Source organism: Calonectris borealis, chromosome 19 (assembly GCF_964195595.1).
Source record: "Calonectris borealis chromosome 19, bCalBor7.hap1.2, whole genome shotgun sequence".
NCBI lineage: Eukaryota > Metazoa > Chordata > Aves > Procellariiformes > Procellariidae > Calonectris > Calonectris borealis.
In genome coordinates, this window is record NC_134330.1 from 9,481,053 (window position 1) to 9,714,079 (window position 233,027).

General features: G+C 43.6%; 3 protein-coding genes and 1 long non-coding RNA gene across 7 annotated transcripts; 2 read left to right on the top strand and 2 right to left on the bottom strand.

Moving 5' to 3' along the window:
- Positions 1-4,521: 4,521 nt before the first annotated feature.
- LOC142090687 (sphingosine-1-phosphate transporter SPNS2-like) lies at positions 4,522-133,375 on the top strand. The gene is made up of 13 exons (XM_075168986.1): positions 4,522-4,816; positions 42,023-42,088; positions 68,842-68,978; positions 89,710-89,861; positions 91,302-91,368; positions 93,978-94,120; positions 95,319-95,471; positions 97,080-97,269; positions 104,062-104,127; positions 111,585-111,683; positions 124,078-124,241; positions 126,509-126,537; positions 133,344-133,375. The coding sequence occupies exons 1-13, from the start codon at positions 4,522-4,524 to the stop codon at positions 133,373-133,375; spliced, it is 1,593 nt and encodes a 530-aa protein (XP_075025087.1).
- LOC142090689 (uncharacterized) lies at positions 132,083-138,741 on the bottom strand. Its single transcript, XR_012676623.1, has 6 exons — positions 138,321-138,741; positions 138,121-138,231; positions 136,989-137,261; positions 136,222-136,288; positions 134,721-134,814; positions 132,083-132,458 (listed from the first exon to the last, which is right to left on the bottom strand). It is a non-coding gene; the product is annotated as an uncharacterized LOC142090689 (long non-coding RNA).
- A 13,551-nt stretch (positions 138,742-152,292) lies between these two features.
- MYBBP1A (MYB binding protein 1a) lies at positions 152,293-213,929 on the bottom strand. 3 transcript variants are annotated; one of them, XM_075168987.1, is made up of 27 exons: positions 213,723-213,929; positions 213,405-213,500; positions 212,505-212,588; positions 212,040-212,114; positions 211,488-211,595; positions 210,228-210,418; positions 209,769-209,936; positions 208,335-208,452; positions 205,671-205,960; positions 204,634-204,741; positions 203,888-204,013; positions 202,907-203,110; positions 202,204-202,312; positions 201,613-201,700; positions 200,339-200,490; positions 199,542-199,631; positions 198,731-198,871; positions 197,839-198,003; positions 196,634-196,791; positions 195,683-195,817; positions 194,317-194,428; positions 191,895-192,026; positions 189,891-189,959; positions 167,942-168,055; positions 156,163-156,264; positions 154,891-155,015; positions 152,293-152,932 (listed from the first exon to the last, which is right to left on the bottom strand). In XM_075168987.1, the coding sequence occupies exons 1-27, from the start codon at positions 213,888-213,890 to the stop codon at positions 152,413-152,415; spliced, it is 3,948 nt and encodes a 1,315-aa protein (XP_075025088.1). In that variant the 5' UTR covers positions 213,891-213,929; the 3' UTR covers positions 152,293-152,412. The 3 variants fall into 3 exon arrangements, with proteins under 3 accessions (XP_075025088.1, XP_075025090.1, XP_075025089.1); XM_075168989.1 differs by lacking the exons at positions 152,293-152,932; positions 154,891-155,015; positions 156,163-156,264 and adding an exon at positions 164,199-164,321; XM_075168988.1 differs by lacking the exons at positions 152,293-152,932; positions 154,891-155,015; positions 156,163-156,264 and adding an exon at positions 165,413-165,493.
- A 1,409-nt stretch (positions 213,930-215,338) lies between these two features.
- EIF4H (eukaryotic translation initiation factor 4H) lies at positions 215,339-227,447 on the top strand. Of its 2 annotated transcripts, XM_075168991.1 has the most exons (7): positions 215,339-215,459; positions 221,201-221,382; positions 222,378-222,442; positions 222,552-222,651; positions 223,317-223,382; positions 225,256-225,414; positions 225,559-227,447. In XM_075168991.1, exons 1-7 carry the CDS (start codon positions 215,401-215,403, stop codon positions 225,693-225,695), a joined length of 768 nt encoding a protein of 255 aa, XP_075025092.1. In that variant the 5' UTR covers positions 215,339-215,400; the 3' UTR covers positions 225,696-227,447. The 2 variants fall into 2 exon arrangements, with proteins under 2 accessions (XP_075025092.1, XP_075025093.1); XM_075168992.1 differs by lacking the exon at positions 223,317-223,382 and having other exon boundaries at positions 215,340-215,459.
- Positions 227,448-233,027: the final 5,580 nt, after the last annotated feature.

Here is a 233,027-nt window from a genome sequence, read left to right on the forward strand (position 1 = left end):
TAATAGTGGTGGCTAGACTGGTGTACATTCTGGCAAAGCGTTACTTCAGGGAGACTCCAGCCCTTTGACAGTTTTGTATTAAAGATTATTGTGATTTTTTGAAGTACAAAAAGTAGTTTCTCAAGATTTTTATTCACTGAAGAAGGAATCTGGATTCTAAGTAAGCTGGGCTAGAGATGGAAAGGCATTTTCTTTTAATTTTCGTTATTTCTAAAATAGCAATGTGATGTTCTCTTGGTGGTCTAGTTCCTCAGGCTGTAATAACTGCTTAGATTGCGTAAGGCCCAACCAGGGTTTAGGTCTGGGTTTTGCCTTCCACAGGTGGTCCAACCCACCATTCCCCTCTGCAAACTGTCCCCTCCTCCCTTTCCCTCACAGCAACAGCTGGAAAGGGGGAAGGAGGTGAGAGAGAAGACAGTTGCTGGCACTTAGCACCAGAGGATCAGCCATTGCCCCTTGGGAGACAAGTGGCAGGCTGGTCATAAACTTCCTGTAGGCCAGGTCTAGCCTATGGCCTAGGACCAGCTACTGGACTACGTCACTGTAGTTAATATTGGTGCGCCAGCAAATATGGTTTTGTTTCCTTAAAGATAAATTATAGCTGTTGTCAAACAGAAGTGCTTTTGCTCATACTGACCACCTCTAGAACTCTGGAGATGGGGAAAAATCAGTAAGTGCAGACTAGGATAAAATAAAATAAACATTTTCAAGCTTTTAAGATACTAACAAAATAATGAAAGGAAGAAAATAATCCCTGAAGGGATTAAGCTCTGTTGACTGCACGGGGAGAGAGCAGGGCTACTAACAAGTGAATTTGTTCTTTTCCTTGTTGAACACTCAGCAAGATGTCTCCAAGTACCTTTCAGCACAGCATGGTTAAGGACTTGTGCGTAGTTTAATTTGGTCTCATCCGGACAGCATATCTCTGTTTGAGGCCACTGGGACAAGACAGTGATGGAGTATGGGCAGAGGTGCTTTTAGACACATGCCCAAGGCTACATTACTTCTCTACGGAAAGGCTGCTGATTCTCTTATGCCTAGCTAGTATCTGTTAGCTGGAATCTACAGAAACTGGCCAGAGCTCATTCTGGAGCAGAGGTGACATGCATAATCAGGAAGGAAGCAGAAGGATGAGCTAGTAAGTTCAGACTTGCGTTTAATTGTATCTACACAGCTCTTGGTAGTGTTCCCAGTGCGAGGGAGCTTCCTAGCTTTTAGACAGAACACAGTATCACCGGTTTCTAGAAAGACGCTGTCCATCTTTATCACCAGGGCTATGAGAGCACTATTGTTTTGCAATCACCACTTCAAAGTTAGGTTGGTGTAATGTGCTTTCCTAGGGGCTATGCTCAGATCAGTCTAGCGACTGAAGTAGGTGCAGAAAATGTTGTGTGCTTGGTAAGCAGAGTAAGAACTCGTATCTTGAGGGTTGGGACTTTAACCCATCTAGCCTGACCTCCTGTATCATCATATGACAGCCAGTTTTCTCTGCATGGAGTTCAATAATGCAGTTTCTAGAAAGGCAATCAACCTGGATCCAAGGACATAAAGGGATAGAGAATACACCCCTTATTTAGCATTTTTTCCAGAGGATAATTACTCTGTAACAAATATGAACCTGATGATTCATCAGAATTTTTCTAACTCCACCTCTCAGCCATTGTTCTGGTTCTTGCTATGCCTTTTCCCACTTGATTAGAGTTCTTAGAACTGGCATTTTTCTCCCCGTGATAGAAATTGCACACTGTAATCAAATTGCCTCTCAACAACCTGTAACAGCAAAACCCAGCAATGTCTCTAAGCTAGAATCGACTCTGTTCCTTTTAAGAGGTAGTAACCAGTGATTTTAGCAGTTCAGTCATATGAATCATCCTGCCAGTAAAGCCAATTCCATCACATTTTTTCCAGTTCCCTCTGCTTTTCCTTTACATAAATCTCATGACATGGATGCACTGGCATCTGCTCTGTTTGTCTGTGAGTTTCCATGTACAGTTGAAGGTGCTAGGGTCGGCTGTAAGACCCTGCATGTCCCTGTAACTAACTGCCTAACCAATGCCTCTTTGTGCTGTATCTGTATGTTTCCGAGCTGAAACTCCTCTCTGTGTCAGAAATAAAAAGATGCTCTTGCAAGTCCCTTCAGCTTGGTCCTGCGTTGCTCCGTGTTCAATGGCCATCAGAAGCCTGCCCGAACTTTGGAGCATATATGTTGACCTTTAATAGTAAGTTAGTATTTGGGCTGGTTTCTCTTTTCTTGGGGATCTGCTGGATCAAGGGGATTTGGAGAAGTCACTCCCCAGTCTATTTAGGCAGATATTTTAATGTGCAGTAAGGCACCTTGGCTTCAGTGTCAGCTGTGTTTGTGTGCTTGGTATTGGTTACAAATGAAAGAAAGAAATGAAATTAAACCTCCATTTCTTAAGAAAACTGTGCTTTTTTAGTTGCTTTCGGGGGAACCATTTGATCCATAAAACTAAGGTCTTTAATTTTGCCTTATCTTTTAATTTCATTAACATCTTCTGAACATTGTTTTGTGTGTGCAAAGCCCAGGGGTAGCCCAAGCAGTGAAAAAGAAGAGAGTGGAATAGACTTTGGAGCGGACAATACACATTTGAGGCCTCCTAGATACTTTGACTGGCCTCTGTGGAACTCCTTGAGCCTGTAGCTCAGCTGTGTTTAGTGCCTGATATGTTTAAACTAAAGAACGCACGAGTTTTGCCTCCACTGCTGGCCAAGCTGTGTGGTCTTTGTGAAGCTATTTCATGCTTTTTTTTTTTTTCTTTTTCAGTTCTTTTTTTCAGTTCTACCCTGTTTTTCTCCTTTTGGGCTATAGAATATTCTCGGTGAGCACTGACCCTTGACCACATTAGTGGACACCAGTAATTCTGGAAATTCTGAAGTTAGTGGGAATGTGAAGAAGCAGTTTTATTAGTATAACCTTTACCATGTCAGTCACACCTGAACTGCAGACGCTGCTATGGAGTAAAAAATGATTCCCTACATTTGGACAAGTCAGCCAGAATGTTATCCTATGTTAATCCAGCTATGCTGTTTCTGTTACCGAAACGAGCTCTGGAACATCTCTGCAGACCTATTCTCAACATAAAAACGTCACTTACCACTATTTGGGAGTGTCGTGTGTCATCAGAAACGGTGCTTGCTCCTTTCCTCAACGGCGCGTTACTCAAACAGCACTGAATTGCACGCTGACTCACCAGAAAGTGCCCTTTTCACCGGCAGCATCCTGGGGGTTCCTTTTGCAGTATCTCACCAGATTAGTGGCATAGTCCGGCCCTGGTGTCATCGGTCCGAGCCCTGTGGAGAGGGTGTGACAACGCCAGGTATGTTGAGCACACACACACCACGTTGTGCTGTGAGCAACTCCAGTTTCCTTGGAGGTAGGTGACAGGGCTTTTGTTTAAATGCATATCCCAGAGACAAAGGCTTTAATCATGGTAGAGTTTCGTAGGCAAGATCAATAAACTGAGAGAAATCTGAAATCGTAACCTACTGTTCTTAAACAAGTGCAAGTTAGCTCTCTGGCAGTCATTTTATTTCTCTGGTTTTAGTTAGCTTTTGTAGTTTTACTACAGGTACGACAGGCTGGAGCCACTCTGGTTGTGAACACTTTTATCTCTTTGAAGACTTCTCCTTTTGAAATGAAATTTCGCTTGGCCGTTCTTAGCTCAAAGGTGGAACTTTATAGGGAGCGGGACGAAACTGTTTTCAGTGGGGGGAACTTTGGAGCAATTTTACTTCCTTTGAAGAGGCATGTTGTTCCTGAAGCAACTTCTCTGCAATAGGAAAATCATCTGGGGCCAAGCAGGAAGCGGCGGGGTTGGTGGCGCATTCCAGCATGCCCTCACGCTGCCTCACAACATCGTCCCTTCCCTGACAGCAATCTTTTTGTGACTGTAGATGGTTCTGGGGGTTGGAAGTAGGCATGGAGCTTTTTTGCGCGGATGTTTTGTTAAACCCAGATCTGAGGGCTGGGCCTGTGTGGCCCATGTGGAGTTTACCATTGGATACAAGCCAGTATTGCTTGAGTCCTTGGTTTTGTTTGGTATTTTTTTTCCAGCTAACTACACAAGTCTGCCAATCAGTGCATTCTAAGCCGCTGCACAGTGCTGTAGAATAGTAAAACCTGGATAAAGGGAACCGATTACTTAGTCGCAGCGCGCTGGCAATGCCGAGCAGGTGAGACCTGGGCTCTGCCGGGGCAGAGGGGCAGGTGCCGGCCCTGAGGGGCAGCCTGAGGCGGGCTGAGGAGACCCCTTCCCGCGCGGGGCGCGCGGCAGCCCTTGGGGCGGGGCGCGCGCGGCTGCGCGCGGCCGTTAAGGCGGGACGGGGCGCGCGGGGGCGGGGGCGGAGCCTGCGCCGGGCCCCGCCCCCCCGGGCAGCTGTCAGAGGCGGCGGCCGGTCCCGCAGGCAGGCGGCTGGGGCGGCCGCGGGATGCGGCGCTGAGGGCGCTCCGCCGGCCACTCCGCGCGGGCTCCTGCGCGCCGCGGTTGCCTCCCGCAGCCCATGATGTGCCTGGAAAGCGACGGCTCCTCCGGCAGCAGCCCGGGCTGCGGCGGGCGGCTCCGAGCCGGCGACGAGGAGGAGGAGGAGGACGGCGAGCGGGGCTGCTGCGGCCGGGGCGCTGAGGGCGAGGTGCAGACCCTGTCGGGCAGGATGAACCCGCCGGCGGCCGGCAAGCGCCCCGAGCGCCCGGCCGCCCGCCACAAGGCGCCGAGCCTCGGCCGGGCCCGGGTGGCGGCCGCCGGCATCCTCAGCGTGGGCAACGTGCTCAACTACCTGGACCGGTACACGGTGGCAGGTGAGGGCTCCCCGCGGCGTCCCGCCCCGCTGCCGCCGCGGGGACAGCCTCCGCCCGGGCACGGTGCAGCCGCCGCCCGCCCGGTGCGGCGGTCCCGGGGGCGGGGGGCGGCGGGACTCGCCCGCCGGGCCGGGCCGGGGGCTGCGGTTCCCCGTGCCCGAGCTGGAGTGAGCCGTAAGGGATGTGGTGTGGCCGGCTGCGGCTGGTGCCCATTGTACAGACCCTCCGGTATTGTTCTCTAGTTTGTCTGAATTTTATCGAAAACAGAAGGAGGTGTCCTTTGTTTGTCTCGGCTGGGTGGCGGAGTAAATGTTTGGTGGGTTTTTTTCGGAAAGGACTGATGCCGGGGAGGGCTGGCAAACGTGGAGGATACTTCATGTGATTTTGTGGGCTGATGGGAGAAGCGTTATTGATCTTATGAATAGTATAAATGCTGTGGGTGACAGGTGCAGCTGCCGTCAGCTAAACACAGCCTGCTGTGAAACGGGGGAAATAGAGGAATGCGATCACTTTTGTTTCTGTGGGTGAAATTAGCACCGGAGCATATCACCTTTGGTTTGCTTCTGCTGAGTCCCTCCAGCCTGAAAAACCAGGCTGCCCTTCAGTCCTTTGCCAAGGAGGGTCCTTTCTCTGCAGAACTCACAAGTAGGTGACAACAGAGCCGCCTGATAGTTTCTGCTGGCTGGCTAGTGGTGAGCGATACGCAGGAGGAGCAGCAAGGCAGCTGCATTGCACTTTGCAAAGCGTCTGTTTTCTTGAGGTAAACATTTTAAAATCATGCACTCCCTGACGGATGCGTTTTACTAGCTGTACTGTGTGAAAGGCACTATGTGCCTCGGTGATTACTACTACTATGAAGCTCAGGTCTGAAACAAATGTGTGTTAGGATGTTTACTCTATAGTCCCTAGAGGGGACTCCTCATTTATTCTTGTCAGGCAATAACAGCAGGGAAGAAGATGATTACTGAACTTTTTCTAATTAGAAATGAAGTAGGTTTGTTGGTATTCAACTGTTTCATGTAATTAAAATATAATACATATTCTGTGTTTGGCAATACTGATAATTTTATCTTTAGAGCTTATAAAGGGGTTTGTGCATGTATAAATTTTGCTCTATGCATATACATACTTTAATCACTAGGACTCAATGTGGTGTTAAACAAATCAGATATTTGTTTATACTGCATTAAAATAATATATGTTTGTAGGGCAGTGATAGAGTACAAGGGACATAAATCTAGTCACTGTTGTCAGAATAATTTGGCCAGGCTGGCTTTGTTTTGTCTGGGGTAGAGAGATAGGGAGGATTAGAAGGAAGACTTAACTGACACTGTTGTGGCTTTTTTGTTATTATTTTTAGGCAGGGCTTGCTCCTTCAGGAAATATAAAGACAAGTCTTGGGAAGTATTGAGTACTCGATTGGTAGTCAGTATGTTACAGTAGGAAGCTTGAAGATAAAAGGTTGATCTGTTATTACTGAAGGAAATTGTAGTTTGCTCCCTCACCCTCAAATAGAATCTCTCTAGTAAAGAGATTAACCATAAAGCACCGTTTTCCTTTAATGCATGGAAAGCTGCTTTTTCACAAATCTCCCCCCCCGCCATGCATGCTCAGTCTTTTTTTTTTTTTTTTTTAAAAAAAAAAAGCATTATCTTGTTCACCTATTTGCTCTAGTACCTTCAGTAAGAGCTTTGTCATCTGAATTTTCTGCCTGCAAGAACAGAAGGCATGGGATGCTCTGGCAAAGGCAGGCAGAAGCATCTTCATTTCTGGGAAGGCTGGAAAGTGCCTAACCAGAGGATAAAAACGCCTGCCTACTGTGATGTAGTATTGCCAGTCCTAATGCTATGATTGCCAATATTTCTAGGATAAGCTCTGGTTTTGCAGTGCCCAGTAACTGCCCTGTGGAACTTATCTGTTAGCTTTCAGCTTGATATCAAAGGTTTAAGATCTCAGACATCAGACTTCTTTTGGAGACAGAATCAAATTTTGCATGATCTTTTTGTCTTCTGTCACTGGGTTTTTATTTTTCAAACTGGTGTTTTATAACGTGCTAATTCAAAACAAGGAATAATTTAAATCCAGTCTAATAGAAGAGTTGTGATAAAAATGATGTGTTTTGAGCTCAAAACTGACTTTATAATGAGGTCTTCTCTAAAAGCAATGTTTGCTTTTATATTTTGAGTCTTAGTGCATACCACATGCTTATATGACATGCACTTGCATATGAATCAAGCTAGCACTTTGAATATTCAGCTCATGTCTCAACCCAGGTAATAATTAGTGAATACAACTCTTCAGACCTTCAAAGTACGTTTCAAATATGAATTGTTGCAGCAACGTAATAAGGGAGTTTAACACTGGCCACATTATGGCAGGGGAAGTAGCATCAGAAGTTATGATTTACCCAAGGCCAGTGAACTGTTGTGAGAACTGGAATTAATTTCTGGTTCCAGCTCTATTTGAAACAAGTGTTAGAAGAGCAGCAGTCCCAATGGAAACTGGTTCCTGAGGATTTGTGTCTCTAGGGTGATCCCTCCTGTGGGTTCTCTGACGTCAAGTAAGGGTTGACCTTTGTCATTAACCTTTCTCCTCTTGTCTTATAAGAGTCTCTCCTCTACCCAGCCATTTTTTTTTTTAAATGAAAGTGTTGGGAGCTTTGGGACTTCTTCCTGCTGTCAAATTTAGTCAAAAGCAGGTCAGTGGACTCAAAAGCAATTAGTAGGCAGTTGACAGACGGACATAAGCAAACAGAGAATCCAGTTTATGGGCATGATACTACAAGTACATCTTCTATCTTACTTGAAACCTTGGATGCAACTATTTTGGTCTTCCTGGTCACAAATGCAAGTATAAAAAAAAGCAAATGTATATTTAGTGTATATATATAAAATAAGTATATACAAGTATATACTTAGTATATTTTTAGTCAACAGGAAAAAAAAGATCATATATGGAGTTCTTTGTTGCAAATGTAATTCCCTGGCTATCTTCCACTATTTCCTAACATAACCACATGGAAGCTAAATAATATGCATCCAGTCAACACAAGGAGATCCTATGTAATAGAAAGAAAACTCTAGGCTGACCTCTCCTATAGCACATCTTGCTCCTAAAAGTAAAAAGCAAATGCTTTTGTATTGCTAAAAAGTAAACAGCAAATGTGGCATTTCTTGGTGTTTACACTCTGGATGCAAAGACATTGTGTATAATGAGTTGTTCTTGGGTAATCTTTTCTCAGGTGCAACAAACAAGGAGGTAGCTGCCTGTTTCCCTAGTTTTGGTTTAATGACTTCCCAGTATAGACTAATTTAGAATTTAGGGTGGCATATGCCTTTTGGTATCTGGGACGTTCTGTGACAGAACTTGAGTGCAGTTTCTGAGATACAGGATATATACAGCTTCAAACCTGACATTGTTGCAGCTCTTTTAGGAATATATGATAAAACTGGGCCACCACTGAGAACTGGCCGCCTTCTTACTATTTAAGAGTAAGTTTCTTCCAATACTTTAAAAATAAAAAGCCTACACAGTAACAGTGGATCTTTCAATAACGTCCTTACGTTTACACAGAGTTGGAAATTGCCAGTGTGTATGGGGAATGTTAAAATATAATGATATTTGGGAGAAGCTGTCCCAGACAAAAAGTAGGAGTGCCTATACTGTGGCTCTTCTAAAGAAAAGATTGAAAACTCTGTGCTGAATATTACTGACTTGAAGGGAAATGATCCTCTGCAATTTTCTTAATAGGTCTTTGATCATACTGAAAACAGTTGCCTGTGGAAAAAGCATTCTTTCAAGAGCCATGATATTTTGCTGCTATTAGGAAGGCAAAGGGTAAGGAAAAGGGAAAACTAGCAGTAACGAAACCATTGTAGGTTACCTGTGAAACTAGAGCATTTCAGCCATCTGGTGATGCTGGGACATACCTTCTTCCTTAATGAAGTTTTGGGAAAAGTCATCTTACCTTCAGAAGCTTGGAATGTGGTTTCACAATTATGCCATGGATGACCTTTTACTATGCCTGCTGTTGACGATGAAAATAGTCTTGCTTCATTAGGGTGTCACCTCTACCTTCTAATTCAGACGCTACTTCCTGGCATTTTTGTAGTGCCTTTAATTTAAAGGTAATGATTTAATTAAGCTGGAGAACTACCCAGCAAAGTAAACGAGTCTTACTATCCCACTACAGAAGGGGAAACAGTTGTAGAGTGTCGGCGATTCGCCTGTGGTAATGTAGTTAGTGGCAGAGTCTTGGCTGGTATTAGTTCATCCTTGAGGTTCTTTATCCCTGTGACACAGTATGCCATAGGCTTTGGTCTGCTGTTTTTGTCCTGTAAATGTCTGTAACTTGCTAATAACCATATTTGTGTTAATTAGCCTCTCATTACAACACATAGTTGCAAATCAAATACCATTCTTTGAAGATACATACATGCAAATGATTATTGAAAGTTGAAAGTCAAGTTTAAAACTATGTAGTACAAGCTATAACTGAAGTGTTAGGAAAGGTTCAACACTAACTCTCAAGTGCAAAGACATTCAAGAGGTTATAAGCCAAAACTGCTTCTTTTTTACTTGTGAGCTCACTCTTGTGGTAGTAATATATTACCTCATAGAGTGTTTCATACTGAATGATCTTCATGCAGTCTGAGATCTCATATATGTGATGGGATAAAGAGAGCTCGTTATCCCCATTGTAATAAGACTATGCTCAGTGCTTATAGTTTCAGGGAGGAGACCATTAAGTGGCAGTGCAAGCTCTTCATTTTTTGTCTCTTGTTGAGCTAATCTTAATGTAGGACTCAGCCGTGGAAGGAGTGTAATGCTGGAAAATATTGGAAAAGAGTATTGACAGAACTTACTTGAGCCAGCAGTGCCACTAGCTCACACATGTGAGAATTGCAGAAGGATGACAGTGTTTTGCTTGGACAATAGGTACCTGTTACTGGCCCAAAATTCAAGAAGTACTGCACAGCGAGCAGAAGCTAGAAGAACTGAACCTCATGCACTTCAAAAGCAGGCAATAGAAGGCACTTTGCAGCACAATGACAAGGACTGTGTAGTAGCATCTAATTCTCCAACGTTGTGTTTTCCCTGTGTGATGGGCTCTATTGCATAGTCAGCTGCTTCCTGTTTGCTGGTTCTTATGCGAGTTGGCAGGATTTGTTCCAGAGTATTTTACATTTCAAGTGAAGTCTTATTATGTTTAATCATAGTATTTTTCTTCCTTGTGATGTAGGTTTGCCAGATAGTTACTATCTTTGTTATTATGTGCAGATTTTCCTGTTTCACTCTGAGATCCTCTTTCATGCATGTTGATTAATTTTATCCCCAGAGCATCCATATCATCACAGTCAGTGAATGTGTCCTTTATTACATGGAGTTAAGATCCTCATAAATATTGAGTGTATTCTTAAGAATAATGTGATGATCTTACTAGTCCCTTGATCTCTGAGACTGTCAATATCAGAAGCTGTGTGGAAAAGCTTCTCCGGTCAAAAATGTGGGAATTCTGTAATCATTCCTTCAGGACTCTTCATATATCATGCCAAGCAGTAATAAGGTTAAATTCCATCAGTCAACTTGTTTTTAGTTGTTCCTATTTATTATTTGCTTCTGGTAGACTGTACATCAGAAGCAAATAAGCTGCCCATTAGGTAGCATGGTGGGCTACTAAGTTCAATAGACGTTGTTAAAAGCTGGTGACTTTTCCCCTAATGTGAAATCCCATAGCTCTTCCTTGGGCTTTCAAACGCTGAGGAACTTGATTGAAAGGTGTTACAGTGTGTCACCTGAATCGAATAAGGTTTGTCTTGAGGTTCCTTACGACTGTTAATAAAGGCTCATGGTACCTATTCAGGAGATTCAATGCAAAACCGTAATTTTATTTTACAGATAGGAATTAGGAGATTCAGAGATCAGAATTCTTGCCAAGTTGCCTGTTTGCATCATCGTTGCTATATGTGTATTACAGACCAGGACATCATTGTGCAGCTTCTACTGAATCAGATGGTGCACCCAAGGTACTTATAATCCATATATATCAAGAGATACTGGAGAGCTGTAGGCCATGGATGGGAGAGTCTTGAAGGGGACAAGAGACAGTATTGGTTAGTGTAAGGGGCCTTAGGAGATTAGCAGATAGGGCTTATTTGGTAGGCCGCGTAGCCAAAGAGTGACGAGGGATTTGAGGGAAGACAACGATAACTTTCAGCAAGCGTTTACAGACAGCATCTACCAAACACGATGAGCATCACAGGAGAATGCATGAAGATGTCTGTTGGAAATGGATGTTGGAAGATGATGCCCTTCTGCTGGTTGAGAGTGTTTTCTGGAAATTGGCACTATGAATGTAGGGTGATGAGTGTTCTAGAAAAAAATAATGTATGTTCAAAATGAGCTCTACAACGGACCTGTGAAGTGCCTAAGGGGCCATGGAAGTTAATGGGAGTTGAGCAAAATGGGCTTTGGCTTGGGCTCAGAGCCTAGAGAGGAGTAAGTGAGGTGAACAACGTCTGGTAGTTTCCAGAGAAGTTTGGGTACCAAACTTGGCAGGGATCTCTCTTGAAAATTGCATTTTTGGTAAACTGGTCTGAAATTCCTGGTCTGAAAGTCAAGAAGCAAGTCTGAGACAGGTACAGGCAAAAAAACCAAACCAACCAAACAAAAAAACCCAGAAACAAACCCCAAACCCTTAGTTCTGAGCTCTAACTACTAGAACCTCCCTTTGAGTTTGGCACTATTAAAATAGTGCACTACACTATTCATAGACTGGCAGGTACTTTACTCAGAATTGGCACGCACAGGAGGCGTCTCATACACATTTTTTCTTTTTTTGACACATCTGTTTTCATTGTTATTTTGTGGGTGTTTGTCTTATGTAACCCAGCTATTTCTGTAGGGTTGCAGGGAAAGGAAGTGAAAGGGAGGGAGCACTAATTTCCATGCTTCTGGTTTTACAGTGGTATAAATAATCAGGAAAGTGAGAATGTGAGGGATCCTGGATGACTAAAGGGATGTAGAATCCTTCACTTTTGAGGTCATTCCTTTGGACCTATTGCCAGTCAGGAGTGGCTGGAGGTTTCTTTTGGAAGGCTCTTGGATGAGCTGTTCAGGACCCTGTGGTGGTCTCTTTCCACTCTTCATGATGCTGTGTGTTTCATGAAAGCCTCCACACAAGACATGGCTGGGAACCACCATGTTGTCTCTCAATATATGAAATGACAGAGCAAGGCATTGAGTTCTTCTGTCAGGCTGATCCTTCTAGACAGCAATGAAGCATGTCATGAGAGCAATGTAGCTGCTCCCACGTATTCTGTACCTCTGTTTTTGAGGGAATAAATATCAATCATCCTTCTCCTGAACTGTTGATTTTCTAGCATAACTAAAATCATAGAGCAATTTTAGCTCAAGGGAGAGAAATACAGAAGAAAAACTCAGCTTTATGCCTTGCCATACCTAAATTCAGGCTTCAGCAACATGAACATAGCAGGGTTACGTTATTGGTGAACAATATTATCTCCTACAGGCTCTTTTTTTTTTAAATACCTTTCCTATGCTTCTGCTGGTGGCCAGCAACTGCAGTGGCTGAACAGAACAGCAGAGGGAAAAGATCAGGGTTATACGGAGAATAGCTGCAGTAGCAGCTTGGAGCTTGGCTGGCAGAATGAGAGAACCACATGCTGGAATGAAAATCCTTTCAGCCTTGGCATGTGATGATGTTTTTTTATTTTAAGGCTGCATTGAACCAAAACTGCAGTAATTCATTTTACTCCTTCAGGCTTCTGCCAATAATTATGTAAATAACAGAACACAGCTAATTATTTGTTTCATAGCTTCCCATTTTCTTTATTCGTATTGGAAACATGTCATTATTGTCTTTAGAACGTGAGCCCTGTGTTCTTGGCAACATGGAAAACAACAAGAGTGGGTGAATTGACAAAGTCAACAGGACTTCTGTCTGTGTGAAGCCTGCAGGGCTTGAATTAAACCTACCTGAAGGTTAACTTTGATTCATATGGCTGTTCTATGATTTGATAATCTGTTCTCTCTGCATATTCTCGTTTCAGAGAAGTGATCCTTTGGGAGAGCATGCCAACAAAGCAGTACAGACCTGAAAGGGGGATCTTGCCCTGTTGTTGATTTCAATTTTCACTTCTTTCTGCCTCTCGCCTCTGTATTTCATGATTTGTGCCTGAACTGTAGTGATGACCTTGGACGTTTTGCGTTTATGCTGGCATATATAGTTGCTTTAGCACAGTTTTGCTACCAGGTGTGCAGTTTGCGAAGTTTACAAACCACTGTGTGCTCTTGCTGTATACCTCTGCAGTGAGACTTTTCATTTGAAAATGTGAGACTGACAGGATATTTTTTTTTTCCCCCGTAAGATACTGGATTCTCCTTTTTCCATTGCCTTTAGTGTTGGGTGGTTTTCTCCAACAGGCTTGTGCTTGTAGACTTTATCCCAGCTAGACCCACTGTGGCGTGGCTGTCCTGAGCAGCACGAGTTAAATAATTTGGTCAGCTATCCAGGCTTTCATAATTGAGCAGGTTGGTGTATGAAATGTTGTTTATGGGACACTGAATCAGGGCTGCTTAAGCATTTTGGGGCAGGGACTAATTTTGTGCAGTTCCAGGCATACTGTCAGTGCTAAATAATAATTAATATAGAATTGCAACACTGTTAATAAGTGCTGACTATGTAAGTTAGGAAACAAACTATGCAATAAGGAAAAATGATTTCTAATGCACAGTGTGCCTCATAAAGAGTGGTCACTGTATGTGTTTGTGTATTAAGCTATTAGAACTCAAATACTGCTGCAGCTATACTAATGTTAAAACATTTGTAATAGTCTTGTTATTTCCGCCTGGCAGCCAGAAATGCTGACTAACTTTCAGGATAACAATCCTTTATATATTCAGGAAACAAAATACCCAAGGGCCACCGGTGACTGACAGCTACAATGCTCTGATTAAAACTGGCACTTCCTGATCAGCTCAGTCTTGGATGTGTTAGTCCCTTCTCTGATGGGGAAGAGAAGGAGGAGGACAAAAAGCAATGTAATGTGATAGTATTAGGAGATGAGACTTTTTTTTTCCTTTGCAATTTTTGAGGAATTTGTAACTCAGAAGTACCAGACAAGGTACCTGAGTAATAGTGCTTGGAAGGGCAAACATTGATCTCTCCATGATGACCTTCCTATAAAATGGTATGGAAAATACTACAGTGCCAGTTTCTAGTCATTGATTTTTTTGACTATAACAAGAGTGTGCTGAGATTCTTGAGCTTCTGATGAGCAATTAAGCTGTGGTGTTTGGGGCACTAAAAAGTGTGTTGTGTGTGTTTTATTCCCAACTGTTAAGATAAGGGAGATTCCCCTCCCTTGCCCCCCCCCCCCCCCCTTCTAAATAAGAGGAATCCTGGTGGGTTTGTTCATCTGTGCTTGCATACACACTGCATAAACAATTACACAATCCCTAATGAAAAAGCTTGAGTCACTGGTCAGAACGTGAGGTTGTTGGGTGCTTAATTCTGGCCAAAGGTTGGGCACTCACCCACTAGTACTCTGCACAGTGAGTGCATCTTCTGCCCTTTCCTCCCTGCCTTTCTTCCGAACAGCATTTCTTAGCTATCAAGGGAATAACCAACTTTATTTCATTTACCTCTGTGTTCATTTAATCTACTTTTTGTATGCATGCAGGTGCTGGATGCTCATGAGCAGTTTGCAACGCTTCCCTAGCTGTGTGCTTGCCGGCTCTGTGATGTACTTTGAACTGTACAGAAGTGCCGAAAAAGCAGTAAAATTAATGAGTCTGCTTCTCTTGCCTATTTCATTATAGCAGGGTCTTAGTAGAACTGCTAAAATTTAGGGACGCTTGCTATTTCCTTCATAAAACACGTATTTTTAGGTAGTCATAAGCTGTACCTCTTACATGTTGGCAAATTCCAGCTTGGCATAAATGGATATTGCTTGCAGTTACTTTGTAAGCTTAGATGCATGACCAGTTTTGGAAGCTAATGCACTGTTTTATATGTGCTTTAACACCCATGGAATTGGGTAGACCTTTCACTACTTAAGTAAGTTTTGGGTCATACTCTTAAGTTGCTGGGGTTGGGGGCACTGGAGAAGTGGGGCATCTTTCTAAACCTGTGTGTCTCAGAAGTTACAGATGCAGTGGAGGGAGAACAGCTGTTGCTTCTTGGAGCTTATTTCTAGTGAAAACACGTTTGAGTCGCTGCATAGTGCCCTTCCAGGGGTTCTTTGTCTCTCATGCCATGCTTCAGTAAAGCTCTTAGAAGCTAAAACGCTTTTCCAAGTAGGGTTAAAATTACCTTTGCCCTTAAAGGTGTGCTAAAATGCATGTGATCTTAAGGCACATTTTTGGCAGCTATCCAAGGTGCAGTGGGTGTACTTTAAGTTATTACAAAGCTACCAAAATTACCAGGTTTTTGGACTGTGGATTGAATGGGATTGCAACAGTAGCTGAAGAAAAGAGAGGTAAATCACTTTTGCTCTGCATTTCATTGTTCTTGTTAAACTTCTTTTTCTCATTTGGAAGTGACTCAAAATTGGTAATGCTTCTGTAGACATATTATGTCCAAAAATATGTAATAGTATAATGTCAAACTCTGTACATCATTGCAAGCTTACATTTGCCTCACAAGTGTACATTTAAATCACTTGCATTGCTGAAAACCACTTTACTTAACAAGAATAAGTTAGCAGTAGAGCTAATGTTTGAATAAAAACAGAAGTTATGTGAGTGGCTGGATAGAGGTTTCTATCTGTAAGCACACGCAATACAATCTGAATCAGGATTTAACCTTCTTGATTTAAATATTTAGTTAAGCTCTATTATACCATCCCTTCACATTTTCTATGTAAATAGGAAATATGTTCATCACCATTTAGGAATTACTGGGCTTTGTAACCTGACGATGTTTGGTTTTATTCACTCGAAGACTTGTGCAACTGAAGTACAAACTGCTTCAATCTTGAGTGGGAGAGATTTCCTATGCAATTGCTATCTGTAGCAAGAGGTTTGTGTATACAGAAGCAGCCCAGCAGTGGGAGAGTTCGGTTTGTTTAGATAGTTGTAGACATTCAGCCTCTGGTCTCTGCGCAGACTGCCAGAAAACAACAGGTAGGATCAGTCATGGTGTGGACATCAGCAGTTAGTAGATTTAAATCACTCATCTGATAATGAAGCTGTTTGTAAATTTCATTAATCACACTTTTGGCTGGCAAAACCAATATTTTTCAGTGCTTCAGTTTTCTTGGTAGATTAAAACATACATAAAACTTTTTGCTTGCATGAGTTTGAATTTAGTGAAGGAAGCTGGTAAGAAGAAAATTTATTAGCAGCGCAGTTTTTCCACTGTTTTCAGGGGGTTCTTTTGTTCTGCAGGAGTAAGGTTGCTTTTTCTATTTTTTATCAACGCCACTGACATAATATAGAAGATCACTGTTTGCAGCTTCCATTCGAACATGTGGACTGCAGTTGCCTCTGCTAGTATTGAGTCGTAAAGACAGGAGACCTAAAATATAGATCTTGCACTCATGCAGAAAGTTTCTATTTTAAAAAATAGGTTTATAAGTATGGTGTTTCTAAAATATATCTGCTCCTTTATAATTACACACTTTAGATATTAATACATATAATTTTGTAAGTATAGTTTAGACTCCGGTAGGTAGTGTCATGACAATTTTAAGGTAGGCTTAAAAAAAAATTGTACCTAAATATCTCAACAAGAGCAATTTTCTTCTTTAGTGATATTCTTGGGCTTACTCTGGAGGACCTGATCCTAGACTCTGGTGGTTTTTTTGTTTTGGGTTTTTTTCCCTTTTAACCCGGAATGCAATAGAGACTGAATTGTTCTGTCTTTTAAAGAAACAGTCCCAGGGTGCTTCTATAAGATTTCAGGGCCAGAGAGAAGCAAGAGCACACTTTGGGTACTTTTAGATTACAAGTTATGGTTAGGAAAAAGTCTCTTGGCAGCTCTCAAAAAGCCAGGTAGTAGAAGACTTGGTGGTAAGCTGAAAGGGTGTAGCACCTGCAAGTGTTATGGACGAAGTGTCAGTCTGTGTGTGTGGTGGTGCGTTCGCACACGGGTTCCAGACTCTCCTGCTCTGTGATGTATTTCTTTTAACAGATTAGTTTCCCTTTAAATCTGGGATAGCGTCTTTCCAGCCAAAATTGCTATGCGGCATGTGGTTTGCTGAGGGGAAAGCAAGTAATTTTTTGTCTACCAAAGGATCATGCCATGTCAGCTGTCTGATCCCCCTGTAATTTTGCTGTGGACCACTGTTCAGTACCCCTGCTGCCGAGACTGCAGCTGCATGCGCCCTTTAAGTTCAGCATGGGTGCTTAGAGGGTCCTCGCTCTTTCTGTTTCTTTCCTTCTCTCACTTGTGTGTAATCAAATTAAACAGTGGCACCAGCCCCAGTGGAGAAGAGCTCCTCTGTTAGAAAGCTGTCCCTCTAGAATTTGGACACAGATTTCATCATTTGCACCTGCCATTGCTGGCTGCTGCTATGACCTTGTGTGCCAGCAGCCTGTGCTGATAAGTGTTCCCTGTTTCTTCTATCTCAATTAATAGTTTTAAGGACACTTAATTCCTTGCCAGTCTTCTGAAGCTTGTCTTTGTCCATAAACACTGTGTTATATTTTTACAGGGTCCAGTTGAAGAGCGCTTTCAGCGTGTGTAATGAAAGCTAGAAAGGGCAGTGTTATGAGGCTTCTGTTAAATACACAAAGAAAGGCAGCAACCCAAATCACCGGCAATTGGTGTCAAGTGATAACTGTGCAAGGATGCTGGGTCATTCAAGACAGTAGCAGTCACTTGTGGAACACTTCTATTTGAAACCCACTGTAGGTTGGAAAAGCCTCTCTCGCTGTTTCTATTCAGATCTTCTGGGCATTGTGCCTTCTCTGGGGTACAGGGCTGCTGCCCTTTCCCCATGCAGGACCCTGTGTGCCAGACCCACCTGCCTCAGCAGCTGCACTTTGAGGAGGAGCGAGGCGCAGCAGCACACGAGTGTGAAATGGCCATCAGGCTTTGAGACTTGCCAGGTCTGCCTGCTCTGCACAAGTCCTTCAGTCATCCTTTTCACTGTCTGATGAACCCCTTGGAGTCAAACCAACACGTTTTCAACGTGCAAATTTGAATCCACTGCCTCCATCAGTACCTACAGGATATTTCCTTATGTCATGAAGCCATCTCATTTAAATATTTTACACTTCAAAGTATTCACTTGTTTCAATCCAGAATTGTTTGATTCCACACAGGCTTTGTATCCACTTTTTCTATCATTGAAAACCATTGAGGCAGCATTGTGCAGTAGAGCTTTTTAAGAGCCCTGCTTAGACTAAGCAGCAAACAGTGGCATTTGGTTTCCTTTGGGGTTCGTTGCTGCAGCCCCCTCCTTGTGAATGATTTAATGTGATGTTTTCATTTGGGGCAGTGGGTGTTGCATATCTCACTGATGGGTGTTACAGCGGTAACTGTGCCCATGGAAGGGTGGATCTCTGTGTCAGAATTGGAGAACGTTGGTGGAACTGAACAGGGTGCAGTCTGCCTTGTTGCTTCTGCTATTGTACTGTTAAAAACATTAATCTCTTTTAGCTGCTAAATGTCTCCCATTAGTGATTGCTAAATGTAGTTACTTATGTACAAGCAAGCTCAAACAATGGAAAAAATATATGAAATATGAATCCTTTCATTGTGCTGGGGTGGGAACATTCATCTTGCTTTAGTGAGGAATGTTCACCTCACATTTCCGAACATTGTATTCAGCAGATGAGCTGTTTCCTCCTTCTCCTTCAGGTTTTGGTTTCTTCTTTGGAGACGGGGGCTGAGAGGGCATGCTTAGATGGACTGTTAGAGTAATTATCAAAGTGGACAGGCGTGGTTTTAAAGATGCTGTTGTGTGATTTTATTGTTATTGAGTGGAGGGGGGTGGAAATTGGCCTGGTTCTTGTTTTGTTTTTCCATGGTTCAGTCTATTGACATATGGATGAGCAAGAGTCACATTGGGAAAGAGCTGCCTTTTGGCTCTAGCGGTGTCCCCAACTGGAGAGAAGACTGAAGAATGCAAGGGATCATCACAAAAAAAAACCCCTACAGCTGACAGCCTCCTGTCAAGCAGTGTATTTGCAAAGATTGTGGAAATTTTCCTGTTGCAACTGAGTTTTGTCTTTGCTGTGCGACTCTGTCACTCTGTTAAATTGCTGAGAGAAACCTCCTTGTACAGGCACGGGCATCATTTCACACATCCTAAGGTAATGAGAGTAAATTATGGGGAAACTTCATTCCTAAACAGTCGCTCTCGGCCCAATTTCACGGAAACTTTAACAACACAACAAATACAAAGCCTTTAAAAAAAAAAAAAGCCCTTAAAAATAGAGATGAGGTTAAAAGGAGACTCTGTCTAATTTTGTTAGCGTTGTGGTCCTAATTTGTCGCTTCTGGAGACTTGAATTCCTCACAAATTGCTGGTTTGTCTGCAGATCTGTAATTCCCGCATGCTGTAATTTTGCCCTTAGAAATGTTGGCCACTGGCAGCTCTCTCTTTCTGAGCTGGAATTTTCAATGTTTTAAACTCCTCAGCATGGTCTCTTTCTGTTTAATCTAGGTGGAGACACCTCTCAGGCAAGACCAAGAAGCTGTCTGTTGTGCCGTAATAGAAAGCCCTGAGAAGGCCGTGGTGATGAGCAGGGTGCTGGGGTGCAGAAGGTGCCTGCTATATGTGTAAAAATGTTGGCTGCAGAGAGAAGTTTGTGTTCTTTGGCAGCAGTGTAACCGTCCAGCAGAAGGATGTGCTGGAGAACCAGGCTGTCCTCTTCTAGGAGACTTCAAAATGTGAGATCAAGAGCTACTGCAGGAAGAATTCTGAGGTGTTTGCTATGCAAAATCCAAGAATGTCCTGAATAATGTGCTCTGTTCTTTAATTCCTATCAGCTAGTGGAAGGGTCAGATATTGCTATGAGCCTTTGGCTGGTTTGAAATCACTAGTTACATGCTTTGAGTTTCAGCTAGCACCCAGTCTCTCATTTTAGGCCGTATGTTTAATTGTTATGTCATAAACTGAAAGAATATATTATTTATTTTAAAGTCTGAAAACTTTTAATGCTGAGATGAAAGGAGAGATGGATCTGAGTTGCACTTTCATCTGGTTTTCGTCATTTCAGTTGGGTTTCATCTTGGTGGTTTTTGTTGTTGTTTTTTAGGAGCCCTGACAAATTAAACCTTACTCTTTTGTTGTTTGATTTTTAAATCAGTTTTATCCTCTGGGCATCCCCTGTTGTTATTATAACCATTACCATACTCATAGCCTTAGTATGGATTTCTCAAATAAGAGGACATGACAAGTAAATGCAATTAACCAAACTATTCAGATCTTCAAGGGCTTATGATGTAACCTAGCCTGTGGATGGAGGTTGGTCTTGAAGTACAAAGATACTTTAAGCTCCAGATATTTTTACTTTTCTGCTCAGCTCTAAAATTTAGTGGCGTTTTGATGCTTACTCAAGTAGTCATGGATGCCTCTTAAACAAATCTGAAATGCCTGGGGAAGGCTTTTTGGTTATACACTAATTATGTATTATTTCCATTTACAGTTAGGAATTGCAATTAAGGACACTCTCGTGCAGTGTTCTGTGCAGACGAATAACAACAATGACTGTCGGGAGAACGGAGCTCTCTGCTTAGCACATGGATCACCTGTGCTATATACAGTAATTCTTTCACTGGCCTTTCCTTATGTATAATAGGGATCTCTGCTGTTGGCAGCCCTCAACCAGTAAGGCTGACCATTGTTATCTCTGCTTCTGAACAAATTAATGGGGTTCTATGTTGTTTAATATGAAGCAGAAGACTGGGTCTAAGCAGTTTGCAGGATGCGTATCTGGTGCAGCAGCAGCAATAACAGTGCTGCAGTGCACTTCTGTGCAGTCCCTGGTACGGCGAGAAGGCAAAACCACATTCTGTAATTTTATGAAAGAAGAGTGTGTAATTTAAGCAAAATGCTTTACTTGATAGGCTGCAACCATTTATTTTTCAAACGTGCTGTGAAATGTTGGTAGTGGGTTTGCATAAAAATATTTGATTGTGAAGGAGGAATGTTTATTTTGGGTTGCAAAGTTTCAGAAAGAAAATGATATTCATATCTTTGATCAAAGCTGAGTAATCTGAAGTTTATAAGGAAAATAGCTGGGCTGAAGTCTTTTCACATCAGTGTGAATACAGGGCAGTTGCAGGGTGTTCATACTGTACAACTGAGATCAAGATTTTACTACTTTATTTTCCTGTGTTAGAAGGGATAACTGGAAGAAGGAACAGAGAGCTCAAGCTAGGTTTTGGACACTGCCATGAAGTATTGGTATTTATATTACCGCGGAGTCCTAAGGTCCACAGGAATGGATCCTACTGCAGAAGTCACTGTGCTCTTTAACCCTGCTGCGTCCCTGGAAGTGGTGCTGGAAGCAGGGCAGCAAAGAGAAAGAGGATAGGGAGGAGGCTCAGTCGTGTCAGGGGACTTCAGCAGGAACACATGAGACACAGATGGCCCATGTTCCAGAGTGACCACCCTGCAGACCTGCTGTGGGCTCTTGGATAACTGGGCACAGCCTCTCTAGCTCTGCTTTCCCACCTAGCATAGCAAGACTGTCTAGCATATAAGAACACCTCACAAATAATCAATACTCACAGTGGTCCTGTAAGTTAATTAATTATTAATATCCGAATGTTGGTGATGATGCTGATGTCTGCCTTATGTTTGGAAACTGAGAACAGCAAAGGTATCTTTTCATCTACCTGCTCCAGTTGTTTTCAAGCTGCTAGAAAAATACTGATGCTCCCCTAGCTGCCTCTTGTTTGGCAAGTGCTTTCCAGTGTGGCAAAGCACCATGCTCCTGCAAATGAATAGGCAGTTAATTTGTGAATGAGTTGACGTGCATACCTAATTTCCTTTCACACCTCTTGTTTGCAGCTGATGTTAGTGTATATTAAAACATGAAGCTTTCCCTGTGTTATGCTGAGAGAGAGAGAGCAAGTGTATGTGCGAAAGGGAGAAGGAGGGTAGGGGCTTTTAGGTAAAAATAAGATGATGGATGGTATTTAAATACCTGTACTTTGATAGAAATTGATGATGTAATTCAGAGCACATCAATTAATATGAAGGACTTGGAGAGGAAATTGATGCAACTCAAATCACTTCAGGAGGCTCTGGAACTAGTCTGTATCTAGCTGGAGCAATGAAGGCAAGCATTAGGACATGCTTCTGCTGAAATAAGATGTGCTTGGTCATTTCTGAAGGCTTACTTGAATTATTTGTAGGCAGTAACATTGTTAATTTTGTCTTCTAAAGCAAATTAATTACTGTTTTCTGCAGGGAGGAGAAAGTAAAGCAAAAACACACATTCCCTGTTCCCTCCCCTTTCCCTTCCAGGTGCTTTTGCTCCCCCTCTCACTGTGGGGGCCACACAAGTAGTTGCTTTGGCAGGTGACTTGGGGAGCAGCAGCAAGTGGATCAGGGCAGGGCAGGCAGGTGGGAATAAGCAGCTGATAAGCAAGGTCCTGGGACACTGTGCTGATCAGATAAGAAAGGTAAAGAAATTAAATTTTTGTGGGGGTAAAAACCAGACAAATAATTTGTCCTTTATCAGGCCAGATAGCCATAGTAGTAGTTTGGTAGCAAAGCAAATGGCAGAGGATTTTATTTACTTCTAGCTTTACAGGCACGGGGCTTGTTTCGTAGCAGTTACATGAAAAAGAGGGCACTGAGTTGGTCAGGATGGAATCATAGAATTGTTTAGGTTGGAAAAGACCTTTAAGATCATCAAATCCAACCGTTAACCTAGCACTGCCAAGTCCACTACTAAACCATGTCCCTAAGCACCACGTCTACACGTCTTTTAATACCTCCAGGGATGGTGACTCAACCACTTCCCTGGGCAGCCTGTTCCAGTGGTTGATAACCCTTTCGGTGAAGACATTTTTCCTAATGTCCAATCTAAACCTCTCCTGGCGCAACCTGAGGCCGTTTCCTCTTGTCCTATCGGGATACCTGCCAGAAGGACAGAAACAATGCGTTGTTTTCTTGCATTCTCCTTTCATTTGTCTCTCTGTTAACCTGGCCTTGTTGTCTTATGTCTGAGCAAGCTTTTTGTATTGGGAATCATCATTGTTCTGTTTGCAAAAAATAAGTAAAAGGGGGGTGGTGGTGTCTGATGGAAACTTACTCTCTTCAGATAATAATTGCCACAACTATGGACACAGTAACAAGCAGGCCTTTCAAGTTTGCCATGAAACTTAGAAATAAGTACTTTTTGGGTGTGATTGAGTTGTATTCTGAGTTTGGAGCCTGTTTTTTTCTGTTTTGGTTATTTTCTGCACAACCATGTGATTTTGAAGAGTTTAGTCTTAAAAGAATGCAGTAACTGCAGTAACAACTGCTTTAAGGAGAGTGCCAAATATCGCAAGGGTAAACAAACACAGAGGAGACGGCAGTTCTTAAATCCTACTTCTTAAAAAGTTAGAACTGATTCTGCAAGTGTTTCTTTAAAAAGTCGCAGCATGAGGCAGAGTGTATGCTGTTGTCAGACGGGAAGCTAAAACAAGCCAAATGTCTGCTGGTGACTCCAAAAAGACTTGCCTTCTGTGGAGCTTCTGTGAAGCTTCTGCTTTCCTTAGTGAAGTGGGGAGGTGGTTTCTCATGACTCCATCTACCTTTATTAACCTCCTTCCTTCAGTCCTACTTCCAGGATCATAATCTTTACCCTGAAACGGCCCATTTCCCTAGAACTTGCTGTAAATATAGGTACTTAGGAGTTGTGTAAGCATGAAGTTTATTAGAGAGTATGTGGTAGGGAATCAAGAAATCTTTTGCATATATGTTTAAATAGTTCTTGCAGTATGACTGCCATTAGGTTTAGACTATTTTGTTGATGCTTTTGCTCCACCACGGCAGAAATCTCACTCCAGCTGCGTATGTGAAGGGTGTAAATACCAGAACTAGCAATTTTCTTCAAGCTTTTTCTTTGCATTTGAATGGAGCACAAAAAAAAAGGCATCTGATCTGACAAGCAAACCTGATGATGGCTCTAGGAAAACACTCTTTTGTTTTTGTTTTCAAAGCAATTTCTGCAGTTTTTTTCCACTTCTCTATTGCACAGTTTAGCTGAATGGAGATGTATTATGCCTCCAGCACACAGCAAGATCCTTATGTCTATAGATGTTTTATGCAGTCTTTTCTCTTTGCAATATCCTAGGGTGGTGTGCCTGAGGTTGAATATTTTCTTTCTCCTCACCCCCAAAAAGTGGTATTAATAAAACATAAAACTAGGAAGTTATGCAAAAAAGAAGGTAGAGGTAGGATGGAGTGTGTCTGCATTTGATAAATGTCTTAGTCGTTTGTAACACCTGCATCTTCTAACATCTACCATTGTCAGTTGTCCCTGAATATCTGCAGTCCTCCTCTGGGCCCTTAGAGCATCAGAAGATAGGGAACAGCAGTTTGTGACCCCAGCTATGAGGAGATGAATTAAGTGTTCTCTGAAATTCCAGGTCACTTAAAAGTAATTGCAAGAGATATCTCTGTCTCTGCCATTTCAGACACCAAGTTGTATTTTCTTACCTGTAGCAGACACTTGGTAGGAATGCAGCGAAGTAAAGAAAGAAATCTGAAGTCGGTTCAAGATTGGATAGTGTTATGTGTGTATTTATAAGTAATGATCATATAAAAACCAAACTGCTGATCGTGTTTCTGAACAGAGGAGGAAAAACCACTATATTTGGGTTCAGAATTAGTGTGCATGGAGCAGTTCTGATTCCTCAGTTGGTTTCATCACAAATTGGGAGCAAAATGAGCAGGAGACAAAACCAAAATCAAATCCATTGCATGGGAATTTGAGTTGATGTGAAAGGCAAGTTTCTTAATGGAGGGAGGAGCAGTCCAGATAGTCTAGCAGCAGAAAAAAAAAGTTTAACTGATTTAGGGACCAATTTTTTATCTGGAAAAAAAAAAACAACCCCCCAAAAAACCTCTATATCTTACAGTCCTAGTAAATATAGCTTTTTAAGATTTGGTTTTACTTTCATGTAGAAATCTCTTAGTTAAAACAGTGCCTTGAGAAAAGGACAGATGGTAACTCTTTCCCAACTCAACTTTCGTAGTGAATAAATGGGCGACTATGATCTTTCTGGCTATTAGCAGTGATATATATTAGGAGGCTGCTAATTTTCCATGTGTTTGCTACATGTCTTAGATTTCATGCAACACTGCAGCACTGCAATAAGTATTAAAAAGCCGTAGATACATGATAGGCACTTCTCCAACCATTTTTGTTCTCTGTCCAACTTTTCAAGAACAACCAGCTATGTGACAATTCCTCAAAACTGCATCAATTTCCTTGGGGATCACCAGGTGCCTTCTAAGCATGCCTGGGGTATTTCAAGCAAGGTGTTAATAAGACTCATTTCATAGGCAGATTTGTGTTCCAGATTTATATATGCATTAGCACAAATTATTTTCCCATCAGTAACTTCTACTTTTCTATACATTTTTGATCCTTATGAAGTTTAAGTCTGTGGTTGGGGACTGCAGGAGGCGGCTGAAGTATAAACAGGAGTTTCAAGGTCATCTACTTATGAGTTTTTGTTCCTTATTAATTACCGTTGTTGTAATGAACAAGTGACTAGTATAGTGAGCAAAAGTAGCACAAAGAGCAGTTTTTCATATTTTTAAGAAATGCATGGCTGGTAAAGAAAACCTACTGGTTTGTTTCCTTTCCCAAACCACTTGCATTTGGTCCTTCCTCACTTCCACTTTCTCCTACGTGCCAAACCAGGCAGAGCGCAGCGAGTGTACAGCTTTGCAGTTGTGCACAAAACTCTTTCAACTTGCCACAGAGAGAGGAAGAAATTGGACAACTAGGTGGAATTCTCTTTTGTTTTATTTCCTTCCTCTCATTGCTGCTGTCATGAACACGTGAAAATTACCTCTAGCAAAACACTTAAGCTGAGATATAATCTGCCAAGGGAATTTGGGCATACAGTACCTACTTAAAATAACAGTAAATTAGACAAGTGGATGCCATATTCTCAGTGCAGCTTTGAAAGTCTCTGGCTTGAAGTGTAATTACAAATAAGATTTAAACAATGCTATTTATTTATAGAAACTTGCTGTGAGTCGTGAGTTGCATCTTTCTAAATTAATGAAAAGATTAATTTTCTCTTGTTTTCATTTCCATCACCCCCAATACCTTGTGAGGAATGGCTGACAGAGTAAATGATTTCTGGGACCCCATCTGAAAACCATTCCATTGCGGAGGTTGGTGAGGAATGCTGCAGCTCCCTCGGTAAAGTGCGTACCTCCTGGGAACACCTGGTGTGCCTGTTCAGACCTGCACAGAGCTATCTGCTGGTGTTTGGGTGGCATTAGTGTCTGGCTGTTGGACTGACTTGAAAGAGCCCTCGCTAGCTTGGCATTTGTCTGTTTGAAAGTAAAGTTCTTAGTGCTAAGGTAGCTCGCATATCTATCTTGTCAGGTCCTTGTGGATTTACCTACCATCTATATATGCTAAAACACGTTCAGCGGTGAGCTATAGCCGTACTATGGTGTGTTCTGCACTTCTATACAGACCAAACTTCTCTGGGGTCAGCACCGAAGGATTGACATAAGCAGCGATCAGCAGGTGCTCTACAGCCCAGCTTCCCACCAAGTATCTTGCAGACCATGTGGGTACTCGTAGTCAAGCATGATTCCAGTCAATGTCACGAGCAGAAGCAATAAAGGTTTTTGGGCATGCCACGCTTATGCAAGACCTTAAGTCTGCTCTCCACCTGCAACATGTATACCTCCACAGCAGAATGCTTGACAAGGAGTTTCTTTTATCTGACAATTGCTTTATCTGATAGCACCGATTTTGGTACTCAGAGTTTGCAGTACTTCCTGAATTCTCATTTACTTTAAATTTACTGACCACACAGGCACTTTGCAATACTTTTGTGAGTTACTTTCAATAATCAGACAGCACTGAGGTTTTTTTTTCCCCTTTGCCTCGGACTGGAACTGCTTTTTTTTTTTATTTCATCCCTTCTGTATTATGCAGCATTCTAATGGGCATACAAATAAGATGCTTTATTTTCTGCTCAACATCTAAATTAAGAATAAATGATCAAAAAGATTGACGTGTGTCCTAAAAGAAGTACCTTTAATACCAGTGACTGAAGTGCAGGACCAAAGAGCGTGGATTGCTGTTCAGGTTGAGGACTAGGTTGCCTTTTAATTTAAAATGGATCTTTTCTTTTTCTTCTCTATTCAGTGAGAAAGCATGTTCACAGGACCCCACCAGGCTGTTTCTTCAAAGGGAGCTCTGCCTTTTATGTTCTGTACAAGTTCGGTGGCTAAGCATTTTCTTCCTGACCCCATTTCTTCAGCTGTTTAGATATTACTGTGCAAAAGTAGGGTGTGGGTAGAGAGGGAAAGATAAATACTGTTTGCTTTATTTCAGTGATAGTTCCTTATGTGCAGCACCTGTGCCCAATCTTTATTATCTCTGAAGATTTAAGTTTTCTACTTTGCACATAAAAACATCCTGAGATAAGGAATGAGAGTTAGAGACTGTCTATCCCGAAAGTGATATTTTATAGGCCAGCTATGAAACTTAAGATTATTAAACGTCATGGCAAGAAATTTTGCTCGGTCTGTTTTTCACCAGAGTCATGTGGTGTTTTACTAAAAGACTGACAATGTTGACTAACAGAAGTGAGAGCTGTAACTGATGTGGATAATGCACGCATTTCCGAGTTTATGGATACAGTGGAGTAATACTGCTGATTTGCTTCGGTATAGAAAGGAAAAGCCACTATGGCTGACTTCAGATCTATAACGCATATAGCTGTTCTGAAACAGGAAAGTCACTCTGGAATAAAATGTGGCCACTATGACCAAAATAAAGAACTTCAGCAATTCCAGTAAATGAAGACACGAATTGCAATGGAAGCAGTTTTTTTTAAACGGAGGGTATTTTGTAAGTCAGTCTCTCTCTAGGTTATTCTTTATTCCCCTCACCCTGTACTCTTTTAATCCATTGGCCAATTTTGGTCACACTTGAAGAAGGAAAACTTCTGAAAGATACAATGCTGCTAGAGGTTTCATAGAAATTTGGAGCCAGGGAAATGAGGGAGTCCCTGTAACGTGAGCTTAACATTTATTAGATGTGAAAGAAACCACAAAGGCAAAAGACTTTGGACATCTGCCACCTCTGACAGCATTGGAGAATGCTGTCTCAAGACATAAAGCCATAGGAAAACAGAGGTTATTAGTTCTGCTTTTAGGAAATAACTTTTTCCTATAAACTTCTTGTGAACTGGCTCATGGGACCTTGCCAAGCTGTTCTTTGAAAAAGATGTGGGTTAGTATGAGCTATGTGCTGTGGTTAACTCTTGATCTTGTGATTAGCTGTCCTGACTCTGAGGTACACCTGTCATTAAGGAATTAATGCACATTTCATGAGCAGAAGCTTAACAAATTAAAGCGTTTCACTGTTTATAGTTAAGGGGGGAAACCCAAACGCCCTCTTTAGCTAGCTGTATTGCAGTGTCTCCTGAAACGAGTGGAGGCTATGTCCTTTTTTCTTCTACTCTGTTGTTAATTATCACAAATTAAAGTGTAGGTGACTTGCTGACAGCAATTTAAAAAAATCTGACTCTTGAGAAATGAAGGGTTCAGTACCAGCCTGTTTTTTTAAAAACAGAAAACTTTTTCTGCAAGGTAAAGAAAAAGTTTTTCTATGTCCTGGAAAGAATGTACAACTATTAATTTTTTTCCCAGGTTCCTGTACTCACCTGTTTTTTAAGAAATTCATTACTGAGTGCCCTGAGGGATAGTTCATGGAATTTGGTATCACTTTGAAATTCATGCAGTGAAGAACTGTGTGTGTCACTGGATGATGCTGAATTGAAGTACAGCATCTAACTCTCCTGCAGGAAGAACTAGGGTTCATCTTTGGCAAAGGAGGAAGCCTACTCCGGCGGATAGCAGACCAGGCTGAGGCTTGGGGAAAAAGTAGGGACCTTGAGTCTCTTTCTGGGCTGTGCTGCTCAGTTATACGTGAGCTCAGGTGTACTGCTGCATCTCCCACTGTGTTCCTTTCCCTGTGTTTAAAACGGGGAATGGTACTGACCTAAATGATAAGCGCTTAGTACTTCCTAGATAAAAAGCACTGTAGAAAAGATGTTTCCGTTTGCACGCAAGTTTGTTATTAACAAGCACTTGGGAATTTAACATAATTTCATGGCAATATTTCTCACTAGTGACTATGCTCACTATGGTGTGTTTATCTACAGGAAATGTTTCCTTTTCGTCAATCATCGTCTTTCCTTCAGAGGGGCAGTAAAATTTTGATGCCTTGTCTTGCCTTGCAACAGTTAAAACAGAGACAGGCCTGTCGGCTTTGTCATATCACAGATGCCAGTAACTGTGAAATCAGACCTTTGATCAAAGGCCTTTATGTTTGCAATATCAGAGGCTCAGCGGCCTTTATCACCTACCCACAATCTACAAATAAAGTTTGAACATGGAAAGTAGTTAAAATGGGTCTGCTTTACCAACATAGAAATAAAAGCTGCCCTAAATCAGAGAGACACTCTCTCCTAATAACAGCAACAACAAAAATGTTCCTGTCTGTTTTTTATTTGGGATGCATGTCTTTTAATTAATCTTCCTTCTCCTAATTTCCCTTTCATCTGGGGCTCTTCTAAGCACTTCACAAGAACATAATAACCAAGCCCTACTGTATCTGTGACACACATGATTATTGTTATTATCTTCATTAGGCTAATGCAGACTCTGGAATTCTGCATGATCAAATAACTTACCCAAGGTTAAACAGTGATGTAGTGTCAGGATTGGGAACTCTTAAGCTGGGTTGAATTCAGGTTTTGCTAACGTGGGTGTGTCATTTAGGAGTGTGCATCGCTGTCCTGTTACCGTAGCCCAGCTCATAGAGGTCCTGTGGCAATGCGGCTAGGCAAAAACCAAAAACGTTGCTGTGGAGGGTGTTTTAGCTTCAGAAATTGGTACAACTCGCACTGAATAAAACACTCTATAAATAAAACAGGGCAAGCCCTGTTCGTGCTATGAGGATTTCCTGGTATCTACAGTCAGTCACGTGGCTACATCAATGACCGCTTCCAGTTATAGAGAAGACCTAGGTGTCATGCTTATTTTAGTGCACTCTATTTTCATCTAAGTACACACCCTCATGCAGATGTAAGGTTTTATACATGGATTTTACTGCTATATCAGACATGGAGCTATTGCAGAACATAGTAAATTCTTTAATAGGTCATATTTAAGAAGCTAGACTGATGCGTTTAAATAATCTCCTGTGATAACTCCAAAGCTGGTTTCTTTTCTCTTTTCCCTAATAGTGCTGTGGGTAAGCTCTGGGTTCCTTAATAAGCTTTTGTGCCCCATACAGATCTTCCTTTGAATACCTGTGTGCCTTACTAATTAACTGTACAAAGCCACTTGCCGTGTCAGCTAGATCAATTTAAAGACACGTTGCTTACAATAACTAACGCAGCCATCAACAGTTGTGCACCGTGCTTGATCATTTTCTAGCACGGCTTGACCAGGACCCAGAATGAAATACAAATGCTTAACGCATTTCTGTGGGAGGTGCGTGCACATGCACATCTGTGTGTGCAGAAGAGGAGGAGTGTCGCATTGCTTTGTGCTTAGGGAAAGATATTTTCAGTCAGTGGGAGATGTTGCAGTGGGCAATGACAGAAGGGCTTTTCCACCCATACACAGATTTAAAAATGCCTGTGATTAGGGGACTGCAATGGCTGCTTTAAATAGTTATGGAAGAAAACACAAGACGGTTCCAGGAGGCTACGTTGGCAGTGTGTATTAATATATCCTCAAGCCTCATCTGCACAAAAAATGTCTTCCTCGGGTCATGTGAGGATATGAAAAAAGCTCCTCTAAACAGGACCTTCTGATTTATTTACATCATGCGTTATATATTAATGCACCATGTAGTAGGATTCTTGTGTAGATCAACGTGCTTGTGATGGGAGAGTTCCCCGAGTGAATACAAGAATGGGGAGAGGGAAGGAGGAGGGGAGTATGCATTGGGTAGGAGAAGCTGCTGTACGGATCATAGTGCCCTCCAGATCTGGAGATGGGTGAGGAGACCCGGAAAGTCCTGGTTATGGTGCTCTAGAGCGAACAGGGAAAAGAGGTGGATGAAAGGGAGCAGCGTGCAAGGGTGGACCTGGAGTAGCTTTATCCTCCTTTCTTTATGCAGGATGACAGACTCATAGACCTATTTGCCGTGTTGAGCAGCGGTGTCTCAGAGATGTTTAAAGCATATATTTAACAGTAAGGGCCATTCTGGGATTACTAACATTAGGTCAGGTATTTTTATCTGCAGCCAAAAGCCTTTTCATCTGGAAGTTAAAGTAGGAAGATTTAGGTAGCTACTTGAAATAGTAGGGCTTGGGGTTTTTTTTGTGTTTTTTGGTTTTTTGTTTTTTTTTTTTCCCCACAGATTTCCTGTCATCTTAGAAGTGGGCACCAAGTTGGCATCACAGTTTTATCCAGGTTTTCACCTCTGGAGGGTATGCTATAGGCAATTCCAGCTTTTCCTGCTTTTGCACTTAAAGCCTCATGATCCTCTCCAGATCTAGGTCCCAGGAGGAGATTTATGTAGTGGACATTAACTAACATTGCAGAGCCTCTTTTTAAAATCAGTATTCAGCTTGGCAGGAGTGCTGGAGATGTGCTCATATACCCCCATCCTGACATGAAGTTGATTACCAGAACTCTTTATTAGCCCCGGACCATGACAGTGGACGTGTTGTGCTTTGAGTGAGAAACTGGTGGTTCTGTGCAGCAGAAACCTCCCTGGGGTGTGCCTGACGTTCCTTGCCAGGCTGCTGTTCTTCTGCAGGCCACTCTGTACAGGGTACCTCTGCATCTGGAATCTCCCCTACATTTTATAAAACATTCTTTGTAGTAAAAAAGAAAATAGAAAGCTCTTTACAGTTACATACAAATATACCAGCGTGTCCTGGATAGCTTGTGATGTTCCAAAATAGCTTCGAGGCATTGCTAAGCAGAAGCAAAATGCAAATGAGAAATGAGATGCAGTCACTTGGAAGTAAGTCCAATCTGAGTGCATATTTCTACAGATTTGATAGAAATCTCCTTAACTGGAGAAATTAGCTGTCATCTGCTGTAAATCATCAGTCGCTAATTACCCCAGTTGTTCACTCATCTCTCAGTCTTCTGTGTCACAAAAGTGTGTGTGGCTATAAAGGGGAGGGGGTGGGTGAAAAATCCTCACTCGCTAGAGTCTGTGACATTAGAGAACATAGAGGCTTTCTTCCATTAGCCTTCACAACCTTGAAACCTGCATTTTTTATTCCTCTCTAAATAATTTTTTTAGTTTAACATTTTAAATCAAGTTTTACTATAGTGGAATGTGAGGTATTGACAGCCCCAGAGACATAGCTGCTTGTGCATAGAAGGTACACCTGATAGCACCAGCTTTTTGGTGGGCTTCCTCTTCCCAACCTGCCTGAAAATCTTGAGTCCAAGAGGGGCTGTGTCAGAAGATAACACTGCAAGTTCTCATGGTCTGCGTGAATGAGGCAGGCGAGAAGTGACCAGCTAGAGGTTGTACTTGCACAGAATTAGATTGAGAACTGTTATCCTTGTGTCATGCACGCCATTAGTGCTCAGTTTAGTACTGTTAAAGTATTTGCATGTACTTTGGCTGGTTCTAAGTGAGTAGTACTCCTATTTACTAGATAAAGTGTTATCGAGCATTCAGTAGGATATAGTAGTATGCTTGAAATGTATTTGGTTAAAATATAAGCAAGAAGATGTAAAAGTAAAGGCATCAAATTGATTCTGAGAACAAGAGCCTAATCATTATGTATTGTCTCTAGAAGAACGTGTAAATGACTCTTTCCTTTCTTGATTTTGTCTAGCCAGAAAACCATGAGAATAGAGCTGTGAAGTCCATAGCCACATCCATACAAAGCCAGCAAAAATCTCCAAAATCTCTCCAAAAAGAGATTTTGTAGATACTTATTTTAATTTCCTTGCAATTTGTGGCTCATGCCAGTTTCCTGACTCATTGTCACTCCGGTATGGTGATACGCCAAGTTTTCCAATAAGGAAAACAAGGGAGTGGTGAGTCACTGGCTGAATTCATATGCACTTGATTTGCTCTATCATTATCTATACTGTTTTTATTTATTTTAATTAGTTCATATACAAAGTCTCTGAGATATGTTTCATTGCATGAATTAACTAGACTTGTTAGTCTTCTGTAAAGATTAGAAAGCCAGAAGATAACTAGAGCTTTGGGTGGCAGGCCCACTTTTTTCTGCCATAGCATGCATAAGGAGAGTATGAATGGGGGGAGTCTCTGAATTTTCTAAGATCTGAATAAGTGAAATAATAATGTTCTTATTTTTTGAGGCTCTGCTCTTTGGTCTGAAAATCTGTAAGGCTGCTGCTTACATCTAAAATGTCACAAGAGTAGCCTTTTCCCGCAGTAAAGATTATGTCTTGTTCTGTGTTAGAGCAGAGGTATCGCAATGCAAAGTGTGCCTTGCTTGGTTTGTGTCGAGTTAAAAAACTAGAAAGAGGGTCTGAATTGAGTCCTGAGATAGAGATGCTGGATATGGGAGAAGTGTCTGGCCATCTGAAAGCTGTTAATGATTCCTATCATTTCAGATAACTTACATAAACCTTAGCTATTACTTATGTTTCTGTTGATTGTTTAAAGTTGTAGCAGCTTCTGATTTTTACCATTCCACATAAAGGAATCTTTCCAAGTCTCAATGAATAAGTTTGTTTTTAAGTTCAGGTCTAGATGCCAATTCATTTTAGCCTGCCCTTTTGGCCAAATCACATCATTTATCTCTAACTGAAGTCTTTCCTTGGCTTGTGAGAATTGCAAGGCTGATTAAGATAGGCTAAGGCAGGAGTCTCAAAGCGAGATGAGGCAGGGATGAAATTCAGGATCTCTTTATAGGGAGCTGTGTGGCAGGGGTGGAAAGGAGAGCGAAGTGACACTGTGAGCTTAGTCTCAGATTTGACCCATGTCATTTTGCAGTTTTACTGGTGAGAGCTGTTTTTGCATTGGATCATAAATGGAAAATCTTCCATGTCTTGGAATTTATTTAAGCTCTTAGGCTCATGTTGGCCCAGTATCCCATGTTCCCCATTTGACAAGGGCTTCCTTCCCAGCCATAGTCCTGGGAACAGGCCTACACTGTAATTAGGGAGATGAGGGATTTGATTAGGGTGTGGTTTTGCCAGTGAGGCACCCAGCATTTGGCAGCCACAAATCCTATTTGTTTTGTTTTGATTTTTTTTTTTAAAATCTGAGCAGGACTAGCTCTTCTGTGCTACCTTCCCTAGACGCCCTGACCCCGTGTTAATAATGCCTTGTGCTAATCGATTCTACACCTGATGAACATTTTTTATCCCCTCCCACTCTTGCAGACAATTTTGTGCTTTGCATACAACATTACAGTGGAGTTCTAGCTATGTTAGAGGAACCGTCATTTATTACTGCCTAGCCCCTGCCAGAGAGAGAGGGAGAAGTTGTTTTTTTAATATATTTTCTTCTCCAAGCCCTTGATTAATTGCATTCCTTTTTTTTCTTCCTAATGCTTAATTACTTGTTACATGCTGTGCAGGTAAGCCAATAGCCTTTGGGAATGAATGAATAGCTCAGACACTTCCCCACCGATATTATAATAATGATAAAAACATCGAATGGAAAAAGTGGGTGTGACAGGTGGTGCAGGTCTCTGAGGATAATATTGGGTTTTGATTCAGAATAGGAATGTCACTACAAAGCAGACAGAAATTTTTATTTCGTTTCCCAAGCAGTAGTGTGCTTGGCAGAGTGCACAGCACCTATCCTAATGAAAGCCCACTGAGAATGCTGCTCGGGGCCAACAGCAAGTCCTCTCGGTGTCCGAGCTGCACTGTATGCCCTTACGGGTTTGCTCTTCGTTTCAAACACGGTCTTCTGAGACGAGCCTTCACTCCGTCACCTTTCTGGATGTGCAGGTAGTGGGAGGCCGTCAGTGTCTGTGAAGGCTTTGAACTCTCACGCTTGCCTACCCTGGGGTTTTGTTAGCAGGTTTTTAAGCACTGTTTCGTGGGCTGTGAATGACTGCAGTGCTGGGCGCCGAGACCCTGCCTCCCTGACCTTCGGCTGGAACTGCTGCGCTGGATTTCTCTCTTCACACTGCTCTGCTTTATTACTCAGGGAAACCCTTTCTAAACATGCCACTGTGGGTGTTGGCAGTTTCTTTTCAGTGCTTTCTAGGTCACAAGTTTCTTGCGTGCCAGTGTGAGCAGATCTTAGGAAATCCTTGTTTTGATTTGTCTAGTTGCTGGTTTTGTTTTGTTTGTTTCTTTTTAATCCTGCAACACTATTTCAAAACCAAAGACTATTTCACCAATGCATAATGTCACATCATGCAACAGTGGAAATTAGTTTTGCAGAAGAAAAGTCTGTGTGTATGTCCTAAAGAAGCTCCTGTCAATGTTTTCAAGCAAGATGTCACCACTCATTTAGCAACACTTAAAGACCAGGCGTGCTTCTTTTTGCATGTAAGACAGGGAATGCTTTCATGGCAATCCAAAGAAGGTGGTACTGCGTTTTAGTTCTAGACTTGCTAGTTCTGGTAGCAGTGGGAATTTATCTTGAGGTACAAATATCAGCAGGGCGACCACGGTGGTTTTCTGCAGCTGAGTATTTAAATAGGGTCAAAATTGTGAAGCCGGTGTTTAATAGCTAGTGGGTGGCTGCGCTGAAGCCAGCTCGTTTGAAGCTTAGGGATCTGTGTGTGAACTGCAGTCACACCTTGGGGTTGCAGTCAAGATACAATCACAGAGACCTCAGAATAAACTTCTCTCCACCTAATCTTTTCACATGTCTCTGAACAGACAGGTGTGTACACCACTCCTATGTCTCCTTAATGCATTACTTGAAGCAGGTTGAATATGGCTGCAGGCATGAGGAAGAGCCTGATGGTAGGAAGGTGGCTTGTGCCTTTAATGGCTAGGAGGCCAGGGCTTGGCTATCCCTGCTGAGTTACCTCCACCTGAGGGAGCTGGTCCTGGAGGAACTGGGGAGCATAGCCAGGAAAGGAAAATGCCTTGATAAAGGAGGAGAGGTGGGCAGCAACAGGTAACGGAGGGAAAAGAGTTGTCAGTGCAGAGTCTGCTCTGGCTCTCTGGGAGCCAAGAGTGTGAGTGTGGGTTCTCCTCCACCTCCTTTGAGGCCTCCCCAAAGATCGGTGCGAGTCCAGGGCTGCGGTGGGGCAGGACGCAGGGCACTGTGGGCACACGATTGCTGTCAGTGCCCAGCCAGCATCATGTGGAAAGTGGTGTGCTGGTTCCTTTCAAGCACCATAATTTTTCCCCATTAAAAGGTACCTTTAAACATGCATGTGCTTTATAAGTAAGTAGTTATGTTGGCCAGTGATATTGCAGCGTACAGGCAGTGTTTAAAGAATGTGTATTGGCATTACTGATGCAAGGCTCGGTGAGCTGAAAACCCGTGGCTTTGTTTCTGTGGCTTTGCGCTTGGTACACAGGCTAACTCTATATTTTGCACCTGCCTTGGAAGTAGTTTGAAATCAAATTATGATGGTTTTTTTTGGTGAGTGGAAAATGGGTCTCTCCCAGCAAAGCTGTAATGTCTTTTTGCTTTGAAATTGTGATTTCATTGTGACTTAGCTTACGAACACTGTTTCTTACCATGGCAACTCTTTATTCATATATACAGGTAGCAGTAGTTAGGTGAAGACCCCACGTTTCTCTTAAATATAAAGGATAACCAAGGCACTCTGCACACTAGATCTGCTATGGAGTAGTTCTGTAAATGAGGGTTAACACAAGAAACATCTGTACGAAGATGACCTTCTGTTCAGAGCATCTTTTTACCCATATCAGATGACCTTCCAGTCCTGCAACTTTTGTTTTGTTGTAGCTGTGGTCAGGAACACAAAGCCAGTCTAGGCAAGCAGCTTGCCTCATGCGTGATCTGTTCCACCTACCTCCCTGTTTGAACCTGAACCGTGCACTTCCAGGAAAATTCACCTTTCCCCTAAACCAGAGATAACTTAGGCCGTTATACGTGGACCTGCATTCCAAAAGCCTCAGAATCAGGTCTTTTATATTCACTGTTTGTGAAATGGTCATTAAAAATGGCAACAGACTCTGGATCCTGCATTAGATCCTAGAAACCCTCTGACACTGTGAGTGGATGAAGTCAGCCATGTTTCTCTTCCCCGTTTACTTGACATTCCCTCCCTATCTAACACTCTACACCCAAAGACCTTTTATCCTCCAAATTGCTCTTAAGAATCCTCTTCGTGCCCAGTGCCTGCAAAATTCTGATAGCTGCCTTGGTGTCTTTGTCAGGTACTTGGACACTAGCGCAGCAGGCCTAGTAAAGTAACTTAGATAGGACTGAAGGAACTAGTCATTCCTCTGGGTTTCCCAGTAAGTCCTGTCTCTGTGCCCATCTTGATCAGCACTTCTGGCTAGGTGCTGCCTGTGTTTCATCTCATTGAGTTCCAAGCTCTACATCAGCATTAACAGTGTCTGATTCAGCTGGTAAGATACTTTGGAAGGTTGGCACCGTGTTTCCTGTATGTTTGTTCAGTCCTGAAAATGCCGAATGTGCTTAAGAAATAATAGGTGTTAGCACCAACATGTGCCATGTAATCATAAAGACGTCCCAAATGGCCATCAGCCCTGCTGAGAGGCTGTCTCAGAAAGAGTGGTGCCTGTTAGCTGCTCATGGCTATTTTGAGGTCCTCCTGGGACACAGGTATGAACTTTAATCCCAGAAAGGCCTTGTCAGCCACATGTGGCGGCTTCTCTTTCTTGGATTGCATCAGGTGTTGTGAGACACCTGGGAGCACATCTCCACAAGCAACATGATCATTGTCTGGAGCTTGGCTCCAGCTATCTCTGCCTTCCCATCATCTATAAGCAGAAGAGAAAGTCAAAAGCTCTATCATTTTCCTGTATTCTCCCCTGGTCTATCATTGCTTAATTGTATCCCTAAATTTTATTAAAGTTTGGGGTGAGTCATTGCCATGGTGAGGTGGAAACAGAGCTGAGCAAATTTAAGAGAGGAGGAGTGTCTTCCCATGTGAGCGTGCTGAACAGGAAAACTCCCACAGCAGAGAGAAACTCATATCACTTCATAGATGTGTTGCATCATCTGCTTGCTGCTGCCTCTAATTTAATGCTCTAAATCCCATATCAAAACACCTGTAGTCCAAAGAGAATATAAAATAGAGTAGGAAATTCATGCCAATTAGACATGCAGATCTCTCTTAATCATCTGAGACCTTCTTCCAAGCTCACACAGGACTTATAATTGTGGTTCTGTATTGACCTGTTGCATTGACTATCCACAGAACCTACCTACCTCTGCACCACCAGAATAAAGTTGTAGGCTTAATCCAAGGTGGCTGCACTTCAGTGTCCCTAAATGTATTTCATTTGTGGCTACAGTGGTTCAAGCTTGTAAAACACGTTATGATCTCTTGTGGAAAAAAGCACTGTAGAACTGTAAAGCCATTGTCACTGACAGATAACGTCTTTGTAACGAACTGGAAGACCTCCTCTGCTTTACTGTGTAGGCACCGTTATAATCCCTTGCACTTGCTGTTCTGGTTTCTGATGCAAATCCAAATAAATTCTTCTTTCAGAGGCTATGTTTCCATCACATCCCAGGCTCCGGCTCCTTGTAACTTTTGGTGGTTTAATGTGCCTCTCTGGCATTCTGGCACGGCTGGGGATATGTTGCTGTAGGCAGGGCAGGCACCTTTCAGGGTGGTGGAGGGACCTCTGGATGTGTGTGTGTATTCCATCATGGGATTAGGAGCACAGAATCCCAGAGTAGTTGAGACTGGAAGGGACCTGTGGAGATAATCTAGTCCAACCCCTCTGCTCAAAGGATCTGCCTCCTCAGACAGTTTGTAAGTAAGGCAGGGCTACAGCTCTTAATCTCCCTTTTCCCATCACTGAATCAGTCCCTTTGGTATCCTGTGGCAGGACAGGAGGTTGTGCCGTTGTGCTTCTTGCACAGGTGAGATTCTGTTATTGGCTTGCTCTTGCCCCGTGTGCACCTGCTAGTTTAGAAGATACGAATCCTGCTTGGTGATCACTTCAGCACAGCGGTTTCTACCATGAAACCAACATCAGGGTAGTCTGCACTAGCTTCAGGGTAAATTTTTTTTCATCAGTTACCATCCTAACTAGAGTGTTTGCTGGGAGCAGTACAGTTGCAGTGTCCCTTACTACTTTGTTTTTCTTTGCAGACTTTAGGTAATATACTTGTAGCCTGTTTCACAGAGTTTAATTATTAAAATGAAAATCTATCATCATGTCAGTGGGAGTTGAAACTCCATCCTGAAAGAAAGGTGGGTGCAAAACTTAGCCCTTTGTTACTGAAATAAAAGAAGCTGCAAGTTGATGGGCTGAACAGGAGCATGGCATCCACCAGAAAGGTGGAGGTGAATGGGCATTACTTTGACCACCCAGTAATGTACCTGCTCAGATTAAGTCTTGTATCGAATGTGTCTATAAAAGTAAGGAGAGCTTGGATCCCTCTGACTTGGCGTCTCCAGCTGGAGTGTCTGGTACTCAGTTGCAGGGAATTAGTAGGATATTTCATTTCTGTATAGCACAACTGAGTGATGATAGGAGAGCATAAGAAAACACTGTATTCGGTATTTCCTCCTTTCTTCCATGTTCTTCTTGAGAATGTTGATGGGTTTATCTTCTGTGAAATTGGGATTATAGTACCCACAAGTTGTTCTGACTTGCTGAGCTTCACCTGATGTGGGCAGTCTGGGACCAACCAATAATGGAGCACAAATTGAAGGTGTTCAGAGCTGGTTAAGCTAAGTAAGGTTTCTAGGTTGGGTTGCAAGAGACCCGCTTTTTTGTGAAAGGGTGGGACACCAAGGGGAGTATGCAAGTCATCTAAACCACAAAGGGTTTTGCTAGGCAAATGCAAAATTTATTTTTGTTCATCAGATATTGCCTGGATAATGATATCTCAGTTATTAATGGAGTAAACGAGGGAAGGACAGCCAAGAAATGTCAGGGCACTTTGAAAATGGAGGTAAATCTGCCATCCAAGAGGAAGCTAAGAAGTTCCTGTTGGAGTTACAGTAGACAGCAATGCTCCAAAGGAAAAGAAAGGCCAAGGGAAAACTGTGTCAGGCTGGATATAATTAGGCACTTAATACTTCAGAAAATTATAGAATCGCAGAATAATTAGGGTTGGAAGTGACCTCTGGAGATCATCTAGTCCAAGCCCCCTGCTAAAAGCGGGGTCAACTAGAGCAGGTTGCTCAGGACTGTGTCCTATTGGGTTTTGAATATCTCCAGGGATGGGGAATCCACAACCTCTCGGGACAACCTGTTCCAGTGTTTGACCACCCTCACAGTAAAAAGGTTTTTTTCTTATGTTTAAATGGAATTTCCTGTGCTTCAGTTTGTGCCCTTTGCCTCTTTTCACTGGGCACCAGTGTGAAGAGCCTGTCTCTGTCTTCCTATCAGGTATTGATACACATTGGTAAGATGCACACCCTTCCCCACCCTGAGCTTTCTCTGCTTGGGGCTAAACAGTCTGATAGAGTAAGGAAGGGGGGATTGTTGTAGGAGGTTGAACTAATGTTACTGGGCAGATATTGGTAGTCTAAAAGCCAATGTGAATGCTGCCCTGAGTAAATGGTGATGTACAAGTAATATCGAATAGGACAAATGAGCTTTCTTGCTTTTTCCTTCCTTCTCTGTATCTTTTTTTCCTTTAGTACCTTTAATTTATGTCTGTTTTCTTGGCATTGTCCCAGATGTCTTCTGGGAATAGTTATCTCTGGGTCTTTTATCTCTTTGTGTTTGTCATTTAGTGTGATCCTGGCAGTCCCAAAAGCTAAGATATTTATGGTGAGTGAGTTCAGGTTGGTGCTTAGTCGATTCCTGTGACCTGCAGTGATGAGCAGAATCACTTTGGATAAAGCCTCGGATCAAATTTTGAACTGGAGGTGAACTTTTATAGATGTTCAGTATAGTTGGAGAATGGTGTTTCTCGTTTTTAAAAAAAGAAACTTGCATATCCTCAGTTTTGCGGAAGGCAGTAGACTAAATAAGGAAGTCCCAGATATTAAGAGAGCAACTGTCTCTGTCCCAGACCCAAGAAGTCAGAGTGCAGGTTGTTTAGACCATAGACAAACGTTCAGGCCTATGGATCTGTATCTGATGCAACTGGACGATCTACAGCTTGGCAAATGTGTGTCCCCCAAGATGAGTTATAAAAGCTCCTTTGTGGGTTTTCCCTGTTGGCTAGTTGGTTACAAAAGCGTGCCTGTTCATAGGTACCTGACATTACATGTATTTATATGCTTGATACCCAAGTGCTAAATCTAACTGAATATGTAAATACTACAAAACCTGTTAACTTTGCTTATGCTAATTAATATATTAGGGGTTCAGGGAAGAGAGAAGGTTGGTTTTGGTTCTGCTTGTAGTTGCTTTAAAGCTAAGCATTTGGTCACTTACCCACCTTTACTAAGCTATTTTAAATTTATTTTCTACATTTGTTTTGGAAATGAGAACCCCCCAGAACTAGTTAAATGTGAAAACTTCCATCATTGCTCCTATCAATGTGTCATATCTCCTTCCAACAAAGATTTGTTAAAACTTGTCTTGGATTCAATTTGTCTGTCTTGTCAAACCATTTGAAGCACGTAAGTCGCAGAATCAGTTTCCCTGTATTTCTGTAAAATAACAGAAGTAAGGCATCTGGATTCTGCAGAAAACAAACAAAAAGAAAACCCTGATCTTACTTAAGTAGAAAGGAAAGACCAGTTTCTCATGCATGAGGATTTCATTCCCAAACTCTTTGCATGATGTTATATCTACCTACCTCTGCTTTTATTGTAGTAGCCCAAAATTATTGAGCATACATGTACAGGAAAAAAGCCATTATGCAAACTTTAGAAGTTATGTGTCTAAACTGCGGGAATTTGAAGCTTTGCTGACGCTTCACAAGAGGTTTGAGTTATATGCTTTTCAAAGGCTAAAGGCACTGAGTTTCTTCTCTCTTTCCTTGCAGGTGTGTTACTAGACATCCAGCAGCACTTTGGAGTCAAAGACAGCGGGGCTGGCTTATTACAGACAGGTAAGAGTATTTGTTTTCTCGCTGGTTTTTGTAACCTTCCTCTTGTCAGAGGGGTGCTTTCAGATTTCTTCGGTTATGGCCCTGGGGCACATTGGCTGTGAAATACACTCTTACTAGGAAGATGAGTGAGCATGAGGGGTTTTTTGGTTTTGATTTGCTTGTGGGCAGGAGATCAGGGCTCAGAATGATTTGAGTGCAGAATGGGCCAAAAGCAAGCAAACCTAATAATATTATTTATGACAACTAAATTCAGGTAGGAGATGGCTACTTCCCCTAGATCAGAAAACTCATGATAAACCAACAGCAGGATCCTGTTGTTCTCACTTCTCTTAACTCTCTGTAGGTCGGTAATAAGTGTCACGTATGATGCCCTTCATGTGCTGTACAGAGAATCTGCTGAATGTACAGTAATTGGGAGTACAGTGTGGCATGAAAATGTAAAACTCATCAGGACAAGTACCTGAGGATAAAAACGGCAGGAAAGGCTAACAATCATTGCATTCATGGTAGCTCATGGATTAACAATATCCCTATGATTTTGGTGCTGTTAGCTTCAGACATTTCTCTCCTTGTATTTAAGGAAGAAGGATTATTGCAATCGTGATGTCCTTTTAATGTAGCAGACATTTTAATGTTGCAGACATCTGCAGACAGAGCTGTACAACCCCAGGACAAACCCAGGTTTTCTGGCCTCTAGTCCTGAGGTGGTTTAGAGGAGCGCCTTTGTCAGTGGGCTGGATTTGATGACATTGAGTAGCAGTCTCATTGTAGTTATGACAGCACATGCGATCTTTATGGAGAGTTGAAAGGACTAGCCAGAGGGCAAATGCAGTATTTTAAGGAGAGAAACAGTTTGGTTTGGAAACTTCCTACAGAATTATTAGTTGGAGTCAGAGATTTGTGGTGCTGTGGTTGTCTTGTCACTGTCATCTGTCTGAGGGAACCACACTGGAACAATTATATCTCTGAAAAAAAATAGAATTCAATTAGGATTAGAAATATTGTGCAGAAAGACATTTTTTTCCATGCTTTTTTTCTTATGCTATCACAGTGGATACCAAATGCCCGTCAGGACCTTGTCCGTGAAACTGTAGCCAACAATAAAGTGTATAAAATCATTCATTCTTTATGATCACAGTAGAGAATGTTCTGGAGCTCCATCAGTTGGCCTTTGATTTCAAACTATGTGAACCACTGCAGTATCTCCTCCTGGTTACTTTCTGCAACCCATGGCACCGCGGGGTCCTCATCTGTGGTTACAGCTTCTTGGTAATGTTGCAATATAAACAATTAATAACAGTTTGTATTAGGGCTTTAAAAATGCTCTCCTTGTGGGACAGCGGAATTCAGCTAAGCTGATGTGTGCAGCACATGTCTAGAACAGAAGGCCTGAGCTTTACAAGTGTTACTGATTATAAGTAGCATCCATCGGTTATGCCCAAAGTGGCACTGGTTGTCTGTCAGGCTCTTTTCTACATCGGTTATTTTTATTTATTTATTGTACTCAGAGGAACAGGTCCTCAATGTATCATTAGACATAAAGTGCCTTCAAGAAAATATTCTGGTGGAAAACGACACTTGCCAAAGCATATATTTAATCTTCATTCCACTCAGTCGGTGAAATCCTTCTGCAGATGATTTGCTGACAGCAAGTAAGAGCTAAGCTCCAACGGGGCATTTCATTTGTTAATTGCAAGAAATGTTATTTATTTCTCTAGCAAACATACAGAGCATCTGAAAACAGCGTCACTGAGGTACTGCAAGATTGCTGCTGAGTATGTCAAGAGTTTTGTAACTGGTAACTTGCTTTAAGAAAAGCAACATTTTCTCTTGTTTTTTTTTCTGATCTGAAAACTGAGGGCTTGACTTTGCCCCTGCAATATAGATAATAGTGTATTAATCACAGTGCCATCACAGAAAAAGAGTGCTCACAAAATAAAATGCCATTTCACATAAGTAAGGGTAGGGGCACATAACTGAAAACTTATTAAATACATTACTTCAGCTTAACAAGTTTCTGTGTTGGCAGCTGGCCCATGGCCCACGTACCCTTAACCCTGGTGAAATAAAACACGCTGGCCTGAACCATCATAAGCACTACTTTTAATCTTTTGTCAGTACTCTAAGTCTGACTTCTCTGTGTGTAAATTGGGGAAAATTAATGCAGAGTGTAAAAGCGTTTTACCAAGGTTGCAGAGGAAGTCTATAGTAGAGCTGGGACCAGGACTGGTGTCTCCCAGACCTCTGCCTTAACCTTGAACAGTTCCTTTGCAAACAGAGAGACAGAAATACCATCTTATTCCCAAGAGATTGTCCTGCTAACTAATTGAGTGATGTGAGACGAAAGACTGCTCATCCTGAATATGTCCTCTGAATAAAGAGTGGATTAGTCCTCAGGTTGTTAATCCTGCATCTAAATGAGTCCTAAATTAATTTACAATGTTAATGAGGGGGAGTGAAATGTAGTATTCACTGGCAGTTCATATCACTCATCAAACAGGCTTTAAAAAATAAAAAATAAAATCCTTTTAACTGAGAAACAAGGCTGCACACAGTTTTAGGAAGAGATGGTACTGAAAACTGAAACAGCAAGGGGCAAAGAAATCCACCAAAGGCAATGTATGACCCTGCATTCATACCATAACCCATCTCTTTGCAGGCACAGCCAATCTCATCGCGCTCTCACTCCAAACATTCAAAAGCAAATTCATACACTCTCAGCTTCTGCTACTCTCTGGAAAGCAAAGGTGACTGGTTTCTTAGGAATTGCAAAGACAGAATTTGAATTTTCGTCTTCTTTTATATTAATCCCAAGATATACAAGCTGCTCTTTGCCTAAGAGATATGATGAAAACTGGTTAGAGGGGCACTGTAACTCCTGTACAGAAAAATCACAGGGACACTCCAGCCTTATCCATAATGGAAAGGAGCAGAACGTGGTGTCTCTGTAGCAATGATCCTGTGACAGCAAAGGACACACTGACAGACGGATCACAATTGCTGCTTGCTCAGTAGCATTGTAGAGTAAGGCATATAACTACATTGATTCCAGAGCCTCAGTTATCTCTGGATGATGCTATAATTCTGTGCTGATCTTCCTTTTTAAAGCACTGCATACGCAGTTTTATAAATATCACTTAAGTTCACTTAACTGTCCTACAGGTCTGCATCCAAGCTTTCTTGCGCTTTTCGTTTCTTACGGGTTGCTTTGCCCAGCTGAAGAAAGGATAATCCTGGCTGATCTCAAAAGGTGATAGAGCATCTCCTTGCCTACTTGAGCTGTACAGTTGTAGTCAGTCAATACATTTATAAGCCAAACCATACAAAAAGTCTTTCCCATGTGTGGAGTTAGGTAGGAGCAGCAATTTGGACTCGCCAAAACTACAGGCCTCTAAAAACACAAAGACTGAGTGGGTGGACCACTGGATTTGTAGAGCTGCTTCAAAATAGTGTTATCCTTCCATATATACTTAGACCACAGGAGTAGTGCCCCAGTGCTGTACTCTGGTTTTCACTAGATTTTTTCCCCTTCTTTGTTCAATTTTTGTGCTTTATTGCTCTGTCTGCTTTCTTTACCCTGGGATTTATTTTGCTGTTGTGTCTCTTGCCAGTGTCTGTTTAGCACACCAGAGCTCTAATAATAATAGTGCCTGGCTCTCAATACAGTTTGTCTTCTGTAGATCTCGGGATGTTTTGTATAGGGAGGGATAATGAGGCTTGCCGTTTTCTACAGATGGGGAAACCAAGAAAGCCAGATGGGAGAAATGACCTGCCCAAAGTCACACAGCGGGTCTGAGGCAGAGCCAGAATGAGAACTGCGGTCTAGTCCCGAACACGCAGCATTCAACCAGGTTAATGCTTAGACCCAGAGATTTGGTCCTTGTTAATGGGCACCTTAACCTTCTAGCCTCGGCAGCTCAAGCTCAGGGGAAGGCACATAAGACAGTGGGGACTTCTGCCAAGGGGAAACTGTGAGGCATCAAATGGAGGGTATGGCAAGGATTCCACTGAAATGCAGAGGGGAAAAATGCCTGTCTTCAGAAAGAGCATAGGGATTAGAGGAAACCGTGGTAACCAAAAGCTTATACCATAAGGTTAGAAGCAAGGAAATGTACGGAAGCGAGAGATCTGGAAGGACTCATTAAAGGTGAATAATGCTAGATAACTGGGGCTCTGAAAGAACTTGTCTCTTCTCACGTGGAGAGAGATGGGCATTCTCCCAAATGCCTTTCAGCCCCTGGTTTCCAAGGAAGCCTAGCAATGCCAGGTACTTTCTTAAGTCTTTTTGTGGGCTCATTTTTCCTGTAAGGGTCAATTCCAATTAAAACCTCTGTTCATCTGAAAAAATGAAACCTTTACCTACCTGAGTTCCCCTACCTCTTGAGCTGACCTAGTGTAACCTTGCACTAGATTGCAGCCTTGCACATATGTTAGCAGCTCTGGTGTGCTGTGATTGTACCAACCGAGCTACAAGCATGTGCAGCGACTAGGGGACTTGAAAGACTGCAATGATGGAATAATCAGTCTTGCTAAATTGAAGGTTTTTCTTTCAATTCCCTTTGACTCCCATCTTCTTGTCATTGCCTTATGATGACAGCTTATACTGCTCTATCTAAACACTTTTTATTTACTCCACACAAAGACTTCCTCCTCTGGATGCTAAACCTGAATATGTGTATATTACATGAATTGCAGGTGCCGCATATTTCTTTTCTACCATCTGCTTCTACCTGAATAGATACTGTCTTGCTCCTCATCTGTGCTATGCATAATTGAATCAGATCTTCATCTTTCACTTCCTACTGCACCTGCTTAACTGTTCTTCTTGCTAGAACAGAGGAACTCATATTCTGGACACTTTCTGTTTCCTATTTAAAATTCACGGGCTTTCCTTTTGAGTGAATGACTTCGTACACCAGAACATCCCCCAAGCCCTGGTATATCAGGTGTCCAATCCGGAAGGCGAGACAGAATGCTTTGTAGTTGCTCTTCTTGATTTATGACTGCGAATGGTTTGGTTCACCATGTCCTACCCAGAGCAGGTCATGCCACTGTCATCTTCCCTTCCCTCAACCATGCTAAGCATTCTTAAATCCAGATTACTTCTCTGGCAATCAGGGGCTCTGAATGCCAGGACAAGGTGGAGCTCCCTTTCTGCCAGAAGGAGATCCTCTAAGTCGTATCAACAATGAGCAATACCTTTTTCCCTATTTCTCCCTCCATACCTGATTTTGTATCATTTTTTCTGAACGTCTCCAGCCTTCTGTAGCATGCCGCTGATCTAGGGATTAACAGTTTGTATAGGACAGCTCCAGTTTAAGCAATAAAGATGAAAAAGTAGGGCTCTGTATTCACTGTGCCTCGATTAATGTTGTGACAAGGGTAGGTCTTTTACTTATCAAGGTAGAGTGAGTTGAGATAGTCCAGGGCCTGATTATTTCCCGCATAAGTCCTTTACAAGTTCCGACAATCCTTTTTTCCTGTGTGATAAAATGGTATCTGATACACTAAGAAGTCATGGCAGTCTGAGGGTCTGATTCATGAAAGCAGTTAAGCCTATTTGGAAATCCCTCTGCAATCAAGAATGAAAGTATTTTCTCGAATCAGTGAGCAGGTTATAGGAAAATGTGTTTGTGCCTTAGCCCAGTCCCCCATACACCGAGGATCAAACTATAAAAATGCTGTTTACAGTGTGCACTCTCACTGGACAGCCCTAGATTGCAAAGTAAATAATCTTTGGGGGGGGAGAAGGGGCAGGGAAGGGAGGGGAAGATGTCCTTGCCTCCTGCTGATCGGAGGTAAATGCTTGAGCCAGTGTTGCACTTTGTCTTTTTGTTGTACATGTCAGCAAGTGAGTGCAGGCTACTAGAACGGGGGAACTCTCCAGACTGGCTTGTCTTCATTAATATCTTGATTTTATGATACTGCACAGCCTCTAACACAACATAACAATTCATATTCCCATCCTGTCTTCCTGCTTTGCAGAAGGAAGGTTTGTCCTAACTATTGGCCTTTGAGACAGGGCAGGTACTTGGGCTGGCTGTCGCAAGAGAAACTTGCACTTGTGCTGCCTGTGGCATGTCTGTTCTGTGAGTAGATATTGGCCTATTTTCCCTTAGCCTGTAGTTCAAGCACCTCTTGCCAAGGTTGTGTTCACTTCTGTAATTTATTATAATGAGGGGAAAAATTTCCCACAGATTTTAGAGAAGTAGTTATCATTCCACCCAAAGGCCTAACAGTTTTTAACATAGCCTGTCCATCTCCCTCTATGCATGTTCCTCAAACCTCAGAATTTCGTTCAAGCTCTTTATAGTGGAAGATGGGATTTTTGTTGGTATTACGTAAGTCTTTTAAACAACAACTTCCTCTTAATACCAGCTACGCAACCTCATGTAGCAGGCATCTGCACCGTATTGTGTTTCATGCACAAATAGTTCAGAAGGGCTAGTCTTGTCACCTTTGCTTTTTTCATGAACACCATATTTGCAATTTTGAAAGAGGGAGGTGAACATTTGAGTTACATTAACAGTTATTTTAATGCCATTATTAGACATCTAATGGCTACCAGTTGCTGGAAGAGAGGTGTGTACTTACATTCAATACCTCATGAATAGCTCACTTTTTTCCCTCCCCCTCTGCAGTGACACTAAAAGCTTTTGGATGTAAGTAGAAAACCTGCTTATCTTTAATTCCTGCTTTTCAGTGAGCCTGTGTTTGTATATGGTCTAAATCAGAAGGAGCTCTGTATTTCTTCTCTGTACCCTGATCTAGAACTGTGCATGTAGTTGCTACTGATACCTATTGGGCCTAATTTAAAGGTAAGTGTTAGCCCAGAGGGGAAGATTTTTTGCCTTGACTTTAAGAAAAGTTGGATCAGGGTCTTCTATGAACTGGGAATGAGAAAACAGAACTAACTTTTATAGTACATTTTGTATATTTAGTATGCTTCATCACAGGGGAGCCATAAGTGTTCTCCCTCAAAAGATTTATTTTAACATTGTTTTGGTTTTGTCTTGCCTCCCACACCTGAAGAACTCTCATTTTCTTAGAGCACAAACCTGCAGGGCAGTTCTGCGTTGTGAAAAATGTAAGCAGCTATACTCATACAGGGATCTGAGATCAGGTGATAAAGAGGTCAGGCTTGGTCTGTGCCCGCTGGGAGATTTCCAAGTTAATATAATATAGTTGGAAGCATTGCTGTTGGAGGAGGTGTTTGATTTGAGAGAGAGAGATATCATTTGGATAAACCAAATAGTCTTGACAGAATGTGAAGGAGCTCTGGAGCACTGAGGGTACTGTCTTGCAATGAAACAAAGAGCGCTGATGTTAGTTGTTGTAATACAGCAGGTATCTAATAGACTCTGGAAGTACCAGGGTGTTTGCGGAGTAGTGGGAATGTTGGGGTCCTAGAGCAGTCCATGCGATCATTTTGCTTCTCTGATGTCCTGTCTTGAGTTCCAGGTGGCTTTTTCTCCAAAGCAGTGCTTCTCAAACCTTTTGGGCTGAGTACCAGACCACTCTGCATCCTTACAATTGAATTTTTATAGTGATTTATTATCAGACCACTATAAAAGTAATATTGCTGTGTGGCTGGCTGCAAAGAACTTGCTGTTACCTTGTGGAACACGATTTTGGGAACCATAGCCTTTAACTGCTATAAGCTGCGGAAACAGGTAGTGTTTTTCAGGCAGAAGCAACTACATCTCAGTACGGGCTGCAGTGATTCCCATGTATAGACCCATACACACTTGAGGAGGAGTGACTCATTTGTAGACACATATACCTGGCTTTGAAAATGAATTCCAGGGCATCAGTTATGTAAAAAGTGAACATTCCTCATGGTATTTGGTAGTGTTACCAGCCTGCAGAACTAGATTCCAATTAACACAAGTAAGTCTGAGTTGGATGGATGCCATGTTGTCGCACCAAATCAAAAGAAATCTCTCAATGCGCTCCCCTTAGCCCCAATACGTGCACATATTCCAGGATTTTTCCTGTATGCTGATATACGGTTATAGAGCAAAGACCCATTTTCTGCTTAGATTATGCAGCGAACCTGTTTTTGGAGGGATAATATTACTGACCATAGTCCATTACTTATCCCAATTCAAAGTTAGTTCTCACAAAAAATGTAAATGTACGTAAACATTTTTTGCTAAAACCCTCTTCAGTTGTTTTAGAGTCTTAGTCAAATGACTGAGAATGGCTTAGGTTTTTAAATCTCAGATGAAAAACAGTTATTTGATGGGATGAATAGTAGGAGGAGGGGTTCACACACATTCTTGTGTTCTTTACTGCAGCGAAGTGCTTTGGTTTTCAGTGGAAAGGATGTTTCCAGGAAAAGTTCAGTTCTGACCTCTTTTATTCCCCCACTCAGTTATACATCAGGTTATTCCTAAGAAAACATTTGGACAGTTTTAACCATTTCCTCCTTCCAACCTTTTCATGCACTAATGTTTACAGGAGCAAGATTTATTTTACTTATTCTCCTACTGCATCATTCTCCTTGCTCTTTGTAGATGAGCTGAATTGGAGATGTGGCAACTCTAATTCATTCTCTTGTGGGGACAGTAGTGTTGAACTGAGAACACTAATAGTAATATATCTTTCCTGCGAAGAGTTGCCTTAAAGAAATACGAAATTATAATAACTTTAACTTGCATATTTGGAGCTACGCTAATTTTAAATGGATAGGTACAATAAATTACTATCGAGGTAGACTTGGAAGTGAATTAGGGAGGCAGTACAGGTAAAGCAGTTTGAGCTTTGGTTTCTTTTTACAGTTCTGCTGATGGCACTGGCCAAGGTGCTCTCTTCTCTGGGTCTTTCCCCTGTTCCCTTTTTTCCCTAGATCATCAGTTTGTAGAGGCAAGGCGATCACCTACCCTATAAGCTTGTGGTGAAGGGCTTGTTAAAACTGACCTTGTTAAGAGTTTTGGCTGAGTGAAATTTTCAGGATAGGATTTGTCTGTCTGGTGTTTTTTGGGGGGTTGGGTTTGTGTGTTTTATTTTGTTTTCCTTGAAGGATGTTTGAAATATGCTCTGAATTCTTTGTTTTTAATTCCACCTTAATCACAGTTACTGGTTTTATTCTTGCCTCTACCCACCCTGGGATTTGAGTGGTCCCGGTCACCACAGCAATTGATGGTTAGCTGTCAGCTCCGTGCTTGTATATTCAGCATCCTGTGGTTTTGTCCAACCTACCTGGCAATATAAATAAAAATAAAAGTGCCTGAGAGCCCTTGGCCACACCTGTGGAGCACTAGAAATCATTGAAAAAGTCTGACAAAGAAAGGTACTATTTCTTGAGAGCCTTTGTGACTAGAATGAGTCATGTGAGAAAGATGGGCGAGTTAAAGAATAACTTTGCCACAAAAAAAAGAAGTAAGGTGTTTTTTTGCTTATTCTGGAATGCGCAGGGTGCTTTAGAGATCCATGTGTCACTGAACTGAGTTGCATTCAATTTAAGCATATGGGCTGTTTTTAAAAGCAGCCTTCCATTTTACAGGTGTAGTTTAGGATATATAAATGCTTAACTTACTAATTGTGTCTGCAAATCAAAGTAGTTAAGTGGCACAAATTGCACCAGCAGAAATGCTTACAGGGTAAATTGCAAGCTCAAAATTAGTGATTGAGTTGAGGATCCTTTAAAAACCTGATACTAAAAATAGATATTAGTTCAGAAGGGCTGGTGTAAAGAGTTATTATGGTGAGAACCATGCAAGTGTTTGACTAGCTAAATCCACCTCCTTTATCAATCTTCTTGAAGGTAAAATACAGAAGAGGAACATGAAAATATCTCATAATTTTTTCTGTTTTGGTTCCCTCTTCCTCCCCCCCCCCCTTTTGTTTTTAAATTGACATCTTCCACCGTCAAGATGCTGCCCATATGATGTTCACAGGAACACTGCTGGGATATATAGATCTAAGGTACTACTATGTTGCGATAGCTCACAATGCTGAAACTGTCATCAGCTATGTGGGTGCTTTTGCTTAGTCATGTGGGCCTAGAAAGAGGATCTATCTCTAAGGGTTATTTTTTTGCATTTATAAAATGTGATGAGATCTTACAAAGAAACCTACTTCTTCAAGATGTTTAGCTTCCCTAGTATCTGTCACGATCTGTCAAAACACCAGCCTTGCGAGTTGGCTATTATGCTGGAGGTACTTGGGGTTTGTTGGCCACTGTCAAGGGACGACGTTTTAGATGTGGCTACAGTCATAAGTGGAATCTAGTAGACTGGTGCTCTGCTCTGGCTCTTGTGCTGTCCTGGGCACAGAGGTCATCAGTGTGTTGCTCACAAGGGACATTCAGGTTTGGGTATGTGAAGCGAAACGGAGTTCGGCATGCTTTGGAAACACAACCTTCCAGCTCCTCACAAGATCAGTGAAGCTAAATCTACAAATGTGTATCTAACCTGCCGATGGGTGAGGTCTTTATGCTCCATGGCAGTGTGGGTCTGCACAGAACCCTGCCTCCGTCAGCTGGCATTGCCAGCCGAGAGGTGCAGGGGGTTTCATTTCTGTTTAACCCATCCAGAGCCTTCAGTTTCTTCCAGCTTTTTGGCTAACGTAGCAATCATGCTGCATGCTAACTGCTTTGAAACCCATGGATGTAATAATATGGCAAATTATTAGCAAGTATGATACAAAATGTGTCATATTTTGGGGGGGGAGGGTGGCAAGACAAAGAGAAAATATTAAAAGAGAAGATCTCTGGAAAAAAATGCAAAGAGAGAGAACAGATTTTCCTGAAAAGCAAGTTGTCCAAAGTTGCCCTTGTTCTCACTGAGGATGTTTTATGGCAGCAAAGGTAATAATACAGGATATTATACAATGGATGTTGAATTTTCACTAAAAGCTCCCCAGTGAGATATTCCTACCAGCTGCTAATGTTATACCTCCCAATGACTTGGACAATACAGTGTATGACACACTGAGCTGAGAAAAGGTTTGCATTGCGTATAAAAGACATGTTAGTTTTTCTTGTTTGTACTTAATGAAGTTGTTCTTTATGGATTTGTAGTCCAGAAACTAGACTCCTTTGTCTAATCACCAGGCAAATAAACTGCTGGCAATGCCATGACCAGTTTTCCCCCAAGGTTTAGTTTTCGGCTGTATAGGACTGCTAATAATGAAGCTCAGCTGGCATCTTGGGACATTTATGATGGTGTGGTCTCTAGGGAAGGCAACGGAATAGGCGCTGAACACAAACTGACTTCAGATGGGCCACTGGTCAGTCATCAGTCTCACCTTCTATATATTTAGGCCTGAATGAAATGGGCTTTTTTAATACATTCACAATCCCTGGATTCACCAAATATTGTCTTTCCTTTTTTCCATTAATGTAGTTGATGATGCATGAAGGCATTGCATTTGCAAACCTTGCGCATTGCACTATTCATTTCAGTATGTTGTTTTCCAGTAGTACTCATTCTGCCAGAAAGATACTAGTCAGAAGAAATTTAAAACGAGGGATTATTTAAAACAGGGTCCAGTCAGGCACCGTGGCTATTGAAACTACTATTAACCCTGGGATCTTTTACAGAGGTCATGTTCTTTTATCCACACATGCAAGTTTAGTTGCAAAGCTCACTCCTGGAGCTGCAGTTCAACTTGGTATTAAGGTGTTTTTGCAAGTCAGGGATGACACTTTGGAAATTCATGTGCGTGATAATCTTAGAAGTAACAACTGCAAGGCAGACAGAGACCCGATTCATTCTCCAATGTAGTTATGATCCTTTTCCTTTTCCAAACCATGGCAGATTAAACATTGGGATAGGTCAGTATTTCAGCAATTTCCTTAAATGAATTTATCCCTTTTTGAAGGCCACCCAGCCGCTCTGAAACACTTGCTCTTTGTCTAAATTGCCATTTGTAACAGCAAAAGGCAAGAGCATTTGTAAATACTACCAGCAAAATTGAATCAATGAATAATTTCTGTCGAATAGCACTAGCCACTTACAATTGTGAGAGAGGCTTCCTTACCTATTCTGGGATCCCTCTTCATCGCAGGATGAAGACTGCTTGTCATTGTAGGTGTTTATCTGTGGCCTGCTGTTTGTTCAGCCCTCTTGTCCTACTAGTTAATACGTAATTGCAAATTGCAGTCAATAGCAATGTCTCTTTGTGTTTACTGCGTGGTACAAAAGCCTATTGAAACGTTGCTGGCATTTGAAAAGGTGGATGGATAAGCCTGTGGCTCTGTACCTTGGCAGAGAGTTGTGTAAATGCTGATGGGCATCGTGTGGAATTGGGTAGGAAATAGGAAGTATTTATGACCCCTATCCTGTGCTCGGGCCACTGCTTCTTAAATGACGAGGAGACTCCCTTTAAAGCGTGCGGGACACTGGAAGCTGTGGGAGTTGAGGGTATTCTGGGTGTCATAAGATCATGTTCCTAATGCTGCTGGCTCGCTCGTGGATCTCGTTAGGATGGTGGGGTTTGGTGGTTGTCGGGAAAGCCTGTCTCTTGTAGCTTAGATGCCGGTCCCTAAGAGAAGCATAGGTGGAGTTACCTGATGTGCTTCAACAGCAAGAGAAAGCAGCGTGGTAGCTGCTGAGGGGCTAGAGCCTTGTCTCCTGCCAAAGGTAGACCCAGACTCCTCCCTGACCCATGCTGTACAGTTAATTGGCCTAGGGTAGTGGTTCAGGCTTTTATTTCCTGGCCCTTGCAGCTACTGGTGAATGGTTTTTGTCTGAACACGTAGCGTCTGTGACTGTGCGAGTGTAATGACTGGGGTAATAAAACAAGTAAGAATTAGTTCAGGGTACAGGGTAAGTGAGAGCGCCAATGGTTCCTTCCTTGCCTTTTAGAGAGTTTGTGACTCATAATGAAACTAGACAGCAAGTGCGTTTACACACACGATGCTCTTGGCCAACGTGTCTGGTCCAATTCAGCCAGCCCCGGCCCCTGCGTGTACTCACATTGTGTCTTCACATGCGCGCCCTTCGCTTCCTTCTTACGGGAGTTGTTTTAAAGATAATCTGTATTATTAATTTGCTCGTTCTTAAAAATGAGGGAGGGGATGTTAATGTAAAAGCACATAAAGTAATTAATGTCTTGAAAAGGCACGTTTTCCTCATAATGCAGAAACAATCAGTACAGGTCAGTTTGCCGGCAAGCACTCCAAAAACTTATCAGTGAACAGTTAGCTTGTGGAAACGAATGCCACAAGGAGTGTTGTCAGGGCCAGAGCTTAAAAGACAAGATCTTTATGTGGATAACACATTGTAATTCTTGGGAGGGCTTAAGCCAGCATCTGAGTAATTCAGCTGCCTGTGTAGGAATTTTGTGTACTTTCCTCGGAAGGATCTGATTGCTGTCACTGTCACAGACAGGATGCAAGACTACATGGTTTTCTGATCTGTTGCCATTGTTCTTGTGTTCTTATGAAGTGGTCTCCTGAGGTTACATGAAAGATCTTTTATTGGGGGACTTGTTATTATTTATACACTGCCAATGCCTTAGGCAGAAAGATGGACACTGCTGTTAAGGCGAAACTGTGGGATTCCATCGAGAGATGCTTTTCTCTCCTTCCGTGTTGCTGCTTTGAATTGAAACACACTACAGAAATTTCCTCTGTAAAATTAGTGTGGTTTTGGTCCAGTCCCTGATGGGTGGTAGCTTATATAGCAAGAGCTGTCATTGCATGAGACACGATTGTATTTTACAGGCAACTCAGAAAAAAGCAGGCAATTGAGCAGGACAAAATACTGAAATTCCCACTCTGACCAGCAAGCAGCTTTTTAGAAGTAAGGGTTTGGTGGGCAGTGTTAAGAAATTTATGTACTTCCTCCACAAATAAATATGAAGCTATCTATATCAAGCACTAAGATCCCTGGGAGGGGGGAAAGTTAGAGGAAAAACTTTGAGGAAAATAAGACAATCCCAAGCTGTTGGATTAGCATCAAACAAAAGCAATTACCCAAAATTGCTTTTGCATCCATATCTTCTGTGGATTTTAGCATATTCCCATTCCACAGTGATTCCTATTCCTAAAAAAGTGAATTAACATAAGGCTGCAGATGGCAGGATTTTAAGAGCAATACCCCTACTTGGTGCTGCCTGCGTCTTAGAGCAAGTGAATAAAAATCAGGTATTTCAGATATCCTCTTGAAGTTCTTGTGATGAGAGGCAATATATTTTCATCCCTTAAAATTCAGTTTAATCTAACAAATGTTTGCCTTCCTCCAGATAACTAAAGGCAGGCAGTGTAAGCCCAGGGTGAAGTTAGTCTGTTTAGAAATTTAGAAAGATTTGAACTGACCTCTGTGAAGGAAGTTAGCTGCAATACACAGAGATGAATCAGCATTTTTCCCTTCAGATTGATAATTTTCTTAGTTATTGAGTTTTTATTGATTTTTGGAAGATGCTGTTTTTCTTACCTGCTAAAAGCACTCCTGAATATGCATGGCTTGAATTGAAAAGGTAACAATTTTGCAGAGGAATGGTGTGAAAAGAGTTTGCTTACCAAACCCTGACACACTTTTATTTGCACATGTACAAATGCACGTTGTGGATATGTTTCTTTGTCCTTCCCTGTCCAGACATTGGTGCTCTGCTCCTGCACTTCGGTGATAACACTGAAGCAGCATCTGGAGTGCCCTGGAGCTCTCATTCACCCCAAAGTGTTTCCTCTCCATTTGCCCTGTGTTTACATGCTTTCCCGAGCAATTTCTGGAACATGTAATCTGCAGATACGGCTTCAGTTTTAACTCTCAGTAGGACAACTTTGGTGGATGTCAATGATAGACATTAAAAGCTTCAGAGCAAAGTCTCATTTCATACCTCTGTCCTGGCCAGAGTAGAAAATGTTTGTAATGAGGCTGTCAGTGCTGTGTTAGTTGATAGCCAATTGTGTAATTAAAATGAGAGTATGGCCATTTTCCCATCAAAAGAGGGAGCATGTGTTTTGCTAAGCCCACTATAGATGGTACGACAACCCCCTAAAGAACTGTAATAATAATTAAACAGAAATCAGTCAGTCCCACTGGCTGCCTGGGGAGAATGTCAGCAAAGAACTGTGTCCCCCTCCCCTTTCCCAAAGCAGAGCCGTGTGGATTTGCAAGGCTTTGATGTTGCTTTTTCTTGCTGCTCTCAGCATCCCCTCAGTTCCCACCAGCACCGCGCTCAGGACTGATAGCTGCAAAATCCCCCTGGAGCTTGCGGCCCCGGTGGAAGGCGATGGCTGAGGGTCTCTTTCTGGCCGAGACTGCTAGCAAAACCAGCATCTGTGCACCAGCCTTCCCCGAATCCCTCGCCCAGTCATGGAACTGTAACTGAGTTAGCTGTCCCGTGCCCTGGCTGTTTGTACGGCATATTTATGAAGTCTATGTTGGGTCACTGCGGGGTTTCTCCCGCTTTGTAAATGCAACGAGCAGCTATTAGAAAGAGGTTAGCAAGGCATTCCCACTGCAGAATAGTCATTTATTTTTTAATTTCCTTTTAAAAACAAACCCAAACAAACCTGAAGTCTGACAAAAACTCTGGGATAAGAATGTCAGATGAACATTTCTTTTAGCAAGTTTCTGTGAGTATTGTGGCATAAGAAGCTCTTGATTCCTCTCTAAAGAGAAGTGGAAGCCCTTCCTATTGCATTGTTTTTCTTAGGAAGCTGCTGCTGGTGGTAAATTACATGTAGCAAAGAATTTATTAGTAATACATCGTACCTTCAAAGTGTCTCCTCTTTCTCCTGTTCTCTGTTGCTGCAGGAAGTAGGTTTTGAGATTGATTTCTCTTTGAGACAGAGTAACTCCTATTGCACAGTAGTTAATTATTTGAAATTAAAATGTTAGTTGAGGTAGGATGCAGGATTAGTGTAGTTGTAAAGAAGGATGATAAACCTCATTTTAGGATGAAAACAGTCTGCCCCCTCTGTCTCAAATTGGAAACAAGGAACATTATTTCTCTTTATACCAGATACAAATGATGTATCATTCTGTTAAGCAAATAACAGATTTAAAGTATTTTATTGCTAGTTAAATCTAATTCACGGTATTCAATGCAGATTTCAAGGATCAAGGGATTTAGATTATTCTGCATTATCAGCTTTAGGCTGTCTTTTCTTGGTGTGTTTAAGCACATGCTGTGGTCAGAAAGGCTTTATGGGCAAAGGTGCAGATAACTGTTCCTGCCCTAAGGAAACTGCCTTGCTTCTGTCCTCCCGCTACACTGCCTGCCTGGCACTTGCGCTGCTGTGCCACAGGTCAGGGACCCTGCCAGAAAAGAGACAAGTTTAGTTCTGCTCCTCAACAGTTCCCTGATTTTGCTCTCCAGATGGTCACACAAGCTCTAGTACTGGCACAACGGAAAGCCTGACCGGTTCTTTCAAAAGATCTCACCTTTCTTTCCAAAGGCTTCTGTGAATGCGGTTGTCGTGTGTGCCTGGTGTCATGATTGCAATGGAAAAAGTAAGATCTCACATACAGGAAGGGAATAGACTAAAATAAAGATCCTTTGGTTTTGCGGTTATTTAAATGCTTTTCTCAAGACACCTTTCTCTAGCCCTGAGCCCTGGTACAGGTGCTTCATCCCCCTGGCAAATGAGAGCAGCCCTCCTCCCTGTGGAGCTTTGCTTGTGATTGAAGCTCTCAGATGGACGGCACGTGTCCAGAGCGTCCTGGAAAACTGCACAGAAAGGGAAAAGCAAAACTGCTAGTCTTTCAAACGCAGACTTTCATCAGTGCTAGGAGTGATTACTGGCTGTTTCTATAATGGCAGCTAAGGTTGTTTTAGGTGTATTTTAGTCGTGTTGAGGCAAAACCAATCTTGTAGCAGTGTCACTCGTGATGTTGCAGTGCTGCAAAGCTATTGACCAGTCTCTGTACCTCTGGGATCTCATGTCTGATTCAGGACTGACCAGAATGAATACAAATCCATCCTAATTGGCTAGCTAAGTTAATAAGGTTTTCCTCCAACTAATTGCGTAATGGCAAACCAACCCATGTCACGCATTGTATGAGCTCCAGGGCTGCAGCCAGGAAGGGATGATGTCCTCTTTCGCTCCACTGTGTTAACCTGCAAAGTCCTCAAACAGTCAGAGCCAGTTAAGTCAAATGGAGAAGAAATTGCAAGGGGACAAAGCTTCTGTTAACTGACTGGGTACTTCGTTACTTTACCCTGTGAGTGTGCATGTGCAGGTACAAAATCACTTGTGGTTTTAGAAATGTAACTGAACCACGTTCCAGCTTTTAGAAATAATTTTAGGTGCAACTCAATAACATGTTAATAAGCCATTACCTAATCAAGCTGGCAGAAATGATGCAGATGCAATTTTGGCATCCTCTTTTTTTTTTTTTCTTCAGAATAACATGGGAATGGTTGTACCAGTCCAGACTGGAGGTCCTTTTAGTATATTATTCAGTCTTTGGTTGTGATCAATAGCACATGTATAGGGAAAAAAATAAAAGAACAGGACAAGATTATGGTGATAGTTCCCTGATATACCCTTTCAACTGGATAGTTGAGGCCTTTCTGAACTAGAGGAGTTACCTTTAACAGTCCTTACATTAGTATTCTTCCAGGATTTTGTCCAATCCTGTTTTGAAATAACATAAACTTGGAGCTCCCATAGCCTCCTGTGATAAAATCCCAGTGTTTAGTTAAGTTTCATGCATGAAATATCTCCTTTGGTTTGAATTTTGCAGCATCCAGTCTTATTTGATGCCACCTGGTCAGTCTTCTAAGAGAGAGGGTGATTCAGTTTTCCCCTCTTCCATGCTATCATAGTGCTAGATCTCTTCTATATCCCACATCAGTTGTTTCTTTTCCAGTATGTTTAATGTTTTACTATAAAAGGACCTGTTTCATCCTTTTGACAATTCTTTTTGATGCTCTCTGTACTTTTCCCAGTAACAACCTTTTGTGTTACAGAGATGCAGTAAACTTGCAAGTACTAAATGTTTACTAGTAAAGAGGTTCTGATCTCTGCTGTCATTGAGGATTTCTAAAGCAGTTATAACTAAACAAAAAACTCAGCTCTCATGCCCACTGAATCAAGTGGGAGTCCTTCCGTCGACTTTGGTCAAGAGTCTAAATCAAACCACACTAAAAGCATTTTGCAGAAATACAACTCAAAGTGGAAGTGGCTATAAAACAAAAGTGGTCTTGACTTATTTAATCATTCATTTCCGAATGGTAAGAAATGCAAAAGCAGAATTTGAACACTGACAGACAAGCTCATTTTCTGGGTTCTGCTCCAAAGGGTCAGCAATCTAATGCTGTCCTAGGCAATAATTTGCATGCCTTTTGTATGGCACTGCCATGGAAAGCAAATTCTGCCACAGCCTCCTGTTCCTGCCCCCTCTTTTCACCCACCATGTAACGAACCAGATTGTGGAACTGATCCAGATGTTGAAGATTTTTTTTTTAATTGATGGGGAAAGGTGGTGTCTGCTCTTCCTCAAATGTTCTTACGTGTAAATTTTAATTCTCCAATCAAATACGCTGTCTAGCCACAGAAGACATTCTGCTAGCAAATACGCTGTTTATTTCATTGCAAAGACGTTCATCAGGGCTGGCTGGCTGCTGGTCTCCCCGACCCAGCTCACTGCAGGCTCAGGCAAGCGCCAGTTTAGGCACAAGCGGAGCGGTGGCTGTAAGCTGTACACTGGGACCTTTCCTTCGGACGGCTGCCTGCAGCATGGCATTATGAAGCACATCTCTAGGAACACAGTAACTGGTTTATTGATGTTCGGGTTGCCCAAATCCCTTTAAAACAATGGTAATGTAATCACTGTAATTCCCAAAGTGAAAAGCGGAAGGTGGGTTTGAGTTTTTCCTCTTTTCTTTTTAAATTAGGTTGTCTGTGGTCAGCTGTTCAAAATTTAATCTAGTAGCAAGTTAGCTCCTGCTCCAAGTAAATTTGCTGGACGTCCAGAGAGACTGAACAGCACAGTAAAATGCTAGCTTTTCCACTGTGCACTTAGATAAAAAATTTTGAAGTACAGCATGATAGAATTGGACCTCAGTGGATGTGGAAAATGGTTGTGAAATAACTGTGAATAACCTTCTACTTAATTGCTTTAGCAATAAGCAAGATACGAACGACTGAATCTCTAAATGCAGCTTCAATTGACATAATATTGGAAATTAATTAAAAAAAAGATGAAAAATTAGAGTGCTGTTTTAGATCTTAGCTTTTAATTCAAAGCCATTTTTTCCTTGCACTTACAACGCTGATTGCCTGAATCAAGAAACCAAGACTGATTTCAGACTTTGAAACATTACAGCAGTTTTTGTGAGGCCTAAGTGAGAGGAGCATCATTACTACTCTTTAGGGAGTGCTGGTATGCTGTGGACCATAGGAGTGAGGACCATGGAGTGATCAGTTTTATAGAGATACTGGCTTAGGTGTATAGAAAGTAGGCTGGAGACGTTGTTTGTCTTTCCTTTAAGTTTATGTGGGAGGCAGTGTATGTTACGGCAGGGTTCGCGTTCTCTGCAGTGCGTTGTACCTGATCATTTCTGGGTCTCTCTCTGTCTTCTGGCCGTGAGCAGTAACACTGCTGGCTGCAGGCACGTCCCTGTCTCAGCCCGTCAGCAGCTGACGGCTCACCGGTTACAGTCACCTCTCACTGGTGGTGGTCAAACTGTCCTGTATCCCCTGAACAGCCCTTAAAATGGGCTCTTTAGAAGACCAGAACGACAGTAGTTCATGCTTTATAGCTATGGTTTTACTTCCACTACTGGACATGCAGCAGTACTTGCAGATGGATTTGTTGAGTTGAATGTTTCATGGTTTGATTTGTATTTGAATGATTTTGTCTGTAAGCCTATTCACGTAAGGAGCTGCCACGGCCATTGGACTCTGGTCTTTGCCAGTCTGTGGGCAACAGTACTCACGTGTGAGGGTTGTTTCCCTCTTTAGCCTTCACTTTTGTTAGAGTTCTTTCTTGTAGCTGTTGTCTAGGCATTTGGGACTGAAGAGGAACATTTCTCCATCCCTGTGCAGCAATGCACAGAATGAGTGAAATATCTCTCACATCTGTAACATCACATACTCACCACTGTATGGATCAATGATATATTGTACTATATATGGCAGTTTTGACAGCAATTCTGTTTGACCACAGTGATTGTCTTTGCCTAACACAGTTCCTCTCAAAGCTCAGGTGGCATTAGTGTGTTATTGCACTGGTTTTCTGGCTATTCTTATCTGATTTTCTGTTTCCAAGGAGTGGATTTCCCAGCAATTCCCACTGAAGTAATTATTCTTCTTGGCTAAGGTGAACAAAGCAAGCCTTCAGGATATCCTTTGCTGGGAATTTAAGGGCTGACTCTTGGAAGAATCTGGTTTCTGCAGTGAGGAAAAGGAGTGGAATTATCAGCACCGAATTCTTCCTGGGGCTGCATCTTGTGTATTGTTGAGTCAATCATGAACTTGCCAGGAAAGCTGTGTTCAGGCCTTGTCTGTCTTCATAAGTGTGTTTTTGTAACTGGGTTCTGACCCTGTCACAGCAAATGAAATCAAGAGGTATTGTACAGCAGCCGCCTTCTCAATGTAAATGTGTATGTCAACTGTCTGTGTATATAGTCATCCTAAACATGTTGTTTATATTTTATATCAGTTTGCTCTAAGGAAAAAAACTGGCACCTCATGGTGCAACATGCTCCCTACGGAGAAGACAAGATTGGAGCTTGAATACTGATGAGTGGCATCTGCAGTGAGGGAAAGGCAATCTAGAGTGTCCTGCCAAACAGAGAGATACTAGAGAAAGCCAATCAGTGTGAGTAATTAGGTCCACACCTTTTAAAGCACTTCTTTTCTCCTCATTAATTTGCTGAAGACACAAACATGCAAGAATGAGGCATTTATGAAATTCTCTATTTTGTCTTGTATTGTGGTCTGTTCTGGGAGAGCATTTCAGGCCACGTCCAAACCAAACATTTGTATGCTGAAGTCCAATTGATTTGGTGTCTTCTCAAGCCTTTTTTTTTTAAATGCTCCTGTATTCGGTGCTGTCAGTATATGACAGCTTTGCACGACATACGGAACTGATGGTGTGTTTCAAAGCTCCTCACACTTGTCAGAAACTTCTAGTCTGCATGATAGTCTGGAACCCGGTGATCTTGTGTTTTGCACTTGGCAAAATGCAGTAATGTGAACCATCTGTTGGCTGTTGAATTAGAAATAAGTAAAACAAAGTCCATGCGAAGAATGATGCAAGTGTACCTATAATAGAGTTTGTGATAATGATAATTTCAAGGGTGATATTTTGTACAAGCAATTGTATTGTAAGAATTCATCTCCATCAAAGGGTGAATGTTTTAAATCACATTGCTGAGATTTCCCAGGGCCTTGGATTGCCCCATGGTCAGGTATCACTTTTACCTTGGTCACATCACCATGTTGTGTCTGAACAATCAGGTTCAATGCTTAAGTAGCATGAAAGGATCTTTGTTCTTGCTTGGCTTGTATGGTGTTGTAAGAAAAAAAATCGCTTTTAATTGTGATTGTAGACCTTCAAAAATACCTTTAGCATATATATGGTCCTGTAAACAGGACACTGCTGAAGCTGGAAGACCTGCATGGGTTCAAGATTTCTGTAGTTCATCCTGGGCAGGTCACTTTCCTGTGTCTTAATTTCCTTAGCCCTGAAGTAGAAATTAATGATGTTTAACTTCCTTTCTAAATTGTCCCAAGCCTCACTGTGATTAAATGTTCTGTGTACGTATGTGCTGATCAGTAGTAGTATAGCATAAAACTCTAATGAACATGAAAATAAAAAAAGCAGCATTGCAAAATCATGTCTTTGAAACAGAAGGGCTGGTTGGGCTATTGGGAGAGTCTTTATTCACCATTCTAGGTAGAGGGCAGCTGGTCCCATAAGCAGCTTGAGAAACACGTGCATTCATGACCAAAAGTCCCTGGAATAGAAGTGGCTCAAACAAATCCCAGCAGGGCAGTGTCTTATGCAGAAAGAGCAGGATTGTGCTTGTACACACCCGTAAATTATCCCATCCAGAGCCAGCTGGGTGTTTAGGTATTCTCATTGTTTGGAAATTTGTTGTTGGGAATATATTAACAACCTCACAGCACATAGTTCTTTGCTGTGTCTAAGTGGATTGCCAGTCCCTTGAGGCAGAGGCTGTCTGGGTTTGCCTTCCACAGAGCCAAACACATTGTCAGCACGCAATTAGACGTGTATATACGGTTTCATGCTGACTCAGAGCTCAAAGATAGCCACTATTTTTTTCTTGTTGAGCATCCCTGCGTAGAGAGAGCGAGCTATTTTTACCTGAACCTGAACCTTTCTAGCATTATTGCTGATAGGAAAAAATAAACCCTGTGTGCTTGAAGTCAAAACCAGAAGAAGGAATCTTTTCTTGGAGGTACCTGTGATCCTCTCAACCTTCCAGTAACTGGGGAAATACAGCCTCTGTGTGTGCCTCTGTCAATGCCTCTCTTCCTTCTTGGTTATACTACGTGGATGACCCGCTGGCAGGAGAAGCCCCTCTCTGAGATACAAAGGGTTGACCAGTCCACGTAAGAAAAGAGCAAGTGAGAGGCAAAAGCCTCTTTGGAATCCAGGGGTGGAAAGCTGATGGGTCAGAGCTGTTTCAGGGAACAGTTGTAGAGTCAAGCTGGTAAATTTTTGTTTGGAGGGAAGGAAGAGAAAAATAAGAGCAATGAAGTCTAGTTCCAGTAGGCAGGAGCTTTTTGTGACTGTTAAATATAAAGTCTACAGTTTCTCCCTCTCCCCTCATCTCCTTTGCTTCCACTGCCTGGGGGTTTACTTTTCCACTGGGTACACAGACAGCTCTCGAGAGCGGAAAGTGTGGGCTGAATAGCAGCTCCCTGGCCATAATCCCTGAAAGATGGCTGAAGCTACAGTACATGAAGTAGGCAATAGAAGCTGGGGAGGATGCTTTCCTTCTCTGGTGGGTGTTTGCATGGGAAGTGTAAAATTTTAATTTTTTTTTTAATGCTGCACATTTTTATAATTCCAGCCATGCACAGAAAAAGCTGGGCAGTGCTGGCTGCGAAGGTGCCTGTGCACCTGTACAGGGTGGGACAGGCATTCAGAGGCAGAAATAGACACCAAGCCATCCTGTTTGGGCAATTATACTCTTCCTGCATTCTCACCGCAGTCGGCATTTCAGCGGCTAAGCCACAAAGGGAGGTATAAAGACAAATGGGATCTCCTTTTGACAATACCTGTACTTAAAAGAACCTCCCTCCTGGGATGGTATTCATTATGTGTCTGTTTATTCATGCTTTGCTCACACGGTAATTTGCTCCTGCAGAAATGTATCGCAGCTCCACCCAGTGCTGGGACTGAGCCACTTCTGCTGGCACTTCGGAGATCATTTACCAAGAGAAATTAGCTGTATGGCATACATAATGGTGACTGACACAGCTACACCTGCCCACAGCTGCTCCAAAAGCGATCACTACCTTTACAGTAGCTCATCCCAAATCCCAATGGATTTCTAACTCTGCCCTGGCTTGCACGGTATGTCTTCTCAAGAGTTGGTAATGTTCTGAGATGGCTTTAAGTGTAAATGGGAAGAGGAGCTGTTGATTGGGAAGAGGCAAATGAAATGCCAGCCTCTGTCACAGCTCTCTCCTAAAATAAAAGATTTGTGGCAGTGGGTTGAGCCGAAGCTGCGGCTGCTGTGGTGTCACTTGGATATTAATTGGGGAGTGGGTGAGTGCAAGGAGCAGAAAGTGCTGTGGAAGAGGGGAGAGGAGCCAGATAGAAAGAAGCTTGGCACAAGCGCCAGGTTCCTTTACTGGAATGCATCCCTTATGCTGTGGCCATCTTTCTCTAGAAATTAATCATGTTTTTGCAGTGCCTCTCTCCACCTGAATGTGCTGGCAGTTTTCTGTCTTCTGGATGAGATCTCTCCTTCATGGTGCTTAGTTGTTGCAGAACCTCAACTCCTGGTCTAGAGTAACTCGAGTTTCCATCCCACCTGGTGACATGCCCTAGATTCATTCGCCTCTATTCTGTCAACCCAGTCTGTTGTTCAGGAGTCTCATCTGTCGTTTGCAGGAGTAATTGTAAAAATTGATTCATGGGAAATGCCTGTAACAGGCAGATCCTTTTGACAGACCACACAGCCATCATATTTTGCATTTATTTGAGTCAATCAATGTTCTGATGCATATTTGGGTCATAAATACTCTGATATAAATTGCATTTGTTATTATGACAGCTGTGTTCCATTACCTATTATTTATTAGGTTCTGTTGTCCTTTCATTTTACACCTTGTGGAGCTGTCAAATCAGCTGCTTACCGGTGACAAAACTCACAGCTCAATTCAGAATCTTCCCAAAATAAATTCTCCAAAGGGACTGGAGTAACAGCAGGATGTATGTTGTTGGAAAGGCATTGGATGATCTTGTTTTTGGTTTGTTTTATCGGAAAGAGGAGGTTTGTGCTTTTTGCCTACTTTTGCCCAAATTCCAGAATTAGACTTTGCGTTTATGATCCAGAAGTCATTGAAGCCAATAATCCCACTGATTTATGTGAATTTTGGATCACACCCTCCATGTCTCAAAGTTGAATTAATCAGGTTATTTGATATTTGAAATGGTGGGATGCTGACTTGGATATTTCTAATTTTCCCTTAGAAGCTTTTTTAGCTTCATGTCTTTTTATATCGTAAAAATGGCAGAATATCTGATTCTGAGATGAACGAATTTCAGTGTCCTTCCAAGGGTAAGGTCAAATTGCAAGGGGCACACTGCTCTGTGTGAGTCAGAGTCATTTTGTGCTTCTCATTCCCAATAAACAGTCACATATCCTTCATGCCAGGTTGCTGCACCAGCTTTGCAAGGTGCCGAGCACTTTGGTGTTAATTCAGGAAAGCACTTCATCATGGAATTGATGACTCTAAAGTGCTTAATATAAGCATGTGCTTAAGTGCCTTGTTGGACTGGGGCCAGTGCAGATGTACCCTTGCAGAGTAGAGATGTGTAAGCCACTTCTGGTCTACTAGAGCCAAGTTCGCTGGAGAATCAAGGGGTTCTGGGATGTGCAGCTCAGGGAGCCAGGCTGTGCTGCAGGGGTGGGTGAGCATGACAAAATGCTCCTGCGTGGGAAAGAGAGCATTTACCCAGGCAGTCCCTGTCCTGCGGCTAAGCAGGGAACCAGGGGCAGCAGAACCAGGGTCAGAAGGGGCTCTTGGGCTGTATGCGTGATATGATGTTGCATGTGCTTCTCTTAATGTCTTAAAATTCCTGTGTTATCTCCATTTATTTTACTCTAAATATAAAAAGAGTAAATCTGTCATTCCTATCAAATATCACAGTGCAAAATTGACGTACATGCAATTGTATGGCTCACAAAATATAGCTGCAAATGGCTATGTATTATTTATAAAGCAGCTTTGACATCTTAATATATTAAAAAGGAAGAGACATTTAGATCATTTCATAGTTCAGCATTCTGCACGTTTTTGAGTTATCATATATCATCATCCATGAAAAATTCATGATTCGGGTCTTAACCACTTTAATTTTATGCATGCACTCCAAACAAAGGGGTGTGTATCCTCTGCTCTTGCCTTTTTTTTTTCCTGGTCTATCCCTCCCACCCCATTTTATACAATTAGAATAGACGGCTGGGGTTAGAAAATGCCAAAAGCCCACCCTGCCTTCCAAGAACTACCCAATAATTAATGAGAATCATAACTCTGTGACTAAAGAGGGATCTCCAGGTATTCCAGTGTCCCACCCAAATCCTTCTGGGTTTGCTGGACCCAAGACAGTCAGTGAAAGTCAAAAAGTTCCTACTGCTCGGCAGTAAAATCGATGTAGTTGCTCTCATCCAAATCTCTAATGTGGACAGAAAAAAGCCAGATATAAATCAGCTTAAAATCTGGCAATTTCTGCCAAGTTCCAAATTAATCATGAATATGGTGTGAGTGTCTCATTTCAGGTGTTCTCAGTGGTGTCACTGGCCAGATTGTTTTGAGCTAAGCTGGAGGAGTGAACTCTGAAGTCGAGGAGATTTTGCAGAGGTTGTTCTATCAAGAGCCTCATTCCTACGTGACAGGAGGTCTCGGGTTAATGCTTTGGGTTTTTTTGGAGGGCAGAAAGGGGAAAGGTGAACTTGTAGCCTTTCAGATGAGGACATTCCTGGTCTGTTAGGGCTTCGTAGGTTAAAACTCTTTCTTTTAATGAAACTGTTGCTCAGCGATGGGTTTAAATACAAGTTCAGTGCTGGTGAAAGGACCTTATGAGGAGACGGGAGCTTTCTGTCATAACTACAGGGCTGGTGCTGGTAGGATGACAGTAGTGTTAACTGTTTTTCCTCACTGTTTCATGGTTGCCTTAAAATACTGCTAGGAAGGATGAAAGAACTTCAATTTCTGTGGCCTATTTCTCTCTGGTCTCTGCTGCAAGATCCAACAAGGAGCCCTTGGCTTGCTTTCTGTTGGCTTGAAACTCCTTCCAACCTCCACTTCACCTTCTCAGTGACATCTAGGCAGAAGCTCTTAATTTATTCTGTCCTGGTTTTGCCCATCCCTGGACGCTGAGCTCGCAACGGGCTGTGAGGGGCTGGTGCTTTCAAATGCAGTATGAGTTCACTGGTCTGAAGTTTCTCCGGGAATGAAAAATCTGTTTGATTAAGGAAACACTGACTTCTGAAAGACTGTGCAACTTTGTAAGTCAGGGCTGCAGAATGTCTAATTAAATGGAACTGCTCTCTAGAGGATTTGGCTTGCAGAAAATTAGTTTTCATGTTCTTGGCCTGATGTTTATTAAACGTTTCTTTCCTTTTTCTCTCCTTTGCAGTTTTCATCTGTAGTTTCATGGTTGCGGCGCCTATCTTTGGTTACCTTGGTGACCGTTTCAACAGAAAGATCATTCTCAGCTGTGGGATCTTCTTTTGGTCAGCTGTCACTTTTTCAAGCTCCTTCATCACTGAACAGGTAAGATCTTTGCAAAGGCACTTTGCAGGTTGTCCTGAAAAGATGGGTAATATGTTCCTAAAAAACTCCCCACTCCCCATCACAGTGTGCAGGGGAACGTATCCTTCTGGTGTGTATTTGACATAGAGCATGTTGCATTATCTGACCTGTTGTGGGTGAAATGTTATCTGTGTAACTGTGTTTTCTTAACTGTGAAAGCTGTTATTCTTCGGTCATCCACATTCATAAAAAAATAACAGGTGAAGCATATCTAAGCAAGAGTTTCTGTTGACATAAGGGTTTTGTTTTGAGGGGCATCCTAAAGAAACTTTAAAATGCTTTAAAAATTTCTTGAAAAAAATCTATGGCTGTATAGTGGTTCTCCTGTCTTCTGATATGTAAGAGAAGCCATTGGAGTTTGTTGGGAAGTCTGCTCATGGTATGTGGAATGACAAAATGCATCCAGCAGTGGTTTTATGCATGTGCTTTGTTTCCTGTCCAACAAAGGCAGTGAAGGTGGATGATAGCGTAGAGATTAGACATCGTTTCAGCTCTTTTAACGCTAGTTGATGGATATGTCTGGGGAACTGATGATGGAGTTGTCAGGCTCACTTAATTTTGTCAAGCTATGCACAGCATCCCTCACCTGCTTTCAGGACAGCCACAGTAGCCCATTTTGAGGACTCCTCATTGCATTAATATTCTTGCCTGTCAGAGGTACTTGTAGGAAACAATGATCTGGCAGTTTCTGGGAAAAAATATCCTCTTGTTTAAATCATATTATAGAGGAGGTTTAATTGCTGCAGGTGGCAACATTCCTGGAGAGACAAATCACAGCTCCTGGCATCATCGGACTGATTTCCCCAAGGGAGGCAGGGGCATTCCTCATCCTTTCTGTCCAGCTGCGTTCCAGAGATTGCAGCATTGTGGTCACGCCTAAAGAATGACAACCAGAGACTAAACCTCTCTGCCCTGCTCCCTCCTGCCCACACACATGCTTTGCAGTTTCTAATAAAAGAGAATTTCCACCTAAAGTGGGCAGTGGCAGTCACATGTCTGGCTGGCTTTCGTGTTGGATTGATTGTTGCTGCATTTCTAAAAAAAAATGTTTATGGCCAAATGTAGAAGCCTTTAACTCAGTAAATTGTTCTGGTTTATAATTGGCCGGGAAACATCCTTTCCAGAGAAAGAACATCTCCTGTCTAAAATGAAAAGGGTGTTTTGGTTTTCTTTTTGTTTTTTTTTTTTTTTTAAACTTATCTTCATAACATTCTGCAAAAGCAGCTGTGATCAGAGCCCAAAGAGGGAAGCATTTTATGAAGGAGCCAATTACCTGCTTATAAACGCTTCTCATGTTATGAACACACATTCATGCTCAAGTTCTCATCGCTCTTTCTGCAAGGGACCTAGTCCTGTAGTTGCAAGTAGTGGAACACTGGAACTGGACTGATGTAATCTATGTTTTCAGAGTTCGTTTTCAGTTGAAGGATTTTGGGCTTATTAGCTGAAGTACTTCAGGGATTAATATATATGGTCATCACTATACAGGAGCTGAGAGAGGCATATTTTTAGCCAAAGAAAGAGAGAATAATGTTTATAAAGCTGGATTATGTTTGGAATCCAAACCTCAATGTTTTGGAAGTCGTAACAGAGACAAGATCAAAATAGCCAGACCTGTGTTAATTCCTCCTTGATTTGCATCAGTACTAACTCTGGATCCAAACTACAACCTTGGAGAAAAACCACCCCAATACTGAGAAAAATCCCCTGTCCTGATTTTACTGTGATCCCCAACTCTACCAGAAAACTTCTCTATTAAGCTAGAGGTCTCATGCCCAGCTCTTGTTATTGACTCCAGGAGATCATGGAAAATTTTGCAGCTACTGTATGGATGTGCTCAACACGGTGGCTGCAGCAGTTGAGCAAGGTCATAAGAGTAATCCAACTTCACATAGTATCCCTACGACTTTGGTATCCTTTCTGGAGGCCTGATCTTTAATTGGGAAGACATGCCACATTGAACAAGGTGAATTCCTGAAGTACTAATGAGAAAATGGGTCAGAGAAGAGCTGATGCAGCTTTTTTTCTTTATGCAGTGGCTAACTAGGCATTTTTCCTGATCTTTGTCTTCTAGGATTCATTTGAGGAGCAAAACACTGGCTCTTCTCAACGTTTTTCCTTTCTTTTTTTTAAGACAGTATATGTGTTTGTCAGGGAGGAAGGCTAGAGCTGAAATATGAAAAACTCTTTGCTGGCACAAATAAAAGCAGTAGTAAGACTACTGTAAGTAGATAAGTACTCACATCCAAGTCAACATGAAAACACAGGGCTAGAAGGAGCAAGTTGGCACAGGCTGAGCCCATTGAAATACTGAACAGAAAACTCCTTTATGTGGCGACAGCAAAAATACTGAACTAGGCGAGAAACAATAGCCATTCAGTAGAAATAGCAAACTGTGTCTTCAGGGATTGCCTTTCTTCAAATTTTGACAGTGTCTAGTGCCTCGTGCATGCTATCGCTGTGTAATTAAATAGAGTACACATCCGCAGAGTTGAAATTTGGAGTGTAAATGGAAAGAGACAGCTTAACAAAGGCAGAAAGCAGCTACAGAGCTGGTGGACTCTGAAGGCACCCAATTTGTAAAGGTTTTCGGCAGTGTGTTGTTAGTATTAGTTCCTAGCTAAAATTTGGATACTTAAAGGAAAAACAATCAAAATGCTATCATTTGAGTGAATATCTAAATTATTTGTAATTTATTGTGCAAATAAGCATACAGAAAAGGACATGTTAATTCTTATCTGTCAAGTTATTCAATAAAGAAATACCCATGTGGCAAGAAAAGGACGTGGAGTGAGAAACCACCTCAGGGAGATGGATTTTGTTCTGGAAAAAAGGATTGGAGCACAATGAAATAGTTCATCTAAGATACTATCTAAATGCTATTTCATGCTGTTTGGGTTAAAAAGACAGTGACTGAATATTGGCAGATAAAACAGGGAATTGGAAACATATGCCAAGCAGACATAGACGTAGTTGTTAGAGAGCACTGCATTAAGGTTTGTAACCATTTATTAAAATATCCTTAGCTGTTTATTACCAAATATCTTTGGGCTTTTAACATGGAATAATGACCATCAAATAAATGAAGAATGAATCTCTCATCTGCTAGTAGCTACTAAATAACTGAATAATAGGCTTTCACGGGAAAAAAAGAAAATCAGACCAAAATTTAAGGATAATTCCAGAGTATATAGGAAGTGATAGTTACAGAAAACAACAACGCATGAATTCCATGCATAGCAAAATAGCAATAAGACAAACAGATATGTAAATGTTTGGTTACTGTTCATGAGGTCTTAAATGACATTTAAAACAAATCAAAATAAGAAACCCAAATAAATACATAACAGAGACTAATTCCATAAATAACCTGGTTTCATGGATAAAAATAGCTAATGATAAATTTAACTAAAGAAAATAATCAGAAGTAATGAGACTGGGATAATATTGAAAAGGTCGCTTTTTATTCTGTCAAATAATGTGATTTGACAATTTATATTAGTGTAAAATTTCCCCATAGAAAAAGAAGAAATGAGTCCTCCTGCACTTTGTCTCTGGTAATTGCACATTTCTGCTCTATAACACTGTTCAGCACTTTCTAAAATAAAAGTTGCATAAAAAAATCAAACTTGTTCATTAATCTAAAATTAGTTAAAGTTGGTACATATTTAGACATCTCTCTAGATTAACTCCATTTATAGAAACTTCAATAAAGTATGTATACATCTTAATTTGTATTTTGTAAGTACAAACACCTGCTGAGAAATTACCTCCCTTTATGCATGCCTTTTAATCAGTTCTGCACCTGCAGGTACACAAATTTTGGTACTTTCACCTGCAAAACCCTTTCTTGTGTTGTTTTGGCTTTTGGCAAGCATTTGGAGAAAACACTTTCTGGTTGTTGGTTCATGCTCCATAATAAATCCGCAAAAAATAAGTGAGCTGCTGTGCAGTATAGGGTCATATCACAGAGAAAAGCACTGAGAACACAAACTTCATGGAGTTTCTTTACCAAGATGCATTTCCATCCACATAAAAAGCTAAATATGTATCTGTCTCCCTCCATATCAATATAAACTCTGATTTAATAAGTAATCAGTTTTTTCTCTAGATAGCATTTTGATGAGCACGGTGCCTGATTGCCTGTGTTGTGGCTGATCAGGTTGAGCTGGTTTATATTCCAGGATGTCATTGGAAAGAGTCTGTAGTCCCAATTGCACCATTTCTCTCTCTCTGAACAGTTTCACGTGAAGCAACTTGGTTATCAGGAGTGATCAGGCCACGTGCTGGGAGTTTGTTTCTGGCTGCTTGGATATCCACATCCATTAGTCATAATAATAGTTCTTACAGCTGACTACTTTGGCCAGAAATTTGTTGTAGATGAAACCTTGCTTTTGGTGCTAACCTTCCTACCCCTCTTAGCACAAACTTCTGAGAATCAGGACCCCTCTCCCTCGTGGGCAGACACCAGTTTCTTAAAGCAAGAAAGAGCTTGGAGGTGGAAAGTTGCAGACTGTTCTCCAGTCTTGTGAAATACTGCTTTTTCCCATGTAAATATCTTGAATAAAGCATTTTCTGTGTAAAAGGGATGCTGTTTTACAGATGAGCGAAGTATTTTGCTAAGTAGTTTGGCTCCACTAGGCTGGGAGACCAACAGTACCTAATAATCAACCAGACCAGGCTGTGGTAATGTGGGTTTGCTGGGAGACATCAGAGCTGCAGATGGTGGAAAGTTTGGAAATGGAAAAGCAAAGAATTAACAAGGTAGACCAGGAACGTGCTTTTGAATCCTCCAGTTCTTGGTAAATATTTCTGTTTGAATGTTGATATAGCTAACATGATAAAACCTTTTTGCTCCCACTGCAAGTTAATCTGGATAGGTGTTTCTGCTAGTGTTTTTTTTCTTTTCCTCTCCTTTTGATTTATCTCTGAAAGAGAAAGCAAATAGTCCACTGTGGAATTCCAGTTAGCCTGCAGTGCTTGCTAAAGTCCTGTCTTTCAGACTTGCCAGATGTATATTTATTTCCAAAGCTTGTCTTTCAAGGAGTGCTGAAAGAGAAGCAACAAATTATGTGCAGTATGGAACAAATGGTTAGCTGGGTTAATTTTAAAAACTGTAAACATAAACCAACCCCATCCCCTCCACATGATGATTCACTCCAAGAAAAAACAAAATAAAGCCTTCAGTCTTACGTGCTCTGGCAGGAGTTGTATTATAGAACATACAGCTTCTGTTTCTTTGCTTCCACTGTGTAAGATAAATCCACTGTTTGAAAAACAGAAACAAACAAAACTAAAAGCCCCAAGCCATCGTTTTGTATGTAAGAAGGGTATTGAGTGTTATCTTTGAAGTCACCATGAATTACTGGAATGTTTATATCCCACTGTTCCATCCTATTATTTTTGAGCAGAACTCTCTGTTAGAAAGAAGGCAAATGAAGATTCTCCCAAGCAACTTTGTGAAGTCTGCTGCACATACATCCCTCACATGCAGTTCCTGACGGTTCATGAGGCTGTTACAGAGATCGGTGCTGGAACTGACACGGAGTGTTCATGGACAAAGGCTGTTAGTTGGCTCTGGTGTATTTTGCCAGCCTTTAATGTGGTACTGGAACCCGACAGATGAGCATATGCTATTGATATTTGGATTTCTGCACGCTTGCCCTTTTGCTAGGCTGCTGAGGAAAAATATAGTCCACTGCATACTCTCTTATCGCAAAGGAAGAGGTTAGGGTGGGTAATATACTACAGTAGCGTGGCTACTCCAGCTGCCAGCAGTGTCAGCGCTCACATTACTAAGTGCTACTATTATGGCCCTACGTGTAATGCTGGGCTAGGGCCCCGCTGCACTACCTGGCAGCTGTAACCTGCTCCTGCTTTGCCTCCGCTCTGTTAAGATGAGAAATGACAATCTATACATCTCTTCTTCTCCCCTGCTATCAGGGCTCCCTCCTCCCCACAGGAGAGCTGCTGCGCTGGGGGGCTGGGGATCAGTGGGTGCGGGGTGAGGAAGGATGCTGTGCTGGAGCGAGGTGTCTCTGAAGTCCCAGAAGGGAGGGAAAGGATAGGGGTTCTCATCATCTGCTTTACACTGCAGAGTGAAATTCTTTACGGACTGATTCTGCCTCACTTTCCCTCTCCTGTATGCCTGAAAACAGATGGTTTGAAGAAAGGTAATTCCCACAGCCCCATTCAGACCTGCTCCCCCTCCCAGCAGCCTGCTATGCAAAGGCTTACTTGCACTGCAGTGTGCTGGTGATGGCATTGCCTGTCGGGAGAAGAGATGAACCTACCTCAGGTCTGGTTATATGTACGCACAGCCACATGGCTGCTGGAGATGGAGTTACCCCACCAAGGGTAACTTTAAGAGCTGCAGCTCTTGGGATGGAGAAATTGTCGGGTGCCTGCAGCAGTTCTGCTGTGAGAAACTTCCTTTGTGTTTTCATGGTTACTTGACTCTCCAGCTCTAGCTACAACTACATCAAGACATAATAAAATCCATGCTCCCTGGACAGGAAAGTATGAGAGTTTCTATGGGAATTGAAAGGCACCATTTCTTTGACTCCTCTCCAGCAAGAAGGCACCTGCTGCTCCTTCCCAGTGCTATTCACAGCACTCTTACACGTTTTACTACCTTGCATTTTTTTTAATATGGATTATGTGAGGTGTACTGTAAGAAAAGAATAATCTATTGCTTATTCCTTCAATAATGAAGCATTGGCAGAGCTGGTCTTAAGGTATTCTGCGCATCTGTCAAGTCTGCTAGCGTCTTCAGCTGATACCAAATACTGTATGGGAAACTCTTTTCATGTAAGAGCAACATCTTCTCTTGCACAGACAAGCATAATGATTTAAATTCTTGAATCGTGGGTCCTCATTGTTCCCTCAGATTTTGCTGACCTAGAACAGAAGAGATGGGAGAAGATTTGTATAGATGAAATAGTTGCAGCTTGCTGAAATAGAGTGCAGAATTACTGTCATGTGTTTGTCTCCTAGCTGCTTAATATTCCTACCTTGTCCCTTTCTACCTGTCCCTCTTCCAAGGGAAACTATAAATGAAAAACAGGTTAGGGTGTTCTCAGAGCATCAGCCCCAAAAAGCCAATCTATGAGAGGAGGAGGCTTTTCATAGGTGTTATCAGAGATTGAAGTGGTGTATTTTCTGCTCGGAGTGTTGTTTTTTTCTCTCCAGTATCTGAATCTATGTATCTGTAAAGCATTTGGAAAGAGTTATTGAAAACACAGCTGGTGGTGGCTGCCAGGAGAGAGTATAGCTCCAAAGCTTGTTCGGAAAGCTTATTTGTGTGATGAGAAAAATGAACTTAAAGAAACTATCATAAGGAGTATTTCTATCATAGGTAGCATTTCCTATTGCAGTGTGTCTGGAACGGGATCAGTTCTGCTGAGCAATCAAGATGACACCCCCCAAGTCCCACCTTCCCCAGGCAGGGACAGTTTGGCACCACGTCCTGTTCAAACCTCTCAAATCACCCCATCGTGTGCTGGTATGTTCATAAGTGTGCCTCCTGCCCTCTGCTGCCGACTTCTGGGTCATTAATTGGTCTGAAATCATGCAATATCTGAATCAAACGTTGGATGCTGAAGGAAGAAGAGATGTGTCTACTGCTGAGTGTCATAACTCACCTGAACTGCTGCACGCTGCTGCACAGGCTTCTGTTGCCAGTTCATTGAAATGACGACAGCGATTTGCACTGAAATGTCAGAACTGCTCCTCAGAGCTCAGGCATTTTCTAGAGCAGGTGGACAGAGGTTTGTGCTGGGAGAGTATCAAGAAATAGGCTCGAGGCTTAATATTAATTTGCAGTGGGTCTCAGTGAGGGCTCCCTGTGATTGCCTACTCTCTTTTTTAGAGAACCGTTGGTTATCAACTGGAAGATGTTGAAATCATTATCACAGAGTCTGTGATTGTGGTTCTGATTCAGCTCCTCCTTTGGAAGTCTGTGGGAACCTTTTGTGTGTCTCTGTGGGAACTGAGTCAGACCCTACATCTCTTTAAATCAATATGCTTACATTTGATGCTGTTTCATTGGATCATGAAAATACCTGGAGACTACAGCTGGGGACTGTGGTGCCGGCATGAAAGATCTTTACAGGCCAAAGACCTTTACAGCTTTGTCTCATTTTTATGCAGAAACCTGAATTTACAGTCTCTAGGTTGAAGAGTAGGAAAGTTCAGCCACTGTGTCAGTTAATGGATGGTTTGGAAGCAATGCCTGCCTGTAACTATCATCCTACCTGTCCTGCTTTTATTGTGCCTGAGCAAGAAATCTCACCTGAGTCAGTTATTTGCTGAGGATGCAGAGGGAAGGAGGCATATTTATTTCATTGCCAGGCTGTGTGTGTCTTGGAAGCATTCCTTCTTCTTGTGTTGTCTATTAAAATGTATATTCTGCTTGTCATGCTGCAGCAGAGGCCTAACCCCGGAGCATGCTGATAGAACACAAAAAGGATGTCTTGCTGCTTCAACCCTGTCTTATTGGAAGTCTCTATAATGCCTTAGTATTATGCTTTATAAATAATTATTACAGCATCTTAAGCTCAGCCTTATTTGAAACATCCCAGGAATGGAAGAAAGGGGGAGTTCTCCTTAAATAGGCAGACTGAACCAGCTGGGGGGGGAAAAAAGAATTAAAAAAAAAAAAAAGTCAAAAAAAAAGCAGTGCTGCATGTAAGTTTCCAAGGACATGTTAAAATATAGAGTAAGGAATTACAAAATTTCCTATCAGCTTAACGTGATCCTTGCAGTAGTGGTTGTGACCTGAGGAACACAAGCCGTTCCCGTGCAGTGCTCCGCTGTTGCATGCTGTGCTTCAGCAGTGGGGAAGTCTGGCTTGGTCAGACGAGTTCGGAAGGCGAAGCAAGTCACTGCTGCAGTGTCTGGATGGCACCATGTGATCCTGTTCCTTTGGAAATAAGCTTCCCAGATAATTGTGTAGTTGAGGGTATTGAGAGGATGCCAAGTTGGTGGGGTAGAACACGTCCCTTCATGCTTCACTGGGGTGTTCAAATATGGGTCTGGAGAAATGTTACTGTTTGTTTAAAGATGTAAGCTGACATGTACTTGACATGGATGTAAATGAGGCAGCTTATGGCTTGTGTGCTTGAGGCTTATGACTTGGAAAGAAGCATGATGCTTCAGGAGAGTTTGGTTAACGATGCCTCACAGACAAAGAAAACAATTAATTCAACCCAGTTTTAGGCTCATTAGGAGGCCTGCAAACAAATCTGAACTTTGTATTAGCAGGGCCTTGGTGGTTCTTGAACGTTGTGCATATTGTCCTGAAAAACAGGATGCAGGAGAGAGGGAGAGTGTTATTCAGCCTCTTTGGCTTGTGTTCAGATGCAGAAGTATGGATTTGAGCCTTTCTTTGGTTGAGCTCTTGGTTGCCTGCTGATACGAAAGCGTCAGTCATTCTATAGGAAGTGTAAGTGCTTCTTCAATGGCGCACAGGATCTGTGGCCTCCTGGGTCATGCATAAAGGCTGAAAAAAAAGACCATTGTGTTCTGAGTAATGTGCAAATAGTGTGAAGATGTGAAACGTCTTATAGTACCAGGTGCTAAATTAGTCTTTTGAAGTGTTGACATTTCTTTTAAATGCATAAAGTTCACATGCTACACAAAACGCTGCATTTGCAATTCAGATAACATTGAATTAGAGTACTAATCTCAAACCCATGTAATAGATTTTGAGCTGGAAATCCCTGGGAATGGTGCTGATCATCATGTCTGAAAACACAATTGACGAAATCTCATGAGGAGATAGTGACAAAACATGCAAATGCATTTAATATAGTTAAATAGGATTGTCGTTTTGTCAAATAGGCTGGCTGTAGAGAATGAAATGAAGCTACAGCATGACAAAACCTTGCCAATTAATAACGCTTCAACTAGCAATATAACAACTGTTCAAAGAAGATCATGAATAAGAAGCTGCTGCTAGGTACGAGGAATTGGTAGATGCATCAGTTTCTCTCTGGAAATCTGATGTTAAAAATGAGACATTTCTCAGATGTAGGCCAAACATACTGCAAGGTCAGCCTTTCTCACAGTACTTGGGTGCTTCTGGATCTTGATTGAGTCAGCAAGCCAGAGAAGTGTGAAAAACAGAAAGCAGGAAGAAAAAATTTCAGAGTTTGGAATTATTTGCATGGTTTTTCAGCAAAGTTACCTAAAAGGTCTGACCTGCTGGTGTACTTAAATTTTTAGCATATGCAGAGTAAAATATGCAAAGAATCAGCGGAACCAACAGTATAGGTAAAGTTGCTGGGACTATAACTTTGTTTGTGGTAATTTCATTTAAACCTTGAGGCGTTCCATTAAAATGTGTCCTTCATGGACTCTCAAAACTTGTTCTACCCTTGAAAATGCCTATAGTTAGGGCAAAACATTCACACCTGGCTGTCTCAGTCAGTTGGCTGATGCTTTTTTCAAAGTGTGCTGAGAAATCATAGTTTCAGGGATTGGAACATGGGGTTGTGCTCTCCAAGAGTGAGACCTGACTAAATTTCAGTTTAAGAATTGGTCCAAACTAAAGAGTGGTTGAGCCAAGACAGCCTGTCGCGTTGATGTGGTTAGATTTCACACGTTCCTATAGACGTCATTGAAGGTGGAGATGTTGTTAGTGTTACGTATCAGTGCCTGTAACTATTTGTTCTAAAAAATCTGGTATCTGTTTATAGCTGGGTTGCTTGGATTCAGTCTTCGCTTGTGACTCATCTGTGGCTGGAACACAGCAGCCTGTTACTGCCTGTGAATATTTAGTTTCACGTATGCCAGGTCATATTCCAGCTATTAGTATGTGAAAACTTCTGTGTGTCAAGAACTTTGCATTGTTTCCACAGTTGCAAAAATATGTTGTAGTTCTCCCAATCCCTATTTTTGTGATTATGTTATGATTGTCTTTGCACGTCTCAGGAAGGGAATAGTGATACTACCTAATGCTAGAGATATTTGTTGCAAGTGCTGATAAGTGTGTCCCACCTGACAGATCTGGAACAAAAAGCAACAGTTTGCTTCCGACCCAGAACTATTAAGGTTCTCAGGGGAACAGTTTTAGAAGATACATTCTGGCTGAGCTGCATGTAATGGTTTTGTAACACGGATAAATGACCACTATTTCAGCCATGTGAAATGCTAGGGACTGCTCTGTGTCTTCCACCAGAGCCACAAGGATGAAAAGAAGTGCTTTAACTCAATGTTCTAGCAGGCACTGGTAACATGGGGCTCTTTATGATCCCTATGATTTATTTGAAAACATCAACCTTTTTCTTTAAGGTCTCTTTTATAAGTAGCTATGCACATAGCACTCCGCCGGATGGTGTTCTGGTGAATAAGCAAGCTAATCTGTTACATTCCTTCCAATTACATTCCAGATCACTGTCATTAATGCAATATTAATGACCAAGAGACTAAATTGAGAAGAACATAAATCCCACCGTTTTAGTGTCATGTAATATTTTTACCACAGGCAGGTCAATCAGATGAAAAGCCCTTCAATTAGTAAGCTGAAATGCTGCTTTGTCTTAACTGAGGCTAATGTCGGGACCTGGTGGTGCTGCTTCATCACCCAGTCTTATAATTACATGACCTAATTGGATGGAGAATGGGAATTGGGCTTTCTTTTTTTTTTTTTTTTTCCTTTTTTTTTTTGATGCTATGCAAAAATTACTGAAAAGTGATAGAAGAGTCTCAAAGGACTGCCACAGGTTTGAACGGAGGGCAGTGATGGGAATTTGGATTGCAGATGCTGCAATTTTAATGTTGAAAGGGAATTTCACATTCAAAATTTGCAAGCAGCTAAGAAAATCTTGGCTCTGATTTTTGTACCTGTGAAGCACACAGCAGCTCCCTGCTGACTCTGGGAAGCGCTGTGGGAGTCTTGCTATTTCCAGGGTGTTTTTGTTTTTTCTCCAGAGTGCTTAATTAGGTGCTTTACTTTAGAGCCTATCTGTAGGTATGCAGTTGTTAAACGCTTTAGTTGCTGATTGAAGGGTGTGATGAGTGAAAAAGGAATATCTTACAGTCTTTATTGGTTATTTTTACATACTAAATAATAATATAAATCTCATAAAATGAGGACACTTTAATCAGCCAGAATCTCAGGTACATTTCCAAATAAAACTTTCCACATTCAATTAAGTGTGCCTGAACAGGTCACCTGGGAGAACTAAAGCCATTAGCAAATACTAGAGACAATCAAAGGAAAGGTGAGTGGACTTTGCTTCATCTCCCTTGCTCATTTCTATATTTAAATATGTGTTTTGTTCTCTTTCTGCTTGCTGTAGTCTCTCTTCTCCTTGTGGGTCTCTGAACCAGCTGAATTTTCCCAAAAGGGAATTGTTCAAAGGTGAGATGCTTAGAGCTGAGAATTGGTAGGACACTTAATGCATCCAAAATGAGATGAAGTCTTGAAGTGTTTGACATAGTGTAGGTGGATGCTGTGGAAGAATCAGAACTGCTTTAGAAACTATAGTATAAGTCCGTCCTAATTGCAAAGAGTTTATGTATTGACCCTTGAGCAAATGATTAATCAGGTGTACTAAGAATTCAATAACTCAGTAGCTTGCTATTAAATCTTGACATGGTGTACTGATCTCATCTGTAACATGCTTATAACCTCTACCCAGCATATAATAAGCATGTGTGAATAAAACGAATGTGAATGTGTGAATAAAATGTGTGAATACTTGAAGGAAGGCCCAGAGCATTTTCACTTCAATGTTAGTGACCTGCCCCTCAGAGTTCAGGGGAAGACCTTTGGGTAAGAGAAGCATCCTTCACTGGACACAAATATTTAAACTAGTATACTTCCCGTGCCCAAGCAGGCTTCGGGGAAATAAAGTGAAGAAAAACCTGTTTAGGGTGAATGCAGCAGAGACACAGTAGATGAGGTGGCGTCTGCCATATGGATTTAACTGAGACTTTGAATAGCTTACCTTTGCTAAAGTGGCATCCTCACTCTAGAACTGGGCTTCTATCCCTAGAGAGCCTGTAGTGCTGCTTCAGCGTGTATCAATACCTGATAGGAGGCAGTAAAGATGGGAGCCAGGCTCTTCTCAGTGGTGCCCAATGAGAAGATGAGGCAATGGGCACAAACTAAAATACAGGAAATTCCATTTAAAACTTAAGGAAAAACATTTTTACTGAGAGGATGGTCAAACTCTGGAACTGGTTGTCCAGTGAGATTGTGGCTTCTCCATCCTTGGAGATACTCAAAACTGAACTGAACATGGTCTTGGGCAACCTGTTGTAGTTGACCCCACTTTGAGCAGGGGGCTTGGACTAGACTGTCTCCAGAGGTCCCTTCCAATCTCAACTATTCCCTGATTCTGTGATGTGCATGCAAAGGAGAAGAGCAGTGTGAAAATGGTGATGAAATGGGCTTGGCATCAAGAGTTCAATCTGAAAGGGGGAAACTGTAGAACTTAAATCCAGTGGTGACAGAAGTTACGGGAAATGCTGTGTGCACTAGGGACTTAAAAGGCACTTGTGATTGTAAAGAGATGGGAGGTGAAAAGTAGTTATGGGTAAGTGATGACACGCACAATGAGGGAAGAAAAGAGGAGTCTAAACCCAATCACCTCTCTGCGATGGGCCAAATGGCAAAAGAACCAGCAACTGCAGTGAATCTCCCCCAGGCTACTCTGCCAGCATGACTCAGGTCTGATAAGGGAAAAACATCTTGTTGGAGGTAAGAAGAGTGGTTTATAGTTACATTTATCAGACAGGTAACTGTAGCCTGAACGTCTAAGTGCACTTGTATCTCTACAGAAAACAGATAAAATACTGATAGCTCACAGCATTGAATCAGAGCTGATAACTCATCAACCTGTCGCCAACCAGACTCCATACAAGCATGTACTCTGGCTAGTTGCTTAGATAGATATGCCACCCGGAGATTAAACATAATCAACTCCTTTTGTTTGAGGGAAATCCTGAAAATAATGCTTACCCAACCTATTAAAGGGGGAGAAAGTACCGACCAACAAAACATCACAGTAAACAGTTCTGTCCCCATGTTATTTTGTATTTTGGTCTCTCTGCTGGCAGTCCCCATGAGGGATTAATTAAGATTACTTGTAGATAAAGGTAGATACTCCTCTTCCTTTGTTCCCGCGCAAAGATCTCCCAAACTGTAAGATACCAAAAGCCCAAAATTTGGCATGAATATTCAGTTACTTAAAAGTCTGGGCTGGACTTGACAGGAAGTCATCTTCTTCAGGATTGGCACGGAACAATTCACCAGTACTAAATATGTAACCCCTCTCTAGCTCTTTACAATATTTATTCTCCTTTTATTAAAGGAGAGTTAGAACCATTCACGTTTGAGAAGGTGGGGCGTGTGACTTTGTGGTCCGTATCTAGATTTGACACACCATTCCTAACAAATGTGTGGACCCAGGACTTGTATCCACCAGTGGAAGCCAGATGCCTTGGTTATGCATATTCAAAATTTGTAAAGCTTTAGGGGTGCACAGAGGTGGAAGATGTATTTAGGCTTATCTATTCTGCTGTAGCCTTTGTCATCCATCCAGACACAGAATGGAATTTAAAACATGAACATCATCATTTAATGTCATCTTGTCTTTCATGATATGTCAGTGTCCCTGTTTGACTTGGAAACTTTCAGGTTCTTAAAGGTGACCCCATCATTACTGGGAGGGCTAAGAGAAATGGAGTGTTTAGTGTTTAGCAAATATGCCGCCTTCATTTGTAATGTCATTCCATTGCTCAGCTCTTCTAGTGACTCTCAGCTAATGAGCTGGAATTTGAACTGTGAGTTTACAGGAGCCAATGCTCTTAGTCACAATACCGATACTCGTGTTCCTGGTTTGGTTTGCATCATGGTTAATGGTACATCTTTGCCGTACCTGTGGTGAAGGATGCGGTGTGTCATCTCTAACCACTTAGATCCCTGCAACGTACTGATACGGTTGGGAAAACTTAATGGAGTGCAAGAGGAAGTGGTGTTTGCCTGGCCAGAAAATACAGGTTCTGCTGGGGAAGGGCAAATGGTTGCACAGGAGTGTAGCTGTCAAAAGGGACCACTGTTGTGCAGCCCTTGAACATACATTTGAGCCCTGTGGGTTTTACTTTGGTCTGCTGACTCCTGCAGTATATCAGATTTATCTATCTTCAGTAGATCTAACTGATCACTTGTGACTGCTGTGGTACCCTGGATGTTGTCAGTGCAAGACCCTGCCAGCTGTAGAAATTCAAGAGTGTAACTGCAGTACAGTTCAGCTGAGTTTGCTCTAGAAACTCAGGGAAATTAAATCAATCCCGATGCTTTCTCCTTAGTTTATTGTCATTCCACACACGTATATTTTAGGTTCTGTGTGGCAATCCTAGCTGCCTGGTGGCATGGATGGTTTTCCTTATGCACATCTTCTTTCCAAGGATGCAAACCCTGATTCTATATCCTTGTTTGCTGCATAATGTGTACATAATAAAAGAAGGAAAATACGGCAAACCTCAGCAGTTCAAATATGGAATTTCATGGTGCTGAGCCCTCTTTTACAGAAGCTAAATGTAGAAACCGTAGGAGGTTAACTCAATATCCTCATATAGGAAAGGGTGCAGGTGCAGGTGCTGTAGCTGTATAAAATGTCCTTCTTTTAGACCAGCAACGTGAGTTCAAAACACGGTTTGCACTGGTGCTGTGCGTCCATACTAGTAATTTGTACTAGGTTAGCTATATCTGTGTGATCTCATCGGTCCGTGTGTCCCTAATCAGAAAGAAGCATGTATTCAGCTTGTTTTGTGAGACCCTTACAAGCTACTCCATATTCACATGCAAATAATAACCGAAGCTTAAGGATCATATGATTCTTTAGACAGTAAATCTGGTGGTTCAGAGTTGTACACGTATTTGGCAGATTATAGGTTTATCACTGACAGCTAATCTTTCAGAGAACTGTGGCTTAATTCCTTTTGTTAACTAATTAAAAAAAGAGAAAGAAGTTAAAGCTGTAATTAGACCTATTAAAACATGTATTACTCACTCAATGGCCTATACAACTAGGATAAATGTATAATTAGGAGGTTTGTCCAAACACGATTAAAGCTAGTCACGTGTCCTAGGCCATCAAACATTTATGTGTGCATGAGATTGAGAGTAAAGCCAGTATGAAAACGTGAATATAAACCATGTCATACTTTGCAGAGAAAATACATGAACTATCTTTTGGCATATTGTAAATATTTAACTCAAATCATGAAGGCTTTTTTCAGATGAAGATTCTGAAAGGATTGTGTCAGGCCTATAGCTTCTAGCGGGATAGTGTCATTGGTAACAGCAATCAGAGCAGGTCCATCTGTCCCTGTGATCTATCGCTGCTGTTGCCTTCGGTTTGCTGATAGGTTAAGAAATTTAGAAACTAGTAGGTTGTGCATTCCTATTAGTGATCAGTGCATTCCCTAAGGCATAAGGATTTGTATCCCTTCCAAAACTCATACCTATTTTGCAGGATTGGGGTTTTTTTTGTTTGGGTTGGTTAGTCTTCAAATTACAAAGTAGTAAAGTGTTCAGCTTTAGAACTAGGGCGTATTTTCCCTTCCATGGAGTTAAGAGATGGGAAGAGGAGAGCAGGTCCATTGACCTTTTCCACCTCACGCAGGCGTGTATGAGCTTTCTCTGTGCGCTAGTTTCTGGTGATGGCATCTCGTGAAGGGAAATTCCCAGGAAGACTGTGGCAGTTCTGGGTCTCTGTCAGCCACCATTCTTTTCCATATGTTGATGGTTTATCGTATACTGGAATCTTCCCTGGCTTGTGTCTCGTCAGCCCCTCTGTAGCAGTTTAGGCTGAAGCAGTGGCAGGGAGGGGGATTTCTGCCACAAGGTCATTCGAAGAAAACCGCTGCATTTCTACAAACCAGGAGATGTTGGCAGCTCTCATGGAGGTGCAGACATCTCTGACACGACTGCTAACCAAAAATTAAAGACATAAATAAATTGCCTGCTGTAATAGCTCTTTGTTTCAAAAAACTTTAGTCGCAAGCACTGACCCAGAGAAAAAGACACTGAAGTATTGAGGTTGCTGGGCTTAATCTATGGAAAAGGAATAAGCTCAGGTGCTGAAAGCTGACTGAGATGTTTTCAATTTTCCTGCCAGAGTGAGAACTATTTGCACAGATGCACAAATTCCAGAAGAGCTCCAAAGTAACGTAGAAAGGAATAAGCTGCTTTAATATATATCAATTTCTGCTTGGGGAACAGTGAAATTCAGTTAAAAGTCTTAGCTGCCTGTACTGCTTTTAAGCGTAGATAATTTAGAGAAGAATTTGGCTGGTGTCAGCCTTTTTTGTCTCACTAAACCACTAAGAATTCTGAGGTAGGAGAGAGAGAAAAAAAGCATTTGGGGGGAAAATCTAGTGCAGAGGAAACGTAGAAGTGTCCTGCTACAGCTGTGGGGGAGAACGGTGCTTCCTCTGCATGGGTAATATCTGACTTTCCCATTTGCTTATGTTGGTTGTCGTGTTTGCATACACTCAGAGGGAGAGAGAGATGTGCATATGGGTGTATTTGTATATAAATATACGCACACGTAAAATAGCAGTTGTCTGTATTGCACATAGTGGTTTTGGGACCAGTTTCTGAGTGGTTCATGGTATGTCTGTGGTCCAAATGAGTAGCAGCGTAAGAATTTTGGAGTTGTTTTGTTGTTTGTATTTTTTCTTCCTATATGAAAAATGAAAAGATTAGGCCCCTCTCTGAAAGGACAACTTTTTGTCTTGAGGAGCTACCCAGCTGTCCCTCTTCAGAGATGATAAAAACTTAAGTTTTGACTGACTGATTAGAGATGGAAGATTGGGGGTTCTAGCTTAACGTAACAAATTACTGCATCATTTTGTTATATAGGTTCCAATAGGATGCATGCTAGCCAAAGATCCAGAAGAGATCTTTCAGCGGGATAAGAAGAGGCATTAGCTCTTTAATCCTAGATATAAAGCTCTAAAACCAGGCACAAGATAGAACTGATTATAAATAATTCCCTAATATTGTTTTAGACTTTGTATATTTTGCCTAGGTGTTACACCTAAATAGCTGCATTGTCTGTAGTCTTGAATATATCATCTCAGAAGGGCAATACCATTCATGTCTTTACGTAGATCATGCTTTTATAAGACTGCTTTTATTGTCAACTGAAGTCAGAATCTCATGACTTAAATTTGGATACTGCTGCTTCAGAGAACATAGTTTAAATATGAAACAGATATTTGGAGTGTGTAAGCATGGGATGAGCCCAGGAGGAGGCTTCAAGGAGGAACTGGGGGAGGAGAATGAACATGTTACTTGTTGCAGATGATTTCATTGTATTGGGACTCTGATTCAATGGTGTTGATGGAACCGAGTCACTCTTCACCACAATAGGAAATCTTTGTAGAGTTTTCCTGCTTTATGCAGGGATTGTAAGAGGAATCTTATAACAGCATTATTTGGAGGAAATTCCTGTCCAGTATATTCACTGGGAGTGATACTGGCTGGTGAGCTCAAACTTGTGTCATTTTTACGTAGGTATTTCAAATTTGAGGAACATCCAGTGCATTTGCAAACTTGTCATTCTACAGGTGTAACTAGCACTGTCTACATACTCATTCTAGGTCTGGCAGATGACTGTTTTGCCTGTCACCCTCTCTGTGATCCAGATCTGAACCTCTTAAGAAACCAAAATCAGCCTCCAGTTCCCTTGCTTTCTAATTCTGCATGACTAAGTCATTCAGCATGTCATAAATACTGTTGCTCATTCCAAATACATTGGTTACCTGTGCACCAATTATTGTCAGCATATTTCTGCAGTGGAGTAGTTTAGCATTGGGTAATTGGCATAAATTAAATTGCTTGAGTCACAGTATTGCCCTTTCTGCATACACCCACACGTGTCTGTTACGTATATGCAGCTTATGGGAGATACATGAATGATAGCAGCACTGCAAACGCCCTGCCAGCAAACAAGGAACTTGTATACACTCAGAAAATAGTATTGATGCAGAATTTACGTCAAAATGAGAGGAAGTGAAGAGTGCACAAAAGTATTTGTTTTGTGTGACTATAGGAATCCTCAAGAAATTCTTTTCAACCAGGGGATTGCAGTGAGGAAAACAATGAAAACGTGTCAGTGGTAGATTTTTGTCTCTGATGGATATATTTAGGACTGAGGCACGTGGCTTGATGTCTGCATGGCATTTTCCACATTTGAGAATGAGAGCCCTGTACTCTTAGCTTTGCTGTAGGGCACAAAGTCAGTCACTTCCCTGTAACTCAACTTTTCCCCATCTGTAGAAGCGGAATCAGTAATCGCTCGTTGTTCTCAAAACACTTTCATGTTTAAGGACGTATCATAATCCCTGCTGTTCTTCTTACAAATAATCTATATAATAATAACAGTAAATTGAGGATTTGTAGAGGCTACATTTGTAGAAATAGATTTCCCTGTGCTTACAGTTTTCTGCAATTGACTGTTTAATTTCTGCACCTGCAATTACTTCTGGGTGCAGCTCAAGCTGCTTAGATGTCTGAGAACTTGATTGTGCTCATGTATCAGGTATTTAGGCATCAAAGTATTGTGCCTTATGCCTTCACACAGCAGCACCTAGAAAACTGCAAGTGTAGTGAAAGAGGTCGGCTTGAAGATCAGGTCCTTGCAGTTTATGAAAGTGTTGGCTGAAACAGGGAAACGAGCTGTGAAGAAAATTCTATTAGATGAACAATTCCTTTTCGTCCATTTTAGGCTGTGTTGTGCTGAACATGAAGTCCCTCTCCTCGTTCTGTGGGATTGCCCTTTACTCAGAAGGGCACGTAATTCTCTGGGCAGCTTAATGCCTTTTCAGCCCGTGCCGTTGCCTCGCGTGGCTCTGAATCTTTCGGGGGTGGTGCTACTTGCTGAGGTACCTTCAGGTGGTCCTACTTACTGAGCACACTGATGTTCCTGTGGTTCTCAGTAAAGCTCAAGTCTTATCTCCGTGTAACTGTGTACATCTCAGCTCGGATTGTAACCTGAGGTTTTTCAGAAGTCTTCAGTGGTGGCTTACTCTGCCTTCCTGCTGTGAGGGGGAGATTTATGGTTTTTTCCAAGGCAAGTGGAGTGAGATAGGTGCTTAGCACCTTTGAAAACCTTCCCTTATTCAGTAGCTTCTAATCAAGGAAAAAAACCAGAGTTTGAGGGATTGCAGGTTCAACTCTTTCACAGCTTTGAAGAGCCTTTAGGATTTCACCAGTCTTACCCTGTCCCTTGGCGTGCTGGGGAGGTTGGGGTTGTGCTCAGCAGGTATTGCTTTTTCTGGATCCCAGGGCGGGATTTGTTCCCCTCACCCACCTCCCCAAACCTTGCTCTGTCAGTGCCGCGCTGCTGGCGCTTGGGCTCAACAGGAGTGAGCTGCAGCCTGATCTTCTGCCTGCCTTAGAACATCTTCTTGAGTGTCACTGGGTAAACATGTATTATTACTACTTTTCTTTCATGCCTATAAATCTTCAGAAAAAATATAGTCTCTTTCCTCCCCAGCAAGAGACAAATTAAAAGAGTCTGCGGTTTAAAAAAAAAATGCAAACAAGGGGGTCACTTTCCAGTCACCTGGGTTTCTGTTTCCCTGTTTGCGCAGCTTTCACTGTTGTCCATCCTGAATTCAGAAATACAAGGGGAGACTTGCTAACGTGTTTTATTTCTTTTCTCAGTATTTCTGGCTTCTTGTGCTCTCACGAGGTTTGGTTGGCATCGGGGAAGCAAGTTACTCCACTATTGCACCAACCATCATAGGAGACCTTTTCACCAAAAACACAAGGACCCTTATGCTGTCTGTTTTCTACTTTGCAATTCCTCTTGGCAGGTAAGGGACATAATGCTGCTTTCATCTGGTTTTGGCTTTTCTCTTGTAGTAAGCTCACCCAGATCTTAAGTTGGTAATGATGATAGTTCTTCTGTCTTTGGTTGGAATGGTTTAGACAGGAAAATATTGTGAGCAGTGACTAATTAGTTGCAGGAATTGGATTCTTTTTCTAGCCCTGTTACTATTTCATGTGTGACTTTTGGGAATTAATGGGAAGGATATTTTTTTTTTTTTACAGCAATGGGGTGGAAATGGAATCAAAGTATTTTAGCTGACTTTTTTTTTTTTAAGCATTATTAAATTAAACTATCATTTTGAATAATGTTATATTGGTTCTCTGAATCGTTGCTTTGATTCATTTGAGGTTAGGCCTTCTTTAGCCAATGTCTTTCAGGTTACTGTGAAATCAAGATCTCTTAAGACACTGGGCTGAGTTTTCAAAAGTGAGCGAACCTGCTTCTATGTGACAGTCTAAATAGCAGAGGTTTCAAGAGGAGTATGCTATATAACATATACAATTTGAAATTTTGACTTTTAAAAATATTTTTAGTTTAACCTTAGGTTCTGCCCAACCTTGAATTTGGCCAATCTGACTAAGTTTGGAAAAGGCAGCTAAGCCAATCTTAGATGACTTGGTAGCTGCAGTAGCAGTGGCCAGTCCATTTTAGTGCTGTTGCCACTGAAACAGCAATTAGGAGAAATTGTGAAGTCAAGTGAAGACAAGGCTGAAGAGAGAAACTGTAATGATCGTTCACCATCAGTCTTAACGCAGCGCAGTGGAGGACAGCCAAGCCCATAGATGCTTGATGAAAGCAACAGACGGGCTCAGATTTGGAGTAGTTATTTCCTCTGGCGCTTTCTTTCAGTTGAGTTCCCTTATCAGCCCAATGCAGCATGTGATTGTTGGGACAGCAGGGAATCTCTGATTGTTTTGGGTTTTTTTTTTTTTAATTTTATTTTTTTAAAATAATGGCTGAGCCTCTATTGTGAGGTTGTAGGAGGGTGGGTTCACATAGTTTGCATACCAATTCCCAGAGTTGGACAACATCCTGTGCAAAAGTGGCATCATGAGTTCATCTCCGGCAGGGAAAACACAGGCAGCAGTTTAATCCCCCCCAACTCAGGGAAAAACTTCTGGTATAGGGTGGTGCATTTTACAAGTTAGAGCACCTATCCCTAAGATAAAACTCACAAAATCCATTTGCTATTGAGGAGAAAGAAATAGCCAAGTCCTTAACTGGTGAAAAGAATATTTTCCCAAGAGGGCCAAAGATGCCAAGTATTTACATAGAGAATTCAGTGAACTATGGCTAGCAGGAGAAGAGAGCCTAGGACACACAATTGACTCCGACTTTTTAAATCTTTTTTTTTTAAACTTTTAAAAGTTTAAGAACAGCTATGGTTGTGGTACTCTTACTCTCATCTTTGTATTTCTTGTAGTGGCTTGGGATACATCACTGGGTCAAGTGTGAAGCAGGTTGCTGGAGACTGGCACTGGGCGTTGCGGGTAAGCTACTCTTAATAACGTCGTAATAACAGTTGCATTGGTTGATCAGTGTTAGGAAGAGTTCTATCGCACAATTCAACCTGTTATTATATATAACAGGTAAAGGATTGGAAATTGCATTTATGGATATTAAGTGCATAGCAGATGCATTCTCTAAGCAAATGGGAAAGGTATGTGGTTTTGGCTCGTTGTACTTGGTTTTTTACCTGCCTGGGAGCAAGAATGTTCCAATCACTTTATTATCAGTCAACCATGATTTCTTGATGGGGATGGGAAGACGAGGCATTGGCCTTAAATCAACTCCACAGTCTTTCAGTCCCCTGCTGTCAAGAAACTCCGAGAATGGCTTCCTGCTTTGAGGAAAAAACACTTTGTTCCAGTTTCCGCTTGTTTTTCTGCCCTGAGACAGTCGGTTTCCTTCTATTTTAACCTCTTGGGACCTTGATAAATGTGTTGAAAAGATAATACATTCCAATCACATACGCACAAACAGATCCTGCACACAAAGATGTCTTGAAAGAGCTGAGAGGAAGTAGCCCAGCAGAACTGTTTTCTGACCTTTGGCAGTCTGGGTGGCATGAGCCCCCGTGAGGTGCATTCTCTGGCTCTGGCACTTCATGAAGACAATGAATCTCATGAAGCTCAGGCCAACTGCATTTATAACAGCAGGTGATGAAATACATGGGTTCCCATCTCAAGCCAATGTGCCCTTCTGTGACACAGGCCATTCCCTCCCTGTCCAGCAAGGGTAAGCAAAGCCAGGAAAATCACCGTGAACAGTTCATCTGCAGCTAGGAGAGTGGAGAGTAGTTTCCAGCTGTGAACCTGAAATGAAAAGTTTAATAGCCTACAGCTTCACACCAAGAGGATGGCTACCTCATTCGGTAGCAGAAATGCTTTAAGGGTAAAATTAACTTTTGAGCAGAAGCCAGCACAAGGAATAAGAAACTCCAAAGCCCCTCCTCCTGGTCGGTGGGCTTTAATGAGGTTGATATGTTGGAGTGCTCTTGTGTTTCTATCCGTAAAACCCAAATGATTAATTTGTGCAAAGAAATCCTCACTAGCATCTTTCTCTTCAGATGAAGTCTCCATGGTTATCCTGAGAAATCCAGGCTATCTGCAAGTCTGTACCCCTTATGGGGTCATGATTTCCACTATAAATGATGCATTCATGCATGATTCCCTGACCGTGCGAAATCGTGGGCAATCTGACAAGCAGCCCACTTCTATGATAGTTGCTTTGGACAGCATTGCTTAGTTTTTGTAGTCAACCAGCACATGTTGAAAGCTTCCAGACATCAGTGTAAAGCAGCCTCCGTCCCTGTGGCAATTATTGTGCTCTTGCAAGATGTACAAGATTCCCCTAGGTGATGCTTCCCTCTGTGATCTCCTGGGGTCTCCAGATCCGGAGGAGGTCGGGAATAACATGTACTTCAATGGGCTGAAGAAGACAGAAGGGCACTTTGACAAGTGGCAGCTTTGTCTCTGGATCTAGCAGTAACGTCACTGTTTCATTGGAGCATTACTGAGTATCAATGGATATTGTCCTGTTGGGGGATCAAGCCTTTAGATAAAAATCAAAGAGACTTTAAATTATATGGCCCTAGAAAATCCCAGCATTTCAATTTTTTTTACTAGTGCTGTGTCTTGTGTTCAGGTGTAATAAGGATACTGTATCAGGCTTCATTTATCCCTGGATGAGGGATTTTCCTGACTTTCCAGTTCTGAAATATTTTTGCCTTCCCTTTCCTTCCCTGGAATTTGTCGTCTTTGGATGTGAAACACTGGTCTATGTGTAAAGGCCATTCTCAGGTTATTATTGGAAACATTTTTTTTCTGGAACAGGAATTTGTTTTTAAAATGGCAGGTATAGAAGAGATGATAGTTCGGTGAAAGTCCATGTTCCTGTTTTCCTAACGGAGCTATTTTCCATTCTGATGATGGAATTTCAGTGTCAAAACAAGAATCATGTTTGTAGCTTCCAAAACACTGTGGGATCTTTGTATTTTTGTCTAGAGATTGGGTGAAGGGATTGGAAACTGGGAAACCTAACCCCTGAATGTGTCATTTTCCTGTCTTCCAGCCTGAATTTTCAATGTTTCTTGGTCTGCTCTACACTGAGGTAGTCTGAGGAAGCTGCCTGAAAATAGGAAGCCATTGTGGGTTGACTGGAAGAGGGATGCATGTCAGGCAAGGATTTTCAAAGCCAGCATGCTCCCTACATCCAGAAATCTTTCATCTGGCCTCATTGCCTTTAAAAGGCTTCTGCACTCTCCCAGAAACTAGTTGGTCTCTTAGCCCAGCTGGAAGTAGGTTTCCAAAAAGTTAATCACTGAAGAACCACATTTAGATGAATCTTGGTACTTTAATAAAGAAATGGACTGTCTTAATCAGAGTATTCTCAAAGCTGCCTGCTTCCAGAGTGAGATAAGAGAGTCCAGGGAATGACAGGGAGGAAGGAAAGCAGCAGATGCCTCAGTGTGCTTACAGATTCTGGCTCGCTGGAAAGAATCGAGTCGCTGAAACAAAACTAATGTAATCTGCTCCTTACTGACTAGTCAAAGCCAACCCTGCTGACTCCTGTGCTATTCCCTGTTCCTTTCTTGCAGGTATCTCCACTCCTGGGAATGATAACAGGAACACTCATCTTGATATTTGTACCTGCTGCTAAAAGAGGAAATGTTGAACAACTTGGGGGACAGCTGAAGGCTCGGACCTCATGGCTGAGAGACATGAAAGCACTGATTAGAAAGTAAGAGCACTCTAGTAAAAAGCATGCTTTGCCTCTAACGCTTAATTGGAACATCCAATGGCCTGTACTTCTCAGCACTGTGAGACTGGAAAGCGACAACATGCAGGGAGTTGCAGGAAGCTTAGTCCGTGGACCTAGGAAAGAAAATCACAGTTACATTTTCACAAGGTATCGACTGCAGTGACAATGATGGATTCCAACTTTTGCTCTAACCTTTCCAAGACTGAGATCTAAGAAAGATCTGCTTTGTTTGGCTCATACTTCAGACAAATCAAGGCTTTTGTAGTGTAGAAATTGCTGTGTTCCTGTATTAATTGTTGTGCCACTGTTGTTCAGACACTTAAATCCTTTTTCTTCCTTGAAAGAGCTACTCTGCTGAGGAGAAAAAGAGAGTTAAGTGCCAGAGCTATTTAAGAGGAGAAAATACACAAAAGCTTGCACTACATGGCAAGTTTAAATATATATGTTTATACAACCACATGTGATTGAATGCATGAGCACTGAATGTGCTTGAGTGCTTGTATATGTGCATAAAAGATCACACGCTCACGAGTGTTTAAGCAGCTGCCCAAGCTTCCAGAAAGCTTGCCTGTGAATGTGCAAATACTTGCACTTGTGAATTCAATTTTACATCAGAATTCTTGATGGGAAACTTGTGCTGTCCTTCATTTTTAGAACTGCTGGCTAGAATGCCTTCCTGGTATTGTCATCCAATATCAAAGGACTATGAAAAGTGATGATGGTTAATTTATCAATATTTCTATATTACTTTTTTTGTTGGTTTATCCAAGTAGTAATCATACCGTGGCATGGATGGGAAGGGAGAAGTGGAACTGGTAATTCAGGTAAACAGGTGATATTACAGTGAAAGCCCTGTAATTCACACATCATGTCTTAGTGACTAAGTACTGATTGATTGTCTTCTGAAACGGTCCCATGAAAATGGTCTCTTTGAAGCACCTCTGAAGAGTTAAGTGCATGATTATCAATGGAGCATCATGTATGAAGAAATATTCTGTGCCTCTTATTCTCCATTGCTTTGTACCTTGTATTATCTCTGCCCCTTGGCAAAGGGAGGTCGCTAGTATGGGGGAACACTGTGTTTTGTCACTGAAGCACTGGCTCCTGTCCTGGGGCTCCTGCTCTTTCACTTTTCCCACTAAACCTTCTCTTGGTTTTGCCTCTTGTGTCTCCACAGCCGCAGCTACGTGTTCTCATCGTTGGCCACCTCAGCTGTCTCCTTTGCCACAGGGGCGCTTGGCATGTGGATCCCGCTCTACCTTCACAGAGCACAGGTCGTGCAGAAGACAGCAGAGACCTGCAGCTCACAGCCCTGCGGCACCAAAGACAGGTGAGATTCGTACTCTGCTGCTTTAAAGAGGGGGAAAAGGGAGTGGGGGCTTATTTACCAGAGGAAACAGGCAAGTCCCATGGAGTCAAGTTACTAGAATGTCTGTAATTTCCTCTAGGTCTTTGCAACAATGCTAGGAAATGCTGGGATTGTAAACTAGGTTTTATTTCTCTTCTTTTCTTCATCGCATGAAGTCTAAGGGAGAAGCAATGACCTCAGCTCTGTCTTAGTTCCCAGGCTATAGTGCAGAAGTAGAAAAGAGACTGCTCTCTTTGCCTTAGAAGATGTTTGGAGAGCTGAGAGAGAGTTTGGTTTCTTAAGACCCAAGCTGTTTTCTGCAATAGTAGCAGAATCAGCTGGCAGGTTGGGTAGCCACAGTGGTGGCTATAACTCAGGGTTCCCCTAAAGGCTGCAGGGGCTGACCCTGAAGACTTTTGTTTCTATGTGAAGGAGGACTTCACTGTGTTTCATTGCTCTGTACGCTACCGTATATGCTGACTTACTCTGAAAAATGGTGCAGAGATCTGGGACACTTTGGTCTGGATTGCTTGATGTTATACGGTGGTTTGGTTTTTCAGTCCCAGTTACACAATATCACTTGCAGCACATAAGCTATGAAAAGTAAATCATCGTTTCGTGCTTTACCATGATCGCACAAAACATAAAATGCTAAAAAAGCATTTCTCCAGGTGAATAAAAGATATGAAAAACGGCCTTTTGTCAGCTCTTTTGCTTTTTAGCTTGTGAGGGAAAAATAACATCAGGAAAACCTTCTTGCTCTGGCTGACACAATCCCATCTCAAGTAAACTACTTAGTGGTTTGGAGTACCATCAACTAGAGCGCCCAGCGGGCAGTCTCAGTCTATTCTGCAAAAATGCATTGAGCAGAAAATACAGCTCCAGTCAGACTGCCCGTCTGCCGTTTACAAAGAGAAGTTTTCCACTCCTTGATGACACCTATATTTTGAGCTGCCCTGGAGCTACTGTAATGTAGTTGCCAAAGACTCTGTAATCCAAGTCCTGCAGATACAATACGGAGAATCCTTGACAGCTCCTGGCTCTTTAAATTTAAATTAACACATTTCGAATGTGTAACATAACAGCAAAATAATCTAATCAGGCTTCTTTGAAGTGGTCTGAAAGGAGGTAGAAGGTCAAAGTATGTTGAAAGTCACTGGTATTTACAGTCTTGTTAGGTTTCCTTTCCCTTAAGCTTCCTAGTGCCTGTTCTGTCCATGATTTCCCCTTACATGATCAATGTGCAGGTTATTTCTTAGTTTTGTGCATACATAATTAGCTGTACACTTGATAAAAAGCTCAGTTCCACACAAAGAAGCAGTATGAGCCCTTTGCACCTCTTTGCATGTTGGTCAATGCTTGTGTACAAGGCTGAATTTCATATGCTGTTTTACTTAATTGCAGGGGAAGAGTACTAAAATCACAAGCACTTAGCAGAGGAGCTCATTCATTTTATTTTAAATTTGCAAAGCCAATGTGCAGATTTCCATTAGTCAATTTACTCTAATAATTTGTTCAAAGACCATGCCCATTTTTGGGAAAAACTAAAAAAAAAACCTGTCTCCTTTTTTTTTTTTTCCTTTTTAATAGCTTGATCTTCGGAGCAATCACATGCTTCACTGGTTTCCTGGGTGTAATCACAGGGGCTGGGGCAACCAAATGGTGCCGGTTAAAAACCCAGCGAGCTGATCCTCTTGTCTGTGCTGTTGGCATGCTAGGATCGGCCATCTTCATCTGTCTGATCTTCGTTGCTGCCAAAAGCAGCATTGTGGGAGCCTATGTAAGTATAATCCTTTCCATATGCCAGTCTCGCTCCTACTCTCTCTACCAAACCCCTTAGAAGACTGTGTGCATTGTCCCCTGCAGGAAGCCTGAGATGTTGGTCTAGCTTTTCCCCTTCTGAATGTCCTTCATTTTGTCCCTTGGCATTTTGGCACTATCTGGATGTGCCTGAAGGGAAAATGGTATCTCAACTACTTATCTCCTCTCGCTAACTGTCATCAGAATTTAGAGCTGGGGATTTAGCGCATGCATGGAAAGCCACCGTTCCCTGCCTTTGGGTTGTTCTATCTATACCTCTATCCATATCTCTATCGCTCTCAACTAATGTTTTGGTACAGGAAAATTGGCCACTTCCCTTACAATAAGGGTATTGTAGCTGCAGTGGCACCAAATTGTAATTACAGTATAATTTGTCTGCGGGCATGCTTTTGGCTGCCTGTAAGTACTATCAATTTCCATAACTAGGTAGCTTGCTGCAGACCAATATTAATTACCCTGTAATTTCAATTTGTTGTTATCTGTATTACCATAGCACCTGAAAGTCCTAGTCATAGCCCAGGAACCCACAAGACCTGATGCTGCACAAATGCAGATTAAAATATGGCCCCTCCCAGAGTGTTTATAATCGAAGTATATAAAAAGACATCAAATAGATCCAGACAAATAGACTGAAGGGAAAAGGAAAAACTCAAGTATAATAATCCAGCCTCAGGCTAGAATCTTGGTCTCAGTAAAGAGTAGAAATCCAGTACACTGAACTGGTTCCCAGGTGCTCTTTCAATGTAGTAGAGAGAAGCCTAGGACCTGGAGAAGTTTTTGAAGGGAAAGCATGAGATGGTTGGAGTAATGGGGTAATTTCTGAAAGCCTACCCTTAGCTTCCACATTGCAGTGCACACTCCACCCAGCGAGGAGAATTCATTTACAATTAACCAATCGACCAATCTACTGCGGTTCCTTGTTTCTCTAGATTTCTAGCACTAGCCTAGCCATGGTTATTTTCTGAGTATTTCAATAGCTGCCATTGTTATGGGGAAACACAAGAAAAAAGAATGAAAGTTTAAAAACATTAAGAGAGAACCAAGAATGCCTACTCTGGCTATTTAGAAAGTGTCAGAAGGAGATTCGGTCCTCTGGTGTGTGGCATGGTCTAGAACTAGCCTTTGATTCAGTCCTCAGCAAAAAATGATCAGCTCAGACAACCTGTAAGAGGGTTGTCTCCACCTCCACAGGGCAGCCAGCCCTCTGATTTTCTCCTTTCTCAGACCTGATGACAGACATGTTCATTTGTGGTGTGTAGTCTCTTTATGCAGAAAGTCCTCCCTTTCTAAGCTGGAAATACTGTTTTCAAAAATTTTGCAACAAAAAGTGGTTATTGGTTTCATTTTCAACTTTTTTCCTTAGTGTTTTTTTTTTTTAAATAGCCGTGTGACTATTCTGCATTGTGTAGATGGTATTATTAACCAATCTTAGAAACAATTTATTTTATTATGCGTGAGCAGTAAATCTAATAAAGAGTCAATGATTTGCAAAGGAAGTTATCTCTGCATACGGAAGGGGTATGAAGAACATAAGCCTGTTTGCTGATGCTGTTAGGCTGATGCACACATTTGTTGCAGATAACACTGCCTCTCCGTAGCCCTAAATATGGTTTCTCTGCTGCTGGAAACCTGATGCATAGAAAGCAGATAAGAGTCTAGTTATTGTACCGACTGGGGAATCAGAGCGCTGAACTCTCTTTAACAGATTCTACACGTGACAGCGGGCAAGTTATTTAACTTTGGTTTGCCTCTGCAAAGATGAGGATTCTTAACTTACAAAGGGTCAGGGTAGCTTAGATCATTAATGTTTGTAAATCACCTGGAGATCTGTGGCCAAGCCATCCACTATAAATTAATATAAACAGAAAACAATGAGACAACACCTGCTGCTGTTGCTGTTTAGTGTTACAGGTGCTAACCCCACTGAGAGAACAGGTCTGTGTTGGAGCTACCAATGTCTCATAACACAAGGTATTATCATGGTGGTGCTATGTATCAGCTGAATTGACTTTTCAAGACAAGTTTCAAACACAAGCCCTTGTTTTTCCATGCCATTCAATGCTATTGCAATCTTACAGACTTCCAGAGTGTTTAATTCCCTTGTATTTCCCTAGGAGACCTGTCTTGCAAGGTTACATGGTGTAGCGCTTTCTCATTACTGTCTGTTTTGAGTCTCATTGGTCCGAAATGAAGAAGAGACTATTCTCTGACTCTGGAGTTGGAACACCTAGATATGGCGGACAGCATGATGGTCTAGGTTACCTTCCTTATCTCAAAATCCATGATAATAGCTTGTTCTGGAAATAGTAGAGTAAAATTTATGAGTGGATTTTCTCATCTCTGATAGCTGCCTTGACAGCAGTGTCCTGGCTCTCATCCTGAAAGCATCTTTGAGTTCTGTATGACTGTGAAAGACAAGAGCAATGTTCTGGTGGTACCACCAACATGGTGGTATTTCCAGACCTTCTGTACTGTGACTGTCCTTAGACTTCTGTCGTTGATCACACTGTGCTAAAATTGAAGGGTTACTGGTTTTGGACCCCTTATTGGCTCAGAGCCTTAAAATTATCACATGGGTTGGGTCCCTATGAGATGGTGTTCTCTCACACTGAGCTGTGGTGGCCACCAGATCACCGTCTTCCTCCTTGCTCTAGTTAACAGTAAGAGTTTTTAATTTCAACTGATACTGGTATCAGCATAAATGAAGTGTTCAGTACTCCAGCAAGAACCAGCAGAGCCCTTGCTTTTTAATTTCTTGGCTTTTTGGGTTTTGTTTTTTGTTGGAAAAGACCTGCATATCCTTTGGCATGCTCACCTTGTCCCTTACAGGCTGTCAGCTGTCTGCTCTCTTCCTCCCTGCACATACATACTTTTCCTCCCCTGCTCAGTCCTGTCTTGCAGGTGGTTTTGGTCCCTGAGGGCAGCTGCTATTCCAGTTTTGTAGCAGCCACTCCTACCTGGAGCAGGTAGACAGACTTCTTTTTTCCGTCCAGTCTTTTCATACTAATCCAGTAAATTATTGGCAGTGATAGAAGTGGCTGGTAAGGCGGAATAAAACAACATTCTCTATCACTTAGCTGCCCAGACACTTGTATTTCTGTCTTGCTTGGCTGTATGGTCCAATCAGTTCTTATTCTGTGTTCCTTGCAGCGTGTGGATTTGTGTGTTGTAGTCTGGCTCCTTAAAACAGCAATTTGCATATCTTTAGGTCCCTCTCTTTCCGAAACACGTCCTCTTTGAAATGTTGGTTTTCAAACCTGTCTCTTGAAACCCATTAGCTGTATGGCATCATTGTATCACACTAACTCAGACATTTCAACAGCAGATTTTAGACTTGCTTAAATTTCCAAATGACTGGAGAGAGATGCTTTGCTTTGCCTTGCCTTCCTTTTGACACTGTTCCAAGTTCCTGTTGTACCGCAATTTCAACGTTTATTTCAATTCCTCAAAGACATTTTATGATCTTGCAGAAACAGCAACTCTCAGGGTAAAACCTTGCCATAGAGCTTTTACAGCATCTCAGGCTCAACTCCAGGGACTTTCTGTTGACGTGGTGTTGGTGACTTACCTACTTCTAAGGCATCGATATTGCCCAACACTGAGATAGAGTTAGACGTGCTTCAAATTTAAGAGTACACGTGGGAGTCTTACCCAGCATTTCAAAGCGAAATACAGATAATGAGGATGTAGACAGATACGCGCTTTGCAAATAGCCATGGAAGGAGTTTATAACCTGCTTAGATCTTGCTGTGAGAGCTGCTGGTGCGACCACTCTGAAACTACTTTACTTATCATTTTTGGGAATCAGAATGTGCTAACTGACCACATAAACAGAATACTTGAGGGGAACATAACTTCTATCAGCTCATCACAGGTGAGCAACAGGACACCAAATGGAGATGGTGAGATATTATAGAACACAGCTGGATTCAGAAGAGGATATATCTCTAGAGCTGAAATCTCAGTGTAAAATGAGGCTTTGAAAAGTGTGTGAGGAGTCAAAACCGTGACCATTTCGGGAGCTATCGATCTGTTCCGGAGGCTGCCCTATTTGCAGTAAGCATCCCTAGAGTCTCTCTCCAGCAGAAATGCCACATATCCTCATATGCCCTTTGCAGTGGATGAACTCATTTTTATAAATTCCCATTAGCAGCTGAAGGACAGACTTTATTTTTAATGTCAGTATCTTTTGTCCTACTTTTTTGATCTTCCTCTTGTTCCTCTTTTCCTTTTGCCAGTATCCACGTATTAAGCACGTGTTTCATGGAAACGTGTTGGGTGAAACACACATTCAACAATTCAAAACTGGTGCGCTCTGAAGTTTGGAGCATTTCAGTGATTTATTTATAGGACTTGTGCTGAATTCCTGCAGAAGGGGACAAGTTTTACTTGCTGCATGTAGGAATTCGTATGTGTGCTATGTGTTTGTAATTTATATAACCTTAAGGCAAGCAGTTGCCTGTTTGCAATATTGCATGAGTAGGCAGGGCATGTCGATGCTGCATTCAGAAGTGTGATTACATCTTTCCCAAGCTCAATTTAATCTATCCAGCCACAGAACCCCAGCAACAGCAGCTGCAAAGCTGTAGTAGGACAGATTTCAGAGCAGGTCCTGAGAGCCCTTGCTACATGACACATGGCTTCAACTCCCGTCAGCACCTTGATTCATTGGATCTGTGTTTCTTAGCTTGGCAGTTGTCATTTCCAGTGAGAGACAAGTTCGAGGCAGACCAGTGGACAGTGGGAAAGTGGAAAGAGGAGATTTCCTAGCTGACCAGCTGGGCTGTAATGACTGGCTCAGACGCCATCGCAAAGGAAGCAGATCCAGTCACAAAAAGAGGGGATAGGGAGGGAGAATGTGTGGGAAACAAAGACAATTTTAGAAACAAATAGAGGAAGCTTGCTGTAGGTCAATGAGTAAGATTTGCTAAATAAAGCAAATATTCCTGGCAGCGACATGATGGTCTGAGGGGCTTAGGCAACCTCACCCGGTGTGTGGGAAAGATAATTGCGGTGGTCACATCAGAGCCATAGCTGCCAATCTTGGAGGTCTTCCTCCCACCCCAAACTGCGCCTGTGCGAGCAACAAGGACTGGGACTGCCAGCCCATCAAAGCTCACAAGAACACCACAAAACAACATCCGAATGTTTCCTCAGAGCAAAGTGTACCGTGTATTTCTTGACGGTTTTGTTTCATTAATGAATTGTAGCCTATTCGACATAACAAAAACTGAGCATAAGGCAATTAAAAGGGCAATCTTCAATTACCTGAATCCAAATCTCCATAGCTGTTATTGCCAACTACCAATAGGGATTCCAGGAGTAATGTTTTCTCTCTAGATGCCACAGAAAGAAATGGCTTAGCTGGGCAAAAAGCAACCTTTTGGGGGACATCTAGTAAAGGAGTTTTGCTTGCCTTCTTGCTCGTGGGGAACAGGGGAGCTGGTTTTTACAAGTCTGGTTATTTACATAGCGCTTCGTCTATGCGTTCTGCTCTTCATAATACACAAAGGAAGTGGAAAACGTGTGTGTGGAAGATTCTCCATCCTTGTTTTTTCAATCTGTTGAACCTACATTTCTTTGTTAAATTGTTAACCTACAGGATAAAAGCAAAAGTTTCATGATTGAAATATGGGTAGAAAGCTTTTTGATGAAGGCAGTGTTCCGCCTGAAGCCGTGTCACCCTTGCTCCATTGGACTCAGTTTGATGAACATTTCTTTTAATGATGAGGCCAGGTTAAATTAGTTTCTCCTCTTGATCATTTCCAGTTCTTCAACTGCTGTGTTTGTAGAACCATTTAGTGAACTGCACTAGGGAACTGATTTGGGTTAAAAATAAAAAAAATAAGCAAAACAAGCCCCTCTTCCCCTACCTCCCCCCCAACAAAAGAGTCTTTGCTCCATCTCAGTCTCCTGATCTGAATCCCTGCTTGGCTCCGTTGTACCAGCACAACTGAGAAGGCAGATGGGATGGGAGTGATTGAGGAGGGAGTGCCAGAGGTGGAAAGGGTACGTGGTGGCTGTTTATACCATGCCGAAACAAAAAGAAGCTCTCATCCCACTACGTACACGGGGCTTTTAATGTATCTTGTTGACCATCTCCACAGAGTCAAGAGTTATATTTCACCGTAAGACACTGATGTTGCAAAACCCATACTTAAGTCCTGTCCGGACTGTACGTAGATATTACCAATGTAATACTTGAGTTGTTATAGTGCCTAGACCTACGTCCCCCTCAAAAAGGACAGCAATATGCTAGCAGGGGAGGGAAGGGATCTTGCACACAGTGGGTAGAGAACCTCACTTGGTTTGCTACAGAGCTTAACACATAACTTGATTCCTAGTGATGAAGATGACTGTGTTTCGGGGACTTGTGGCCTTCTTGCCTTTTCTAACTGGCTTTTTGGAACAGAATGATTTAAGTATGGAATCTCAGGGCTGTCTCTTCTTGCTGGCTTCTCATATTCTTTTGTTACCAAGTGTGTCAGCCTTTTGTTTAGGTGCTCTGTAGATCATAAACAGTTTACACTAATGAAGTTGCAGGCCAACCCTCTAGAGCTCTGATAAAAATCTATAGTTTTCTAATATTCAGGATAAACCGCAACAGTAACCAGGAATGTATTGTGTACAGAAGAATCCTTTGAGCAGGTTTGAGACAAATAAGCAACAAAGGAAAGTTTGTGACAGGTTATTTTTCCCTTGAATGTCAAGTGAATAAATCTTCTCCTTTTTGTGTGTTTTGTTACAACAGATTTGCATTTTTATCGGAGAAACTCTTCTGTTTTCAAACTGGGCTATCACAGCAGACATACTAATGGTGAGTGTACTTTGGAACAGCATCTTTCTCTTCTGGTGGCCAGAGCAGTCTGTCAGCTTGCAAGAACAACCTGAAGTTCACAATTTCTTCCAAATGCCTAGCCCCTACTTCAGCCTTTTTTTCTCTTTTTTTTTTTACTGGATGAAAAGGAAAGTGAGATAGAGAGAGAGAAAGAAAAAAAGATTATTCTTCTCCTTTGTTCCGAGCACCAGGGAGAGGAAATGTCCAGAAGGGACACCATTCCTGAATTCAGATAGTTTCCCCAAATTTTAAGTATTTGCACAAACCCCCATATGCAAAGAAATCGGTTAGCATTTCCTAATAGTCAGCACATTAGTGGATTTTGTTATCAATAACTCAGCTTTGTTCTGCAATAGGAAATCCTTCCCTCCCTCCCTCCCTCCCCTGACCACAAAGGCAGCCATCTACCTCTCTCTTTGGCTTAACTCCAGCAAACCTACCATTCAACACATACACAATGGAAAACCACCTCTGGGAGAGGAGAGAGGAAAAGAAAGTATAAAGAATTTTTGGACTATGTCCACCTTGTCCAGGAGGAAACTGTCAGGGACTTTTCACCTCATGTCCTTCATTTTCCATTCTTTCTCCACCATAGAACTTTTTAAGCCTTTCAAATCAGCAAGCTGACCTCAGCAGCTAGATTTTCATACGAAATAGTCTGGACGTTTGTTAGAGAGCCTTGCATGTTTTGTAGATGCTTCCATCAGAGACGTACAGAGCCTATCAAACATACTGTGTGTTGAAATCCCATTGTGAGGGAGGTTACTTGTTGCTTATTGTATGAAAAAGAAAGAAACTAGGGCACAGGACTTGCCCGAGGTCTTTTGGCAGGTTGTTGACAGAACTAAAAATATAATCAGTCTGACATCAACAGAAAACTCCCTTGACTTGTATTTGTTGCTTATGCAAACATCAACGAGAAAACAATCTGGCTCAGTATTCCTAGATGTAACGATAATGGTGTTGATATATTGATTCAGCAAAGAAGTTTCTGCTTAAGTTCTGTTTATGATTTAAGTTCAGGGTTGTGTTTATATTTGAAGGTAGCTCTGTAGTTGCCATAACTGATGAACTTTCGATCTTTAACTCATTTGTGCAGAGAACGCTTTGGGAGGTGGGGTGGGGTGGTTAACTCCACTTCTCTCAGATGTGAATAAGGCACGGAGAAACAAAGGTTATGTACTTCAGTAGCGTTAGATAGCTTTTAATTACCGAGGTTCGTTTCTCCTACCAGTTTAGCTTTAGCGTGATAGAGCTCTGCATGGGCTGAACGGGTGTTTACTCTGTACTTACATGGGTTTTGCAGCTTGTGCTGAGTTCAAGGCTGCGGTGGCCGTTCATTAAGTGGTATCTCAACACTTAGACAGATGTGCAGTCTACAGACAGCTGTGTTGAGGAAGAAATTATAGTGCAGCATTTGTCATTGCTCATTACTGCCTCCTGCCAGAGCTTCCTGTCGCATCCAGCCTTTGGCTGTGATGTTCCCAGGAGCGCTCCCGGCTCTCTCTGGTCGGAATTAGCTGATGGGCTCAAAGAGCAGATCTTTTATATCCTCGCTAGCATTGGCTGAAACAGGTAAGGCTTGGCCATGGAGCACATCTGCAGTCGTCCAGCAGTGACTCTCAAGGAGCAGCGGAGCAGTCATCCCTGCTGCCAGCATAGCGCAGCTGGAGGGGAGGTACCTGTCGGACAGGTTCAAGGTCCTCCAGAAAATCTGTGCCAGAGAGAGAGCTGAAACTTGACCTACGTTGTCTCAAACTAAGCCCAAAAGACATTTTTCAACCAACTACTTTGTTATATCAAAGTGTGCTAAGGATGCCATCATTGTCCCATTTTAACTACTGAGATTTTTTGTGTTGGTTTCAATGTGACTTCAGTATCCTGTCGCTTTTTAATAGCTTTTATAGGGTTTGCCATCTGTCTTACCAACATCCTATAGTCAGTTGCATTTTGGAGGGATGCATTTGCAGTTATTTATGTTGCTTTAGTGCAAAAGAACTCCACAAGAGATTATTGGAAATAATTTGAAATAATTTCTTAGCTCCAATTTCCAAAAATGGGAAAGAAAGTAAAACAATGTAAAAATTGGATTTTGGTAATTGATGCCAAGTCTTAAGCTAGCTGTTCTCTTGTCTGTTTAGAAAAATGAACTGAGTGTCATATATAATGCCCAGCTTAATGCATTATCAGCACGAGTAGACCTGTAAAAGTGCTATACAAATAAATGTAAACATCCACTTAGATCAATGCAAGCCTGTAAACAGATGGTCTGAAGTGCATTCATATTACACAAGGGGTTTGAGAGGATGTTTAATGAGACAATAGGTGAGAGCCAGGGCTATAACCATGTTTGACAGACAGCTTTATAAGAATTCCTAGCCAGACAAAAGTGTGGATATGCTTTAGTGAGATGCACCTTAGATGTCTGGCAAATTAATTTCTACTGATTACTATTTATTTGGTGTAATCAGAAGTGTGTCTGTTCTTGCCTGAGGCTGGTAAGGAGTTTAAAAGCATTATTAGCGCAAGCTTAACAACACTTTCATCATATACATAAATATTATCCTGTTTTCATGGATAAAAAGCTCTCAATACTGGCTGAACACTGTTCCCACTGATTTCATTATGCCAGAAGTGAGGCTTTTTGGAAACTGCATCCCAAATGATTTATTGTAGCTCTCCCAAGATTTACAGATTCATGACTGCTTAAGAACCCGATCGGGCAAGTTGGTAAGCATCTTCAGAGGTTTTGCAAGTTTACCTTCCTTGGCAAAACAAGGATGTTTGCTTATTATCTTCAAATTTAATTGTTGGTTCTTCATAGCTTCATGCTTCCATTGCATCTACTGTTCTTGCCAGTGTAATGGTCGGTGTGCAGCTCCTCAAATTGTCTGCAGTAAAAGGTGCTGAGTGCTAGGCTTGATAAACTGTCAGCACTGCAGGATGTACCGCACTGCCTGAGATTTTAAAAGGCTGATATTTGTTCCAAATGCAAATTTGTACAAAACAGGCCTTATTCTCCTGAGCACAACTCTCCAAATCTCCTCCCAGGCACATGCTCAGATGGTGCTTAGGGAAGGGGAGGGTGTTTCTTTTGGAGCATGCTAATTATGAAACAGATTTTATCAGCCATCTTTGCAAATTGGCCTCAAAATTACCAGAACCCCAAAGTAGCATTAAAACTGCCTTGTAACAGCAATAATGAATGAGCTTCAGTGCAGCAGGCAAGCGTGTAACGTTCTGAGACATGCTGAGTGCTTGGCGCTTTGTGGAATCTGGTCCTGATGGGGGGGGTTTCCTTTGTAGCACGTCTCAAAAATAAAGATGATGGACAGAGGCTTGGTGGCATTTCTGTGTAAGAGCCAGTAGGCAATTTAAAGGGCCTCAGCTATTGCGATCACAATCGCTTTAGGTCTTTGCTGAGAAAAGCCATCCTCCAGTTTACGCAAAGTCCTGACACTCACGCAAAAAAATGCTCTGCATATTTCTTTTAAAATATTAGTTCTTTTTAAATGGTCATGAGCTGCCATGGAGGAGCTGCTTTAATGTTTTGCTGTAGAGTTGAAGTCTTCCTTTAGGCTTGAAACAGGCATAGACTGGTGCTCAGCTGTGCTATAGGCATGGAGGAATGTTGCTTTTGTTCTGATTACCTTCCCTATAAATAAAAGTCAATTCTTTATGTCGTATAAAATACTGCCCTATTTTTATAGCCAAAGATAAATAGCATTTCCAGGAGTTCTCATTGTTGCTTCTCTCAGTGTGCCTCCGCACATCAGTAATCCGAGTGCTGTGGTTTAGATTTTAAGGCAGGGTGAGGAGTGCCTTTGAATGAAGGTACACAGCCCACTTCCAACACTCGAGCACAGCTCTGACCAGGAGGGACATGCCAAGGGGCATCTCTGCACTTCTGCTGTGGGCCGAGGGTTGCAGATGGATGCGTACTGCTCCATGTTGTGCTGTGATTTGGAGACCAGGTCAGCCTCCTTTTACTTCATTTAAAAGTATTTTTTTAGACAGTGTCTGCCTAGCTTGAGTGAAGGGTCTTTCTCAGGCTGGTTTCTCCGGATCACAGCCTTTGCCTTTTCTGAACAGTAGTTCCACCGGGGACACCTGGACTATTTCCAGGCTCTGTCAGTGGCTAGAACGGGGTTAGCGTGTGTTTTCCTTGCCTTTGGTGCTGAATGAGGCCACGCATTGTCCTGAAGATTACTGTCTGACCCAGAAAGGGTAGCAAAGTGTTTGGAGAGTAGAGTTTTCCATCAAAGATGAGACGTAAACATCAGAACTTACCTCTTTGGCACGTGGCCTTTTACTGGGAGAAGGGTGATCTCTCCTTGGCTTTCCTGGTTATTTCAGACCAGCTCATTCTGCTGGTTTCACTACAGGAAGGGGATGTCAGCAGTAAACCATGGCCTTTCTCAACCTCTATTTAAAGAGCAGAGGTTTGCCAAAGCTGCTGGGTCAGCCTCCCTGCCCGTCCTCTGTGCTGCCCGCCTCTGAACCTGGAGTCAGAGATGAGCCAGGATGATCCCACGGGCTTCCGCCTCGGCTGCTGTGGCTCTCCCACCTCCAGTTTCTGTGGGATGTTCAAACCCATGTATGGTTTGAATTTAGATCTATTTTAGTATCCAAATGCCCATTTAGAGCTGTAATTTACTGCTGTCTTCCTAGAACAGCAGATAATGTTTGCTACCAACTACTTCCTCTCCATCAGAATAAAATGCTTTTTAAGTAGGGATAGGGTGGAGTATTTTTTGGTGTTTTGGAGATGCTGGTTTAAGCCTTTTTTTCTTTCCAACATCTTTTTAGAGGAGGAGGGAAAATGTCATGTTCATTTGCTTGCCAGATGTTGGGGTTTTGGGTTGGGGGGGGTGTTTGTCACTTGAATTCCAGACTAAATCTACTAAGTTTTGGCACTTTATAGTGCCAAACCGTATCGATGGTTTCAACCATCAATAACTTCTTTAGCTAGGCAAACTGAAAACTTGCTGGAAATGGTATTGCTACTTGCAAAATGAAAGAAATACATGCAAAATGGTGTCTAATATATGTGTGAGTGGCTATTCATGTGTATAAATATATATATGCACACAAACATACGATGCAGGTATCATTCAAATTTCTTTCTCCAATTGGCACCAACTCACTGCCACTCCCTGAAAATGTTAAGTTTTTAATAAATTTGCCATTTCCTTTGTCATTTTGCTAAGAAAATGGATAGAATATAGAGCCAGGCAGGCTTTCTTCTCCAGATTTGTTAACATAATCTTTATAGAAAGAAAAATATTTTAACATAAGTTTAAAATTCCCAGTTTCACAGATATACGCAACTCTGGACTCTTGAATCAGGTAGAATTTCACTTTATCTTCTCAGATGCCCTTTCTCAAACAGCTCTTGCGAATGCTTCTCCGTTGCACCTGTGTGAACTGGGGCCAGGTGGGGAGAAGAACAATAACTCACTCTTCATTTTTTTTTCTGTCCTTCTGTCTAATCGATCCAGGTTGCACCCATTACCCTGCGTCTTTGGGGAATGATAATGAATTGTGTGACTCTCCCACTGTTTCACAGTGTGACCTTCAGTACATTTCTGTGTCTCTAATAAAGTCTAGACCTTATTTTCCTCATGGGATTTCTGTGAGCCTTCAAGTCTGTTTTGAGCTCCTGGATGCGAAAGGAGGACAGCCTAACATCCGCAGCCAGGTGGCTGCCGTGGATCCGATCGTCTTTTGCTCTTCTGTTGCGCAACAGGAGTTTAACAGGGTACCTATTTAATAGATGGCATCAAAGTGCATTAGCAGCGTGCGTTTGCAGCTTTGTCAAACCAATAATGAAAGAACTGGCAGGTCGTTCTGAAAGCACATGGTAAAACCCTAAGGAAAAGCATTTAATCTAATTTTACCCATCGTTCGTAATTGGAATGAGATGATCATTCTAAACAGGCATCAGTTCTCTTCCAGTATGGATTTTCTCAACGCTGTTTCTTTTCTTTCCTTTTTTTATGGCTAACTCTTTCCACTGCAGACAGGGCAAATCACCTTCCCTGCGAGGAAGTGTTAAAGCACTGAAACAGTGCTTCAGATCCTGTGCCCTGAGATCTGCCGCTGTTGAGCAGCGAGTTCTCCCTGCCTCAGTCAGCTAAGGTAAATTGATCTCTGTGTATCTCTAGCGGGGGATATGCCAGTCCTGAAATGTCACATTTAATTAATAAACGACTTCAGGAAAGGATTGCAAGAATGACTTGAAGGTGTGCCTTCTAAAGAAAGACTAAAGGCAGCCCATCAGAGAGGAAGTGGACAAGTAAAAGGGATCATGGTCTACGAACAGCTAAACAAGAGAGCTATTTCTGGCAGGGTAGATGGCTCTTCAGAGCAACAGAGAAAGGCAGAACAAGATTCAGTGCTTAGAAGTGGAAACAAAGCTCACTTGGATTTAGAGACCTATTGAATTCTTCATTACTTACAGCCTTTAAATCAAGACAGGATCAATTTATAAACTAGGATATGTAGACTTGATGCAGATGTTCTTAGCCAGCTGCTTTCACAGGTTTTATGCAGGAGACAATTACTTTTTTCTGCTCTTAAATGTGTGTTATAAAATTAAGGTCATTCCACAGGATGAGGGTTTGTCAGGTTTTTTTTCCTTTTTTAATCTTTCATCCCCTTCCATGGCTAGGGCTTTGTTTTCTGTGAGCTCTGGTCCCTTAATGGGGAAGTAATTTGTGTTTTCCACTGATCCTGTGTAGTCAGACTGATTATGCATGACCTGGCTGAGGGTGTCATGTCCTATTAGAGGAGTGGAGACCAAACCACAATATCTTGGCTATGGAAAATTTTCCTAATGTTTCTTTGTCACTTTTCACAAGTGGAATCACAAATTTTTGAGAAAAACATAAAGTGGCTAGAGGTGGAGTGGGAGAGGAGGATGTGTGACCTTTCATACTGATGTGGATTGCTTATGGTTTAGGAAACAAAATGATATCTTTATTACGGAAAAAACCCCCAACATCCCAGGTTTCAGCAACGTCCTCGTTTGGAAGCCTGGCAATGCTGAGCAAGTTATGTGCCGCAGGCAACCTCGAACTTCGCTTTCCCCATCAGCCAAGCAAAATAGGCTTGGAGCAGTAGCAAAGTGTCTTGTGGGCAAAGTTGATAGTCAAACTCATGCATCCAGTGCTGCTGAGAGGAGTGCAGACCGGACGGAGCTTCCTTCCCTCAACACCTGCCACCAGCAGTACTAGAAAGCCAGGAGGGGTAGCTCAGCTCCCCAGTTGCCTGGGCCACCCGGGGACTGGACCGTGGCTGTGTCTGCCACCGACATCTGGGGGAGCTTGCTTACTTTGTCCTGACCTGGGTATAAACTGAGCAATACAAGACAGCTGGACAGGTTCTTACTTCAGTTTCCTTATGTATTTTTTTTTCCCCCTTCTTCTTTGCAGTACGTGGTCATTCCAACACGCCGTGCAACCGCAGTGGCCTTGCAGAGTTTCACTTCACACCTCCTGGGAGATGCTGGCAGTCCTTATCTGATTGGATTTGTAAGTGCTCACAGCAGGTTTTGGCAGGGTTGCATGCCCATGTTTGTTTTTGTTTACTAACTGCTTATCTAAAATGCCAAGTTAAACCACGCTAGGGAAGGAAGGCCTGTCTTTATCAGCGGAATGGGAAGCGGTGCAGTGCAGTGCAACTTTTTTACGTTTATGTTATCGGTGGGCTACAATTCAACCCTGGAAGGACCACTTGGGCATGAGAAGAGAGCTACTAAATCTTTTTAGACTAGGGCATTTGTAAAGCTTATAGACAGCTCTGTGAAGGGAGAGCAGTTGCTTCTGTGGTGTGGATATAGGTCCATCAGAAATTAGATTGGAAGAGAGTCGTATGTGTGTTTAACTGTTAATCTGGTCTCATAAACCAAATATCTATTTATGGGTATGAACATGCAGCTGTTCTGACCTGCTGATATTTTGAACCTGTTTTGTATGATAATAAATGATGGTGTAAAATCCATGGCGGGATGGGTGTGTATGTTTTGGGGTTTTTATTAGCATTCCTTTCTGGTGTGTATGCTTTGGGTTTTTATTAGTAATATTCCTTTCTATTACTGCTGCAGTTGTTGGCCTTGGCCTGACTGGAGATCTCCCTTATTATGCCACCATTATCCTAGTGCAGAGCAAAACAAAAGACCGTGCTCCAAAAGCTGGCAATCAGAGAGCATTCACAGTTGAAAATATAAGGCCTGGGAAATTTAATGGGGAAAAGAAATCTAGATATACTGGGGTAATTTCTTTCCCTTGCACCCTTCTGTGGAGTTTGACGCATTGAGTTTCAGAGGACACAGATCATCATTTATAAAATATAGTAGCTTCCATGTAAAGCCCTAAGTGGCACTGCTTGTGTCATGTTGAAAGTGCTACAGTTTTCCAATGATGGGATCTTCGCTAGTCCCATCACCTGAGAGACAGCACTTTGATGTGCTCTTCCAGCTCAGTACTGCTGTGTGACACAGCTGATGGGTGCTGTGCACCTTTTCTTTTTTTCAAAACCGTCATTTCTCATCTATTCATCCCATAGACACTGATGTGTGTATCTGTACATATTTATTTTTATATAAATACATATTTATTTATATATAATTTTGTACATATATATTTAAATATACATAAATATTTACTCTTGAATGCCAGCTCCCAAAAATGATATCGTTGCTTTGTAGCCCTCTGAAGCATACATGAAGAGACAGATAGAGATAAGGCTGAACAGACCAAAGAAATGAGAAGTGCCTCAAGAAATTATATATGTATAATTTGGCTTACTCTTTATTTACTTCGATGTTCAGGGCACCCAGGGAGAAATGATCTTATTTTAGAAATTATTTGAAAGTGGCAAGAACAAAGGAATCGCTGGAAGAGACCGCTTTGTGCAGGGCAGGTGACATGGGGAATGTCAGGTAGGAGAATGAAGGAAGCAGGGCAGCGAGCTTTGAAGGCAGGTGCCAGCGATGAGAGGCAGGGTCCGAGATGCAGGAGGGGCTGTCTCAGGTGACTCTGCTGCGTGTTTGTTCTTTTTCTTACATAAGAGGGATGTCCGGGAGGAATGGTGAGGACGCTGAATGATTACAATTAATCTTGAAAGTTGCCTAGGGCTCTTTAGTGTCACAGATTAAAAAAAAAAAAGGACTTTGGTGGTAGAAAATAATGTGCCTTGCCCTTCTGGTATTCAGAGGTCAAGCAAGTTGTGAGTTACTTAAGGATGCCTGCCTGAAATATGCTTAACCCCAATTTAATAGCTGCCTTAGGCTTTCTTTAGACTGGGAAAATATTAATTATGATTTTGAATTACTCTTTTCTAATGCTGTACGTGTTGGGCAGCTCTCATTTGGGAGGAGACTCCTCAAGTACAAGGCTGTGTGGCAGGGGAGCAGGAGTGAGGCACTCCTGTCACAGAAGGCACGCGCATCCGTTTCTGTAGCCTCTGGACTGGCTTGGCTGACTCACGCTCCCTGTGCTGCAGTGACTGAAAGGTCAACTGCAGCTTTCACATAACGCAGAAAAACAAATACTATTTAAAGTGAAAGGACCAACAGCCAGAGCCAAGACAAGCACTCAACTTGTTAAAAACTGCAGGTGTTTGTCACTGGAATTGTCCAGCTGCACGGTAGGGTGGAGACCGTCATGCAGGATTGAAATCTCGCTTGGGCAGGTTACAGGAGTGGCTGGGATTATGACTAGGATTTTCAAGGCAGTCTGTGGGAGCTAAGCAACCCACTCCTGTTGGCTTTAAGGGAAATTTGGGAACCCAATTCCCATAGCGCTTCTGGGAATCCCCAGTCTGAGGACATCAACTCACACTGCTGTTACTCCAGAGTTACCATGAAGCAGACCAAGAGCAGGGTGTAGGTCTTGACAAAGAGCGGCAGAAGGCAGGATGAATCAAATGAACTGCAGGAACAGGCACGCTCAGAATCGGTGAAACAGCCTCCTGATCGCTCAGGGTTCATCTGAGATCCTGAAGATCTGCCATTTCTTCTGACTGCTTACAAAGTCCGCCTGAAGCTCCCTCACTAAATGAGGAGTGTTTTGATCAAATGTGGCTGGAATCTTACATAGTTTTGGTGAGTTCATAGTGAGATTCCCTCTAGCAGTGCTCTTAAAAAAGAATCAGATACCCGTGTCCTTGTAGGACTAAGCTGATGCAGGCAGTTGTCTCTGTTCGCTGGATACCAATAAATGTTGTATTGATCTTATAATCCTCATGTGGAACGTAGAAGGTACTTACCAGCTGCAGCCTCCTGTGTGCGATTGCTCCCTTGCTCTGTGGTGTGCCGTAAGAGTTGAAGGTCAGACTCAGATTTTTCCGTAATCTCTCCCAGTTCCAAATCTTGCAATGCAGTTCCTTACAATCACCCAAAGCACCAAATATATGTTAGTGTTTAAAAGCTAAGTGGAAGGAAGCATGTATGTATGGTTATTTTTCATGTCTCTTTAAATATTGATAACTTTTATTATGGTAAAAAGGCTTAAGATTGACTTACAAAGAAGTTATGCCAATGCAGTTTTAGGGTGGCAGCTGTAATTTGCGTAGGGTTTTACTACCTGCCAAGCACTGAGATCAATTACTATAAATCAGTGCTGCCTATTCATTCACAAATAAGAACAAGCATTGCTGCAGTATTTCATTAGATGAGACAGTTTTTATTCCTAGATAACTGCAACTTTTTCAGGACCTTTGTGATAACCTGCAGAGTTTAAATAATTCCTGTTTAACAACCCTTCGCTGGGTAAAAAACTGGCTGGACGGCCAAGCCCAGAGAGTTGTGGTCAACGGAGTTAAATCCAGTTGGCGGCCGGTCACGAGCGGTGTTCCCCAGGGCTCAGTACTGGGGCCGGTCCTGTTCAATATCTTTATCAACGATCTAGACGAGGGGTTTGAGTGCTCCCTCGGTAAGTTTGCAGACGACACCAAGCTGGGCGGGAGTGTTGATCTGCTGGAGGGTAGGAAGGCTCTGCAGAGGGACCTGGACAGGCTGGATCGATGGGCGAGGCCAGTTGTATGAGGTTCAACAAGGCCAAGTGCCGGGTCCTGCACTTGGGCCACAACAACCCCAGGCAACGCTACAGGCTTGGGGAAGAGTGGCTGGAAAGCTGCCCAGAGGAAAAGGACCTGGGGGTGCTGGTTGACAGCCGGCTGAACATGAGCCGGCAGTGTGCCCAGGTGGCCAAGAAGGCCAATGGCATCCTGGCCTGTATCAGAACTGGTGTGGCCAGCAGGAGCAGGGAGGTGATCGTGCCCCTGTACTCGGCACTGGTGAGGCCGCACCTCGAATCCTGTGTTCAGTTCTGGGCCCCTCACCACAAGAAGGACATGGAGGTGCTGGAGCGTGTCCAGAGGAGGGCAACGAAGCTGGTGAAGGGCCTGGAGCACAAGTCTGATGGGGAGCGGCTGAGGGAACTGGGGTTGTTTAGTCTGGAGAAGAGGAGGCTGAGGGGAGACCTCATCGTGCCCTACAACTCCCTGAAAGGAGGTTGTAGTGAGGTGGTGGTCGGTCTCTTCTCCCAAGTAACAGCGATAGGATGAGAGGAAATGGCCTCAAGTTGCGCCAAGGGAGGTTGAGACTGGACATTAGGAAAAATTTCTTTACTGAAAGAGTGGTCAGGCCTTGGAACAGGCTGCCCAGGGAAGTGGTGGAGTCACCATCCCTGGAGGTATTTAAAAGACGTGTAGATGAGGCCCTTAGGGACATGGTGTAGTGGGCATGGTGTGTTGGGTTGACGGTTGGACACGATGATCTTAGAGGTCTTTTCCAACCTGTATGATTCTATGATTCTATAACTCCGTGCTTTATTCTTGAGGTAGTCAGTAAGAAATTTCACCTGTTCAGTGCATTACGCCCAAATATCTCTAGTACTTTTCCATTTTTGAAAGGTCCCACTATGCAGACACGGTTGCTGAAGCACAGAACAGTTAAGAGAAATACCCCAAATCTCACCACCCATGTTGAGTATCAGATAAGGGTCTTCTAACTGCTCTTCCTGTGCCCTAATACCTAGACAGCATTTCAGGCTCCGAAGAGCTGAGTGGAGGTAGCTAGCAGCAGAATGTGAAATACTTCACTCTTCTCAGGCTGCATCATAGCTCCAGCTCTTTGTATTATTAATTCTGGTTATATCTATGTTGCCCTTTAAAATTAAATAATTGTAAGAAGTGCCAGTGAGTCGGCACTTCTGTGTTCATCTGGGCACATGCATGCATGAACCTGTCTTCCCTACTCAGGGTTTACATTATTCCTTCACACAAACAGCGGTCTCCCTCCACTCGCCGACGTACTCTTTTGCTTCAGGAAAACCGAGTACAGGCGGTGATTTTTTTCTTCTGAGGCTGTGCCTTGGTACTTTTCCTTTCCTTCCTCCAAGTCTGACATTTGCTTCCCATCTGAGCAAGCAGTGCTCTCCTCTTCCATCCTTGCCTTGCTTCTGGCCCTGGCTGTGATGAGAAACAGGCACCTACTGCAGGCTTTGCTCTCTCTACACGTGCCAGGGAAATTGCTGCGCTGGGCACACGCTGTCCTTGCTGCTCTGGTGCTGTTGGCTCTCCTGTTAGCTTCCTGCTTTATTGAATTCTTTCTCATCTCCCCTGTGCAACCATCCATCAGGTCTAGGGATTGAAACCTGTCTGTATCTGCTTGTCACCTGGCAACATCAACGTGTTGATGGTGTTTTAACGTGCCAGAGATCAGCTCTCCTCCACCAGCACCTTTTGAGGGCTAAAAGCTCTCCCTGTACCCCACTGGTGGTGGTTCCCACCTGCCCTGACCTCCTTGGCTGCTGCTTCTTCACTTGTACCTGAGGGACACAACCGGCCAAGCAGCGTCAGGACAGCATGGCACGGGCGACTAGGCTCTGTGAGAGGGGGGACCCCGATCACCCATCTGCGCGCTGAGGGCCATGCAAAACCTCTCCCCATCCGTCCATCTCGAGTTGTGCAAACGGCAGCATTACCCGAATCGCTGGCTCTCTGGGCAGACCCCGCGTCTGAACGCTGCGGCGGTTTGCGGTGCCCGGGCGTGCTGGTTCGCCCGGCAGCAGAGATCACGAGTGTCTGAACAGGCATCTGCTCTCTGAACAGTCTCCTTTCGAAAAAGAGGTCTGAGTGTGTGACCTTGTAATTAGTTGTAAGCAAATCTGAGCTGTTCTGTTTTGTTTTGCAGCGGTTTTGTGCCGCTCCTAATATTACCTGGAAAGATTTTATTAATAAACCTATCGCTTGTCACCCTTCACTTTTCTCCCTTCCCCACCTTTATGTGAGTAGGTTGATAAACTAGATCTAATGAGCTACTTAAATAGCAAGAATGCTAATGACCTTCCTTTAGCAAGTAGTTAACAGAACAGTGTTAATTATCACTGGTGCAGAGTATCAGGGAAGGCAAACCAGCATTTGATTAGGGGCAACTCAAGGAAAATTGTAGTAAATGCAGCAATTAAGATACTTTTTAAATGAAGGTTATAATTGGAGGTGTAGATTTCACAGCCTTCTTGTCCCAGTTTGAGACAGCCTTTTTATTGATTTTGTTTTAAACGTGTTTACGCATCCCAGTAAATATATATGTACAGAAAGTAGTTCTCTGTAAAGACTTGCCTGCCTGAGAAAGCGGAATTGATGTATTATGGTTTAAAATTAATATTTTATGGTTTAAAATGCTCTAGCTACTTCAGAGTAGATCTGTGGATATGCTTCCTCTGGACTAACATTTTTTCCAGTTTAGTTTGCTAGATTAAACAGGCCACAGCCTGTTGGGGCTCAAATCCACTGCTGTCTGACTTAAAAGCAGGAGAGTGGAATAAAGTGGATCGTTGCGATGTGACGCTGCAGTCTGGGTGTTTTGTCCCTGTCTGACCTGCGCAGCCATTCCTCAAATATGGCCCATTACGTGCTGGTGACTACACGGCACTGTCTCTTCTGCCAGAGCAGGGTGCGAGATGAACTTGAGCTCAGAAAGGCAAGCATATCCTGTAACAAAAATGTGCAGATTACTCTCCTAGCATCACTCTCTGTTTTATGGACTATTGGGAGCTATTCCACTGCTGTTGTGGGATTAGGGATGGAACAGAGGTCTCTGTCTTGTTGCCTTTTGCAGCGTGTTCTAATATTTATAGTATATGTGTGTAGGCAGCATCTTCCATCACCTGATGGAGGTAGTAGATGAAATGTGATACACATTCGTGTTTTTTATTGTTCTTTGTTTCTTTACCAAGTGCCAGCTGCTTGACTGGTGTTCTGTAGCCCCAACGGTATCGCTCGTCCTGTAGAGATCTTCCCCCACATTCATGGCTGTGTATGACCCAGATTGTGGTGGGTAAAATGGGACTTGCCCTTGCAACATCTGATGTACGTGCGTCAGGGAAATACTGTGAGGAAGAGAGCCCCCAGCCTCTCATCCTTATCATCTGTTTCTTCAACCAGTAACTTTTAGTTGAGGATTTCTCTGGTCCTGGCTGAGCTGAGTAATTAAAAGCCTTTTTTGTAATGCACGGAAAGGCCAAATCTTTGACATGGCTGCCAGCTGCAAAAAAAGGGGAGAATTAAGCACCTGGAGACCAATCCACACAGGATTTATCTCCCCATTGCAACGAGCTAACAAGCTTCCCACTTCTGATGACTCAGCAACAGACAAGATTTAAATCTGCCCTAAAAACCGAATGACTTCCCATATATAAAACGCTCTTTGCCAAGGGTTCACAGCCTGTTCTGTTTTTTTTCCAGAGCTGCTGTGCACCAGTCATTTCCCGTGACTTTGGTTAGAAGTGCAGGTTCTCAGTATTTTTGATAAACGGACGTTTAAAGTATGCAAAATTATCTCATTAAAGAAAGCCCAGAAATCCAGAGCTGATCGTTTTTTCAGTCAAGTTATTTCAAGCTCTGTCCCATCTGCTCTGTCACTCCTTCTCAGTGCACTGAAAATCTCATTAAATAAGTGGCTTCTTTCTCTGAGCTGCCAAGGACCCTGTAAACTCCCGATACGGACACAGAGTTTTCATGGTGCTGAGCACCTTTCAGAACTAATTTCTGCAACGTGGGGGAATGGCTTCCTCCTCCTGGGACTTACTGCCAGGGAAGGGGCCTGTGCTGCAAGGAGAGGTGGGGGACGGGGGATGCTGCTGAAGGGCGTGCTCCCAAACTGTGGTCCTGTGCCACAGACCTTATTTCTACATGTAAGTGGGCACCCCCATCCCTACGCATTTAAGTACCTGTGCCCTGCCATGTGAGCCATGTTCCTCGATTCCACGTTCCCCATCGTACAAGGCATCTCCTGCTGGGACAGGAGAAAGTCCAGTGTTAACTTAGAAAACCCCTGGGCAGACCAGACCTGGAGAGAAAGGCTGTTAATGACATGAAGAAAACAGACTTTCAGCCCTCTCCTGGGGGTGAAACCAGGGCAGATATCGTCTGGAGGCAAATGTTGCTCTAACACCAAGAGACGTACAAAGCCCATTTGCTGGCATTGCAAGCGGAACCCTTGATTGAGCCTTTTAATTTATTGCAGCCTTTTCAAGGAAGCACCACTTATTTAATGCAGCCTGCTAACCCTGGGAGGGGGTACAAGGGCGTAAACAGAGGAGCCTGCCGCAGGGGAAGCAGTGCAGGAATCCTTGCTGCGGGTATTGCTGGGGCAAACTCGGGTATCGTGCACTAATGCAGGATATTGATATTGTCACCAGCCAAGAATTAAATTTGTTTGCGATCTCAAAGGGATACAATTAAGATTAAGAGGATGTTTCGCTTTTTTCCACTCCAACATTCAAACGTGCCAAGGTTAAAATTGAAGTAACTTTTAGACTATAATTGCTTTTACCTTTCTGCAGTTTTCTGAACAAATATCATAAAATAGTCGGGTTTACTTCTTCTTTTTATAATGTATTTCTCATGCCATTTAGTACAGTCTAAATGCTTGTGCTCCCCCACAGGCACAGCAAATTGCTTACTTTTACTTTACAAAATCCCTTATTTTTGGTTTCTAGTCTTCATTTGATTCATATTAGGTTTTTTAAAAAAATCAAAGAAACCTTTCACATGCATCTCAGAATTCAGAGTGGGTGAACCCCGAACCGCTGTGGTGACACTGGGGGGTTACAGGGAATATACTGTGTTAAGGAACTGTACTGAAGAGAGGAGCCAGGGAGAACCTGGCTTGTATCAAATTGGTAATCATGAAAATCAGGTATTTGTGCCAGATACTGCAGTGCAAATATCCTTTTAGGTAGCAAGATTTGTGCCCAAGAGGCAATGTCAGAAATTTAGAAAAATCAAGCAATTGCAGAGGAATTGAGATGTTCGACGCAGCAATGAGACGGAGTAGATGAAATGATGATTTCAAAGATGTTGTTACCATTACCTTGTCTAATTAGTAAATCAGTTTAATTTAACTGCTCAAGCTGTTCAGGAGGGACAGTAACATAGAAGCAAGCCGTCTTCCTAGGGCTTCAGCCTCACCAGAGCTTTTATTACATCAATAGCCTGTCCAGTGTTCCAAAAGATACAGCACATGCGTCCCAAGAAAAGGTAATGAAGTTTCCCTTTTTTCCTTCGTTGTCTTCTGCACTCAGATTGAGACACAATCAGAGATTTGGGGGTTTTGGATCATGCCCGCTGCAGCTGTACTGTTTGTTCGCCAGAAAGCGGGCATTTTCTCTAGCTGGACTCCATCCAGTTGGCTGCCACCGGCTGAACACATGCCATTTGTATTCTGTTGTAAAAGTGCCACGAGCTGAAGTTTATTTAGCAAAGTCATTCCTCTTGGTCTGAGATCTGTGTTATGCAGTGAGGGAAAAGAAGATGTGAACTTTCACAGTTAGGATGTTATCAAAGACTTTTGATTAGACTGCAAAGCAGCAGCAGGACTTCCTTACTGACATTCCACCCCCAAGTTTTGGGTAAATGTTTTGAAGTTTTTTGCCACCTACCAATGGCAGAACAAAGAAAGGAATCCCACACATGACTCCGTGCTGAAGAACTGGCACTGACTGCGCTTGCAACCCCCACTTTTTGTTACTCACGATAGAGAGAAGACACCGAATATGATGCTAGATTGGGTCTTGCCAAATCACAGTTAGACAACTCAGGATGCTATCATTGCAAGCAGTCTGGAAAGCCAAAAACTGGCAATACAGAGCAGACCATTTGGCAGACAGTATGTCATTCTTGGAGCCCAAGTCTGTAATTATGTCCTGTGTCCTCTTGAGAGGAGTGCCAAAGTTCCAGTCTTAGCAGGTGGCTTGTAACCGAGTGCAAGAAAACAACAGGGAATAGTGACTGTAAGCTAAGAGCAAAAACATGTATGTGGGCCCTGAGAAAGTTCTAGAGTTAAGAGATGCAGACATGGGTGAGGGGATTATATGAAACCTAGATGAGAAAGCCCAGCTGGCTTGGTGGGAAGAATTATACCTTGGATGGGAGGAAACACTGCTTTTTCTAAAATGTGCACTTACACAATATGTTGGGTTAAAAATGAAAAAGGTAGCAGATTCAGTATTAACATGATTTGTTGGTATAAAAGGTCAACATGATGCCTTAGAAGGGAAGGTGTGGGGCAAGCTGCATTGGGAGTTTTATTTGTTGGAGACTTCACATTTTCAAAGCTGGTTTTAGCTTAGAATGTCATGTCATCCATAAGAGAAAGCAATCGGGAGTGCATGCCTGGCTTTTCATCCTCTACTGCTGATTTATCATATCAATTTGTCAAGTGATTTATTGTCTGGTCCTTTTGGAGATAATTGTATCCATTCCCAAAAATGAAAAGTGGTTTAGAATTTCTATTTTAGAATAGCCTCGATTCTGGCTATTGCACAGAGAGGGCTGATTCAATGCCAAATTTTGGTTCATAATGAAGAGTAAGGAAAATGTTGGGAAGTAAGGTGTCTGGCTACAACAGGGAATAAATTACCAACTGATGTCCCTGCCTTCAGGGTGCAGTGCATGTTCTGCTAATTTCCTGTGAGAGCGTTCTTTCCACACTCAAGACTTGTTGCTATTTTTTAATGTCTTTCAGACTAATAGCCACTGTTATTTGCCTTCAGTCTAAGGACTTTTTTAACCATCAGTTCTCATGAGACTTGTTCATAACAATCCTGTTTTTCCCTGTGTGTGTTATACACTGTGAATAAAGTTCTCTGAAAGGACAGGAACACTTCCTTAGCTATATCCCAAGCACTGAAATTTTCTCCTCCGCCTTTCTAGGGCAAGGAAAGAAACAGAGAAGTCTGGCTAAAAGCCTTCAGTTCTTTCTGTAGATATGCTCTTCCAGTGTTTGTCTACTCCCCTCTACTTGAGAGTGCTCCATCCTGAAAGCCAGTCCTCTGCTCTTTTGTGTGCAGAATGGTTTCACCGCCAGCATCAGGCTGGCCGCTCCTCCTTTCCTTTACTGTAGCAGGAGCCAGGCTGAGCTGTAAGACAGATATTAAGGCACTGAGACCTCCAACGCTCCAGAGTCTCCCTGCTAAAGCACACTCTGCGACCTGTTCATTTGAGTCCCCATGAGTGTCATCTTTCCGTCACCTTCTGTTGTGCTTGGCCTCTGCTGAGGCATCTCTTCACACACATTTACCTTCCAGGTCGCTGGAGTTGGCTGCAGGGCTGTGAGTTGGTGATTTCTCTCCTGCGTGTGGCATTTCCTCACTTGATTTTCAAGTGTCTTTAGATTTAAGCCTTGAATGTTGGATTGTGCTTGTAGTTTGTCTGATGCCACCTTTTTCATTAGCAGTAATGTAGCAGTTGAGAAGTTGCTGCACAAGCTTGGACTATTTCTGGAACCGATCTGCGTGTGTGCACAGCAGTAGGATTTTATGCAGCAAATTCCCTGCAGTCTTTTGGTATAAACTAGTATTTCTGCCTCAATAAAAGGTCACAGATAAAACCAGAGCTGGACATTCAAATATCCAATGCCTTGAGACTCATCCTCACTGCTGCCACCACTCTCTTGGATTTATAGAGAGTAAAGTTGTTTGCTGGACAGTAAATATTAAAATGTGATTGTTTTAGCTACAGAGAGTCATTAAATATTACTGAGTTTTAGCAAAAGCTTTTCATAATGAACTAAATACTGCCATTGCATGTCTCTGCTCCTTTGTGTAAGCACAAACTTGTGGTCACTTTCATATAATTATGCTTTTTGGCTGTCGGAGGATGCAGGTTGCCGTAGCCCATAAACTTGGTGGTGTGTGGTTCTTTGGTGTGAGTGCAGCCCCTATCCACAGACCTCATCTGACCTGCGAGGCAGAGTCACATCTTGCACACAATTACACTGCAAAGTGCAGCGAGCTTAGGAGGTTAGAAGAGGGAATGAGGTCCGTGCCTCAGACACGACGATAAAAAAACCCATGTTCAAGTTCTGTTTCTGAAAATCAGATGGGATCTCTGTTTTTTTTTTCTTTGAAAGACATTTCCCCCTTCCCACTCAATACACAGAAATGGAATTTAATACTTCCTTTGCTGAAAGGTGGGTAAGGTGCATGAGTAGGCAGGACTTGATAGAAATTGCAGGAGATTGATCACTCCCTCGCCCACCAAGCAATGCCGGTATGGCCGTCAGCACACCAGGAGGCTTGGTCAGTACGGCGAGGTTAGGAACCCATGGATTCAGTCACTGAAGCAGCCAGGGAGAAGATGGGGAGAGGGCTGTGGGAAGAATAATAGATCAGGCCAGAAGGACGTGAGAGGCAGAGAACCCCCGCCAGACTGCTCACACGTAAGTTGCCCAGGCTCCAGAGTGGCGTGTGGAAGGCTGAAGCATGCGAGGGACGTTCAGCCTTTACCAAACACACTGTTCCATTTTAAACCTCATGCACATGTTCAGTGGGTGGCTGTTTAGGGAATTGTGTTCCCTCACCATTATCGTGTCTCTTTTTCATCTAAGTGACTAATTTTTTTGCCTTTCTCTCCTAGATCTCAGACCTGATACGACAAAGCACAAAGGATTCCCCAGTCTGGGAGTTCCTCAGCTTGGGGTATGCGCTCATGCTCTGCCCGTTTGTCGTTGTCCTAGGAGGGATGTTTTTCCTGGCCACAGCCCTCTTCTTCCTAAGTGACCGAGCCAAAGCTGAACAACAGTGAGTAACCTGGCAATTGCAAACGGGGAGGTACCGAAGCCTGTTTTCTCTCTTGAACGTTATGCTTGTGTTCTTTCCCTGGCCTTGGTCCGTCAGGTAAAGGATGTCGGGTTGTGTGTTAAGAACCTCAGCTCAGCAGAGTGCATGAGGCTGCACGAAGCACAGGGGCTTGGGTCATGCTGGCTGGGCATCCTTTACACGCTTCTGCTCCGGTGGATCTCGTTGTCTCATACGGCCCGGAGGGGAGCACAGTATTTGGGATCACAGGCCCCTTTTACCCTTGCGTGAGCATGCCACAGCCCAGGCCATCTGTGGTGAGGGGTTGCTGTGTGCTGGAACCGGTGGACTGCTAGGTGAAGAGCAAGAGATACTTTACAGAGCTTGGTGGTCAACGTTGAGCCCACAGTCCCGTCTCAGCCCCTTGTGCCTTGCTCATGACCTCCAATACACAGGAACGTCAGGCAAGAAAGAAGCAAGCTGTGTGTGGGGACATACGTGCTCGAGGGTTGCTGTAATGAAGATAGACTTTCCCAGTCCCTTATTGCAGCTTGTAAAAAAAAAGCTACTGTTTTTCAGTAAAGAAACCGATTCGGACCACCTCACGGTTGGCAACTACAGTAATTCAGAAGACGCTTCCACATGACATACAAACTTCCGGGGTTAGTCTCTTTCTCATAATTGTCAAAAAATAAGAGTATCTATGTATAATGTCGTGCTGAATGTGTGGGTAGGTGACTAGTCTGGTCTTGACTATAAGTTGCTTTTGCCTTTCTCCCACTGGGAGAATGGGAGACATCAGACATACAATGCAGACGTTAACAGCCTGTCACAATTCTGCAGATAAAGAGAGTAGAGTATACCTTGCTGTACCTTAAGGAGAAGGGCCCTGGCACATCACTGTCACTAGACATAGTACAACTAGAAGGAAAATAAGACGTTTGGAGGTTGACATAAGTGCGTGAACAATTTGGGTGATACTTTCTGGCTCACACTATCATATCAGATGGATGCAAGAGACTTGGAAGCAGTGCCACAGATAGTGCTGTGGCCCTGTAAGAGCAGTTCCACCTTCCTTTTACTAACACGCACAAATATCAGGGAAAGGAAAGGTTTTCTGCCTCCTGGTGCCTTTAGAAATATACATTCCCCCTGTAATGAGATGTTTATACGTTGTGGATAAAACAAGACCTCATCATGTATCTTGTAAGGAGGTTAGGTTAAGTCCTGCACAGTTGAACTTCAGCGTGGCTTTGGAGATGTGACATGACTGATGTGTGCCTGGTTTGTTATCTGCGTATAAGGGCTTTAAGTTGCAAGAAGTGACACTGGAGATTAGATGTTAGGAAGAACTTCCTGAGAGAAAAGAGAGGTAAATGCTACAGCGGATTATTTGGAGAAGACATGAAAGCTGTCCTGTTTCTGAAGGCCTCCCTGGCTCGGTCTTGAGGCAGGAAGATGGGAACTGCTCTCTGGCTGCCTCCAGTCCCATTTCTGTAATTGTGCACATAGGCTGTACATGCAAGTGTAACTAGCGATCACCTGGGGACATGGCAAGATGAACATAAGATTCTAGGTGCTCAGGGTGGCTTTTTTTGCTGCAAGGAGCCAAAAGTTCTATTTGGTGACAAGGTGGTGATACAGTGCAGCAGATGAAATCCCTCTTGTGTAGCCACAGCGTTAGCCTTCGCTCGGGGCCCCCACCTCCTTCTAGGAAAACTTCAGTGTTTGTCTTCGCTGTATTCGGAGGGGAGAGTGCTCATTCCACTTAGAATTACGGTGGAGATATGTGTCCCACGTGAGTTGCCAGCATGGCATGACAGCATCTCAGGTGGCGAAGGAGGATTTCAGTATTCAGGAACTGATGAATCCTGGGTCACGCACAGCTTTATCAGCATGTCTCACCCCACCCGGACCTTTATACTGGGCAATGCGCTGTAGTATCCAGCCGGTGTCACGGCTCCAGCGGAGCTCTCAAGGAAGAGGGTTTTCTCAGGAGGCACTGCAGGTCACAGGCTGGTTGCTAAGTGGTTGACTCTGCTTGGGTACCAGTGCGGGTGTGTTTTACAGGATTGTTTTACGGTGCACCAAAACACCAGCTTTGCAGTAGTGTTACTGTGGGAGGGAGATCACATCCCACAGCTCTGCTTTCTCCTGCATAAAAGTGTTTATTTCTGTCTGTTGCTGTCTAGCCTGAGCAGATTTGGTTGTACTCTGTCCACGTCCGAAGCATACCAGCTTCCCAACCAGTCACTGTCCACTTTTTGAAGACACATATTCAGGCTTCAGACCTGGTTTTGTCGCTCTCTATCTTTCAGCATCCTTCCCTTTCCCGGTCTGTCTGATTCACGTTTGTTTATGAATTTTATATTATTCAGCCACGGATCTTTTGTGTTGCAAACTAGCTCAGATAAGAGGGAGAACAGTTGTCATAAATAATGGTTAACAAAATTTCTCTCAAATGACTGCTAGTGCACTGCTTCTGGGATATGCCCACTCCCATGTTAAAAATACCCTGGCACCCTGCAGTCAGGTTCCTGGAGAGTGCAGCTTAATTCAAGTTTGACACATTACTGAACAGTACGACAGTGTCTTCAGTAAGATTGGCAACTGCGGAGTAAGGCTGCTCTCCCTGCCATGTGCAGTGGTGTCTGTGCTGTCGACTGGGTCCCGTCTGCCGTGGCTGACAGGTTCAGTGGTCTCCTCGGAAGAATTTACGGGGGAGGATTTGTTTGTTATTAGCTGCAAGCTTGCCTGTGAGAGAAAAGACAACAGAGCATTTCGCTATTAGCAGCTTAAAACTCCATGCCGACTCCAAATGCGACGGCCAGCTCCTACCTATCCGACAGGCCATCTGCGCTTGGCATTGCGCACCTTTGGCAAGGATAGCCTTCTGCCTGGCCAGTCCTCCTTTGTATCCTACCTATTACTAAGGAGAATTTCTTTTTCAAGATGCCTTGTTTTCCCTCTGCGGTCAGTCATGCTGCTCAGACAACAGGACTTGGAAATGTGCTTTGCCAAAAGAAATCAATTAACCTGCAGGAATCACAAACGCTGGTGTCACACGCCAGAGATTAAACCCATTCATCACCAGTAGGGTCAGGGCACGCAGGCCAGATGTCACAGACCTCTCTAATGAACTAATATGGAAGCAAAGAAGTGTAACGCCGCTCTCTGCAGCTCTGCCTATGGAAATTAAGCTTCCCCTGCTTTAATTTCCATGCCTCTGTGAAAAGGAGTTCAGGGTTTTATTGCTAGGATTTTTTCGTTTGTTTGTTCCTTTGTGTAACGGTCTCTAGGCATTTGCTTAGAGATAATTTCTTCCAGGCAGGACAGAGTATCAGGATAGCAACCTCTCTTTCCTGTAAAGCTTCCTCCAGTTTCCACCACGCTTCCTTTCAAAAACAGAATTTCCAGGCTTTCAGTGCCTCCTGACTTTTTTTACGCTACTTTTATCATTGCCACAATTCCTGGCATATTTTGTAGATTACTTTTTTAGCACAAGAATTCCAGTCAATAAGGCTGCCGTTCTCACAAAAACTCTCATAAGAAAAATTTCTTTATACAGCAATTCTTTTTTTTAAAATCACGATTCTTTTATAACTATTTTCTTACTGCTTCAGAAGTCTGACAGTTTAAAGAGGCTTTTAGTAAATTTAGGACTACCAGGGAAAACGATACAGTACATCACTGTAATATAATCCAATAATTTTTGGTGCAATTTTTGTAACACAAATTTAATCCCACGCTTCCAAAGTGATAAGAAAGAAAAAAATGGTTAAGAATGGTTTCTGTAAGAGCTCTTACGCACTAGTAAAAATAAATACTTCAGTTCTTTTTTAAAAGGACTTTTAACTACGATTCCTGCTGTGATTTTGCTTGACTATATTGTTGTTCCTTTCCTGTTCTGTAGTACTGCAGTGGAGGGTTAAAGCAGTGATATTTTATTTCCAAACATGACTGCACTCTGTACTGTATTTCTCTTCCCGGCTTGATGAAAATTTGTGAGACCCAAGCTATACTTTTGACATCCTCTGGAAGACGATACATACAAGTACAGTATCTTGGCACGGCACAGCCCTACAGAAATGGATCAGAAATCTGATGACCTTACTTTTAGTCCCTAGCTCCATCACCGATACCTGTGCAGCCTTGGCAGATACCAGCCAGAAGGCAACTTTCAGCGGTCAAGAGTACTTCAGGTGCTTCACTCGTTGGATGTAAAAACTCAGCACTGCTGAGAATTGCATCTGTGATCTGTGTATGTCCTCTTCCTTGCTCATAATGCAGATAACTTGAAAAAAACAAAGCTTCACCCTAGAGAGCTGCAGAAGAAATGCCTGCATTGGTACTAGAAGCAATGGCTTCCCCAGCAATTGGGAAGAATGTGCTGGTTTTATTATGCAAAGGAGAAAAAAAAAGTCCTTTCCCCAAGCTGTGACAACTTTTGGCAGCCAGGGCATATAAATCACTGTAATGTAATTAGCGTGTAACATGATTCTTTTCTGGGCAGTCAGCGTGAGTGTCACGCATCTGGAGCTTTGCTGAGCAATGATCCTCTCTCTGCACGGGCACAGACCTGTAGGACCACTGATGCTCTGCCGCAGGCGCAGGGTGATTCTGCAGTCCTGTCTCCAACAACGGCCACTCCCAGCTGTTGCTGGATTTTTCCTAAGAAAACACCACCCTGTCTAGGTGCAGGATAATCTACCCCTCAAAGGATTTCTCTTTTTTTAATCCCTGTTTTTATACCTGGAAGCATGAGATTTTTTACCTCTGCATATCCTTGCAGAGGTACAGAAGATGCTCTGGATGGATATCCAAGTTTTATAATTATTCAGTCCCTCTCTGCATCCTGCACGATATATGCTGAATATTTTCGCCAAAGATACAGCAATGCAGATCAGGCAGCAGGATGCAACTGCAGTGTGTATCCCTAGTGCAGACATGAACAGGAATAAATAGCTGCACTGATGCAGCTGGTCAGAACAAAAGAATTTAAGTATTTAACTAGCTACCACTCAGCACTTCAGAGGGAGCATAAATGGTTCATCCATTTGTTTACATGACAAGAATCAGGTTATTTAAACAGCTCTAATAGGTTTTTCTTCCCTCCTAAAATTAAAATTAAACATTTAATAAGAAAAAAAATTTACTCTTAACACCTTTGATCAGGTGTGGAAACTCTTGGTGAGTAGCAGTGCTGATTAACTTTTCATTTTTAAAGGGGTAGGTACAAAGACTAGAAAGCAAATAGTCATTACAGACTAGATAGTGCAAGCCACAAAAAGAACAATCCCTAGTCCATACACCTTTTCTGCTGTCTTAAACACGGCGCATCTGCAAATTACATTACAGGAAAAATGAGAATAATCCATTTTCAGAGTCTGTCTTCTGCCTCACATCAGGCTTATTTTTAGCCTTTTCTAGAACTAGATATAAAATGATCTCCCAGTTCTCCTATTGCAGCAATTTGAAAGTGTCTGACCTTATTTTTGCTTTGCAGATTCTATTATGTGGGGCAGGGGAAGGGCTCGCAGAGTTGTCAACCCTCTTTTCTCTGATTTTTCTGTGGCAGCAGTTAGAGACAGAAAGGACCCCTCAGATGACCTCGTGTTGTTGCCAGCAAAGGACAGAGTCCCCTCCATTAATAGTGTCACAGGTATTAAACGGGCATGCTAGATTCATACACACCATGTTCCATTCTGGTAGTTTGCGTTACTAAAAAGAATATTTCTTCTATGAAATATTTTAAGATGGTTTTTAAAAATTTTTTTTACAGAGGCTGGACACTTACTGTAGAGAGATGTCTCAGTGCTGCTCTGAAGCAGAGTTTGAATTTGAGGATTTCAGGGCCAGCAAGCGGATTTAATCAAACAACTCCCATAAAGGGATATTTGAGGAACAGTTCACTCACTGCTGATATTCAGCTGTTTAGGGGGAATAATGTGATTGCTTTCTTTGTTTTTTACTTTACAAAAGAAGAACAATAATTAAACATTTCCTACAGTGATACAAACTCACAACACTTTTTTAGCCCAGATAAGATTGGCCTTTAAAGGCATGTGAATTTACAGCAAAAAGCCCAGATTAAGAGGCAGAGGATCCGTGATGATGGAAGAAGAGAGGCAAGGTGTGTGTTCTGGATATCTGAGAGTGGCGTGATAAAGATGCATAGACTGCAGATAGAATAAGATTAGGCTAGTAGATGGTTTATATGGAATTGAAGGGTTGACAATATGAAGGGAAGAGGTGGTGAAAATGTAAGTAGTTTTATTATTGCTGGAAAAAGCCTGCTTGTAGAGCTGTTTGTTTTTTTTCCCCTCTCCCCTGCTTACTAGCCATGTCTGCAACTCCATAAATGAACTAGCAAATATAAGGATGTAATGGCTTGGGACTGGCTGAATTTTAAATGCTGGCTTGCTTCTTCAGTTGGGAGCTGCTGGTTTCATGCAGATGGAAAATATGGTCTCATATAGAAAAAAATACTGATTTGTTCTGTTGCTTTAGTCGACCTGCGGATTTCCTGCAGGTTAGGTAGGAAGATGTCAAAGGTCAGTTTGGTTGTTCACAGACATTTTGAGCTCAATTGTGGTCCTTACACAAAATGCTCATGGCACTTGAAATATGCTGTTCAAGTTAATTGTTGGCAGGAGGAGCTTTGCTTAAGTACAGGCAGAAGGATTGAGCCAGCTGGTGTTGGCATAGCTCTTGCTAACTGCAAGCTGCGGAAGAGGCTGCAGGCAGAACTTCATGGTTCTCCAAGCCCATCAATTCCCCACATATACTGCCCTTTTGAGGTTAATCTCCTGTGCCACCGAGAAAGGAAAACAATATTCCTAAACTATTCCTAACTACGTAAGTGCTGTTCTACAGCAAGAATAGAATTTCAACACATGCCTGAATTTACAGGAAGGCAAAGCTTACTTGTCCAAGAACACCACCAGATCAAGAACTTCTTGAAGTCCTACTGCTGTCTTGGCTACTGACTCTCTGCTGCGACCTTCAAGAAGTCAGATGCTGTCCCTAAAATGCTCATCAGTGGTAAAACGGGATTAAAAGCACTTGCCCACAAGGTACAAGGGGCGCTTAAACCATATGCTCACAATGGTTTCAATATGCCCATTTGCATTGTCGCTGCAAAGGACAGTTCTTGGCATGCAGGGACTTTATCACGCAGGAACATATTTTAAACTCATGCTAAGACAGTTTCTTTGCTAAGGCTGCCCTGGCACAGATACCAAGTCTGATCAGATCCCATGCAGGTGACTGGAGCACTGAACAGAAGGCAGCCTTCCAAGCCAGAAAACCTTTCTGACACAAAGAAATAGAACAAATCATGAAAAATTCAGCCCTGCCAGTCTGTTTCCTGAAGCCAGGGTCACAGAGCACATTATGAAGGTATTGACTTTTATCAACAGCAGATGACCTCTTCACGCAGAGAAATCTGCAAGGCAGATCTTCAGCAAGCTGTGACTGTAGGTGCGTTAGAGTAATTAACTTGTGGTTGGGTCCTTGGCCTGAATGGCGTCTTTTAATGAAACAGGGACAAAACTGTTGGAGTATTACTTCCAGTGCTTCAGTAAGGAGCGTCTTAAGTGCTCTGGCTTGGTCATTCTAAAGTTGCTGCCAGACCACTACCACATGCCAGACAGGGCTTGCCCAGACTTACAGCGGAGCAAAACAGAAGGACGGTTCCGCATCCCTGGTAGCTTAGAGGTTGGTGAAAAGAGCTGTATCATGAGGCAGTTATTTTGGAGGGCAAGAAATACGTTTCTAGTCAAGTGGCATCAGGAAGCTCTACAGGATTTTCTGTTTAAAAATTTAATTAGATCATACCTGCTTTTTATGTCGTTTTATCCCATTTCCCGTTCAATCATGCCAAAAAAAACCCAAGACCCTCCACTTGCTCTTTCCTCCATTATTTCAGTGGACGTGAGAGCATAATGTTACCCACATCTTCCACGGCACTAAAAATCCTACCACCTTAATCCTGAGCCCAGCAATAGCTGGCAGAATTATACATACAGGGACAGACTCAGGCACAAAGTTTTGAGGGCTTCAGAAACCCACATCTTCACTAACTTCAGGAGTCCACACTAGCGTACCACCACAGAGCAGTAAGGCAGACTTGTCTCTGGCGTTCATTTCCATCCAAGTCCTTGGTACCTAATGAGTGCTGGTAACCGCTCATCTTCACATCTGTTCTGTTGCAGCTGTCTGGAAAAACAGAAGGAAAGGTTATTGATTTTTCTTTATGCCAGTTTTCTCCTCTGTCGAGATCTGCAAAAGAGGAAGAATAGAAGCTGACCTATGTTTCTTCCTCTGGAGGCAAATATGCTCAGCACCTAGATTAAATGAACAGATGGAAAATACTAACAGAGTCTGCGCAGCTTTAAGGGGCTGTACCGAACAGAGAGAAAAAAAATGTATTTGCTGTACATGATTATCATATTCCGTTTGCTAAACCCACTGACGCGCAGGAACAAAAGGGGATTTAAGCCAATTCATTTCCTTAGTGCAGCTGGCGGAGCACCTGTCGCCACCAGCACGATGCTCCCGACGGGCTGTCTCCACGAGAGCGCTGCTGCTCAGCACAGGCTGATCCACCATTTCTCTCTCCAGAGGGAAGGGCAACTCTGTGCCAGTGGCCGCCAGGAAGGCTGCACCAACCAAGTCCTGTCCGAGCCTTGGTTTGGAGTGCTTCAGATTTACACAAGCCCCAGGCTTCCTCTCTGGGTAGAAATGAGTGAGAACAAGCAGCCAGCAGAGCTAAATTAAGCGATGGTTTCCTACTCCAATGCAAGCTACTCCTGTGCCTGATTTTCTGTTAAATTTTGTTAGCATTCTGCTTAGCGTCCTCTTCCTTTAGCAAACTGACCTCGGCTTCATCAGACAGACCCTGTTCCTGGGAGGCTGGATGAACCTGTCACGATGCATCAGGAAGCTCAGTGCGTAGACTATTTTTAGCTGTGCCAGTCCTGTCCCTGTACCACTCACTGGGATCTTTCTAGGTTGATGTAGTATTATTGCTCACCTTTCATGCATCTTCACTTTCAGTCATTGTTTTCAGCTGCAGCATACTAGGAGCCTTTTAAATCAAAGCACTGAGCTTCTGCAGTAATGCATGTTGTTAATCGTGGGTGTCTTGTCCCAAAGTTACTGACTTAATTATCAAAATAGCTTGAGTTCAGTTAAAACAGGACGTGTCTCTGGAAACAATCCCTGATTTGGCTGTTCTTACACCCTGCTCAGGAGGTAATAGGTTGTACTAAGGTTTAATGTTCTGCGGCCATTTTTTAGGGAGGAGGTGGAGGCACAAGTGCACCTAGCAGTCTGTTCAGCATCCCAGGAGAACTCTGTTGTAGAGTGGGGAACCAAAGCCAGCTCCTTCCAACTGCAGGTGAAAATGGCAACTATACCTAGTTACTGGAGGACAGTAACGGCTAACATATTTACATTCTGCACTGCTTGATTAAAAACTCTGTATAATGAAGGGCGTAACAGGTACACACTTGAACTGGAGTCTCCAGCCTGCTGGTTTTGCTCTTTGTAAAGTGTCTGGCAAAAAGGTGGTGCATTGCTGGGACCAGTATGTAACACCCACAAGTGTGGTAGAGAGCCAAGCTGAAAGAGAACTCTGCAGTAGATAAGACAGCGGGGCTTGGCTTCTGCAGTGAGCAAAATAATAAGAGAAAGCAGAATAGCCATGGGCTGCTTTGATTTGTTGCAGGGGCAGAAATCTTTGCATCCACTCGGTGCCCACGTGTGTGGCCCTGTTAGCATTGTGCATTACTCGATGAAACTCAGTGCATTTAATGCAGTTAGATTCAAAGTCCTCAAGGGAAATGTGACAAAATCCCAGAGAAATGCAGCTGTAAATCCCCATGTGGTGAAATATCGGTGAGACAAAGCAGTAGGGTCTGTGTAGAGTATTAATGAGGTGTGATAACGTATGAGGGGTGGTTGGTTGTGTCGCTAAGGAGGTGTTTCCTGGTCCTATGTTACCTGTTTGTATTGCTGGCAGGCCAGCTGCAATAAGCTTTATATCCTCTTGAAGCTGAGTCTGTTTATGAGGGTGATGATAGTATGCAGACAGTGGTGGAAAATATGAGTGGGACGGTCTGTAAACTTGTGTCCGTTTCCCTCTTTGTTTACTAAAATGTTACTGTGTTTTGGCAATTGCCTTCAGCAAGGATTTACTTCAGGCAATTGATCCCTGCAGTAACAAGGTGCTGGATGAAGTGAGCGAGTGTGTGAAACACACACTTTCCTGACCCTTCTCCCTTTCTGACCCCCAGCTGGTAAATGAGGAGGTGGTTATTGTGCGGAGAGAGGACTTGGCCTGTGCCTAAGCCTACTTCATGCTCCTCTGCTTTAGCGATCTCTTTCCTCCTTCTAGATGCAACTACACTTGTCCTCTTAAAAGTGTCAGGGAGACCACAGTGACAGCATTACTTCTACCCTAGGATTTTAACTTACCTGATGGACCTGAGGTTGTGTGCATGTGAAGATGAAGAAACCCACTGTGAAGGCTGCCCCGGCTCTCCGACTCCGTAATTGTTTTGTCGGTTATCTGCAGGAATACAGTGATAACAGTAGCATGAGCCAACCTCGTGGGCAAGTAACTTCTTGTGTTCATTTATCAGTCGATAAAATTCACTGTTACATCTGAAAGTCATACCGGTGTGGAGCTACAAATGATAATCCTTAGCCTTTGTTTTTCTTGCACAGTTTCAGACAGCAACGTTATGGTTTGAATGCTACTGATGAGGTTCAATAGCGGGATTTGCAGATGCTGCACCTGGCTGTGCTGCTAATCACCACTGATACACAGGTGGAGTGTGTTACTGGCTCTAACACTTGGATGCCAAAAAAACCCCTTTAGCTAGCTGTATTTGAAAGAGAGATTTGTTTTTCATAGATTTAAGGCCATAAAGTCTCATTACCTTTCAAGGATGTCTGTCCATATAAACATTTCATCACCTAAAATTTCTGATTTCAGTGTGTTCACAAGGCCGTTTGGAGAGGTCTGTCCCCCAGCAACGTCTGAAAGAGTTCAGAGAGGGAGGAATGTGCTGAAGGGTGCCATTAGTGACCGTTATGTTGGTATCCCTTCCTAAAGCGCTGTTTCAAACAGGCGCTTTATAGCATATTGCACGGTACTTCAGAAACACAGAATTCTCTCCGGTGAAATGAAGGAAGGAGAAGGATCCTTAATCATGCGCAGGAGTTGCTGCTAAGTACAGATCTAGCTGCCCCTCTAGCCCCAACACTCTTGTCTGCTGAATGAGCTCCTGCTAGTCAAAAAAATGAGTTATTTGCAAGCTAGAAGGACCTCACCGAAGCATTTTATTGTTGGTTGTAAAAGTTAAGTGATGTTAAGTACAGCAGCCTGTAAAAATTAGGACATTATTTCCTAATATGCTTCTCTCTTACAAAAGCCAGAGCCTGACTCGTTTAGATAGCAAGAAAACAGGGCTTTCAGAAAGCTGTAGGATACTGAATCATATGTGTTGTTTAACTTATGTATGAAACTTAACATTAAATGGTGTTGGCAGTGTTCACAAAAGCTTTATTTATGCACAGCCTTTCTCTTGGAGTCTTGTGCATGATGGTGCCGCACGCACTAGCCTGCAAGCATGTTCTCCTTCTCGACGTCCTGTTACTGGCTTGAGTTTGAGCTCACGAACAGAGATGTAAATTCATGGAGCTCAAACATTCAGTAGCGTATAGCTTATGGAAAGCGAGTGGGACGTATATCCTGCCACTGCTTCTCACAACTTCACCCTAAATTGTTGGAGCAGATGCAGCTGCAGGTGAGAAGGGAGATCTGGGTTTTATTCTTGCTGGCACAGGGTGGAGCAGAGCGTTCTTGGATTGGATGTGGGCAGCAAAACTCTTTCAAAGGCCTCAAAAGGCCCAGATTGTGCCGGCAGCCGTACAGCGGTGCTGGTGTATTACAAACTGTGTTCTCCAGTACCTGTTGGCTTGGTGACCAGCTAGGCTGAAAGGGACGGAGCATTTGGAGAATCATCTCTGCACAATTCCTGAAACAAAGTAGAGTATAACTGACCTGTAAAAGATGCTGGCCACTCATCTGTTATCTTAAATTTGTCACCTTTTTTTCTAACCGGCTGAGGTGCTGTGAAATTAGATCCATTTTACATAGTATAAATATTTAACAGCTCTAGAGCATGTAGTTTAATATTAAACAGACAGTCTTATAAATACTTCAGAATTATAAATGCTGTCACACTACATGGAAATGGTTTGATAGGATCTAGGAGAAATATTTAGATTTGACAGGGGAGGAAATGATGGGGTTAGAAGGAGTCAGCCACATTTTTAACTGCTGGAGGAGCCCGTAAAAACAACTAAAAAAGTTATACAGCTTCTGTTCTTGAAAGGCAATTTGGGTAAGTTTCCTCCCCCTCAGGAAATAACAGAGTGGTTCCCACCCCGCTCTCTTCAAGGAACGAAAACATTCGCAATCTTGAGAAAACACTCAGAGAAAATAGAACAATTTAGGAACCAATGTTTAGTCAGCAGATATCGCCAAATCGGAAGCCACAATCTATTCAGTGTGGGATTATCGTTATTAGAAAGGCAAGTGGGACTTAAACAGGGATTTAGATGCTCTTAAGCCTTGTTAGCTTAAGTCTGTGTACTACATTTTACCACCTCAGAGAATCTAAAATTTATTATTAGCATTTTTGATTAAAAAAAAAAGTAAAATTCACAGCTGACCTGCTGTCACCTGTAAGTTGAGCCTCGTTGAAATCAGGCTGTGCAGAAGCCAGTGGACCACTGTCTACAACACAGTGCTTCAGAGAGAATGAAGACTGCACTGTCCGAAATTTGGGAGACTATTTCAGTTCTCTCTTCTGCCCACTAGCTTCCTTCGTGATCCCTGAAAGTCACTTCTCTCCCCAGCAGCTTCTCAATTCATGGGGGGTCTAATTTCCCGTGAAATCTTCTAAATGCATTTCAGGATTAGTCCCTCTAGGCCTCTGTTCCCATCTGTAAAAGAGAGATAAAGCAGAAGTTGAGAGAAATGTGTTAAAATGCAAAGAACGAGTAACTCTCATGACTTGGGGACAACATAAGTACTTATGTGGGAGGTGCATTTTATCCCATAGGAGGCTGAACTAAAAGTAATGAAAGAAGGAAAATCTTGCGTGTGTTTATGGTTCATCTGTCAGCAATGCAAATGGATTCTCTGTGCTAAAGAGAAAGTAATGCCAAAACTGTATATATTTTCTGTATATATTCTGCATCCTGTAAAAATGTGGAATGAATTACATGTTTCAAACAACATTACAGCGCATTCAAACACCTGGAGTTTTAGTATTCTGTGATAGCTTCATAACATATCATAGTTTGCTTCCTACTTCTGAAGTTGACAGTAGCATTACAAGGTAATCTGTTTTATCTCTCTGATGTGTTCTGATAGTTAAAGCACAGCTACAATGTTCAATACAATGTAATGTCCAATGCAGTAGAATTACCGAGAATGGTAATTCTACAAAGAAACTTGGGTCAGCTCCTGCATCAGAAATATTTCAGTTTATAGCCTTGAAAGGCAGAAAAGGCACAGAGGCTTCTATGCATCTTGGAAACAAGCTTTCTGTGAGGTTGGTGTGAAGTTAAGAGCTGTAGGCTGAACTGGGCCAATTTCTGATGCAGAGATTTCTTGGAAGGTGTCCTCTAACCACTGGTTAATTTTTATCCTGGAACACGTGTCTGAATCCAGCATCATACCTTTTCAGCAAAAAAGGGTGTCCTGGGTCAGGTATGAAGTCTGGTGATGAGCCACAGATGAGTTTTAATAAATCAGCATTTTCCAAAGGAAAATGATGTTTCACTGAGAAGTTCTTACCTGGTAGGACCTGAGGCGGAGATGGTTTCTGTGATCTTCCCTGTAAACCTGCCCAAGTTTTTCACTGATTCAGAAAGAAGCTGTGCTTTTGCATGTGATGGCAAAATCCTGCTGCGATCCTTTAAGGTATAAAGTACCGCTCTTTCACTTTATTTGTTATTTTAAGTTAGCACAGCCAAACGGTACGAGAAGACTCTTACTTTGTGACTCAGATTTCTTCTCCTATTGGCCAAGGACAGCTAGAGTGCATCGGGGTAAAAGCACCCAAACGCAGCAACGTCAAGCCAGGTCCTTAGGTGAGGTGCGGGTTGTCCAGTGTTGCTACTGAGGATCCAGAAGTTCCCACTGAGGTCAGTGAGCATCCGGGATAGAAAGCAAGTCCCAAAGGTCTTAAGAGTCTGAGGGGGACCTGTCTTTCTTACAGGTGTACTTAACGCTATCAGAGGAGATTGCTCCTGTCCCTAAGTAACCACTCCGGGAAGGCATGAACAGTGTGGGGGAGGAGAGGTGATCTGCTGCAGCAGGAGAGCTGGTGACGAGGAGGGCTGAATTGCACCGGGCACTGTGATGAGAAGGAGCAGGTCTCAGGGATGAACTTTGTAAAACTATTGCTGCCTTTTCCCTGGGTACCCCACAGGGCAAAGTGGAGCTGTTCCCCTCGCTGCCCGCAGTGGCAGGAGGTGCAGGACAGGACGTTGCTGAGAACGGCTGCTGCCTGGTGACACTGCAGTCCCCACGGGGCTCCATCCCCCACTTGGGAGCAGTTGTCTGGAACAGCAGCAGGTCTTCAGGAGATGAAAACTGAAAGACAGCTACTTTTTTCTTAATTCAATTTTTATCAGTGGTGACTGTTTACATTTATGCTGTCAGTCTGAAGGACACCATTCAACATCTATAAAGACTGTATAAACAGTCTTGTTACTGGCTTAGGGAAACAATTGCCACGTCTGAATGCCTTTCCAAAGGGACCTTTCCAAATCCTTGTCAATTAGTGTCAGCAATGTTACTTGGCATGTTCCAGCAATTGTCAGAATTGCTATCAGACACCACTGTGAAAGGGTTTCAGCTTTATGCCACTATGCAGGACAGTTATTAATGTCCTATCTCTTTAGAAACTGTTAAGCAACAGGAACCTGGATTTAATAGGCTGGTATGTTTTTAGGAGCCTCTTTCTCAGCTAATTGCAGCTCTCACATGTCACTTTTGTCTTGCCTTCACCAGGGTGAATCAACTTGTGATGCCACCAGCCTCTGTGAAAGTCTGAGACGGTGAGTGACCCAAACCAGCCATTGGTTTCAAGCTACCCATCCACTCCAAACCCCCTATCAACCCATTTCTTTCCTTATAAATTGAAAAGAAGTTAACCTTAGACAGCCATGCTCTGCACCTTTGCTACCCTCAACCCACATCGGAGCAAATCAAGAACAGGGAAACCAGGGGTCAACTCAAGTGTCCTTTGTTGCACTGACTTGCTTCCAGAAACCTGGTGGTCCCCTCTTTGAGCAGATAAGGCCACGCAACCCCTATGACTTGACTGCCAGCAGGTGTGATTGATTGTCCAAGGCCAGAACTTAGGTTTTGCCTGAACATACCTCGTGTTCATAAAACCTGCTGCTGCATTGCTCTTGGTCTGACATCTGCTCGCTATCAAACGACCATTCCTAGCATATTCCAAATTTTCTGCAGAAAAATGCTTTCTGGCAGCACATGAACTTATATGTTGTTGCTAGGACTGTCCCCGCTGCAACCCTTGGTCCAGGGTGACAAAGCCGAGGCCTCGGCAGCAAGCCAGAGAGAGAGTCCCACTCCCGCTGCCCTTCCTCCTCCCTTGTGTCCATGCTATTCTTATCACTCACCAACAGTCACAGCATTGCAGCTCAGCGCTGCAATGATTGATAAACACTTCCCAGCATTTTGCTGTAGCCAAAATTAATTAAAGCAAGTTTTTGAAGAGGAGATTTCTTTCCCGTAAATTAAATGCATTGAAAGAGTAACCATAAAATCAGAACTCAGTAACACACTTAAGAATGGCCTTTTGGGGGAAAAGATTTAATACAATCTCTAGTACAGCAGATGTGTTATTTCCACAGAGGGGAGTATATTCTGGTATAGGCTAAGGATATAATAGGCCTGCCTGTACCTTGCAGTCTCCAGGCTGGATGTGTACTCACACATTATTATTTATCAGTAGCTTTTACACAAAGCTTTTTTTTTTTAAAAAAAAAAAAAAGCCTCAAAAATGTGGGAGCAAATGTTAGGTGGTGTTGCTGAGGCTTGCCTTATAAAACACTGAATGCTTGGGTCCTGTGCACACCCAGGTTTTTTCACTGTACTTTCTTCTCTTTTGGTCCAGTTTTATACAGGTTGAGAGAAACCAGGCCATTGTTACAGGGAATTTTTCTATAACCCAGCAGTCACTGATTCTTAAGGTCAGGGGCAATTTCCTGCATAACATGGAACCCCTCACAGGAAATCCTGCAGCAAGAGAACTGGTTATCCTTTCCACATAATCTAGGAAAGCTGCTGGCCACTTAGATATGCCACAGCACGCACAAGTGCTCTCTCACCAGTCAATAGATGTGCTGATGTTGCTCTTTAAAGCAAGTGTATACCACCAGCATGCTGGGAGAAAGCCAGTGTCTGCTCTACTTTGTTAGCAGCGAGACCGATAGCTGAGCTCTACTGCTGGGGATGTGCATGCCGGACCGGGCTCTCCAGTGGACAGCAGTTTTGAAAATGACAATTTAAGGCAAGAGGCAGTCCCTGTTTCCTCTAGTAAACCAATGGGGTTAAAAACAGTCTAGCAAAAATGAACCCTGTTATCCGCTGAGCTGTTTCAACCCACATCACGAACAGTTGTACCTACACAACTGACATAAACAAGACATGGCTGATGCCCTTAAATACTACAGACAGGAGCCTAAACCTGTTACTGGTCCAGCTCCTTAGGCAGATTGTGCCTGGACCACAGTGTATTTGTGTTTCCAATTCCAAAAGCCTACAGTAGATCCCAAAGTGCTGTCTCCACACTGGTCAAGCTTTGCTGGCCCCCAACTTGCATGGAGGCAAGGGATCTCTTAGCTGGCCTCCACGCGTTCACTGTTACCAAGCCATTCCTGTGACTGCCCTATTAACCACCTTCTCTTCCCTGTTTGCAGTTGCCAGTGAAGGAAACGATACACGGACTGCTGCTCCCACCACCACCGCACCAATCTCAAGCTCGAAGGCCTTCCATACTGGAAACCAGTGGATCCTTCAGCTCCACACCGCCCGGGAAGGGTTATCCAGCACCAAATCAATCCCACCACTCCAGCCTGCGGGGTCAGGCACCAGGAGATGAGCAGGGCAGCCTGGAACACAAGTACTTCTTAGCATAAGGACGTTCACAGGTTCCTCTGAGCATCGAAAGCAACTGTCCACCGGACCCACAGTGTGCTACCCAAGTGAGTGACTGTAGATTGTGTATATGGTTTTAGTAGTAGCCAACAAAGTCCGCATCGTTTATAGGGCAACTTACGTCCTATTGAATGCTGCTGTTCTGTCAGCACTCCCACACCCAGAGACTGCACTAGTTGGGGACCTGTTCTGTACATCACCTTTTCTTTAACACTGAAGGCTCAGTTCAGATTATTATTTTTTATTTAAATATGTCATAAGATGCTTTATCTCTGCTGAAGACATTAGAGGACAGATATATATATATATTTAGATAAACAGTTTTTATTTAAACATTTAAAATCTGGAGCTGCCTGTGCAACCATACCAGAATAACGTCCACAACTCTCCTCGTCTCAGTGCCCTGCTATCAGGCCCTGCAAGGGCACTGTAGGAAGACGTCAGTGGATGATACCTGTCACCTGAGGCTGAGCAATGGGACAGAGGAGAGAGGTTCACTGCACTGGGTATGCTGGTGGTTGTTACAGAAAGGCCCAGAAGAACTTTGGACAGAAATACCTAGGGGCTCTAGAGTTGGCTCAATATGCTAAATGCAGCCTCGTCTAGGAGGTTCGCAGGTTTTCAAAATACCAAAATCCATCTGGCTGAATCGCTTTACCTAGGGCCTGGTAGTGCAATACTGCTGTGCCAGTGACATCATGCTTTGTTTACACGCATATCATATTACATGTATCGTCAATGCTAATTCTCCCTCTGTCAGTATTTTCAAAGCAGGTGGCTGATGCTTTACCGTAGCTGTTTCCTTTGGAACAACGCTTAGGTTTAATGCATGCCCAACCCCATGCACAGTCCCAGACTACTCCTACTGGGGCGCCAGTTGGTCACTTTTGTCTTTATGAAGATGTATTTGAGATCTTTAATATACAAGGCCAGTGTCTGAACTGTGTTAGCCTCAAATGCAGAAGCGTCTGTAAAGCAGTCAGAGTGCCATTTCACTAGAGTCTTGTTTCCTGCACTTGGCCTCCACAAGCCAAATTTATGCTGTGTCAGCTTAATGCTGCAATAGTGTGGGGAAGAAAGGCAAGCACGGGCCCTGGAGAAAGAGTCAGGCTTCTAGAGAAGTGGCATTGGTTCAGTGAACTCCCCACCCCCTTTTTTCTGTTTAGATGTCTCCCAGAGTTTAGATACTCCCCTCCAGTTTAGCACACACCTCAAGCGGGTGAATACACCTCACTCTTGTGCTCGTGTTTAACAAGTGGCTGTGGCTGGGCTGCAAGTAGGACTAAATCAGCAAAGGAAATGCCAAACCGGGATGGGATGGGAGTTAAGTCTGGAAGCTGGCTGTCTGATTGTGGTGTAAGTTTGTTCAGAGACACAGGAAGGTGCTGTTAGTAAATCTGGGTTTTATCTCCCATTCACTTCCAGGATGTGCTAGTACAGCATTGTAGTAGAGACGGTCAGTAATTCCAGGTACGAGTGAACTGGTTACTACTCACCGCACAGCCAGTCTCTGCCCAGGCAGATGGGTTCTGAGGGTGACTCCTGTAACAACGTGAGCCCTTCCTCCTCATCAAACTCTACAGGACTCTTCTGCAAAGGTTGCTCTGTCACCTAAAATACCTTAACAATAGCTTTAACATTTGGCTAAACAACTAGAGCCAGAAATTTTCCTCGAGTGCCTGGGCATCCTCTGGAGAACAGCAAGCGGGTGCTAGAAATAATAAAGCAAAGCAAGTCCAAAACAATGCTTCATTTCCCACCTCGTGCCACTATTTACATTCGTAGGGGAAATATATCGCCTCTGTAGTCTAGGAGCCAAACACTTGGCTTTAAAGGCACATGAATTTCTGATTCCCCTTAAGAAATTCCTTGTTAAGCTGTTTAAAAAGAAACAAAAAGCAATCCAACAATCAGTCATTTCATCTCAGAGACCAAAGAAGATTAGCCACATTTCCTAAATTGCTTTTCTGATAGGCTCTCTCTGTTGTAGCATTTACTGTCAACAAAATGAAGCATTCCTGCTAAAGTTCAGAGATGAGGAATTGTCCTTCAACTTAATTCTCAGGAGTCAACAATGAAAAGGGAACTTAAGCATTTTGTAATTTCACTAGCTCTCCTTGTTAGTGACAAGCCCCAATCCTTGTTAGAGAAGCACAGCGCTGTTATAGAAGGCCAGCTTTACCTTCTGCGCATATGAAGGAAGTTGCTGTGGCTTTCTTTTTAACAAGAAAAGAGGGAAGGGAGCAAGCAAGAGAAGTGAGTCCTACAGTTCCACACCAAGGGATCCCTGACTCCCTGCTCCCACATGTTCCAGGCTAAGAGAAGGAAGCCAAAGCAGCAGCTATGACAGCTCAGAGGAGATGAAGGGAAAGGAAACTCAGCCTTTCCACCTGCTGCTGCTCCTTTACACGTTGATGGCCTACATTCGAATGGCCAGAAGCTGAAAGGCTGCATTTCTTGTTGAGTGTTCCTTGTTTTAGCTGTGAAGAATTGTTCAGTTAGTGCTTCTATAAAGGTACTTGGTCTATTAGAGGGAAACCAGCTCACTTAGACCAAGGGTCCGTAGACTACGGCAACAACAGGTACATCAAGTCTGGACATGAAACATACGTATTGCCAAACAGAAACTGGACCTATGCTGCCATATAAGCCCTGGGTTCTAACATACTGTTCCCTGTCCCAGGACATCAGCCTGTTTCTGACTTGGGGAGTGTCACTGCCCGGCCTCAGTTTCTTTATGTGCAAGGCTGAGATATACTTGCTGCTGAGATGCTGTACAAACAAGCGATGTTGTGTTTCTGTACTCTAGTAGAGGTCAGAAGTTCCCCATTATTTAAAAAAAAAAAGACTTACAGTATTGTATTATACTGGTGCTGAACTCTGGACTTAGCAAGCAACATTGTGCTGGTTTCCCCTATGACTCCATTTTATGTAGGTATAGATGTAACCAGACTTGGAAGCTGTTAGGGCCATTTGGTTGGGGCTGACCTTGTGGAGCAGTGTGGAAGCAGTGGAACAATTTTTGGTATATACATAGGAAGTGCTTCTGGAATGAGAACAGAAGTCTAGACTGAATGCATATTGCCGATATCCAAGCTGAGTAACAACTCATTAAAATTAGTATTTCTGGTTTTATAAAGAAAGGTGTTAATAGGAAAATATAATTAGTTTTTAATAAGGAATCCATGTATTTTAGTATCCATCACACTGAATGACGTAAGATTGCAGCCTGTCAATAAGTAGTTGTACACGTCATCACAGTTATGTTTGTGGTTCTAAACTTCAACACAAAATTAAATAGTCCCAATAAGGACAGAAATATCTTTAAAGCCACTGATCTCTTGCACACAAAATCACTTCATGTGAATGTCTGAAAATTAGAGTACACAAACAGGAGCCCTTGAATGCATTCGCAAACATGTGGGAAAATACTACCAAAAGGCAGTGAGCACTACGCACACCATCCCATCCCAGCACATCCACATCTCCTCAGAGCAGGGAGCCAAGCGAGGTTTTCGGCTGGTGCTGCTGTGTCTTGCCCCCATTCCCTGGTACCTGCTGCCTCACCCTGTTCCTCAGGGCTGCAACTGGTCCTTCCCCAGTGCTCTGCCCCTGTTCCCCGAGGGTCGACGGTTACCGATGGTTTGCTGCAAGGCGCAGGGTCCTTCCAATCTCCCCGCACTCTGTGGGACCTACGATGTTAGACGCTGCATCCATCGGGGTCTGTGCAGGGCACAGGGTGTCCAGAGTGCACCAGGGAGGGTCCAGGATGTCCCTCAGATAATCACGAGGGCTTTCTTCTACTCCACGTCATAAACGTGTTTTGTTGGGGTTTTTTTTTTTTAAGCAAGCATTAACTCCCCCCATAGCTAATACTGCATTTGCACCAATGCACCCACTACAGACGCAATTAGGCGGCTTGTACACAGCGAGGGGAACAGAGGTGATGGGAACTGCACAGAGAGGCAAGAAAATTACCCAAAAAGCAGCAAGCTGCCAACCCAAGTAACTGTAATGCCTCCTGCTGCCATCGCTCGCAGAGCTAGAATCGGGGTGAACCCAAGAGCCCCTCCCCTTTTATAGACTACCTAAGAGAGAACCTCAGGGTGACCAAACCCTATAAATGAATGGCTGTACTCCGGAAAGCAGAGTTCCTCTCTGCATCCTCCGTCCTAATTGTTTGTTTTCTTCTCCATTTGCTGTATTGTTTGGTAAACCAGCACTTACAATCATTTTTGCTACGTGATGTATGGGAGTATATAGTATATTTCTTGTTATACAAGGGAGGAGTATAAAATAGTTTTCTGATTTCTTTCAGAAGCAAATGACTATTTTATTTTTTAAGAGCAATTGATTGTGAATCTCAGAGTATAAAAAAAAAAGATAAATAAGCCAAATATATACCTTTATGTAAATTAAGAAATAAAAGTATTTAAAACATACCTCCTGGCTCCCTTTCTTGTGTCACCTCTTGCTCTGGTTGCGCACTCCTGTGGTTGCTGTCTGCAGGGCTGGTCCTGGGACAAGGCTGCCCCGAGCTCCACCAGCCACACAGCTCCTGCCAGGAGCACTTTGATGTGGACGGCAATGAACCTGCCTGGACACCAGCCTGCCTGGAGCTCGTTTGAAAAGTAACACCACGAGCCGGGAAGGCCAGAGGGAGCAGAGGGGTGGTGGGTGACAGCCTCCTTTTCCCTCCCAGTTGGCTGCCGGGATCCCGCCCAGGATCAGAGTGGGGTGGAAAGAGTCAGTGGTGGGCACAGAGGCAGGGTCCTGCTCCATCCCCTTCTAGGGCCCTCACTGCACAGAACAAGTCAGAGCTAAAAGACCTGGCTGATCTGACTGATGAAAAAGGCTGATGTGGTGGTAGCTATGGGTCGGGTGCTTGGGAAGTCGGGCAGGAAATTAATCCCCAAGTGGTAGCCATGGTAGGCACCAAGGCTGCCCTTCACAAGGGTCCTGCACCAGCCATGCCTGCCAGCTTCACAGGATGGTGGCATCTCGCTTGTGGGCAAAAGGAGCCAAGGGGCTGGTTCTGCTGCTTCAGGTGCGCTGCAGCCCACCTGTTCTCCTGCCTTGGTCTGCAGTGGCAGCACAGAGAAGGTGCATTTGAGTCTCCCCTTACCAGCTGCGGAAGGGACCTCTCCTACACTCCTTGCAGCACCTCCCTTCAGCGTTCTTTTCCTTCGGCGCAGTGCAAGTGTCCAGGCCAGGACACCCCTGCAAGCAAAGGACTTGTCGCTTAAACAATCAACCCTGATCGTCTTTTGGCAGCGCATCACAGGGCTTTCAACTTAATCATACTGTGTAAATGACTTGATTAAGCATAATTTTACAAATGCTGATGTTCCAGCAGCTAAGCGTTGAAGCTCAGCAGCTTTAGCTTCCATCAACCAACAACTGCTAACGTGACTGTACTGTTCGTATTTTTTTTTTGATTATGGACACAACGGGCACGCACACACTCTCACTCTTCCAGCCCCACTTGCCTTCCCTTTTCATAAATCCTCCCCACACCGTTTCTGTAGAGCTTTTACCAAGACCACCTGCAGTCTGACAAACAGACGCCAGCCTCTCCGCCTGGGCTTGCGCAGGGTGACTACACTGACCACCTCCAACACGACACCAGAGCTGCGCGTCACCTTGTGAAGCCCGAGCTGGCTTGTTCAGGCTGATGCCATTTATGCTGCAGGTGTCCTGGTCTGACTGCTGGTGCATTTACCACGTTGTACAAAGAGGCCCTGACTGCATGGCAACCTCGCTTTCACTCCTAATCAACTCCAACACACTGCAACCATCTCCTGTTGTCCCTGGCAAAATCTCTGTGTGACATATCGTTTTATTTTGAATTAATGTACTAAGTTTTAGCATTTGAAAATACGCTTAAACAGACACAACATGTACCTTGCTAGCAGTCGATTCATCATCCTCTGTGGCTATGTGCGATGACCAACAGATGCAAGGCAAATCAGGAGGAAATCCCTGTGGCCAGGCTTTCTCCTGCCAAGAAGAGCCGTAATGCGAACCTGTTTGCTGGCTGGGTGCGGGGACAGCGGTTCCACACGGCTGGCCAGCCCAGGACACCCCTCACAGCACAGCCAGTCTGTCGGGAATGCCACTGCCCCGATCCAAACCAGCACCAAACAACCGGGAGCACCCTGCCACCCCCTGCCCATGCTGCTGGTCTCCTGCTGAACAGTGAACTGGCTGGTTTCTCTAGTCTCACAGCACAAAGCAGAACACCACAAACCACATTAACACCCCAGTTTGAGCCCATTCCTGTAACCTTAGGGCTTCTGATTATACAGAATTAATCCTTTAAGAGCCAGCAGAGAAATGTCACCATTAAGCGCTGCTTCCACTAAGGCGAGGACAGGTCCTCCTTTGCCTGAGAAAGGGAGAAAAATAAAAATACAACTCACCATTCTGCATGCTGGACTTGCAGCGAAACGTTTCTGAAGACAGCAAGACCAGGCATGTGGCTTCCCTGTCTTTTAGGTGTCTCCCAGGTACGTCTTGTGCCTGTTCCAGCCTATATTTTACGTAAGTCTGGAACAGCTGGAAATAAGCTTGGGACTCATGTCTTTGCAGCAAGAGCAACTCAGAAAAATCTGCGTTTTTGTTGGCCCACACTTAAAAGTAAAAGCTATTGCAGCTATTTTTCTCTGGAAGAGGACTGGCCGCTGCTGAGTTTATCACCGCTGCTATGTTTGCCACTTAGCATGGATGCTATGAAGCATATTGGCCACAAGTGACACATCAGCGCCAGTGCATTGCTCTGCTGTATGACACTTCCCACCCCACAGGAACACGTTGCTGGCGCTAAACCCCAGGGCTTCTCCTGCATCACCAAGATCCCACTGCTACAGCGCAGCTAATTCCCCACCAGCCTTGTTAGCAAGGTGGCTAAGCCACCGTTTGCCTCAACAAATGGCAGGCAGGGCCTCCTGCCGTGGCAGAGGTTTGAAAGCCATGGACTGCTCAAGACTGATCTCATCTGCAAGGATGAGATTCAGGGGGAGGACAGAGACCGGAGCACGGCTGTTCCAGCACAGGCTCAGCTTGGGACAGGTAGATTTTTTAATCCCCTTTGCAGGGAAGCACATTTTACCGCCCAGCCACATGCAGCCTTACTCCCCTGCACAGACGAGCCAGCCTTGTCCCTGTCCAAATCCTCCACTAGCACTTCAGCACTGACTCTTCTGCCAGTCATAGGCAGTGGGGAGACTCTTAATGCACCTTGGGACCAAACGACTTCGGCTAAAACAGAAGCAGGCACCGGACTGGGAAAGGCGGTTCATAGCCCTGCTCCTCCCAGGCCTCCGCCTGCCGGGGACGAAGGCCAGTCTCCAGCAGTGCACCCCAGAGCAGTGCTCCCTGGAGCCCGGGGGCCCAGGCCCTGCGGCTGTTTTCTTGCATGCAGAAGAACCCTTGAGCTCGTATCGCTGCCAAAGAGCTCTGAGCCCAGGATAGCTGAAAAGAAAAGGCTTCATTAAAATCAAAGCGTGCTCTACCCCCTAAAGCCCTCAAGGTCCAGCGACAGACAGGACATGAAATCAAGCAAAATGAAACCTTTGCAATTGTTAAAAGGCACAAGTAAGTGCCGGTGAAACACGATTTGACTTGGTGGATTAGTGACTGCTTTCTATAAACTGTGCATCAAAGCCGGTCTAAAGTCAGGTAATTTAGTTGGCAAAAGCGTTGTTACCGAAGCACAACTCGCACAATGCCTTGCGGCTTTCCTGTCCCTTTTCCCCTTGACCATCCCTCCATCAGAAACAACAGCTGGCATGGCTTCGGCCTCGTGCTTTGCCCCTCCGTGGTCTCTCCCCAAAATGACCATGACAAACTGATCCGCATGAACTCTTAACCTCTGTGACCCTGGCAGATATCCCGGAGTGGCTCAGCTAGCCTCTGTGGCCGCAGCTCACACTCATGTGGGCAAGCACTCGCCCGGCAGCAGTGGCCTCAGCAGGACCTTCTGCTGTCCCGCAGCTTGGCTGCGATTGCATCTCTGGGCCCGCAAGTGATGGAGAGCTCAACTGGTCTTTAAAACCACTCAGCATGCGCCATGGGGCAGAAACCACACCAGCTGAGGCGGGGAAACACTCATAGGCAAGGCTTCACCCCAGAAGTCTCACAGGGGCAGCAGCCCCTGTTGTGAGGCCACAGTACCTGCTCTGGCCATCACCTGCCAGGCCCAGGAGCAGGCTCACGTTCCCACAGAAGAGCGAGGTGGCATCATCCAAACTGGAGAGCCTGGTGCGGCACGGCCCTGGCGCTGCTCCAGGCTGCTCAAAGACCTGTTGACTTGAGCACCACAACACAATCAAGCTGCTGCCCCGCTGCACATCTGAAGGACAGCCCAGTGGGCTCTAACACTGTCTTCTCCCTCCCAACACGCCCACATACTTGTGCACCCTCCTTGCTTCCCACCCACCACACCTGCATGCTGTTTCTCCTCTAGTTCTGCAGGGGCAGTGGTACAAAGTCCCAGGATATCCTACTTACAGGCACAGAAAGAAGGAGAAAAATCTTTAGTGAAGACAGTGTTCAGATTTTAAACCCCTGCTCCCCTTCAGAGCATCTCCGGATCATTAAACACGGATGGCCCTGACCTGCTGGCCTCTTGTATGCTGCATTTGCATAATATACAAAAAGTCATCACTCAGGAGACATCTGGAGGGGCTTAGCTGGGATTGAGGTTTTAATAAGGCAATGAACCAGCTTTCAGCATTAAATGGCAGAGGCAGGGCAGCATCCTCAGTGCCAGCAGTCCCCTTTGAAGCAGAGGCGCCCTTTTTCTTGGAGACAAAATTGGCAATAATAATTGCCAATACCTCCTGACTGGGAACAAAGACTTGCAGCTCTTCTGCAGGCTGCAACAGCAGCTATTCCACTCAAGACCCTAAAACAACCTTCAGATTAATAAGTGGCTTGGTAGAAAAGGTCCAGCAGGATGAGTTCGGCCCTAAATCACTCAGAATTGGTTGGTGTTTGAGGTGGGGAAATTCCATGTGTGGGAGCACCACACAGAGGTGCAGGCACCAGCCACTCGACTGAAGGTCTGATCTGCATTGTCCTGGCCACCCACCTGCAGCCTGCTTGGGGACCAACGGCTTCCTGCAACCCCTGCTGCGGCTGGAGGCCAACAGTTAGTGTGAGTGGGCAAAAGGAGAGCCTCCCTTCACGTGCTAAGACCTTGGCAACCTTGCAGAGTTCCTGCCCCAATTTGTGCCACTACCTGAAGGGCGCTTGATTTGCAGAGCCCAGCTCTGGTCCGCCTCATGCAGGACGTACAGGGGCTGCATCCTCCGAGGCAACGACAGTGCTCCTCCGTCCTGCCTCGAGTGCCAGAGGGAGCCAGCTGTGAAGGCAGAAAGCGAAAAAGCAGGGAAAGGAAGGACGTTCTCTGCTAAACCCTGCCAGCAGATGGGCACAGTAACTCCAGCCCTCACCTGCTGCTAACAGGAGCCAGCACGCTCCTTAAGATGCGCAGCAGACCTTGCAGGATCACTGCTGTGACATGGAAATGAGAAGAGGGCTGCACGTACCCAAGGGTCTGCAATTGAACGTGTCTGCGTTGCTGCCAGCAGCCGTCTCCCAGGGATTTTTATGCCTTTTGAGAAAAGAATCATTGCAAAGGCAGATAAATAGCCACGGGCAAACACAGCCCTTTGCAGCTCTTCTCTCACTCCCTCCAAAAGCAACATGACATTTCCAGCGCCCTTATCTATGTCTGGTGGTACAGACCCACCTGCGGGCCGAGAGCCGAAGGCACAGCAGGAACAGCCCTGCTCCAGGGCCTTCACTCTGCCAGCAGCCGCCTGCTGCTGACAGGAGCCAGCACCAAACTCCTCTGCCGGAGGAAGGAGAGCACCTGGGCCTTCATGGGGCTGCTCCCTCCAATGCTGGGAGAGGAGTCAGGGCCAGCCACCAGCCCACACCCTCCGGCCTCCAGGAGCAAGGTGGTCAGCCTGTGGGGGTGAGGAAAGGAGGGAGGAGGCTTTAGAGGCAACAACAACATGAGTAGGGTTTCAAACACTTCGAGACTCAGCTCTCAATAAGAACCAGGTACCCAACACATCGGAGAACCTGGTCCTGGCCTCTCCAAAGGGGTGATGGCATTCTGGCATTCAGGAGCCTGGGGATAAATAAGCAGATGCAATTCCAAGCAGTCACCTTCGTAGACTGTTGTAAGCCTGCTGGTAACAGGTGCCTTGCATGGCTGCAGAGAGCCTGGTGGCCTGGCAGACTAGCAAATCAATCAACCATGTCAATTGTTTCACTGTTTAATTGATGTCCCTGTGCTATCACAGGGGCGATCACCCCTCCTGCAACGAGCAGCAAAAAGGCAAGAAAGCCAGACCACGGTAGTTACTGATGACACCTGAGTGGCCACACTGGATATATCTGACCCCAAAATATGCACGTACAAACCCACTTAACCCCAGGCATTTAGGAGGCAGCATCTCCCAGACTGGAAAAGCTGCGAGTACTGCTGGGCCTGGGCAGGTCAGAAATGTGCCTTTAGGAGTTACTTTTGAACCTCCCACAGGGCTTGACCGCACGACTCAGCGGTGCCAGCACACCTACCGCAACTCCCCAAGAAATCCAAACAAGCCTCTCACTTCTGCCTTGGGAAATCATGGAGACAGGAGTCTGTGCTCCCAAGCAGAGTGGGCATCTACCAGAGGCGGGAGGGTATGTGACCTCCTGAAGCTCCCTGTGCTCTAGGCTGAACCTCCACACGAGTCAGACCCGCAGCTTTAGAGCTCAGCATCACGGAAGGTTTATTTGAAGTCATGAAGGAGATAAAAACTATAGTTATAAAAGATATTAAAACAGTCCTCTGAGCCACGCTAGGCAAGCCAAGCCTGGGTGAGTCCAAGGAGTTTACTCCTGCGGCACTGGAGTTTTTTTCTCTTTTCTTTTCTTCTTGGCTTTGCCCTGCTTCTGCTGGGTCTCCTGGCTGACACTCCCCTTTGTTTTCTTTGCAGCTGGAACCTGCTCAGCTTCACAGCCTGCATCACCTTTTCTTTTTCTGTTCATATTTTTCTTCTTCTTCTTCTTCTTCTTCTTCTTGTCAGCCACAGCATCTCCTCCATTAACAGCTTCCTCCCCACTGCCCGCCATTGCCACTCCATTCTCCCTGACCCCTCTGTTCTGATTCTTGTGTTTGCTGCTACCAGGTACGAGGCCTTTCTTCTGCTTGGGCGTTTCTGTTCCCAGGGGCTGCTTCTCTGGGGCTGCTGGTTCACCATCTTCACTAGCTACTGGTGCTACCCCATTCTCCTGGGTGCCTTTCTTGCGATTCTTGCGTTTCTTGGTCTCTGGCAGGAAGCCTTTCTTCTTCCGCTTAAGTGGCTCTGCTTCCTGTGCAGTCTTATTGACTGTCTTCTCTTTCTTGGGCTTCCTGCAGAGAGAACGCCAAAAATCAACAGCAACTTAGTTTACAGCCAGGGAGCAGTGTGATCCATGCTACAGGCAGTCCACAAGCAGGCAGAAGCACAAGAAAGGAAGCCCAGGCATGCTGCTAGGATGAGCGTTATCCCTGGAGGTGGTCCTCAGTCTGCACAGGGACTGGTTAAATGAACGGCGGGAGCCAGACCAGGACTCAAGAAGGCTCACGGAGACTTGAGAAAGAATCCCCACTCCACAGACCAGGTAACACTGTATTACCAACCTCCTCCAGCACACCCGCCTGTGGCCCTGTGCAAGGCTACTGAGTCACTGTCTGCCTCTTCAAGGTGACAGCCCCAGCAAGGCCTTCACTGTGCTAACAATCCCAAGAGGTCTTCCAGCAAGAACCCCCCACAGACCACTCCAGTCTCATCTTGGCAGCCTTTGTATGCATGCGAGACAGCCACTGCTGCTGCTGTTCTCCAACAGCATCCGTCAGCAACTTCACCGCCACCCAGTCTATGCTGCTCTGCACCAGCTCAGTCCCCAGAGGGGAGTCCTGAAAAGGAACCAGGCTCTAATTCCATGGCATGGTTTTCAATGTGAAGCTTTTTGGAGAGTTTTTCAAGCTGCATCTCTTCAGGGTGGAAAAATGCTATCCTGACAACCTGATGTTGGCACTTGCCTCTCGGCACCTCCACCATGATCCTGTGCACAAACCACACCTGCCGTAGGCTTGTTTCAACTCACCTGCACAAAGATCTCTGCGTGTCACAGCAAGATGGCACCAAAAGTGACAGCAGGCTGCACCCCTGAAGCCCAATCCCTTCCTCAGACAGCACGCACCAGCTCAGCGTTTCCACCTTAGCAATCCCCCTCCTAGCTGCAGTCTACTAGCTCCTAAACCAAGCCTTACCCTTGTGCCAGCCCTGGCAGTACGATGCCAGGGGACCTGCGTGAGACTGGGAAAGGGCCTGGGGCTGTGTCATAGGGCTGGGTGAGGCCACTGCGCTCTGCAAGCCTGTTCAAAGCATTAGAAGGGGCCACAACAGCTTCAGCTGCCTGTGAGCCCTCTCACAGTGAGCCACATGCAAGCATTTCCCTCAGAGCCTCTTGCTGGGCTGAGATACCACAGACCAGGCCACCCACGCACTGGGACCGCAGCTCCCAGTCATGAGCAGAGCACCCAGCATTCCCTAATGCTGTGCATCTCACTAAATACTGCCAGCAGGAAGGGGGAACAAAAGTTCTGATTGCAAGCTATTGATAGAAAGGAGAAAAAGATCCTACACTACTTCTTTTTGCCCTGGAGCAAAAGTCAAATCCAGCTGCCATTTAACACAGGAGCACTAAAGCATAAACACTGAATGCTCCCCAGCTTTCAGAGCTGGAAGGTAACCACCCCAAGCATCAGGCTGGGGATCCAGACACTAAGGAGCCCAAAAATCACTGCAGAGGACTGAAGGTTCTGGCATGTACTCTCTGGTATCCAGTCACTTCCCAGGACAGCTACTCATTCCCTCCAGCCTCACATTTACAGAATCAATCCATAGTGAAGTGGTAGGAGCTTAGTGACTCATCCTAGCCTAGAAACTTCTCTGCAAATTTGGCGATGGCTCTTAAACCAGGCCACCATTTGGGACTGCTGAAAGCAGGCACTCTATCCTTGGGTGATCAGCTGTCTCATCTCTACTGGCAAGACACACTTATCAGACATGCGTTACAATCCTCTCCCATCAAGGACCAATCTTAAGCATGTAAGCACCTGGAACAACGAGCCTAGCATTATTCCAAACAAGCAAAACAACAAGCGTTTCAACCTCACCAACCCAGGAGCTCTGTTTAACTCAAACCTGAGCTCAGTGCCTTGACTTCCTTTCTCTTCCTACTTCCCCACAACAATGAAGACAAGTAGGACAGGCAGTCAGGCCCCCAGGCAAGCCAAGAAGCCAGAGTGCCAAGCACACATACGTATAATTCAGCCAGCGCATGACGTTCCAGTAGAGAGAGTCGAGACGTGCTGAATTCCCAATGCCTTCTGGCTGGTTCAGAGCTACCAGCACTTTGTCCAACTCCGCCAACTTCACACGCAGCTTCTGCAAGAGGCAAGTACAAACAGACAATCTGCAGAGTGAACTCCGAAGGGGCACTCACAGCAGCAGGGCACAGCCCATCCTCAGGGAAAGACCTTGGCGGGAATAACCAATCCTGCCCAGCTTCTCCAAGCCACTGCCCTGAGCCCATTTGCAACACCACTTCAATCTGGGGGCAAAAATTGGTGAGTCACACCACGCCATCAGGTACAGGGTTTGCTTGAAAGCTGGGTCTCTAGCATGAGAGGCATGAGTCTAGCAGGTAGAATTGTACTGGCATAAAAGGGACTGAAAGGTCCTTTGGTCCTCTTTCCTTTTCAGTCCACAGCTGGGAGCAGGGGGAAGACAAGACATGACTATGTACCTATCTAAAAGGAAAACAGCAGCATTTTCAGTCTGGTTTCTAAAGAACGCAATCATGCTGCCTCTGGCTGCCTCTTCCATAACCCACTGGATAATTTCAGTAAAACCAGACAGAAAGGGGCGTCTCAAAGGCTATTTAGTTTCTACAAGAGCCTTGGAAATAATCTCTCTCCTCCACCCACTTTCCTATTAGATCTTCACAAAGAAACAGGCTGTGGTGTGAGCTCAGTGCTTATCAGTAGGAAACTGGGCTTCAGCAATTCTGCTGCTTGTGGTATTTTGCTCCAGTAAATAAGATTTATTTTGTCACCTATAGAAAATCTTTTCATGTTCAAAAAAACCTGTTTTTCATTAGGGAAAACAAAGCCCCAGAACAAAACTTCACTCCTGCTCACAAAGCTTCTGAGTAAGTCTCAGTTTTTGTGAATCAAAATCTCTGGGGTTCAGTGGAGAGGACAGAGCAATCATCTGGGACAAAACCCAGCTCACCCTCACTGGCCGTATTTCTGCTGATAAGAAAGGAGATGCCACATGCGTTTGCAGAACACTGCACAAATCCTTCAACAAGCTCCTGGAGATCAGCTCATAAGAGCTATGGATCACTCCTTCAGACATGAGAGCTTTTCTGCCCTCAAATCCAGCTAGGCATTCCCTCTAGGGGTACCTTTGGTAAGAAATGAGGTGGGATGTAGCCGTCGCAAGGTAAAATCCAAGTGTGACATTTAAAAGAGGCCTTGCTGGTATTCAGAAGAACAGCCATTTGCCACACATTGGGTCATGCACTCACCTGCTCCGTCACAGTTTTGAGGAGAAAGTTCAACAGCTCCAAGCTCTTGGCAACTTTCTCTTTCTCAGCCTTCAGGATACACTTGCCAACCATTTTCAAACTCTGCAAATTGAATGGGAAGATTGAGAAGCAGCACATATTAAATGGGGAAACAAACCACTCTTCTCAGGAGAAAGCAGAAAATGAGTAATGATTGGCAGGATTAACCTGTCACCAAAATAACTCTGGAACACAAAACTCACCAAACTCTGGAAATGCTCAGGAGGGTATATGGTGGAAGCTGCTGATGCCCAGGTTAATTAAGAAACAACTGGACAAAATAAGAGCAAGCATACCACAAAGGCACAACCTTGCTGCTCTCCCTGGTTTTTAAGCTACAGCACAACTGGAGACATGTTGCTGCCTCCTGGAGAAAAAGAGGAAAGAGAATATCTGCCCCCGCCCTGGAAAGGCCAGGAGGCTGCCAGACAACAGACTCACCTGAGGGACAACAGCTACTCAGCTGCAGAAGCTGGGATTTACACGTAAAGTGCTAATGCAAAAATCCATTAACACTTACGCCTAGGAAATCCCAGTTGCCAGCACTAGAACAGGGCTTGTCAATCAAGCTTAAATTCACCGAAATGACTGAGAGAAAAATCTCATCTCTTTGTGTTCCCTTTATGTGCTGCAGGGTTTCTGAGACACTGAAAGGTCTGGCTTAGAGGAAAATCACTCCAAAGATAGGTCAAATAAAAGCCAGAGTTATTTACAAGTGGAGAAGGGCAGAAAATAGCCATAAAAAGGCAGCTGGATCAAAGAGGTGGCCCAATGGCTCAGGGGGACTGCCTGCAGCTGGTCCTCGCGGCCCCCCTTACATGGTAGTTTGCTTCCCCACTATATTTCCGTGTGGATGCACACACCACAGCAACCTCACAGCTTGCATGGATTACCCTAATATGAGATAGGATTTGCAAAGACAAGCTTATTGTAGACAGTGGTGTGCCCCATCACAGCCTATTTCTCTAGAGGAGGCTGCACTTGGGGCCAAGTCCCTTTGCTTGGAATCTGAACACGCCAACCCAGCCAACGGGCAAGGTCCACCCCAGGCTCAGCATCCTCGGTGCCTCAGGCAACACACATCACTGATAAGTCACTGCACCAAACCTGTACCCAGCAGTGGAAGGTTCTCCAGGAGATGCAATCTCTCCCACAGACCATCTATTGCTTTGGCTCCATTCAGACTGGAAGTAATTTTAAGGACTCTGAGCAAGCTATTCTCCATCTATATCAGCAAAAAGCTGGCAAATAAAGTAAAAATCCTTGCAGACAGAGAGAAGTAAGAATATTATTCCCCAAAGCAAACTCTTTCAGTAATGACGCTCACAACAGAAAAATAATGATGGCCAGCAAGAGTGTAAGGAAAAAGTGGGGAGACCAGATAACATCTGCAGCAACAGCAGCCTTCAAGTAGAATTATTTACTATCTGTACAGGCTCCACACCCTGGGATTAGCCCTGTATTAGAAAGCCACCATGCTCTGCTGGCTAGAATTCATGCCGCAACTTCATCTGACTATCAATAATTTGCTAATTACTCTCTCCTGATATAGATGCACTGCAACTCTATTCCAGAGCTGTCATTAGCCTACAAGGTCATACAATTCAGCAGCTCTGAAGTCTCTCAGGTAAAATGAGAAACAAATATAGGGTGTGTGATTAAAAAATCTTCACATGTAGGATATAACACCCCATGGGCCATGCACACTCCATTTATTAGGCTTACCACAATAAATAATAATAATAATGATCAGCAAATCAATAATGAAAACAAAACAGCCTGATTTGCATAAAAATTTTCTTTGCAATTTGAAGAACAAGATATTGCCAGGCTAACAGTCATTACTTGTGGTTAAAGTAGCTTTCAGAGAGGCTATTAAGTCGAGATCCCTATTTTGCTAAGTTGCATACAAGTTCACACTAAGAGAAAATCAGTATGGATTGTCAGCTCTTCAGAACAAGAGGAATCAGGGCAGTACTGTGAGAAGGAGCCACAGTGAAATCAACTGTCATTTCATCTTTTTAATAAACAAACATTTTGGAATTAAGAAGGTGTTAAAAATAAATTGCATTTTCTCTTTACTGTAGATGAGCAATGTAGATGACTGCATTTAAATCGCACTGGCTTGACTCTGTTCTTGCTGCCATCCTTACTTCCCAGAATTGCCCTGATGCTTTGAAGGGTTTGAAACAAACCCTACTGAAGTAAACAGAAAAGTCCTATAGCTCCGAACAACACCTGAGGGGCTGACTTTCACAAGTCTGCAGGCAGTTTTCAGGTGCTTGGGAAATTGGGACCTGCATCTAGTTTGGGGTGTCCAACCAAATTCATGCAGACCTGTACAACGAAAAGAGTGGCTTGCCCAGCTGGAGATGAAAGATATCACTGGTCTAGCAACATCAGTGCTGTAAGACTAGGCATCTCTATTAAAAGCAGTGTTTTGCATGAGTCTGGAAACACGAGCACAGTTCCACCAGCATAAATAGCCAGAAGCAACCCAGTACAATTTAGGTGCTCTACAAACAAATAGCTCCCTACTGAAATGGATCACTTTTAAACAGCTCCCAAAGACCAGGAAGGAACAAGGAAGAGGATGGGGGTGGGTGGAGAAGCCAAAGGAGCCTCAAAGAAGCAGCAAATAATTCATTCCTACAGAATGCACCATTTTCTCCAGTCCAGAAGCAGAATGGATTGCCTTTAAGGAAGCTAGATTCAGATGAAGTCTTAGTATTTCTCAATACGTATCTTTTCCCTTTCCCTTCTGCTACAACGTGTGTAAAAGAAATTTACTCCAAAGAGCACGAAAACGCCAGCACCTCTCTATGTAGCATGGTTGAGACAGTCAAGTCTCCTTAAAGACTTGAGTCCAATTCCCGCTTAGCTCAGTATCACTTATTATCCTGATCTCATCACCACTATCTCAGAGTACTTCCCCAGTACGTGAGATGGTATCTTCTGTCACGCATGCCTTGCTTCACTCTCATCCTCCCATAGCAGGGAGCGTACACAGTGGAGCGTCTGCTTCCATGGGATTTGTGTTAGCACGCGACACGAATACAAACACGCGGTGCTCTGGTTACGTAAAAAGAAGCTGACTTTGGACTGGGGCTGCTGGCAAGCCTTGGGGAACTGCTCCCAAAGAATGAAATCCCAAGTCTCTTCAATGGGAACTAGGTCCAAACCTCAAAAGCAGCTTTCCCAAGTATTTGTCATAACTTCTTGCTACATAAGGTACCAACCATTGTCTGTACGTTTTGGGTTCAAACAGCAGATTGCTTTGGTCTGCTCTCCCGCTCAGCTATCTGAAAGATGAAATTAGCACTGCCACCCCAATTGTGTACGTCAATGCTTTCACAGGCCTACCGTGATTTCTTTTGGGGAATGTATAAAATACAATCATAAAATTAAAGCAAAAGCTATTATGTAACAGATGGCAGACTGCAACACATGGCAAACGTGGTTTAAAAAGAAAAGTAGTATTTCAGTAATCTGCAGCATCCTTTAGGAGAGCCTCGAACACTGATTAGAACGCCAAAGACTTGCACAAAGTTGGCAAGTATCTCCATTTTACATAGCAAGACTGAGGCACTAAGCAGGGGTTTTGCTTCCAGCTATGCTACAGGTCAGTGGTGGAGGGTTAAGCGAAAACCCAGCAGAACTCGTCTAACCACCTGTTCCGGGATTCTCTACCATGTGCTGTTCGCAAAGGTATCCAACTCTCCCTTCCCCTGCCCTCTGAAAGCATTACCAACCTAAAAGTCACATAACCCAATCACTCAATACTAAAAGCAGAGAGAACACATGGTTTATATTCAACAGCCACACTTGCATGACTTGCTGATTATGTTGTTTTTCTCCCATTTTCTGTTCTTCTTACTCTGCTCCTTCAGTAACAGGCAGTCCCACTTCACAGAGACTCTCAGTGCCAGTTACACCTCAGTAATACCTGTGACGGTTAATCACACCTGTACAACTGAGCTGCCAGCAGATCTGAGCAGGTCATTTTCCAAAAGGAAAAAATATGGAGGCAGTTTTCACAGCTGGAACTCCCATCCCATCTCAAGCCAATACAGCAATACAGTTCCTGCCTCACCCTAGATGGATTCAGCTGGCAGAGATGGTTTTGTCTTGTTATGTCAAACACACTGCTTCCAAAAGTCTCTGGCTGTTTCTGGTGGATGGCACTCCTAAATCCAAAGTTCTCTGCTTCTAGGATTTCTACAAGGAGAACAGCACACCTCCAGCATTTTATCAATCAGTGTTTTTTCTTATATTCCTAATTCCTGTACCACACACATGGAGGTATCCCAACTACTGCAGGATCCAACCTTCGTTCCATCTCATTGCGCTTCACAGCATTCCTTCATTTTCACAAAGTAGAAGTTAGAGCACAGGAGGTGAACACCTGCAGTAGTTCAGTAATACAAGTAGGACAGAAGGCTGGCAGCTAGAAAGAGGTGTTAACCACACAGCTCCGTGCCTCAGTTTCCCAGGCAGGATTTTAGTCTAAGCTCAAGGCTGCACTGAAACCTGCAATACAGCAAAAAGTGGCACATGTGCATCTAGAGCCAAAGTCAGCATCCCAGCCGCTGCCCAGCTTTCCCTGCAGGGGAGATGGCAATATGCTGTTATAGGGAGCCAGGCAATGTTTCTGGAAGCCTCCACATTCACACCCGCCTGCAATCTCAGCCTGCCTGCACCTCTTTCCCTTTCACAGGTACCACAGTGGGGGACACACGTAGCCCAGACTTACAAGACACAGCAGTATCCTAAGAGTGCAGAGGAGTGTTCTGCTACCGAGAGACAAGCACATTTCCTAGCTGGAAGTTTGAACACCCTTTAATATTTATGCATTCCCAGCATGTCCTTCAGCCTATTTCATTGTTCAAAACAAACAGCACTTCCCCTCCGTGGGATCAGCCTGACAGATCCATCACTGCTCTGTGAGCTGGAGAAGCCCGGCCAACCTGCATTCTTTCCGCACGCTGCGCTGTCTCCATCCTTCCCCCTCCTCCCCCGTTACAGATCTGATGCTGATGGATAAATGTGCAGATTCATGGCTGAATACAGTGCCAAACGCCTTCTGCGAACCACATACCTCCACCCACCCTGCATGACCTTACAGCCCCTGGCACAGCCCAAGGTTGCTAAGGTAAACTCTCTTCTCCAGCAGTAAATAGTTCAGCAAAATTTCCACCCTACTGAACGTCCAGTCACGACGAGAAAGCACTTAAGGGGTCTGATCTCAGTATGCTGACTGCTTTCACGCTGACTGTGAAAGCTAAAGCTTTGCCCTAGCTCCATGCTGCATGCAGGGTCCCAGAGCAGAGACACAACCGGGCATTTTACTGCTGTTGTGGCTCAGGTCCCAATGGTGGAGTCACACCCAGAGGGGCCCCAGCCAGTGGCTTGGGGGCCCTACAAGCACGTGCCCATTACCTGAGCCAAAGCACAAGATTCCCCATGTCCACATACAGGTAAGCTGAGAGGTTTGGGAGGGGCACAGCCTTCCTCTGCTATTTAGAGGCTAATAACTCTGACTCTAATAAATGACAACCGAATGAAGTATTTTAGTATTCTGTATGCTCATAGCTCCTGCTATTATCTGATGTAAGCACCCTCGCCTCACCTGTAATTACTCTCACATTTCTCCTGAGAGGTAAGCCAGCATCATTCCCTCCATTTCACAGAGGCTCAGAGAGGCCAACTAACATGACTGAGTCACGCAGACCATGACAGAACCAGGAATCAACTCTGAGCTTCCCAAAACCCAGACAAGCCACCCCCGAATACATTTCATTACAATGTTCACTATACAATAGAAGAACCCAAGCTAGAACTTAGGGCTAAATAATGGAAGTCAAAGAGGGGAGGAGGGAAGAGTATGCCACTTCACACCAGTTTCCATCTATCCACAGAGCCAGATCCATTTCCAGCTCCATGTACACAGGGTACACAAGCACACAAGGGGAGGTTCTCACACCACCCACCTGAACAGCACAGCAGCTGCTGCTGAGAGCACTAAAAGAAGGAAAGAAAGCACTGACAGTCCCTCCTCCCTCCATTCTCTCTCACTAAGTTTCTGAAGACTGAAAGTATAAATGTTCAGAACTTTTTTCCTTGCATCTCTAGCAGAAGCAAGTCATCAAGAAATGCTCACAGAGGGAAGGGAACCCACCAAGCTTCTGCTTGTCCCTGACCGAGGGAGAGAGGGAACACAGGGGACTAAGCAGACCCACATGCTGAACGGTATAACTAAAGGACATTTTTTGCAATGTTTATTTTGGCTGTTATTAGAGGGAGGAGCCCAAAAATCCAGAAGCCATTCTCACAGAAAATGTCAATGCTTTCCCAAGTTTAAAGATTTTTTTTTTTTTTTTTTTTTTTTTTTTTTTTTTTTCTTTTTCATAGACCGTATGAAAATGCAGGGAAAAACCATACAGGACAGCTGAGGGAACAGAGGAGAATGAATTCTCCACAGAGACATCCAGTACTCTGAAAGCACGTCAAAGATATCAGTTAAATCACTGCTGGCCTCATTTTACAAGCGAAGAGGCTGAGAAAGGGCAATGAATTAAGAATTTATAAAGACAGACAGATAAAAGTTCAGGCAATCTTCAAGAAAAAAAAATTGAAGAACCTTTTTTTTAGAGATTTGATGAAGTCACTGTTAATAATTTATCTCCCTACAAATTAAGACACCGATAATCAAATGTGATGCCCTTCAGAAATGAAGGGCATGTCTACACTGGAAGGCTATATAGTATATCCCTCTCTCCCACACACATTCTGAGTGGCTCCAGCTAGTTATTTTAAATCCCTAGCTGAACAACACAGTAGCAACAAAACCCTCTAATGCCATACAATAAAAGTCTTCAGACAGCATACAGTAACTTTCAAACGGTATGAGTCTTGGAAAAGAGGTCTTGGGTTATCTATACCATCCCTTGCACAGGCCATGTAATCCCCTGTCTGTCTACATTCATGCCTTTCTATAGAAACACGGTTGCCTGCCCAGTCCAAGTCTAAGTAACCACCTAAGTGGAAGGAGGCATCACATGCATCTCATTAGGATTATGTGTATATTTATCTGATAGTCTCCAATAGTGGTGACCTGGAGTGCTTTGGTCTTGCACTGAACTTAGGTATCAGATTCTGTGAGCATTTTTACATTTCAGGATGCCTTGATCCCATTTTGGTTTCAAACAGAACACTATCTGCTCTGCCCGTCCCTTATGACATTGACAAAACAAGCAAAGGAAAAAATAGTAGTAAAGTTGGGCCCTTCCTATGATGTACTGACAGCAGAAGACAGAAAAAGGAAACCCTCAGGAAACTGCTGTGTACAAGCCAGAGAAAGCAGTTTTAACAACAGTTTTCTGAGGGCTTTTTGGTTTTGAAGATGCTTGGCTGTGAAAATATACGTCTTCTGGAATATTCCTCAAAATCCTTTCCCACTTCCCCCTGACTTTCACATCGTAACTGGGACTGTCAGCGTAAGTTGGGAGTTACACAAAGCACCTCAGTTCAGGAGGGCAAGCCAGTCCCTGGGAAAGGGATGACATAAAAAGGTAATGAAACTATGTATTCAGATCCTGAAGCTTCCTGCCCCAAATCTGTCAGTGAGTTACTAAAAAACTGGCATGGCTTCAAGATCACTCTAAAGCCAAGACAGCAATTTTGTAACATATTAGAAAGAAAACAGAAATGTATGTAACAGGGGGAACAAACACCAAAAATATGCCCACAGTGACAACGGGGAGAGCTGAAAGACCAAATTGAGAGGTGCTTGATAGAGTCAAAAAGACAGTGTGTGAGCCCCAGCAGCAACCCCACAGAGATCCCTCGCCAAAACTGCGACAGTTCCCTGCATGAAATGGGGAACTCGGGCCTCCCGGGCTCTGCCACTAGCCTCATCACACGACTCCGGGCAGTCTGAACTCACAACAGCCAGCAAACTCCTCAGATAACACGGGGACAGAGATTGCTATCCACCGCAATGGGATGTTCTGAAGCCAAGTTAAGAAACACTCAGATTGTCCATGCAGAAGGAAGGTCTCTGGGATGTCTCAGGAGACCCAAGTCTGACTCTTGGCTCAGCTCCCAGCCAAGCGTGTCATCTGTAAAACAGGGTGAACAACTTTAGTAAACTAAATACATTAGCTCTTGGGTTCCTGCAAAATACTTTCTTCATTAGATCAACAACTCACTGGTTTGAATTTCCTTTGTAAAGCACTTTGAGACCTACCGATAAAAGAACAAAGCTCTCGAAGAGGAAGAAGTCTCTGACAGATGCTCTAGCATCTCGGGTGAGCTCTGTCATTTACAACATGAAGCAACTTTATTTCTTTATACTGTAAACACAACTGAGTTGTCTAGGCTCCTAACATTAGAATAAACTTGAACAACTGTAGGGGCTCACACACTGTCTTTTTGACTTTACTTCAGTTTAAAGCAGTTAGGACCAGGGAGGCTAAAACTGTGCCAGAGCTATTTCTCTACTTCCTTACCTTTGCTTGCTGTCCAATAAAAAACAGCTCACGGGGCAGTCCCACAGCTTGTGGACAAGGCTTTCTGCCCAGGCCACGCAGCAGAACAAGCCAAGAGCACCAACAGCAAGCAGGGCTCTCACAAGAACAAGTCAACTCCAAAGTACTCACTAGGATATCAAGGCTTCCCTCACTGACAGTAAGGAGATGGCAAACATGAATCTCTCATGACTGCTGTATATGTTTTATAAGCATGCTTAAACATTTTGGAAACAAATAAGGTCAAGTTAGCTTATGTAAGCACAAGAGCCATTGCCTCGCAGCAGCCAGAGCTGCTATTTCAGGAAGCTGTCTCTTCATTTAAAGTTCCTGGCCGTTGGTTCTCCCTCATCTGCCTCTTAGTTTTACACACATAATTCAATGATATCCAAGACTGCAGTTTTCTCACATTGCTTCTTTCCCCAGTTCCAGCACATATCACTGCCTAAAACCATCCCAGGCTCCCCGCTCCTCACCAAGTGATCTGCAGGTATGCAATATAATCACTGAGGCAAGAGAGGGTGAGAAAGCAGGCACCAGGAGGTAGCATCCTATCCTCTCTCACAACCTTACACCTGCAATGGCAATCCTGCACTTCAAGTGCTACCAGCCCCATAGATGCAAATCTGACCAAGGACACAGAGCGCGTAGCAAAGCCTTCAGGTGACAGCTTCCTTGTGAACAATACCGCTGCTTGAATTACAAGTGCACATCAGTATAGCCAGTTAAAGAGTTGGCCCTCCCAGGTTATTTCGGACTTCTCCCTAGGTCAAAGAAAGGTATAACATTCTGCATTATCATTTTTTCTCTTAAAACAGCTATTTGCGAGGGATGGTGGCAGGAATGGCCAACGACAGCAAATGCAGACCTTTCAACTAGAAGCCGGGCAATAGAACTTCATCGTTTTCCAAAGCATCATGAACTACTGCTCTCAGTCGAGGTTCTCATGGGTAAGCACTCACTTGCCAACATGTACCCACCTCTGAAATCATGGCTGACCTGGAATGGCCCACCGAAAACAAGTCTCAGATGAAAAGGGACGAGACTGAGCTGCAGGAGAAACTCTCAGTTCTGCAAATGCCCTCCCTACCCTCTAGCTAAGCAAAGGCACGTGTGGACAGCAGGGACAGAAAGGGCTATCGTTTAGCCCAAGCTCTTGCCTAACACAGTCCAAGCAAACTCACCCTGTAATTTCAACATCAGGCCCATAGCTTCCACCCAACCTGCAGCTTCTCTTTCAGTCAAGCAATCAATCTCCACCTGGCGATTCAGAGCTAATAAACTCTTCAGCAAGTAATTTTAATGGTGGATTACTCTCTTTGACAAATACATACTTTCTACATTTGCTAAATTTGCTCAGTTTCCAGTCTCTGACTTCTGCTGCAAAGGATTTTTTTTACTATCTCCAAAAAAGACCAGTCGTGATATGAGTATTGTTCTACTACACCATAAAGCCACTGCATGTGTTTACAGCTATTACTCAGGTAAGTGAGCATTTCTGCACCACCAAAAAGACACAGAATACCTTTTGCAGCTTTAGAAAGTTTTGCAGCACAAGTGTCAGCCTTTGTGTATGAACCAAAACTGTTACATGGAATATAAAGTCCTTGATCCCTCCTAATTACAGCAACATTTAAAGACGTGAAGCTGCCCCAGCTCCAAGGAGCCATACCAGCACTGTGTTAGTGCAAGGGAGGGAGCAGAAGGAAGGGAGACAAAACCCAAGACATGTATGTCCACCAAAAGAGCACTCTGTAAAAATGTTATGTCAGGGCTTTTTCAGGCCAAAAAGAGAACTAGCACCTATATGCTACTGCCAGTTAATACTATGGGAGGCCTCCTGCCCGCAGGGTATACCGTGGGCAACCCACACAAACTGACAATATTTCCCAGGAATTCCTCCTTAAACACAGATAACCACAGAAATGAGAGGCACTGAGGAAGCTTCGGTAGCAAAGCTCATTAAAATACTGGACGGGTTGCAAGTTGCTAAACTTTCCCTGACAAGAACAACATAAAGGCATTGTAAATGTTTGTGGTTTCCCAGTGAATCACCGAGTCCTGCAGGTATTCAGCTGCTAGAGCGAAACATGGAGACGACTGGGTTGGAAGGAGTGGCATGTTTTATGCAGCTGGAAAATAAAATCATACCTAACTCCACCCATTGGATTCCTGATGTAACCATTAAATAAAAGCTACTGAATGAAATCCAGGATTACCTGCTTCCTCAAGAATTATAAACAGCACCTCTGAATTCCTTGATTTAAACTTCCTTAGATTTTGTCCCTCCTTGACAAAAGAAGACGGAGCTAATTGTTCTGTTCCAATATGGTAAATTATAGAATGGCCTAAATTACCATGTAACCAAGCATTTAAAGAAGTAAGTAAAGAATGAAAGCTACACTTAGAAAGAGGTCAATACTACAGTTACGTAGGTACACCAAGACTGGAATCTCCCATGTCATCAAGTTTAGTCACCACATCATAACATTAATTTGGCTGCTTGGTTCCCCCCACGTCAATCCACAAGAATATAATTGAATGGTATTTGCTTCTTCAATCTCCTGTCCCACAGATCACCTCCTACATAATAGCTGCACCCAAAAAACGTCTTCAGGTACAATCCGCACTTGCCACTGAATCAGGAGTCCTGCGATTTCTGTCACTGTTTTCTCTGTAAAAATTATTTTCCAATGTGTTTTAAGGTTTCCTTGATAAACAATATTAGCAATGGAGTCTGGTCCAGAAGGCCTGCAACGCACCAGGAGTCAGAAGTGTAGTGCACCTCTGTTCTAGCTCTTTGGCCCTGAAGTTCATTCAAATACAGAACTTCCATAACATTTTCTGAAATTAAGTAAATGTTCACAATACCTTTCAATTCAAAACTTATTTTTTAAAACCACCTTAAACTGATCTGTATGAATGTATTCCCTAAAACTCGAGCTCTGCCTCTTGGATCCATACATAGGCACCACTGAACTGTACCAGGCACATTTCTTGCACTCTGTGAAAATACATCTAAACAGCGGTGTTACAAGAATGCTGTAATCTTGGTGGACGCTACTCAGACCTGGTGCAAGCAGGCACAACCCCTCTAAGATCAGTTAAGCCGAGTACAGCCGCATACTCCAGCTCTGAGAACGAGCACCACGCTAGTAAAAGCAGCACCCATTAGGTGCTATCTGTACGTTTAACATGTCGAAGCTTGTTACCTCTGTCACTTGGCTGATGCTTTCTCTGATCAATTCCTCCCACTCCTCCTCTGTCATGAAGAGCTTCAGTTCACGAAGTAGCAGAACCTTCTGGAGAAGCAAACAGGCCTGGGCCTGAAAGAGAAAGGGGAGAGGAGACGTGAAACTCCACACTCTCTAGGGAAGGTGTTAGCAACGCAATACCCCGCTGAAGCAAACAGCTAAGCACAGCATCCAGGGAATGCCATGTTACAGATGCTGCATATCCTCACTAACATGTATGTTGCTCTGTTAGAAAACATTCTCTAGACCCTAACAGAGTCACTCCTCAGGAGACAGGGTGGTGGGTTTTGGTTGAATGCACACACTTAAAAGGGAAGGTCAAAGGAGGGATCATGCGGCTTCTAGATTTAGGCATTAATATCCAAAATATGCTTTAGTAGCTGCTCTGAGTGCATCACTTTCAGTCTCCAAAAGTCTTCAGGCAGCCCTTTGCGTGACTGTAGCCTTTACCGTGCCCTGATGAATGCAGTCGGCACAAATAAACAAAAATAAAAGCTGGCAGGTTAGCAAATGCTTGGTTTCAAAGGAACCCTAGATGGAAACTGCTGTTCAGAGCAGAACTCAGCCTTGCCCTGGGGTCAAACTTGCTCATTAAGTCTCTACGTTAAGACAGCAATGAAAAGAGTAGCCACTAGAAAACCAATAGCTACCTGCAATGTTCTTACAAGTCCTTTTCTATTCCAGAATTCCTATTTTAAGGCTTTTTTAGGTACAAGAAAAATGCAGCAATAGACAAAAGCAAATGATAAAACGCACAGAATACACTAATGAGGATTAATGCAAATAGTTTAGAGGATTTAAAGGGAAAATTTTTGTAGCAGCATGGAGTTAGCAAATTCTACCCACATGAAAAGAAAAAATGTTGCCTCTAGCTGCCATCACGCAGATGGAAATTGAATGCAGGTATAAATACCAAAAATCATTGGGAATTACAGCAAGAGTTAATCTCGTCCCAAGAAAGCAAGGGCTGCCATTTTTTAACCACACATTGCAACTGAATCCACCCTACAGAAAACAACCAAGCAGTTTGAAAAACTCTTTATCAAAGACACCATTGAGATCAAAAGCCTGAGAGGTCTCAAGACAAAATGCAGCCTGGTGATACCCAACCCGGCCTCCAGATACCCCCTAGGTCCAAAGGAAGCAACCTGGAAAACATGTAGCAGGAGGCTAAAAACTGGCCATATGGTACCCGCACTTCTACTGGAGCATTTTTAGGGAACTATTTACTGAAGAATTCAAAGTGAGGGAACAGAAGAAATCCCTGGATCTCCTGAGGGCAATAAGACCATCCAAAGCTGTAGGCAGTCGAACTGACCACCTCAGGAACTCAAGGAGGTCTGTGTTTCCTATACAACATACTCCAAGCTTCTGGGAAGGACATGACACTGAACACAGGTCCCTCACCGGATAATTCCAGCACTCGTATTTGTGTTACAACACAGTAATGTTGTACACACACCTATGTAAGCTTACCTCCAGTTTGCACCACTACGGCCAACAAAGAGAATTATCCAAATAGAGCAAGGTGTCACTCACAAACAGAAATTCTGTTCTTTACTCGAGGGAGAAAATGCAGCAGGGAACCAATGAGACTACGTCAAAAGATTTATGTTGATTTAACGAGAGAGCGCACCCTAATGCCATATTCGAGGCAGGCAAGCTTACATATTCCTTGTAATTATGGGGAGGCTGTGTCTTACCGAACAAATTATTGCATGTCTGCATGCATGCACCAAATGTAGTGGAAAGTCACTTCAGGGCAATTACAAAGAGAACGTGACCCTCGGAGTAGATGAAAGGCCATAATTCATTCTGTAAAGCTCAGGCAGGGTCATAAACCTCAAGACACTGTCTCTTCTTTGACAATTACAAAAGCATTCATACTGCAAGTGGGTGCAAAGCCCAGAGAAGGGTCCTGTTAAGCTATTGTGAGAGTACCTCAGGACTACAGATTTACTCAAGAGGCCAACAGAGGACCAGAGGCCACAGCGATAAGGGCCTGCTCAGGAATCAAACCAGTCAGCAGTGGGTGGGAGCACTGCAAGTCAATGAGGAGAAGAACTGGAAAGAAATCAAAGCCATCCAAAGGAACAAGGAGCTCTGGAGACCTGAGGCTCAAATGCTGACTGACAGAACAGACCCTGAATGGGACCTAGTCCTCAGTAAGCACTAAGCTTGAAAATGATTTTAAAAGAAAGGAAAAACCCCACTGAACCTTCCCTTCTGTGTGTCATAAATGAGGAAGTCAAAATGCCCAGTCATCTGGGAATCCTGGCTGGTGCTATCACTCTTTAGTAATTTTGTCACACTCATAGTTTTCACGCCTCCAGCCCATATATTAGATTCAAGCAAAGAGAAAATATGTTTTGAGTTTCACATAATTAAAACATTGCTATTGCTGTACTCAACACAATCCTGCGTTTCCCAATTGTTTTTTAACCCAATGATAATTTAGTACTAAGCATGAACAACTTTTCTCATTTGAAAGAATAAAAATAAAGTAAAAGATTTACTTGCTGGTTGAAATAAAATTTGGCTCTAAGAACATCTCAGTCAGAGAGCAAACGTCACACTAATAATTACAAGGTCCTCAGTGCCCAGTACCATGCTGTGCTGTAGTTTAAGGTTATCATATTCATCACAGAGTCAGTGACTCTTCTATTCCTAGAGTTAGTTATTAACACGTAGCTCTCGTATAGCCTATTTTTCCAGAGCAAACTGCACAGTTAAACAGCGAAAGTTAAACCACGGGGAGAGGAACTGACATCAGCAGAGTCAGCCAGAAAAATCAGGGGCAGAACCAAAACTAAAACCCAATTCTTCAATCCCAGTCCAAGGGTAAACCCAGTAAGCAGCAGCACTTCCCACTCCTCCCGCTGATGCCATCCCATCTTAGCAAGTTCAAACCAAAACAGGAGGGGCACCAAGTTTCTTCTTTAGAAAGAGGTGCAACCATCACACCTCGCTCACAGCATCTATCAGCATGTGAAAAAGGATCCTGGATGTCATCAGAAGATTGCTTAACAAGTAAATGTACTCGGAGGAAACAACCTAGCAACCAGGACCACAAAGCTGCCACATCACCTTGGAAAGTAACAGTCCTCAGCAATGGCTTTTCAGCCATAAGTCCATCTGTCAGGGCTGAGAAACATCAAACCACTGGCTGGAAGGGCATGAAACAGCTCCCCATAGAATAGTCCCTGGCAGGATTCCCAAAAAGGATTTTAAACACTCAAAGAGGAATCGCTTTCATGACCTCCAGGAGCTTCACCAGGTAACATACGCTTTATCACCTAATGTAAGAGGGGCTAAGAGTATGAGCACTTTGCAAATGTAAGGAAAGACCCAAAGTGAGTCAGATCTCTAGGAACCATTTCCTTGAGGTCACAAAGAAACACCTCTCTTTTTGCAGTTCATGTTCCTTGTTTTATCTTCTCAAATAAATGGACACAATGCAGCTGAAAGTAGACACATTAGACGCGTGAATGTCTATGCATTTGGAAGTTAATGTTCATCTCCCCCTCACACCTGCTTTAGAGGGCTAGTCAGAGTTTTCAGATACCACAAGCCCTCTTACTTGCCCATCTTGACACATCACACTAGCCTGATTTTTGGGAGCCCAGACACTCAATGTTTTTTATGAAAACAGCCTCAAAAAAAATGAGCCTGCTCAGAGGATTTTTCAAGCCATGTCCTAGAATGAGGCTCTTCCCATTGCTAGCCACTTCTGAAAACACATATCACTACCATTTGGTGGTGCTCCTGTGACAATACTAATCATCCAAAAAGATCCTTTAGAAATAAAGAAGTCACAAAATTTACCTATTTTCTGTCTGTGAAACAGAGGTTCTAGTGTGTGTGCGCATGCATGCAAGAAAATACATGTGTGCAAGAAAATTACATGAATGCAAGCATGCAAGACGTTTTCATTCATACACATTTAAAAAAATAAAAAGCAGCATTTTACAAGCTTGCTCTGGAAGACACAAGCCCTCTCCTTGCTGAGCAGTAGAAAAAAGAAACAGTAGTAAAAACAAACTTTCCCAATGCACATATCGCATGTCTGATTCCTGTCTACTTTCTTACAGCTTCTTCAGAAGCAGTTGGGACCTGTTCACTAGAGGAGGCACTGACCTTACACAACTAACCAATTCCTACCTCCTCACCAAGACTTTTGAAATGCAAGGCCACACAGAGAACACCTTAGGAGGAGCCAAGCCACCTCAGCTAGTTCAAATCTTTTGCATCAGAACACTATCAACCCCCATAATTTCTCACAGTCCATCATCTACCCTTAACATGTTCATGATGTGTCTTTTATACATGATACAGGGATCAGCTGCATGTTTTACCATCACATCACAGACCAGCAGCAATTCAAAGTTTGGAAAGTACTCCCACAAAATCCAGCACAGACCTGGAGCTCAACAACCACCCAGTTCTGTCCCTCTCCCTCCTGCCCTCCCCAGCATCACTGATTTTTTTGAATGTTTGACAAGCATTTGGCAATTTTGGAGGCTGCCAGAACCATACTGTTCCCAAGAATATCATAGAGGATTCTCTGCATTTTCTCTGCGCCAGATCAAGCCTGCTGTGTTCATAACAGCCCTGCAAGAGAGCCAAGTATTATGAATACTTCACAAATGGACAAAAATAGCAGAAGACCCAAGAGTCCCAGCTACCAAACTCCAGCCCAGTTCAGAAGAGAAAGTTGTCGTCCCCCCATATGCACAATCTCTGAAATGAGAATGTGTGAGAATAGTTACAAGCAGTTGATAGCCACATTAGAGCTTTTTATTAAGGGCAGAGGAGAATGCTGCAGCCCACCCTGTGCCCTAGGAGCCACCCAGTTCCCTAATCAAAACATTTTCTCGTTAATGTCAGTTTTTACAAAGAAAGACCATAAAATAGTAAAGAAATAAATAAAAGAGAAGTCTGTTCAAGCAAGGATAGTAGATACATACATACACTCTCACATATATCTATCAACCATATGACTAAATGAGGCAGAAACGCTCATTATCAGTCCACACGGGAGAAGACAATAACTAACTGCAGCACTGACCCTCTGATTTTCTGCCAGCTTTGTTTATTTCTTTCTTATCTACAATGATTACACAAAATGTTGCTCAGTATAATCGGTCAAGATTTCTTTCTGAAATAGTAAACGTGCTCACTGCAGTAACCGAGATGTGCTGGTAATTCCCAGATGTACTCACCTACCCCATTTAGATGCTAAACAGGAGTGCGAGCTGGTGGGGTTGCTGGGTTATACAACCTACCTTTACCCTTCGCAGTAAAGGACACGACATGCAGCCTGACTATTTAAAATGGCAAGCAACGGATTAACCCCTACCAATTCAGCCACTGTTGTCTTATTGAAAGCAAATATCTAGCACAGGCATAGTAGCCATGTAGGTCATGGCACCTCTCCCCAGTCACCATCCGGGTGACTCACCATCCAGGTGAGCTGGATGGAGGGGAAGAGATCAGGATGTCTTTCAATCACTGCAGTTGTGAAAGAGAAAAGCCAAAAACAAACAAGCCTTTGCAATGATGTAGAGATTCTGTTTGTAATGTTGAAGAGATGAAGGCATGACCTAAATTCCGGGTTGTTTTTCAAAGGAAAGCACGCTGTTAATAAGATGACACTTGTTTCTGATGTGAAAAAGAAATGCTTTTCTCAGTCCCAGTGTTTAGGAGGCTGGCTGGAGGTGGCTTTGCAAGCAAGTGAAAAAAGATACCACACAGACACACTCCCGTGAGAAAAGACACTGAAATCAGCAGCCACGCTCTGCCACCATCAGAGGGGCATGAAACTGAAGATGTGCCCACACTGCAACATGCCAAACACCAAGTCTGAGTTTTCACACAGCCATTTTGTCAGATGATCTCAAAGCAGCTACAGCTGATTAACCCTTCCAAATTCCCTTATGCATTTCCAGCTTAGAGGAGAGAGGTGACAAGTTTAACTGGCTTGCCTGAAGCATATGGCAAAATCAGGTCTGACCCAGGACAGTACTTGAGCTACATCAGACCTCCCTGCACATTATAACAGAAACAGTGGGGAGTTTAAATGCTTAACAAAGACATCAAGATGGGTTTTCCCCCCCTTATGCCTACCATTTTTGCATCGTGGACACAGTTTTATCAACATGAAGCATGTCACCAGCATGGTAAGACCTTCTTTTTCCCTTTATATATATAATATATATATAAAAAGAAAACGTTACCTGGAAAATTACAAGTTTGTGCAACCCAAATATATTTTTAGAACCGAAGAAGCATCAGGAACTTTAGTGCTATCTTCATTTCACTGCTCTTGGAAGTCCAGGAGACAAAAATATACAGGTGGTATCACACCACACAGGCTACTGGTATTTTCAGAGCACTGATGTCTCCCTTCTGGCGTGCACGCTACAGCAGCAAAGCTACAGCACAACCTGACCTGCCAGCACATCTGATTCAGTGCCAGAACACGTTATAAAACAGCGGCTCTCAGTATGTAATCCTCAGCATTAAGACTATTCTACAACCATAGGGATATGGCAAAAAATAATTGCACTTCTAGAAATTCTCGCCTACCAAGCCCTTTGAGACTGCAATCCAATGAATCACATACTGCATTTGTGACAAATACTACCTGGAAAGCTGGGGTAAAAGAACATATGACAAGAATAAGGGAAATTCTAAATAAGCTTTCTTTGAATTTTAAGAAATAGTCAAACTATGAAATAAATTCCTCAGCTATCTGCAATTTGTTACATGTTTAAAAAACAAAACAAAACACAACACACCCCCCCTCAAAAAAAACCCCAAACCCACAGCAAGCTCCAGCTAACAGGACTATCGGTTACAGGAGAATAACCTGTCATTTATTACTATAGGACAGGATATCCGGGGCACCACAGCAAAAGTCTCTTCCAATTATTGTCAAATCTTTGTAAAAAGAAAACAAACAGCATGCAAAGCCATGAAGCAAGTGCCTATCTATCCCCATTTCTGCTCCCACAGCTAAACTACTCTATTTTTACATTGACATTGGGTGTGGGATGGAAAGAAAGGCTCCAACTGAGCCTTTCTTTCTTTTTCTTGCGTTTCAAGGCTTGCTTTTCATTTCTCTACCACATTTGTTTCATACATTTGAGGATTTCTGAGCCTATAAGCTACAAGTTTGTTTGATACAGTTTGGCACACAGAGTCCAAGTTAGGACAGCCTAGAAGCTTATTCAAAAGGGCAAATTACGAAACAGAAAGAAGAATAAGGCCCACAACAATGGAGCTCCCCGTTACATACAGCAAATTCACAGCAGGTAGTACAGAAGCAACGGCAATTCAATGTATGCTATATATATGGAAGTTTCCTAATATTCCTTGACACATTATAATCAGAATTATAAAAGACTGAGCACTCCAACACCGTGGGCAAGACAGTCTTCTTGGCTAGGAACTGTCATGATAATACTTAACGGAGGAGTTAAACTTGTGAGTAACTTAAAAGTCGGGAGTTTCACACAGCCTGTTGACCTCAACAGGACCAAGCTGCAAATTCTCTGGGGGAGGTGAGAAGAGGAAAAAAAAAAAGAGGACTCTCTCCTAAGTTAAGAACAAATAAAAAATTAGCCTTCAAGATCCTTAACAAGATCACTGAACAAGCATGAAATGTCAATTATTTACTTAAAACATACAAAACTTATTTGAAGGCTTTAGATGTAAAAAGTGAAAACCAGAGGTGATAAAGAAACACTTGCCAAATCAATTTTCCTCAATCCACAAGCTGTAACCACAGTATTTCACACATGGTGCGCACACACACACATGTTCCATATATGTTTCAAATTCAAGGGGAAGGGAGGATAAGGCCAAGCCCCGGCTGTAGCTTAAAAAAACTATTTTTGAGAACAAAAATTAATTTTTAACCTCCTCAGCACTGCTGAAACAAGGCGCACACAAGCAGTGAAGCCAAGATTCTCCTTTAGCCACTATCTAAAAGGTTTCAAAGTGGCAAGTGCTAGCGCGTCCTGGGATAAACGGGACTGTTACGACAACGTGGCTGGCATGTTTGGTTACGCAGCACTGCCCATGCCAGGATACCTGAGCATCTCCGTAACTATTCTTGGTTTAAAAATGTGCTGCCAATGCTCCAAGGCAGCATCATAAATTAGACATTCACTTTGACCCCAAATTTATGCTGTTGTCCCCTCCTGATTAAGGCACCCAGGGAGTGCCTTTCCTGCACCCTATTCCTGGCTGCCTCCTGTCCTGCCTGGCCCGGAGACATTGCCAGGCTCAAGCGGAGCTCGAAGTCCTGCTATGCACCACACTGCAGCAGCCACTATGAGAAAGCATCCTGTGCAGAGCTCCTGTCCGCAGGGCCCGGTGCACACAGCGACGGGCAGAACAGGCCTGCGTGACAGCACTGACAGTGCGGTGCCTAGGCTGGGCAGCCGGCTCGCAGCAGGAAAGCCGGGTTATCTGTCCCTACATTCCTGGTGCCTGCAAGCAGAGTCGGAGAAAGCTCATGCTGGCCCAGGAAAGACCACGAAAATCTCTTCTGCATGATCATCTGGCTCAGGAGCCGAATTCAATATTTCCTGCTACAATCCAGTGTCTTCAGACTAATCAATCAGCTCTTTCAAGACATTCCCTCAGCCAGCCTTGACAAGGTCCAATATTGTTGTCTGAGGTAGGCAGAACGTGAGCAGGATCCAATTTGGCCAGCACAGAAGTTGTCCTACCAGATGCCAGTTTCCAAGTCCACAAATTTGCCCTCCTGCTTCCAGGAACAGACGAGGCACAATAATGCAGTAGAAGTAAACACTGATCAGAAACCCCCACCCATCAACCACTACCCCCTGCTCCCACACCTTCCCTGTGCCCACACGCCAAGCTCTGGGCCAGGAAGGAGTTTCCTCCCAGCCCTCCCTCAGTCTGGCCTTGCCAAAAAAACACCAAATAGGAGATTTATGAGCCCAGGAATAAAATTCTCCTTGCCAAAAAGTGATCAAAACAAATGATATTTTACAGCTTAAATTAAGTTCCTGCGACAAATGGATTTGAAAAATTTTGCAAGGCTAGTTAATTACAACATGTAAAGCATTTAAGTGACACCTAAATCACATTTTACAACCTTGGACAAGAAAGGCAATCTTACTCAGTGTACTCCCACCAAACATCCTAGGTCATCAAGCTCTTGCTATTTTCAGTGTTTTAGAATAATCCAAGCTGCACTGCAACCCAGTTTCATGCAAAGTAGATTGTACCTGTTCCTCCTTTATAATAAAAAGCAGATTTCCACAGATACGGCAGGATGCTTTCCATCCAAGAACCTTTAAACAACTCACAACAGCTTGCATATTAGCACATTGAAAATAATTGTCACACATGAGACACATTTTGCTCATTTGATCATCATCATGTAGATGATCTGTTTAGGCCTTCCTGAGTGCAAAAAATTATCAATGAACTCTGTTGGGTTTGTGGTTTTTTTAATGTTAACTTTTATTTCTAAACCTCTGAAACAGCCAACATCCCTCTCTCTAGCCAGTTTCTAAACAAGTTTTCTAAAACAGTAGTTTGCAAACACAAGGGTTTGTGTGTCCTCTTAAGCTGTTGGAACATATGACCCCAGTAATTCCTGAGGTGGCCCAACTTCCCAGTCACTATCTCAGCAATGGAAAAAATGGAACAGCAATCACCTGCTCATCACCTGCTAGAGTGTTAAGTCCCTTCAGTAGCAGGCAAATTGGGTCTCACCTCCATATGAGAGGGTCAACACCAATGACTCAGGGATGGTGGAAATCTCTTGCTGAAACGCCTGCAAGTAGGGGAAAACTTGCACAGGATGTGGTGCTACAGTCAGATCTTGGTCCCCACTTTGGAAGCTCTGCTTTTGGATTTGAGGTTTTACTACCTTGCTTACTGAAAAAGAACAAAGCTCCCTGGAAGACAGCAATTGAGACAAAACTGACTGTGAAGACATCTCCATCTTTCTACCCCTTCTGCTGACTCCCCTCTCCTCTTTATTTTTATTATCCTTCATAAACCTCTTCACCCGTGGCTCAGATGTCCTGCTTTAAGCAGCAGCAATGAGAAGTTAAGAAATCTGTACAATTCTACTACTAATCCCAAGGCTCTGAACAGCAGCTGTCGCATCGATCAGATGGGCTGTTAACTTCATTCTGCTGCTACTGAGTACTTGTCTACACTACAGAAAAAGTTTTATCACATTAGCTATGCTGGCACATCCTCCTCTTCCACAACATGAAAACAGCTATTACAAGACACAAGCACTTAAACCGCCACCACTCAATCTGGCTGAAAATGTGGAATGAGCTACATCCCATAGAAACCACCTTTATATAATGCAGCTGCACCTACACTAGTTATGTCAGCCTTAGCCCTACAGGTAAAAATAGTCATTGTCTTCACTGACAAAGTCACGCCAGTATGTTTTTTTAAATGTACTTGAGCAAGCAGAAAACCCAGCACTAGCAGTCAAGACACTGGAGCAGTCTGCCTGCAGACCTGGGCATATATACAGTATTCACTTATATACAGGTTTCTTCATGCCCTAAAACATCATTACTTAATTTGTTTAATCAGGGACTCTGCAAATCATGTTCTCTCCACTGCTGCTGAGGAGTGGATTTTTTCCATGCTTGGTTCCTCTGCAAACAGTGCTCTGGAGGATGTTCTTGTCAGAGCAAAAGCCTCATCTTGCACTTGCCTAACCAGAGGAGCCCATTTGTGAGAGCCTGCTCACTGCAACAGGACATTTGTGCCCAATACAAGTGGGTACACGTACAGCTGCTTCCTTCAGCACTGTTCTGTAGCAGCTGGGAAAGGAGGGGGGAAAATAATTTAAAATAATTAAAAAAAAAAAAAAATCAAAGCTCCCTGCTACAGTCACCACAATCTAACAAGAACTAGTGACAGAAATAAGATGTTGCTACATTTTAACGGCAGCAGAGATGAGTCAGTGCACACAGGGAGAAGATTTGACACCGCAGTTTTTCAGAGGATATCTGCACATTAAATACTGGGCTTCACTGGCAGGTTTTCTGCCCGAGATGAAGGGTCTGCAGGACATTTGGGCAGTCAAAACAATGAACATATAAAATAACATGCTGGACTCCAGGGCAAGGGCTGGTTGATGGTATTAGATACTAGCTTTGAACACTTCATTTGCATACAACAAAGATACAGCTAGTGAGCATTCAGGCTGGGGAAGACATTATTTACCTTGTGCTCTTCTTTCACCAAAGGCCAACAGGCAGACCCTCAGGACACAGCAATCCATACAGAACAATCCATATATTGCTCTGCTGCTCTGGTGAACACACAGATTCATTTCTCCCAGGGGTAACCACTTACCATATCAGAAAGGCCAATCAGTCTTAATGTTTCCCTCCAAAAAAGTCAGTATCTTATTATCCTAAATTCTTGAAAAATAAAAAGATGCCATAATTAAGTGAGCCAGGAGAACACAAGATGAATCAGTAGCAGAACACAGATTAGCGTCCATGAGCACTGATGTTTTCTCGCTCTTTCCGTAATGCCCAATTACAGGACTGAAACATTGGTGGGGAATATTGGTACCATAAGGTATACTGAGACCAGAGGAGAAAAGAACAGCAGCGGATTCTGTGCAACGCATCCAAGCCTCTATTATTATAACATTATTAAAATAATAATCAGGAAATATGCCCATTTCCCTCTCCACTCCCAAATATACTTCTCTCCCAAGTTAAGAACAAAGTCACAATTTAGGAAAAAAAAAAAAAAATCTAAGACAATTCAGTTTCTTAATATGGCACTGTTTATTTTGGAGCACTTTCACTTTGCTTTTACAAGGTCCTCTCTCTAAACACCAGAGCAAGAAATGCCCTTTTGTTAAGAAATAAAAGCAAAGATTCTCACAGAGCATCCCAGTAGCTGAGGCTCAAAGAAACATTACCAAGTACCAAGAAACCTCTTGCGAAATCATCTGGGGCACTATCCTTTCTCTGGACCCTGGCTTTCCTCTTGAAAAAAAAGAACAAAACCAACAATCTATCCCCAAAGCTTTCTTTTTGTCAATTTTTATTTTACACACATACACATTGTATTATCAACATCAAGAAGCTCCACTGACGCTTCAAGTTACTTGCACATGTTGGTAAGACCAAAACCAAAACTGTCCCCTCCAGTTCCCTCACCTGGCTGCTCCTCCCAACATTTTCTAAGCCAGATATTTCATCTGCACAACAAAGCCAATTTTCCTCAATTCAGGAAAGACATGCAATAGGATTTTCTTTAGGCTATTCAGAAGGCAGCTACCGCATAATGCAGCCTGTTTAAAGAGACTTTGCTAAAGTCAAATTTAATAATTTAGGAGATTTAAGAGCAGTACGCATTCAAAAAACCCCATGTTGCCTACGCACTGTGTGCCTTTTAGCTGCTGCCCCTGATTCACTAGACCAGTCTTGATGTTGCAAGGACAAAGGTTTCCATCTTTTGAGAACATTTATCAGCAGATAATGAGAAATTAGAATTCCAATTCACTCAAACGTCAACTATTGAAGTTTAGCTTTCAAGCAGTATTAAAAAAAAAAGTACTCACGTGTCAGTAAAATTGTTAGCTTGGAACATTGAAATAAACAGCATTGCTAAGCAAAAAAAAAAGAAGTTGGAAATTGTACTGGGTTGAACTTTGTAGATTCATTGATTCGGACGCTCGCCAGCAGACCTTTTCATTTTGCAGAATCCACGGAGAGAAGCACCATGACATGACAGACTGCACATTGCCCTTGGGGAGAGGGACGTGGCTTAAGACCCTATTCTGCTAGGAGGTTGCTGAGAAATCCTGCAGAGATTTCCTGTGCTTTAACTTTTGCAGAGTGGCATTTTAATACATGCCAAGGAAAAGCAGAAACGGAAGCAGCCAAACCCCCAAACAACAAAAAGCGACCTACCACTTTCTACATGAACCCTTAAGAACATCCCTGTCAGTGAATACAGCCTAGGTTGGCATTTCATTTTATGCTGCAGAAGCCCTAAATCTTTCTTCACTTGCCAACACAACACCCCTCCAACACACTTGCTGGTATTTCCAAACAAAGATCCAACAGCCTGCTGTAAACACAACAGAAATCATTACCCAGAACTTCAACAAAACAGGATTCTATTCTGATGTTTTTGTAATATTTTGTAGCATGAATATAATTCAAGCCCATATGACTGAGATAGTCACCAATTTCATAACAACCACAGACATTTCTTCCCCTCCTGTTTTTGTTATGTTGTTATTAAATACATGGCAATGACCTTGCCTCCAAGCAAACTTCTCCCATTTGCTCTACACAAATATCTACTCATCAAATTGTCGAAGGGGCTATGTTTGTCAGGCTGAGCAGAACACACTTGGGTGGTTCACTCTCTTTTTAAAAACTATCAACTCCCCATGTGTCAGATGGCAAGTTTAATTTAGTAGGCTAGGAAATTACTCAGTCTTGGAAAATCACTGCAATATGGTATACATCTAACTCAGCAAGTCCACCCGATATGCAGGGCTATTAATGCTACTGATCAGTCCCATCCTTGGATAGCTCTTGCCAGCAGCTGTGTCTATAGTAACAACTAAAGCGTATATGACCTTTCAATTTTCCTATTTATTCCCAGCAACAGGCTAGAATATTTCCTCTATTACTGAGGATTTGCTACATGATCATCAACACAATCAGCTGAACAGCAGTGAGCAGAATAAACACAGTCTATATCTCCAGAATCAGAATAAAGAGGCAAGTAGGAGCTTTTTAATGTTCTGTTTGTGCTGCACTGAGTGCCAGTCAATCAATGCCTGGTATTGTTATGGATTTGTATGTGGACAATGCAGGCATCTATCTGCTACACACTTTTTGCAAAAAACACAGGGGCTATTAAAAGACACCAAGAAATACAACAAAAAAAAACCCCGATATGATGGAAAAAACAAACAAACGTAAACAGCTAACAACATGCATGATGCTCCAAAGAGACCTTGCAGACTCACTGACAGGGGTCCCTTGTTCAACTGAAATATACCATGAGCACACGAAGTTCTCAATGCAAATACAAGTAAAACCTCGTGCCACGGAATTTCAAGCACTCAGCTTAAGTGCAGTAGGGAGGACCTGAAAAATTTAAACAGATCTTTTTAAATTTTCAACCATCTCACACAAGTGAGAGGAAAGGGAGAGAGAAACATGACTTATAAAACAGTTAATCAGAGCGCGCTACATTTTACTGTGGCATCAGACACCTTTCCAAAGAACATCAGAGACTATTTATAGATGCTGTCAACATCCTCCAACTCGCCCAAGGAAGGCAGTTTCTTTGAGATCTCCTGATGCAAGAGGTGCACTCAAAAATGAAAGGCTGGGATGCAATAATCCACATCTGCAACCATCCTAAAAGTCTAGGAATTAAAAATCTCTACACAAAAATGTAGAGCACTCTGGCCCTGACCCAGCAAAGCACTTAAGCATTCAACTGTTCCCCCTTCAACTTCAGAGGGACAGTTTACATACCTAGAGCTAGTACATGTCACAGGGCTTTGCTGGCTCATGATCAGATAGCTCAAAAATGTGCAAGAGCCCACCCATAGTTCAGCTTTACCTTGCAAAACATAGGATCTCCTTGACCGTCTCCTTACACAAAACAAAAACAGGAACAGGAGCTGGACACTGACTGGAGCCAAAGCATGTCAGTTTGACATACATTTTCCAGCTGCAAATGATTTCTCTTCATTGAGGAAAGGGTGCATACTGAACAGAGGAAGACAAAAAGGAAGAAGTCTGGAGGCAACAGTCACTATAACACTACATGTCACAAGAAACTATCACTGCCTGTGAAGGTCTCTGAAGGTCTGCTCACCCTCTGAAGGTCTGCTCACCTCAACCAGACCCTCCCCCCAATGGCACCTCTACAGAGGACACAGGTGCAGCGTGTCCTACCTCTGCCGAGGGGATGGAGGATGCTTTGAAGGAACGGTACCTTTCAGTTGTGGGCTACTGCTTAGCTAGCATCAGCAGCCCAGTTCTCATTTTTGATACAAAGGAGGTAGAGCTGAACTGGTGCTGGTACTTATCTGGGGAGGTTTATTTTGCTTCGTTATTAGTAACAGCTTATGCAAAATATTCCATAACAATTCCTTCCTATACCACCTGCTGGAAACTATGCAGGCAAGGCACAGTGCATTAATGTAGTGATCCATCCACCTATCACAGCAAGAGGATATACACACATATACACACAGAGGGGTGCTGGCTTCTGATGCTTTGCAGTGCTTTTACTGTTCTTGCTGTATTAAAGTTTAATTACTTTTTAACTTAGATATTTACATAAAACATAAACCGTTCAGAAGGATAACTGTCAACCAGCCAAGACCTCTTTGGCAGGACTTCGAGATCATATTTTACTCTTCTGGTGATGGCAGCTCTGGCACAGAATTGCTTCAGTTCTGTAAAATTATGTCTATATATGTTTGATCCCTTTAGGGAGACTGCCAAAGCACCAAGATTAATTAGCAACTTACCTAAAATACACTCTCTATTAGATAGATCTTAAAGGGTTCCTTGTCACAGACTGCTTTATAAAAACACATTTTGAAATATTAATGAATCTATATGACATAAGATGACATTTCGAACTCTGTCTCAGTGCCCATTCTCATCTCCACACTAAGTAAAATGACTTTTATTACCTTCATGACAGCTCTGCACTTACATCAGCTTTGCAGAGTTCTAGCCAAATCACAGAAAATAAACTCACTTGATGGACAAATATAGCATCATTATGCTCCCAGCTACTGCAACATCCTCAATCAATATAGCTTTAAATGTAAACAACAAGTCAGGGATGTATCCAAACTGATGTGTGACCACAGTGCAGAAATAATTGCAAAGGCTCTTTGTAATTGTGTTGAAACGTACACTCCTAGTGCCTTTCCCAAAGGAGAAGAGCAAGGGACAGGTATCAAATCATTTGCCTCAACCCTAGGATAAAGTTACAGACTAGAAGTGGCCTAAGTGTCTGCTGGTACAAGCAAGATGGGGACAACACCTTACACCTGGTAGCAGTGGATGTTTCATTTACTAATCTTCCTTTCCAAACTGGTTCCAATACCGCTGGTCAACAAGCTGGATTTCTCAGGGAAAAGCAGGGTTGTTCCAGTCCAGGCTTCCAGAGAGGCTGTGCTTCAGCCTGTTTCCAGTTCAGAGCTGGCACTTGGAGTATGCACTTGCCTGCAGAACCCTGCATCAGCAGTAAGCCTGGGTACCACAGTGCAACCAGCCACACATCTTCCTTCTTCACCTGATCCTCAGACTAACAGAGTTAAATTATTGGGGTAGAAGCATTAGTTCACGGACTCATCCAGCCCTCTGGCAGCCCCAGCATGCGTGAGAATTGGCGGGGGACGGGAGGGGCACTGCAGTAAGAACCTCACCACAACTAGCAATGCACCGCAGAGGGGTTTGTGCTGTAACAGCATCAGAGGGACAGCCCAAGACCGCACACAGTTACAGAACGAGGTATTATTGTAGCTATGCTCATCATATTGATGCTGCTAAAAATAAACCAGGAAGACATTCCTCACCTAAGGCTCAGGAGGGTTCTGGTATGTAGCTGAGTCATGCAACAATCATTAAATTAAACACATCTTGATCCCTGGTTTACGCTCCGTCGGCACAAGCCAAAAAAACAAGCCTTTTGTGCGTATTGAAAAAGCAACACTGCACCCACCGAAACAAGGCACAAGGAAGTAATTTGAAGGTCAAGCTCTCCTGGGAAACAATTGCAGTAGTAAGATCAAATTGCATTAAGAATGGAGGAAGCGAGAACAAGCTCACACGCAGTTTTTTCCTAAACTGAATTTGAGAGAATGTGGAAGATGTCAGACTGACAGTCAACAAAACAGCACAAGCCTCCCCCCACCTGTTAGCACCACACACATTCTGCTTGGCTAATTGCAAGGCTTCGCACTGCCAATGGGATCATCTGTGCCAGAAGCTTAGCACAATTCATTAGCACTAGGTCAACTCAAAGGTACAACACAAGCTCCATTTTTGATGACTTGTCATTTTCGCATACTAGTCTTATCATTGAAGACTATATCCCTGGCTGTCGCTTGTACCTAAGCTACTTAGAGCACATGTATGTATGCAGGTATGCACGCAGGTATGGGATTCTAGAAATGTTAGCTACACTCTACTCAGGTGTAAGCACCTTCTCGGCAAGAGAAAGCTATCGAATCTGCCTATATGTACAAAAAGATTGTGACGTGTGCACTGGTCCCATTTTCCTACCACTGACAACATTTCTGCTGGCCATTACAGCAAGTACAAGGTCATAGTGTGACTGATTTTCAGGACCTCAGTCCTCAGAACTGCATCCAACAAGCTGGATTAGACTACCCAAAAAATTTCATTCTTTACCACCTTCTTTCTTTTTCAATTTAACTTGTAGCACTTCTCACACACTAAATGTCCTCTCGAAAAGCTTCATAGTAGCTGCTTACAATCTAGTGATTTCATACGATTTTTATCCACTTCTTTCTACAGTAGACAACAGTGCAACAACACATCATCGGCATGAGGCAGGCCATTTTCTGAGAAGACAGTGCAGCTTTAAGTTGTATGTTGGTTTAACTTACCCATATGGGAAAGCAAGGATCAACAAAAGTTTAGGAAAAAGATCCCAATTGTAGTTAAAAACAAAACCAAACACACAGCAAAACCCACCAGATTTCTCAGTTCAATAAATGAAAGACATCCAAACATTAGTGTGTTCATTTTTTAAAAGCCTGAAGCATTTTAACTTGCACACAGGCACCTTTGGGACAGCATTCTTTCTTCTTTAGCTGCACACTTCAAGAAATGCAGAGTTCAAAAAATAGGCCAGCCAACAGGTAACACTGAGCATTCAAAGCACCAGCTGCCAGATTCACAGTGCATTTGAACGGGCAGAATGAGATTCATAGTGTCCTGCAGTCAGTGAGGTCTCACAAAAGCTGAGAAGTGCATCTCAGATGTATGAACTCCCTGAAATAAGGTGATTTTGCAGATCCGCTGTCACAGAGATTTTCATCTTGTATCTTTCCGACATATAGGTTTAAACAGGTACTAAGTGAATTCAGGGTGGGACGACAACCCCCCTTCCCTGGTCAAGCATCCCTTGCCCTTTGCTCCCCCACTCATAAATGACACCAATCTCTGCAGTTCTTTCCTTTTCCACGGAAATTGCTGTATTACAGTCCCCTGGAGGCATCCGCGCTCCAGGAGTAGCATCAGAGGAACAGAACTTGGGCACATGTACAAGCTTCAGTTTCAAGTTCAGTCTCAATAAGATCATTGCAAATTCACTTTTCCAGTTTAAAACTTGTTATACAGGTTGAGCTTACTGCTAGGAAAACCTACCAACCCAACCACTATGAGCCAGGTTTTAAAACTGCCTTAAGAGCTCTCACCCCCCAAAGTGCTGTTCATTTTATCTCACAAATTACTTCACTATGGAGGCGAACAACCTTACTGATGCTTTAGGCATGTAGGAACAGTGTCAGAGGAAAAGGGCTGACTTGATGTCGGTCACACTATCTAAAGTTTTTGTTCTAAAGCTTCCATTTTTTCTGCTAAGCTTTGCATGAAGATGCACCCTCTGATACACCTGCTTTTGGATATCTCCAAAAGACCCTACTCTACGGCAATCACACAGGCCAGAGAAATGCACCTCCCAGAAAGGCATGTAACACCCATCCGATAGCTACAAATACCTCTGTCTTTCCAGACACAACATTGCTGTGAGGGTTCGATGTTCTCCAGGTTTTGGAGGTGAGCAACTGAGGGAGACAGGATGCACAGAAAGGCTGCAGCAATGCCAGGCCCAGTTGCCCAAGTCACCAGCTACAGCCAACAGTCCACACAGACAAACTCTGCTTTCCAATATTCTCATACTCACTTTACAGAAGCCATAATTTCATGTTAACAAACACTGCTGTTTGATGAAATAAATCACAGCTTTCACCCAGTTACTCCTGCCCCTGACTGACTATCCCTGTGCCCTGAACAAGACCAGTAAATTGGTCAAACTTTAACACAGCACAAGCGGGGGGGGAAAAAAGTATGTGTGCAAGGGGAAGGTAAGTTTTCAGCCAAATCATCCTCATGTCCATTTTGCAATGTAACTGCATGAACACTTGGGCACCAGACAGACAGTGAGGACCCAAGGGTCAGGACAAATGGCTGGGGTTGGAAAGGCCAGACTACTCCTCTCTGAGCCAACACCAGCTGAGCAGCATTTGAACGGCTCCTGCATTTCCTAGAGGATCCTCTCTCAGTTACAACTGCCCAGAAATTGAGTTTGACAGACCTGCAGCAGCCCACAACAGAAGGCACAGGAACATCATTTCACATACAGTTCGGGTTTGCTGTTTCTTGACAAGAGCTCAGGCAGGTCCAGGCCTCGCTGAAAACCGTGTGGCTTACTGAGCACACAGGGAGACGTGCTGCAAATCACCTCAACCAGGTTAGTCCAGGGTGATCACTTAGTGATCAAGTTTGACTTTACACTAGAGGCCCCAGCAAGAGCAGAGACCCCTGAAGTAAGAGCTGGACATGTAAGCCGGTGGCCACAAGACGTTGCCTTAAAGGCATTAAAAAACTCAGGGACCAGTCTGGCTGAGAGGAGAGATGGAACAGACCTCCTACCTCCATGCTGCTCTCACAAACTCCCAGGTATTCGGGGTGAGGAGGAAGGAACACCCCTCCTTACATCCTCCTCATGAACCACTTTTCCTTTTGCTCAAAACTACCTAAAAGCCCAGCCTGAAGGCGCATCCGATTCTCCTATCCCTTTGGGAAGGGCCTCCCGCAGGCCAGCTGGGACAGTGGCCAGCAGCCCTGCTGGGCCAGAGCCCCAGGGTTCATTACCAGGCCAACACAAGACACCTGGCCAGAGCTGTGAGCCTCCCCCTTCCCGTGCAGAGAACAGCTCTCCCCACCCAGCACAGCCCCAAGGACCCCCTGCCAAAGGGATCTGCAGAGCCAAGAAGTCAAAAATCACAGTGGGATTAGCTGTTCATACAGACACAGCAGGCATAGCCAGAACGATCAGTATTAATAACAGGAGTGTTAGAAGGGCAATTAAGCCTCATATCTCTGGGATTAAGCTAGTTTAATGATTAGAGGCCAATCTTCACGGGCTGAAAATGGGAGACTACCCCTCTTGTCTCTCAACCATCAGGGCTGGCCAAAGTTAGGGTATCAGGAGACCTTTGGTGTCTTCGGGACTCTGAGATAGGACAGCCCTTTTGGTAGCTGAGCCCCTCCATCGCACTCCCCCAGAGGCTGCCAGGAGCTGCAGAGGCTCCAGAGAAGTTGTCTCCCTGCTTTACCCATGACATCACTTTGCCATATACACCCACCTAGCTTGCCCCCCCACCCTACCCCCAGGGTACCACCAAAGCACATTTGCATTGAGAATCAGTGGGAAAATTTAACTGAAAACCTGGCAACTTGGACATTTGATGAGGGGAAGCCAGAATTCCTGAAAAGGAAGCAGTCTGCAAAAAACGTACAGCTGCAACTCCAAACTCCACAGGCTTTACATAGCTTACTCTCCATGTTGCCTTTGTTTAAACAGTAGTATATCCATGTTCTCTATCCGGTCTCCTACGAACAGCGCACTGCACGTCCTCCCCTACTCCTCCCACCCACAGATAAACAGGCTCTGGAAACAAAGCTTGAGCAGATAACTGTGGAAACCCTGAAAGAAGGACAATGCTATTCCCTGTGGGGAAGCAAAGATACCCACATAAATGAAGCTGTCTGCTTCGGATGTTGTTCTTGGTCTCTTGAGGATAGGATCAAGTATGTGCCTTATAATTAATTTGATTGTTATTTGTGTAACACATCCTTATTTCTATCCACTGAAATTACTAATAGCTTAATTCACTCTCTTTTTTTTTTGTTCTTGTTTAAATCAGAGCCATTCCTGTTGGGTAAAAGAGCCTGAAATGCAATTTACACTGACAATGTAAAGCAGCCTTACAGTAAACACATACCTAGCCCTCTGCATTCCCTCCAATGATCAGAAACAATAAAACAGCTATTTATGAAACAGAAAGGTCAATCTAGGATGCACTTCTGCAGGGGACAGATGCATACAGCTAGGGGGTGGGAAAGTTTGAGACACAGTGCTACTGGCCTAAAGGGGTTTTGGTTATTAACTGCGTGGAAGGCACCCCCACTGCAGCGCATGCTGCAGTGAAAATCCAGACAGGCCTCATTCCCTGCTCATGCACAGTGAGCTGTGCAGTCACCCTGCAATGTTTTATTGATAAGGCTCAACTAATTTTGCGTTAGTCAGGCACATGCAATCAACCATCAAAAATTGAATCTATAGTACAGGTGGTTTTAAACTAGACACAGAAGCACAGGGCCTAGAAAATGCAGGACAGCTGGTAAGGCGCGGAACAGACTCAGGAAGCTAACCTCGAGTTAGCATTAGGAAGCAAGGATTACAACATGCTGTATTAATACAGAAGAATATCTTACCAATAAGAAAGTAATCAAGGAATAAGTGACTGAAGGCAACCCCTACAGCAATCAGGCCTCAACCCTGAAAGCTGCAGGCAGTTTTTAAAGGAGATGCTACCAAAGAACCCCCGTGACTGTGAATATATAAGCTACTTCCACAACTTCAGTCACATACCTGAAGCAGCAAGGCAGTATTTGCAAAAGTTCTCCCCCCAGGAAGCCCACTTCTCAAAACTGGGCAGCCCTAAAGGCAGCAATGAGCATATTAAGCATCATCTGAGCTGCCGTGATTAAATGACTTCTCTGATTGACTATTTAATACAGCTTTGTTTGTTTGCTTTCGTTCTTACCTGCTGATGTTCCCTGGCTCCCGCTGTGATAGACTTGACAAGAATATCTACTAATGGCTTACACATGATCTGTAACAAAGAAAGACCCAGTCTCTTATTAGTGGTTTGCTGACAGACAGGTTTGTTTTTCAAGCAAAACAGTCTATATTTTACACAGTTTCTTGAGTGAGACAAAAATGCCACAGGAAAGAAAAGTGCCCAGAGATCAGCAACAGCTTATTTGAAAATTAACAGTTTTGCTCACACCAGCCCTGAGTGAAGTCTTGATCACAAGGAAATCAGCAGCAAAACTCTTAAATTGGAAAAATCAGGCAAAGATTTCACCTCCTGTGTTCTGCCTGGTTCTTGATTTAAGTCTGCATCTGCCTGATACTTTACATAGGCAGTTCAGTTCGCACAGAGGAACAGTCCCAGAGGTAAAGGAGAACATGCCGAGTTAGACTGGAGAATGTCAGCACTTGGAGAAGGATCTGAACCCACATGCTAAAGGGGCCAGAAACAACTTCGTCAGGAGGAAAGCCTCCCTGGAGACAGGTTATCTTAAAGTTGTCCCCTGCAACAAGTCTTGAGCAAAACAACCTTTCTAGAGGAAGGGTACTTGTCAGCAAAGCTTGATGAACCTGCGTTCTAGCCTAATCCACCAATTTCTGTTTATAGGCAAAGTATTTCCAAATTGAGGAGCACAAGGAATCCAGACACAAGAAATGAGAAAGCATCTGGATTGCAAATACCTTACTGGCATACCTCTAATGTCGTCTATCAGGCACCGGAAGGTCTGGCCCTGACAAAGCATGGACAGCAGTTTGCTGCACAGTTCACTGACATATCGTGCATATGGTTATTCCAACCACAACACCTGAAATGGCTTCTTTTTTGGGGTAAGGAGATGTGGTGGTGCATTCATACCCCCACCTTCTTTAAGCGGCCTCTAAACCACTCACTCGCGACAAATGACTACTAAAAGAACAGATAGCTCTAGCAAGTGGACAAAGCCCAGCTTTAAGCAGGCCAGTATCTGTGTATAACATTACCTTTCTTTTATAAAAAGGACAAGCTTAAAGATTTTAAAAGACATTTCTGCAAGGAACAGTCGCATGGAATCCATAGGCTCTAGAAACCTGCAGATGGGATCTTAAGCTTGCTGTCCATGTGGGCAGCACGCAACCCTTCTCTTCCCCCTATTTCAGTAATTTATGTAGGTGGCATCGTGGGCTGGTGTCCTAAGAAACCTGGTATGCAGAAGAACTCTCCTGCATGGATTCCCTCAGAGTCTGAAAGCATCTTCCCCCAGTTACACAAGCCTATGTCTCCTCCCACCCTCCTGTCAGACATCAATTCTAAAAGGTTGAAGCCCCTGAGAAAGGGCTTCTGGCAACTGTTTCTATCTCACTCTGACCTAAAAATCCCTGAAGAACTGTATGACATTCAGACCCAAGACCTGTTTCTTAAAAGCTGGCTGTCCTCATAGTGGAGACCAGCTCCAGGCATAGGTCAAGTTTGCAGGAAATACCTCAGACATTTCAGACACTGATACTGTCTGAACATCCAGCTTGCAGATTAGATTCCAATTAGACTCTCTGCTCTACAGTCTCTTGGAGGAAAACTGATAAACTGAGCATGCAGACAGAGCAAAGCTAGACTGGAGCTACATTAGCTGTTTAAATAAGCTGGCCCCTTCTGCCTTTGTGCAAACCTTGCTCATCCACGTTGTCTTGAATACCGGTAAAAAGTATTAGCCTATGCTTAAAGAGCAGCCTTCTGTTCATCTACGTTCTCCATGCAGTATCTCAATCCAAACCACAAATGAGATCCTGGCCTTCTGCAGCATTGCTATCAAAACACGCAGTATTAAGAGTCTGAGCAGGTGAAGATCCTAGGAAACCTTACAGCAGTTTTAAAAGCCTGCAATAAAGTGGAGAAGTTTCTCTCCCTACTTTCCCCAGAATTACAACTGTACTTCAGAGCCACCAGAAGACAACATACCACAGAGTCAGCAACACTTACCGGGAAGCGTCTGAAGAGATCAAGGAACATGGAGCTTGTAAGGGCACTGTTCCGTTTAGTCAAGAATTGTGTCAGTGCTTGCTGATATATTACAGTCACCCTCTCCATATCCAAACAACCTGTGCTCAAAAGCTATAGGGAAAAAGCAGAACAAAAAAGTTTCCAGTGAAACACAAGGATGAATCACTAACAATGAAGTAATTAATTTCTACAGATTTTTCCAACAACTAGATAATCCTGGGTAGTTTATATAGGCCTACAAGATACAACACAGAACCATGAAGGAAAAACAAAGTGGGCCCCAAACATGCTCTCCCAAGTATCGACAGCCATATGACCATGTTAGTGAAGGGCAGCACAGCTTTCTAGTACAACTACATACACTGCATGTAGCGTGGTGTAGTGTGGGGGCTGTACTTCTAGGTTTGTGGTGGGCATGTCTAACACATATTAGGTTCACAGAGCACTCAAAGACCATCCTGCAGCAGCTGTGCTGTGCACATGGTGTTCTCAGCTATAGAGCTATTTGAATGTGTAGATATTAGTGTATGTAGAGATCTAGATCTACATACACTTAGCAGCTATGTCCAGGATTTCTAGGTACCCTGCAGACAAGCCCTAGCTCTGATCAGGGATCCAGCAACCCCAGAACTGTGTAAATGCTCTAATATCCCCCTCTGGTGGAGAACAAGAAATCCAGACACGCAGCAACCAGCTGAGACCTGCACAGGCCATATGGATCTAAACTAACACAGGGGTGAATGAAGAGCGAAGTGCGGAGCATCGCATCCCGACATTCCTGACTGTTCTCATATTGCCAGGGAAGCACAGCTTTCTGGGAAGAAAGAAAAATTAATGCCCAGGAGGTCATGAATGTCTGCCTAAGCAATTTTTCCATGGCCCCATAGCAAGTGAAAGCCATGTTAATGTTGTGTCCCGTTCTCTGGTTGAACTCCCAGTGCTACTGCAGCTGAACACAGGCTGGAGTGGAACAGGGGAGATGGATTTTGAAATATATGACCCCAGTTTCCTAGACAAGTGTCTATACTTAGCACTTATTTGACATACACATCTGCAGGTTAAAAAACGGATTCCTCCTCCCATGCAGATGTTTACTGTAAAAAATTTCTTCTACAGTAACAGGCTTTTCCATAAATTTGGCCACTGCATCACAGGGTCTGCTCTAGTTCCATTTTGCTGCTTACTGAAAAGCTCCAGATTATGCTCACAAAGCACTGCTCACTGGAAACACACCACACCTTTGTCTCTGGTTCCCCACTGCAAAACCTTCCTGGCCTCAACACAATGTCAGCAGCAGCAACACACAAACTAAACTGTGTCACTTCCCTCAAACCGGCAACTCACTTCAGCTGCTGGCTGTGTCCTTGGCTGGTCAAGACCACAGCTCTGTTCCCACAGGAATAATAACCTTCCCTGCGAGGCTCCACAAGGATGCTGTGAAGCATGCCTCACCCTCACCTCAACATCAAGTATGTTTTTATATTCCCCACAGATCTCCTACTTTGTTTTCCTTTCCGGAAAGGCCCAGCACAGAACAGAGCTGCTTGAATTAACACTCTTAGTCTCTCACTAAGCCTTAGAAACATTGGCTATATCTTTTCAGCCGCTAATAATATGTCAGTGTTTGTAATTTCCAGGCCCTCCCTTGTCATGAGGTAGACCTGTTTATTCTCCTCCCCCACAAAACATCAACAGGATTAAGGCACTAATTCCTGCACATAATTTGAGGGGTTTAGAGGCAAGTATGAGGCTAGCTGGCAAAACACTACTTGCTAGGTTTCTATGGAGGTGACTGGACTGGGCTGCCCAATATACAGGGTCACCAAATTCAGAGACCTGTGAAATTCAACAGAGACAGTAGGTGAAACGGAACCAGACAGTAAGGCTCCCCGAGTAATAGACACCCACAGCACAACCAGATGAAGAGTCTCCCTGCAAACAACTACCACTGAAATCAGGGCTGCTCCACGCTCTCTTCACCCTCAGCCCAAACCTCAGAGAGATAGGAGTTCACTCTCATCCACCACTGTTCTGTGCCTCCCTGCTCCCCAGCACCCTCCCAGAAGAGAACTCAGAGTGACTGCCAGGAGATAAATGGAAAAAATAGCAAATCAGCCAGGAGAGCAGCATAAATATACATCAGGCTTCTTCGGCAATTAACCCGGATCCACTGTACATCAGCAGCCCCTGGTGGCTATGGCAAGCAGGCACTGCAAAGGCAGGAGGGTGAGGGCCAGAAGGGGATGGGGAATTTGACAGCTTTATGGAAGAGAAATCATGCAGACAGGTATCTGCAGGAACAGGACCAGTGAGACTGAATAAGCAAGGCCTACTCAGCAAAATGGGGTAATGCAACTTCACTGGCAAAAAACACTGCCTCAAGAGCAGCCTGCTGTCTTACCTGACAAGCCTGCGGGATGGTGTTGCTCTGTTTCTCTGGCAGAGGGGTAGGAGGATTTGATGACTTATCGGATGTGTTTCCTCTCAACACTTTGAGCAAGTATAATGAGGCGCTAAAAAAGAAAAGGAAAAGGGGAGAACATAGGAGTTACCACAGTGTCACAGTGCCACTGCAAAGCCACCTGAGGCCAAGTGATGCAGGCAACTTATTCTGTACCAAGAGGGGTTAAAGAGTCCAAGAGGGTGCCTTCTCTCAGTCTAATCCACTCTTGCCAGACCTAAAGACAAATAATCCTAGGAGGCTGCATCATTTAATTATCTGCCACTGCAGTCAGACATCCCCACTATCAGCCTGGTTTCCTCAAGCTCATGCTGCTTGCTATCAATTTTGAGTAGCACTGCTTGAGGACTTCTGCATTTGCCCAGGATTTCCGAGCCTGCACAGCTCAGTCAGTGCTACAGCGCAGCCCTCTCAGTCCAGACTGCAGAAGAGACTCGGGCAGATCAACTGAGAGAGCATGCAGACAGCTTGCTGCTTTTGTGAAATGTTGTATTAACTGGGCACGGCTCCACTCAGGACTGCCACCACCAGGAAGCTGTCAGGGAGCCATACGGCACACACAGCCAGTCCTGTGTTGCCAGGAGGTACCACGGTTCCTGCACAGCCACGAGCCAGGTGTGCTGCAGAGCCAACACTGCCCAATGGCACTGGGTTGACCATGCAACATGGTACCCACTGCATACACAGTTGTGTTGAGAAATCCCAGTCAGAGTATGAAAGTCCTCCTGAAACTGCCTGCAAGTCACAAGAGAGCCTATTGGTAAATGGCACTCCCATTTACACTGGGAAAACAGCAAGATTGTTCATGTTTCCTAATAAATACACATATGGCTTATCCTTATCCACCTGTATTCAGCAGCAAAGGAGTGAATACTGGTACATACAGTCAGGACTCATAATCATTATTGTCCTCATATTGCTATCATGGAGACAGTAAACCACTGTATTTACAGAACGATCATTGCAGATTGACTATGAATTACACTCATCCCCGCACTGAATCACACACAATTCATTACTCCCCAATGAAGCCTCAAGGAAGCGCTTCCCATCACTATCAGCAAAGCTGTACCAGACCATTTCTGTATCACAGAGCCCATAGAAGATGATCACCAAAAAATGGATGTCTGTTTGAAAATGCTTCAGACTGCCAGGACGACTGACTAGTCCTCCTGTAAGACACAGATGCTGGCACCTAGCCTTCATCGAGTCTCTTGCTTCTCTGAACTGTTTTAACATGCAACATTATGCCTGTGTACAGACCAGCCCACAGCACCAAGTAGAGAGGCTCCTTTTTAACACTCACCTGAAATAATAGAGAGCCACTGAAGAGTCAGTGTGCTTGCAGGCTTTCTTCACAAGCCTCTCCACAAAAGCGTGCAAATCTTCTTGCAGGGCATCCACTCTCTTGCAGTACTGCTTAGTTCGGCACAATGAGTTCCTGAAAGAGCATTAAAAACAAACCCAAAGCCATTACCTACAGAAAGAGCTCTGGGAAACAGACCGCTATGAACCCTTATCGCTGGGCTCAGGGCAACACATAAACAAAAATGGTGCTAGCTGTGGGCATTGCTGTGGCAAGAAGGGTGAGTAGGTACTGCACCTTCAAGCACCTGTTTAGGCATCAGAGTCAACCTTCCTCCAGAGCTCCCACAAAGGGGATTGGCTGTCTCAAACCCTGTTTCGGCAGAACTGCTTCTCAGGGGGTAGAGAGCCGCACTGAAAATGCTTTAGAGCAGCGCTGAGGATGTCAGGGAGTGGTGTATAGAGGACACATCATGACACACCATGCATTACGTCTGTGTCTAGCTTGTATCAGGCCTCACTTCTGGCCGTGAACAGAGAATTTGCACTCTGTCTGTCTCAATAATAACTTGTTGGGAGTTTTGTTCCAGCCACAGCAGCAACTCTGTAAGCCTAGGGAGTTGTTGCATGGTCTGACTCGGAGGTCAGAGGCCTGTGGAGATATTCAGTGACATGGCACCGTGCCTGCAATACCAATGTTTGTTCTTAAGGTTTCCACCTGCAAACGGGTTTGACACTTGAAGTCCCTTAGACTAAAAACCCAGATCCTAATTTCTTTCCTGCAGGTTATGACTAAGCATTGTCTGCGTATGTGGTGCTGGTAACCTAATTCTACACAATCTATAAAGCAATCATCTTCAATCTTAGAAAGACCAACTTCTGGGATTCAACCACCACCACTGGTGTCTATCAAAAGCCATTGCCTATTATCTGGACGACTAAGGACACTTACTTGAAGATATTAGCTGTTTTCTGGAGGAAGTCAACCTCCTGCTTGTCAGAGTCTGAGCTCATGCACTGTTCAATCACCCGGAGCAGGGGCTCAATGATGTCAAACACCAAGGGGTTCTCTGATTGCTTAGTCAGGAACGCTTCAATCAGATCCAGCACCTGCAAACACAGAGTTACCGACATGAGAACTAATGCAGACAGGGAAAGATGATGGATCTACCCAGAGCAGCTCCTTCAGATTGAAGTGGGCTACATAGCAGCTGGAGGGGGCTGAAGAAATCCATTTGCAGCTGAGATCTGTACACCTTCTGCTATCATTTGTAGTGTTAGGGCATGAGAAACTGAAAATTAAAAATTTGAAACTGAAGATTAAAGGCTGTCTGTTGACTTCAGCTTTACTTTGTGCAGTGAAACCATTTAGAAACAGCAATTATGAGAAACACTGCCACCTGGCCAGACCTGCAGTCACTATAAATTGGTACAGATCTCTGTTAGCACCATTGATTGATAGCTCTCACCCCTGCAAGCCCCCCTTGACTTCCAGACAGTGCATTACCATAAAATCAGCCTCTTATAGCACAGCATCAGAATGAAAATGCAGTAAAACCAACGGCTCGCTACACCATTCAGCCTTCATCTTGGCTAATCCGACACCAGACGTTTCTACATGTGAGCGGCTGGAGCTGTCCCTGGATGCCCGAATATCCTAGACCGTCCGTGCTGACACCAGGTGGCCTGAAGTCAGTATTACAGTCACAAATAACCAGGGCGTGTTAATCTTAATCCTCCTGATTTTACTAGCATAACAAGCCAAAAAAAAGCTTAGACCGCAAAATCACCAGAGGGATTTTAAACGTCACAGTAAGGCACATCAAGCTTGTCCAGTTTATAAAAACTGACAGGCATCTACCTTTGGGTAGGTGTGGGGAAGGATCTAATAAATTGAAGCATTTCAGATCAGCAAATGGAAACCACAGTTCACTTTTTGAAAGAACAGTCCTGTTTTCTGTTTTGAAATAGGCCTGACCATGATATTGCTGTGCCAGGTGCTGTACAAAGCCAGAACAATCCATTCCCAACCTCCAGGAGCTTATGACATACATGAATGTCCAAGCTGTTCAGCATTAAGTAGCTCATGGCATGTGATAGGCTACAACTAAGGTGCTAGTAAGCCAAAGGTCTTCACACCAAACACTTATCTCCCACCTTAATCTTGAAATCCCTCCGTAGGATCTTCTCTTTCCGCAACCTGTCTTTCTCATCCTTCTTTGCCTGGATCCGTTTCTGCTGCTCTGCAAAAAGGGCTGAGATGTTCTTGTCAAGAGCCATCATTGCCTCATCATCCAGCTCTTCATCACTCTCATCTCCTCCCTTTTGTTTTTAGAATGCAAAAACAACATGTCATCTCATGTACTTCAAAAAGACAGCGGGGAGAGAACCACAGCCAAGACCAGACTCACAGTAGGGATGCAGCTATCTCTAGACCCAGAACAACAACATGGGAAGGAAAAACAGATGCTCAGACCCATGAGAAATCTAGCTCATATTTCCTATCAGGTAATTCTGGCTGCACAGTACTAACACGTAGAGCTAGAGGATCAGGAGAGGGAAGAGACTGAGGTTTTGACACTGACTCCCTCTGTGCTGTTGCTCCTTCAGTGAAGAGGTTAATATGTTGCTATGTCTGTAGCCTTTATAAGAATCATTAAACCACATTCCAACGCTGCTACAAGAAGTCTCCAGGGTGGGCTATAGGGATCACGCTCCTCCACACAGGCCAGCCAATACAGGCACCATGTAACAGTATCTCAACGCTTTAGCTCACGTCAATCTTATTTATTACAGGCAGGAATACAAGCTATATCAGGCTGGACTGGACAAGCTAAAGCACTCAAGACACACTAACAATAAATAAAAGAACAAGTGACTTATTCCCATAGTTTACTTTGAAGATCCTGACCTCCTGCTTCAAATGCCATACAAAGATGACTGCCAGGGTTATCACTGCATGGGCTCAGACAGGATGTGGGTATTAGATAATCTTTCACCACTCCAAACCTCCCCGTATCTGTATCCAAGGTAGGCAGTGAAAACGTACCAATGCATTCCCTGCTTGGAGAACATTCATCAGCTGACTGCGAAAATCATCATCAACTTCTTCATTCTTTTCCTCATCTCCACTGTCATTCTCTTCCTCAGTGTCGCCTCCATCTGAGGAGTCCTCGCTTCCTTCCTCGTCCTGAAGAAGAAAAGTTCATCTCCTGACCCCACCGTTCTTCAAGCCCTACTCAATTCTCAGAAATAAAAACTCAAGCCTCCCCTCACCCCACTGCCTTGCTTCCAGCCCTCAGATTCATGTAAAGACACCTCAGATAACGAGATACCAGATCTTCATAAGAACTAAAAGCAGAACATAATAACAGACTTCCCTGTCATATTAAATAAGTATCAAAAAGAAGCTTCCAAGGAACAGCTGAAGTAACAGCCCCATCTGACTCTCCTTTCTGCTAATGCTTGTAATGGTTTGTGACTCGAATCTCTGCAGTTCTTAAAACCGGAGATCTTGAATTCAGATGGCTGTGCATCACAGAAACGATTCATTCTGTGGCTGCGAAAAAGAGGGGCCTGTGCTAATTTCAGGATGCAGTCATTTGTTCTCAGGAAATCATCTATTCAAACAGCCATACCTACAACAGCATTTTCCTTCAAGGCCAAGAGACTAATAACCATGCACTTCCAACAAGCCATTTGTGTGTTGCACTTTTAAAATAAATCTTAATAGAGCAACAGCCATTTTACTCAAGACAGAGCAGTGCAATTACGTCTATTACCACAGATCAGGAGAAACATTATTTTAAAACAGTGAAGGTCTGAAGAGTATTTGTCACTGGCAATGGCACATCAACTACCGTGTCCTGTGCAGATTTGACCTTTTTGTCCGATTCTTCCATCACAACTACAGCACTTTCTTCATTTTGCTCTTGGTATGGGTCAAGAACCTGCAAAAAAGAGGGACTTGTGTTTTTTCAGTGTTTTGTTTTGATGCATCTCTTCTGTACAACAGACAGGAATTTTGGCACAGTAAGCCAGTTGAATAATGAAATAGTAAGTAAGGGCATTCATCTTGCTGGCTTACAATATCATGTTTGTTAATATGCTAAGTTCTTTCTATATGTACCAAAAAAGGTGGAGAAAACTGGAGGTTGGTGACATCACACGTTTTGATTTGTTACAAATGAAGTATTAGGTTCATCACACAAAGTACTTGACAGCACATCTTTGCAATCCACATATTACTCTCTCAGAAGACACCACCTTACTCAGTGGTATGACCAATTCAGATTTTCAGTGTCACTTATTTTTAGCACCTCTATGCTTAGCCTTTCTAGAAAAACGAAGTTGTTACCATTTATATTCACATATAAAATCTACCAGCTATATAAACGACCCAGAAATTTCTTTAGCCTAAAACTACCAAAGAATACAGCTTAAAGTTAGCAGATCTCAGCTCCCATTAAAAAACCCAACAAAAAAACCCTGAAAAAACAACTCTCTGTAAGCTACATTTAAAATTCAGTAGCACACATTGTCAGACATTTTCTAAATCAAGGAGACTTTTATTTAATTCCAAAATAGAGATGTGCTTGTATGCCTGTTAGGGACAAGACAGGCGAACAGTACAATGCCCTACTAGAGCCTCACTTACATCCAGGATCAGCTGCAAGCCCCTCTTGGTCAGGTTAGGGCATATCCGTACAAACACGCTCTTGGAAATCCGACGTATGAGTAGGCTGGGCTGGGCAAGGAGGGAGAGAAGGATTTCCACCATCACCTCAACCCATCCTGGCTCTGCACTGTCTGCACAGGAACAAACAAACAATGACAGGAGAGGGCAAAATCACTACACCGGCACATTAATAACAGACTGCAGAAAAATTCACCAAAGAAAAAAGACATAGTTCTTCTAGCGGACTATTGGAAGTACTCATTCAGCAACATAGACCAGAAATAAAGTGTGAAGCTAAAGCTTGTAGCTGCATTGGAAGGCTACAAACCATAGGGAGGAACATGCCTGAAATTGTCTTTAGGCCACTGCAAAGCCTTACCAACTAACAAAACCTACTATTCATTAAATCTTTACTTAGATTAACAGTTCTGCAAATCATGCGACACTTAACTGGCCACATTAAAGCAATCAGCAGCTAGTCAGCAAAAGTATATACATTTTGTAGTGTTTCCAATGAAATCAGGAGTCACAGCAGCCCTGATGAAAAGTGCTGACATTTGAAACTGGTCCATTAGTCCAGAAGTTTGGGAATCCTGATCTACATACAACCAAGCCACCATAGAATCACAGCTTTTATTTTTACAGTACCCTCAAATTTACACAGAGATTTAAGGAGAACAACAAGACCATGGTTAGAGAAAAAGTCAAAAGACCAAGCCAGGTTCTTTCCTGGTCAAGTCCCAACCCAGCTCCGCAGGCCCTAAATGAGGATTAGCCTAAATCAGCAAACAGGCTGTATCTACATACAGGACACATTTGGTTTGCCCAGAACTTGAGCTCTGAAAGTACCAAGGTTCAGGCCTGCCAGCTGTTAGGAGAACCCACAGCTTTGCCCGGGCAGATACCACCACTTCAGTCAAGCTCTTGGCCAGCACAGAACAAGGACCCAAAAAGAGTGAACTCCCTTGGACACTGCTCATCTGAACAATGGCCAGCTCTGAAGCCCACCTATCCTTTAAGAGGCACACAGGAACACAACCCACTGATGATGTGGGTAGAGAGCTGGAGCAAGAGACAAGAGATTTAGAAAGACAAGGAAAGAGAATGAAGGAGAGGGGATTCTCCTGGGGATAAGTGCATCAAGCTAGAAGCGATGCAGTCAAGAGTGCTTCACTAATGCAGAACTGCCATCTTCTGTCTTTTGACAGACCATTAACAATCCCACTCCATTTCTTTCTGTAGGAAGGACTCACCAGTCTTTTTCTTCTTAGGTTCTTTGCCGAATGCCCTCTCTGTGCAGTTCAGAAGGTCACTCAGAACATCCATTGTTTCAGACGGATTCTGTTTGATCACAAGCAGACAATAAACACCCTCTCGGAATTCCCCACTACCAACAGCAACATAAGGAATATACCGCGAATCTAAGGACCTCTCTAAATAGATACAGATATTAAAATCAGCTACTCTGCAGAAGAAAATATGAATCTAAGTAAAAATTGCTCCACTCAACAGCAAATCAAGGGCAATCAATCTAAGGACCTCTCTAAATAGATACAGATATTAAAATCAGCTACTCTGCAGAAGAAAATATGAATCTAAGTAAAAATTGCTCCACTCAACAGCAAATCAAGGGCAAAACTAATGCTCAGGCCAAGCTGTGCCCCTGTAACTTGTCTACAGTCAGTGTAAGAATCACAGTTTATTAGCTGCCAATTGCCCACTTCTAAAAGCCAGAGGCTGTGAAAGATTGGATCTCTGAACAAAAAGAAACTCTGCAGCTCAGTGTTCAGAAAGCCCAGCTATCAGCTCATTTTACACACTCAAATATGCTTCAGAGGTCTTACCTTGAAAAGATGAATGGCCATTAAAAGCAGAAGTTGCTGGAAAGCAAAGACTTTGGCACTGTCTGATTTATTTTCCTTCTTCTGCAGATTCTTCACAGATTGAAGTGTTCTGAAGAAAGAAACTCTTCTGAGTCTTTCACAATTACAACAGCAAATCCTCTCTTATGATCAGACTAAAACCATGACCAAATCTATAGTATCATTTTCTGTACTTAACAATTTATTGAACTTGGACATATATATAGTATATAATCTTAATGCAACAATAGCATCTCACCTCGTGTGTCTTATAAAAACCTCTGCACTTGGGCACAGGATAGACTCCTAATACTACAGTCAAGGCATAGACCTTTATGGGAAATCAAGCTCAGAAACGAGCACCAGAAAAGAGCCACTGCGAAGTTAGTACAGGTATTATTACGGGAAAAGATCAGCAGAGTTACAATCATGTTTGGGAGAGGGATTATGAGCAAAAATAGAAAAGGACATGGCCACCTACACATAGTTAACACACAGAAGGAACAGGAAGAAAGGAATGGGGTGATGAGAACGAGAGGGGCATGCTGAGAACCAGTCGCAGGTGAAGGATACTCAAAGAGAAGAAATAGAACTGCCACTGCTGTGAAACGGCTCTGTTACAGCAGCCAGAACAACAGCAGGAGGATGACAGAATATAGTTTCTCTTTTATTGGCCCAATCTCACCTCTCCCAGGCATCCCTCTGATGCTTGCTAAAGGGCTTCACAGCTTTGACATGCTCACTGGAGAGCAGCTTGTTGGCATACTCAACAAGGAGAAAGATCCACAGCTTCCCATCTGCAGTCACACCATGGATGTGCTTCTCCCTCAAGGCTGCAGCCTTTGCTGTATCCCCCAAAACAGTCAAGGTATTTAAAGTCTGAAGCAACCTGCAAAGAAAAACAACCAGCTTGTTACTGTCAGAGGAACCAGATGGCCTTCTCACACTTTCCAAAACAACACCCACCAGTAGAGCACTCTCATCCCAGAGCTCTGGTCACTCATTGCCACCCAGATTCACAGGGCCCAGGTTTCAACCCATGCATGTATTCAAGCACAGTAATATATAGCTCATTGTCCTGGTGTCCCCAAGCACACCTGGTGCCCCCAAGGACACTGATTATTTTTCTCAGTTGTTTCCCATTCTGTGTCCCACCATGTTCTCTGCTTTCCCTCTACTGAGGCTGGAGCACCAGCTTTGGCAATCACCTAAAAGCTTCTATGATTACCAACTCCATCTCCCTTAGTACAGGGAGGACTGCGGAGCCATCGGCAGCTCACACACAGAGCGGACAGAAAGCCAACAGCAACCCGCACAACCCCACCACCTCTCTCTTGGGTCCTTCCACTTCTAGCTTGCAACAGAGGCAATGGAAATCTTACGAGAAAAAGCAGTCTGAGCTCAATTCTACCCCTACCTGATCATCACACACACACTCACCAGGTTTGCCATGCAAAATTATGTTTTTATTGGACAAAACTTAAGGATCTTAGGGAAATCCATCTAGGATCTCCTTAAAAAAAGCCATTCCCTGGTCCTGGAGTCAAACAAATACTCCAATAGCACTCACAATCCTAAACCTCTTGCCCTGCCATTTGCAGGCTGATCTTATTGTCAGGAAAAAAGTGAAATTTCCAAGCTTAAAACATGTAAGCAAAATCCTTACCCAAAGAAGTAGTTTTCTGTCACTGAATGAGCCTGTTCATCTAGGGGCTCTGATGGAAGGACATTCGCCTCACGTATTTGGGAAGTCTTTTTCTTAGTCTCAAAGAAAGCATGGAATAAGCAAAACCTAGAATGGACAGAAACAAGAACAAAATTAACAGCCAGCTTGGTCATGACAAAGCAAAACCAGCCCATGTGTGCAAACCAAACAGCACCACGTATTCACGGCATTTTTATTCAAGGATGTCCAAGCACTAGAAAAAAGTCACTGTTTACAATAAGATCCTTTCCTCAAGGTACACAGGGTAAAGAAGAGAGAAAGATGCTGAGGACTTCACAAAAGTGAAGTGCCAACACTTGAGGCCACACAATACCATACTCAGACTGTCAGATTTGGGTCATATTCTCCAAGACTTAAACTGACAGACAAATACATACTAAGATCTGATGCAAAGATTAGAAATAGTATCTTCAAGCAGTCTAGGTAACCAGGAACCTTAAATTTACTGAAAACAAATGGGACTAAGGTAATATTAAGTGCCTGAACTACTTATGACAAGAGTTTGTCCAAGTTTGCAGAAGGTAGTTTGAAAACAGAACCTAGTGTCCTAAATGATTTATGTTATGGAATATTTCCACTACTGAATTTGCCTAGTGTCATGGGGACAGTTTACTTGGAATATTGCTATAGAGCTAAACAGAATTATTCCAAGCACATGTGGCATTAAGTCTTTAAATCATTCTCACCTGGAAATGTCCATCACAAGGCTCTCTTCTGTTTTCACTTGATTTTCAACGATGTTAGCAAGTCGGTGAATGATCCATTTTCTTAATCGAGCAATCTTATGTTGCACTCTTTCAGTAAGGAAATGGACACAATCAATAGTTTGAAGACTATCCCGAAATAAACACAAATCACACAATCCACTGCAGCAAGAGGTAACTTTCAGATATTTAGAGGCTTTACACTAAAGATGGCAAGGTTATGTAGTAAGAAAGCAACAGGTACATAAGAAGAGAGATAATCTTCCCACGTTTGCTTTTTACTATGCAAAAGACAGTCTATTTACCTCACTGAGGTGCTGCAGTCTACCAAAAAGCACTTCAAGAATTGCAGTAGCGCACCTGTGACCTCTACTGACCAGTAACACATAGACATACTGTTTTAACAGCTTACATCGTCTTTGGAAGAAGGCCCTGCAAGTAACCCAGTACCCACAGGACCAAGTTGTGGGTATTCAGCGAGCACCAGCCCCAAGGATAGAACTTTCTCTTGGGAAGTTTTCCTAGCTGGAAATTGCTACAAATGCCTATCAAGGATGTAAGTATTTATAGGCTACTCTTGAGACATGGAAGTGGGTGCTTTTCTGTAGGCCAAGAAGATGAGAGCACTCAGGCCAGTTTAAAAGTCAGATAAAAGGGATGCACAATTCCTACAAAGACCTGAGAGTCTGTAGTAAAAAAGGAAGCCGCTGGACATTTTTCCCAAAGCAGTTATCAGGGCTAGAAAAACAAGAGAAAAGGCTGCTTTGGTGATCCAGCCTGCTTTGGTCGGGATAGCTGGTTCTCACTGTGTTTGCTCCTATTTGCAGAATTGAATTTTGTCCCAGCAAAAGAGTCAGATTCTGGAGCTAAACCTTCTGGGACAGAGGAGATAGGACAAGCGGCAATTGTCAACTCATCGCAAGGGAACCAGCCAACGTTGGCTGTCCAAACCAGACTTCACGGAGGTAGCTACTCTAACCACAAAACAGAAAGAGAAGAGGAATCACCTATACACTCACATGTTTACATTTTCCTGGTTCTGTTTTTGCCGGTTACTTGAAAAGTCTAAACAACAGTCAAAGTCTGGCCTGAGGAACATGTCTTTGAGCCAGTCAATGTATTTTTGCAATGCCACTGGCTGCAGGTGTCTGACTACCCTGGAAGAGCTGGAGAACACTGGATAGCCTTGGTTGGTGAGAGTAGAGAAGCCGATCACCACTGCCAGCTGCCTCTCCAGGTCATCACAGCTGTTCAGAAATTCATCTACGTATCCTTCCATCTCTGGAGCAAATTTAAATCGGTCTGGAAGCTGAAAAACATGGTCAAACAAGCAGGTTAGGAACTTCACACTGAGTCTGACTGCCTTTGTAAGTACAAATCACTTTACAGATTTGACTGCAGTAAGTAAATTAAAGTCACATGCCTGAACATTTGCCATAAGGCATACAGCAGGTCATAAATTTCACCTCATGGTCTTCCTCACATAGGAGCAACCACGGTAAGCAACCACAGAATCCTGTCACGTACCAACTTCAGTCGTTTAATTTGCACCTTCCCGAACAGTCAGACTTCAGCAGGCTGGACCACATGCTGGCCAGTGCAGCTAAGCTCCTAGGCTGATCAGCTCTTATTTTGGGTGAAAGTCCATCTGCCTTAGACTTTCCCTTGATTTGGAAACTCCCCCACATCAATTCTGGTCTCATCTAGCAGCCCTGGAGCCTGCTAACCTACAGTGGGCAGAAGAAATCCCACCTCCTCTCCCTGGTGTCTCAGAAGTGTTGAGGCATTCTGAAAGGAGGGGGAGTTGACGTGTTTAACCTAAAAAATCCTGAGGTGTTGCTGTTTTGTGCTAAGTCCTATCCTCAGTCCTGCCACTGATCGGCAAGGCATACAGCTGGCAGGCTGCTGGCCTTGGAACACTGTCCAGCAGCATGCAGACCACCAGGACATGTCCCATCTCACCACACATCCCATTTCCTTATGTTCTTTTATAGCCCCCAGTGTTCAATCCCACTTACTTGTTCTGGAAAAAAAACAAAAGCAAACTGGAGAAACCTCGAAGAGGGCAAGCTGTGGCTTCGTTCCAAAAATGCAATGCAACTTTCATAAATTAATAAAACAACTTGTTTGGTATAGTGTCATGATCAGTACAGTGACCTGGCAAGAGCAGAAACAGTAACAGAAGTCTAGGGAACCCTGCTCTTTTAAATAAAGGGGCTATAAATTCCTAATTAACCACAAATCCATCCAATTATAACATAAATACCCCTGCAAGAAGTCTCACACAAAACACAACTTGGCAAGCTCCTGCTTCCACTGTTGGAGAACTCAATACTTGTACATCAGTATGAAAACTGGGAGAAAAACTCCAGGAGAGACTGATGTAAACAGGCTAATAACTCACAACAGGGGTTTCATCAATCACCTCTCAACAAAAGCAGATCAAGTCTATTTGCTCCCCTGTTGAAAAAAAAGTGGATTCAGGAAGATAACTGTCAGTAAATATCAGACTCAAGCTTTGTCTAGTTCCATCTCCAACAACCAGATCCCATAAGAAAGTACAACAGCATTTGCTTTCCAAAACAAACAACCTGTGTCAAGGAACAAAACAAATGCACAAAACCACAACAACAACTTCAAACTAATATATTTTCTGCTTCCTCATCATCAATAATATTAGGGGGGTCCCCCTCCGTTTAGTCAATCATTGTCTTCAGTGGATTTGTACGTTTCAGACAGGAATTGACAAATTTTTTGATGCACATGGAAGAACACAGCCTAATTCACTGGGCAACAAGCATAAAAAGCAAGAAACAGGAAAACAACTGAGTCAGTGGATAAACCCTGGAGAAAGCTGGTCCATTCAGGGAGGCACCATAGGAAGCATTATTTTCAGAGAAAACCCGCACATCTACTGCTGCTTTGATACCAGAACAGAAAGACTGCAAAGCCCTATTCCTCCCAGGAGAGGGCAATGATTTTTGGGCCCACATGAGAAGGCTTAGCATTATGTTACCACAAAAAGCCAAGCCAAAGCCTGTTTTTATCAGTATTCCCCTTTTATTCTTCCTCCCTTTATTGCAGGGCTGTGTTCTTTGCTGGCTTCCCAGGAGGGAAAGAGGAAGAGGAGTTCCAAAATCCAATTCCCAAATAAAATTTGTGCTTAAACCTCAAATGTGCTTATTGAAACAAGCACTAACATAAAAAAAAGCATGAGTTGTCCCTCTTTGTCTTTGCCTTCAAACATTCGTGCAACACCCAGCACAATGACAGACAAAAAGGGGCTTCTAGACACGCAAAATCAAAAGGACTGTTAAAGGATGACATACGACATTGTCAATATGCTGAGGCTGCCCACCCTCTGCTTCCCCCATCATTAGAGCTTTCTCAGCAACATCAATGAAAGCAGGTGGGTCAGTGCTGAACAATTTCAAAACCCTTAAAATTAAAATAAGTCTGAACGAAAAATACACAAATAGGCAATGACGGTTAAACACAGTCTATACTCAGCCCACTGCAACCAGTGGTCATACAATAACCTTGCTTTTAGTAAGAGTCCAAGGTCTAAAATTACATAAACTTTTTTTATACAAGACAACGTGAAACGAGAAAGAGGGGTGGAGAGGACTTCTGCTCAGGACAGGGTCTTTAGCCCTGAGCATGAGTACTTTCAGAAGACCTACCTGAGTCGTTACCACATGTTCTCCATAGTGCTGCATCACCTTCCCTTTGAGAACCATCTGTAGCTGATCCAGAGACAACAAGGGGAGAGCACTGCCCAGCAACCGGTAGCACATGTAACTGAGTGGAAACAAAGATGATTCCCTCAGGTAGAGGCACAGAAGTAAAGGCACACACAAGGGTAAGACAAAGAAGTGGGGGGACAGGCTACATGGAGAATGCAGGAAGGCAAAAGGCAAAAATTCATGGATCCTGTGTTCAAAAATCCTGCTGCCCAAAGCTTTTCTTCTGACTAGCATAGCTGCCAAGATCTCTCCCTGTAGCAGGTCCTCTGCTGTCTAGAAATAGATGAGTCCTCACCAGCAGTTCCTTCCTCAGTCCACTTTCAGGATCTCTTCTCCCCAGATATTTTACTTCCACAGACCTAATAAAAACCTACGTAGTTTTTGACTACACATATTTACTGACAGCAACTTGCTGTCAAATTTGATCAAAATTGCCCAATGGGCTCAGGAGTTATTAGATAGCACTAGCCTCATTTCTGCAGGAAATCAGGCTAAAAAAGCAACACTTTTGAGACTTACCCAAGACGTAAAAAAAGACTTAAACTGCTCAGGCTTGGAAAATGGTTTCCTTTCACTGTGATACTCATGTAATATGTTAAGAAAAATTTTGCACCTCTACAACTTTTAAACTCTTAAGCTAAGAAAGATTTAAACCTGGCCACAGATTGCCTTGCTATGGTCCAAATTAAATTATGCTCCCCCAAAATGCTCACAGATTTGTATTATCGATTTTGCATCATTTTTATACAGCATAAGTCTCAACAGACAAATAATCTTTCAAAGATCTAGTATTAGACTTGGAAAAGGGGCTGAAATAGCTAATGTTATGATGTCAGCCACAGCCATATCCTACTTAAAAACATGGAGCATGTCAGAATCCAAACATACACAGGCATTTTAATTCAGTCCATCCCACAAAGCACAAGTCCAGTAATATTAGACACAAATTTCAGAACTAGGGTTTGTCTACACAGGAGCTGTCCTTCTTAAACCACACAAAGCCGAACGACTCTCCCTCTCAACCACTTAGAGAGAAAGGGACAGTACAGCTCCTCTGACAAGTCTTGTAGGAGCAAGCTATAGATTTAAGACACCTTTATGCCCAATGAGGTGCATCACCTTTATGTGCTGTCCTAGTTAAATTTAACCTCAAATTTGTTATATGTCACAATTCTAAAAGAAATCTTACTAACTCCTGGATTTAGGCTCCCTATAAAGTTTCTCATGAATACCTAAATAACCAAAAGCAAGTGTTCTCACATTGTTCATGAGAAACCATATGCTCCACCCCACCACAGGGCAGCAGAAATACTGGGGTAAGATAAAGAAGGATAATATGGAAAACAACAAACAACATATGTTAAAACAAACCTCACAGGTCCCGATTTCTCCTTCAATAGCCCATTCTCCACACCTTCTTTCCAGAACAGTTCAAAGGCATCTTCCTTCAGTGAAACTTGTAGCAAATCAAAAACTACACCAGGCAATTTCTTGTCCTTCTTCTCAGACTTGGCAGCACTTTGCAGAAGCTCTACAAGTCTAGAGGAAGAAAGAAAATAATGCGAGAGATCTGGCCCGGAAGGGGATTGCTGAAGGCCAAATTCATCGCGCTGAAGGACACAGAACATGTCCTGAGCACTGCAGGCTGTGCCTCTTGGGAGAAATGAGAGAGCTATAATTTAGGAACCTGCGTAACAGTTAGGGCCTAACCCTTAGCAGCACCTGCAGTGGAAAAATACAGGCAGGTATGAGAATGAAAGCCACCTTTGTCTCACTGCTAGCCAAGAAACCAAGAATGTTGCATTTAATGCTCCTTATTTAAGAACTTACCTGGGAATATTTTCCTCATTTACAACAGTAGGTGAGCCAAACAGCTTCTTCAGATTTTTAGGTTTCAGAACACCAGGGAATTTCTGCATGCCCACAAGCAAAAGGTGCAGGTTCTCTGGAGATGTGAAAGCTGAAGCGAGGTCACTTTGCAAGATGCCAAACAGGACCTCCTCAAACACAGTTTCAGGAACCTAGATAGGAAAGAAGGTGAGAGCATATGAGAAACATCTGAGGGCATTCTACTAACTTGCTGTGTACTATGTTAAAATATCTGCATTGTAGGGCATTTTACTAAAAGCTTGCAGTGTTCTGGAAACTTTAGAAATAGTCTCTATGGTGACACAACCAAAAATAAATAATGGTTGTGCCCAGTACTGCCATACACTCCCAGGTGCTTAACCATGCCGAGTAGGACAATCTGTTGTCATCAGATAGCAATTCTGATCAACTGACTCCAGTTGCAATTGTCCTCTTGCTGTCTGACTGCTCCTGTCTGTACAGTGGTGCAGCCCAGGGAGGAGGAAACACTCTTATTGTATTAGTGTTTAATTACATTTCCCAAAAATAAGTTACTTGTTTCAATAAGATTTGCTGGTAAACAACTGTGTTTCAATGATTTTAGGGAAAACTGGATCCAATGTTTTCATCAATAAAATAAGAAATATAGAAAAACTGCTTTAATTTGTATTTTTTAAAGATTGGATTCAAAATACATTTAGACCTGACATCAAGACTAAATCACTCAGAACACTTCCATACAAAACATTATTCAATTTTGATTTAATACCGTTAGTCTTCACACCTACAAACAATATCCACATAAAATAAGGTAATAAACAAACTCTCTTCTTTTACTACATACTCAGAGTTCCTTTACTCCATGTCCCTACATCCTTTCACTCCCAATAGCTCAAAATTCAACCTTACGCCCAGGTTTGGTGCATAAAAAAGGTTTGCAGTCCAGAGTTTTCAGCATACTTCTATTCAAAAGAGCAGATGGTCTAACGTACCACCCAAGCAAGTCAACTGGGAAAAAACAGACTACGGGTTTGTCCATGATGAAATCAGACTAAGCTAAACCAGAGCATTCTTCCCAGAATAAAAGCATCTGCCCACAGACAATATAGGAAACAGCTCCCACAGCTTAAACTCACTCTTCCACACACCCCCTTTAACTTTCAATTATGAACAAACTAAGGAGAAAGCAGTCCCCAAAGCAAAGTCCTCCCTCCTCCCACCCACCACGTGCTGTGGCTATACCTCAGACATGATGTCAATGAGGGTTTTGCGAGGGAGATCTCTGAGGTGTGCTTGGTGATGTGCCAGCTGCTGGAGAAGCTGGATGCTCTCCAGCAGAGCTTTCTGGTCCTAGAAAGGAAAGATAAGCCAAAAACAGAGGACATATATCAAAGATTAAGCTGAAGGCTCAGGTAATAATCCACTCTTGAGACCCTTATGCCTACTCGTAATAAGAAATTTACATAATTGCTTCCTGATAGACCACTCAGCTTTTCCCAAAATGGTGTTTTCTGGCTGTATATGACAACAGATCCCTGTCTTCCAGGAGAGGTAGGAACCTCCTGTACCATCTGACACAGTTCCTACATTCTAGTCCCTACATTCTAGTCAGGAACAGGCATTTAAAAGGCACAAAAAGTCTATGGATAACGCAAAAGAAATGAACTGAATTTGATGCTTCAAGTCCCATCTCATTGCCTAGCCAGTGACCCAGCCTTTCTCTCCAGATCCTCTCTCCACTTCAGACAGCCCTAGAACCAGTGCTGACAAACAACATAACAATGGTAATGTTACCTTAACAAGCCGGCCAGATTGAAACAGAGCCATAACTCCAAAAAAGTTTCCAAAAGCAGCATTTCTCACAAGTTTCTGAAAAGGAAAAAAAAAAGGGGGTTAAAAATCCACTTCACTTAGAATCCACGTTCAGCTACAGCTCTGATCAGTGGAACAAGATGGCTGGAAGATCTAGCCTTGAACACCCCGCCATACAAAGAGAAAACACTGAAAAGCAACCCCCTGCACTATGTTTAAGAACTGTCCTAGATTATCTTTCTGTCACACGGACGAATCTCAGCTAAAACAGGGCCAGATGACAATGTCACCAACTTCCACTTTTTACAAGTATTTCCATTATGTCATTACAGTCATTTGCCTTAGCAAGAACCCCAAAACTATGGTATCCAGGCACCAAGCCTTCAAAGAATAGAGAACAGTTAATTTAAACTAGCTGTTGGCCAACGCTGCTATGAGCCGACTCACCTTTTTCACTTTTTCCAGATTGTGTTTTTCTTTTATCTGTTCCAGGACACTGCATATCGGAATTTCCTCAAAAGCTTGTAAAACCTGAGGAGATGGATCGCATAGCTCAGTCTGCAGTTCTTTCATTTTATGAAGTTTTATCGAGTTCAGCCAAAACAGAGCTGAACAGTTTTTCAGCATAGCAACAGATGTGCTGCTTTATTAGGCCAGAATAGAGACAACTAGATCAGTAGATGTGTCAGAATAGGAACTAGTGTAGACATAAATATACCTGCTGATATTACTTTTTTTTCCCCTGTACCTGATGTAGCAGGATTAATAATAAGAACATTTTGCTGCAACTGCATGACCCTGTAACAGATGCAACAAAACTTGCACGGGCAAGGGTCTTCTGCATTATCAACTTGTTAGGTGAGACGAGGTCAGATCCCACTGGTGATCCCAATTGCTGGGACTTTTAGCCATGTTACAGACTCAAACAGCAGGGAGAAAAAAAACCTTTGAAGCACATGTTAAAGGATTGCCTTTTCAGATCTCCCACATAAACAGCCCAACATCAGGAGCAAGTCAATTTTAAGAAGTCACAGTAGTTCTAAATGCAGCTTATTTGAAAACCTAGTCAAAGTTTGCAAATCAAGGATGGTTCTTGAAGCAGGACAGAATTCTGTAGCATAAGTATGATACGGGTATAGCTTATACCTTTATAAGTGCTTCTAAAACAGACTAGCATCATTTAAAACCGCACAGTTTCTCCATGCTTGCTGCAAGAGCCTTCTCTGCCACCTGCATGCAGAAGTTGCCAGATGGGAGCCCTCGAGCCTCCTTACAAACTGCAAAGCAGGACCCCAGGAATCGACCGGGGTTGGCGAGGGGCCACAGAGCGCTCTGGGAATTACTGACCTGCGCCAGGGCCAAGCTGAAGCCTGGGCGGGCGGCCTCTCGGGTGGCTCCCAGTCCTTCCACCAGACGCTTGAGGGTGTACTTCAGCTCATCGTCCTGAAAGAGAGACCCAGCTCCGGCGGTGCCCACGCTCCTCCGAACCCAGCGGGGCTGCCGGGCCCCCCGCGGTACGCCCGGCCGGCACCCCGCCGCGCCTCTGTTCCAACACACGCGTTTCCAAGCGCCAGGGGAGGGGAGGGAAGAGCCGTGCCGATCCGCTGCCTGCCCGCACCCGCAGCCCCTGCGCCCGGCCCGGCGCAGCCCCCACCCCCGCCTCACCTTCCTGCCCTCTCGCAGGTGCCGCAGGAGGTTCTCGGTGGCCGCCAGCCGCACTTCCTGCTCCGGCTTGGCGATGTCCCAGAAGAAGTCGAGGAAGGCGCGGCCCTGCCGCAGCACCCCGCGGGGGTCGGCGACCACTCCGCCGCCCTGACCCTGCAGCTCCGCCATGCCTCCGCTGCAGCACGTGGGGCCGCCGCCGTCCTCCGCCTGCCCCGCCTCTTCCGGGGCAGCGGGGCCCGAGCCGGGACGGGCCTGTCAGCCGCTACGAGCCGCGGCCTCCCCCTCCCCTCAGCGCCGCGGCTTCTCCTCAGCGCCCCGCGCTCCGCTGTGGGCCGCGGCTTCTCCTCAGCGCCCCGCGCTCCCTCAGCGCACCGCTCCCCTCATCACCCCCGCGCTCCCTCAGCGCACCGCTCCCTCAGCACCGCGCTCCCTCAGCGCACCGCTCCCCTCAGCACCCCCGCGCTTCCTCAGCGCACCGCTCCCTCAGCACCGCGCTCCCTCAGCGCACCGCTCCCCTTATCACCCCCGCGCTCCCTCAGCCCCGCGCTCCCTCAGGGCACCGCTCCCCTCAGCGCACCGCGCTCCTCTCATCAGCCCCGCGCTCCCTTCATCAGCCCCGCGCTCCCTTCATCAGCCCCGCGCTCCCCTCACCAGCCCCGCGCTCCCCTCACCAGCCCCGCGCTCCCCTCAGGGCTGCTCCTCAGCACCATATTCCCCTCCCCGGCTCGCAGCCCGGCACCCCCCGCAGGCCTTGTTCGTCCCTCCCCTGCCCCAAGGGTTTCCTTTGCTCCTGTGCCCTGGTTAGCAGCTTTTGAGGGAGGTTTGAGTCCTCTCCCCGCGGGGAAGCGGGGCTTGGTGGGGGCAGAGGGCTAAAACCCTGCGGGCTGAGTGGGGCACGGAGCGCTCCGTCCGCTCTTCTGAAATACGGTGCTCCAGCTGTGCAGGGTCAGAGGACGCTAGACATGTTGGTCATTGCATGAGAGTCTGTATGTCTTCTGGTTTTATTACAAAACCTGAAATAATGGCCCAGGAAAGGGAAACAAATCAGTTAATGCAAAGGGTACGTTTTTAAGGACCAAGAAACTTTCGGGTGCAGCCCATTATCTTTATTTACAATAAAGCACTGTTCTCCAGCTGCCATGCAGAAATTGTGCACGTTTGTCGCCTTCCTTCCAGTCTCTCTCATCTCATGCCAGTCGCAGGAGTGCAGAGAATACGTGCAACGCCCGGAGCACCAGCCACCTCTGCCTTTGATCTTATCAGCAGTGACCCCAAGATGATTTAGGGACATACGAGAGGCCAGCGACTAACACACCCGGGCAGTTAAAGCACGCTTCAGAGCCAAAGGCCTAGGCTTGTGTCACCGATGAGCGCCCAGCCCTGAGCCCCGCAGCCCGTACCGGAGGCTATCCCCGCAGCCGCCGGCTGAGGAGGCGCAGGCAGAGCCGCGGCCGGGCTGGGCCGCGACGGCCGGTGAGCGCCTGTGACAGCGGCGGCGGAGCGCCTAGACGCCGGGTCCTCCCGACAGGCAGTAGCGCGGACAGTCCCGGCGGGGCGGGGAGCTGGAGACAGGCACCGCGAGGGGCAGCCCTGGCCCGGGCTCCGCCGTATATAAGCGGCGCGGGGTCCTGCGGGCGCGGTCCTGTCACGCTCGCACGGGGAGGAGGCTGAGGTGGCGATGGCGGATTTTGATCCTTACGACGATCGGGCCTACAGCAGCTTCGGCGGCGGCCGGGGGTGAGCGCGGCGTTGTGGGCGGCGCTGGGGCCTGGGCCGCTGGGGAGCGCCGAGGGCTCCCCCCGGGGCAGGGAGGGAAGGAGGGAGTGGCGCTCCGCGCCCCCCCCGGCCGGGCGAGGAGGGGGCGCGGCCGGGCAGGGCCTAGCCTGCCCCTGTCCCTGTGGAGATGGCGGGCGGGCATGGTGGGTGGGCGGGTGGAGAGAGGGACGGGGGGACGCTGCCTCTAGGAACCCTTCGGGCCCGTCTTGCCCCGCCGCCTTCCCTTCTCCGGGGGACGGGGTTGAGCCCGGCGGCGCGCGTTTTCCTCCGGCCTTGGCGGGCCCGCTTTGTGAAGCGAGGAGGAGGCTGCGGTGTGCCGGGAGGGGGTAGCGGCCGTCCCCTCGCTACGCGGGGCGAGTGCCGCAAGGTGTAGGGCTTGGCGGCTTGGGAGCGCCGGGAAGGGGCGGGAGGAGGGTGTCGCTGTGTTCCCGCCGGCCCGGAGGCGAGTGGAGGGGGGGATTTAGGGAGGTGCTGGGCCAGAGCCAAGGTAGGCCGTGAGGAGCTCCTGCAGGGACGGACCGGGAGACGGGAGCAGGGAGCTTCCCGTGAAGGACTGTAGAGGGGCGAGAGGCCCCTGTTCTGGCGGGACGAGCTCCGCAGGGCGAGGTGCCCGGCGGCGGGGGGAGCTGCTGCGGCGCCCCCGAGAGCGGGCAGCATTGTGATGCCTGCAGCGGGGAGGAAATGGGAGGGCTTTGTGGTGCCTCCGGTCGGGGAGGGCTGTGAGCCGCCGTCCTGCGTTATCCGGGGCTCCGGGTCCTGACTCCAAATCTCTGATCCTTAGGAATAAGGCTTGTCTCATCTCTGTTTCTTTGCTGAAGAGTGCGTATGGGGAGGAGCTACAAAACCAATAACGAGCAATTACGAAGTTTGTCTTGTATCAGGTTAGGAAGATGCGATTAGTAATTGACTTTTTTGAAGGTTGGTGCCGTCTAAGTTTCTGTGTGCGCTAAAATAAAGCAGTAGGCACAAAACTATGAAATAAACTGTCTTTGAGAACAAATCTTAACGAGTAAGCTATTTTATAATCTAATCTTCCAAGATATGTTTCCTGATCAACAGTGTCCTTGTCCTTTCCTGTTCTTAGAGGAATAAATCAGTTTCATTTCAGACTGTTTAGGCAGCGAGGAGGAGGTACTGCTGAGGTTATAACAGGAGTAAGTTTTCTTGTCTTTGGAAACACTCTGCCACTTAAGCTTTGTAAGCTCGTTTTTATGCATAGTTACCCTTTGTGTCTAAAGAAGAAATGTCCCAGAGCAAACAGATGATGTAGCCACTTAGAATTCTGCTATTTCTTAAATTCTGTAACAAATAACCTTGACAGCAGCCTAAAGTGGCACTTGACACTCATAAGAAATTCAGATGTTACTATTCAGTCTGCCCTAGTCAATGTAGGCATGTCCTACGAAGTAATAAAATTAAAGTTAAAATGTTACTTTCATATTCAGATTTCCTTAATAGAGTACTTAAACTTTCTCTCAGGCAAGATGTGGATACTTGTTTTGGTGAACTAAAGGCGTCCTGCTGATTAGTAGATACCTTTACAGATGAGAAAATGTACTTATTCTGAATTAGCTGTAGTTTTAAGCCTCAGATGCTACTAATATTAGAGTGCAACTTGTACTTGCATCTAACTTATCAGTATTACTAGTAAGTTACTAACAGCTAATTGACGATTTCAGACCTTAACAGGTCTCTGTGCTTTGTATAAAGTCCTGTAATATGTGTAGCATAATGAAAACATGACTATTCTTCTTGAAGGTTCCAATTAAAGAATCCCATGTTAACTTGAAGTGACTCCTGCTCATTTTTACGTGCCCTAGGACTGTAAGAATAGCGTATACTCAGTTGAGATGTAATAGGTTTTGTGGAAGTCGCATTTTGCATAACCTTTGGTCTGTATAGAGAGTGAGCATAGGATTTAAGTGTGACAGATAGAAAGCAGTAGTTCCCAACAAGTTCTAACATACGTAAGATACCTGCCTCTTTCTCATACTTTTGAAAATTATGGTTGGAAGAGCAACAGAATATGACTGTGGCGTGATGAGACGGGGGATTTTGCTAGTGCACTGGTGGTACGCTGAGTAAGAGCTGAAGCATAACATTATAGTGTGCAAAAGTCCCTTTATTCCAGATGAGGAACGTGCTGCTGACTTTAATAACAAAAGGCTTACTATAAAAGCTTTTCGGTAAGTGTTTTGGAGCCCAAAATCTGACACAAAAATCTGTGTTTAAGCATACTGAGGGCTAGCTGAAACTCTCTGAACATCTGTAGAACTTCTCAAAGTTGAAGGAAACCGAGTATCACTCCCGACTTGCTGGTAGGCTGTTTATTTAGGTGGGGCTTTAAGCACTGGGCTTAATAATGCTCGGCACCTTACTCAAAGGTTAAGACTCATCTGCTGAAGCAAGTAAAAGTAAGTAAAAATGGAGAGCTAGTCTTACCCTTCTGGCGTTTTGGATCCTGTGTCTTACCCATTTAGTGTTAATAAATGTCTCCTAATTTTTAGGCTTGGGTAAGCTTTTTGTTGAAGACATCAAATGCTTTCTGTAGAGATGTACTGGATTGCTTGAATAAATTGGGTATGTATTTAGAGTTGTGGTCTTGGAGGTTCTCAACAAAACTTGTGTCCTGCTGAACCTTATGCTGCCTCTGCTAAAGCACTAACATTGGAATCCAGCTAGGTTGTTGCCTCTGTGCTGTGCAAAAAGGTAAATACTGAACTATTGTTTTGATCTTTAGTGAAAGGCTATTAAATTCAAATACTAGCTTTCAAAATATTTTTTGTTTTGAACTTTTGATAGATCTTGTTTTCTGGAGAGAATAACTAAACTTCCTAAAAGAGTAGCTTGCAAATGACAGTTTGGTTGTTCTTTCACCCCAATATGGCCTTACGATGTCATTTAACTCAGTCCACCCAAAAGTGAGTCTAATTATAGGGATGTTTGCTTCTGCGTTTGCTAGAAGCAAGCTTTCCTCTTTAGCTTTCTGCTTTGGTTTTCTGAAGAAGAAATCAAATAGTTGTCTTTCAGATTCCCACATTAAGATGACATAATTATTACCTAATTGTGCCTGAGCAAAAGTTACACTGAGTGGGAAATGCAGATACTCATTTAACACTTTGGTGTGACCCAGTTCACTTAATTCAGAGATGTTTTTAATTATAGTTGACTTTTGTCCTATTTTGTTACAAATGAGAGCATCTTCTTTCAATCTCATTGTTTGCTTACTGAAGTCAGCCTTATTCTTTTTTATTTCACTATTTCAGTGTTGAAAAAAATGTAGGGAAGTGTAGAAAGAGTTTCTTTTTGTGTTTCTATACCTGGATTCTGTAGGAAACTGAGTTGGGAACCTAGTTATTGACCATTCCTGTTCTTCAAATGGAGACTAAAATACTAAATACATTGTTACATATTTGATAACTGAGGCCTTAATGGATCAAATTCAAAAAGAATACTTCATTTTCTGACTTAATATCAGTAGGGATTGCACAATAGGGCATGGATTTCCATACACGCACCCTGTGAAGTTCTGGTATGCTATGGAAGAAACAAGGTTTGCCTGTAGCAGACAAAATTCTTTTGGGGATTGCTAACTTGAGGGTGTGGTTTCAGAAGCAGCTCAAATTGATCTGAGTAGAGGTTGCTGTTGAAAGCTGTAGTTCGAGCCCTTGCTTTCATTCTCCTTCCCATCTTGGCACGAGTGCTCTTTGCAGCTGTCCAGATCACCTTGTTGATCTGGCTGAGAATTCAACTTTAGGGTGAGTTTTCAGGTGAAGCAGCTCACTGAACCAGGTGACTGGCAGTCCAAGGAACATGGTGAGAATGTGTAGAAGGAGGGTATGCTCCTTTTAAACTCAGACTAAGCAATTTTGATGTTCCTATAGAACATAAAAATTAAGGTTTTTTGGCTGCACATTGAATGTATGGTATTCTAATAGCTGTTTGTAAGGCCATAGATGAGAATTAAGAACAAAGACATGGAACTGATTCTACATATTACAGAATTCTTTCGAAGAGTAACTTGGCTTTCTTGGAGTTCCTCCTTAAAACTTAGTCTTGTGACTAAAGTTAATTCTGCTATACATACACAGCACCCAACTATAGCAGCTTTAATTCTCAAGTATGTTTTTGACTCTGACTTGTTAATGAGACAAAGGCAGATGAGGAATATTGTCAAAAATGCTAAAATATGAACCAGGGTGGACACTAATTAAAGATATGTGGGTTGTGATTTAAGTACATTTAGCAGCATGCTGATGGTGTTGGTGACAAATGACTCCTGCACGGAGCTGCTACCATAAAAAGGCACAAATTACAGGCTTACCTAGAAAGAGTTAAGGAATCTTATTCAAGATTTCTGCATTATCTGATTCATTAGTGATAAAATATTTATTCTGGAATGAAAAAAAAAAAAAGGCAGACAAGTACATTGCTTGCCCAATGGATTTGCTGGCTGCATGCAACCAGCCAGAACAGAAGGAAATAATAAAATTATTTGACCTTCTGTATTTAAGGTAGGACTCTGCAGAACTCTAATTAGTCCATGTCACACTAGCAAATCCTGCTTTGGTACAGTTTGTGTTCCACCGTGCTTTTAAATGCACAGTGAGCCTCTGGGAGAGGGAGCAGACATGAACAAAGCCCAGTAAAAGTAAGGCATTGAAGAGAATATGGGCAGCATAGTAGGTAGGCACCTTAGGTAAAAGTCAAAGATTGCTTAGGTGGGGCAAATGGTTGGAACCAGTGACAGTGGCATCCTGTAGTCTGCAAGTCCAGTAGCTATAACTTAAGGTTGCCTTGTGCCCACAGTACAAATCTTGCTCTCTGTAAAGGAGGTCAAAGTTAGCTTTAGAAGATTAGGCTCTACAGGAAATTAACACACAGATGTGTTACATTAATACAGTAAAGAATTTAGCTGGTACAGTCTAGTTCCTCAGCAACCAATGCCAATAGCCTTAACTGAGACTGAGGGAAAAGATAGGAAAAGACAACCTAGTTTACCTCAGTCTGTAATTCCTGACACGCAAAGGAAGAAGTAAACATCCAAATAGCAGTGAAATTGGTTTCTCTGCCTTAGAACACCTTGCTCAACCAAGTTTTTATTATGTATTCAGTTCAAAGCATTCCAGTCCAGATATCTGACAGTTATGGCAATAACTTCAGAGTTAGGAGAAGATGTTTCTGTTAAGCTAAATGCTGATGAAATAATCTAGATGATTGTGGATTGGATGTTGATAGTTAAAAGCGCTGGATCCAGCTTAATTTCAGGATAAGCTGATGAGCCTGTGCCATGCAAGTATTTCTTCAGTGCTATAAATTATTCTTAAAATCTAGTCTAGGATGTGTTTTTTAAGAAATAATGTTTTTGAGTAGGGGACAGTAGAGGTAACCTTACGTTGCTTTTCTTAATGGATTGTGGGATGAGAAAGAAGTTCGTTCATCACTTTGGTATGGAGTTCACCTGTAATGTATTAAATACATTGTTCATTTGTTCTCCCACTGAAGTACTGCATCAGGTAATGCTAGAAAGAAGTTGGCCAATAGTGGAGGTGGCAGGTACAGGCAAAGGGATAAAAAAACTAACCGAAGTTGTGGAAAAATCCACTTCCAAAAAGTCAAACAGCACCTGAGCAGTGCAATATTCTATATTACTGGCTGTGTCGGGAGTCAAGTTCCAGAGACACTGTGCTTTCTTTCAACAGGTCTCGTGGTGGCGGCCTTGGTTCCCGCAAACAGAAAGAGCTGCCCACAGAACCCCCTTTCACAGCATATGTGGGAAATCTACCCTTCAACACCGTTCAAGGAGACATAGATGCCATCTTCAAGGATCTCAGTGTAAGGAGTGTACGACTAGTCAGAGACAAGGAAACAGACAAATTTAAAGGTGAGCGTTCAGAGTTGTTTTAATTGTAGATGGCTAGCCAGTAGGAGAAAATGAGGTACTTCTAAAGTCACTTTAATGGGGAATTTCAGTCCCTACTCTAAAGCGCAGTTAGCTTGTTGATCTGTGTTTGGTTTTTATGTTGACTTACGCAGGTTTCTCATTCACTAACAAATAAACATCTCATTTGAATGAGATTCACTGTTACTTCCATCATCTTAAGATACAGACTAACTTGAGTGACAAGAGTCAATATTTGCCCTGCCATAAAAGGACTTTCTCAAACCTTGTTTGTCTGGTATGAATTGTAACAAAGCTGAAGTGCCTGACCCACTTAAGATCCATGACCTTAAGTGTTGAGTACTTACACAATCTTTCTTTAGTTCGGGAGACTCCCATTGCTTCAGCTCTGTCTTTTTTTAGTAGACAGGGAGAAAAAGCAAGTAGATAAGCCATTCCAGCAATTGTTTTAGAGGACGCAGATCCAATTTCCATTGGAATTGTCCAGTGGAAAGGGACTATATTTGTAAGTTACTTTTGGGGGGGGAAAGGGTAACAGAGGGTCTCGGAAAAGGAATAAAATCACTAAATGATGTGATGACACAAAACCAGACTGCTGGCCAAGCAGGTACTTCAGCTTTTTGTTTAAAAATACTAGTGACTAAATGTCAGTATTCGGCTAAATAACTGTCTAAAGCATAGATCAAATCTAATCTGTAATGAGAACCCTAGGGTAAAGGGAATTAATCAGGCTCTTAGCATTTGCGTAGTGCCCATACAGAGTTCTATTTCAGGATTTGTCCCCATCATTAATAGGCATAGGTAAATGCATTCATCGTTAATGATGTTTGGTTTCTGAGTTGTGTACATCTTTCATTTATCATATCGTAGCTCATGTTTGAAAGAGAAGGGAGGTTATTGGCAGATATGCAGGAAGAGTAGCTTCTTACAAAGGCCTTTTAAAGTGCTGGTATTAACTTGTGAGGTTCTTCTTCCAGGATTTTGTTACGTAGAGTTCGATGAGGTGGAGTCACTCAAGGAAGCTCTTACGTATGATGGTGCAGTAAGTATACTTGCAATTAATTTGTGAAATGAAAAGATAAGCACAAGACTCAAACTCCTTGGCAGCCTATATGGTACATTCTGAAGAGATTCTCCCTTTTATTTAACAGCTTTTGGGTGATCGATCACTCCGAGTGGACATAGCAGAAGGCAGAAAACAGGATAAAGGTGGCTTTGGCTTCAGAAAAGGTGGCGGGCCTGATGACAGAGGTGACTTCTATTTTTCTGAATAGCTTCTTAAATATAATGGTTGTAGTTATGACTTCTGGTGCCAACTAATGCTAAGACAAGGCATGCAAGTAAACATGAAGATTATGTAGGAAGGAGAAATTTTATATACACATTTCTAACCTAGCTGCTGCCGCTCCTGACATGTCTGGAATAGATGCGCTTTGTGTCAAAAAGCTGAATATGTTGTCACTCCTAGCCCAGGAAGTGAGACCAATACCCCTAGCAATGTACAGTGTCTTGCAGAGGACAATCATAAGCCCAACAGTCTGATCTGCTACTATTTTATTATGATGTAAGAAAAGTGAGTAAGTGAAGTAAGCACAAGGAGCCAAATACTTATTTTGGACTATCTATCTCCTGTTCCAGTGTAAAAACAGGCTTTGCTGTTGTTGAAGCTTAATTGAACCAGCCTCACTAAAGGTTTCAATTGAATGCGTATTAGAGGAACTTTTCTGACCACTTATTCTTGGTTAACTTAAACTGACCTTTTGTTCCTATGCAATGGAACTTGGTAGTACCAAAATGGAAGGATTTTCCAGCAGCATGACTTTGGATATTGAAGGACTGAAACTTTGGTTTGGTATCCCCTTGATCAGTCTTTCCCACAGCTTCAGACCTGAACACAATTGTGACTTTTTTCCTAGGAATGGGAGGAGGTTCCCGAGAATCCAGAGGAGGTGGATGGGATTCCAGAGATGACTTCAATTCTGGTATCAGTATTAACACTTATACAGATAGGCAGCCTAAAAGGCACAGAATTGTTCTCATTTTCATGTCAGCTACATTTGTCCCCATTACTGTTTTGATTGAGTCTACTGTATGGCAACTTTGGACATCCTACAGCTGCAGTGGGATTCTTCGGGGGAATCTTCCATTGCCTTATAACAGAGGAAAGAGTCTTGATTGTAAATTTTATGAAACAATCCTAAATGACAGAATACTTGTTCAAATGTAGCCTGTGGTGTCTAAGTTTTAAGCATTTCTCAAACATAAGGCCAAATACATTTCTGAATAGTAGCAGAAACAGACAGATCATGTGGAAAAGCTGATACTGTATTCTTTCAGAGCAGAGGCTTTCAACTTCTTAAGGAGCTGTGACATGATTATATGTGTATCCCTGAAGCAACTGACTTCTCTAAAGATATATTAGTGTTCCAAGACACTTTTAAATGCAAAATGTTCCTAAACTGTTGCAGTAATGCAAGTTTCAGCAAATGACTGAGCTTGCTGAGTGGAAAATAGTGATGGAGCCAGTGGGTTTGCTCTTGACTTCCAGTCAGTTTGTAGCTGTTAGAATCCAGGGTGACATTAACACAATTTCGTTTGTCCTCTGAAACCATGGGTTTGGTCCATTTTCTGATGGGGAGATACTGGCGAGTGTAACTTTGCAATGTCTGGTCTCTGCGTGAGTGGAATGGACAAAGTAGAAGGAGCGGTAACAAAGTGTGCCCTTGGCACTAGCGTGAAACTGAAGCATGGTGCTGGAGAGAGGAAGCTTGCTACAGCGCTGCGCTTAACCTGCCTTCGTAGCTAAGCATTCTGGTGTCATAGCTTTATACCTTTTTTGGCAGCTTCTTCAAATGCAGATGCATTTCAGCTTGTTAGATGCTGGATGAGTGATTTGTGAGCCAAAAGTTTAGCATTTAAGTCTTAGTTGCTACAGAAGCTTTTCTTCTCAGGTTGTACAGCCTTGCTCTGGATCAAGTCTTTAAAGATGGTTGTTTGGCACTGAAGTAAGGGACAAGTTCTGCAACTCTGCCAAATACTGAAGTGGAAAGGAAAATCCCACACGGGAGCAAAACAACTTTCTCTTCCAGGCAGCTTCTGAAAAACTGAGTATATTCCCCTTAGGTGTGCTGTTAGCCTGAAGTATCCTCCTCCCATTGAATACAGATGATGGGGGCTTGGAGAGATACTCTAGGATAGTCATTGGTACTCTGGCCAGTGACAGACAGTTCTTGATTTTTTTGATATATAAACTGAAGAAGTGCAGTCAGTTTCATATTAAAAGTCTGAATTGCTTTTTTCCCAGCTCTTTCATTAATCTAGTAAATGCCTGGTCAGTTTATAGTACAACTAAAAGCCTTGGGGTTTTGCTCTGTTTTTCAAAGGCTCTGTCTTATAAGGACTGTATATTTCACTATTCCCTAGTTATTTTCCCATTTACTCTGCTCCTGCAGATTTCGTGCTAAGGCTGTAGCCAGTGTGATCTTCTGGCTACAGAAGTACTCTGGGTACTTCTAGTGTTGTCTCTGAATTCAGCTAATGGCGTTAACAATCTGAAGTTGCAGCTGAAGTTTGTATTTTAAGCTCACTTGATGACCCACTCATCGACACGCCAATAAGCCTCTAGGTGGATAAAACAGTTTCTGAACTTGGCATGGTATACTTGTTTTCAAATGGAATCTGCATGACTCTTCTAGAATGTGTTAGAGATCTGTGAAGCAATCTGTCTGCAGACAAAGGCTCTCAGTGCATCATCTTGGACTGACAGCAGTGACTTGCAAGGTTTTCCAGTCACCCAGATAAAAATCTTGATGAAAAGCATTGCACAATGTTAAATTCACTGTCTTCCGTCTTCAGGATTCAAAGATGATGACTTCTTGGGAGGCCGAGGTAGAGGAACCCGCCCTGGAGACCGGCGACCACCAGGTGCCTCAATGGGAAGTGGTGGCACTGGTCGCTTCAGAGATGGGCCTCCCCTTCGCGGATCTTCCATGGACTTCAGAGAGCCAACAGAAGGTAAACTCTTTCTATCTTCTGTAATTCAGTCATCTTTCGTGAAGGAGACTGCTGCTTTCTTTGTCTAGGCTAAAGCTACTAAAGTAGGTTAAAGCTACTACCCTTGACAGACAGATCTTAAAACCTTAATGTTTTTTCTTTCAGAGGAAAGAGCACAGCGACCCCGACTTCAGCTCAAACCTCGAACAGTTGCTACTCCCCTCAATCAAGTAGCCAACCCAAACTCTGCTATCTTCGGTGGAGCCAAACCCCGAGAGGAAGTAGTAAAAGAGCACGACTGAGTTTGGGGTTGAGAGGGAATGGGGAGGCGGGAGAAAAATAAAGACTAGCTCTGCTGGAATGTCAACCCTGCAGTTTACCATTCCTGCCATCTGGCATTTGTCCTCTTTGAAACCGAAAACACAGAGCTTGTGAATGCATGTCAGCTGTTAACAAGTGGTTTTTAGTACGTTCTTGGCTTTGCTGTATCTAGTGCCTGCTTTGTGCTGAGTTTCCCTCTTCTGTTTCCTTCCAAGCAGCACAGTTGCCAGTAGATGAGGCAGGGTAGCTGCTTCCACAAGTGTGGAGGTCTCTGGACAAAGGTGCTGCTTCAATTTCTTCCTTTCTGGGTTTGTTTTACTTTAGAAGCACAGGCTAGACTTTGTTATTGCCCTGTATTGTTTCCTTTTACTTCCTCAGTGCTCCTCTTCTGACCTGCATGTCTTGTTCTGTATTGCTGTGGCTCTGAAGAGGAAAACTGGAGAGTCCAGATGAGTTGAATAGAGAAATGTACAGTTCTAACCAAATAGTGAAATACCATTTATGACAATTGATGATAGAGTTACTGTATACAGCAAAGCCCCTTATAAAACTAAGGGGAACAGCTGCCCTTTCACACAGGTTATCAGGAAGTATCAATGTAATAAATGCAAATAAAATTGGCTGACAAGAAGCCTGGTGAGTAGGTGATGGAATCAGCATGGATAAAGCATCTGCCAGCAGACTCTTGCTGGTGGCTGTCTATTGACTTCAAAATGGTATGATACTACACTTCTGAGCTCAAGGTTAGTGCTGAAAAAATGTGCCTCTTTGAGCACAACTGCTCACTGGCTCTTTCTGCTTACATTTTTTTTTTGGGTTTTACATGTTTGGTAAATTTTTAAACAAAGTTTCTACAAATAAAATTGACTTTTTTATTTTTGTTTAAGGAGTGTATACTTTGCCATGCAGTATGTAATCACCATTTTCCCCTGTATTTCTTTGCCCAGTGGTGTACAGTTTTAAGACCTCTGCTTTCAGAATACCTTGAATATGGGCAGATTAGAAATTGTTCTGCTATAGATCCTCTTCATGTAGAAGTTTGGGTAAAAAGCATCTCTAATTGCTGCGTCTCTCTTCACTTGAAATGTTTCTTGCCAGTGTTGTGTGGGAGGAGGGAGGGAGGCTGGAGCAAAAGGAGAGAGGTCATTAATGTTTAAAACCAAAACCTGGATCTACAACACCGATGTGTGGATATGTCCAATGCATGAGAAAAACGTGGGCCCCTAGTGCTAGTGCTGACAGCTTTCAGATAAAACAGCCGGCACACCAGAGTACTTGCAAGAGGAGTTTGGAAGCATGGCTGCTTCACTACCAGCAGCATCACTGCTAGTAGTGAACTTCTTCCCCAGAGTTACCTTTGTAATGTCAGAGTCCCAGCAATTTACAGAACTACTCTTTCCTTCCTTCTGCCTGTCACTTAATCTGCTTCTGAGATAAGAACCATTTGTCTAACACTAATACTTAATTTAAGACAGACATGCATTTGTGTGGTTGTATTCCAAACCAATAATTGACCTATTTACATCTTCAATGTGGAAAAGATTTTAAGAACAAATTCCCATATAAAAACTCACCTCTAGTCAAGACAATTGACTTTTAAATGTAAAAACAAAAAAAAAAAAAAAAGGAAAAGAATTCCAAACACTTAACACGTTCTGCTTCATAACAAAATAAATTTATGGATATGGTATTTTGTGAATGATCTTTTAAATAAAAGAAAACATTAAGTAATATTTAACATTGGTCTTTATTTGAGTCTGCTACAGCATGCTTTTTCCCCCCTCAGTTTTCAAACATTGTGTTAATTTGGAAATTTGCTTCCTTAAATTTTACGGGGAAGCGGTACCAGACCCATTCTTATACAAATAAGGGGGGCGGAGGAAAAGATAAAGGGGAGGAATCTAATCTAAACAAGTGCTGGAGCATGCAGGACACAGTGAAGTAAAAATTGTGTAGAAGTGGAAGCGAGCCCAAGTCCTTTGTCCTGGGGCTTCACTTACATTGCTAAGGCTGCCAGGCAGAATTTGGGAGTACTGCAGCTTGCAGGTCATATAGCTGGTCGTGCCATTTCCCAAGGGCTGGGCTCTGCTACCCTCTGAGCAGCATCCTCTGCCCGGTGCAGGGCAAAGTGTGTGTCCTTCCAGTTTGAGTAGCGATCAGTTTAACGAGTCTTTGTGGTAAGGCAAAGTAAATAGATCAGCTTGCTGCTGTCGTGCCCGTTTCTCCCAACTTTGTCAGCTGACCTGTTTCCCACTAGACATAACTGTTAATGAGGCTGTTGCCCTGCGTCTTTGAAGTATATGCATACTGCAGGGTAAGTTAAAAGTGTGTTTTTATTGAGGAAATGAGCTCTGACCTTCCTGCTGGTTTTACTGCTTTCCATAGCATGAAAGGAGGGAAAGTGTTCCTGCCTTCCGGCTACTCAGTCCACTCTCTCTTTAGACCTGCTCTTAGGACAGCTTGAGCAGAGGGTCCAAATCCTGCTCGGGAGCCACGTGCTGGAGCAGCGTGTCTACTAGCACCTGGCCGTCCTACACGAAGAATAACCTGAGCGTCAGGTGTAGCAGTAGGGCTGGCCGGGGGGAGGTGGTGTCCTTCAGCTGCTGCCATGAGGCTTGCTCATAGCTGGTCTTTCAAACCTGGTGATGGTGGGAGCGATAATTTGATCACTGCATGGAGGGAAGAAACACTGATTTGTGAGAAAGGTAGAGAGACGGAAAATGGCTCATCTTAGTCCTATAAATATTTTTCTCTCTCTGCTAATACTTGTTTCATCAAGGGTTTCCCACTAGTGAATGCAGCCTAATCCTAATATCATTTAATTTTTTTTTTTTTTTTAAGTAGTTCTTCATATGCAAACAATGCTTTGCCTGGTTTCTTTGGAGCATTCTGCATTATGCTTCCCATATGGCTTAGGGTCAGACTCCTCCAGTCCTTTTTCTTTTCCCCCTTCAAAAATGTAATTGATTAACGTTTTCCTATACAGAAGCATATCAAACTAGCTTGTGTCAACAGTTGACAAAACTATATTTAATATATGGACGTGTCATTTAAGTTTCGTACGAGGAAGGAAGATTATTTTTCCCCCTCCCACCAGCAAAAAGCAGTTAAGGTTTAATCTCTAATGCTTAATTTTACCTGCAGCTTAAAGCTAAGCCTGGCATGGCAAAGCCTAGACCGAGGAGGTTACCAGCAGTGGTAACAAATGGATAATTCACTTTGTGGCTATTCATATTCTCACCAAGTTATTTCTAGTAGCTGTGCAGAGCTTTCTTCAAGCTTGAACTTAAAAAATAAACAAAACTGAAGTCAGGAATGCAGCAGACGGTTTTTGGAATAGAAATTGAATTAAGGCATAGCACTGCTTTGCTACTGTAGAAAGTGCTTTGTTGTGTTTCTCCAGTTGGGTTGCAGGCGGGGAAGGCTGGTGTGGTGGCTCTGGAAGAGCTGTGGGACAATGGAGGAGTAAGCAGCATGCATCTAACGTGCTGCAAAACTCCACTGTCAACCGCCAAAAAATAAACCCCACTGAGCTCCCAAGCCCAGGAGCGGTCCTGGGAGAGCTAATCCCAGTCCTCTAATGGCAGCAGCCCAGTGCTGGCACGGGTGTGTTGCCAACTCACTGGACCGTGCGAGTCTGTAACAGCATCCGAGGGGGCTCTTTGTGCTTGTGGTCATGAATGTTGTTCTGATGGCTGAAGAAGGAGGTGGAGGAGTGTTCACATATTCAAATGATGCGCTGGAGATAGAGTCAAGTTAAATTGGTGCCCTCGAGGGTGGCTTACTTGCCTTCCTAAAGTAGCGAGAGGAGGTTAACCTACTACTGGGATGCGCTGGCACTATTAAAGGAGACTCCAATGCTGACCGTGAATTTCTGAAGTTCTGCTAGGTGTCCCAGAGCTGGTTGTGACAGTGATTGTGGCCAAGACTCGCCGTCCCAGGGCAGTTTTGGATGATGCTGATATTTTTCAACTTGTCTTACGAATTCTATTATAGTTTCAATCCTGACTTTAGCACATAGTATAGTAGGAGCATTTGGTACCTGTAGTGCTAGCTGCTGACCTGTCTTCAGATAAGATGATAGTATCTTGCGAATTTTAGAGCAAAATCCTGTGATACTGCAACCCCTCCTTTTTGTAGAAAAGATTGAATAATAAAGCCAGCAAATTTTGAAATGCATGTGCGACCCCTTCGTCAGAGCACTCACATGTAGAGACTTTCAGAGCAGCCCTTGTCCCGTGGACTGCTTTGAACAGAGCTGTTTGGAGTGACTGTTTTCCAGGAGTCCCCCTGTTCACCTGGGGTGGGTTTTGGACAAGGGCTGCGCGTGTCGACTTTGCTCCAAGCAGTGCAGTTTGAAGCCAGGCATAGATCGCTGGTTTTCTACACCGACCTCTTTCCTTCTCAGTGTGTGGAAGTACGTCTCGTGGTTATTCACACTTAGGGCAAGAACACGGGCAATAAGCTGCTAACTGCGAGCATCTCTAAATTTGTGTGAAGTTTGATGTTTTACGTTTTGATGGTTTCTGTGTTTCACTACCAGATGAGAGCGAAGGCTCTGAAGGAACGGGGCTGTTCGTAGATCCTGGCATATTCTACTGCAGAATCAGTTACCTTTGCAGTTCTCAAGGGCTCTTCTCTGGGCTGCATTCTTGCGATGCAATTTTGTCAGTGATGCTTGTCTTAAATTTTTAGAACTGGGAGTTTCTGTGGCTGAAGAGGAATTTGGTTTCCAGCTGAGATTGGAATTTTCTAATCTGGTAGCTGAATCCCTCCTCTCAAATGCCACTTATCCACTGCAGGATTTTAAGGAATCGAGTGTATTTGCAGTGGCAGAGAGCCATCTTTTATTGGGTGCATACATTTTATCTATGTAGTCTGCAATATATTCTGTTATTTGTGAGACCACTCACTATATCAGTATTAAACCAAACCAATTAGAAGCATTTAAAATGGTGTGATCATATTCTTTGACCTTGCTTTCTGAAAGGATTTAACCCTTCAGTGCCAGATACTTGACTCTCAAGCCTGATGCACGTCAGTCGTAGCAATATCCTGATGACATTGTATGTTCTGGACTAATGAGAAACGTACTGCCGAAGCTATAGGTGTATAGCTTGCACCTATCCTGCGCATTAGGGATTGCGAGGGAGCTTTGCTGGTTCCTGCCCGTGTCTGCTCACTTAAACCCGATGCTTAGCTGGGCGCAAGAAACGGGAGATGGGCTTCTGGTTGCACATGCGGTGTCACGGTGTGCGTGCGGTGTCGCTGTTATTAGGTCTGAGATCACGTTTCTCATCTTACGTAGCCGTTTGGGTGACTAAATCTAAAGAATTTTATGGTTTCCTTTTCCATAGCTGCAATGACTCCGTTACGTGACATTGCCTGCTCAACGGCAGGTTAATTTTAACATCAGCTTCCCTCATTTCTGTCCCCTTTGCAGCAAAGTGCATCCAAGGGCTTTAAGGACTTTCGGCGCTGTTACAGGAACAACGTGTTTACCTGTAAGCTCACAAAGTCTCGTGAAAAGCTCTAGAGTATCCCAGGGTTGATGTTTGGGGTACGTTATTGCTGGGAACGCTGCCACCACCTTTCCGCCCAGTAGGTTTCAGCCAGGTTAGTGTTCGGCGCGGTAGGGATTTGCTTCCTACTATGAGATTGTTTGGTTCATGTCACCGTGCTCCCAAGATCTGCCTCTTTCTTTTAAATAAACCAAAAATCACTAAGTACCTCTATAAACCCCTGCAAAATCTGTACTGTAATGAATCTGTATAATTTGTATTGCTGTATAAAAAATCAAATAAAAGTGTTCAAACCTTCTAGGTTTTTGTGTCTAAATTTAAGAATAATGGTGTCTACAAGGATGAACTGAGCAGGATAAGAATGGGAAGAAGCTTTATAGCGCCGTAGGGATGTACAGGATTAGCCTTTGCAAACCTTACTTGGCCAAATTTTTGTAAAGCACCCAGAAATCCCGGCTGTGAGCTGTCTTTCCACTGGGTGGTAGCAGCATGTATCTTCAGCTGTAACGGGGCCGCTTTCGGTTTCAGCTCGGTGAGATGAGATTTGCAGTGGGGCGTGCAGCTGGGGCAGGGGAGGAGGTGGCACTTCCCCTTTAGCTGGGGAAATGCTCTTGCAGCTACAGCCGAGAGGAAAGCCGTTTCTTGGTCTATACAAAAACGTGCTTGCGCTACTTTAGCATGTCAGAAAATTTCCTCCAAGACGTGGTTTTCATTAAAGCTGCTGTGAAAATTTGGCAAAACAAATACGTAGTGGTTGGGATGAGACGTGCTTATTCTGGTCCCAAAGCAAGGGGGATTTGAATGCTGGTCTCCTGCAAAGTAGGCAACGCTTGACTTGCAAAGCTTATGAGCTCTGGGAGAAAGCCTGTCGGAGCTCAGAAACCTTTCCTCCAAACTTTCAGCATTGGGTGGGTTTCTGCAGAAAGGTCAGGTTTAGATGATGCATTGATTTCTAATCGTTTCACTGGGAATTTCTGATCAGCATTAGTCGTAACACCTGGTTCAAGCAAAAGACCAGCTGGTCTCTGAGCAGACCCCCCCTTTATCTGAAAGGATGTAAACCGGTCCCCAGGGCATTCGGTCTCCCAACCCCAACAGGTAAGCTGGGGAGGGTGGAAGATGGAGTCTCATGACCTCTCTGGGCCCGAAGAGGTATTTCTACAGCTGCTTGGCTATGTATTAAAAGGGGAGAAAAAAATAAAAGAGGGTTTGGTTTGCTGGTAAAACTGACTGAAGGAGTAGAGGCTCTGTGTTTGTTATGGGGGGAAAACAAAACCAAGCTGAAATGGGTAAGCTTTGAAAAGGACATAGAAAGGTGAAATTGTAATGTGGCATTTTACATCATTTATTGCAGTAGATAAAAGCATGATGCGCCTCTGTCTTTGACCTTTTATCGGACCAGAAATGGTTTCTAGCAGCAGGTCCAGATGAAGCACGGGGGTCAGAGGAGGGAGAGGACAGGCACGGGGTAGAGCCTGGCGTCACAAGCTGGGTTTGATGGGGGGGGTTATTGTCTGCGCGGCGGAGGGGGCTCACTCCGGCTTTGCGAAGAGCAGAACTCGTGGTTGTGTTGGTAGGTGCTCGGAGTGAGGGCTCTCACCCTAAACCTCTACATTGAACCCTTCTCGTGAGAAACACGGAGAAGGGAGATGGTGTCTGTACCCCTGTCTGTATGACTGCAGTAGCTGCCTTCTAATCAGGTTAGAAATCGGGTTGGTTGATCTCTCAAAAGGACCGATGACTTCAAAGGACATCGCTCTACCCAGGAGCGGTTGTCAGGCGCTGGGGGTG

Excerpts from the sequence above, each read along its gene's own strand:
- LOC142090687 (XM_075168986.1), top strand. The coding sequence starts at position 4,522 with ATGATGTGCCTGGAAAGCGACGGCTCCTCCGGCAGCAGCCCGGGCTGC. Across the intron at positions 95,472-97,079 it reads CCCTGCGGCACCAAAGACAG|CTTGATCTTCGGAGCAATCA; the intron begins GTGAGATTCGTA and ends CCTTTTTAATAG. Across the intron at positions 97,270-104,061 it reads GCAGCATTGTGGGAGCCTAT|ATTTGCATTTTTATCGGAGA; the intron begins GTAAGTATAATC and ends TTGTTACAACAG.
- MYBBP1A (XM_075168987.1), bottom strand. The coding sequence starts at position 213,890 with ATGGCGGAGCTGCAGGGTCAGGGCGGCGGAGTGGTCGCCGACCCCCGC. Across the intron at positions 198,872-199,541 it reads TCAAATCTGCACAGGACACG|GACGAGGAAGGAAGCGAGGA; the intron begins GTAGTTGATGTG and ends TTTCTTCTTCAG. Across the intron at positions 156,265-167,941 it reads GCATCAGCCAAGTGACAGAG|AGTTTGAAAATGGTTGGCAA; the intron begins GTAACAAGCTTC and ends TTCAATTTGCAG.
- EIF4H (XM_075168991.1), top strand. The coding sequence starts at position 215,401 with ATGGCGGATTTTGATCCTTACGACGATCGGGCCTACAGCAGCTTCGGC. Across the intron at positions 221,383-222,377 it reads GGAAACAGACAAATTTAAAG|GATTTTGTTACGTAGAGTTC; the intron begins GTGAGCGTTCAG and ends TTCTTCTTCCAG. Across the intron at positions 222,443-222,551 it reads CTCTTACGTATGATGGTGCA|CTTTTGGGTGATCGATCACT; the intron begins GTAAGTATACTT and ends TTTATTTAACAG.